The following is a 288,358-nucleotide window of genomic DNA, read 5'->3' on the forward strand; positions in this document are numbered from 1 at the left end:
AGATGGAAATATCAACACCGCCATCAATACAAACATGGAAATATCTACATCGCCATCTCTATAAACATGGAAATATCTGCACTGCCATCTGTAAAAACATGGAAATACCTATACAGTCATCTGTATAAACATGGAAATATCTACAATGCCATCGGTATACACAAGGAAATATCTACACAGCCATCTGTATAAACATGTAAATATCTACACTGCTATCTCTATAAACATGGAAATATGTACACCGCCATCTCTATAAACATGAAAATATCTACACTGCCATCTCCATAAACATGGAATTAACTACTCCGCCATCTCTATAAACTTGGAAACATCTACACCGCCATCTGTGTGAATAAGGAAATAACTACAATGCCATCTGTATAAAGATATAAATATCTGCACCGCGAGCTGTATAAACATGGAAATATCTACATCGCTATCTGTATAAACGTGGAAATACCAACACCGCTATCGGTATAAACATGGAAATATCTACAACGCCATCTATATAAACATGGAAATATCTACACCGCTATCTGTATAAACATGGAAATATCTACACCGCTATCTGTATAAACATGGTAATATCTACACCACCATCTATATAAACATGGAAATATCTACACCGCCATCTGTATAAACATGGAAATATCTACAATACCATCTGTAGAAAAATGGAAATATCTACACCGCAATCTGTGTAAACATGGAAATACCTACACCGCTATCTGTATAAACATGGAAATATCTACACCGTGATCTGTATAAACATGGAAATATCTACACCGCGATCTGTATAAACATGGAAATATGTACACCGCTATCTGTATAAACGTGGAAATATCTCTACCGCTATCTTTATAAACACGGAAATACCTTCACCGGTATCTTTAAAAACATGGAAATACCTACACCGCTATCTCTATAAACAATGAAATACCTTCAACGCTATCTGTGTATACATAGAAATATCTACACAGCTATCTTTGTAAACTTGGAAATATCTACACCGCAATCTGTGTAAGCATGGAAATATCTACAACGCTATCTGTGTAAACATGGAAAGATTTACAACGCTATCTGTGTTAACAGGGAAATATCTACACAGCTATCTGTAAAACTTGGAAATATCTACACCACTATCTGTATAACCCTGAAAATATCTACACTGCTATCTGTATCAACATGTAAATAACTACACCGCTATGTGTATAAACATGGAAATATCTACAATGATATCTCTGTAAACATGGAAATATCGACACAGGTATCTGTGTAAACTTGGAAATATCTACACCGCTATCTGTGTAAAGTTTGCAATGTCTACACCGCAATCTGTGCAAAGATGGAAATATCTTTACCGCTAAATCTGTAAACATGGAAATATCTACTCCGCTATAGGTATAAACATGGAAATATCTACACTGCCATCTACATACACATGGAAATATCTACACAGCCATCTGTGTAAACATGGAAATATCTACACCGCTATCTCTATAAACATGGAAATATCTACACCGCTATCTGTATAAACATGGAAATATCTACATCGCTATCTGTATAAACAGGGAAATATCTCCACCGCTATCTGTGTAAACATGGAAATATCTACACCGCTATCTGTATATACATGGAATTATCTACACCGCTATCTGTATAAACAAGGAAATAGCTACACCACCATCTTTAGAAACATGGAAATATCTACACCGCCATCTGTATAAACATGGAAATACCTACACCACTACCTGTATAAATACGGAAATGTCTACACCGCTATCTCTATAAACATGGAAATACCTACACCACTTGCACTATAAACATGGAAATATCTACACCGCTATCTGTATAAACATCGAAATATCTACACCGCGATCTGTATAAACATGGAAATATCTACACCGCGATCTGTATAAACATGGAAATATCTACACCGCTATCTGTGTAAACATGGAAATATCTATACAGCTATCTCTATAAACATGGAAATATCTACACCGCAATATGTATAAAAATGGAAATAGCTACAAAGTCATCTGTATAAACATGGAAATATCTACACAGCCATCTGTATAAACATGGAAATATCTACACAGCCATCTGTATATACATTGAAATATCTTCACCGCTATCTGTATAAACATGGAAATATCTACACCGCTATTTGTATAAACAAGGAAATATCTACACCGCCATCTGTTTAAACATGGAAATATATACACAGACATCTGTTTATACGTGGAAATATCTACACCGCTATCTGTATAAACATGCTAATAACTACACTGCTATCTGTATAAATATGGAAATATTTGCAACGCTATCCCTATAAACATGGTAATATCAACATAACGATCTATATAAACATAGAAATATCTACACCATGATCTGTATAAACATGGAAATATCTACACCGCCATCTGCATGTTCATGGAAATATCTACGCCGCCATCTGTATAAACATGGAAATATCTACACGGCCATCTTTAGAAACATGGAAATATCTACACCGCCATCTGTATAAACATGGAAATACCTACACCGCTACCTGTATAAATATGGAAATGTCTACACCGCTATCTCTATAAACATGGAAATACCTACACCAATTGCACTATAAACATGGAAATATCTACACCGCAATCTCTGTAAAAATGGAAATATCTACACCGCCATCTATGTAAACATATCTACACTGCCATATTCAGAAACATGGCTGTTTCTACACCGCTATCTGTATAAACATGGAAATATCTACACCACTATCTGTATAAAGATGGAAATATTTAAACCGCTATCTCTATAAACATGGAAATATCTGCACCGCTATCTCTATAAACATGGAAATATCTACACCGCCATCTGTATTAACATGGAAATATCTACACAGTCATCTGTATAAACCTGGAAATATCTACACTGTCATCTATATAAACATGGAAATATCTACAGAGAACTCTGAATAAACATGGAAATATCGGCACAGCCATCTGTATAAACATGGAAATATCTACACCGCTATCTGTATAAACATGGAAATATCTACACCGCTATGTGTATTAACGTTGAAATATCTCCATTGCTATCTGTATAGCATGGATATATCTCCACCGCAATCTGTATAAACATGAAAATATCTACACCGCTATCTCTATAAACATGGAAATATCTACAATGACATCTGTAGAAAAATGGAAATATCTACACGGCAATCTGTGTAAACATGGAAATATCTACACCGCTATCTGTATAAACATGGAAATATCTACACCGTGATCTGTGTAAACATGGAAATATCTACACCGCGATCTGTATAAACATGGAAATATCTACACCGCGATCTGTATAGACATGGAAATATCTACACCGCTATCTGTATAAAAATGGAAATATCTACACAGCTATCTCTATAAACATGGAAATATCTACACCGCCATCTGTATAAACATGGAAATACCTGCAAAGTCATCTATATAAACATGGAAATATCTACAAAGCCATCTCTATAAACATGGAAATAACTACACCGCTATTTGTATAAACAAGGAAATATCAACACCGTGATCTGTATAAACATGGAAATATCTACACCGCCATCTCTCTAAACATGGAAATATATACACCCCTATCTGTATAAACATGGAAATATCCACAACGCTATCTCTATAAACATGGAAAAATCAACACCGCTATCTCTATGAACATGGAAATATCTACACCGCCATCTCTATAACATGGAAATATCTACACCACGATCAGTATAAACATGGAAATATCTACACCGCTATCTGTATAAACATGGAAATATCTCCACTGCTATCTCTATAAACATCGAAATATCTACACCGCCATCTGTATAAACATGGAAATACTTACAAATTTATCTGTATAAACATGGAAATATCTACAAAGCCATATGTATAAACATGGAAATATCTACACAGCCATGTGTATATACATGGAAATATCTACACCGCTATCTGTATAAACATGGAAATATCTACACCGCTATCTGTATAAACATGGAAATATCTACACCGCCATCTACATATCCATGGAAATATCTGCGCCGCCATCTGTATAAACATGGAAATATCTACACGGTCATCTGTGTATAGATGGAAATATCAACACCGCCATCTGTACAAACATGGAAATATCTGCACCGCTATCTGTATAAACATGGAAATACCTACACCGCTGTCTCTATAAACATGGAAATATGTACACCGCTATGTGCATAAACATGGAAATATCTCCACTGCTGTCTGTATAAACATGGAATTATCTCCACCGCTATCTGTTTAAACAAGGAAATATCTACAGCGCCATCTCTATAAACATTGAAATATCTACACTGCCATCTGTAAAAACATGGAAATATCTACACAGTCATCTGAATAAACATGGAAATATCTACACCACCATCTGTATAAACATGGAAATACCTACAATACAATCTGTATACACATGGAAATATCTACACAGACATCTCTATAAATATGGAAATATCTACACGGCCATCGGTATAAACATGGAAATATCTATACAGCCATCTGTAGAAAGTCGGAAATATGTACACCGCTATCTCTATAAATATGGAAATATCTACACCGCCATCTCTATAAACATGAAAATATCTACACTGTCATCTCCATGAAGATGGAAATATGTACTCCGCCATGTGTATAAACACGGAAATATCTACACCACCATCTGTGTAAACATGGAAATATCTACACCGCTATCTGTATAAACATGGAAATGTCTACACCGCCATCTGCATGTTCATGGAAATATCTACGCCGCCATCTGTATAAACATGGAAATATCTACACGGCCATCTGTGTATAGCTGGAAATATCAACACCGCCATCTGTACAAACATGGAAATATCTACATCACTAACTCTGTAAACATGGAAATATCTGCACAGCCATCTGTAAAAACATGGAAATAACTATACAGTCATCTGTATAAACATGGAAATATCTACAATGCCATCTGTATACACATGGAAATATCTACACAGCCATCTGTATAAACATGTAAATATCTACACTGCTATCTCTATAAACATGGAAATATCTACAGCGCCATCTCTATAAACATGAAAATATCTACACTGCCATCTCCATAAACATGGAACTAACTACTCTGCCATCTGTATAAACATGGAAACATCTACACCGCCATCTGTGTGAATAAGGAAATATCTACAATGCCATCTGAATAAAGATATAAATATCTGCACCGCGAGCTGTATAAACATGGAAATACCTACATCGCTATCTGTATAAATGTGGAAATACCAACACCGCTATCGGTATAAACATGGAAATATCTACAACGCCATCTATATAAACATGGAAATATCTACACCGCCATCTACAAATCCATGGAAATATCTGCGCTGCCATCTATATAAACATGGAAATATCTACACAGTCATCTGTGTAGAGATGGAAATATCAACACCGCCATCTGTACAAACATGGAAATATCTGCTCCGCTATCTGTATAAACATGGAAATATCTACACCGCCATCTCTATGAACATGAAAATATCTACACTGCCATCTCCATAAAGATGGAAGTATATACTCCGCCATGTGTATAAACACGGAAATATCTACACCACCATCTGTGTAAACATGAAATACCTACACCGCTATCTGTATAAACATGGAAATAACTACACCGCCATCTGCTTGTCCTTGGAAATATCTACGCCGCCATCTGAATAAACATGGAAATATATACACAGCCATCTGTGTATAGATAGAAATATCAACTCCGCCATCTGTACAAACATGGAAATATCTACACCGCTATCTCTATAGACATGGAAATATCTGCACCGCCATCTGTAAAAACATGTAAATACCTATACAGTCATCTGTATAACATGGAAATATCTACAATGCCATCTGTAGAAAGATGGAAATATCTACACCGCAATCTGTGTAAACATGGAAATATCTACACCGATATCTGTAAAAACATGGAAATATCTACACCGCTATCTGTATAAACATGGAAATATCTACACCGCGATCTGTATAAACATGGAAATATCTATACCGCGATCTGTATAAACATGGAAATATCTACACTGCTATCTGTATATACATGGAAATATCTACAAAGTTATCTCTATAAACATGGAAATATCTACACCGCCATCTGTATAAACATGGAAATATCTACACCGCCATCTGTATAAACATGAAAATACCTACAAAGTCATCTGTATAAACATGGAAATATCTACACAGCCATGTGTACATACATGGAAATATCTACACCGCTATCTATATAAACATGGAAATAACTACACTGCTATCTGTATAAACATGGAAATATCTACACCGCCATCTACATATCCATGGAAATATCTGCGCCGCCATCTGTATAAACATGGAAATATCTACACGGTCATCTGTGTATAGATGGAAATATCAACACCGCCATCTGTACAAACATGGAAATATCTGCACCGCTATCTGTATAAACATGGAAATATCTACACCGTGGTCTGTATAAACATGGAAATATCAACACCGCTATCGGTATAAACATGGAAATATCTACACCGCTATCTCTATAAACATGGAAATATCTACACCGTGATCTGTATAAACATGGAAATATTTACACCGCTATCTGTATAAACATGGAAACTTCTACACCGTTATCAGTATAAATATGGAAATATCTACACCGCTATCTCTATAAACATGGAAATATCTACACCGCCATCTGTATAAACATGGAAATACCTGCAAAGTCATCTGTATAAACATGGAAATATCTACAATGCCATCTGTATAAAGATATAAATATCTGCACCGCGAGCTGTATAAACATGGAAATATGTACATCGCTATCTGTATAAACGTGGAAATACCAACACCGCTATCGTTATAAACATGGAAATATCTACAACGCCATCTGTATAAACCTGGAAATATCTACACCGCTATGTCTATAAACATGGAAATACCTACACCGCTTTCTCTATAAATATGGAAATATCTACACCGCAATCTGTATAAACATGGAAATATCTACAACGCTATCTGTATAAACATGGAAATAACTACACCGCTATCTCTATAAACATGGAAATATCTACACCGCTATCTCCATCAACATGGAAATATACACACTGCCATCTCTTTAAACATGGAGGTATCTACAACGCCATCTACATAAACAAGAAAATATCTACACTGCCATCTATATAAACATGGAAATATCTACACCTCCATCTCTATAAACATGGAAATATCTACACTGCCATTTGTACAAAGATGGAAATATCTACACTGCCATCTGTACAAAGGTGGAAATATCAACACAGCTATCTCTATAAACATGGAAATATCTACACCGCAATCTGTATAAACATGGAAATATCTACACCGCTATCTGTATAAATGTGAAATGTCTAAACCGCTATCTCTATATATGTTGAAATATCTACACTGCTATCTGTATAAACATGGAAATATCCTAACTGCTATCTCTATGAACATGGATATATCTACACCGCCATCTGTATAAACATGAAATATCTACACCGCTATCTGTATAAACATGGAAATATCTACACCGTGATCTGTATAAACATGGAAATATCTACACCGCTACCTGTATAAACATGGAAATATCTGCACCACCGTCTGTATAAACAAGGAAATATCTACACCGCCATCTGTAGAAACATGGAAATATCTACACCGCAATCTGTATAAACCTGGAAATACTTACACCGCTATCTGTATAAATATGTAAATATCTACACCGCTATCTCTATAAACATGGAAATACCTACACCGCTTTCTCTATAAACATGGAAATATCTACACTGCAATCTCTATATTCATGGAAATATCTACACCGCCATCTCTATAAACATGAAAATATCTACACCCCCATGTTCAGAAACATGGATGTATCTACACCGCCATCTGTATAAACTTGGAAATATCCACAAAACTATCTGTATAAACATGGAAATACCTTCAATACTATCTGTATAAACATGGAAATATCTACACAGCCATCTGTATAAAGATGGAAATATCTACACCGCTATCTGTATAAACATGGAAATATCTACACCGCTATCTCTATAAACATGGAAATATCTTCACCGTGATCTGTATAAACATGGAAATCTTTACACCGCTATCTGTATAAACATGGAAATTTCTACACCGTTATCTGTATAAATATGGAAAGATCTACACCGCTATCTCTATAAACATGGAAATATTTACACCGCCATTTGTATAAACATGGAAATACCTATACAGTCATCTGTGTAAACATGGAAATATCTACAATGCCATCTGTATACACATGGAAATACTTACACGGCAATCTGTGTATAGCTGGAAACATCAACACCGCCATCTTTACAAACATGGAAATATCTACAATGCTATCTCTATAAACATGGAAATATCTACACTGCGGTCTGTATAAACATGGAAATATCTACACCGGTATCTGTATAAACATGGAAATATCTACACCACGATCTGTATAAACATGGAAATATCTACACCGCCATCTGCATGTCCATGGAAATATCTACGTGGCCATGTGTATAAACATGGAAATATCTACACGGCCATCTGTGTATAGATGGAAATATAAACACTGCAATCTGTACAAACATGGAAATATCTACACCGCTATCTCTATAAACATGGAAATATCTGCACTGCCATCTGTAAAAACATGGAAATACCTCTTCAGTCATCTGTATAAATATGGAAATATCTACAATGCCATCTGTATACACATGGAAATTTCTACACAGCCATCTGTATAAACATTTAAATATCTACACTGCTATCTCTATAAACATGGAAAAATCTACACCGCCATCTCTATAAACATGAAAATATCTACACTGCCATCTCCATAAACATGGACCTAACTACTCCGCCATCTGTATAAACGTGGAAACATCTACACCGCCATCTCTGTGAATAAGGAAATATCTACAATGCCATCTGTATAAAGATATAAATATCTGCACCGCGAGCTGTATAAACATGGAAATATCTACATCGCTATCTGTATAAACGTGGAAATACCAACACCGCTATCGGTATAAACATTGAAATATCTACAACGCCATCTATATAAACATGGAAATATCTACACCGCTATGTCTATAAACGTGGAAATACCTACACCGCTATCTCTATGAACATGGAAATATCTACAACTCTATCAGTATAAACATGGAAATACCTACACCGTTATCTGTATAAACATGGAAATATCTACACCGCGATCTGTATAAACATGGAATTACCTACACCGTGATCTGTATAAACATGGACATATCTACACCGCAATCTGTATAAACATGGAAATATCTACAACGCTATGTGTGTAAACATGGAAATATCTACACAGGTATCTGTGTAAACTTGGAAATATCTACACAGATATCTGCGTAAACATGGAAATATCTACCCGGCAATCTGTGCAAAGATGGAAATATCTACACCGATATCTCTGTAAACTTGGAAATATCTACACCGCTACCTGTATAAACATGGAAATATCTACACCGCTGTCTGTATAAACAAGGAAATATCTACACCGCCATCTGTAGAAACATGGAAATATCTACACCGCAATCTGTATAAACATGGAAATACCTACACCGCTATCTGTATAAATATGGAAATATCTACACCGCTATCTCTATAAACATGGAAATACCTACACCACTTTCTCTATAAACATGGAAATATCTACACTGCAATCTCTATATACATGGAAATATTTACACCGCCATCTCAATAAACATGAAAATATCAACACCGCCATCTTCAGAAACATGGATGTATCTACACCGCCATCTGTATAAACTTGGAAATATCTACACAACTATCTGTATAAACATGGAAATACCTTCACTTCTATCTGTATAAACATGGAAATAGCTACACCGCCATCTGTATAAAGATGGAAATATCTACACGGCAATATGTATAAATTTGGAAATACCTACACCGCTATCACTATAGACATGGAAATATCTACACCACTATCTGTATATGCATGGAAATATCTCCACTCCCATCTGTATAAAGATGGGAATATCTACACCACGAGCTGTATAAACATGGAAATATATACACCGCTAGCTTTATAAACATGGAAATATCTACACCGCGATCTGTATAAATATGGAAATATCTACACCGTGATCTGTATAAACATGGAAATATCTAGACCGCTATCTGTGTAAACATGGAAATATCTACACAGCTATCTCTATAAACATGGAAATATCTACACTGCCATATGTAAAAAAATGGAAATACCTTCAAAGTCATCTGTATAAACATGGAAATATCTACACAGCCATCTGTATAAACATGGAAATATCTACACAGCCATCTGTTTATACATGGAAATATCTACACCGCTATCTGTATAAACATGGAAATATCTACACCGCTATTTGTATAAACAAGGAAATATCTACACCGCCATCTGTTTAAACATGGAAATATATACACAGACATCTGTTTATACATGGAGATATCTACACCGCTATCTGTATAAACATGCTAATAACTACACCGCTATCTGTATAAATATGGAAATATTTGCACCGCTATCCCTGTAAACATGGTAATATCAACACCGCGATCTGTATAAACATGGAAATATCTACACCATGATCTGTATAAACTTGGAAATATCTACACCGCTATCTGTATAAACATGGAAATATCTCCACTGTTGTCTGTATAAACATGGAAATATCTGCACCGTTATCTGTTTAAACAAGGAAATATCTACAGCGCCATCTCTATAAACATTGAAATATCTACATTGCCATCTGTAAAAACATGGAAATATCTACACAGTCATCTGAATAAACATGGAAATATCTACACCACCATCTGTATAAACATGGAAATACCTACAATACCATCGGTATACACATGGAAATATCTACACAGACATCTGTATAAATATGGAAATATCTACACCGCCATATGTATAAACATGGAAATATCTACACTGCCATCTGTAGAAAGATGGAAATATGTACACCGCTATGTCTATAAATATGGAAATATCTCCACCGCCATCTCTATAAACATGAAAATATCTACACTGCCATCTCCATAAAGATGGAAGTATCTACTCCGCCATGTGTATAAACACGGAAATATCTACACCACCATCTGTGTAAACATGGAAATATCTACACCGCTATCTGAATAAACATGGAAATATCTACACCGCCAACTGCATGTTCATGGAAATATCTACGCCGCCATCTGTATAAATATGGAAATATCTACACGGCAATCTGTGTATAGATGGAAATATCAACACCGCCATCAATACAAACATGGAAATATCTACATCGCCATCTCTATAAACATGGAAATATCTGCACTGCCATCTGTAAAAACATGGAAATACCTATACAGTCATCTGTATAAACATGGAAATATCTACAATGCCATCGGTATACACAAGGAAATATCTACACAGCCATCTGTATAAACATGTAAATATCTACACTGCTATCTCTATAAACATGGAAATATGTACACCGCCATCTCTATAAACATGAAAATATCTACACTGCCATCTCCATAAACATGGAATTAACTACTCCGCCATCTCTATAAACTTGGAAACATCTACACCGCCATCTGTGTGAATAAGGAAATAACTACAATGCCATCTGTATAAAGATATAAATATCTGCACCGCGAGCTGTATAAACATGGAAATATCTACATCGCTATCTGTATAAACGTGGAAATACCAACACCGCTATCGGTATAAACATGGAAATATCTACAACGCCATCTATATAAACATGGAAATATCTACACCGCTATCTGTATAAACATGGAAATATCTACACCGCTATCTGTATAAACATGGTAATATCTACACCACCATCTATATAAACATGGAAATATCTACACCGCCATCTGTATAAACATGGAAATATCTACAATACCATCTGTAGAAAAATGGAAATATCTACACCGCAATCTGTGTAAACATGGAAATACCTACACCGCTATCTGTATAAACATGGAAATATCTACACCGTGATCTGTATAAACATGGAAATATCTACACCGCGATCTGTATAAACATGGAAATATGTACACCGCTATCTGTATAAACGTGGAAATATCTCTACCGCTATCTTTATAAACACGGAAATACCTTCACCGGTATCTTTAAAAACATGGAAATACCTACACCGCTATCTCTATAAACAATGAAATACCTTCAACGCTATCTGTGTATACATAGAAATATCTACACAGCTATCTTTGTAAACTTGGAAATATCTACACCGCAATCTGTGTAAGCATGGAAATATCTACAACGCTATCTGTGTAAACATGGAAAGATTTACAACGCTATCTGTGTTAACAGGGAAATATCTACACAGCTATCTGTAAAACTTGGAAATATCTACACCACTATCTGTATAACCCTGAAAATATCTACACTGCTATCTGTATCAACATGTAAATAACTACACCGCTATGTGTATAAACATGGAAATATCTACAATGATATCTCTGTAAACATGGAAATATCGACACAGGTATCTGTGTAAACTTGGAAATATCTACACCGCTATCTGTGTAAAGTTTGCAATGTCTACACCGCAATCTGTGCAAAGATGGAAATATCTTTACCGCTAAATCTGTAAACATGGAAATATCTACTCCGCTATAGGTATAAACATGGAAATATCTACACTGCCATCTACATACACATGGAAATATCTACACAGCCATCTGTGTAAACATGGAAATATCTACACCGCTATCTCTATAAACATGGAAATATCTACACCGCTATCTGTATAAACATGGAAATATCTACATCGCTATCTGTATAAACAGGGAAATATCTCCACCGCTATCTGTGTAAACATGGAAATATCTACACCGCTATCTGTATATACATGGAAATATCTACACCGCTATCTGTATAAACAAGGAAATAGCTACACCACCATCTTTAGAAACATGGAAATATCTACACCGCCATCTGTATAAACATGGAAATACCTACACCACTACCTGTATAAATACGGAAATGTCTACACCGCTATCTCTATAAACATGGAAATACCTACACCACTTGCACTATAAACATGGAAATATCTACACCGCTATCTGTATAAACATCGAAATATCTACACCGCGATCTGTATAAACATGGAAATATCTACACCGCGATCTGTATAAACATGGAAATATCTACACCGCTATCTGTGTAAACATGGAAATATCTATACAGCTATCTCTATAAACATGGAAATATCTACACCGCAATATGTATAAAAATGGAAATAGCTACAAAGTCATCTGTATAAACATGGAAATATCTACACAGCCATCTGTATAAACATGGAAATATCTACACAGCCATCTGTATATACATTGAAATATCTACACCGCTATCTGTATAAACATGGAAATATCTACACCGCTATTTGTATAAACAAGGAAATATCTACACCGCCATCTGTTTAAACATGGAAATATATACACAGACATCTGTTTATACGTGGAAATATCTACACCGCTATCTGTATAAACATGCTAATAACTACACCGCTATCTGTATAAATATGGAAATATTTGCAACGCTATCCCTAAAAACATGGTAATATCAACATAACGATCTATATAAACATGGAAATATCTACACCATGATCTGTATAAACATGGAAATATCTACACCGCCATCTGCATGTTCATGGAAATATCTACGCCGCCATCTGTATAAACATGGAAATATCTACACGGCCATCTTTAGAAACATGGAAATATCTACACCGCCATCTGTATAAACATGGAAATACCTACACCGCTACCTGTATAAATATGGAAATGTCTACACCGCTATCTCTATAAACATGGAAATACCTACACCAATTGCACTATAAACATGGAAATATCTACACCGCAATCTCTGTAAAAATGGAAATATCTACACCGCCATCTATGTAAACATATCTACACTGCCATATTCAGAAACATGGCTGTTTCTACACCGCTATCTGTATAAACATGGAAATATCTACACCACTATCTGTATAAAGATGGAAATATTTAAACCGCTATCTCTATAAACATGGAAATATCTGCACCGCTATCTCTATAAACATGGAAATATCTACACCGCCATCTGTATTAACATGGAAATATCTACACAGTCATCTGTATAAACCTGGAAATATCTACACTGTCATCTATATAAACATGGAAATATCTACAGAGAACTCTGAATAAACATGGAAATATCGGCACAGCCATCTGTATAAACATGGAAATATCTACACCGCTATCTGTATAAACATGGAAATATCTACACCGCTATGTGTATTAACGTGGAAATATCTCCATTGCTATCTGTATAGCATGGATATATCTCCACCGCAATCTGTATAAACATGAAAATATCTACACCGCTATCTCTATAAACATGGAAATATCTACAATGACATCTGTAGAAAAATGGAAATATCTACACGGCAATCTGTGTAAACATGGAAATATCTACACCGCTATCTGTATAAACATGGAAATATCTACACCGTGATCTGTGTAAACATGGAAATATCTACACCGCGATCTGTATAAACATGGAAATATCTACACCGCGATCTGTATAAACATGGAAATATCTACACCGCTATCTGTATAAAAATGGAAATATCTACACAGCTATCTCTATAAACATGGAAATATCTACACCGCCATCTGTATAAACATGGAAATACCTGCAAAGTCATCTATATAAACATGGAAATATCTACACAGCCATCTCTATAAACATGGAAATAACTACACCGCTATTTGTATAAACAAGGAAATATCAACACCGTGATCTGTATAAACATGGAAATATCTACACCGCCATCTCTCTAAACATGGAAATATATACACCCCTATCTGTATAAACATGGAAATATCCACAACGCTATCTCTATAAACATGGAAAAATCAACATCGCTATCTCTATGAACATGGAAATATCTACACCGCCATCTCTATAACATGGAAATATCTACACCACGATCAGTATAAACATGGAAATATCTCCACTGCTATCTCTATAAACATCGAAATATCTACACCGCCATCTGTATAAACATGGAAATACTTACAAATTTATCTGTATAAACATGGAAATATCTACAAAGCCATATGTATAAACATGGAAATATCTACACAGCCATGTGTATATACATGGAAATATCTACACCGCTATCTGTATAAACATGGAAATATCTACACCGCTATCTGTATAAACATGGAAATATCTACACCGCCATCTACATATCCATGGAAATATCTGCGCCGCCATCTGTATAAACATGGAAATATCTACACGGTCATCTGTGTATAGATGGAAATATCAACACCGCCATCTGTACAAACATGGAAATATCTGCACCGCTATCTGTATAAACATGGAAATACCTACACCGCTGTCTCTATAAACATGGAAATATGTACACCGCTATGTGCATAAACATGGAAATATCTCCACTGCTGTCTGTATAAACATGGAATTATCTCCACCGCTATCTGTTTAAACAAGGAAATATCTACAGCGCCATCTCTATAAACATTGAAATATCTACACTGCCATCTGTAAAAACATGGAAATATCTACACAGTCATCTGAATAAACATGGAAATATCTACACCACCATCTGTATAAACATGGAAATACCTACAATACAATCTGTATACACATGGAAATATCTACACAGACATCTCTATAAATATGGAAATATCTACACGGCCATCGGTATAAACATGGAAATATCTATACAGCCATCTGTAGAAAGACGGAAATATGTACACCGCTATCTCTATAAATATGGAAATATCTACACCGCCATCTCTATAAACATGAAAATATCTACACTGTCATCTCCATGAAGATGGAAATATGTACTCCGCCATGTGTATAAACACGGAAATATCTACACCACCATCTGTGTAAACATGGAAATATCTACACCGCTATCTGTATAAACATGGAAATGTCTACACCGCCATCTGCATGTTCATGGAAATATCTACGCCGCCATCTGTATAAACATGGAAATATCTACACGGCCATCTGTGTATAGCTGGAAATATCAACACCGCCATCTGTACAAACATGGAAATATCTACATCACTAACTCTGTAAACATGGAAATATCTGCACAGCCATCTGTAAAAACATGGAAATAACTATACAGTCATCTGTATAAACATGGAAATATCTACAATGCCATCTGTATACACATGGAAATATCTACACAGCCATCTGTATAAACATGTAAATATCTACACTGCTATCTCTATAAACATGGAAATATCTACAGCGCCATCTCTATAAACATGAAAATATCTACACTGCCATCTCCATAAACATGGAACTAACTACTCTGCCATCTGTATAAACATGGAAACATCTACACCGCCATCTGTGTGAATAAGGAAATATCTACAATGCCATCTGAATAAAGATATAAATATCTGCACCGCGAGCTGTATAAACATGGAAATACCTACATCGCTATCTGTATAAATGTGGAAATACCAACACCGCTATCGGTATAAACATGGAAATATCTACAACGCCATCTATATAAACATGGAAATATCTACACCGCCATCTACAAATCCATGGAAATATCTGCGCTGCCATCTATATAAACATGGAAATATCTACACAGTCATCTGTGTAGAGATGGAAATATCAACACCGCCATCTGTACAAACATGGAAATATCTGCTCCGCTATCTGTATAAACATGGAAATATCTACACCGCCATCTCTATGAACATGAAAATATCTACACTGCCATCTCCATAAAGATGGAAGTATATACTCCGCCATGTGTATAAACACGGAAATATCTATACCACCATCTGTGTAAACATGAAATACCTACACCGCTATCTGTATAAACATGGAAATAACTACACCGCCATCTGCTTGTCCTTGGAAATATCTACGCCGCCATCTGAATAAACATGGAAATATATACACAGCCATCTGTGTATAGATAGAAATATCAACTCCGCCATCTGTACAAACATGGAAATATCTACACCGCTATCTCTATAGACATGGAAATATCTGCACCGCCACCTGTAAAAACATGTAAATACCTATACAGTCATCTGTATAACATGGAAATATCTACAATGCCATCTGTAGAAAGATGGAAATATCTACACCGCAATCTGTGTAAACATGGAAATATCTACACCGATATCTGTAAAAACATGGAAATATCTACACCGCTATCTGTATAAACATGGAAATAACTACACCGCGATCTGTATAAACATGGAAATATCTATACCGCGATCTGTATAAACATGGAAATATCTACACCGCTATCTGTATATACATGGAAATATCTACAAAGTTATCTCTATAAACATGGAAATATCTACACCGCCATCTGTATAAACATGCAAATATCTACACCGCCATCTGTATAAACATGGAAATACCTACAAAGTCATCTGTATAAACATGGAAATATCTACACAGCCATGTGTACATACATGGAAATATCTACACCGCTATCTATATAAACATGGAAATAACTACACTGCTATCTGTATAAACATGGAAATATCTACACCGCCATCTACATATCCATGGAAATATCTGCGCCGCCATCTGTATAAACATGGAAATATCTACACGGTCATCTGTGTATAGATGGAAATATCAACACCGCCATCTGTACAAACATGGAAATATCTGCACCGCTATCTGTATAAACATGGAAATATCTACACCGTGGTCTGTATAAACATGGAAATATCAACACCGCTATCGGTATAAACATGGAAATATCTACACCGCTATCTCTATAAACATGGAAATATCTACACCGTGATCTGTATAAACATGGAAATATTTACACCGCTATCTGTATAAACATGGAAACTTCTACACCGTTATCAGTATAAATATGGAAATATCTACACCGTTATCAGTATAAATATGGAAATATCTACACCGCCATCTGTATAAACATGGAAATATCTACACCGCCATCTGTATAAACATGGAAATACCTGCAAAGTCATCTGTATAAACATGGAAATATCTACAATGCCATCTGTATAAAGATATAAATATCTGCACCGCGAGCTGTATAAACATGGAAATATGTACATCGCTATCTGTATAAACGTGGAAATACCAACACCGCTATCGTTATAAACATGGAAATATCTACAACGCCATCTGTATAAACCTGGAAATATCTACACCGCTATGTCTATAAACATGGAAATACCTACACCGCTTTCTCTATAAATATGGAAATATCTACACCACAATCTGTATAAACATGGAAATATCTACAACGCTATCTGTATAAACATGGAAATATCTACACCGCCATCTGTATAAACATGGAAATATCTACACCGCGATCTGTATAAACATGGAAATATCTTCACCGCGATCTGTATAAACATGGATATATCTACACCGCTGTCTGTATAAACATGGTAATATCTACACCATCATCTATATAAACATGGAAATATCTACACCGCCATCTGTATAAACATGGAAATATCTACAATGCCATCTGTAGAAAGATGGAAATATCTACACCGCAATCTGTGTAAACATGGAAATATCTACACCAATATCGGTAAAAACATGGAAATATCTACACCCCTATCTGAATAAACATGGAAATATCTACACAGCGATCTGTATAAACATGGAAATATCTAGAGCGCCATCTCTTTAAACATTGAAATATCTACACTGCCATCTGTAAAAACATGGAAATATCTACACCACCATCTGTATAAACATGGAAAGAGCTACAATACCATCTGTATACACATGGAAATATCTACGCAGACATCAGTATAAATATGGAAATATCTACACCGCCAGCTGTATAAACATGGAAATATCTACAATGCCATCTGTAGAAAGATGGAATTATCTACACCGCTATCTCTATAAATATGAAAATATCTACACCGCCATCTCTATAAACATGAAAATATCTACACTGCCATCTCCATAAAGATGGAAGTATCTACTCCACCATGTGTATAAACAGGGAAATATCTTCACCACCATCTGTGTAAACATGGAAATATCTACACCGCTATCTGTATAAACATGGAAATATCTACACCGCCATCTGCATGTCCATGGAAATCTCTACGCTGCCATCTGTATAAACATGGAAATATCTACACGTCCATCTGTGTATAGATGGAAATATCAACACCGCCATCTGTACAAACATGGAAACATCTACACCGCTATCTCTATAAACATGGAAATATCTGCACTGCCATCTGTAAAAACATGGAAATACCTATACAGTCATCTGTATAAACATGGAAATATCTACAATGCCATCTGTATACAGATGGAAATATCTACACAGCCATCTGTATAAACATGTAAATATCTACAGTGCTATCTCTATAAACATGGAAATATCTACACCGCCATCTCTATAAACATGAAAATATCTACATTGCCATCTCCATAAACATGGAACTAACTACTCCGCCATCTGTATAAACATGGAAATATCTACACCGCCATCTGTGTGAATAAGGATATATCTACAATACCATCTGTATATAGATATAAATATCTGCAACGTGAGCTGTATAAACATGGAAATATCTACATCGCTATCTGTATAAACGTGGAAATACCAACACCGCTATCGGTGTAAACATGGAAATGTATACAACGCCATCTATATAAACATAGAAATATATACACCGCTATGACTATAAACATGGAAATACCTACACCGCTATCTCTATAAACATGGAAATATCTACACCGCTATCTGTATAAACATGGAAATATCTACACCACTATCTGTATAAACATGGAAATATCTACACCGTGATCTGTATAAACATGGAAATATCTACACCGTGATCTGTATAAACATGGAAATATCTTCACCACGATCTGTATAAACATGGAAATATCTACACCGCCATATGTATAAACATGGAAATATATACACAGCCATGTGCACATACATGGAAATATCTACACCGCTCTGTATATAAACATGGAAATAACTACACCGCTACCTGTATATACATGGAAATAAATACACCGCCATCTACATATAAATAGAAGTATATGCGTCGCCATCTGTATAAACATGGAAATATCTACACGGTCATCTGTGTATAGATGGAAATATCAACACCGCGATCTGTGCAAACACGGAAATATCTACAATGCCATCTGTAGAAAGATGGAAATATCTACACCACAATCTGTGCAAACATGGATATATCTACACCGCTATCTGTATAAACATGGAAATATCTATACCGCGATCTGTATAAACATGGAAATATCTACACCGTGATCTCTATAACCATGGAAATATCTATACCGCTATCTATATAAAGATGGAAATATCTACACAGCTATCTCTATAAACATGGAAATATCTAAACCGCCATCTGTATAAACATGGAAATACCTACAAAGTCATCTGTATAAACATGGAAATATCTACACACCCATCCGTATAAACATGGAAATATCTACACAGCCATCTGTATATACATGGAAATATCTACACCGCTATCTGTATAAACATGGAAATATCTACAGCGCCATCTGTATAAACATGGAAATACCTAAAAAGTCATCTGTATAATCATGGAAATATCTACACAGCCATCTGTATAAACATGGAAATATCTACACAGCCATCTGTATATACATGGAAATATCTACACCGCTATCTTTATAAACATGGAAATAACTACAACGCTATTTGTATCAACAAGGAAATATCTACACCGTGATCTGTATAAACATGGAAATATTTACACCGCTATCCGTATAAACATGGAAATATATACACCGCGGTCCGTAAAAACATGGAAATATCTACACCGCTATCTGTATAAAGATGGAAATATATACACCGCTATCTGTATAAACATGGAAATATATACACCGCTATCTCTATGAACTTGGAAATATCTACACCGTGATCTGTATAAACGTGGAAATATTTACACCAATATGTGTATAAACATGGAAATTTCTACACCGTTATCTGTATAAATATGGAAGTATCTACACCGCTATCTCTATAAACATGGAAATATCTACACCGCCATCTGTATAAACATGGAAATACCTATGCAGTCATCTGTGTAAACATGCAAATATCTACACCACCATCTGTATAAACATGGAAATATCTACAATGCCATCTGTATACACATGGAAATACCTACAAGGCAATCTGTGTATAGATGGAAACATCAACAGCGCCATCTGTACAAACATGGAAATATCTACACCGCGATCGGTATAAACATGGAAACATCTTCACCACGATCTGTATAAACATGGAAATATCTACACCGCTATCTGTATAAACATGGTAATATTTACACCACCATCTATATAAACATGGAAATATCTATACCGCCATCTGTATAAACATGGAAATATCTACAATGCCATCTGTAGAAAGATGGAAATATCAACACCGCAATCTGTGTAAACATGGAAACACCTACAAAGTCATCTGTATAAACATGGAAATATCTACACAGCCATCTGTATAAACATGGAAATATCTACACAGCCATCTGTATATACATGGAAATATCTACACCGCTATCTGTATAAACATGAAAATAACTACACCGCTATTTGTATAAACAAGGAAATATCTACACCGTGATCTGTATAAACATGGAAATATCTACACCGCCATCTCTATAAACACGGAAATATCTACACCCCTATCTGTATAAACATGGAAATATCCACACCGCTATCTCTATAAACATAGAAAAATCAACACCGCTATCTCTATGAACATGGAAATATCTACGCCGCCATCTCTATAAACACGGAAATATCTACACCACGATCATTATAAACATGGAAATATATACACCGCTATCTGTATAAACATGGAAATATCTCAACTGCTATCTCTATAAACATCAAAATATTTACACCGCCATCTGTATAAACATGGAAATACTTACAAAGTTATCTGTATAAACATGGAAATATCTACACGGACACTTGTATATAGATGGAAATATCAACACCGCCATCTGTACAAACATGGAAATACCTGCACTGCAATCTGTATATAAGTGGAAATATCTACACCGCTATCTGTACAAACATGGAAATATCTACACCGGTATCTGTATAAACTTGAAAATATCTACACCACGATCTGTATAAACACGGAAATATATACACCGCTATCTGTATAAACATGGAAATATCTACAAAGACATCTGTATAAACAGGGAAATAACTACACAGTCATGTGTAGGAACATTTAAATATCTACACTGCCATCTGTAGAAACGTAGAAATATCTACACAGCCCTCTGTATAAATATGGAAATATCTGCATAGGCAACTGTCTAAACATGGAAATATCTGCACCGCTATCTGTGTAAACATGGAGATACCTACACCGCTGTCTGTATAAACATGGAAATATGTACACTGGTATGTGTATAAACATGGAAATGTCTCCACTGCTCTCTGTATAAACATGGAAATATCTACACCGCGATCTGTATAAACATGGAAATATCTACACCGTGATCTGTATAAACATGGAAATATCTAAACCGCCATCTCTATAAACATGGAAATATCTACACCCCTATCTGTATAAACATGGAAATATCCACTCCGCTATCTCTATAAACATGGAAAAATCATCAACGCTTTCTCTATGAACATGGAAATATCTACACCGCCATCTCTATAAACATGGAAATATCTACACCGCTATCAGTATAAACATGGGAATATGTACACCGCTATCTGTATAAACATGGAAATATCTCCACTGCTATCTCTATAAACATCGTAATATCTACACCGCCATCTGTATAAACATGGAAATACTTACAAAGTTATCGGTATAAACATGGAAATATCTACACCGCCATCTGTATAAACATGGAAATATCTACAGAGCCATGTGTATATACATGGAAATATCTACACCGCTCTCAATATAAACATGGAAATAACTACAACGCTATCTGTGTAAACAAGGAAATATCTACACCGCCATCTACATATCCATGGAAATATCTGTGCCGCCATCTGTATAAACATGGAAATATCTACACGGTCATCTGTGTATAGATAGAAATGTCAATACCGCCATCTGTACAATCATGGAATATCTGCACCGCTATCTGTATAAACGTGGAAATATCTACACCGTGGTCTGTATAAACATGGAAATATCTAAACCGCTATCTGTATAAGCATGCAAATATCTACACCGCTATCTCTATAAACATTGAAATGTCTACAGCGTGATCTGTATAAACATGGAAATATTTACACCGCTGTATGTATAAACATGGAAATTTCTACAGCGTTATCTGTATAAATATGGAAATATCTACATTGCTATCTCTATAAACATGGAAATATCTACACCGCCATCTGTATAAACATGGAAATACCTATTCAGTCATCTGTGTAAACATGGAAATATCTACACCACCATCTGTATAAACATGCAAATATCTACAATGCCATCTGTATACACATGGAAATACCTACACGGCAATCTGTGTATAGATGGAAACATTAACACCGCCATCTGTACAAACATGGAAATATCTACACTGCTATCTCTATAAACATGGAAATATCTACACTGCGGTCTGTATAAACATGGAAATATCTACAACGCCAACTGTATAAACATGGAAGTACCTTGAAAACCATCTGTATACACATGGAAATATCTACACAGACATCTGTATCAATATGGAAGTATCTACACCGCCATCTGTATAAACATGGAAATATCTACACTGCCATCTGTAGAAAGATGGAAATATCTACACCGCTATCTCTATAAATATGGAAATATCTACACCGCCATCTCTAAAAACATGAAAATATCTACAATGCCATCTCCATAAAGATGGAAGTGTCTACTCCGCCATGTGCATAAACACGGAAATATCTACACCGCTATCTGTATAAACATGGAAATATCTACACCGCTATCTGTATTAACATGGAAATATCTACACCGCGATCTGTAAAAACATGGAAATATCTACACCACGATCTGTATAAACATGGAAATATCTACACCGCTATCTGTATAAACATGGAAATATCTACAAAGCTATCTCTATAAACATGGAAATATCTACACCGCGATCTGTATACACATGGAAATACCTACAAAGTCATCTGTATAAACATGGAAATATCTAGAAAGCCATCTGTATATACATGGAAATATCTACACCGCTATCTGTATAAACATGGAAATAAGTACACCGCTATTTGTATAAACCAGGAAATATCTACACCGTGATCTGTATAAACATGGAAATATTTACACCGCTATCTGTATAAACATGGAAATTTCTACACCGTTATCTGTATAAATATGGAAATATCTACACCGCTATCTCTGTAAACATGGAAATATCTACACCGCCAACTGTATAAACATGGAAATACCTATACAGTCATCTGTGTAAACATGGAAATATCTACACCACCATCTGTATAAACATGGAAATATCTACACCGCTATCTGTATAAACATGGAAATATCTACACCGCTATCTGCATGTCCATGGAAATATCTAAACCGCCATCTATATAAACATGGAAATACCTACACCGCTATGTCTATAAACATGGAAATTCCTACACCGCTATCTGTATAAACATGGAAATATCTACACCGCTATCTGTATAAACATGGAAATATCTACACCGCTATCTGTATAAACATGGAAATATCTACACCGCTATCTGTATAAACATGGAAATACCTGCACCGCGATCTGTATAAACATGGAAATATCTACACCGCGATCTGTATAAACATGGAAATATCTTCACCGTGATCTGTATAAACATGGAAATATCTACACCGCTATCTGTATAAACATGGTAATATCTACAACACCATCTATATGAACATGGAAATATCTACACCGCCATCAGTATACACATGGAAATATGTACAATGCCATCTGTAGAAAGATGGAAATATCTACACCGCAGTTTGTGTAAACATGGAAATATCTACACCGATATCTGTAAAAACATGGAAATATCTACACCGCTATCTGTATAAACATGGAAATATCTACACTGCCATCTGTATAAACATGGAAATATCTACACCGCTATGTCTATAAACATGGAAATCCCTACACCGCTATCTCTATAAACATGGAAATATCTACACCGCTATCTGTATAAACATGGAAATATCTACACCGCTATCTGTATAAACATGGAAATATCTACAACGCTATCTGGATAAACATGGAAATATCTGCACCGTGATCTGTATAAACATGGAAATATCTACACCGCGATCTGGATAAACATGGAAATACCTTCACCACGATCTGTATAAACATGGAAATATCTACACCGCTATCTGTATAAACATGGTAATATCTACAACACCATCTATATAAACATGGAAATATCTACACCGCCATCTGTATACACATGGAAATATCTACAATGCCATCTGTAGAAAGAAGGAAATATCTACACCGCAATCTGTGAAAACATGGAAATATCTACACCGATATCTGTAAAAACATGGAAATATCTACACCGCTATCTGTATAAACATGGAAATATATACACCGCCATCTGTATAAACATGGAGATATCTACACCGCTATGTCTATAAACATGGAAATCCCTACACCACTCTCTCTATAAACATGGAAATATCTACACCGCTGTCTGTATAAACATGGAAATATCTACACCGCTATCTGTATAAAAATGGAAATATCTACACCGCTATCTGTATAAACATGGAAATATCTGCACCGCGATCTGTATAAACATGGAAATATATAATCCGCGATCTGTATAAACATGGAAATATCTTCACCACGATCTGTATAAACATGGAAATATCTACACGTCCATCTGTGTATAGATGGAAATATCAACACCGCCATCTGTACAAACATGGAAACATCTACACCGCTATCTCTATAAACATGGAAATATCTGCACTGCCATCTGTAAAAACATGGAAATACCTATACAGTCATCTGTATAAACATGGAAATATCTACAATGCCATCTGTATACAGATGGAAATATCTACACAGCCATCTGTATAAACATGTAAATATCTACAGTGCTATCTCTATAAACATGGAAATATCTACACCGCCATCTCTATAAACATGAAAATATCTACATTGCCATCTCCATAAACATGGAACTAACTACTCCGCCATCTGTATAAACATGGAAATATCTACACCGCCATCTGTGTGAATAAGGATATATCTACAATACCATCTGTATATAGATATAAATATCTGCAACGTGAGCTGTATAAACATGGAAATATCTACATCGCTATCTGTATAAACGTGGAAATACCAACACCGCTATCGGTGTAAACATGGAAATGTCTACAACGCCATCTATATAAACATAGAAATATATACACCGCTATGACTATAAACATGGAAATACCTACACCGCTATCTCTATAAACATGGAAATATCTACACCGCTATCTGTATAAACATGGAAATATCTACACCACTATCTGTATAAACATGGAAATATCTACACCGTGATCTGTATAAACATGGAAATATCTACACCGTGATCTGTATAAACATGGAAATATCTTCACCACGATCTGTATAAACATGGAAATATCTACACCGCCATATGTATAAACATGGAAATATATACACAGCCATGTGCACATACATGGAAATATCTACACCGCTCTGTATATAAACATGGAAATAACTACACCGCTACCTGTATATACATGGAAATAAATACACCGCCATCTACATATAAATAGAAGTATATGCGTCGCCATCTGTATAAACATGGAAATATCTACACGGTCATCTGTGTATAGATGGAAATATCAACACCGCGATCTGTGCAAACACGGAAATATCTACAATGCCATCTGTAGAAAGATGGAAATATCTACACCACAATCTGTGCAAACATGGATATATCTACACCGCTATCTGTATAAACATGGAAATAACTATACCGCGATCTGTATAAACATGGAAATATCTACACCGTGATCTCTATAACCATGGAAATATCTATACCGCTATCTATATAAAGATGGAAATATCTACACAGCTATCTCTATAAACATGGAAATATCTAAACCGCCATCTGTATAAACATGGAAATACCTACAAAGTCATCTGTATAAACATGGAAATATCTACACACCCATCCGTATAAACATGGAAATATCTACACAGCCATCTGTATATACATGGAAATATCTACACCGCTATCTGTATAAACATGGAAATATCTACAGCGCCATCTGTATAAACATGGAAATACCTAAAAAGTCATCTGTATAATCATGGAAATATCTACACAGCCATCTGTATAAACATGGAAATATCTACACAGCCATCTGTATATACATGGAAATATCTACACCGCTATCTTTATAAACATGGAAATAACTACAACGCTATTTGTATCAACAAGGAAATATCTACACCGTGATCTGTATAAACATGGAAATATTTACACCGCTATCCGTATAAACATGGAAATATATACACCGCGGTCCGTAAAAACATGGAAATATCTACACCGCTATCTGTATAAAGATGGAAATATATACACCGCTATCTGTATAAACATGGAAATATATACACCGCTATCTCTATGAACTTGGAAATATCTACACCGTGATCTGTATAAACGTGGAAATATTTACACCAATATGTGTATAAACATGGAAATTTCTACACCGTTATCTGTATAAATATGGAAGTATCTACACCGCTATCTCTATAAACATGGAAATATCTACACCGCCATCTGTATAAACATGGAAATACCTATGCAGTCATCTGTGTAAACATGCAAATATCTACACCACCATCTGTATAAACATGGAAATATCTACAATGCCATCTGTATACACATGGAAATACCTACAAGGCAATCTGTGTATAGATGGAAACATCAACAGCGCCATCTGTACAAACATGGAAATATCTACACCGCGATCGGTATAAACATGGAAACATCTTCACCACGATCTGTATAAACATGGAAATATCTACACCGCTATCTGTATAAACATGGTAATATTTACACCACCATCTATATAAACATGGAAATATCTATACCGCCATCTGTATAAACATGGAAATATCTACAATGCCATCTGTAGAAAGATGGAAATATCAACACCGCAATCTGTGTAAACATGGAAACACCTACAAAGTCATCTGTATAAACATGGAAATATCTACACAGCCATCTGTATAAACATGGAAATATCTACACCACTATCTCTATAAACATGGAAATATCTACACCGCTATCTGTATAAACATGAAAATAACTACACCGCTATTTGTATAAACAAGGAAATATCTACACCGTGATCTGTATAAACATGGAAATATCTACACCGCCATCTCTATAAACACGGAAATATCTACACCCCTATCTGTATAAACATGGAAATATCCACACCGCTATCTCTATAAACATAGAAAAATCAACACCGCTATCTCTATGAACATGGAAATATCTACGCCGCCATCTCTATAAACACGGAAATATCTACACCACGATCATTATAAACATGGAAATATATACACCGCTATCTGTATAAACATGGAAATATCTCAACTGCTATCTCTATAAACATCAAAATATTTACACCGCCATCTGTATAAACATGGAAATACTTACAAAGTTATCTGTATAAACATGGAAATATCTACACGGACACTTGTGTATAGATGGAAATATCAACACCGCCATCTGTACAAACATGGAAATACCTGCACTGCAATCTGTATATAAGTGGAAATATCTACACCGCTATCTGTACAAACATGGAAATATCTACACCGGTATCTGTATAAACTTGAAAATATCTACACCACGATCTGTATAAACACGGAAATATATACACCGCTATCTGTATAAACATGGAAATATCTACAAAGACATCTGTATAAACAGGGAAATAACTACACAGTCATGTGTAGGAACATTTAAATATCTACACTGCCATCTGTAGAAACGTAGAAATATCTACACAGCCCTCTGTATAAATATGGAAATATCTGCATAGGCATCTGTCTAAACATGGAAATATCTGCACCGCTATCTGTGTAAACATGGAGATACCTACACCGCTGTCTGTATAAACATGGAAATATGTACACTGGTATGTGTATAAACATGGAAATGTCTCCACTGCTCTCTGTATAAACATGGAAATATCTACACCGCGATCTGTATAAACATGGAAATATCTACACCGTGATCTGTATAAACATGGAAATATCTAAACCGCCATCTCTATAAACATGGAAATATCTACACCCCTATCTGTATAAACATGGAAATATCCACTCCGCTATCTCTATAAACATGGAAAAATCATCAACGCTTTCTCTATGAACATGGAAATATCTACACCGCCATCTCTATAAACATGGAAATATCTACACCGCTATCAGTATAAACATGGGAATATGTACACCGCTATCTGTATAAACATGGAAATATCTCCACTGCTATCTCTATAAACATCGTAATATCTACACCGCCATCTGTATAAACATGGAAATACTTACAAAGTTATCGGTATAAACATGGAAATATCTACACCGCCATCTGTATAAACATGGAAATATCTACAGAGCCATGTGTATATACCTGGAAATATCTACACCGCTCTCAATATAAACATGGAAATAACTACAACGCTATCTGTGTAAACAAGGAAATATCTACACCGCCATCTACATATCCATGGAAATATCTGTGCCGCCATCTGTATAAACATGGAAATATCTACACGGTCATCTGTGTATAGATAGAAATGTCAATACCGCCATCTGTACAATCATGGAATATCTGCACCGCTATCTGTATAAACGTGGAAATATCTACACCGTGGTCTGTATAAACATGGAAATATCTAAACCGCTATCTGTATAAGCATGCAAATATCTACACCGCTATCTCTATAAACATTGAAATGTCTACAGCGTGATCTGTATAAACATGGAAATATTTACACCGCTGTATGTATAAACATGGAAATTTCTACAGCGTTATCTGTATAAATATGGAAATATCTACACTGCTATCTCTATAAACATGGAAATATCTACACCGCCATCTGTATAAACATGGAAATACCTATTCAGTCATCTGTGTAAACATGGAAATATCTACACCACCATCTGTATAAACATGCAAATATCTACAATGCCATCTGTATACACATGGAAATACCTACACGGCAATCTGTGTATAGATGGAAACATTAACACCGCCATCTGTACAAACATGGAAATATCTACACTGCTATCTCTATAAACATGGAAATATCTACACTGCGGTCTGTATAAACATGGAAATATCTACAACGCCAACTGTATAAACATGGAAGTACCTTGAAAACCATCTGTATACACATGGAAATATCTACACAGACATCTGTATCAATATGGAAGTATCTACACCGCCATCTGTATAAACATGGAAATATCTACACTGCCATCTGTAGAAAGATGGAAATATCTACACCGCTATCTCTATAAATATGGAAATATCTACACCGCCATCTCTAAAAACATGAAAATATCTACAATGCCATCTCCATAAAGATGGAAGTGTCTACTCCGCCATGTGCATAAACACGGAAATATCTACACCGCTATCTGTATAAACATGGAAATATCTACACCGCTATCTGTATTAACATGGAAATATCTACACCGCGATCTGTAAAAACATGGAAATATCTACACCACGATCTGTATAAACATGGAAATATCTACACCGCTATCTGTATAAACATGGAAATATCTACAAAGCTATCTCTATAAACATGGAAATATCTACACCGCGATCTGTATACACATGGAAATACCTACAAAGTCATCTGTATAAACATGGAAATATCTAGAAAGCCATCTGTATATACATGGAAATATCTACACCGCTATCTGTATAAACATGGAAATAAGTACACCGCTATTTGTATAAACCAGGAAATATCTACACCGTGATCTGTATAAACATGGAAATATTTACACCGCTATCTGTATAAACATGGAAATTTCTACACCGTTATCTGTATAAATATGGAAATATCTACACCGCTATCTCTGTAAACATGGAAATATCTACACCGCCAACTGTATAAACATGGAAATACCTATACAGTCATCTGTGTAAACATGGAAATATCTACACCACCATCTGTATAAACATGGAAATATCTACACCGCTATCTGTATAAACATGGAAATATCTACACCGCTATCTGCATGTCCATGGAAATATCTAAACCGCCATCTATATAAACATGGAAATACCTACACCGCTATGTCTATAAACATGGAAATTCCTACACCGCTATCTGTATAAACATGGAAATATCTACACCGCTATCTGTATAAACATGGAAATATCTACACCGCTATCTGTATAAACATGGAAATATCTACACCGCTATCTGTATAAACATGGAAATACCTGCACCGCGATCTGTATAAACATGGAAATATCTACACCGCGATCTGTATAAACATGGAAATATCTTCACCGTGATCTGTATAAACATGGAAATATCTACACCGCTATCTGTATAAACATGGTAATATCTACAACACCATCTATATGAACATGGAAATATCTACACCGCCATCAGTATACACATGGAAATATGTACAATGCCATCTGTAGAAAGATGGAAATATCTACACCGCAGTTTGTGTAAACATGGAAATATCTACACCGATATCTGTAAAAACATGGAAATATCTACACCGCTATCTGTATAAACATGGAAATATCTACACTGCCATCTGTATAAACATGGAAATATCTACACCGCTATGTCTATAAACATGGAAATCCCTACACCGCTATCTCTATAAACATGGAAATATCTACACCGCTATCTGTATAAACATGGAAATATCTACACCGCTATCTGTATAAACATGGAAATATCTACAACGCGATCTGGATAAACATGGAAATATCTGCACCGTGATCTGTATAAACATGGAAATATCTACACCGCGATCTGGATAAACATGGAAATACCTTCACCACGATCTGTATAAACATGGAAATATCTACACCGCTATCTGTATAAACATGGTAATATCTACAACACCATCTATATAAACATGGAAATATCTACACCGCCATCTGTATACACATGGAAATATCTACAATGCCATCTGTAGAAAGAAGGAAATATCTACACCGCAATCTGTGAAAACATGGAAATATCTACACCGATATCTGTAAAAACATGGAAATATCTACACCGCTATCTGTATAAACATGGAAATATATACACCGCCATCTGTATAAACATGGAGATATCTACACCGCTATGTCTATAAACATGGAAATCCCTACACCACTCTCTCTATAAACATGGAAATATCTACACCGCTGTCTGTATAAACATGGAAATATCTACACCGCTATCTGTATAAAAATGGAAATATCTACACCGCTATCTGTATAAACATGGAAATATCTGCACCGCGATCTGTATAAACATGGAAATATATAATCCGCGATCTGTATAAACATGGAAATATCTTCACCACGATCTGTATAAACATGGAAATATCTACACCGCTATCTGTATAAACATGGCAATATCTACAATGCCATCTATATAAACATGGAAATATCTACACCGCCATCTGTATACACACGGAAATATCTACAATGCCATCCTTAGAAAAATGGAAATATCTACACCGCCATCTGCATAAACATGGAGATATCTACACCGCTATGTCTATAAACATGGAAATACCTACACCGCTCTCTCTATAAACATGGAAATATCTACACCGCTATCTGTATAAACATGGAGATATCTACACCGCTATGTCTATAAACATGGAAATCCCTACACCGCTCTCTCTATAAACAAGGAAATATCTACACAGTGGTCTGTATAAACATGGAAATATTTACACCGCTATCTGTATAAACATGGAAATTTCTACACCGTTATCTGTATACATATGGAAATATCTACACCGCTGTCTCTATAAACATGGAAATACCTACACCGCCATCTGTATAAACATGGAAATACCTATACAGTCATCTGTGTAAACATGGAATTATCTACACCACCATCTGTATAAACATGGAAATATCTACAATGCCATCTGTTTACACTTGGAAATACCTACACGGCAATCTGTGTATAGATGGAAACATCAAAAACGCCTTCTGTACAAACTTGGAAATATCTACACTGCTATCTCTATAAACTTGGAAATATCTACACTGCGGTCTGTATAAACATGGAAATATCTACACCGGTATCTGTATAAACATGGAAATATCTGCACCGCTAACTCTGTAGACATGGAAATATCTACAAAGCCATCTGTGTAAACATGGAAATAGCTACACAGTCATGTGTAGGAACATGGAAATATCTACACTGCCATCTGTATAAACATAGAAATATCTACAAAGCCCTCTGTATAAATATGGAGATATCTGCATAGGCATCTGAATAAACATGGAAATATCTGCACCGCTATCTGAATAATCATGGAAATATCTACACCGCTGTCTCTATGAACATGGAAATATGTACAACGCTATGTGTATAAACATGGAAATATCTCCACTGCTGTCTGTGCAAACATGGAAATATCTACACCGCTATCTGTATAAACATGGAAATATCTATAGCGCCATCTCTATAAACATTGAAATATCTACACTGCCATCTGTAAAAACATGGAAATATCTACACAGTCATCTGAATATACATGGAAATATCTACACCACCATCTGTATAAACATGGAAATAACTACAATACCATCTTTATACACATGGAAATATCTAAACAGACATGTGTATAAATATGGAAATACCTATGCCGCCATCTGTGTAAACATGGAAATATCTACACGGCCATCTGTGTATAGATGGAAATATCAACACCGCTATCTGTACAAACATGGAAATATCTACACCGCTATCTCTATAAACATGGAAATATCTGCACTGCCATCAGTAAAAACATGGAAATACGTACACAGTCATCTGTATAAACATGGAAATATCTACAATGCCCTCAGTATACACATGGAAATATATACACAGCCATCTGTAAAAACATGTAAATATCTACACTGCTATCTCTATAAACATGGAAAATCTACACCGCCATCTCTATAAACATGAAAGTATCTACACTGCCATCTCCATAAACATGGAACTAACTACTCCGCCATCTGTATAAACATGAAAATATCTACACCGACATCTGTGTGAATAAGGAAATATCTACAATGCCATCTGTATAAAGATATAAATATCTGCAACGCGTGCTGTAGAAACATGGAAATATCTACATCACTATCTGTATAAACGTGGAAATACCAACACCGCTATCGGTATAAACATGGAAATATCTACAACGCCATCTATATAAACATGGAAATATCTACACCGCTATGTCTATAAACATGGAAATACCTACACCGCTATCTGTAAAAACATGGAAATATCTACACCGCTATCTGTATAAACATGGAAATATCTACACCGCTATCTGTATAAACATGGAAATATATACACCGCGGTCTGTATAAACCTGGAAATATCTACACCGCGATCTGTATAAACATGGAAATATCTTCACCACGATCTGCATAAACATGGAAATATCTACACCGCCATCTGTATAAACATGGTAATATCTACACCACCATCTATATAAATATGGAAATATCTACACCGCCATCTGTAAAAACATGGAAATATCTACAATGCCATCTGCAGAAACATGGAAATATCTACACCGCAATCTGTGTAAACATGGAAATATCTACACCGATATCTGTAAAAACATGGAAATATCTACACCGCGATCTGTATAAACATGGAAATATCTACACCGCGATCTGTATAAACATGGAAATATCTACACCGCGATCTGTATAAAGCTGGAAAAATCTACACCGCTATCTGTATAAACATGGAAATATCTACACAGCTATCTCTATATACATGGAAATATCTACACCGCCATCTACATATCCATAGAAATATCTGCCCGGCCATCTGTATAAACATGGAAATATCTACACGGTCATCTGTGTATAGATGGAAATATCAACAACGCCATCTGTACAAACATGGAAATATCTACACCGCGGTCTGTATAAACATGGAAATATCTACACCGCTATCTGTATAAACATGGAAATATCTACACCGCTTTCTCTATAAACATGGAAATATCTACACCGTGATCTGTATAAACATGGAAATATTTACACCGCTATCTGTATAAACATGGAATTTTGTACACCGCCATCTGTATAAATATGGAAATATCTACACCGCTATCTCTATAAACATGGAAATATCTACACCGCCATCTGTATAAACCTGGAAATACCTATACAGTCATCTGTGTAAACATGGAAATATCTCCACCACCATCTGTATAAACATGGAAATATCTACAATGCCAACTGTATACACGTGGAAATACCTACACGGCAATCTGTGTACGGATGGAAACATCCACACCGCCATCTGTAAAAACATGGAAATATCTACACTGCTATCTCTATAAACATGGAAATATCTACACTGCAGTCTGTATAAACATGGAAATATCTACACCGGTATCTGTATAAACTTGGAAATATCTACACCACGATCTGTATAAACATGGAAATATATACACCGCTATCTGTATAAACATGGAAATATCTGCACCGCTATCTCTATAAACATGGAAATATCTACAAAGACATCTGTATAAACATGGAAATAACTACACAGTCATGTGTAGGAACATTTAAATATCTACACTGCCATCTGTAGAAACATAGAAATATCTACACAGCCCTCTGTATAAATATGGAAATATCTGCATAGGCATCTGTGTAAACATGGAAATATCGGCACCGCTATCTGTATAAACATGGAAATACCTACACCGCTGTCTGTATAAACATGGAAATATGTACACCGCTAAGTGTATAAACATGGAAATATCTCCAATGCTCTCTGTATAAACATGGAAATATCTCCACCGTTATCTGTGTAAACATGGAAATATCTACAGCGCCATCTCTATAAACATTGAAATATCTACACTGCCATCTGTAAAAACATGGAAATATCTACACAGTCATCTGAATAAACATGGAAATGTCTACACCACCATCTGTATAAACATGGAAATACCTACAATACCATCTGTATACACATGGAAATATCTACAAAGAAATCTGTATAAATATGAAAATATGATCACGGCCATCTGTATAAACATGGAAATATCTACACTGCCATCTGTAGAAAGATGGAAATATCTACACCGCTCTCTCTATAAATATGGAAATATCTACACCGACATCTCTATAAACATGAAAATATCTACACTGCTAACTCCATAAAGATGGAAGTATCTACTCCACCATGTGTATAAACACGGAAATATCTACACCACCATCTGTGTAAACTTGGAAATATCTACACCGCTATCTCTATGAACATGGAAATATCTACACCGCCATCTGCATGTCCAAGGAAATATGTACGCCGCCATCTGTAAAAACATGGAAATATCTACACAGCCATCTGTGTATAGATGGAAATATCAACACCGCCATCTGCACAAAAATGGAAATATCTACACCGCTATCTCTATAAACATGGAAATATCTGCACTGCGATCTGTAAAAACATGGAAATACCTATACAGTCATCTGTATAAACATGGAAATATATACAATGCCATCTGTATACACATGGAAATATCTACACAGCCATCTGTATAAACATGTAAATATCTACACTGCTATCTCTATAATCATGGAAATATCTACACCGCCATCTCTATAAACATGAAAATATCTACACTGCCATCTCCATAAACATGGAACTAACTACTCCGCCATGTGTATAAACATGGAAACACCTACACCAACATCTGTTTGAATAAGGAAATATCTACAAAGCCATCTGTATAAAGATATAAATGTCTGCACCGCGAGCTGTCTAACCATGGAAATATCTACATCTCTATCTGTATAAACGTGGAAATACCAACAACGCTATCGGTAAAAACATGGAAATGTCTACAACGCCATCTATATAAACATGGAAATATCTACACCGCTATGTCTATAAACATGGAAATACCTACACTGCTATCTCTATAAACATGGAAATATCTACACCGCTATCTGTATAAACATGGAAATATCTACACCGCTATCTGTATAAACATGGAAATATCTACACCGCGATCTGTATAAACATGGAAATATCTACACCGCGATCTGTATAAACATGGAAATATCTTCAAAACGATCTGTATAAACATGGAAATATCTACACCGCTATCGGTATAAACATGGTAATATCTACACAACCATATATATAAACATGGAAATATCGACACCGCCATCTGTATAAACATGGAAATATCTTCAAAACGATCTGTATAAACATGGAAATATCTACACCGCTATCGGTATAAACATGGTAATATCTACACCACCATATATATAAACATGGAAATATCTACACTGCGGTCTGTATAAACATGGAAATATCTACACCGCCATCTGTATAAACATGGAAATACCTAGAATACCATCTGTATACACATGGAAATGTCTACACAGACTTCTGTATCAATTTGGAAGTATCTACACCGCCATCTATATAAACATGGAAATATGTACACTGCCATCTGTAGAAAGATGGAAATATCTACACCGCTATCTCTAGAAATATGGAAATATCTACACCGCCATCTCTATAAACATGAAAATATCTACAATGTCATCTCCATAAAGATGGATGTATCTACTCCACCATGTGTATAAACACGGAAATATCTACACCGCTATCTGTATAAACATGGAAATATCTACACCACTATCTGTATAAACATGGAAATATCTACACCGCGATCTGCAAAAACATGGAAATATCTACAAAGTTATCTGTATAAACATGGAAATATCTACAAAGCCATCTGTATATCCGTGGAAATATCTACACAGCCATCTGTATATACATGGAAATATCTACACCGCTATCTGTATAAACATGGAAATAACTACACCGCTATTTGTATAAACAAGGAAATATCTATACCGTGATCTGTGTAAACATGGAAATATTTACACCGCTATCTGTATAAACTTGGAAATTTCTACACCGTTATCTGCATAAATATGGAAATATCTACACCGCTATCTCTATAAACATGGAAATATCTACACCGCCATCTGTATAAACATGGAAATACCTATACAGTCATCTGTGTAAACATGGAAATATCTACACCACCTTCTGTAAAAACATGGAAATATCTACACCGCTATCTGTATAAACATCGAAATACCTACACCGCCATCTGCATGTCCATGGAAATATCTACGCCGCCATCTGTATAAACATGGAAATATCTACACCGCTATGTCTATAAACATGGAAATCCCTACACCGCTATCTCTATAAACATGGAAATATCTACACAGCTATCTGTATAAACATGGAAATATCTACACCGCTATCCGTATAAACATGGAAATATCTACACCGCTATCTGTATAAACATGGAAATATCTACAACGTTATCTGTATAAACATGGAAATATCCGCACCGCGATCTGTATAAACATGGAAATATCTACACCGCGATCTGTATAAACATGGAAATACCTTCACCACGATCTGTATAAACATGGAAATATCTACACCGCTATCTGTATAAACATGGAAATATCTACACCGCGATCTGTATAAACATGGAAATATCTACACCGCGATCTGTATAAACATGGAAATATCTTCACCGTGATCTGTATAAACATGGAAATATCTACATCGCCGTCTCTATAAACATGGTAAGATCTACACCACCATCTACATAAACATGGAAATATCTACACCGCCATCTGTAAAAACATGGAAATATCTACAATGCCATCTGTAGAAAGATGGAAATATCTACACCGCAATCTGTGTAAACATGGAAATATCTACACCGATATCTGTAAAAACATGGAAATATCTACACCGCGGTCTGTATAAACACGGAAATATCTACACAGCGATCTGTATAAACATGGAAAAATCTACACCGCGATCTGTATAAACCTGGAAAAATCTACATCGCTATCTGTATAAACTTGGAAATATCTACACCGCTACTTGTATAAACATGGAAATATCTACACCGCTTTCTGTATAAACATGGAAACATCTACACCACGATCTGTATAAAAATGGAATTATCTACACCGCTATCTGTATAAACATGGAAATATCTACACCTACATCTGTATAAACATGGAAATATCTACACTGCCGTCTGAATACACATGGAAAACCTATACTGCTATCTGCATAAAGATGGAAATATCTACACCGCTATCTGCATAAACATGGAAATACCTACACTGACATCTCTATAAAGATGGAAATACCTACACCGCGAGCTGTATAAACATGGAAATATGTACAACGCTATCTGTATATACACGGACATACCAACACCAGTATCTCTATAAACGTGGAAATATCTACACCGCTATCTGTATAAATATGGAAATATCTATACCGCTATCTCTATAAACATGGAAATAACTACACCGCCATCTTTATGAACATGGAAATATCTACACCGCTATCTCTATAAACATGAAAATGTCTTCACCGGTATCTGTAAAAACATGGAATTATCTACATGGCCATCTCTATAAACATGGAAATATCTATGCCGCCATCTGTATAAACATGGAAATACCTACACAGTCATCTGTATGAACATGGAAATATCTACACCACTATCTGTATAAACATGGAAATATCTACACTGCCATCTGTATAAACATGGAATTATCTACAAAGACATCTGTATAAACATGGAAATATCTACACCGCTATCTGTATAGACGTAGAAATAGCCACACCGCTATCTGTATAAACATGGAAATATCTACACTGCCATCTGAATAAACATGGAAATATTTACATCGCTATCAGTGTAAATATGGAAATATATACACCGCTATCTCTATAAACATGGAAATATCTACACCGGCATCTGTATAAACATGGAAATATCTACAGAGTCATCGGTATAAAGATGGAAATATCTGTGCCAGCATCTCTATAAACCTGGAAATATCTAGACTGCCATCTTTATAAACGTGGAAATATCTACACAGCCATCTGTATAAAGATGGAAAAACCTACACCGCTTTCTCTATACACATGGAAATAATTACACAGCTATCTCTATAAACATGGAAATATCTACACCGCCATCTATATAAGCCTGGAAATATCTACACCGCCATGTTTATAAACATGAAAATATCTACACCGCCATCTCCATAAACATGGAAATATCTACTCCACCATCTGTGTAAAAATGGAAATATCTTAACTGCTATCTCTATAAACATGGAAATATCTACACTGCCAACTGCGTAAAGATGGAAATATCTACACCGTGAGCTGTACAAACATGGAAATCCCTACATCGCTATCTTTATAAACGTGGAAATATCTACACCATTATATCTATAAACATTGAAATAGCTACACCGCCATCTCTATAAACATGGTAATATGTACACCGCTGTCTTTATAAACATGGAAATATCCACACTGCTTTCTGTATATACATGGAAAAATCTACACCGCCATCTGTATAAACATGGAAATATCTACACCGCAATGTGTATAAACATGGAAATACCTACACAATCATCTGTATAAACATGGTGACAACTACACAGCTATCTGTGTAAACATGGAAATATCTACACCGCTATTTGTGTAAAGATGGAAATATCTGCACCACAATCTGTGCAAACATGGAAATATTACACCGCTTTCTCTATAAACATGGAAATATCTGCACCGTTATCTGTATAAACAAGGAAATATCTACACAGTCATCTGTATATACATGGAAATATCTACACCACCATCTCTATAAACATGGAAATATCTACAATGCCATGTGTAAACTCATGGAAATATCTACACTGCCATCAGTATAAACATGGAAACATCTGCACCGCTATCCGAATACACATGGACATACCTACACCGCTATTTCTATAAACATGGAAAGATATATACTGCAATCTGTATAAACATGGAAATATCTACACCGCTATCTGCATAAACATGGAAATACCTACACTGCCATCTGTATAAACATGGAAATACCTACACCACGGGCAGAATAAACATGGAAATGTCTACACGGCTATGTGTATAAACATGGAAATATCAACACCACTATCTGTATAAGCATGGAAATATCTACACCGCTACCTGAATAAACATGGAAATATCTACTCCACTATCTTTATATACATGGAAATACCTACACCACCATCTCTATAAACATGGAATGATCTAAACCGCTATCTCTATAAACATAGAAATAACTGCACCGCCATCTCTATAAACATGGAGATATCTACACCGCTATCTGTATAAACATGGAAATATCTACATCACTATCTGTATAAACATAGAAATATCTACACCACTGTCAGTATAAACATGGAAATATCTACACCATCTGAATAAACATGGAAATATATACACCGCTATCTGTATAAGTATGGAAATATCTACACCGCTATCTCCATAAACATGGAAATATCTACACCACGATCTGTATAAACATGGAAATACCTACACCGCTATCTCTATAAACATGGAAATATCTAAACCGAAATCTCTATAAACATGGAAATATCTACACCGCCATCTCTATAAACTTGAAAATACATACACCGCCATCTCCAGAAACATGGAACTATCTACACCTCCATCTGTATAAACATGGAAATATCGACATCACTATCTGTATAAACATGGAAATATCTACAATGCCATCTGTATAAGCATGGAAATATCTACACTGCCATCGGTGGAAAGATGGAAATACCTACACTGCGATCTGTATAAACATGGAAATATCTACACCGCTACCTGTATAAAAATGGAAATATCTATACCGCTATCTGTATAATCATGGAAATATTTTCATCTCAATGTGTATAAACATGGGAATATCTACACCGCTATCTCTGTAAACATGGAAATTTCTACACCGCCATCGGTATAAACATGGAAATGTGTACACCAATATCTGTATAAACAAGGAAATATCTACACCACCATCTGTATAAACATAGAAATACCTACACTGCCATCAGTATAAACATGGAAATATCTATACCGCTAACTGTATAAATGAGGAAATATCTACACCGCTATCTCTGTAAACATGGAAATATCTACAATGATATCTCTGTAAACATGGAAATATCGACACAGGTGTCTGTATAAACTTGGAAATATCTACACCGCTAACTGTGTAAACATTGCAATGTCTACACCGCATTCTGTGCAAAGATGGAAATATCTTTACCGCTATATCTGTAAACATGGAAATATCTACATTGCTATATGTATAAACATGGAAATATTTACACCGTCATCTGTATAAACATGGAAATATCTACACAGCCTTCTGTATAAACATTGAAATATCTACACCGCTATCTCTATAAACATGGAAATATCTACACCGTTATCTGTATAAACTTGGAAATATCTACATCGCTATCTGTATAAACAGGGAAATATCTCCACCGCTATCTGTGTAAACATTGAAATATCTACACTGCTATCTGTATATACATGGAAATATCTACACCGCTATCTGTATAAACAAGGAAATATCTACACCGCCATCTGTTTAAACATGGAAATACCTACACCGCTACCTGTATAAATATGGAAATGTCTACACCGCTATCTCTATAAACATGGAAATACCTACACCACTTGCACTATAAACATGGAAATATCTACACCGCAATGTCTGTAAACATGGAAATATCTACACCGCCATCTATGTAAACATGAAAATATCTACACTGCCATATTCAGAAACATGGCTGTACCTACACCGCCATATGTATAAACATGGAAATATATACACCACTATCTGTATAAAGATGGAAATATTTAAACCACTATCTCTATAAACATGGAAATATCTACACCGACATCTCTATAAACATGGAAATATCTACACCGCCATGTACATGAACATGGAAATATCTACACCGCTATCTGTATAAACATGGAAATATCTACACCGCCATCTGTATAAACAAGGAAATATCCACACTGCCATCTGTGGAAAGATGGAAATATCTACAACGCGATCTCTATAAGCATGGAAATATCTACACCACGATCTGTATAAACAAGGAAATATCTCCACCACGGTCTGTGTAAACATGGATATATCTACACCGCTATCTGTATAAACATGGAAATATCTACACCGATATCTGTATAAACATGGAAATACCTACAATGCTATCTCTAAAACATGGAAATATCTACACCGCCATCAGTATAAACATGCAAATATCTACACACTCATCTGTATAAACATGGAAATATCTACAATGCTATCTCTAAAACATGGAAATATCTACACCGCCATCTGTATAAACATGCAAATATCTACACACTCATCTGTATAAACATGGAAATATCTGCACAGCTATCTGTGTAAACTTGGAAATATCTACACCGCAATCTGTGTAAGCATGGAAATGTCTACAACGCTATCTGTGTAAACATGGAAATATTTACAATGCTATCTGTGTAAACAGCGAAATATCTACACAGCTATCTGTAAAACGTGGAAATATCTACACCACTATCTATATAACCCTGAAAATATCTTCACCGCTATCTGTATCAACATGTAAATAACTACACCGCAATCTGTATAAACATGGAAATATCTACAATGATATCTCTGTAAACATGGAAATATCGACACAGGTGTCTGTATAAACTTGGAAATATCTACACCGCTAACTGTGTAAACTTTGCAATGTCTACACCGCAGTCTGTGCAAAGATGGAAATATCTTTACCGCTATATCTGTAAACATGGAAATATCTACATTGCTATATGTATAAACAGGGAAATATTTACACCGTCATCTGAATAAACATGGAAATATCTACACAGCCTTTTGTATAAACATTGAAATATCTACACCGCTATCTCTATAAACATGGAAATATCTACACCGTTATCTGTATAAACATGGAAATATCTACATCGCTATCTGTATAAACAGGGAAATATCTCCACCGCTATCTGTGTAAACATTGAAATATCTACACTGCTATCTGTATATACATGGAAATATCTACACCGCTATCTGTATAAACAAGGAAATATCTACAACGCCATCTGTTTAAACATGGAAATACCTACACCACTACCTGTATAAATATGGAAATGTCTACACCGCTATCTCTATAAACATGGAAATACCTACACCACTAGCACTATAAACATGGAAATATCTACACCGCAATGTCTGTAAACATGGAAATATCTACACCGCCATCAATGTAAACATGAAAATATCAACACGGCCATATTCAGAAACATGGCTGTACCTACACCGCCATATGTATAAACCTGGAAATATATACACCACTATCTGTATAAAGATGGAATTATTTAAACCACTATCTCTATAAACATGGAAATATCTACACCGACATCTCTATAAACATGGAAATATCTACACCGCCATGTACATGAACATGGAAATATCTACACCGCTATCTGTATAAACATGGAAATATCTACACCGCCATCTGTATAAACAAGGAAATATCCACACTGCCATCTGTGGAAAGATGGAAATATCTACAACGCGATCTCTATAAGCATGGAAATATATACACCACGATCTGTATAAACAAGGAAATATCTCCACCACGGTCTGTGTAAACATGGATATATCTACACCGCTATCTGTATAAACATGGAAATATCTACACCGCTATCTGTATAAACATGGAAATACCTACAATGCTATCTATAAAACATGGAAATATCTACACCGCGATCAGTATAAACATGCAAATATCTACACACTCATCTGTATAAACATGGAAATATCTACAATGCTATCTCTAAAACATGGAAATATCTACACCGCCATCTGTATAAACATGCAAATATCTACACACTCACCTGTATAAACATGGAAATATCTACACCACCATCTCTATAAAGGTGGAAATATCTTCACTGCCATCTGTATACCAATGGAAATACCTACAGAGTCATCAGTATAAACATGGAAATATCTACTCCGCTATCTCAATAAACATGGAAATACCTACACTGCTATCTCTATAAACATGGAAATATCTACACCGCCATCTCTATAAACATGGAAATATCTACACCGCCATCTCTGTAAACATGGAAATATCCACATCGCTGTCTGTATAAACATGGAAATATCTCCGCCGCCATCAGTATAAACATGGAAATATCTACAAAGCTATCTGTATAAACATTGAAATATCTAAACCGCTATCTGTATAAACTAGGAAATATCTACACCGCCATCTGTATAAACATGGAAATATCTATACTGCCATCGCTATAAAGTTGGAAATATCTACACACCTATCTGTATAAACATGGAAATATCTACACCGCAGTGTCTATAAACATGGAAATATCTACACAGCTATCTGCGTAAACTTGGAAATATCTACACAGCTATTTGTGTAAAGATGGAAATATCTACACCGCAATCTGTGCAAAGATGGAAATATCTACACCGCTATATCTGTAAACATGGAAAAATGTACACCGCTATCTGTATAAACATGGAATACCTACACCGCTATCTGTAAAAACAAGGAAATATCTACACCACCATCTCTATAAACATGGAAATATCTACGCTGCCATGTGTATAAACATGCAAATAACTACACAGTCATCTGTATAAACATAGAAATATCTACACTACCATCTCTATAAACATGGGAATACCTACACTGCCATCTATATACACATGGAAATATCTACACAGCCATCTGTATAAACATAGAAATAACTACACTGCTATCTCTATAAACATGGAAATACCTACACCGCTATCTCTATAAACATGGAAATATCTAAACCGAAATCTCTATAAACATGGAAATATCTACACCGCCATCTCTATAAACTTGAAAATATCTACACCGCCATCTCCAGAAACATGGAACTATCTACACCTCCATCTGTATAAACATGGAAATATCGACATCACTATCTGTATAAACATGGAAATATCTACACTGCCATCTGCATAAAGATGGAAATATCTACACCGCTAGCTGTAAACATGGAAATATCTATACTGCTATCTGTATAATCATGGAAATAACAACACCGCTACCTGTATAAACATGGAAATATCTACACCGGTATCTGTATAAAAAAGGAAATATCTAAAACGCTATCTGTGTAAACTTTGAAATATCTACCCAGCTATCTGAGTAAAGATGGATATATCTACACTGCACTCTGCGCAAAGATGGAAATATCTACACCACTATCTCTGTAAACATGGAAATATATACAACACTATCTCTATAAACATGGAAATACCAACACCGCTATCTGTGTAAACAGGGAAATACCAACAACGCTATCTGTATAAACATGGAAATATCTACACCGCTATCTGTATAAACATGGAAATATCTTCACCACTCTCTATAAACATGGAAATACCAGCACCGCCATCTCTATACACATGGAAATATCTACACCGCTATCTCTATAAACATAGAAATATCTACACCGCCATCTCTATAAATATGGAAATATGTACACTGCCATCTCCATGAACATGGAAATATCTACAACGCTATCTGTATAAACATGGAAATATCTACAACGCCATCTGTATAAACATGGAAATATCTACACTGCCATCGGTGGAAAAATGGAAATACCTACACTGCGATCTGTATAAACATGGAAATATCTAAACCGCTACCTGTATAAAAATGGAAATATCTACACCGCTATCTGTATAATCATGGAAATATTTTCAGCTCAATGTGTATAAACATGGGAATATCTACACCGCTATCTCTGTAAACATGGAAATTTCTACACCGCCATCGGTATAAACATGGAAATGTGTACACCAATATCTGTATAAACAAGGAAATATCTACACCACCATCTGTATAAACATAGAAATATCTACACCGCCATCAGTATAAACATGGAAATATCTATACCGCTAACTGTATAAATGAGGAAATATCTACACCGCTATCTCTGTAAACATGGAAATATCTACACCGCTATCTTTATAAACATGGAAATATCTACACTGTTATCTCTATAAACATGGAAATATCAACATCGCCATCTGCATAAACATGCAAATATCTACACAGTCATCTGTATAAAGATGGAATTATCTACACCACCATCTCTAAAACCATGGAAATAACTACACTGCCATCCGTATACACTTGGAAATATCTACAAAGCCATCTCTATAAACATGGAAATATCTACACCACTATCTGTACAACCATGGAAATATCTACATCGCTATCTGTATAAACAGGGATATATCTCCACCGTTATCTGTATAATCATGGAAATACTACACGGCTATCTGTATAAACATGGAAATATCTACACCGCTATCTCTGTAAACATGGAAATATCTACAACGCTATCGGTATAAACATGGAAATATCTCCACTCCCATTTGTATAAAATGGAAATATCTACAACGCGAGCTGTATAAACATGGAAATATCTACACCGCTATCTGTATAAACATGGAAGTAGCAACACCGCTATCTGTATAAACATGGAACTATCTACACTGCTATCTCTATAAACATGAAAATACTTACACCACCATCTCTATAAACATGGAAATATTTACACCGCTATCTCTATAAACATAGAAATAACTACACCGCCATCTCTATAAACATGGAAATATCTACACCGCAATCTGCATAAACATGGAAATATCTACACAGACATCTGAATAAACTTGGAAATATCTACACTGACATCTGTGGAAAGATGGAAATATCTACAAAGCGATCTGTATAAACATGGGAATTTCCACACCGCTACCTGTATAAACATGGAAATATCTACACAGCAATCTGTGCAAAGATGGAAATATCTACACCGCAGTCTGTATAAACCTGGAAATATCTACACCGATATCTGTATAAACATGGAAATAACTACAACGCTATCTGTATAAACATGGAAATTTTTACACCGCTATCTGTATAAACATGGAAATATCTCCACCGCAACCTTTTAAACACGGAAATACCTACACCGGTATCTTTAAAAACATTGAAATACCTACACCGCTATCTCTGTAAACAATGAAATATCGACAACGCTATCTGTGTAAACATGGAAATATCTACACAGCTATCTGTGTAAACTTGGAAATATCTACACCGCAATCTGTGTAAGCATGGAAATGTCTACAACGCTATCTGTGTAAACATGGAAATATTTACAATGCTATCTGTGTAAACAGGGAAATATCTACACAGCTATCTGTAAAACGTGGAAATATCTACACCACTATCTATATAACCCTGAATGTATCTGCACCGCTATCTGTATCAACATGTAAATAACTACACCGCTATCTGTATAAACATGGAAATATCTACAATGATATCTCTGTAAACATGGAAATATCAACAGAGGTGTCTGTATAAACTTGGAAATATCTACACCGCTATCTGTGTAAATTTTGCAATGTCTACACCGCAGTCTGTGCAAAGATGGAAATATCTTTACCGCTATATTTGTAAACATGGAAATATCTACATTGCTATATGTATAAACATGAAAATATTTACACCGCCATCTGTATACACATGGAAATATCTACACAGCCTTCTGTATAAACATGGAAATATCTACACCGCTATCTCTATAAACATGGAAATATCTACACCGTTATCTGTATAAACATGGAAATATCTACATCGCTATCTGTATAAACAGGGAAATATCTCCACCGCTATCTGTGTAAACATTGAAATATCTACACCGCTATCTGTATATACATGGAAATATCTACACCGCTATCTGTATAAACAAGGAAATATCTACACCGCCATCTGTTTAAACATGGAAATACCTACACCGCTACCTGTATAAATATGGAAATGTCTACACCGCTATCTCTATAAACATGGAAATACCTACACCAATTGCACTATAAACATGGAAATATCTACACCGCAATGTCTGTAAACATGGAAATATCTACACCGCCATCTATGTAAACATGAAATATCTACACTGCCATATTCAGAAACATGGCTGTACCTACACCGCCATATGTATAAACATGGAAATATATACACCACTATCTATATAAAGATGGAAATATTTAAACCGCTATCTCTATAAACATGGAAATATCTACACCGCTATCTCTATAAACATGGAAATATCCACGCCGCCATCTGTATTAACATGGAAATATCTACACAGTCATCTGTATACACCTGGAAATATCTACACTGTCATCTGTATAAACATGGAAATATCTACAGAGAACTCTAAATATACATGGAAATATCGGCACAGCCATCTGTATAAGCATGGAAATATCTACACTGCTATCTGTATAAACATGGAAATATCTACACCGCTATGTGTATTAACGTGGAAATATCTCCATTGCTATCTGTATAAACATGGACATATCTCCACCGCAATCTGTATAAACATGAAAATATCTACACCGCTATCTCTATAAACATGGAAATATCTACACTGCCATCTGTACAAACATGGAAATATCTACACAGTCATCAGTAGAAACATGGAAATATCTACACCGCTATCTCTATAAACATGAAAATAACTACACCGCTATCTCTATAAACATGGAAATATCTATACCGCTATCTCCATCAACATGGAAATATACACACCGCCATCTCTTTAAACATGGAGTTATCTACAACGCCATCAAGAAAAACAAGAAAATATCTACACTGCCATCTATATAAACATGGAAATATCTACACCGCCATCTCTAAAAACATGGAAATATCTACACTGCCATTTGTAGAAAGATGGAAATATCTACACCGCCATCTCTATAAATATGGAAATATGTACACTGCCATCTGCATGAACATGGAAATATCTACAACGCTATCTGTATAAACATGGAAATATCTACACCGCAATCTGTATAAACATGGAAATATCTACACCGCGATCTGCATAAACATGGAAATACCTACAAAGTCATCTGCATAAACATGGAAATATCTACAAACCACCTGTATAAACATGGAAGTATCTACACAGCCATCTGTATATACATGGAAATATCTACACCGATATCTGTATAAACATGGAAATAACTACACCGCTATTTGTATAAACAAGGAAATATCTACACCGTGATCTGTATAAACATGGAATTATTTACACCGCTATCTGTATAAACATGGAAATTTCCACACCGTTATCTGTATAAATATGGAAATATCTACACCGCTATCTCTGTAAACCTGGAAATGTCAACACCGCCATCTGTATAAACATGGAAATACCTATACAGTCATCAGTGTAAACATGGAAATATGTACACCACCGTCTGTACAAACATGGAAATATCTACAATGCCATGTGTATACACATGGAAATACCTACACGGCAATCTGTGTATAGATGTAAACATCAAAACGGCCATCTGTACAAGCTTGGAAATATGTACACTGCTATCTCTATAAATATGGAATTATCTACACTTCGGTCTGTATAAACATGGAAATATCTACACTGGTATCTGTATAAACATGGAAATATCTACACCACGATCTGTATAAACATGGAAATATCTACACCGCGATCTCTATAAAAATGGAAATATCTACACCGTGATCTCTATAAACATGGAAATATCTGCACCCCTATCTCTATAAACATGGAAATATCCACACAGCTATCTCTATAAACATGGAAAAATCAACACCGCTATCTCTATGAACATGGAAATATCTACACCGCCATCTCTATAAACATGGAAATATCTACACTGTGATCAGTATAAACATGGAAATATCTACTCCGCTATCTGTATAAACATGGAAATGTGGCCACTGCTATCTCTATAAACATCGAAATACCTACACCGCAATCTGTATAAACATGGAAATACTTACAAAGTTATCTGTATAAACATGGAAATATCTACACCGCCATCTGTATAAACATGGAAATATCTACACAGCCATGTGTATATACATAGAAATATCTACACCGCTATCTATATAAACATGGAAATAACTACACCGCTATTTGTATAAACATGGAAATATCCCCACTGCTATCTCTATAAACATCGAAATATCTACAACGCCATCTGTATAAACATGGAAATACTTACAAAGTTATCTTTATAAACATGGAAATTCCTACACCGCCATCTGTATAAACATGGAAATATCTACACAGCCATGTGTACATACATGGAAATATCTACACCGCTCTCTATATAAACATGCAAATGACTACACCACTATCAGTATATACATGGAAATATCTACACAGCCATCTACATGTCCATAGAAATATCTGCGCCGCCATCGGTATAAACCTGGAAATATCTACAGGATCATCTGTGTATAGATGGAAATATCAACACCGCCATCTGTACAAACATGGAAATATCTGCATGGCTATCTGTATAAACATGGAAATATCTACACCACGGTCTGTATAAACATGGAAATATCTACACCGCTATCTGTATAAACATGGAAATATATACACCGCTATCTGTATAAACATGGAAATATCTGCACCGCTATCTCTATAAACATGGAAATATCTACAAAGCCATCTGTATAAACATGGAAATACCTTCACAGTCATGAGTAGGAACATGGAAATATCTACACTGCCATGTCTGTAAACATAGATATATCTACACAGCCCTCTATATAAATATAGAAATATCTGCATAGGCATCTGTGTAAACATGGAATTATCTGTACCGCTATCTGTATAAACATGTAAATACCTACACCGCTGTCTCTATAAACTTGGAAATATGCACACCGCTATGTGTATAAACATGGAAATATCTCCACTGCTGTCTGTACAAACATGGAAATACCTCCACCGTTATCTGTATAAACATGGAAATATCTACTGCGCCATCTCTATAAACATGAAAATATCTACACTGCCATCTAGATAAAAATGGAAGTATCTACTCCACCATGTGTATAAACACGGAAATATCTACACCACCATCTGTATAAACATGGAAATATCTACACCGCTATCTGTATAAACGTGGAAATACCAACACCGCTATCGGTATAAACATGGAAATATCTACAACGCCATCTATATAAGCATGGAAATATCTACACCGCTATGTCTATAAACATGGAAATACCTACACCGCTATCTCTATAAGCATGGAAATATCCACACCGCCATCTGCATATCCATGGAAATATCTACAACGCCATCTGTATAAAAATGGAAATATCTACACGGCAATCTGTGTACAGATGGAAATATCAACACCGCCATCTGTACAAACATGGAAATATCTACACCGCTATCTGTATAAACACAGAAATACTTACACTGCAGTCTGTATAAACATGGAAATATCTACACCGTTATCTGTAGAAACATGGAAATATCTACACCACGATCAGTAAAAACATGGAAATATTTACACCGCTATCTGTATAAACCTGCAAATATCTACCCTGCTATCCCTATAAATATGGAAATTTCTACACCGCCATCTGTATAAACATGGAAATAACTACACAGTCATGTGTAGGAACATGGAAATATCTACACCGCCGTTTGTATAAAGATGGAAATATCTACAACGTTATCTGTATAAACATGGAAATATCTACACAGTGATCTGTTTAAACATTTAAATATGTATAGCACTCTCTGAATAAAGATGGAAATATCTACACCGTTATGTCCAAAAACATGGAAATGCCTACACCGCTATCTCTATAAACATGGAAATATCTACACAGCTATCCCTATGAACATGGACATAACTCCACCACAATCTGTATAAACATGAAAATATCCACACCACTATCTGTATAAACATGGAAATATCTACACTGCCATCTGTACAAACATGGAAATATCTACACAGTCATCTGTAGAAATATGGAAATATCTACACCGCTATCTCTATAAACATGAAAATACTTACACCACAATCTGTATAAACATGCAGATATTTACACCGCTATCTCTATAAACATAGATATATCTACACCGCCATCTCTATAAACATGGAAATATCTACACCGCCATCTGAATAAACATGGAAATATCTACACTGACATCTGTAGAAAAATGGAAATGTCTAAAAAGCGATCTGTATAAACATGGGAATTTCTACACCGTTACCTGTATGAACATGGAAATATCTACACCGCTATCTGTATCAACATGGAAATAACTACACTGCAATCTGTATAAACACGGAAAAATCTACAAAGCTATTTCTGTAAACATGGAAATATCTATACAGCTATCTGTGTAAACTTGGAAATATCTACACCGCTATCTGTGTAAATGTGGCAATACCTACACCGCAATCTGTGCAAAGATGGAAATACCTACACCGCTATCTCTGTAAACATGGAAATATCTACACCGATATCTGTATAAACATGGAAATATCTACACTGCCATCTGTATAATCATGGAAATATCTACAGCGCCATCTGTATAAACATGGAAATACCTACACCGCCTTCTGTACACACATGGAAATATCTACACAGCCATCTGTATAAACATGGAAATATCTACACTGCTATCTCTATAAACATGGAAATCTCTACACCGCTATCTGTATAAACATGGAAATATCTACATCGCTATCTGTATAAACAGGGAAATATCTCCTCCGCTATCTGTATAAACATGGAAATATCTACACCGATATCTGTATAAACATGGAAATATCTACACCGCTATCTGTATAAACATGGAAATATCTACAATGCTATCTGTGTAAACATGGAAATATCTACACAGCTATCTGTGTAAACTTGGAAATATCTACACAGCAATCTGTGCAAAGATGGAAATATCTACACTGCTATCTCTGTAAACATGGAAATAACTACACCGCCATTACTGTAAACATGGAAATATCTACAACGCCATCTGTATAAACATGGAAATATCTATACCGCAGTCTCTATAAACATGGAAATATCTCCACCGCTATCTGTATAAACATGAGAATATCTACAACGCTTTCTGCATAAACATGGATATATCTACACCGCAATCTGTATAAACATGGAAATAACTACAACGCTATGTGTGTAAACATGGTAATATCTACACAGCTATCTGCATAAACATGGAAATATCTGCACGGCAATCTGTGCAAAGATGGAAATACCTACACCACTATCTCTGTAAACATGGAAATATCTACACCACTACCTGTATAAACTTGGAAATATGTACACCGCTGTCAGTATAAACAAGGAAATATCTACACCACCATCTGTTTAAACATGGAAATATGTACACCGCAATCTGTATAAACATGGAAATAACTACACCGCTGTCTGTATAAATATGGAAATATCTACACCGCTATCTCTATAAACATGGAAAAACCTACACCACTTTCTCTATAAACATGGAAATATCTACACTGCTATCTCTATATACATGGAAATATCTACACCGCCATCTCTATAAACAAGAAAATATCTACACCGCCATCTTCAGAAACATGGGTGTATCTACACCGCCATCTGTATAAACTTGGAAATATCTACACCACTATCTATAAAAACATGGAAATATCTTCACTTCCATCTGTATAAACATGGAAATATCTACACCGCCATCTGTATAAAGATGGAATATCTACACCGCAATCTGTATAAATATGGATACACCTACACCGCTATCTCTATAGACATGGAAATATCTACACTGCTATCTGTATAAACATGGAAATATCTCCACTCCCATCTGTATAAAGATGGAAATATCTACACCGCGAGCTGTATAAACATGGAAATATCTACCCCGCCATCTCTATAAACATGAAAATATCTACACTGCCATCTCCATAAAGATGGAATTATCTACTCCGCCATGTGTATAAACACAGAAATATCTACACCACCATCTGTGAAAACATGGAAATATCTACACCGCTATCTGTATAAACATGGTAATATCTACACCACCATCTATATAAACATGGAAATATCTACACCGCCATCAGTATAAACATGGAAATATCTACACTGCTATCTCTATAAACAGGGAAATATCTACACTGCGGTCTGTACAAACATGGAAATATCTCCAGCGGTATCTGTTTTAACATGGAAATATCTACAGCAGCATCTCTATAAACATAGAAATATCTACACTGCCATCTGTAAAAACATGGAAATATCTACACAGTCATCTGAATAAACATGGAAATATCTACACCACCATCTGTAGAAACATGGAAATACCTACAATACCATCTGTATACACATGGAAATATCTACACAGACATCTGTATAAATATGGAAATACCTACACGGCCATCTGTATAAACATGGAAATATCTACACTGCCATCTGTAGAAAGATGGAAATATGTACACCCCTATCTCTATAAATATGGATATATCTACACCGCCATCTCTATAAACATGAAAACATCTACACTGCCATCTCCATAAAGATGAAAGTATCTTCCCCGCCATGTGTATAAACACGGAAATATATACACCACCATCTGTGGAAACATGGAAATATCTACACCGCTATCTCCATAAACATGAAAATATTTACACCGCCATCTCTATAAACATGGAAACATTTACACCGTTATCTCTATAAACATAGAATAACTACACCGCCATCTGTATAAACATGGAAATATCTACACCGCCATCTATATAAACATGGAAATATATACACAGACATCTGTATAAACTTGGAAATATCTACACTGACATCTGTAGAAAGATGGAAATATCTACAAAGCGATCTGTATAAACATGGGAATTTCTACACCGCTACCTGTATAAACATGGAAATATCTACTCCGCTATCTGTATCAACATGGAAATAACTACACCGCAATCTGTATAAACATGGAAATATCTACACAGCAATCAGTGCAAAGATGGAAATATCTACACCGCAGTCTCTATAAACATGGAAATATCCACACCCCTGTCTGTATAAACATGGAAATTTTTACACCGCTATCTGTATAAACATGGAAATATCTCCACCGCTATCTTCATAAACACGGAAATACCTACTCCGGTATCTTTAAAAACATGGAAATACCTACACCGCTATCACTAGAAACAATGAAATATCTACAACGCTATCTGTGTAAACATGGAAATATCTACACTGTTATCTCTATAAACATGGAAATATCAACATCGCCATCTGCATAAACATGCAAATATCTACACAGTCATCTGTATAAAGATGGAATTATCTACACCACCATCTCTAAAACCATGGAAATAACTACACTGCCATCCGTATACACTTGGAAATATCTACAAAGCCATCTCTATAAACATGGAAATATCTACACCACTATCTGTACAACCATGGAAATATCTACATCGCTATCTGTATAAACAGGGATATATCTCCACCGTTATCTGTATAATCATGGAAATACTACACGGCTATCTGTATAAACATGGAAATATCTACACCGCTATCTCTGTAAACATGGAAATATCTACAACGCTATCGGTATAAACATGGAAATATCTCCACTCCCATTTGTATAAAATGGAAATATCTACAACACGAGCTGTATAAACATGGAAATATCTACACCGCTATCTGTATAAACATGGAAGTAGCAACACCGCTATCTGTATAAACATGGAACTATCTACACTGCTATCTCTATAAACATGAAAATACTTACACCACCATCTCTATAAACATGGAAATATTTACACCGCTATCTCTATAAACATAGAAATAACTACACTGCCATCTCTATAAACATGGAAATATCTACACCGCAATCTGCATAAACATGGAAATATCTACACAGACATCTGAATAAACTTGGAAATATCTACACTGACATCTGTGGAAAGATGGAAATATCTACAAAGCGATCTGTATAAACATGGGAATTTCCACACCGCTACCTGTATAAACATGGAAATATCTACACAGCAATCTGTGCAAAGATGGAAATATCTACACCGCAGTCTGTATAAACCTGGAAATATCTACACCGATATCTGTATAAACATGGAAATAACTACAACGCTATCTGTATAAACATGGAAATTTTTACACCGCTATCTGTATAAACATGGAAATATCTCCACCGCAACCTTTTAAACACGGAAATACCTACACCGGTATCTTTAAAAACATTGAAATACCTACACCGCTATCTCTATAAACAATGAAATATCGACAACGCTATCTGTGTAAACATGGAAATATCTACACAGCTATCTGTGTAAACTTGGAAATATCTACACCGCAATCTGTGTAAGCATGGAAATGTCTACAACGCTATCTGTGTAAACATGGAAATATTTACAATGCTATCTGTGTAAACAGGGAAATATCTACACAGCTATCTGTAAAACGTGGAAATATCTACACCACTATCTATATAACCCTGAATGTATCTGCACCGCTATCTGTATCAACATGTAAATAACTACACCGCTATCTGTATAAACATGGAAATATCTACAATGATATCTCTGTAAACATGGAAATATCAACAGAGGTGTCTGTATAAACTTGGAAATATCTACGCCGCTATCTGTGTAAATTTTGCAATGTCTACACCGCAGTCTGTGCAAAGATGGAAATATCTTTACCGCTATATTTGTAAACATGGAAATATCTACATTGCTATATGTATAAACATGAAAATATTTACACCGCCATCTGTATACACATGGAAATATCTACACAGCCTTCTGTATAAACATGGAAATATCTACACCGCTATCTCTATAAACATGGAAATATCTACACCGTTATCTGTATAAACATGGAAATATCTACATCGCTATCTGTATAAACAGGGAAATATCTCCACCGCTATCTGTGTAAACATTGAAATATCTACACCGCTATCTGTATATACATGGAAATATCTACACCGCTATCTGTATAAACAAGGAAATATCTACACCGCCATCTGTTTAAACATGGAAATACCTACACCGCTACCTGTATAAATATGGAAATGTCTACACTGCTATCTCTATAAACATGGAAATACCTACACCAATTGCACTATAAACATGGAAATATCTACACTGCAATGTCTGTAAACATGGAAATATCTACACCGCCATCTATGTAAACATGAAAATATCTACACTGCCATATTCAGAAACATGGCTGTACCTACACCGCCATATGTATAAACATGGAAATATATACACCACTATCTATATAAAGATGGAAATATTTAAACCGCTATCTCTATAAACATGGAAATATCTACACCGCTATCTCTATAAACATGGAAATATCCACGCCGCCATCTGTATTAACATGGAAATATCTACACAGTCATCTGTATACACCTGGAAATATCTACACTGTCATCTGTATAAACATGGAAATATCTACAGAGAACTCTAAATATACATGGAAATATCGGCACAGCCATCTGTATAAGCATGGAAATATCTACACTGCTATCTGTATAAACATGGAAATATCTACACCGCTATGTGTATTAACGTGGAAATATCTCCATTGCTATCTGTATAAACATGGACATATCTCCACCGCAATCTGTATAAACATGAAAATATCTACACCGCTATCTCTATAAACATGGAAATATCTACACTGCCATCTGTACAAACATGGAAATATCTACACAGTCATCAGTAGAAACATGGAAATATCTACACCGCTATCTCTATAAACATGAAAATAACTACACCGCTATCTCTATAAACATGGAAATATCTATACCGCTATCTCCATCAACATGGAAATATACACACCGCCATCTCTTTAAACATGGAGTTATCTACAACGCCATCAAGAAAAACAAGAAAATATCTACACTGCCATCTATATAAACATGGAAATATCTACACCGCCATCTCTAAAAACATGGAAATATCTACACTGCCATTTGTAGAAAGATGGAAATATCTACACCGCCATCTCTATAAATATGGAAATATGTACACTGCCATCTGCATGAACATGGAAATATCTACAACGCTATCTGTATAAACATGGAAATATCTACACCGCGATCTGTATAAACATGGAAATATCTACACCGCGATCTGCATAAACATGGAAATACCTACAAAGTCATCTGCATAAACATGGAAATATCTACAAACCACCTGTATAAACATGGAAGTATCTACACAGCCATCTGTATATACATGGAAATATCTACACCGATATCTGTATAAACATGGAAATAACTACACCGCTATTTGTATAAACAAGGAAATATCTACACCGTGATCTGTATAAACATGGAATTATTTACACCGCTATCTGTATAAACATGGAAATTTCTACACCGTTATCTGTATAAATATGGAAATATCTACACCGCTATCTCTGTAAACCTGGAAATGTCAACACCGCCATCTGTATAAACATGGAAATACCTATACAGTCATCAGTGTAAACATGGAAATATGTACACCACCGTCTGTACAAACATGGAAATATCTACAATGCCATGTGTATACACATGGAAATACCTACACGGCAATCTGTGTATAGATGTAAATATCAAAACGGCCATCTGTACAAACTTGGAAATATGTACACTGCTATCTCTATAAATATGGAAATATCTACACTTCGGTCTGTATAAACATGGAAATATCTACACTGGTATCTGTATAAACATGGAAATATCTACACCACGATCTGTATAAACATGGAAATATCTACACCGCGATCTCTATAAAAATGGAAATATCTACACCGTGATCTCTATAAACATGGAAATATCTGCACCCCTATCTCTATAAACATGGAAATATCCACACAGCTATCTCTATAAACATGGAAAAATCAACACCGCTATCTCTATGAACATGGAAATATCTACACCGCCATCTCTATAAACATGGAAATCTCTACACTGTGATCAGTATAAACATGGAAATATCTACTCCGCTATCTGTATAAACATGGAAATGTGGCCACTGCTATCTCTATAAACATCGAAATACCTACACCGCAATCTGTATAAACATGGAAATACTTACAAAGTTATCTGTATAAACATAGAAATATCTACACCGCCATCTGTATAAACATGGAAATATCTACACAGCCATGTGTATATACATAGAAATATCTACACCGCTATCTATATAAACATGGAAATAACTACACCGCTATTTGTATAAACATGGAAATATCCCCACTGCTATCTCTATAAACATCGAAATATCTACAACGCCATCTGTATAAACATGGAAATACTTACAAAGTTATCTTTATAAACATGGAAATTCCTACACCGCCATCTGTATAAACATGGAAATATCTACACAGCCATGTGTACATACATGGAAATATCTACACCGCTCTCTATATAAACATGCAAATGACTACACCACTATCAGTATATACATGGAAATATCTACACAGCCATCTACATGTCCATAGAAATATCTGCGCCGCCATCTGTATAAACCTGGAAATATCTACAGGATCATCTGTGTATAGATGGAAATATCAACACCGCCATCTGTACAAACATGGAAATATCTGGATGGCTATCTGTATAAACATGGAAATATCTACACCACGGTCTGTATAAACATGGAAATATCTACACCGCTATCTGTATAAACATGGAAATATATACACCTCTATCTGTATAAACATGGAAATATCTGCACCGCTATCTCTATAAACATGGAAATATCTACAAAGCCATCTGTATAAACATGGAAATACCTTCACAGTCATGAGTAGGAACATGGAAATATCTACACTGCCATGTCTGTAAACATAGAAATATCTACACAGCCCTCTATATAAATATAGAAATATCTGCATAGGCATCTGTGTAAACATGGAATTATCTGTACCGCTATCTGTATAAACATGTAAATACCTACACCGCTGTCTCTATAAACTTGGAAATATGCACACCGCTATGTGTATAAACATGGAAATATCTCCACTGCTGTCTGTACAAACATGGAAATACCTCCACCGTTATCTGTATAAACACGGAAATATCTACTGCGCCATCTCTATAAACATGAAAATATCTACACTGCCATCTACATAAAAATGGAAGTATCTACTCCACCATGTGTATAAACACGGAAATATCTACACCACCATCTGTATAAACATGGAAATATCTACACCGCTATCTGTATAAACGTGGAAATACCAACACCGCTATCGGTATAAACATGGAAATATCTACAACGCCATCTATATAAGCATGGAAATATCTACACCGCTATGTCTATAAACATGGAAATACCTACACTGCTATCTCTATAAGCATGGAAATATCCACACCGCCATCTGCATATCCATGGAAATATCTACAACGCCATCTGTATAAAAATGGAAATATCTACACGGCAATCTGTGTACAGATGGAAATATCAACACCGTCATCTGTACAAACATGGAAATATCTACACCGCTATCTGTATAAACATAGAAATACTTACACTGCAGTCTGTATAAACATGGAAATATCTACACCGTTATCTGTAGAAACATGGAAATATCTACACCACGATCAGTAAAAACATGGAAACAGTTACACCGCTATCTGTATAAACCTGCAAATATCTACCCTGCTATCCCTATAAATATGGAAATTTCTACACCGCCATCTGTATAAACATGGAAATAACTACACAGTCATGTGTAGGAACATGGAAATATCTACACCACCGTTTGTATAAAGATGGAAATATCTACAACGTTATCTGTATAAACATGGAAATATCTACACAGTGATCTGTTTAAACATTTAAATATGTATAGCACTCTCTGAATAAAGATGGAAATATCTACACCGTTATGTCCAAAAACATGGAAATGCCTACACCGCTATCTCTATAAACATGGAAATATCTACACCGCTATCCCTATAAACATGGACATAACTCCACCACAATCTGTATAAACATGAAAATATCCACACCACTATCTGTATAAACATGGAAATATCTACACTGCCATCTGTACAAACATGGAAATATCTACACACTCATCTGTAGAAATATGGAAATATCTACACCGCTATCTCTATAAACATGAAAATACTTACACCACAATCTGTATAAACATGCAGATATTTACACCGCTATCTCTATAAACATAGATATATCTACACCGCCATCTCTATAAACATGGAAATATCTACACCGCCATCTGAATAAACATGGAAATATCTACACTGACATCTGTAGAAAAATGGAAATGTCTAAAAAGCGATCTGTATAAACATGGGAATTTCTACACCGTTACCTGTATGAACATGGAAATATCTACACCGCTATCTGTATCAACATGGAAATAACTACACCGCAATCTGTATAAACACGGAAAAATCTACAAAGCTATTTCTGTAAACATGGAAATATCTATACAGCTATCTGTGTAAACTTGGAAATATCTACACCGCTATCTGTGTAAATTTGGCAATACCTACACCGCAATCTGTGCAAAGATGGAAATACCTACACCGCTATCTCTGTAAACATGGAAATATCTACACCGATATCAGTATAAACATGGAAATATCTACACTGCCATCTGTATAATCATGGAAATATCTACAGCGCCATCTGTATAAACATGGAAATACCTACACCGCCTTCTGTACACACATGGAAATATCTACACAGCCATCTGTATAAACACGGAAATATCTACACTGCTATCTCTATAAACATGGAAATCTCTACACCGCTATCTGTATAAACATGGAAATATCTACATCGCTATCTGTATAAACAGGGAAATATCTCCTCCGCTATCTGTATAAACATGGAAATATCTACACCGATATCAGTATAAACATGGAAATATCTACACCGCTATCTGTATAAACATGGAAATATCTACAATGCTATCTGTGTAAACATGGAAATATCTACACAGCTATCTGTGTAAACTTGGAAATATCTACACAGCAATCTGTGCAAAGATGGAAATATCTACACTGCTATCTCTGTAAACATGGAAATAACTACACCGCCATTACTGTAAACATGGAAATATCTACAACGCCATCTGTATAAACATGGAAATATCTATACCGCAGTCTCTATAAACATGGAAATATCTCCACCGCTATCTGTATAAACATGAAAATATCTACAACGCTTTCTGTATAAACATGGATATATCTACACCGCAATCTGTATAAACATGGAAATAACTACAACGCTATGTGTGTAAACATGGTAATATCTACACAGCTATCTGCATAAACATGGAAATATCTACACGGCAATCTGTGCAAAGATGGAAATACCTACACCACTATCTCTGTAAACATGGAAATATCTACACCACTACCTGTATAAACTTGGAAATATGTACACCGCTGTCAGTATAAACAAGGAAATATCTACACCACCATCTGTTTCAACACGGAAATATCTACACCGCAATCTGTATAAACATGGAAATAACTACACCGCTGTCTGTATAAATATGGAAATATCTACACCGCTATCTCTATAAACATGGAAAAACCTACACCACTTTCTCTATAAACATGGAAATATCTACACTGCTATCTCTATATACATGGAAATATCTACACCGCCATCTCTATAAACAAGAAAATATCTACACCGCCATCTTCAGAAACATGGGTGTATCTACACCGCCATCTGTATAAACTTGGAAATATCTACACCACTATCTATAAAAACATGGAAATATCTTCACTTCTATCTGTATAAACATGGAAATATCTACACCGCCATCTGTATAAAGATGGAATATCTACACCGCAATCTGTATAAATATGGATATACCTACACCGCTATCTCTATAGACATGGAAATATCTACACTGCTATCTGTATAAACATGGAAATATCTCCACTCCCATCTGTATAAAGATGGAAATATCTACACCGCGAGCTGTATAAACATGGAAATATCTACCCCGCCATCTCTATAAACATGAAAATATCTACACTGCCATCTCCATAAAGATGGAATTATCTACTCCGCCATGTGTATAAACACAGAAATATCTACACCACCATCTGTGAAAACATGGAAATATCTACACCGCTATCTGTATAAACATGGTAATATCTACACCACCATCTATATAAACATGGAAATATCTACACCGCCATCTGTATAAACATGGAAATATCTACACTGCTATCTCTATAAACAGGGAAATATCTACACTGCGGTCTGTACAAACATGGAAATATCTCCAGCGGTATCTGTTTTAACATGGAAATATCTACAGCAGCATCTCTATAAACATAGAAATATCTACACTGCCATCTGTAAAAACATGGAAATATCTACACAGTCATCTGAATAAACATGGAAATATCTACACCACCATCTGTAGAAACATGGAAATACCTACAATACCATCTGTATACACATGGAAATATCTACACAGACATCTGTATAAATATGGAAATACCTACACGGCCATCTGTATAAACATGGAAATATCTACACTGCCATCTGTAGAAAGATGGAAATATGTACACCCCTATCTCTATAAATATGGAAATATCTACACCGCCATCTCTATAAACATGAAAACATCTACACTGCCATCTCCATAAAGATGAAAGTATCTTCCCCGCCATGTGTATAAACACGGAAATATATACACCACCATCTGTGGAAACATGGAAATATCTACACCGCTATCTCCATAAACATGAAAATATTTACACCGCCATCTCTATAAACATTTAAACATTTACACCGTTATCTCTATAAACATAGAATAACTACACCGCCATCTGTATAAACATGGAAATATCTACACCGCCATCTATATAAACATGGAAATATATACACAGACATCTGTATAAACTTGGAAATATCTACACTGACATCTGTAGAAAGATGGAAATATCTACAAAGCGATCTGTATAAACATGGGAATTTCTACACCGCTACCTGTATAAACATGGAAATATCTACTCCGCTATCTGTATCAACATGGAAATAACTACACCGCAATCTGTATAAACATGGAAATATCTACACAGCAATCAGTGCAAAGATGGAAATATCTACACCGCAGTCTCTATAAACATGGAAATATCCACACCCCTGTCTGTATAAACATGGAAATTTTTACACCGCTATCTGTATAAACATGGAAATATCTCCACCGCTATCTTCATAAACACGGAAATACCTACTCCGGTATCTTTAAAAACATGGAAATACCTACACCGCTATCACTAGAAACAATGAAATATCTACAACGCTATCTGTGTAAACATGGAAATATCTACACAGCTATCTGTGTAAACTTGGAAATATCTACACCGCAATCTGTGCAAAGATGGAAATATCTTTAACGCTACATCTGTAAACATGGAAATATCTACACCGCTATATGTACAAACAAGGAAATATCTACACTGCCATCTGTATACACATGGAAATATCTACACAGCCATGTGTACATACATAGAAATATCTACACCGCTCTCTATATAAACATGGAAATAAGTACAGCGCTACCTGTATAAACATGGAAATATCTACACCACCATCTACAAATCCATAGAAATATCTGTGACACCATCTGTATAAACATGGAAATATCTACACGGTCATCTGTGTATAGATGGAAATATCAACACCGCCATCTCTACAAACATGGAAATATCTGCACCGCTATTTGTATAAACAAGGAAATATCTACACCGTGATCTGTATAAACATTGCAATATTTACACCGCTATTTGTATAAACATGGGAATTTCTACACCGTTTTCTGTATAAATATGGAAATATCTACACCGCTATCTCTATAAACATGGAAATATCAACACCGCCATCTGTATAAACATGAAAATAACTATACAGTCATCTGTGTAAACATGGAAATATCTACACCACCATCTGTATAAACATGGAAATACCTACACCGCTATCTGTATAAACATGAAAATAACTATACAGTCATCTGTATAAACATGGAAATATCTACACAGATATCTCTATAAACATGGAAATATCTACACCGCCATCTGCATAAACATGGAAATACCTACAAAGTCATCTGTACAAACATGGAAATATCTACACAGCCATCTGTATAAACATGGAAATATCTACACAGCCATCTGTATATACATGGAAATATCTACACCGATATCTGTATAAACATGGAAATATCTACACCGCTATCTCTATAAAAATGGAAATATCTACACCGTGATCTGTATAAACATGGAAATATTTACACCGCTATCTCTATAAACATGGAAATTTCTACACCGTTATCTCAATAAATATGGAAATATGTACACCGCAATCTCTATAAACACGGAAATATCTACACCACCATCTGTATAAACATGGAAATACCTATACAGTCGTCTGTGTAAACACGGAAATATCTCTACCACCATCAGTGTAAACATGGAAATATCTTCAATGCCATCTGTATAAATATGGAAATACCTACACGGCAATCTGTGTATAGATGGAAACATCAACACCGACATCTGTAAAAACATGGAAATATCTACACCGCTATTTCTATAAACATGGAAATATCTACACTGCGGTCTGTATAAACATGGAAATATCTACACCGGTATCTGTATAAACATGGAAATATCTACCCCATGATCTGTATAAACATGGAAATATATACACCGCTATCTGTATAAACATGGAAATATCTGCACCGCTAACTCTATAAACATTTAAATATCTACAAAGCCATCTGTATAAACGTGGAAATACCTACACAGTCATGTGTAGGAACATTTAAATATCTACACTGCCATCTGTATAAACATAGAAATATCTACACAGCCCTCTGTATAAATATGAAAATATCTGCATAGGCATCTCTGTAAACATGGAAATATCTACACCGCGGTCTGTATAAACATGGAAATATCTGCACCGCCGACTGTACAAACATGGAAATATCTGCACCGCTATCTGTATTACCATGGAAATATCTACACCGCGGTCTGTATAAACATGGAAATATCTACACCGCTATCTGTATAAACATGGAAACTTCTACACCGTTATCTGTAAATACGGAAATATCTACACCGCTATCTCGATAAACTTGGAAATATCTACACCGCCATCTGTATAAACATGGAAACACCTATACAGTCATCTGTGTAAACATGGAAATATCTACACCACCATCTGTATAAACATGGAAATATCTACAATGCCATCTGTATACACATGGAAATAACTACACGGCAATCTGTGTATAGATGGAAACATCAACACCGCCATCTGTACAAACATGGAAATATCTACACTGCTATCTCTATAAACATGGAAATATCTACACTGCGGTCTGTATAAACATGGAAATATCTCCACCGCTATCTGTTTAAACATGGAAATATCTACAGCGCCATCTCTATAAACTTTGAAATATCTACACTGCCATCTGTAAAAACATGGAAATATCTACACAGTCATCTGAATAAACATGGGAATATCTACACCACCATCTGTATAAACATGGAAATACCTACAATACCTTCTGTATACACATGGAAATATTTACACAGACATCTTTATAAATATGGAAATATCTACACGGCCATCTGTATGTACATGGAAATATCAACACTGACATCTGTAGAAAGATGGAAATATGTACACTGCTATCTCTATAAATATGGAAATATCTACACCGCCATCTCTATAAACATGAAAATATCTACACTGCCATCTCCATAAAGATGGAAGTATCTACTCCACCATGTGAATAAACACGGAAATATCTACACCACCATCGGTGTAAACATGGAAATATCTACACCGCTATCTGTATAAACATGGAAATATCTACACCGCCATCTGCACGTCCATGGAAATATCTAGGCCGCCATCTGTATGAACATGGAAATATCTACACGGCCATCTGTGTAAAGATGGAAATATCAACACCACTATCTGTACAAACATGGAAACATGTACATCGCTATCTCTATAAACATGGAAATATCTGCACTGCCATCTGTAAAAACATGGAAATACCTATACAGTCATCTGTATAAAAATGGAATTATCTACAATGCCATCTGTATACACATGGAAATATCTACATAACCATCTGTATAAACATGGAAATATCTACACCGCCATCTGTATAAACATGGAAATACCTACAAAGTCATATGTGTAAACATGGAAATATCTACACAGCCATCTGTATAAACATGGAAATATCTACAAAGCCATCTGTATATACATGGAAATATCTACACCGCTATCTGTATAAACAAGGAAATATCTACACCGTGATCTCTATAAACATGGAAATATCTACACCGCCATCTCTATAAACATGGAAATATCTACACTCCTATCTGTATAAACATGGAAATATCCACAAAGCTATCTCTATAAACATGGAAAAATCAACACTGCTATCTCTATGAACATGGAAATATCTACACCGCCATCTCTATAAACATGGAAATATCTACACTGCCATCTCTATAAACTTGAAAATATCTACACTGCCATCTCCATAAACATGGAACTAACTACTCCGCCAACTGTATAAACATGGAAACATCTACACCGCCATCTGTGTGAATAAGGAAATATCTACAATGCCATCTGTATAAAGATAAAAATATCTGCACTGCGAGCTGTATAAACATGGAAATATCTACATTGCTATCTGTATAAACGTGGAAATACCAACACCGCTATCGGTATAAACATAGAAATATCTACACAACCATCTGTATAAACATGGAAATATCTACAATGCTATCTGTAGAAAGATGGAAATATCTACACTGCAATCTGTGGAAACATGGAAATATCTACACCGATATCTCTAAAAACATGGAAATATCTACACCGCTATCTATATAAACATGGAAATATCTACACCGTGATCTGTATAAACATGGAAATTTCTACACCGCGATCTGTATAAACATGCAAATATCTACACCCCTATCTGTATAAACATGGAAATATCCACACCGCTATCTCTATAAACATGGAAAAATCAACACCGCTATCTCTATGAACATGGAAATATCTACACCGCTATCAGTATAAACATTGAAATATCTCCACTGCTATCTCTATAAACATCGAAATATCTACACCGCCATCTGTATAAACATGGAAATACTTACAAAGTTATCTGTATAAACATGGAAATATCTACACCGCCATCTGTATAAACATGGAAATATCTACACAGACATGTGTACATACATGGAAATATCTACACCGCTATCTATATAAACATGGAAATAACTACTCCGCTATCTGTATAAACATGGAAATATCTACACCGCCATCTACATATCCATGGAAATATCTGTGCCGACATCTGTATAAACATGGAAATATCTACACGGTCATCTGTGTATTCCATGGAAATATCAACACCGCCATCTGAACAAACATGGAAATATCTGCACCGCTATCTGTATAAACATGGAAATATCTACACCACGGTCTGTATAAACATGGTAATATCTACACCAACATCTGTATAAACATGGAAATATCTACACCGACATCTGTATAAACATGGAAATATCTACAATGCCATCTGTAGAAAGATTGAAATATCTACACCACAATCTGTGTAAACATGGAAATGTCTACACCGATATCTGTAAAAACGTGGAAATATCTACACCGCTATCTGCATAAACATGGAAATATCTACACCGCGATCTGAATAAACATGGAAATATCTACAGCGCCATCTCTATAAACATAGAAATATCTACACTGCCATCTGTAAAAACATGGAAATAGCTACACAGTCGTCTGAATAAAAATGGAAATATCTACACCACCATCTGTATTAACATGGAAATAGCTACAATACCATCTGTATACACATGGAAATATTTACACAGACATCTGTATAAATATGGAAATATCTACACCGCCATCTGTATATACATGGAAATTTCTACACTGCCACCTGTAGAAAGACGGAAATATCTACACCACCGTCTGTGTAAACATGGAAATATCTACACTGCAATCTGTATAAACATGGAAATATCTACACCGCCATCTGCATGTCCATGGAAATACTATGCCGCCATCTGTATAAACATGGAAATATCTACACGGCCATCTGTGTTTAGATGGAAATATCATCACCGCCATCTGTACAAACATGGAAATATCTACACCGCTATCTCTACAAACATGGAAATATATGCAATGTCATCTGTAAAAACATGGAAATACCTATACAGTCATCTCTATAAATATGGAAATATCTACAATGCCATCTGTATACACCTGGAAATATCTACACAGACATCTGTATAAACATGTAAATATCTACACTGCTATCTCTATAAACATGAAAATATCTACACCGCCATCTCTATAAACATGAAAATATCTACACTGCCATCTCCATAAACATGGAAATAACTACTCCGCCATCTGTATAAACATGGAAACATCTACTCCGCCATCAGTGTGAATAAGGAAATATCTACAATGCCATCTGTATAAAGATATAAATATCTGCTCCGCGAGCTGTATAAACATGGAAATATCTACATCGCTATCTGTATAAATGTGGAAATACCAACACCGCTATCGGTATAAACATGCAAATATCTACAACGCCATCTATATAAACATGGAAATATCTACACCGCTATGTCTATAAACATGGAAATACCTACACCGCTATCTCTATATACATGAAAATATCTTCACCGCTATCTGTATGAACATGGAAATATCTACACCGCTATCTGTATAAACATGGAAATATCTACACCGCCATCTGCATGTCCATGGAAATATCTACGCCGCCACCTGTATAAACATGGAAATATCTACACGGCCATCTGTGTATAGATGGAAATATCATCACCGCCATCTGTACAAACATGGAAATATCTACATCGCTATCTCTATAAACATGGAAATATCTGCACTGCCATCTGTAAAAACATGGAAATACCTATACAGTCATCTCTATAAATATGGAAATATCTACAGTGCCATCTGTATACACATGGAAATATCTACACAGCCATCTGTATAAACATGTAAATATCTACACTGCTATGTCTATAAACATGGAAATATCTACACCGCCATCTCTATAAACATGAAAATATCTACACTGCCATCTCCATAAACATGGAACTAACTACTCCGCCATCTGTATAAACATGGAAACATCTACACCGCCATCAGTGTGAATAAGGAAATATCTACAATGCCATCAGTATAAAGATATAAATATCTGCACAGCGAGCTGTATAAACATGGAAATATCTACATCGCTATCTGTATAAACGTGGAAATGCCAACACCTCTATCGGTATAAACATGCAAATATCTACAACGCCATCTATATAAACATGGAAATATCTACACCGCTATGTCTATACATATGGAAATACCTACACTGCTATCTCTATAAACATGGAAATATCTTCACCACTATCTGTATGAACATGGAAATATCTACACCGCTATCTGTATAAACATGGAAATATCTACACCCCTATCTGTATAAACATGGAAATATCCACACCGCTATCTCTATAAACATGGAAAAATCAACACCGCTATCTCTATGAACATGGAAATATCTACACCGCTATCTGTATAAACATGGAAATATCTCCACTGCTATCTCTATAAACATCGAAATATCTACACCGCCCTCTGTATAAAAATGGAAATACCAACACCGCTATCGGTATAAACATGGAAATATCTACAACGCCATGTATATAAACATGGAAATACCTACACCGCTATGTCTATAAACATGGAAATACCTTCACTGCTATCTCTATAAACATGGAAATATCTACACCGCTATCTGTATGAACATGGAAATTTCTACACCGTTATCTGTATAAATATGGAAATATCTACACCGCTACTCTATAAACATGGAAATATCTACACCGCCCTCTGTATAAACATGGAAATACCTATACAGTCATCTGTGTAAACATGGAAATATCTACACCACCTTCTGTATAAACATGGAAATATCTACAATGCCATCTGTATAGACATGGAAATACCTACACGGCAATCTGTGTATAGATGGAAACATCAACACCGCCATCTGTACAAACTTGGAAATATCTACACTGCTATCTCTATAAACATGGAAATATCTACACTGCGGTGTGTATAAACATGGAAATATCTGCACCGCTATCTCTATAGACATGGAAATATCTACAATGCCATCTGTATAAACATGGAAATACCTACACAGTCATGTGTAGGAACATGGAAATATCTACACTGCCATCTGTATTAACATAGAAATATCTACACAGCCCTCTATAAATATGGAGATATCTGCATAGGCATCTCTATAAACATGGAAATATCTGCACCACTATGTGTACGAACATGGAAATACCTACCCCGCTGTCTCTATAAACATGGAAATATGTACACCGCTATGTGTATAAACATGGAACTATCTCCACTGCTGTCTGTATAAACATGGAAATATCTCCACTGTTATCTGTATAAACATGGAAATATTTACATCGCCATCTCTATAAACATTGAAATATCTACACTGACATCTGTAAAAACATGGAAATATCTACACATTCATCTTTATAAACATGGAAATATCTACACCACCCTCTGTATAAACATGGAAATACCTACAATACCATCTGTATACACATGGAAATTCCTACACAGACTTCTGTATAAATATAGAAATATCTATACGGCCATCGGTATAAACATGGAAATATCTACACGGTCATCTGTATAAACATGGAAATATCTACACCGCTATCTCTATAAACATGGAAATATCTACACCGCCATCAGCATGTCCATGGAAATATCTATGCCGCCATCTGTATAAACATGGAAATATCTACATGGCCATCTGTGTATAGATGGAAATATCAACACCACCATCTGTACAAACATGGAAATATCTACATCGCTATCTCTATAAACATGGAAATATCTGCACTGCCATCTGTAAAAACATGGAAATACCTATACAGTCATCTGTATAAACATGGAAATATCTACAATGCCATCTGTATAAACATGGAAATACCTACACAGCCATCTGTATAAACATGTCAATATCTACACTTCTATCTCTATAAACATGGAAATATCTACACCGCGATCTCTATAAACATGAAGATATCTACACTGCCATCTCCATAAACATGGAACTAACTACTTCTCCATCTGTATTAACACGTAAACATCTACACCGCCATCTGTTTGAATAAGGAAATATCTTCAATGCCTTCTGTAGAAAGATATAAATATCTGCACCGCGAGCAGTATAAACATGGAAATATCTACATTGCTATCTGAATAAACGTGGAAATAACAACACCGCTATCGGTATAAACATGGAAATATCTACAACGCCATCTATATAAACATGGAAATATCTACACCGCTATGTCTATAAACGTGGAAATATGTACACCGCTATCTCTATAAACATGGAAATATCTACACCACTATCTGTATAAACATGGAAATATCTACACCGCTGTCTGTATAAACATGGAAATATCTACACCGCGATCTGTATAAACATGGAAATATCTACACTGCGATCTGCATAAACATGGAAATATCTACACCGCTCTCTGTATAAACATGCTAATATCTACACCTCCATCTATATAAACATGGAAATATCTACACCGCCATCTGTACACACATGGAAATATCTACACAGACATCTGTATAAATATGGAAATATCTACATGGCCATCCGTACAAACATGGAAATATCTACACTGCCATCTGTAAAAAGATGGAAATATGTACACTGCTATCTCTATAAATATGGAACTATCTACTCCGCCATCTCTATAAACATGAAAATATCTACACTGCCATCTCCATAAAGATGGAATTATCTACTCCGCCATGTGTATAAACACGGAAATATCTACACCACCATCTGTGTAAACATGGAAATACCTACACCGCTATCTGTATAAACATGGAAGTATCTACACCGCAATCTGCATGTCCATGGAAATATCTATGCCGCCATCTCTATAAACATGGAAATATCTACATGGCCATCTGTGTATAGATGGAAATATCAACACCGCCATCTTTACAAACATGGAAATATCTACATCGCTATCTCTATAAACATGGAAATATCTGCACTGCCATCTGTAAAAACATGGAAATACCTATACAGTCATCTGTATAAACATGGAAATATCTACAATGCCATCTGTATACACATGGAAATATCTACACAGCCATCTGTATAAACATGTCAATATCTACACTGCTATCTCTATAAACATGGAAATATCTACACCGCCATCTCTATAAACATGAAAATATCTACACTGCCATCTCCATTAACATGGAACTAACTACTTCGCCATCTGTATCAACATGGAAACATCTACACCGCCATCTGTGTGAATAAGGAAATATCTACAATGCCATCTGTAGAAAGATATAAATATCTGCACCGCGAGCTGTATAAACATGGAAATATCTACATCGCTATCGGTATAAACGTGGAAATACCAACACCGCTATCGGTATAAACATGGAAATATCTACAATGACATCTATATAAACATGGAAATATCTACACCGCTATGTCTGTAAACATGTAAATTCCTACAACGCTATCTCTATAAACTTGGAAATATCTACAATGCCATCTGTACAAAGATGGAAATATCTACACCGCAATCTGTGTAAACATGGAAATATCTACACCGCCATCTGTATAAACATGGAAATATCTACACCGCGATCTGTATAAACATGGAAATATCTACACCGCGATCTGTATAAACATGGAAATATCTACACCGCGATCTGTATAAACATGGAAATATCTTCACCACGATCTGTATAAACATGGAAATATTTACACCGCCATCTGTATAAACATGGTAATATCTACACCACCATCTATATAAACATGGAAATATCTACACCGCCATCTGTATAAACACGGAAATATCTACAATGCCATCTGTAGAAAGATGGAAATACCTACACCGCAATATGTGTAAACATGGAAATACCTTCACCGATATCTATAAAAACATGGAAATATCTACACCGCTATCTGTATAAACATGGAAATATCTACACCGCGATCTGTATAAACATGGAAATACCTACAAAGTCATCTGTATAAACATGGAAATATCTACACAGCCATCTGTATAAACATGGAAATATCTACACAGCCATCTGAATATACATGGAAATATCTACACCGCTATCTGTATAAACATGGAAATAACTACACCGCTATTTGTATAAACATGGAAATATCTACACCACGATCAGTATAAACATGGAAATACCTACACCGCTATCTGTATAAACATGGAAATATCTCCACTGCTATCTCTATAAACATCGAAATATCTACACCGCCATCTGTATAAACATGGAAATACTTACAAAGTTATCTGTATAAACATGGAAATATCTACACCGCCATCTGTATATACATGGAAATATCTACACAGCCATGAGTACATACATGGAAATATCTACACCGCTATCTATATAAACATGGAAATAACTACACCGCTATCTGTATAAACGTGGAAATATCTACACCGCCATCTACATATCCATGGAAATATCTGCGCCGCCATCTGTATAAACAAGGAAATATCTACACGGTCATCTGTGTATAGATGGAAATAGCAACACCGCCATCTGTACAAACATGGAATTATCTGCACCGCTATCTGTATAAACATGGAAATATCTACACCGTGGTCTGTATAAACATGGAAATATCTACACCGCTATCTGTATAAACATGGAAATATTTACACCTCTATCTGTATAAACATGGAAACTTCTACACCGTTATCTGTATAAATATGGAAATATCTACACCGCTATCTCTATAAACTTGGAAATATCTACACCGCCATCTGTATAAACATGGAAATACCTATAGAGTCATCTGTGTAAACATGGAAATATCTACACCAACGTCTGTATAAACATGGAATTATCTACAATGCCATCTGCATACACATGGAAATGTCTACACGGCAATCTGAGTATAGATGGAAACATCAACACCGACCTGTGTACAAACATGCAAATATCTACACTGCTGTCTCTATAAACATGGAAATATCTACACTGCGGTCTGTATAAACATGGAAAAATCTACACCGGTATCTGCATAAACATGGAAATATCTACACCACGATCTGTATAAACATGGAAATATATACACCGCTATCTGTATAAACATGGAAATATCTGCACCGCTATCTCTATAAACATGGAAATATCTACAAAGCCATCTGTATAAACATGGAAATACCTACACCGTCATGTGTAGGAACACGGAAATATGTACACTGCCATCTGTATAATCATAGAAATATCTACACAGCCCTCTGTATAAATATGGAACTATCGGCATGGGCATCTGTATAAATATGGAAATATCTGCACAGCAATCTGTATAAACATGGAAATACCTACACCGCTGTCTTTATAAACATGGAAGTATGTACACCGCTATGTGTATAAACATGGAAATATCTCCACTGGTGTCTGTATAAACATGGAAATAGCTCCACCGTTATCTGTATAAACATGGAAGTATCTACACCGCTATCTGTATACACATGGAAATATCTACACCGCGATGTGTATAAACATGGAAATCTCTGCACCGCGATCTGTATAAACCTGGAAATATCTTCACCACGATCTGTATAAACATGGAAATATCTACAACGCTATCTGTATAAACATGGTAATATCTACACCACCATCTCTATAAACATGGAAATATCTACACAGCTATCTCTATAAACATGGAAATATCTACACCGCCATCTGTATAAACATGGAAATACCTACAAAGTCATCTGTATAAACATGGAAATATCTATACAGCCATCTGTATAAACATGGAAATATCTACACAGCCATCTGTATATACATGGAAATATCTACACCGCTATCGGTATAAACATGGAAATAACTACACCGCTATTTGTATAAACAAGGAAATATCTACACCGTGATCTGTATAAACATGGAAATATATACACCGCCATCTCTATAAACATGGAAATATCTACACCGCCATCTGTATAAACATGGAAATATCTACAATGCCATCTGTACAAAGATGGAAATATCTACACCGCAATCTGTGCAAACATGGAAATATCTACACCGATATCTTTAAAAACATGGAAATATCTACACCGCCATCTGTATAAACATGGAAATATCAACACCGCGATCTGTATAAACATGGAAATATCTACACCGCGATCTGTATAAACATGGAAATATCTACACCGCGATCTGTATAAACATGGAAATATCTTCACCGCGATCTGTATAAACATGGAAATATCTTCACCACGATCTGTATAAACATGGAAATATTTACACCGCCATCTGTATAAACATGGTAATATCTACACCACCATCTATATAAACATGGAAATATCTACACCGCCATCTGTATAAACACGGAAATATCTACAATGCCATCTGTAGAAAGATGGAAATACCTACACCGCAATATGTGTAAACATGGAAATACCTTCACCGATATCTATAAAAACATGGAAATATCTACACCGCTATCTGTATAAACATGGAAATATCTACACCGCTATCTGTATAAACATGGAAATATCTACACAGCCATCTGTATAAACATGGAAATATCTACACAGCCATCTGTATATACATGGAAATATCTACACCGCTATCGGTATAAACATGGAAATAACTACACCGCTATTTGTATAAACAAGGAAATATCTACACCGTGATCTGTATAAACATGGAAATATATACACCGCCATCTCTATAAACATGGAAATATCTACACCGCCATCTGTATAAACATGGAAATATCTACAATGCCATCTGTACAAAGATGGAAATATCTACACCGCCATCTGTATAAACATGGAAATATCTACACCGCGATCTGTATAAACATGGAAATATCTACACCGCGATCTGTATAAACATGGAAATATCTACACCGCGATCTGTATAAACATGGAAATATCTTCACCGCGATCTGTATAAACATGGAAATATCTACACCGCCATCTGTATAAACATGGTAATATCTACACCACCATCTATATAAACATGGAAATATCTACACCGCCATCTGTATAAACACGGAAATATCTACAATGCCATCTGTAGAAAGATGGAAATACCTACACCGCAATATGTGTAAACATGGAAATACCTTCACCGATATCTATAAAAACATGGAAATATCTACACCGCTATCTGTATAAACATGGAAATATCTACACCGCGATCTGTATAAACATGGAAATATCTACACCGTTATCTGTATAAATATGGAAATGTCTACACCACTATCTCTATAAACATGGAAATATCTACACTGCCATCTGTATAAACATGGAAATTCCTATACAGTCATCTGTGTAAACATGGAAATATCTACACCACCATCTGTATAAACATGGAAATATCTACAATGCCATCTGTATACACATTAAAATACCTACACGGCAATCTGTGTATAGATGGAATCATCAACACCGCCATCTGTACAAACATGAAAATATCTGCAATGCTATCTCTATAAACATGGAATTATCTACACTGCGGTCTGTATAAACATGGAAATATCCACCCCGGTATCTGTATAAACATGGAAATATCTACACCACGATCTGTATAAACGTGGAAATATATACAGCGCTATCTGTATAAACATGGAAATATCTGCACCGCTATCTCTATAAACATGGAAATATCTACAAAGCCATCTGTATAAAGATGGAAATACCTACACAGTCATGTGTAGGAACATGGAAATATCTACACTGCCATCTGTATAAACATAAAAATATCTACACAGCCCTCTGTATAAATATGGAAATATATGCATAGGCATCTGTGTAAACATGGAAATATCTGCACCGCTATCTGTATAAACATGGAAATACCTACACCGCTGTCTCTATAAACATGGAAATATGTACACCGCTATGTGTATAATCATGGAAATATCTCCACTGCTGTCTGTGTAAACATGGACATAACTCCACCGTTATCTGTTTAAAGATGGAAATATCTACAGCGACATCTCTATAAACATTGAAATATCTACACTGCCATCTGTAAAAACATGGAAATATCTACACAGTCATCCGAATAAACATGGAAATATCTACAGCACCATCTGTATATACATGGAAATACCTACAATACCATCTGTATACACATGGAAATATCTACACAGACATCTGTATAAATATGGAATTATCTACACGGCCATCTGTATAAACATGGAAATATCTACACGGCCATCTGTGTATAGATGGAAATAACACCGCCATCTGTACAAACATGGAAATATCTACATCGCTATCTCTATAAACATGGAAATATCTGCACTGCCATCTGTAAAAACATGGAAATACCTGTACAGTCATTTGTATAAACATGGAAATATCTACAATGCCATCTGTATACACATGGAAATATCTACACAGCCATCTGTATAAACATGTAAATATCTACACTGCTATCTCTATAAATATGGAAATCTCTACAACGCCATCTCTATAAACATGAAAATATCTACACTGCCATCTCCATAAACATGGAACTAACTACTTCGCCATCTGTATAAACATGGAAACATCTACACCGCCATCTGTGTGAATAAGGAAATATCTACAAAGCCATCTGTGTAAAGATATAAATATCTGCACCGTGAGCTGTATAAACATGGAAATATCTACATCGCTATCTGTATAAACGTGGAAATACCAACACCGCTATCGTTATAAACATGGAAATATCTACAACGCCATCTATATAAACATGGAAATATCTACACCGCTATGTCTATAAACATGGAAATACCTACACCGCTATCTCTATAAACATGGAAATAACTACACCGCTATCTGTATAAACATGGAAATATCTACACAGCCATCTGTATATACATGGAAATATCTACACCGCTATCGGTATAAACATGGAAATAACTACACCGCTATTTGTATAAACAAGGAAATATCTACACCGTGATCTGTATAAACATGGAAATATATACACCGCCATCTCTATAAACATGGAAATATCTACACCGCTATCTGTACAAACATGGAAATATCCACACCGATATCTCTATAAACATGGAAAAATCAACACCGCAATCTCCATGATAATGGAAATATCTACACCGCGATCTGTATAAACATGGAAATATCTACACCACGATCAGTATAAACATGGAAATATCTGCACCGCTATCTGTATAAACATGGAAATATCTACACCCCTATCTGTATAAACATGGAAATATCCACACCGCTATCTCTATAAACATGGAAAAATCAACACCGCTATCTCTATGAACATGGAAATATCTACACCGCTATCTGTATAAACATGGAAATATCTCCACTGCTATCTCTATAAACATCGAAATATCTACACCGCCCTCTGTATAAACATGGAAATACCAACACCGCTATCGGTATAAACATGGAAATATCTACAACGCCATGTATATAAACATGGAAATACCTACACCGCTATGTCTATAAACATGGAAATACCTTCACTGCTATCTCTATAAACATGGAAATATCTACACCGCTATCTGTATGAACATGGAAATTTCTACACCGTTATCTGTATAAATATGGAAATATCTACACCGCTACTCTATAAACATGGAAATATCTACACCGCCCTCTGTATAAACATGGAAATACCTATACAGTCATCTGTGTAAACATGGAAATATCTACACCACCTTCTGTATAAACATGGAAATATCTACAATGCCATCTGTATAGACATGGAAATACCTACACGGCAATCTGTGTATAGATGGAAACATCAACACCGCCATCTGTACAAACTTGGAAATATCTACACTGCTATCTCTATAAACATGGAAATATCTACACTGCGGTGTGTATAAACATGGAAATATCTGCACCGCTATCTCTATAGACATGGAAATATCTACAATGCCATCTGTATAAACATGGAAATACCTACACAGTCATGTGTAGGAACATGGAAATATCTACACTGCCATCTGTATTAACATAGAAATATCTACACAGCCCTCTATAAATATGGAGATATCTGCATAGGCATCTCTATAAACATGGAAATATCTGCACCACTATGTGTACGAACATGGAAATACCTACCCCGCTGTCTCTATAAACATGGAAATATGTACACCGCTATGTGTATAAACATGGAACTATCTCCACTGCTGTCTGTATAAACATGGAAATATCTCCACTGTTATCTGTATAAACATGGAAATATTTACATCGCCATCTCTATAAACATTGAAATATCTACACTGACATCTGTAAAAACATGGAAATATCTACACATTCATCTTTATAAACATGGAAATATCTACACCACCCTCTGTATAAACATGGAAATACCTACAATACCATCTGTATACACATGGAAATTCCTACACAGACTTCTGTATAAATATAGAAATATCTATACGGCCATCGGTATAAACATGGAAATATCTACACGGTCATCTGTATAAACATGGAAATATCTACACCGCTATCTCTATAAACATGGAAATATCTACACCGCCATCAGCATGTCCATGGAAATATCTATGCCGCCATCTGTATAAACATGGAAATATCTACATGGCCATCTGTGTATAGATGGAAATATCAACACCACCATCTGTACAAACATGGAAATATCTACATCGCTATCTCTATAAACATGGAAATATCTGCACTGCCATCTGTAAAAACATGGAAATACCTATACAGTCATCTGTATAAACATGGAAATATCTACAATGCCATCTGTATAAACATGGAAATACCTACACAGCCATCTGTATAAACATGTCAATATCTACACTTCTATCTCTATAAACATGGAAATATCTACACCGCGATCTCTATAAACATGAAGATATCTACACTGCCATCTCCATAAACATGGAACTAACTACTTCTCCATCTGTATTAACACGTAAACATCTACACCGCCATCTGTTTGAATAAGGAAATATCTTCAATGCCTTCTGTAGAAAGATATAAATATCTGCACCGCGAGCAGTATAAACATGGAAATATCTACATTGCTATCTGAATAAACGTGGAAATAACAACACCGCTATCGGTATAAACATGGAAATATCTACAACGCCATCTATATAAACATGGAAATATCTACACCGCTATGTCTATAAACGTGGAAATATGTACACCGCTATCTCTATAAACATGGAAATATCTACACCACTATCTGTATAAACATGGAAATATCTACACCGCTGTCTGTATAAACATGGAAATATCTACACCGCGATCTGTATAAACATGGAAATATCTACACTGCGATCTGCATAAACATGGAAATATCTACACCGCTCTCTGTATAAACATGCTAATATCTACACCTCCATCTATATAAACATGGAAATATCTACACCGCCATCTGTACACACATGGAAATATCTACACAGACATCTGTATAAATATGGAAATATCTACATGGCCATCCGTACAAACATGGAAATATCTACACTGCCATCTGTAAAAAGATGGAAATATGTACACTGCTATCTCTATAAATATGGAACTATCTACTCCGCCATCTCTATAAACATGAAAATATCTACACTGCCATCTCCATAAAGATGGAATTATCTACTCCGCCATGTGTATAAACACGGAAATATCTACACCACCATCTGTGTAAACATGGAAATACCTACACCGCTATCTGTATAAACATGGAAGTATCTACACCGCAATCTGCATGTCCATGGAAATATCTATGCCGCCATCTCTATAAACATGGAAATATCTACATGGCCATCTGTGTATAGATGGAAATATCAACACCGCCATCTTTACAAACATGGAAATATCTACATCGCTATCTCTATAAACATGGAAATATCTGCACTGCCATCTGTAAAAACATGGAAATACCTATACAGTCATCTGTATAAACATGGAAATATCTACAATGCCATCTGTATACACATGGAAATATCTACACAGCCATCTGTATAAACATGTCAATATCTACACTGCTATCTCTATAAACATGGAAATATCTACACCGCCATCTCTATAAACATGAAAATATCTACACTGCCATCTCCATTAACATGGAACTAACTACTTCGCCATCTGTATCAACATGGAAACATCTACACCGCCATCTGTGTGAATAAGGAAATATCTACAATGCCATCTGTAGAAAGATATAAATATCTGCACCGCGAGCTGTATAAACATGGAAATATCTACATCGCTATCGGTATAAACGTGGAAATACCAACACCGCTATCGGTATAAACATGGAAATATCTACAATGACATCTATATAAACATGGAAATATCTACACCGCTATGTCTGTAAACATGTAAATTCCTACAACGCTATCTCTATAAACTTGGAAATATCTACAATGCCATCTGTACAAAGATGGAAATATCTACACCGCAATCTGTGTAAACATGGAAATATCTACACCGCCATCTGTATAAACATGGAAATATCTACACCGCGATCTGTATAAACATGGAAATATCTACACCGCGATCTGTATAAACATGGAAATATCTACACCGCGATCTGTATAAACATGGAAATATCTTCACCACGATCTGTATAAACATGGAAATATTTACACCGCCATCTGTATAAACATGGTAATATCTACACCACCATCTATATAAACATGGAAATATCTACACCGCCATCTGTATAAACACGGAAATATCTACAATGCCATCTGTAGAAAGATGGAAATACCTACACCGCAATATGTGTAAACATGGAAATACCTTCACCGATATCTATAAAAACATGGAAATATCTACACCGCTATCTGTATAAACATGGAAATATCTACACCGCGATCTGTATAAACATGGAAATACCTACAAAGTCATCTGTATAAACATGGAAATATCTACACAGCCATCTGTATAAACATGGAAATATCTACACAGCCATCTGTATATACATGGAAATATCTACACCGCTATCTGTATAAACATGGAAATAACTACACCGCTATTTGTATAAACATGGAAATATCTACACCACGATCAGTATAAACATGGAAATACCTACACCGCTATCTGTATAAACATGGAAATATCTCCACTGCTATCTCTATAAACATCGAAATATCTACACCGCCATCTGTATAAACATGGAAATACTTACAAAGTTATCTGTATAAACATGGAAATATCTACACCGCCATCTGTATATACATGGAAATATCTACACAGCCATGAGTACATACATGGAAATATCTACACCGCTATCTATATAAACATGGAAATAACTACACCGCTATCTGTATAAACGTGGAAATATCTACACCGCCATCTACATATCCATGGAAATATCTGCGCCGCCATCTGTATAAACAAGGAAATATCTACACGGTCATCTGTGTATAGATGGAAATAGCAACACCGCCATCTGTACAAACATGGAATTATCTGCACCGCTATCTGTATAAACATGGAAATATCTACACCGTGGTCTGTATAAACATGGAAATATCTACACCACTATCTGTATAAACATGGAAATATTTACACCTCTATCTGTATAAACATGGAAACTTCTACACCGTTATCTGTATAAATATGGAAATATCTACACCGCTATCTCTATAAACTTGGAAATATCTACACCGCCATCTGTATAAACATGGAAATACCTATAGAGTCATCTGTGTAAACATGGAAATATCTACACCAACGTCTGTATAAACATGGAATTATCTACAATGCCATCTGCATACACATGGAAATGTCTACACGGCAATCTGAGTATAGATGGAAACATCAACACCGACCTGTGTACAAACATGCAAATATCTACACTGCTGTCTCTATAAACATGGAAATATCTACACTGCGGTCTGTATAAACATGGAAAAATCTACACCGGTATCTGCATAAACATGGAAATATCTACACCACGATCTGTATAAACATGGAAATATATACACCGCTATCTGTATAAACATGGAAATATCTGCACCGCTATCTCTATAAACATGGAAATATCTACAAAGCCATCTGTATAAACATGGAAATACCTACACCGTCATGTGTAGGAACACGGAAATATGTACACTGCCATCTGTATAATCATAGAAATATCTACACAGCCCTCTGTATAAATATGGAACTATCGGCATGGGCATCTGTATAAATATGGAAATATCTGCACAGCAATCTGTATAAACATGGAAATACCTACACCGCTGTCTTTATAAACATGGAAGTATGTACACCGCTATGTGTATAAACATGGAAATATCTCCACTGGTGTCTGTATAAACATGGAAATAGCTCCACCGTTATCTGTATAAACATGGAAGTATCTACACCGCTATCTGTATACACATGGAAATATCTACACCGCGATGTGTATAAACATGGAAATCTCTGCACCGCGATCTGTATAAACCTGGAAATATCTTCACCACGATCTGTATAAACATGGAAATATCTACAACGCTATCTGTATAAACATGGTAATATCTACACCACCACCTCTATAAACATGGAAATATCTACACAGCTATCTCTATAAACATGGAAATATCTACACCGCCATCTGTATAAACATGGAAATACCTACAAAGTCATCTGTATAAACATGGAAATATCTATACAGCCATCTGTATAAACATGGAAATATCTACACAGCCATCTGTATATACATGGAAATATCTACACCGCTATCGGTATAAACATGGAAATAACTACACCGCTATTTGTATAAACAAGGAAATATCTACACCGTGATCTGTATAAACATGGAAATATATACACCGCCATCTCTATAAACATGGAAATATCTACACCGCCATCTGTATAAACATGGAAATATCTACAATGCCATCTGTACAAAGATGGAAATATCTACACCGCAATCTGTGCAAACATGGAAATATCTACACCGATATCTTTAAAAACATGGAAATATCTACACCGCCATCTGTATAAACATGGAAATATCAACACCGCGATCTGTATAAACATGGAAATATCTACACCGCGATCTGTATAAACATGGAAATATCTACACCGCGATCTGTATAAACATGGAAATATCTTCACCGCGATCTGTATAAACATGGAAATATCTTCACCACGATCTGTATAAACATGGAAATATTTACACCGCCATCTGTATAAACATGGTAATATCTACACCACCATCTATATAAACATGGAAATATCTACACCGCCATCTGTATAAACACGGAAATATCTACAATGCCATCTGTAGAAAGATGGAAATACCTACACCGCAATATGTGTAAACATGGAAATACCTTCACCGATATCTATAAAAACATGGAAATATCTACACCGCTATCTGTATAAACATGGAAATATCTACACCGCTATCTGTATAAACATGGAAATATCTACACAGCCATCTGTATAAACATGGAAATATCTACACAGCCATCTGTATATACATGGAAATATCTACACCGCTATCGGTATAAACATGGAAATAACTACACCGCTATTTGTATAAACAAGGAAATATCTACACCGTGATCTGTATAAACATGGAAATATATACACCGCCATCTCTATAAACATGGAAATATCTACACCGCCATCTGTATAAACATGGAAATATCTACAATGCCATCTGTACAAAGATGGAAATACCTACACCGCCATCTGTATAAACATGGAAATATCTACACCGCGATCTGTATAAACATGGAAATATCTACACCGCGATCTGTATAAACATGGAAATATCTACACCGCGATCTGTATAAACATGGAAATATCTTCACCGCGATCTGTATAAACATGGAAATATCTACACCGCCATCTGTATAAACATGGTAATATCTACACCACCATCTATATAAACATGGAAATATCTACACCGCCATCTGTATAAACACGGAAATATCTACAATGCCATCTGTAGAAAGATGGAAATACCTACACCGCAATATGTGTAAACATGGAAATACCTTCACCGATATCTATAAAAACATGGAAATATCTACACCGCTATCTGTATAAACATGGAAATATCTACACCCCGATCTGTATAAACATGGAAATATCTACACCGTTATCTGTATAAATATGGAAATGTCTACACCACTATCTCTATAAACATGGAAATATCTACACTGCCATCTGTATAAACATGGAAATACCTATACAGTCATCTGTGTAAACATGGAAATATCTACACCACCATCTGTATAAACATGGAAATATCTACAATGCCATCTGTATACACATTAAAATACCTACACGGCAATCTGTGTATAGATGGAATCATCAACACCGCCATCTGTACAAACATGAAAATATCTGCACTGCTATCTCTATAAACATGGAATTATGTACACTGCGGTCTGTATAAACATGGAAATATCCACACCGGTATCTGTATAAACATGGAAATATCTACACCACGATCTGTATAAACGTGGAAATATATACAGCGCTATCTGTATAAACATGGAAATATCTGCACCGCTATCTCTATAAACATGGAAATATCTACAAAGCCATCTGTATAAAGATGGAAATTCCTACACAGTCATGGGTAGGAACACGGAAATATCTACACTGCCATCTGTATAAACATAAAAATATCTACACAGCCCTCTGTATAAATATGGAAATATCTGCATAGGCATCTGTGTAAACATGGAAATATCTGCACCGCTATCTTTATAAACATGGAAATACCTACACCGCTGTCTCTATAAACATGGAAATATGTACACCGCTATGTGTATAATCATGGAAATATCTCCACTGCTGTCTGTGTAAACATGGACATAACTCCACCGTTATCTGTTTAAAGATGGAAATATCTACAGCGACACCTCTATAAACATTGAAATATCTACACTGCCATCTGTAAAAACATGGAAATATCTACACAGTCATCTGAATAAACATGGAAATATCTACACCACCATCTGTATATACATGGAAATACCTACAATACCATCTGTATACACATGGAAATATCTACACAGACATCTGTATAAATATGGAAATATCTACACGGCCATCTGTATAAACATGGAAATATCTACACGGCCATCTGTGTATAGATGGAAATAACACCGCCATCTGTACAAACATGGAAATATCTACATCGCTATCTCTATAAACATGGAAATATCTGCACTGCCATCTGTAAAAACATGGAAATACCTGTACAGTCATTTGTATAAACATGGAAATATCTACAATGCCATCTGTATACACATGGAAATATCTACACAGCCATCTGTATAAACATGTAAATATCTACACTGCTATCTCTATAAATATGGAAATCTCTACAACGCCATCTCTATAAACATGAAAATATCTACACTGCCATCTCCATAAACATGGAACTAACTACTTCGCCATCTGTATAAACATGGAAACATCTACACCGCCATCTGTGTGAATAAGGAAATATCTACAAAGCCATCTGTGTAAAGATATAAATATCTGCACCGTGAGCTGTATAAACATGGAAATATCTACATCGCTATCTGTATAAACGTGGAAATACCAACACCGCTATCGTTATAAACATGGAAATATCTACAACGCCATCTATATAAACATGGAAATATCTACACCGCTATGTCTATAAACATGGAAATACCTACACCGCTATCTCTATAAACATGGAAATAACTACACCGCTATCTGTATAAACATGGAAATATCTACACAGCCATCTGTATATACATGGAAATATCTACACCGCTATCGGTATAAACATGGAAATAACTACACCGCTATTTGTATAAACAAGGAAATATCTACACCGTGATCTGTATAAACATGGAAATATATACACCGCCATCTCTATAAACATGGAAATATCTACACCGCTATCTGTACACACATGGAAATATCCACACCGATATCTCTATAAACATGGAAAAATCAACACCGCAATCTCCATGATAATGGAAATATCTACACCGCGATCTGTATAAACATGGAAATATCTACACCACGATCAGTATAAACATGGAAATATCTGCACCGCTATCTGTATAAACATGGAAATATCTACACCCCTATCTGTATAAACATGGAAATATCCACACCGCTATCTCTATAAACATGGAAAAATCAACACCGCTATCTCTATGAACATGGAAATATCTACACCGCTATCTGTATAAACATGGAAATATCTCCACTGCTATCTCTATAAACATCGAAATATCTACACCGCCCTCTGTATAAACATGGAAATACCAACACCGCTATCGGTATAAACATGGAAATATCTACAACGCCATGTATATAAACATGGAAATATCTACACCGCTATGTCTATAAACATGGAAATACCTTCACTGCTATCTCTATAAACATGGAAATATCTACACCGCTATCTGTATGAACATGGAAATTTCTACACCGTTATCTGTATAAATATGGAAATATCTACACCGCTACTCTATAAACATGGAAATATCTACACCGCCCTCTGTATAAACATGGAAATACCTATACAGTCATCTGTGTAAACATGGAAATATCTACACCACCTTCTGTATAAACATGGAAATATCTACAATGCCATCTGTATAGACATGGAAATACCTACACGGCAATCTGTGTATAGATGGAAACATCAACACCGCCATCTGTACAAACTTGGAAATATCTACACTGTTATCTCTATAAACATGGAAATATCTACACTGCGGTGTGTATAAACATGGAAATATCTGCACCGCTATCTCTATAGACATGGAAATATCTACAATGCCATCTGTATAAACATGGAAATACCTACACAGTCATGTGTAGGAACATGGAAATATCTACACTGCCATCTGTATTAACATAGAAATATCTACACAGCCCTCTATAAATATGGAGATATCTGCATAGGCATCTCTATAAACATGGAAATATCTGCACCACTATGTGTACGAACATGGAAATACCTACCCCGCTGTCTCTATAAACATGGAAATATGTACACCGCTATGTGTATAAACATGGAACTATCTCCACTGCTGTCTGTATAAACATGGAAATATCTCCACTGTTATCTGTATAAACATGGAAATATTTACATCGCCATCTCTATAAACATTGAAATATCTACACTGACATCTTTAAAAACATGGAAATATCTACACATTCATCTTTATAAACATGGAAATATCTACACCACCCTCTGTATAAACATGGAAATACCTACAATACCATCTGTATACACATGGAAATTCCTACACAGACTTCTGTATAAATATAGAAATATCTATACGGCCATCGGTATAAACATGGAAATATCTACACGGTCATCTGTATAAACATGGAAATATCTACACCGCTATCTCTATAAACATGGAAATATCTACACCGCCATCAGCATGTCCATGGAAATATCTATGCCGCCATCTGTATAAACATGGAAATATCTACATGGCCATCTGTGTATAGATGGAAATATCAACACCACCATCTGTACAAACATGGAAATATCTACATCGCTATCTCTATAAACATGGAAATATCTGCACTGCCATCTGTAAAAACATGGAAATACCTATACAGTCATCTGTATAAACATGGAAATATCTACAATGCCATCTGTATAAACATGGAAATACCTACACAGCCATCTGTATAAACATGTCAATATCTACACTTTTATCTCTATAAACATGGAAATATCTACACCGCGATCTCTATAAACATGAAAATATCTACACTGCCATCTCCATAAACATGGAACTAACTACTTCTCCATCTGTATTAACACGTAAACATCTACACCGCCATCTGTTTGAATAAGGAAATATCTTCAATGCCTTCTGTAGAAAGATATAAATATCTGCACCGCGAGCAGTATAAACATGGAAATATCTACATTGCTATCTGAATAAACGTGGAAATAACAACACCGCTATCGGTATAAACATGGAAATATCTACAACGCCATCTATATAAACATGGAAATATCTACACCGCTATGTCTATAAACGTGGAAATATGTACACCGCTATCTCTATAAACATGGAAATATCTACACCACTATCTGTATAAACATGGAAATATCTACACCGCTGTCTGTATAAACATGGAAATATCTACACCGCGATCTGTATAAACATGGAAATATCTACACCGCGATCTGCATAAACATGGAAATATCTACACCGCTCTCTGTATAAACATGCTAATATCTACACCTCCATCTATATAAACATGGAAATATCTACACCGCCATCTGTACACACATGGAAATATCTACACAGACATCTGTATAAATATGGAAATATCTACATGGCCATCCGTACAAACATGGAAATATCTACACTGCCATCTGTAAAAAGATGGAAATATGTACACTGCTATCTCTATAAATATGGAACTATCTACTCCGCCATCTCTATAAACATGAAAATATCTACACTGCCATCTCCATAAAGATGGAATTATCTACTCCGCCATGTGTATAAACACGGAAATATCTACACCACCATCTGTGTAAACATGGAAATACCTACACCGCTATCTGTATAAACATGGAAGTATCTACACCGCAATCTGCATGTCCATGGAAATATCTATGCCGCCATCTGTATAAACATGGAAATATCTACACGGCCATCTGTGTATAGATGGAAATATCAACACCGCCATCTTTACAAACATGGAAATATCTACATCGCTATCTCTATAAACATGGAAATATCTGCACTGCCATCTGTAAAAACATGGAAATACCTATACAGTCATCTGTATAAACATGGAAATATCTACAATGCCATCTGTATACACATGGAAATATCTACACAGCCATCTGTATAAACATGTCAATATCTACACTGCTATCTCTATAAACATGGAAATATCTACACCGCCATCTCTATAAACATGAAAATATCTACACTGCCATCTCCATTAACATGGAACTAACTACTTCGCCATCGGTATCAACATGGAAACATCTACACCGCCATCTGTGTGAATAAGGAAATATCTACAATGCCATCTGTAGAAAGATATAAATATCTGCACCGCGAGCTGTATAAACATGGAAATATCTACATCGCTATCGGTATAAACGTGGAAATACCAACACCGCTATCGGTATAAACATGGAAATATCTACAATGACATCTATATAAACATGGAAATATCTACACCGCTATGTCTGTAAACATGTAAATTCCTACAACGCTATCTCTATAAACTTGGAAATATCTACAATGCCATCTGTACAAAGATGGAAATATCTACACCGCAATCTGTGTAAACATGGAAATATCTACACCGCCATCTGTATAAACATGGAAATATCTACACCGCGATCTGTATAAACATGGAAATATCTACACGGCGATCTGTATAAACATGGAAATATCTACACCGCCATCTGTATAAACATGGTAATATCTACACCACCATCTATATAAACATGGAAATATCTACACCGCCATCTGTATAAACACGGAAATATCAACAATGCCATCTGTAGAAAGATGGAAATACCTACACCGCAATATGTGTAAACATGGAAATACCTTCACCGATATCTATAAAAACATGGAAATATCTACACCGCTATCTGTATAAACATGGAAATATCTACACCGCGATCTGTATAAACATGGAAATACCTACAAAGTCATCTGTATAAACATGGAAATATCTACACAGCCATCTGTATAAACATGGAAATATCTACACAGCCATCTGTATATACATGGAAATATCTACACCGCTATCTGTATAAACATGGAAATAACTACACCGCTATTTGTATAAACATGGAAATATCTACACCACGATCAGTATAAACATGGAAATACCTACACCGCTATCTGTATAAACATGGAAATATCTCCACTGCTATCTCTATAAACATCGAAATATCTACACCGCCATCTGTATAAACATGGAAATACTTACAAAGTTATCTGTATAAACATGGAAATATCTACACCGCCATCTGTATATACATGGAAATATCTACACAGCCATGGGTACATACATGGAAATATCTACACCGCTATCTATATAAACATGGAAATAACTACACCGCTATCTGTATAAACGTGGAAATATCTACACCGCCATCTACATATCCATGGAAATATCTGCGCCGCCATCTGTATAAACAAGGAAATATCTACACGGTCATCTGTGTATAGATGGAAATAGCAACACCGCCATCTGTACAAACATGGAATTATCTGCACCGCTATCTGTATAAACATGGAAATATCTACACCGTGGTCTGTATAAACATGGAAATATCTACACCGCTATCTGTATAAACATGGAAATATTTACACCTCTATCTGTATAAACATGGAAACTTCTACACCGTTATCTGTATAAATATGGAAATATCTACACCGCTATCTCTATAAACTTGGAAATATCTACACCGCCATCTGTATAAACATGGAAATACCTATAGAGTCATCTGTGTAAACATGGAAATATCTACACCAACGTCTGTATAAACATGGAATTATCTACAATGCCATCTGCATACACATGGAAATGTATACACGGCAATCTGAGTATAGATGGAAACATCAACACCGACCTGTGTACAAACATGCAAATATCTACACTGCTGTCTCTATAAACATGGAAATATCTACACTGCGGTCTGTATAAACATGGAAAAATCTACACCGGTATCTGCATAAACATGGAAATATCTACACCACGATCTGTATAAACATGGAAATATATACACCGCTATCTGTATAAACATGGAAATATCTGCACCGCTATCTCTATAAACATGGAAATATCTACAAAGCCATCTGTATAAACATGGAAATACCTACACCGTCATGTGTAGGAACACGGAAATATGTACACTGCCATCTGTATAATCATAGAAATATCTACACAGCCCTCTGTATAAATATGGAAATATCGGCATGGGCATCTGTATAAATATGGAAATATCTGCACAGCAATCTGTATAAACATGGAAATACCTACACCGCTGTCTTTATAAACATGGAAGTATGTACACCGCTATGTGTATAAACATGGAAATATCTCCACTGGTGTCTGTATAAACATGGAAATAGCTCCACCGTTATCTGTATAAACATGGAAGTATCTACACCGCTATCTGTATACACATGGAAATATCTACACCGCGATGTGTATAAACATGGAAATCTCTGCACCGCGATCTGTATAAACCTGGAAATATCTTCACCACGATCTGTATAAACATGGAAATATCTACAACGCTATCTGTATAAACATGGTAATATCTACACCACCATCTCTATAAACATGGAAATATCTACACAGCTATCTCTATAAACATGGAAATATCTACACCGCCATCTGTATAAACATGGAAATACCTACAAAGTCATCTGTATAAACATGGAAATATCTATACAGCCATCTGTATAAACATGGAAATATCTACACAGCCATCTGTATATACATGGAAATATCTACAATGCCATCTGTACAAAGATGGAAATATCTACACCGCAATCTGTGCAAACATGGAAATATCTACACCGATATCTTTAAAAACATGGAAATATCTTCACCGCCATCTGTATAAACATGGAAATATCAACACCGCGATCTGTATAAACATGGAAATATCTACACCGCGATCTGTATAAACATGGAAATATCTACACCGCGATCTGTATAAACATGGAAATATCTTCACCACGATCTGTATAAACATGGAAATATCTTCACCACGATCTGTATAAACATGGAAATATTTACACCGCCATCTGTATAAACATGGTAATATCTACACCACCATCTATATAAACATGGAAATATCTACACCGCCATCTGTATAAACACGGAAATATCTACAATGCCATCTGTAGAAAGATGGAAATACCTACACCGCAATATGTGTAAACATGGAAATACCTTCACCGATATCTATAAAAACATGGAAATATCTACACCGCTATCTGTATAAACATGGAAATATCTACACCGCTATCTGTATAAACATGGAAATATCTACACAGCCATCTGTATAAACATGGAAATATCTACACAGCCATCTGTATATACTTGGAAATATCTACACCGCTATCGGTATAAACATGGAAATAACTACACCGCTATTTGTATAAACAAGGAAATATCTACACCGTGATCTGTATAAACATGGAAATATATACACCGCCATCTCTATAAACATGGAAATATATACACCGCCATCTCTATAAACATGGAAATATCTACACCGCCATCTGTATAAACATGGAAATATCTACACCGCGATCTGTATAAACATGGAAATATCTACACCGCGATCTGTATAAACATGGAAATATCTACACCGCGATCTGTATAAACATGGAAATATCTTCACCGCGATCTGTATAAACATGGAAATATCTACACCGCCATCTGTATAAACATGGTAATATCTACACCACCATCTATATAAACATGGAAATATCTACACCGCCATCTGTATAAACACGGAAATATCTACAATGCCATCTGTAGAAAGATGGAAATACCTACACCGCAATATGTGTAAACATGGAAATACCTTCACCGATATCTATAAAAACATGGAAATATCTACACCGCTATCTGTATAAACATGGAAATATCTACACCGCGATCTGTATAAACATGGAAATATCTACACCGTTATCTGTATAAATATGGAAATGTCTACACCACTATCTCTATAAACATGGAAATATCTACACTGCCATCTGTATAAACATGGAAATACCTATACAGTCATCTGTGTAAACATGGAAATATCTACACCACCATCTGTATAAACATGGAAATATCTACAATGCCATCTGTATACACATTAAAATACCTACACGGCAATCTGTGTATAGATGGAATCATCAACACCGCCATCTGTACAAACATGAAAATATCTGCAATGCTATCTCTATAAACATGGAATTATCTACACTGCGGTCTGTATAAACATGGAAATATCCACACCGGTATCTGTATAAACATGGAAATATCTACACCACGATCTGTATAAACGTGGAAATATATACAGCGCTATCTGTATAAACATGGAAATATCTTCACCGCTATCTCTATAAACATGGAAATATCTACAAAGCCATCTGTATAAAGATGGAAATACCTACACAGTCATGTGTAGGAACATGGAAATATCTACACTGCCATCTGTATAAACATAAAAATATCTACACAACCCTCTGTATAAATATGGAAATATATGCATAGGCATCTGTGTAAACATGGAAATATCTGCACCGCTATCTGTATAAACATGGAAATACCTACACCGCTGTCTCTATAAACATGGAAATATGTACACCGCTATGTGTATAATCATGGAAATATCTCCACTGCTGTCTGTGTAAACATGGACATAACTCCACCGTTATCTGTTTAAAGATGGAAATATCTACAGCGACATCTCTATAAACATTGAAATATCTACACTGCCATCTGTAAAAACATGGAAATATCTACACAGTCATCCGAATAAACATGGAAATATCTACACCACCATCTGTATATACATGGAAATACCTACAATACCATCTGTATACACATGGAAATATCTACACAGACATCTGTATAAATATGGAATTATCTACACGGCCATCTGTATAAACATGGAAATATCTACACGGCCATCTGTGTATAGATGGAAATAACACCGCCATCTGTACAAACATGGAAATATCTACATCGCTATCTCTATAAACATGGAAATATCTGCACTGCCATCTGTAAAAACATGGAAATACCTGTACAGTCATTTGTATAAACATGGAAATATCTACAATGCCATCTGTATACACATGGAAATATCTACACAGCCATCTGTATAAACATGTAAATATCTACACTGCTATCTCTATAAATATGGAAATCTCTACAACGCCATCTCTATAAACATGAAAATATCTACACTGCCATCTCCATAAACATGGAACTAACTACTTCGCCATCTGTATAAACATGGAAACATCTACACCGCCATCTGTGTGAATAAGGAAATATCTACAAAGCCATCTGTGTAAAGATATAAATATCTGCACCGTGAGCTGTATAAACATGGAAATATCTACATCGCTATCTGTATAAACGTGGAAATACCAACACCGCTATCATTATAAACATGGAAATATCTACAACGCCATCTATATAAACATGGAAATATCTACACCGCTATGTCTATAAACATGGAAATACCTACACCGCTATCTCTATAAACATGGAAATACCTACACCGCTATCTGTATAAACATGGAAATAACTACACCGCTATCTGTATAAACATGGAAATATCTACACAGCCATCTGTATATACATGTAAATATCTACACCGCTATCGGTATAAACATGGAAATAACTACACCGCTATTTGTATAAGCAAGGAAATATCTACACCGTGATCTGTATAAACATGGAAATATGTACACCGCCATCTCTATAAACATGGAAATATCTACACCGCTATCTGTACAAACATGGAAATATCCACACCGATATCTCTATAAACATGGAAAAATCAACACCGCAATCTCCATGATAATGGAAATATCTACACCGCGATCTGTATAAACATGGAAATATCTACACCACGATCAGTATAAACATGGAAATATCTGCACCGCTATCTGTATAAACATGGAAATATCTCCAATGCTATCTCTATAAACATCGAAATAACTACACCGCCATCTGTATAAACATGGATATACTTACAAACTTATCTGTATAAACATGGAAATACCTACACCGTGATCTGTATAAACATGGAAATATCTTCACCACGATCTGTATAAACATGGAAATATCTACCCAGCTATCTGTATAAACATGGTAATACCTACACCACCATCTATATAAAGATGGAAATATCTACACCGCCCTCTGTATAAACAAGGAAATATCTACAATGCCATCGGTAGAAAGAAGGAAATACCTATACCGCAATCTGTGTAAACATGGAAAAACCTACACCGATGTCTGTAAAAACATGGAAATAGCTACACCTCTATCTGTATAAACCTGGAAATATCTACACCGCGATCTGTATAAACATGGAAATATCTACCCCGCTATCTGTATAAACATGGTAATACCTACACCACCATCTATATAAAGATGGAAATATCTACACCGCCCTCTGTATAAACAAGGAAATATCTACAATGCCATCGGTAGAAAGAAGGAAATACCTATACCGCAATCTGTGTAAACATGGAAAAATCTACACCGATGTCTGTAAAAACATGGAAATATCTACATCGCTATCTGTATAAACATGGAAATATCTACACCGCGATCTGTATAAACATGGAAATATCTACACCGCGATCTGTATAAACATGGGAATACCTACACCGCTGTCTCTATAAACATGGAAATATGTACTCCGCTATGTGTATAAACAAGGAAATATCAACACTGCTGTCTGTATAAACATGGAAATATATCCACCGTTATCTGTATAAGCATGGAAATATCTACAGCCCCATCTCTATAAACATTGAAATATCTACAGTGCCATCTGTAAAAACATGGAAATATCTACACAGTCATCCGAATGAACATGGAAATGTCTACACCACCATCTGTATAAACATGGAAATACCTACAATACCATCTGTATACACATGGAAATATCTACAGAGACATCTGTATGAATATGGAAATGTCTACACCGCCAACTGTATAAACATGGAAATATCTACACTGCCATCTGTAGAAAGATGGAAATATATACACCGCTATCTCTATAAATATGGAAATATCTACACCGCCATCTCTATAAACCTGAAAATATCTACACTGCCATCTCCATAAAGATGGAAGTATCTACTCCGCCTTGTGTATAAACACGGAAATATCTACACCACCATCTGTGTAAACATGGAAAAACCTACACCGCTATCTGTATAAACATGGAAATATCTACACCGCCATCTGCATGTCCGTGGAAATATCTACGCCACCATCTGTATAAACATGGAAATATCTACACGGCCATCTGTGTATAGATGGAAATATCAACACCGCCATCTGTACAAACATGGAAATATCTACACCGCAATCTCTATAAACATGGAAATATCTGCACTGCCATCTGTAAAAACATGGAAATACCTATACAGTCATCTGTATAAACATGGAAATATCTACAATGCCATCTGTATACACATGAAAATATCTACACAGCCATCTGTATAAACATGTGAATATCTACACTGCTATCTCTATAAACATGGAAATATCTACACCGCCATCTCTATAAACATGAAAATATCTACACTGACATCTCCATAAACATGGAACTAACTACTCCGCCATCTGTATAAACATGGAAACATCTACAACGCCATCTGTGTGAATAAGGAAATATCTACAACACGATCTGTATAAAGATATAAATATCTGCACCACGAGCTGTATAAACATGGAAATATCTACATCGCTATCTGTATAAACGTGGAAATACCAACACCACTATCGGTATAAACATGGAAATATCTACAAAACCATCTATATAAACATGGAAATATCTGCAACGCTATGTCTATAAACATGGAAATACCTACACCGCTATCTCTATAAACATGGAAATATCTACACCGCTATCTGTATAAACATGGAAATATCTACACCGCTATCATCTGTATAAACATGGCAATATCTACACCGCGATGTGTATAAACATGGAAATATCTACAACGCGATCTGTATAAACATGGAAACATCTTCACCACGATCTGTATAAACATGGAAATATCTACACCGCTATCTGTATAAACATGGTAATATCTACACCACCATCTATATAAACATGGAAATATCTACACCGCCATCTGTATAAACATGGAAATATCTACAATGCCATCTGTAGAAAGATGGAAATACCTACACCGCAATCTGTGTAAACATGGAAATATCTACACCGATATCTGTAAAAACATGGAAATATCTACACCGTGATCTGTATAAACATGGAAATATTTAAACTGCAATCTGTATAAACATGGAAATTTCTACACCGTTATCTGTATAAATATGGAAATGTCTACACCGCTATCTCTATAAACATGGAAATATCTACACTGCCATCTGTATAAACATGGAAATACCTATACAGTCATCTGTGTAAACATGGAAATATCTACACCACCATCTGTATAAACATGGAAATATCTACAATGCCATCTGTATACACATTAAAATACCTACACGGCAATCTGTGTATAGATGGAATCATCAACACCGCCATCTGTACAAACATGAAAATATCTGCACTGCTATCTCTATAAACATGGAATTATCTACACTGCGGTCTGTATAAACATGGAAATATCCACACCGGTATCTGTATAAACATGGAAATATCTACACCACGATCTGTATAAACGTGGAAATATATACAGCGCTATCTGTATAAACATGGAAATATCTGCACCGCTATCTCTATAAACATGGAAATATCTACAAAGCCATCTGTATAAAGATGGAAATACCTACACAGTCATGTGTAGGAACATGGAAATATCTACACTGCCATCTGTATAAACATAAAAATATCTACACAGCCCTCTGTATAAATATGGAAATATATGCATAGGCATCTGTGTAAACATGGAAATATCTGCACCGCTATCTGTATAAACATGGAAATACCTACACCGCTGTCTCTATAAACATGGAAATATGTACACCGCTATGTGTATAATCATGGAAATATCTCCACTGCTGTCTGTGTAAACATGGACATAACTCCACCGTTATCTGTTTAAAGATGGAAATATCTACAGCGACATCTCTATAAATATTGAAATATCTACACTGCCATCTGTAAAAACATGGAAATATCTACACAGTCATCTGAATAAACATGGAAATATCTACACCACCATCTGTATATACATGGAAATACCTACAATACCATCTGTATACACATGGAAATATCTACACAGACATCTGTATAAATATGGAAATATCTACACGGCCATCTGTATAAACATGGAAATATCTACACGGCCATCTGTGTATAGATGGAAATAACACCGCCATCTGTACAAACGGAAATATCTACATCGCTATCTCTATAAACATGGAAATATCTGCACTGCCATCTGTAAAAACATGGAAATACCTGTACAGTCATTTGTATAAACATGGAAATATCTACAATGCCATCTGTATACACATGGAAATATCTACACAGCCATCTGTATAAACATGTAAATATCTACACTGCTATCTCTATAAATATGGAAATCTCTACAACGCCATCTCTATAAACATGAAAATATCTACACTGCCATCTCCATAAACATGGAACTAACTACTTCGCCATCTGTATAAACATGGAAACATCTACACCGCCATCTGTGTGAATAAGGAAATATCTACAAAGCCATCTGTGTAAAGATATAAATATCTGCACCGTGAGCTGTATAAACATGGAAATATCTACATCGCTATCTGTATAAACGTGGAAATACCAACACCGCTATCGTTATAAACATGGAAATATCTACAACGCCATCTATATAAACATGGAAATATCTACACCGCTATGTCTATAAACATGGAAATACCTACACCGCTATCTCTATAAACATGGAAATAACTACACCGCTATCTGTATGAACATGGAAATATCTACACAGCCATCTGTATATACATGGAAATATCTACACCGCTATCGGTATAAACATGGAAATAACTACACCGCTATTTGTATAAACAAGGAAATATCTACACCGTGATCTGTATAAACATGGAAATATATACACCGCCATCTCTATAAACATGGAAATATCTACACCGCCATCTGTATAAACATGGAAATATCTACAATTCCATCTGTACAAAGATGGAAATATCTACACCGCCATCTGTATAAACATGGAAATATCTACACCGCGATCTGTATAAACATGGAAATATCTACACCGCGATCTGTACAAACATGGAAATATCTACACCGCGATCTGTATAAACATGGAAATATCTTCACCACGATCTGTATAAACATGGAAATATCTACACCGCCATCTGTATAAACATGGTAATATCTACACCACCATCTATATAAACATGGAAATATCTATACCGCCATCTGTATAAACACGGAAATATCTACAATGCCATCTGTAGAAAGATGGAAATACCTACACTGCAATATGTGTAAACATGGAAATACCTTCACCGATATCTATAAAAACATGGAAATATCTACACCGCTATCTGTATAAACATGGAAATATCTACACCGCGATCTGTATAAACATGGAAATATCTACACCGCGATTTGTATAAACTTGGAAATATGTACACCGCTATCTGTATAAACATGGAAATATCTACACAGCTATCTCTATAAACATGGAAATAGCTACACCGCCATCTGTATATACATGGAAATGTCAACACAGCCATGAGTACATACATGGAAATATCTACACCGCTATCTATATAAACATGGAAATAACTACACCGCTATCTGTATAAACATGGAACTACCTACACCGCCATCTACATATCCATGGAAATATCTGCGCCGCCATCTGTATAAACAAGGAAATATCTACACGGTCATCTGTGTATAGATGGAAATAGCAACACCGCCATCTGTACAAACATGGAATTATCTGCATCGCTATCTGTATAAACATGGAAATATCTACACTGCGGTCTGTATAAACATGGAAATATCTACACCGCTATCTGTATAAACATGGAAATATCTACACTGCTATCTCTATAAACATGGAAATATCTACACCGTGATCTGTATAAACATGGAAATATTTACACCTCTATCTGTATAAACATGGAAACTTCTACACCGTTATCTGTATAAATATGGAAATATCTACACCGCTATCTCTATAAACTTGGAAATATCTACACCGCCATCTGTATAAACATGGAAATACCTATAGAGTCATCTGTGTAAACATGGAAATATCTACACCAACATCTGTATAAACATGGAATTATCTACAATGCCATCTGTATACACATGGAAATGTCTACACGGCAATCTGAGTATAGATGGAAACATCAACACCGACCTCTGTACAAACATGGAAATATCTACACTGCTGTCTCTATAAACATGGAAATAGCTACACTGCGGTCTGTATAAACATGGAAAAATCTACACCGGTATCTGCATAAACATGGAAATATCTACACCACGATCTGTATAAACATGGAAATATATACACCGCTATCTGTATAAACATGGAAATATCTGCACCGCTATCTCTATAAACATGGAAATATCTACAAAGCCATCTGTATAAACATGGAAATACCTACACAGTCATGTGTAGGAACACGGAAATATCTACACTGCCGTCTGTATAATCATAGAAATATCTGCACAGCCCTCTGTATAAATATGGAAATATCTGCATGGGCATCTGTATAAATATGGAAATATCTGCACAGCAATCTGTATAAACATGGAAATACCTACACCGCTGTCTTTATAAACATGGAAGTATGTACACCGCTATGTGTATAAACATGGAAATATCTCCACTGGTGTCTGTATAAACATGGAAATAGCTCCACCGTTATCTGTATAAACATGGAAGTATCTGCACCGCTATCTGTATAAACATGGAAATATCTACACCGCGGTCTGTATAAACATGGAAATCTCTGCACCGCGATCTGTATAAACATGGAAATATCTTCACCACGATCTGTATAAACATGGAAATATCTACAACGCTCTCTGTATAAACATGGTAATATCTACACCACCATCTCTATAAACATGGAAATATCTACACAGCTATCTCTATAAACATGGAAATATCTACACCGCCATCTGTATAAACATGGAAATACCTACAAAGTCATCTGTATAAACATGGAAATATCTACACAGCCATCTGTATAAACATGGAAATATCTACACCGCTATCGGTATAAACATGGAAATAACTACACCGCTATTTGTATAAACAAGGAAATATCTACACCGTGATCTGTATAAACATGGAAATATATACACCGCCATCTCTATAAACATGGAAATATCTACACCGCTATCTGTACAAACATGGAAATATCCACACCGATATCTCTATAAACATGGAAAAATCAACACCGCAATCTCCATGATCATGGAAATATCTACACCGCCATCTCTATAAACATGGAAATATCTACACCACGATCAGTATAAACATGGAAATATCTGCACCGCTATCTGTATAAACATGGAAATATCTCCAATGCTATCTCTATAAACATCGAAATAACTACACCGCCATCTGTATAAACATGGATATACTTACAAACTTATCTGTATAAACATGGAAATACCTACACCGTGATCTGTATAAACATGGAAATATCTTCACCACGATCTGTATAAACATGGAAATATCTACCCCGCTATCCGTATAAACATGGTAATACCTACACCACCATCTATATAAAGATGGAAATATCTACACCGCCCTCTGTATAAACAAGGAAATATCTACAATGCCATCGGTAGAAAGAAGGAAATACCTATACCGCAATCTGTGTAAACATGGAAAAACCTACACCGATGTCTGTAAAAACATGGAAATAGCTACACCTCTATCTGTATAAACCTGGAAATATCTACACCGCGATCTGTATAAACATGGAAATATCTACCCCGCTATCTGTATAAACATGGTAATACCTACACCACCATCTATATAAAGATGGAAATATCTACACCGCCCTCTGTATAAACAAGGAAATATCTACAATGCCATCGGTAGAAAGAAGGAAATACCTATACCGCAATCTGTGTAAACATGGAAAAATCTACACCGATGTCTGTAAAAACATGGAAATATCTACATCGCTATCTGTATAAACATGGAAATATCTACACCGCGATCTGTATAAACATGGAAATATCTACACCGCGATCTGTATAAACATGGGAATACCTACACCGCTGTCTCTATAAACATGGAAATATGTACTCCGCTATGTGTATAAACAAGGAAATATCAACACTGCTGTCTGTATAAACATGGAAATATATCCACCGTTATCTGTATAAGCATGGAAATATCTACAGCCCCATCTCTATAAACATTGAAATATCTACAGTGCCATCTGTAAAAACATGGAAATATCTACACAGTCATCCGAATGAACATGGAAATGTCTACACCACCATCTGTATAAACATGGAAATACCTACAATACCATCTGTATACACATGGAAATATCTACAGAGACATCTGTATGAATATGGAAATGTCTACACCGCCAACTGTATAAACATGGAAATATCTACACTGCCATCTGTAGAAAGATGGAAATATATACACCGCTATCTCTATAAATATGGAAATATCTACACCGCCATCTCTATAAACCTGAAAATATCTACACTGCCATCTCCATAAAGATGGAAGTATCTACTCCGCCTTGTGTATAAACACGGAAATATCTACACCACCATCTGTGTAAACATGGAAAAACCTACACCGCTATCTGTATAAACATGGAAATATCTACACCGCCATCTGCATGTCCGTGGAAATATCTACGCCACCATCTGTATAAACATGGAAATATCTACACGGCCATCTGTGTATAGATGGAAATATCAACACCGCCATCTGTACAAACATGGAAATATCTACACCGCAATCTCTATAAACATGGAAATATCTGCACTGCCATCTGTAAAAACATGGAAATACCTATACAGTCATCTGTATAAACATGGAAATATCTACAATGCCATCTGTATACACATGAAAATATCTACACAGCCATCTGTATAAACATGTGAATATCTACACTGCTATCTCTATAAACATGGAAATATCTACACCGCCATCTCTATAAACATGAAAATATCTACACTGACATCTCCATAAACATGGAACTAACTACTCCGCCATCTGTATAAACATGGAAACATCTACAACGCCATCTGTGTGAATAAGGAAATATCTACAACACGATCTGTATAAAGATATAAATATCTGCACCACGAGCTGTATAAACATGGAAATATCTACATCGCTATCTGTATAAACGTGGAAATACCAACACCACTATCGGTATAAACATGGAAATATCTACAAAACCATCTATATAAACATGGAAATATCTGCAACGCTATGTCTATAAACATGGAAATACCTACACCGCTATCTCTATAAACATGGAAATATCTACACCGCTATCTGTATAAACATGGAAATATCTACACCGCTATCATCTGTATAAACATGGCAATATCTACACCGCGATGTGTATAAACATGGAAATATCTACAACGCGATCTGTATAAACATGGAAACATCTTCACCACGATCTGTATAAACATGGAAATATCTACACCGCTATCTGTATAAACATGGTAATATCTACACCACCATCTATATAAACATGGAAATATCTACACCGCCATCTGTATAAACATGGAAATATCTACAATGCCATCTGTAGAAAGATGGAAATACCTACACCGCAATCTGTGTAAACATGGAAATATCTACACCGATATCTGTAAAAACATGGAAATATCTACACCGTGATCTGTATAAACATGGAAATATTTAAACTGCAATCTGTATAAACATGGAAATTTCTACACCGTTATCTGTATAAATATGGAAATGTCTACACCGCTATCTCTATAAACATGGAAATATCTACACTGCCATCTGTATAAACATGGAAATACCTATACAGTCATCTGTGTAAACATGGAAATATCTACACCACCATCTGTATAAACATGGAAATATCTACAATGCCATCTGTATACACATTAAAATACCTACACGGCAATCTGTGTATAGATGGAATCATCAACACCGCCATCTGTACAAACATGAAAATATCTGCACTGCTATCTCTATAAACATGGAATTATCTACACTGCGGTCTGTATAAACATGGAAATATCCACACCGGTATCTGTATAAACATGGAAATATCTACACCACGATCTGTATAAACGTGGAAATATATACAGCGCTATCTGTATAAACATGGAAATATCTGCACCGCTATCTCTATAAACATGGAAATATCTACAAAGCCATCTGTATAAAGATGGAAATACCTACACAGTCATGTGTAGGAACATGGAAATATCTACACTGCCATCTGTATAAACATAAAAATATCTACACAGCCCTCTGTATAAATATGGAAATATATGCATAGGCATCTGTGTAAACATGGAAATATCTGCACCGCTATCTGTATAAACATGGAAATACCTACACCGCTGTCTCTATAAACATGGAAATATGTACACCGCTATGTGTATAATCATGGAAATATCTCCACTGCTGTCTGTGTAAACATGGACATAACTCCACCGTTATCTGTTTAAAGATGGAAATATCTACAGCGACATCTCTATAAATATTGAAATATCTACACTGCCATCTGTAAAAACATGGAAATATCTACACAGTCATCTGAATAAACATGGAAATATCTACACCACCATCTGTATATACATGGAAATACCTACAATACCATCTGTATACACATGGAAATATCTACACAGACATCTGTATAAATATGGAAATATCTACACGGCCATCTGTATAAACATGGAAATATCTACACGGCCATCTGTGTATAGATGGAAATAACACCGCCATCTGTACAAACGGAAATATCTACATCGCTATCTCTATAAACATGGAAATATCTGCACTGCCATCTGTAAAAACATGGAAATACCTGTACAGTCATTTGTATAAACATGGAAATATCTACAATGCCATCTGTATACACATGGAAATATCTACACAGCCATCTGTATAAACATGTAAATATCTACACTGCTATCTCTATAAATATGGAAATCTCTACAACGCCATCTCTATAAACATGAAAATATCTACACTGCCATCTCCATAAACATGGAACTAACTACTTCGCCATCTGTATAAACATGGAAACATCTACACCGCCATCTGTGTGAATAAGGAAATATCTACAAAGCCATCTGTGTAAAGATATAAATATCTGCACCGTGAGCTGTATAAACATGGAAATATCTACATCGCTATCTGTATAAACGTGGAAATACCAACACCGCTATCGTTATAAACATGGAAATATCTACAACGCCATCTATATAAACATGGAAATATCTACACCGCTATGTCTATAAACATGGAAATACCTACACCGCTATCTCTATAAACATGGAAATAACTACACCGCTATCTGTATGAACATGGAAATATCTACACAGCCATCTGTATATACATGGAAATATCTACACCGCTATCGGTATAAACATGGAAATAACTACACCGCTATTTGTATAAACAAGGAAATATCTACACCGTGATCTGTATAAACATGGAAATATATACACCGCCATCTCTATAAACATGGAAATATCTACACCGCCATCTGTATAAACATGGAAATATCTACAATTCCATCTGTACAAAGATGGAAATATCTACACCGCCATCTGTATAAACATGGAAATATCTACACCGCGATCTGTATAAACATGGAAATATCTACACCGCGATCTGTACAAACATGGAAATATCTACACCGCGATCTGTATAAACATGGAAATATCTTCACCACGATCTGTATAAACATGGAAATATCTACACCGCCATCTGTATAAACATGGTAATATCTACACCACCATCTATATAAACATGGAAATATCTATACCGCCATCTGTATAAACACGGAAATATCTACAATGCCATCTGTAGAAAGATGGAAATACCTACACTGCAATATGTGTAAACATGGAAATACCTTCACCGATATCTATAAAAACATGGAAATATCTACACCGCTATCTGTATAAACATGGAAATATCTACACCGCGATCTGTATAAACATGGAAATATCTACACCGCGATTTGTATAAACTTGGAAATATGTACACCGCTATCTGTATAAACATGGAAATATCTACACAGCTATCTCTATAAACATGGAAATAGCTACACCGCCATCTGTATATACATGGAAATGTCTACACAGCCATGAGTACATACATGGAAATATCTACACCGCTATCTATATAAACATGGAAATAACTACACCGCTATCTGTATAAACATGGAACTACCTACACCGCCATCTACATATCCATGGAAATATCTGCGCCGCCATCTGTATAAACAAGGAAATATCTACACGGTCATCTGTGTATAGATGGAAATAGCAACACCGCCATCTGTACAAACATGGAATTATCTGCATCGCTATCTGTATAAACATGGAAATATCTACACTGCGGTCTGTATAAACATGGAAATATCTACACCGCTATCTGTATAAACATGGAAATATCTACACTGCTATCTCTATAAACATGGAAATATCTACACCGTGATCTGTATAAACATGGAAATATTTACACCTCTATCTGTATAAACATGGAAACTTCTACACCGTTATCTGTATAAATATGGAAATATCTACACCGCTATCTCTATAAACTTGGAAATATCTACACCGCCATCTGTATAAACATGGAAATACCTATAGAGTCATCTGTGTAAACATGGAAATATCTACACCAACATCTGTATAAACATGGAATTATCTACAATGCCATCTGTATACACATGGAAATGTCTACACGGCAATCTGAGTATAGATGGAAACATCAACACCGACCTCTGTACAAACATGGAAATATCTACACTGCTGTCTCTATAAACATGGAAATAGCTACACTGCGGTCTGTATAAACATGGAAAAATCTACACCGGTATCTGCATAAACATGGAAATATCTACACCACGATCTGTATAAACATGGAAATATATACACCGCTATCTGTATAAACATGGAAATATCTGCACCGCTATCTCTATAAACATGGAAATATCTACAAAGCCATCTGTATAAACATGGAAATACCTACACAGTCATGTGTAGGAACACGGAAATATCTACACTGCCGTCTGTATAATCATAGAAATATCTGCACAGCCCTCTGTATAAATATGGAAATATCTGCATGGGCATCTGTATAAATATGGAAATATCTGCACAGCAATCTGTATAAACATGGAAATACCTACACCGCTGTCTTTATAAACATGGAAGTATGTACACCGCTATGTGTATAAACATGGAAATATCTCCACTGGTGTCTGTATAAACATGGAAATAGCTCCACCGTTATCTGTATAAACATGGAAGTATCTGCACCGCTATCTGTATAAACATGGAAATATCTACACCGCGATCTGTATAAACATGGAAATCTCTGCACCGCGATCTGTATAAACATGGAAATATCTTCACCACGATCTGTATAAACATGGAAATATCTACAACGCTCTCTGTATAAACATGGTAATATCTACACCACCATCTCTATAAACATGGAAATATCTACACAGCTATCTCTATAAACATGGAAATATCTACACCGCCATCTGTATAAACATGGAAATACCTACAAAGTCATCTGTATAAACATGGAAATATCTACACAGCCATCTGTATAAACATGGAAATATCTACACCGCTATCGGTATAAACATGGAAATAACTACACCGCTATTTGTATAAACAAGGAAATATCTACACCGTGATCTGTATAAACATGGAAATATATACACCGCCATCTCTATAAACATGGAAATATCTACACCGCTATCTGTACAAACATGGAAATATCCACACCGATATCTCTATAAACATGGAAAAATCAACACCGCAATCTCCATGATCATGGAAATATCTACACCGCCATCTCTATAAACATGGAAATATCTACACCACGATCAGTATAAACATGGAAATATCTGCACCGCTATCTGTATAAACATGGAAATATCTCCAATGCTATCTCTATAAACATCGAAATAACTACACCGCCATCTGTATAAACATGGAAATACTTACAAAGATATCTGTATAAACATGGAAATATCTACACCGTGATCTGTATAAACATGGAAATATCTTCACCACGATCTGTATAAACATGGAAATATCTACCCCGCTATCCGTATAAACATGGTAATACCTACACCACCATCTATATAAAGATGGAAATATCTACACCGCCCTCTGTATAAACAAGGAAATATCTACAATGCCATCGGTAGAAAGAAGGAAATACCTATACCGCAATCTGTGTAAACATGGAAAAATCTACACCGATGTCTGTAAAAACATGGAAATATCTACACCGCTATCTGTATAAACCTGGAAATATCTACACCGCGATCTGTATAAACATGGAAATATCTACCCCGCTATCTGTATAAACATGGTAATACCTACACCACCATCTATATAAAGATGGAAATATCTACACCGCCCTCTGTATAAACAAGGAAATATCTACAATGCCATCGGTAGAAAGAAGGAAATACCTATACCGCAATCTGTGTAAACATGGAAAAATCTACACCGATGTCTGTAAAAACATGGAAATATCTACACCGCTATCTGTATAAACATGGAAATATCTACACCGCGATCTGTATAAACATGGAAATATCTACAACGCGATCTGTATAAACATGGAAATACCTACACCGCTGTCTCTATAAACATGGAAATATGTACTCCGCTATGTGTATAAACATGGAAATATCAACACTGCTGTCTGTATAAACATGGAAATATATCCACCGTAATCTGTATAAGCATGGAAATATCTACAGCCCCATCTCTATAAACATTGAAATATCTACAGGGCCATCTGTAAAAACATGGAAATATCTACACAGTCATCCGAATGAATATGGAAATGTCTACACCACCATCTGTATAAAAATGGAAATACCTACAATACCATCTGTATACACATGGAAATATGTACAGAGACATCTGTATGAATATGGAAATATCTACACCGCCAACTGTATAAACATGGAAATATCTACACTGCCATCTGTAGAAAGATGGAAATATCTACACCGCTATCTCTATAAATATGGAAATATCTACACCGCCATCTCTATAAACCTGAAAATATCTACACTGCCATCTCCATAAAGATGGAAGTATCTAATCCCCCTTGTGTATAAACACGGAAATATCTACACCACCATCTGTGTAAACATGGAAAAACCTACACCGCTATCTGTATAAACATGGAAATATCTACACCGCCATCTGCATGTCCGTGGAAATATCTACGCCACCATCTGTATAAACATGGAAATATCTACACGGCCATCTGTGTATAGATGGAAATATCAACACCGCCATCTGTACAAACATGGAAATATCTACACCGCAATCTCTATAAACATGGAAATATCTGCACTGCCATCTGTAAAAACATGGAAATACCTACACAGTCATCTGTATAAACATGGAAATATCTACAATGCCATCTGTATACACATGAAAATATCTACACAGCCATCTGTATAAACATGTGAATATCTACACTGCTATCTCTATAAACATGGAAATATCTACACCGCCATCTCTATAAACATGAAAATATCTACACTGACATCTCCATAAACATGGAACTAACTACTCCGCCATCTGTATAAACATGGAAACATCTACAACGCCATCTGTGTGAATAAGGAAATATCTACAACACGATCTGTATAAAGATATAAATATCTGCACCACGAGCTGTATAAACATGGAAATATCTACATCGCTATCTGTATAAACGTGGAAATACCAACACCACTATCGGTATAAACATGGAAATATCTACAAAGCCATCTATATAAACATGGAAATATCTGCAACGCTATGTCTATAAACATGGAAATACCTACACCGCTATCTCTATAAACATGGAAATATCTACAAAGCCATCTGTATAAACATGGAAATATCTTCAACGCTATGTCTATAAACATGGAAATACCTACACCGCTATCTCTATAAACATGGAAATATCTACACCGCTATCTGTATAAACATGGAAATATCTACACCGCTATCATCTGTATAAACATGGCAATATCTACACCGCGATGTGTATAAACATGGAAATATCTACAACGCGATCTGTATAAACATGGAAACATCTTCACCACGATCTGTATAAACATGGAAATATCTACACCGCTATCTGTATAAACATGGTAATATCTACACCACCATCTATATAAACATGGAAATATCTACACCGCCATCTGTATAAACATGGAAATATCTACAATGCCATCTGTAGAAAGATGGAAATACCTACACCGCAATCTGTGTAAACATGGAAATATCTACACCGATATCTGTAAAAACATGGAAATATCTACACCGTGATCTGTATAAACATGGAAATATTTAAACTGCAATCTGTATAAACATGGAAATTTCTACACCGTTATCTGTATAAATATGGAAATGTCTACACCACTATCTCTATAAACATGGAAATATCTACACTGCCATCTGTATAAACATGGAAATACCTATACAGTCATCTGTGTAAACACGGAAATATCTACACCACCATCTGTATAAACATGGAAATATCTACAATGCCATCTGTATACACATTAAAATACCTACACGGCAATCTGTGTATAGATGGAATCATCAACACCGCCATCTGTACAAACATGAAAATATCTGCACTGCTATCTCTATAAACATGGAATTATGTACACTGCGGTCTGTATAAACATGGAAATATCCACACCGGTATCTGTATAAACATGGAAATATCTACACCACGATCTGTATAAACGTGGAAATATATACAGCGCTATCTGTATAAACATGGAAATATCTGCACCGCTATCTCTATAAACATGGAAATAACTACAAAGCCATCTGTATAAAGATGGAAATTCCTACACAGTCATGGGTAGGAACACGGAAATATCTACACTGCCATCTGTATAAACATAAAAATATCTACACAGCCCTCTGTATAAATATGGAAATATCTGCATAGGCATCTGTGTAAACATGGAAATATCTGCACCGCTATCTTTATAAACATGGAAATACCTACACCGCTGTCTCTATAAACATGGAAATATGTACACCGCTATGTGTATAATCATGGAAATATCTCCACTGCTGTCTGTGTAAACATGGACATAACTCCACCGTTATCTGTTTAAAGATGGAAATATCTACAGCGACACCTCTATAAACATTGAAATATCTACACTGCCATCTGTAAAAACATGGAAATATCTACACAGTCATCTGAATAAACATGGAAATATCTACACCACCATCTGTATATACATGGAAATACCTACAATACCATCTGTATACACATGGAAATATCTACACAGACATCTGTATAAATATGGAAATATCTACACGGCCATCTGTATAAACATGGAAATATCTACACGGCCATCTGTGTATAGATGGAAATAACACCGCCATCTGTACAAACATGGAAATATCTACATCGCTATCTCTATAAACATGGAAATATCTGCACTGCCATCTGTAAAAACATGGAAATACCTGTACAGTCATTTGTATAAACATGGAAATATCTACAATGCCATCTGTATACACATGGAAATATCTACACAGCCATCTGTATAAACATGTAAATATCTACACTGCTATCTCTATAAATATGGAAATCTCTACAACGCCATCTCTATAAACATGAAAATATCTACACTGCCATCTCCATAAACATGGAACTAACTACTTCGCCATCTGTATAAACATGGAAACATCTACACCGCCATCTGTGTGAATAAGGAAATATCTACAAAGCCATCTGTGTAAAGATATAAATATCTGCACCGTGAGCTGTATAAACATGGAAATATCTACATCGCTATCTGTATAAACGTGGAAATACCAACACCGCTATCGTTATAAACATGGAAATATCTACAACGCCATCTATATAAACATGGAAATATCTACACCGCTATGTCTATAAACATGGAAATACCTACACCGCTATCTCTATAAACATGGAAATAACTACACCGCTATCTGTATAAACATGGAAATATCTACACAGCCATCTGTATATACATGGAAATATCTACACCACTATCGGTATAAACATGGAAATAACTACACCGCTATTTGTATAAACAAGGAAATATCTACACCGTGATCTGTATAAACATGGAAATATATACACCGCCATCTCTATAAACATGGAAATATCTACAACGCCATCTGTATAAACATGGAAATATCTACAATGCCATCTGTACAAAGATGGAAATATCTACACCGCCATCTGTATAAACATGGAAATATCTACACCGTGATCTGTATAAACATGGAAATATCTACACCGCGATCTGTACAAACATGGAAATATCTACACCGCGATCTGTATAAACATGGAAATATCTACACCACCATCTATATAAACATGGAAATATCTACACCGCCATCTGTATAAACACGGAAATATCTACAATGCCATCTGTAGAAAGATGGAAATACCTACACCGCAATATGTGTAAACATGGAAATACCTTCACCGATATCTATAAAAACATGGAAATATCTACACCGCTATCTGTATAAACATGGAAATATCTACACCGCGATCTGTATAAACATGGAAATATCTACACCGCGATTTGTATAAACTTGGAAATATGTACACCGCTATCTGTATAAACATGGAAATATCTACACAGCTATCTCTATAAACATGGAAATATCTACACCGCCATCTGTATAAACATGGAAATACCTACAAAGTCATCTGTATAGACATGGAAATATCTACACAGCCATCTGTATAAACATGGAAATATCTACACAGCCATCTGTATATACATGGAAATATCTACACCGCTATCTGTATAAACATGGAAAAAACTACACCGCTATTTGTATAAACATGGAAATATCTACACCACGATCAGTATAAACATGGAAATACCTACACCGCTATCTGTATAAACATGGAAATATCTCCACTGCTATCTCTATAAACATCGAAATATCTACACCGCCATTTGTATAAACATGGAAATACTTACAAAGTTATCTGTATAAACATGGAAATATCTACACCGCCATCATTATATACATGGAAATATCTACACAGCCATGAGTACATACATGGAAATATCTACACCGCTATCTATATAAACATGGAAATATCTACACCGCTATCTGTATAAACGTGGAAATATCTGCACCGCCATCTACATATCCATGGAAATATCTGCGCCGCCATCTGTATAAACAAGGAAATATCTACACGGTCATCTGTGTATAGATGGAAATAGCAACACCGCCATCTGTACAAACATGGAATTATCTGCACCTCTATCTGTATAAACATGGAAATATCTACACTGCGGTCTGTAAAAACATGGAAATATCTACACCGCTATCTGTATAAACATGGAAATATCTACACCGCTATCTCTATAAACATGGAAATATCTACACCGTGATCTGTATAAACATGGAAATATTTACACCTCTATCTGTATAAACAAGGAAACTTCTACACCGTTATCTGTATAAATATGGAAATATCTACACCGCTATCTCTATAAACTTGGAAATATCTACACCGCCATCTGTATAAACATGGAAATACCTATAGAGTCATCTGTGTAAACATGGAAATATCTACACCAACATCTGTATAAACATGGAATTATCTACAATGCCATCTGCATACACATGGAAATGTCTACACGGCAATCTGAGTATAGATGTAAACATCAACACCGACCTCTGTACAAACATGGAAATATCTACACTGCTGTCTCTATAAACATGGAAATATCTACACTGCGGTCTGTATAAACATGGAAAAATCTACACCGGTATCTGCATAAACATGGAAATATCTACATCACGATCTGTATAAACATGGAAATATATACACCGCTATCTGTATAAACATGGAAATATCTGCACCGCTATCTCTATAAACATGGAAATATCTACAAAGCCATCTGTATAAACATGGAAATACCTACAGAGTCCTGTGTAGGAACACGGAAATATCTACACTGCCATCTGTATAATCATAGAAATATCTACACAGCCCTCTGTATAAATATGGAAATATCTGCATGGGCATCTGTATAAATATGGAAATATCTGCACAGCAATCTGTATAAACATGGAAATACCTACACCGCTGTCTTTATAAACATGGAAGTATGTACACCGCTATGTGTATAAACATGGAAATATCTCCACTGGTGTCTGTATAAACATGGAAATAGCTCCACCGTTATCTGTATAAACATGGAAGTATCTACACCGCTATCTGTATAAACATGGAAATATCTACACCGCGATCTGTATAAACATGGAAATCTCTGCACCGCGATCTGTATAAACCTGGAAATATCTTCACCACGATCTGTATAAACATGGAAATATCTACAACGCTATCTGTATAAACATGGTAATATCTACACGACCATCTCTATAAACATGGGAATATCTACACAGCTATCTCTATAAACATGGAAATATCTACACCGCCATCTGTATAAACATGGAAATACCTACAAAGTCATCTGTATAAACATGGAAATATCTACACAGCCATCTGTATAAACATGGAAATATCTACACAGCCATCTGTATATACATGGAAATATCTACACCGCTATCGGTATAAACATGGAAATAACTACACCGCTATTTGTATAAACAAGGAAATATCTACACCGTGGTCTGTATAAACATGGAAATATATACACCGCCATCTCTATAAAAATGGAAATATCTACACCGCCATCTGTATAAACATGGAAATAACTACAATGCCATCTGTACAAAGATGGAAATATCTACACCGCCATCTGTATAAACATGGAAATATCTACACCGCGATCTGTATAAACATGGAAATATCTACACCGCGATCTGTATAAACATGGAAATATCTACACCGCGATCTGTATAAACATGGAAATATCTTCACCATGATCTGTATAAACATGGAAATATCTACACCGCCATCTGTATTAACATGGTAATATCTACACCACCATCTATATAAACATGGAAATATCTACACCGCCATCTGTATAAACACGGAAATATCTACAATGCCATCTGTAGAAAGATGGAAATACCTACACCGCAATATGTGTAAACATGGAAATACCTTCACCGATATCTATAAAAACATGGAAATATCTACACCGCTATCTGTATAAACATGGAAATACCTACACCGCGATCTGTATAAACATGGAAATATCTACACCGCGATTTGTATAAACTTGGAAATATGTACACCGCTATCTGTATAAACATGGAAATATCTACACAGCTATCTCTATAAACATGGAAATATCTACACCGCCATCTGTATAAACATGGAAATACCTACAAAGTCATCTGTATAAACATGGAAATATCTACACAGCCATCTGTATAAACATGGAAATATCTACACAGCCATCTGTATATACATGGAAATATCTACACCACTATCTGTATAAACATGGAAATAACTACACCGCTATTTGTATAAACATGGATATATCTACACCACGATCAGTATAAACATGGAAATACCTACACCGCTATCTGTATAAACATGGAAATATCTCCACTGCTATCTCTATAAACATCGAAATATCTACACCGCCATCTGTATAAACATGGAAATACTTACAAAGTTATCTGTATAAACATGGAAATATCTACACCGCCATCTGTATATACATGGAAATATCTACACAGCCATGAGTACATACATGGAAATATCTACACCGCTATCTATATAAACATGGAAATAACTACACCGCTATCTGTATAAACATGGAAATATCTACACCGCCATCTACATATCCATGGAAATATCTGCGCCGCCATCTGTATAAACAAGGAAATATCTACACGGTCATCTGTGTATAGATGGAAATAGCAACACCGCCATCTGTAAAAACATGGAATTATCTGCACCGCTATCTGTATAAACATGGAAATATCTACACTGCGGTCTGTATAAACATGGAAATATCTACACCGCTATCTGTATAAACATGGAAATATCTACACCGCTATCTCTATAAACATGGAAATATCTACACCGTGATCTGTATAAACATGGAAATATTTACACCTCTATCTGTATAAACAAGGAAACTTCTACACCGTTATCTGTATAAATATTGAAATATCTACACCGCTATCTCTATAAACTTGGAAATATCTACACCGCCATCTGTATAAACATGGAAATACCTATAGAGTCATCTGTGTAAACATGGAAATATCTACACCAACATCTGTATAAACATGGAATTATCTACAATGACATCTGTATACACATGGAAATGTCTACACGGCAATCTGAGTATAGATGGAAACATCAACACTGACCTCTGTACAAACATGGAAATATCTACACTGCTGTCTCTATAAACATGGAAATATCTACACTGCGGTCTGTATAAACATGGAAAAATCTACACCGGTATCTGCATAAACATGGAAATATCTACACCACGATCTGTATAAACATGGAAATATATACACCGCTATCTGTATAAACATGGAAATATCTGCACCGCTATCTCTATAAACATGGAAATATCTACCAAGCCATCTGTATAAACATGGAAATACCTACACAGTCATGTGTAGGAACACGGAAATATCTACACTGCCATCTGTATAATCATAGAAATATCTACACAGCCCTCTGTATAAATATGGAAATATCTGCATGGGCATCTGTATAAATATGGAAATATCTGCACAGCAATCTGTATAAACATGGAAATACCTACACCGCTGTCTTTATAAACATGGAAGTATGTACACCGCTATGTGTATAAACATGGAAATATCTCCACCGGTGTCTGTATAAACATGGAAATAGCTCCACCGTTATCTGTATAAACATGGAAGTATCTACACCGCTATCTGTATTAACATGGAAATATCTACACCGCGATCTGTATAAACATGGAAATCTCTGCACCGCGATCTGTATAAACATGGAAATATCTTCACCACGATCTGTATAAACATGGAAATATCTACAACGCTATCTGTATAAACATGGTAATATCTACACCACCATCTCTATAAACATGGAAATATCTACACAGCTATCTCTATAAACATGGAAATATCTACACCGCCATCTGTATAAACATGGAAATACCTACAAAGTCATCTGTATAAACATGGAAATATCTACACAGCCATCTGTATACACATGGAAATATCTACACAGCCATCTGTATAAACATGTCAATATCTACACTGCTATCTCTATAAACATGGAAATATCTACACCACCATCTCTATAAACATGAAAATATTTACACTGCCATCTCCATAAACATGGAACTAACTACTTCGCCATCCGTATAAACATGGAAACATCTACACCGCCATCTGTGTGAATAAGGAAATATCTACAATGCCATCTGTATAAAGATATAAATATCTGCACCGCGAGCTGTATAAACATGGAAATATCTACATCGCTATCTGTATAAACGTGGAAATACCAACACCGCTATCGGTATAAACATGGAAATATCTACAACGCCATCTATATAAACATGGAAATATCTGCAACGCTATGTCTATAAACATGGAAATACCTACACCACTATCTCTATAAACATGGAAATATCTACACCGCTATCTGTATAAACATGGAAATATCTACACCGCTATCATCTGTATAAACATGGCAATATCTGCACCGCGATGTGTATAATTATGGAAATATCTACACCGCGATCTGTATAAACATGGAAACACCTTCACCACGATCTGTATAAACATGGAAATATCTACACCGCTATCAGTATAAACATGGTAATATCTACACCACCATCTATATAAACATGGAAATATCTACACCGCCATCTGTATAAACATGGAGATATCTACAATGCCATCTGTAGAAAGATGGAAATACCTACACCGCAATCTGTGTAAACATGGAAATATCTACACCGATATCTGTAAAAACATGGAAATATCTACACCGTGATCTGTATAAACATGGAAATATTTAAACCGCAATCTGTATAAACATGGAAATTTCTACACCGTTATCTGTATAAATATGGAAATGTCTACACCGCTATCTCTATAAACATGGAAATATCTGCACTGCCATCTGTATAAACATGGAAATACCTATACAGTCATCTGTGTAAACATGGAAATATCTACACCACCATCTATATAAACATGGAAATATCTACAATGCCATCTGTATACACATGGAAATACCTACACGGCAATCTGTGTATAGATGGAAACATCAACACCGCCATCTGCACAAACATGAAAATATCTGCAGTGCTATCTCTATAAACATGGAATTATCTACACTGCGGTCTGTATAAACATGGAAATATCCACACCGGTATCTGTATAAACATGGAAATATCTACACCACGATCTGTATAAACATTGAAATATATACAGCGCTATCTGTATAAACATGGAAATATCTGCACCGCTATCTCTATAAACATGGAAATATCTACAAAGCCATCTGTATAAAGATGGAAATACCTACACAGTCATGTGTAGGAACATGGAAATATCTACACTGCCATCTGTATAAACGTAAAAATATCTACACAGCCCTCTGTATAAATATGGAAATATCTGCATAGGCATCTGTGTAAACATGGAAATATCTGCACCGCTATCTGTATAAACATGGAAATACCTACACCGCTGTCTCTATAAACATGGAAATATGTACACCGCTATGTGTATAATCATGGAAATATCTCCACTGCTGTCTGTGTAAACATGGACATAACTCCACCGTTATCTGTTTAAAGATGGAAATATCTACAGCGCCATCTCTATAAACATTGAAATATCTACACTGCCATCTGTAAAAACATGGAAATATCTACACAGTCATCTGAATAAACATGGAAATATCTACACCACCATCTGTATATACATGGAAATACCTACAATACCATCTGTATACACATGGAAATATCTACACAGACATCTGTATAAATATGGAAATATCTACACGGCCATCTGTATAAACATGGAAATATCTACACGGCCATCTGTATAAACATGGAATTATCTACACCGCCATTTGTATAAACATGGAAATATCTACACCGTCATCTGCATGTCCATGGAAATATCTATGCCGCCATCTGTATAAACATGGAAATATCTACACGGCCATCTGTGTATAGATGGAAATATCAACACCGCCATCTGTACAAACATGGAAATATCTACATCGCTATCTCTATAAAAATGGAAATATCTGCACTGCCATCTGTAAAAACATGGAAATACCTATACAGTCATCTGTATAAACATGGAAATATCTACAATGCCATCTGTATACACATGGAAATATCTACACAGCCATCTGTATAAACATGTCAATATCTACACTGCTATCTCTATAAACATGGAAATATCTACACCGCCATCTCTATAAACATGAAAATATCTACACTGCCATCTCCATAAACATGGAACTAACTACTTCGCCATCTGTATAAACATGAAAACATCTACACCGCCATCTGTGTGAATGAGGAAATATCTACAATGCCATCTGTATAAAGATATAAATAACTGCACCGCGAGCTGTAGAAACATGGAAATATCTACATCGCTATCTGTATAAACGTGGAAATACCAACACCGCTATCGGTATAAACATGGAAATATCTACAACGCCATCTATATAAACATGGAAATATCTGCAACGCTATGTCTATAAACATGGAAATATCTACACCACTATCTCTATAAACATGGAAATATCTACACCGCTATCTGTATTAACATGGAAATATCTACACCGCTATCATCTGTATAAACATGGCAATATCTACACCGCGATGTGTATAATCATGGAAATATCTACACCGCGATCTGTATAAACATGGAAACATCTTCACCACGATCTGTATAAACATGGAAATATCTACACCGCTATCTGTATAAACGTGGTAATATCTACACCACCATCTATATAAACACGGAAATATCTACACCGCCATCTGTATAAACATGGAGATATCTACAATGCCATCTGTAGAAAGATGGAAATACCTACACCGCAATCTGTGTAAACATGGAAATATCTACACCGATATCTGTAAAAACATGGAAATATCTACACCGTGATCTGTATAAACATGGAAATATTTAAACCGCAATCTGTATAAACATGGAAATTTCTACACCGTTATATGTATAAATATGGAAATGTCTACACCGCTATCTCTATAAACATGGAAATATCTACACTGCCATCTGTATAAACATGGAAATACCTATACAGTCATCTGTGTAAACATGGAAATATCTACACCACCATCTATATAAACATGGAAATATCTACAATTCCATCTGTATACACATGGAAATACCTACACGGCAATCTGTGTATAGATGGAAACATCAACACCGCCATCTGTACAAACATGAAAATATCTGCACTGCTATCTCTATAAACATGGAATTATCTACACTGCGGTCTGTATAAACATGGAAATATCCACACCGGTATCTGTATAAACATGGAAATATCTACACCACGATCTGTATAAACATTGAAATATATACAGCGCTATCTGTATAAACATGGAAAATCTGCACCGCTATCTCTATAAACATGGAAATATCTACAAAGCCATCTGTATAAAGATGGAAATACCTACACAGTCATGTGTAGGAACATGGAAATATCTAAACTGCCATCTGTATAAACGTAAAAATATCTACACAGCCCTCTGTATAAATATGGAAATATCTGCTTAGGCATCTGTGTAAACATGGAAATATCTGCACCGCTATCTGTATAAACATGGAAATACCTACACCGCTGTCTCTATAAACATGGAAATATGTACACCGCTATGTGTATAATCATGGAAATATCTCCACTGCTGTCTGTGTAAACATGGACATAACTCCACCGTTATCTGTTTAAAGATGGAAATATCTACAGCGCCATCTCTATAAACATTGAAATATCTACACTGCCATCTGTAAAAACATGGAAATATCTACACAGTCATCTGAATAAACATGGAAATATCTACACCACCATCTGTATATACATGGAAATACCTACAATACCATCTGTATACACATGGAAATATCTACACAGACATCTGTATAAATATGGAAATATCTACACGGCCATCTGTATAAACATGGAAATATCTACACGGCCATCTGTATAAACATGGAATTATCTACACCGCCATTTGTATAAACATGGAAATATCTACACCGTCATCTGCATGTCCATGGAAATATCTATGCCGCCATCTGTATAAACATGGAAATATCTACACGGCCATCTGTGTATAGATGGAAATATCAACACCGCCATCTGTACAAACATGGAAATATCTACATCGCTATCTCTATAAAAATGGAAATATCTGCACTGCCATCTGTAAAAACATGGAAATACCTATACAGTCATCTGTATAAACATGGAAATATCTACAATGCCATCTGTATACACATGGAAATATCTACACAGCCATCTGTATAAACATGTCAATATCTACACTGCTATCTCTATAAACATGGAAATATCTACACCGCCATCTCTATAAACATGAAAATATCTACACTGCCATCTCCATAAACATGGAACTAACTACTTCGCCATCTGTATAAACATGAAAACATCTACACCGCCATCTGTGTGAATGAGGAAATATCTACAATGCCATCTGTATAAAGATATAAATAACTGCACCGCGAGCTGTAGAAACATGGAAATATCTACATCGCTATCTGTATAAACGTGGAAATACCAACACCGCTATCGGTATAAACATGGAAATATCTACAACGCCATCTATATAAACATGGAAATATCTGCAACGCTATGTCTATAAACATGGAAATATCTACACCACTATCTCTATAAACATGGAAATATCTACACCGCTATCTGTATTAACATGGAAATATCTACACCGCTATCATCTGTATAAACATGGCAATATCTACACCGCGATGTGTATAATCATGGAAATATCTACACCGCGATCTGTATAAACATGGAAACATCTTCACCACGATCTGTATAAACATGGAAATATCTACACCGCTATCTGTATAAACGTGGTAATATCTACACCACCATCTATATAAACACGGAAATATCTACACCGCCATCTGTATAAACATGGAGATATCTACAATGCCATCTGTAGAAAGATGGAAATACCTACACCGCAATCTGTGTAAACATGGAAATATCTACACCGATATCTGTAAAAACATGGAAATATCTACACCGTGATCTGTATAAACATGGAAATATTTAAACCGCAATCTGTATAAACATGGAAATTTCTACACCGTTATATGTATAAATATGGAAATGTCTACACCGCTATCTCTATAAACATGGAAATATCTACACTGCCATCTGTATAAACATGGAAATACCTATACAGTCATCTGTGTAAACATGGAAATATCTACACCACCATCTATATAAACATGGAAATATCTACAATGCCATCTGTATACACATGGAAATACCTACACGGCAATCTGTGTATAGATGGAAACATCAACACCGCCATCTGTACAAACATGAAAATATCTGCACTGCTATCTCTATAAACATGGAATTATCTACACTGCGGTCTGTATAAACATGGAAATATCCACACCGGTATCTGTATAAACATGGAAATATCTACACCACGATCTGTATAAACATTGAAATATATACAGCGCTATCTGTATAAACATGGAAATATCTGCACCGCTATCTCTATAAACATGGAAATATCTACAAAGCCATCTGTATAAAGATGGAAATACCTACACAGTCATGTGTAGGAACATGGAAATATCTAAACTGCCATCTGTATAAACGTAAAAATATCTACACAGCCCTCTGTATAAATATGGAAATATCTGCTTAGGCATCTGTGTAAACATGGAAATATCTGCACCGCTATCTATATAAACATGGAAATACCTACACCGCTGTCTCTATAAACATGGAAATATGTACACCGCTATGTGTATAATCATGGAAATATCTCCACTGCTGTCTGTGTAAACATGGACATAACTCCACCGTTATCTGTTTAAAGATGGAAATATCTACAGCGCCATCTCTATAAACATTGAAATATCTACACTGCCATCTGTAAAAACATGGAAATATCTACACAGTCATCTGAATAAACATGGAAATATCTACACCACCATCTGTATATACATGGAAATACCTACAATACCATCTGTATACACATGGAAATATCTACACAGACATCTGTATAAATATGGAAATATCTACACGGCCATCTGTATAAACATGGAAATATCTACACGGCCATCTGTATAAACATGGAATTATCTACACCGCCATTTGTATAAACATGGAAATATCTACACCGTCATCTGCATGTCCATGGAAATATCTATGCCGCCATCTGTATAAACATGGAAATATCTACACGGCCATCTGTGTATAGATGGAAATATCAACACCGCCATCTGTACAAACATGGAAATATCTACATCGCTATCTCTATAAAAATGGAAATATCTGCACTGCCATCTGTAAAAACATGGAAATACCTATACAGTCATCTGTATAAACATGGAAATATCTACAATGCCATCTGTATACACATGGAAATATCTACACAGCCATCTGTATAAACATGTCAATATCTACACTGCTATCTCTATAAACATGGAAATATCTACACCGCCATCTCTATAAACATGAAAATATCTACACTGCCATCTCCATAAACATGGAACTAACTACTTCGCCATCTGTATAAACATGAAAACATCTACACCGCCATCTGTGTGAATGAGGAAATATCTACAATGCCATCTGTATAAAGATATAAATAACTGCACCGCGAGCTGTAGAAACATGGAAATATCTACATCGCTATCTGTATAAACGTGGAAATACCAACACCGCTATCGGTATAAACATGGAAATATCTACAACGCCATCTATATAAACATGGAAATATCCGCAACGCTATGTCTATAAACATGGAAATACCTACAGCACTATCTCTATAAACATGGAAATATCTACACCGCTATCTGTATAAACATGGAAATATCTACACCGCTATCATCTGTATAAACATGGCAATATCTACACCGCGATGTGTATAATCATGGAAATATCTACACCGCGATCTGTATAAACATGGAAACATCTTCACCACGATCTGTATAAACATGGAAATATCTACACCGTTATCTGTATAAACATGGTAATACCTACACCACCATCTATATAAACACGGAAATATCTACACCGCCATCTGTATAAACATGGAGATATCTACAATGCCATCTGTAGAAAGATGGAAATACCTACACCGCAATCTGTGTAAACATGGAAATATCTACACCGATATCTGTAAAAACATGGAAATATCTACATCGTGATCTGTATAAACATGGAAATATTTAAACCGCAATCTGTATAAACATGGAAATTTCTACACCGTTATCTGTATAAATATGGAAATGTCTACACCGCTATCTCTGTAAACATGGAAATATCTACACTGCCATCTGTATAAACATGGAAATACCTATACAGTCATCTGTGTAAACATGGAAATATCTACACCACCGTCTATATAAACATGGAAATATCTACAATGCCATCTGTATACATATGGAAATACCTACACGGCAATCTGTGTATAGATGGAAACATCAACACCGCCATCTGTACAAACATGAAAATATCTGCACTGCTATCTCTATAAACATGGAATTATCTACACTGCGGTCTGTATAAACATGGAAATATCCACACCGGTATCTGTATAAACATGGAAATATCTACACCACGATCTGTATAAACATTGAAATATATACAGCGCTATCTGTATAAACATGGAAATATCTGCACCGCTATCTCTATAAACATGGAAATATCTACAAAGCCATCTGTATAAAGATGGAAATACCTACACAGTCATGTGTAGGAACATGGAAATATCTTAACTGCCATCTGTATAAACGTAAAAATATCTACACAGCCCTCTGTATAAATATGGAAATATCTGCATAGGCATCTGTGTAAACATGGAAATATCTGCACCGCTATCTGTATAAACATGGAAATACCTACACCGCTGTCTCTATAAACATGGAAATATGTACACCGCTCTGTGTATAATCATGGAAATATCTCCACTGCTGTCTGTGTAAACATGGACATAACTCCACCGTTATCTGTTTAAAGATGGAAATATCTACAGCGCCATCTCTATAAACATTGAAATATCTACACTGCCATCTGTAAAAACATGGAAATATCTACACAGTCATCTGAATAAACATGGAAATATATACACCACCATCTGTATATACATGGAAATACCTACAATACCATCTGTATACACATGGAAATATCTACACAGACATCTGTATAAATATGGAAATATCTACACGGCCATCTGTATAAACATGGAAATATCTACACGGCCATCTGTATAAACATGGAATTATCTACACCGCCATTTATATAAACATGGAAATATCTACACCGTCATCTGCATGTCCATGGAAATATCTATGCCGCCATCTGTATAAACATGGAAATATCTACACGGCCATCTGTGTATAGATGGAAATATCAACACCGCCATCTGTACAAACATGGAAATATCTACATCGCTATCTCTATAAAAATGGAAATATCTGCACTGCCATCTGTAAAAACATGGAAATAACTATACAGTCATCTGTATAAACATGGAAATATCTACAATGCCATCTGTATACACATGGAAATATCTACACAGCCATCTGTATAAACATGTCAATATCTACACTGCTATCTCTATAAACATGGAAATATCTACACCGCCATCTCTATAAACATGAAAATATCTACACTGCCATCTCCATAAACATGGAACTAACTACTTCGCCATCTGTATAAACATAAAAACATCTACACCGCCATCTGTGTGAATGAGGAAATATCTACAATGCCATCTGTATAAAGATATAAATAACTGCACCACGAGCTGTATAAACATGGAAATATCTACATCGCTATCTGTATAAACGTGGAAATACCAACACCGATATCGGTATAAACATGGAAATATCTACAACGCCATCTATATAAACATGGAAATATCCGCAACGCTATGTCTATAAACATGGAAATACCTACACCACTATCTCTATAAACATGGAAATATCTACACCGCTATCTGTATAAACAGGGAAATATCTACACCGCTATCATCTGTATAAACATGGCAATATCTACACCGCGATGTGTATAATCATGGAAATATCTACACCGCGATCTGTATAAACATGGAAACATCTTCACCACGATCTGTATAAACATGGAAATATCTACACCGCTATCTGTATAAACATGGTAATATCTACACCACCATCTATATAAACACGGAAATATCTACACCGCCATCTGTATAAACATGGAGATATCTACAATGCCATCTGTAGAAAGATGGAAATACCTACACCGCAATCTGTGTAAACATGGAAATATCTACACCGATATCTGTAAAAACATGGAAATATCTACACCGTGATCTGTATAAACATGGAAATATTTACACCTCTATCTGTATAAACATGGAAACTTCTACACCGTTATCTGTATAAATATGGAAATGTCTACACCGCTATCTCTATAAACTTGGAAATATCTACACCGCCATCTGTATAAACATGGAAATACCTATACAGTCATCTGTGTAAACATGGAAATATCTACACCAACATCTGTATAGACATGGAATTATCTACAATGCCATCTGTATACACATGGAAATATCTACACGGCAATCTTAGTATGGATGGAAACATCAACACCGACCTCTGTACAAACATGGAAACATCTACACTGCTGTCTCTATAAACATGGAAATATCTACACTGCGGTCTGTGTAAACATGGAAAAATCTACACCGTTATCTGCATAAACATGGAAATATCTACACCACGATCTGAATAAACATGGATATATATACACCGCTATCTGTATAAACATGGAAATATCTGCACCGCTATCTCTATAAACATGGAAATATCTACAAAGCCATCTGTATAAACATGGAAATACCTACACAGTCATGTGTAGGAACATGGAAATATCTACACTGCCATCTGTATAATCATAGAAATATCTACACAGCCCTGTGTATAAATATGGAAATATCTGCATGGGCATCTGTATAAATATGGAAATATCTGCACAGCAATCTGTATAAACATGGAAATACCTACACCGCTGTCTCTATAAACATGGAAGTATGTACACCGCTATGTGTATAAACATGGAAATATCTCCACCGTTATCTGTATAAACATGAAAGTATCTACACCGCTATCTGTATAAACATGGAAATATCTACACCGCGATCTGTATAAACATGGAAATCTCTGCACCGCGATCTGTATAAACATGGAAATATCTTCACCACGATCTGTATAAACATGGAAATATCTACAACGCTATCTGTATAAACATGGTAATATCTACACCACCATCTCTATAAACATGGAAATATCTACACAGCTATCTCTATAAACATGGAAATATCTACACCGCCATCTGTATAAACATGGAAATACCTACAAAGTCATCTGTATAAACATGGAAATATCTACACAGCCATCTGTATAAACATGGAAATATCTACACAGCCATCTGTATAAACATGGAAATATCTACACAGCCATCTGTATATACATGGAAATATCTACACCGCTATCGGTATAAACATGGAAATAACTACACCGCTACTTGTATAAACAAGGAAATATCTACACCGTGATCTGTATAAACATGGAAATATATACACCGCCATCTCTATAAACATGGAAATATCTACACCGCTATCTGTATAAACATGGAAATATCCACACCGCTATCTCTATAAACATGGAAAAATCAACACCGCTATCTCTATGATCATGGAAATATCTACACCGCCATCTCTATAAACATGGAAATATCTACGCCACGATCAGTATAAACATGGAAATATCTACACCGCTATCTGTATAAACATGGAAATATCTCCACTGCTATCTCTATAAACATCGAAATATCTACACCGCCATCTGTATAAACATGGAAACACTTACAAAGTTATCTGTATAAACATGGAAATATCTACACCGCCATCTGTATAAACCTGGAAATATCTACACAGCCATGTGTACTTACATGGAAATATCTACACCGCTATCTATATAACCATGGAAATAACTACACCGCTATCTGTATAAACATGGAAATATCTACACCGCCATCTACATATCCATGGAAATATCTGCGCCGCCATCTGTATAAACATGGAAATATATACACGGTCATCTGTATAAACATGGAATTATCTACACCGCCATTTGTATAAACATGGAAATATCTACACCGTCATCTGCATGTCGATGGAAATATCTATGCCGCCATCTGTATAAAGATGGAAATATCTACACGGCCATCTGTGTATAGATGGAAATATCAACACTGCCATCTGTACAAACATGGAAATATCCACACCGATATCTCTATAAACATGGAAAAATCAACACCGCAATCTCCATGATCATGGAAATATCTACACCGCCATCTCTATAAACATGGAAATATCTACACCACGATCAGTATAAACATGGAAATATCTGCACCGCTATCTGTATAAACATGGAAATATCTCCACTGCTATCTCTATAAACATCGAAATAACTACACCGCCATCTGTATAAACATGGAAATACTTACAAAGTTATCTGTATAAACATGGAAATACCTACACCGTGATCTGTATAAACATGGAAATATCTTCACCACGATCTGTATAAACATGGAAATATCTACCCCGCTATCCGTATAAACATGGTAATACCTACACCACCATCTATATAAAGATGGAAATATCTACACCGCCCTCTGTATAAACAAGGAAATATCTACAATGCCATCGGTAGAAAGAAGGAAATACCTATACCGCAATCTGTGTAAACATGGAAAAATCTACACCGATGTCTGTAAAAACATGGAAATATCTACACCGCTATCTGTATAAACCTGGAAATATCTACACCGTGATCTGTATAAACATGGAAATATCTACCCCGCTATCTGTATAAACATGGTAATACCTACACCACCATCTATATAAAGATGGAAATATCTACACCGCCCTCTGTATAAACAAGGAAATATCTACAATGCCATCGGTAGAAAGAAGGAAATACCTATACCGCAATCTGTGTAAACATGGAAAAATCTACACCGATGTCTGTAAAAACATGGAAATATCTACACCGCTATCTGTATAAACATGGAAATATCTACACCGTGATCTGTATAAACATGGAAATATCTACACCGCGATCTGTATAAACATGGAAATACCTACACCGCTGTCTCTATAAACATGGAAATATGTACTCCGCTATGTGTATAAACATGGAAATATCAACACTGCTGTGTGTATAAACATGGAAATATATCCACCGTTATCTGTATAAGCATGGAAATATCTACAGCCCCATCTCTATAAACATTGAAATATCTACAGTGCCATCTGTAAAAACATGGAAATATCTACACAGTCATCCGAATGAACATGGAAATGTCTACACCACCATCTGTATAAACATGGAAATACCTACAATACCATCTGTATACACATGGAAATATCTACAGAGACATCTGTATGAATATGGAAATGTCTACACCGCCAACTGTATAAACATGGAAATATCTACACTGCCATCTGTAGAAAGATGGAAATATCTACACCGCTATCTCTATAACTATGGAAATATCTACACCGCCATCTCTACAAACCTGAAAATATCTACACTGCCATCTCCATAAAGATGAAAGTATCTACTCCGCCTTGTGTATAAACACGGAAATATCTACACCACCATCTGTGTAAACATGGAAAAACCTACACCGCTATCTGTATAAACATGGAAATATCTACACCGCCATCTGCATGTCCATGGAAATATCTACGCCACCATCTGTATAAACATGGAAATATCTACACGGCCATCTGTGTATAGATGGAAATATCAACACCGCCATCTGTACAAACATGGAAATATCTACAACGCAATCTCTATAAACATGGAAATATCTGCACTGCCATCTGTAAAAACATGGAAATACCTATACAGTCATCTGTATAAACATGGAAATATCTACAATGCCATCTGTATACACATGAAAATATCTACACAGCCATCTGTATAAACATGTGAATATCTACACTGCTATCTCTATAAACATGGAAATATCTACACCGCCATCTCTATAAACATGAAAATATCTACACTGACATCTCCATAAACATGGAACTAACTACTCCGCCATCTGTATAAACATGGAAACATCTACAACGCCATCTGTGTGAATAAGGAAATATCTACAACACGATCTGTATAAAGATATAAATATCTGCACCACGAGCTGTATAAACATGGAAATATCTACATCGCTATCTGTATAAACGTGGAAATACCAACACCACTATCGGTATAAACATGGAAATATCTACAAAGCCATCTATATAAACATGGAAATATCTGCAACGCTATGTCTATAAACATGGAAATACCTACACCGCTATCTCTATAAACATGGAAATATCTACACCGCTATCTGTATAAACATGGAAATATCTACACCGCTATCATCTGTATAAACATGGCAATATCTACACCGCGATGTGTATAAACATGGAAATATCTACAACGCGATCTGTATAAACATGGAAACATCTTCACCACGATCTGTATAAACATGGAAATATCTACACCGCTATCTGTATAAACATGGTAATATCTACACCACCATCTATATAAACATGGAAATATCTACACCGCCATCTGTATAAACATGGAAATATCTACAATGCCATCTGTAGAAAGATGGAAATACCTACACCGCAATCTGTGTAAACATGGAAATATCTACACCGATATCTGTAAAAACATGGAAATATCTACACCGTGATCTGTATAAACATGGAAATATTTAAACTGCAATCTGTATAAACATGGAATTTTCTACACCGTTATCTGTATAAATATGGAAATGTCTACACCGCTATCTCTATAAACATGGAAATATCTACACTGCCATCTGTATAAACATGGAAATACCTATACAGTCATCTGTGTAAACATGGAAATATCTACACCACCATCTGTATAAACATGGAAATATCTACAATGCCATCTGTATACACATTAAAATACCTACACGGCAATCTGTGTATAGATGGAATCATCAACACCGCCATCTGTACAAACATGAAAATATCTGCACTGCTATCTCTATAAACATGGAATTATCTACACTGCGGTCTGTATAAACATGGAAATATCCACACCGGTATCTGTATAAACATGGAAATATCTACACCACGATCTGTATAAACGTGGAAATATATACAGCGCTATCTGTATAAACATGGAAATATCTGCACCGCTATCTCTATAAACATGGAAATATCTACAAAGCCATCTGTATAAAGATGGAAATACCTACACAGTCATGGGTAGGAACACGGAAATATCTACACTGCCATCTGTATAAACATAAAAATATCTACACAGCCCTCTGTATAAATATGGAAATATATGCATAGGCATCTGTGTAAACATGGAAATATCTGCACCGCTATCTGTATAAACATGGAAATACCTACACCGCTGTCTCTATAAACATGGAAATATGTACACCGCTATGTGTATAATCATGTAAATATCTCCACTGCTGTCTGTGTAAACATGGACATAACTCCACCGTTATCTGTTTAAAGATGGAAATATCTACAGCGACATCTCTATAAACATTGAAATATCTACACTGCCATCTGTAAAAACATGGAAATATCTACACAGTCATCTGAATAAACATGGAAATATCTACACCACCATCTGTATATACATGGAAATACCTACAATACCATCTGTATACACATGGAAATATCTACACAGACATCTGTATAAATATGGAAATATCTACACGGCCATCTGTATAAACATGGAAATATCTACACGGCCATCTGTGTATAGATGGAAATAACACCGCCATCTGTACAAACATGGAAATATCTACATCGCTATCTCTATAAACATGGAAATATCTGCACTGCCATCTGTAAAAACATGGAAATACCTGTACAGTCATTTGTATAAACATGGAAATATCTACAATGCCATCTGTATACACATGGAAATATCTACACAGCCATCTGTATAAACATTTAAATATCTACACTGCTATCTCTATAAATATGGAAATTTCTACAACGCCATCTCTATAAACATGAAAATATCTACACTGCCATCTCCATAAACATTGAACTAACTACTTCGCCATCTGTATAAACATGGAAACATCTACACCGCCATCTGTGTGAATAAGGAAATATCTACAAAGCCATCTGTGTAAAGATATAAATATCTGCACCGTGAGCTGTATAAACATGGAAATATCTACATCGCTATCTGTATAAACGTGGAAATACCAACACCGCTATCGTTATAAACATGGAAATATCTACAACGCCATCTATATAAACATGGAAATATCTACACCGCTATGTCTATAAACATGGAAATACCTACACCGCTATCTCTATAAACATGGAAATAACTACACCGCTATCTGTATAAACATGGAAATATCTACACAGCCATCTGTATATACATGGAAATATCTACACCGCTATCGGTATAAACATGGAAATAACTACACCGCTATTTGTATAAACAAGGAAATATCTACACCGTGATCTGTATAAACATGGAAATATATACACCGCCATCTCTATAAACATGGAAATATCTACACCGCCATCTGTATAAACATGGAAATATCTACAATGCCATCTGTACAAAGATGGAAATATCTACACCGCCATCTGTATAAACATGGAAATATCTACACCGCGATCTGTATAAACATGGAAATATATACACCGCGATCTGTACAAACATGGAAATATCTACACAGCGATCTGTATAAACATGGAAATATCTTCACCACGATCTGTATAAACATGGAAATATCTACACCGCCATCTGTATAAACATGGTAATATCTACACCACCATCTATATAAACATGGAAATATCTACACCGCCATCTGTATAAACACGGAAATATCTACAATGCCATCTGTAGAAAGATGGAAATACCTACACCGCAATATGTGTAAACATGGAAATACCTTCACCGATATCTATAAAAACATGGAAATATCTACACCGCTATCTGTATAAACATGGAAATATCTACACCGCGATCTGTATAAACATGGAAATATCTACACCGCGATTTGTATAAACTTGGAAATATGTACACCGCTATCTGTATAAACATGGAAATATCTACACAGCTATCTCTATAAACATGGAAATGTCTACACCGCCATCTGTATAAACATGGAAATACCTACAAAGTCATCTGTATAGACATGGAAATATCTACACAGCCATCTGTATAAACATGGAAATATCTACAATGCCATCTGTATATACATGGAAATATCTACACCGCTATCTGTATAAATATGGAAATAACTGCACCGCTATTTGTATAAACATGGAAATATCTACACCACGATCAGTATAAACATGGAAATACCTACACCGTTATCTGTATAAACATGGAAATATCTCCACTGCTATCTCTATAAACATCGAAATATCTACACCGCCATCTGTATAAACATGGAAATACTTACAAAGTTATCTGTATAAACATGGAAATATCTACACCGCCATCTGTATATACATGGAAATATCTACACAGCCATGAGTACATACATGGAAATATCTACACCGCTATCTATATAAACATGGAAATAACTACACCGCTATCTGTATAAACATGGAACTACCTACACCGCCATCTACATATCCATGGAAATATCTGCGCCGCCATCTGTATAAACAAGGAAATATCTACACGGTCATCTGTGTATAGATGGAAATAGCAACACCGCCATCTGTACAAACATGGAATTATCTGCATCGCTATCTGTATAAACATGGAAATATCTACACTGCGGTCTGTATAAACATGGAAATATCTACACCGCTATCTGTATAAACATGGAAATATCTACACCGCTATCTCTATAAACATGGAAATATCTACACCGTGATCTGTATAAACATGGAAATATTTACACCTCTATCTGTATAAACATGGAAACTTCTACACCGTTATCTGTATAAATATGGAAATATCTACACCGCTATCTCTATAAACTTGGAAATATCTACAACGCCATCTGTATAAACATGGAAATACCTATAGAGTCATCTGTGTAAACATGGAAATATCAAAACCAACATCTGTATAAACATGGAATTATCTACAATGCCATCTGTATACACATGGAAATGACTACACGGCAATCTGAGTATAGATGGAAACATCAACACCGACCTCTGTACAAACATGGAAATATCTACACTGCTGTCTCTATAAACATGGAAATAGCTACACTGCGGTCTGTATAAACATGGAAAAATCTACACCGGTATCTGCATAAACATGGAAATATCTACACCACGATCTGTATAAACATGGAAATATATACACTGCTATCTGTATAAACATGGAAATATCTGCACCGCTATCTCTATAAACATGGAAATATCTACAAAGCCATCTGTATAAACATGGAAATACCTACACAGTCATGTGTAGGAACACGGAAATATCTACACTGCCATCTGTATAATCATAGAAATATCTACACAGCCCTCTGTATAAATATGGAAATATCTGCATGGGCATCTGTATAAATATGGAAATATCTGCACAGCAATCTGTATAAACATGGAAATACCTACACAGCTGTCTTTATAAACATGGAAGTATGTACACCGCTATGTGTATAAACATGGAAATATCTCCACTGGTGTCTGTATAAACATGGAAATAGCTCCACCGTTATCTGTATAAACATGGAAGTATCTACACCGCTATCTGTATAAACATGGAAATATCTACACCGCGATCTGTATAAACATGGAAATCTCTGCACCGCGATCTGTATAAACATGGAAATATCTTCACCACGATCTGTATAAACATGGAAATATCTACAACGCTATCTGTATAAACATGGTAATATCTACACCACCATCTCTATAAACATGGAAATATCTACACAGCTATCTCTATAAACATGGAAATATCTACACCGCCATCTGTATAAACATGGAAATACCTACAAAGTCATCTGTATAAACATGGAAATATCTACACAGCCATCTGTATCAACATGGAAATATCTACACAGCCATCTGTATATACACGGAAATATCTACACCGCTATCGGTATAAACATGGAAATAACTACACCTCTATTTGTATAAACAAGGAAATATCTACACCGTGATCTGTATAAACATGGAAATATATACACCGCCATCTCTATAAACATGGAAATATCTACACCGCTATCTGTACAAACATGGAAATATCCACACCGATATCTCTATAAACATGGAAAAATCAACACCGCAATCTCCATGATCATGGAAATATCTACACCGCCATCTCTATAAACATGGAAATATCTACACCACGATCAGTATAAACATGGAAATATCTGCACCGCTATCTGTATAAACATGGAAATATCTCCACTGCTATCTCTATAAACATCGAAATAACTACACCATCTGTATAAACATGGAAATACTTACAAAGTTATCTGTATAAACATGGAAATATCTACACCGTGATCTGTATAAACATGGAAATATCTTCACCACGATCTGTATAAACATGGAAATATCTACCCCGCTATCCGTATAAACATGGTAATACCTACACCACCATCTATATAAAGATGGAAATATCTACACCGCCCTCTGTATAAACAAGGAAATATCTACAATGCCATCGGTAGAAAGAAGGAAATACCTATACCGCAATCTGTGTAAACATGGAAAAATCTACACCGATGTCTGTAAAAACATGGAAATATCTACACCGCTATCTGTATAAACCTGGAAATATCTACACCGCGATCTGTATAAACATGGAAATATCTACCCCGCTATCTGTATAAACATGGTAATACCTACACCACCATCTATATAAAGATGGAAATATCTACACCGCCCTCTGTATAAACAAGGAAATATCTACAATGCCATCGGTAGAAAGAAGGAAATACCTATACCGCAATCTGTGTAAACATGGAAAAATCTACACCGATGTCTGTAAAAACATGGAAATATCTACACCGCTATCTGTATAAACATGGAAATATCTACACCGCGATCTGTATAAACATGGAAATATCTACACCGCGATCTGTATAAACATGGAAATACCTACACCGCTGTCTCTATAAACATGGAAATATGTACTCCGCTATGTGTATAAACATGGAAATATCAACACTGCTGTCTGTATAAACATGGAAATATATCCACCGTTATCTGTATAAGCATGGAAATATCTACAGCCCCATCACTATAAACATTGAAATATCTACAGTGCCATCTGTAAAAACATGGAAATATCTACACAGTCATCCGAATGAACATGGAAATGTCTACACCACCATCTGTATAAACATGGAAATACCTACAATACCATCTGTATACACATGGAAATATCTACAGAGACATCTGTATGAATATGGAAATGTCTACACCGCCAACTGTATAAACATGGAAATATCTACACTGCCATCTGTAGAAAGATGGAAATATCTACACCGCTATCTCTATAAATATGGAAATATCTACACCGCCATCTCTACAAACCTGAAAATATCTACACTGCCATCTCCATAAAGATGAAAGTATCTACTCCGCCTTGTGTATAAACACGGAAATATCTACACCACCATCTGTGTAAATATGGAAAAACCTACACCGCTATCTGTATAAACATGGAAATATCTACACCGCCATCTGCATGTCCGTGGAAATATCTACGCCACCATCTGTATAAACATGGAAATATCTACACGGCCATCTGTGTATAGATGGAAATATCAACACCGCCATCTGTACAAACATGGAAATATCTACAACGCAATCTCTATAAACATGGAAATATCTGCACTGCCATCTGTAAAAACATGGAAATACCTATACAGTCATCTGTATAAACATGGAAATATCTACAATGCCATCTGTATACACATGAAAATATCTACACAGCCATCTGTATAAACATGTGAATATCTACACTGCTATCTCTATAAACATGGAAATATCTACACCGCCATCTCTATAAACATGAAAATATCTACACTGACATCTCCATAAACATGGAACTAACTACTCCGCCATCTGTATAAACATGGAAACATCTACAACGCCATCTGTGTGAATAAGGAAATATCTACAACACGATCTGTATAAAGATATAAATATCTGCACCACGAGCTGTATAAACATGGAAATATCTACATCGCTATCTGTATAAACGTGGAAATACCAACACCACTATCGGTATAAACATGGAAATATCTACAAAGCCATCTATATAAACATGGAAATATCTGCAACGCTATGTCTATAAACATGGAAATACCTACACCGCTATCTCTATAAACATGGAAATATCTACACCGCTATCTGTATAAACATGGAAATATCTACACCGCTATCATCTGTATAAACATGGCAATATCTACACCGCGATGTGTATAAACATGGAAATATCTACAACGCGATCTGTATAAACATGGAAACATCTTCACCACGATCTGTATAAACATGGAAATATCTACACCGCTATCTGTATAAACATGGTAATATCTACACCACCATCTATATAAACATGGAAATATCTACACCGCCATCTGTATAAACATGGAAATATCTACAATGCCATCTGTAGAAAGATGGAAATACCTACACCGCAATCTGTGTAAACATGGAAATATCTACACCGATATCTGTAAAAACATGGAAATATCTACACCGTGATCTGTATAAACATGGAAATATTTAAACTGCAATCTGTATAAACATGGAATTTTCTACACCGTTATCTGTATAAATATGGAAATGTCTACACCGCTATCTCTATAAACATGGAAATATCTACACTGCCATCTGTATAAACATGGAAATACCTATACAGTCATCTGTGTAAACATGGAAATATCTACACCACCATCTGTATAAACATGGAAATATCTACAATGCCATCTGTATACACATTAAAATACCTACACGGCAATCTGTGTATAGATGGAATCATCAACACCGCCATCTGTACAAACATGAAAATATCTGCACTGCTATCTCTATAAACATGGAATTATCTACACTGCGGTCTGTATAAACATGGAAATATCCACACCGGTATCTGTATAAACATGGAAATATCTACACCACGATCTGTATAAACGTGGAAATATATACAGCGCTATCTGTATAAACATGGAAATATCTGCACCGCTATCTCTATAAACATGGAAATATCTACAAAGCCATCTGTATAAAGATGGAAATACCTACACAGTCATGGGTAGGAACACGGAAATATCTACACTGCCATCTGTATAAACATAGAAATATCTACACAGCCCTCTGTATAAATATGGAAATATATGCATAGGCATCTGTATAAACATGGAAATATCTGCACCGCTATCTGTATAAACATGGAAATACCTACACCGCTGTCTCTATAAACATGGAAATATGTACACCGCTATGTGTATAATCATGGAAATATCTCCACTGCTGTCTGTGTAAACATGGACATAACTCCACCGTTATCTGTTTAAAGATGGAAATATCTACAGCGACATCTCTATAAACATTGAAATATCTACACTGCCATCTGTAAAAACATGGAAATATCTACACAGTCATCTGAATAAACATGGAAATATCTACACCACCATCTGTATATACATGGAAATACCTACAATACCATCTGTATACACATGGAAATATCTACACAGACATCTGTATAAATATGGAAATATCTACACGGCCATCTGTATAAACATGGAAATATCTACACGGCCATCTGTGTATAGATGGAAATAACACGGCCATCTGTACAAACATGGAAATATCTACATCGCTATCTCTATGAACATGGAAATATCTGCACTGCCATCTGTAAAAACATGGAAATACCTGTACAGTCATTTGTATAAACATGGAAATATCTACAATGCCATCTGAATACACATGGAAATATCTACACAGCCATCTGTATAAACATGTCAATATCTACACTGCTATCTCTATAAATATGGAAATCTCTACAACGCCATCTCTATAAACATGAAAATATCTACACTGCCATCTCCATAAACATGGAACTAACTACTTCGCCATCTGTATAAACATGGAAACATCTACACCGCCATCTGTGTGAATAAGGAAATATCTACAAAGCCATCTGTGTAAAGATATAAATATCTGCACCGTGAGCTGTATATACATGGAAATATCTACATCGCTATCTGTATAAACGTGGAAATACCAACACCGCTATCGTTATAAACATGGAAATATCTACAACGCCATCTATATAAACATGGAAATATCTACACCGCTATGTCTATAAACATGGAAATACCTACACCGCTATCTCTATAAACATGGAAATAACTACACCGCTATCTGTATAAACATGGAAATATCTACACCGCTATCTGTATAAACATGGAAATATCTACACCGCGATCTGTATAAACATGGAGATATCTACACCGCGATCTGTAAACATGGAAATATCTACACAGCTATCTCTATAAACATGGAAATATCTACACAGCCATCTGTATAAACATGGAAATACCTACAAAGTCATCTGTATAAACATGGAAATATCTACACAGCCATCTGTATAAACATGGAAATATCTACACAGCCATTTGTATATACATGGAAATATCTACACCGCTATCTGTATAAACATGGAAATACCTACACCGCTATCTCTATAAACATGGAAATATCTACACCGCTATCTGTATAAACATGGAAATATCTACACCGCGATCTGTATAAACATGGAAATATCTACACCACGATCTATATAAACATGGAAATATCTTCACCACGATCTGTATAAACATGGAAATATCTACCCCGCTATCTGTATAAACATGGTAATATCTACACCAACATCTATATAAACATGGAAATATCTACACCGCCATCTGTATACACATGGAAATATGTACACAGACATCTGTATAAATATGGAATTATCTACACGGCCATCTGTATAAACATGGAAATATCTACACTGCCATCTGTAGAAAGATGGATATATGTACACCGCTATCTATATAAATATGGAAATATCTAAACCGCCATCTCTATAAACATGAAAATATCTTCACTGCCATCTCCATTAAGATGGAAGTATCTACTCCGCCATGTGTATAAACACGGAAATATCTACACCACCATCTGTGTAAACATGGAAATATCTACACCGCTATCTGTATAAACATGGAAATATCTACACCGCCATCTGCATGTCCATGGAAATATCTATGCCGCCATCTGTATAAACATGGAAATATCTACACGGTCATCTGTGTATAGATGGAAATATCAACACCACCATCTGTACAAACATGGAAATATCTACATCGCTATCTCTATAAACATGGAAATATCTGCACTGCCATCTGTAAAAACATGGAAATACCTCTAGAGTCATCTGTATAAACATGGAAATATCTACAATCCCATCTGTACACATGGAAATATCTACACAGCCATCTGTATAAACATGTCAATATCTACACTGCTATCTCTATAAACGTGGAAATATCTACACCGACATCTCTATAAACATGAAAATATCTACACTTCCATCTCCATAATCATGGAACTAACTACTTCGCCATCTGTATAAACATGGAAACATCTACACCGCCATCTGTGTGAATAAGGAAATATCTACAAAGCCATCTGTATAAAGGTACAAATATCTGCACCGCGAGCTGTATAAACATGGAAATATCTACATCGCTATCTGTATAAACGTGGAAATACCAACACCGCTATCAGTATAAACATGGAAATATCTACAACGCCATCTATATAAACATCGAAATATCTACACCGCCATCTGTATAAACATGGAAATACTTACAAAGTTATCTGTATAAACATGGAAATATCTACACCGCCATCTGTATAAACATGGAAATATCTACAATGCCATCTGTATACACATGGAAATACCTACATGGCAATCTGTGTATAGATGGAAACATCAACACCGCCATCTGTACAAAATGGAAATATCTACACTGCTATCTGTATAAACATGGAAATATCTACACAGCTATCTCTATAAACATGGAATTATCTACACCGCCATTTGTATAAACATTTAAATATCTACACCGCTATCTCTATAAACATGGAATTATCTACACCGCCATTTGTATAAACATTTAAATATCTACACCGTCATCTGCATGTCCATGGAAATATCTATGCCGCCATCTGTATAAACATGGAAATATCTACACGGCCATCTGTATAAACATGTCAATATCTACACTGCTATCTCTATAAACATGGAAATATCTACACCGCCATCTCTATAAACATGAAAATATCTACACTGCCATCTCCATAAACATGGAACTAACTACTTCGCCATCTGGATAAACATGAAAACATCTACACCGCCATCTGTGTGAATGAGGAAATATCTACAATGCCATCTGTATAAAGATATAAATAACTGCACCGCGAGCTGTATAAACATGGAAATATCTACATCGCTATCTGTATAAACGTGGAAATACCAACACCGCTATCGGTATAAACATGGAAATATCTACAACGCCATCTATATAAACATGGAAATATCTACACCGCTATGTCTATAAACATGGAAATACCTACACCGCTATCTCTATAAACATGGAAATATCTACACCGCCACCTGTATAAACATGGAGATATCTACAATGCCATCTGTAGAAAGATGGAAATAGCTACACCGCAATCTGTGTAAACATGGAAATATCTACACCGATATCTGTAAAAACATGGAAATATCTACACCGTGATCTGTATAAACATGGAAATATTTAAACCACAATCTGTATAAACATGGAAATTTCTACACCGTTATCTGTATAAATATGGAAATGTCTACACCGCTATCTCTGTAAACATGGAAATATCTACACTGCCATCTGTATAAACATGGAAATACCTATACAGTCATCTGTGTAAACATGGAAATATCTACACCACCGTCTATATAAACATGGAAATATCTACAATGCCATCTGTATACACATGGAAATACCTACACGGCAATCTGTGTATAGATGGAAACATCAACACCGCCATCTGTACAAACATGAAAATATCTGCACTGCTATCTCTATAAACATGGAATTATCTACACTGCGGTCTGTATAAACATGGAAATATCCACACCGGTATCTGTATAAACATGGAAATATCTACACCACGATCTGTATAAACATTGAAATATATACAGCGCTATCTGTATAAACATGGAAATATCTGCACCGCTATCTCTATAAACATGGAAATATCTACAAAGCCATCTGTATAAAGATGGAAATACCTACACAGTCATGTGTAGGAACATGGAAATATCTAAACTGCCATCTGTATAAACATAAAAATATCTACACAGCCCTCTGTATAAATATGGAAATATCTGCATAGGCATCTGTGTAAACATGGAAATATCTGCACCGCTATCTGTATAAACATGGAAATACCTACACCGCTGTCTCTATAAACGTGGAAATATGTACACCGCTATGTGTATAATCATGGAAATACCTCCACTGCTGTCTGTGTTAACATGGACATAACTCCACCGTTATCTGTTTAAAGATGGAAATATCTACAGCGCCATCTCTGTAAACATTGAAATATCTACACTGCCATCTGTAAAAACATGGAAATATCTACACAGTCATCTGAATAAACATGGAAATATCTACACCACCATCTGTATATACATGGAAATACCTACAATACCATCTGTATACACATGGAAATATCTACACAGACATCTGTATAAATATGGAAATATCTACACGGCCATCTGTATAAACATGGAAATATCTACACGGCCATCTGTATAAACATGGAATTATCTACACCGCCATTTGTATAAACATGGAAATATCTACACCGTCATCTGCATGTCCATGGAAATATCTATGCCGCCATCTGTATAAACATGGAAATATCTACACGGCCATCTGTGTATAGATGGAAATATCAACACCACCATCTGTACAAACATGGAAATATCTACATCGCTATCTCTATAAAAATGGAAATATCTGCACTGCCATCTGTAAAAACATGGAAATACCTATACAGTCATCTGTATAAACATGGAAATATCTACAATGCCATCTGTATACACATGGAAATATCTACACAGCCATCTGTATAAACATGTCAATATCTACACTGCTATCTCTATAAACATGGAAATATCTACACCGCCATCTCTATAAACATGAAAATATCTACACTGCCATCTCCATAAACATGGAACTAACTACTTCGCCATCTGTATAAACATAAAAACATCTACACCGCCATCTGTGTGTATGAGGAAATATCTACAATGCCATCTGTATAAAGATATAAATAACTGCACCGCGAGCTGTATAAACATGGAAATATCTACATCGCTATCTGTATAAACGTGGAAATACCAACACCGCTATCGGTATAAACATGGAAATATCTACAACGCCATCTATATAAACATGGAAATATCCGCAACGCTGTGTCTATAAACATGGAAATACCTACACCACTATCTCTATAAACATGGAAATATCTACACCGCTATCTGTATAAACATGGAAATATCTACACCGCTATCATCTGTATAAACATGGCAATATCTACACCGCGATGTGTATAATCATGGAAATATCTACACCGCGATCTGTATAAACATGGAAACATCTTCACCACGATCTGTATAAACATGGAAATATCTACACCGCTATCTGTATAAACATGGTAATATCTACACCACCATCTATATAAACACGGAAATATCTACAACGCCATCTGTATAAACATGGAGATATCTACAATGCCATCTGTAGAAAGATGGAAATACCTACACCGCAATCTGTGTAAACATGGAAATATCTACACCGATATCTGTAAAAACATGGAAATATCTACACCGTGATCTGTATAAACATGGAAATATTTAAACCGCAATCTGTATAAACATGGAAATTTCTACACCGTTATCTGTATAAATATGGAAATGTCTACACCGCTATCTCTGTAGACATGGAAATATCTACACTGCCATCTGTATAAACATGGAAATACCTATACAGTCATCTGTGTAAACATGGAAATATCTACACCACCGTCTATATAAACATGGAAATATCTACAATGCCATCTGTATACACATGGAAATACCTACACGGCAATCTGTGTATAGATGGAAACATCAACACCGCCATCTGTACAAACATGAAAATATCTGCACTGCTATCCCTATAAACATGGAATTATCTACACTGCGGTCTGTATAAACATGGAAATATCCACACCGGTATCTGTATAAACATGGAAATATCTACACCACGATCTGTATAAACATTGAAATATATACAGCGCTATCTGTATAAACATGGAAATATCTGCACCGCTATCTCTATAAACATGGAAATATCTACAAAGCCATCTGTATAAAGATGGAAATACCTACACAGTCATGTGTAGGAACATGGAAATATCTAAACTGCCATCTGTATAAACGTAAAAATATCTACAAAGCCCTCTGTATAAATATGGAAATATCTGCATAGGCATCTGTGTAAACATGGAAATATCTGCACCGCTATCTGTATAAACATGGAAATACCTACACCGCTGTTTCTATAAACATGGAAATATGTACACCGCTATGTGTATAATCATGGAAATATCTCCACTGCTGTCTGTGTTAACATGGACATAACTCCACCGTTATCTGTTTAAAGATGGAAATATCTACAGCGCCATCTCTATAAACATTGAAATATCTACACTGCCATCTGTAAAAACATGGAAATATCTACACAGTCATCTGAATAAACATGGAAATATCTACACCACCATCTGTATATACATGGAAATACCTACAATACCATCTGTATACACATGGAAATATCTACACAGACATCTGTATAAATATGGAAATATCTACACGGCCATCTGTATAAACATGGAAATAACTACACGGCCATCTGTATAAACATGGAATTATCTACACCGCCATTTGTATAAACATGGAAATATCTACACCGTCATCTGCATGTCCATGGAAATATCTATGCCGCCATCTGTATAAACATGGAAATATCTACACGGCCATCTGTGTATAGATGGAAATATCAACACCGCCATCTGTACAAACATGGAAATATCTACATCGCTATCTATAAAAAAATGGAAAGATCTGCACTGCCATCTGTAAAAACATGGAAATACCTTTACAGTCATCTGTATAAACATGGAAATATCTACAATGCCATCTGTATACACATGGAAATATCTACACAGCCATCTGTATAAACATTCAATATCTACACTGCTATCTCTATAAACATGGAAATATCTACACCGCCATCTGTATAAACATGAAAATATCTACACTGCCATCTCCATAAACATGGAACTAACTACTTCGCCATCTGTATAAACATGAAAACATCTACAACGCCATCTGTATAAACATGAAAATATCTACACTGCCATCTCCATAAACATGGAACTAACTACTTCGCCATCTGTATAAACATGAAAACATCTACACCGCCATCTGTGTGAATGAGGAAATATCTACAATGCCATCTGTATAAAGATATAAATAACTGCACCGCGAGCTGTATAAACATGGAAATATCTACATCGCTATCTGTATAAACGTGGAAATAACAACACCGCTATCGGTATAAACATGGAAATATCTACAACGCCATCTATATAAACATGGAAATATCTGCAACGCTATGTCTATAAACATGGAAATACCTACACCACTATCTCTATAAACATGGAAATATCTACACCGCTATCTGTATAAACATGGAAATATCTACACCGCTATCATCTGTATAAACATGGCAATATCTACACCGCGATGTGTATAATCATGGAAATATCTACACCGCGATCTGTATAAACATGGAAACATCTTCACCACGATCTGTATAAACATGGAAATATCTACACCGCTATCTGTATAAACATGGTAATATCTACACCACCATCTATATAAACACGGAAGTATCTACACCGCCATCTGTATAAACATGGAGATATCTACAATGCCATCTGTAGAAAGATGGAAATACCTACACCGCAATCTGTGTAAACATGGAAATATCTACACCGATATCTGTAAAAACATGGAAATATCTACACCGTGATCTGTATAAACATGGAAATATTTAAACCGCAATCTGTATAAACATGGAAATTTCTACACCGTTATCTGTATAAATATGGAAATGTCTACACCGCTATCTCTATAAACATGGAAATATCTACACTGCCATCTGTATAAACATGGAAATACCTATACAATCATCGGTGTAAACATGGAAATATCTACACCACCATCTATATAAACATGGAAATATCTACAATGCCATCTGTGTACACATGGAAATACCTACACGGCAATCTGTGTATAGATGGAAACATCAACACCGCCATCTGTACAAACATGAAAATATCTGCAGTGCTATCTCTATAAACATGGAATTATCTACACTGCGGTCTGTATAAACATGGAAATATCCACACCGGTATCTGTATAAACATGGAAATATCTACACCACGATCTGTATAAACATTGAAATATATACAGCGCTATCTGTATAAACATGGAAATATCTGCACCGCTATCTCTATAAACATGGAAATATCTACAAAGCCATCTGTATAAAGATGGAAATACCTACACAGTCATGTGTAGGAACATGGAAATATCTAAACTGCCATCTGTATAAACGTAAAAATATCTACACAGCCCTCTGTATAAATATGGAAATATCTGCATAGGCATCTGTGTAAACATGGAAATATCTGCACCGCTATCTGTATAAACATGGAAATACCTACACCGCTGTCTCTATAAACATGGAAATATGTACACCGCTCTGTGTATAATCATGGAAATATCTCCACTGCTGTCTGTGTAAACATGGACATAACTCCACCGTTATCTGTTTAAAGATGGAAATATCTACAGCGCCATCTCTATAAACATTGAAATATCTACACTGCCATCTGTAAAAACATGGAAATATCTACACAGTCATCTGAATAAACATGGAAATATCTACACCACCATCTGTATATACATGGAAATACCTACAATACCATCTGTATACACATGGAAATATCCACACAGACATCTGTATAAATATGGAAATATCTACACGGCCATCTGTATAAACATGGAAATATCTACACGGCCATCTGTATAAACATGGAATTATCTACACCGCCATTTGTATAAACATGGAAATATCTACACCGTCATCTGCATGTCCATGGAAATATCTATGCCGCCATCTGTATAAACATGGAAATATCTACACGGCCATCTGTGTATAGATGGAAATATCAACACCGCCATCTGTACAAACATGGAAATATCTACATCGCTATCTCTATAAAAATGGAAATATCTGCACTGCCATCTGTAAAAACATGGAAATACCTATACAGTCATCTGTATAAACATGGAAATATCTACAATGCCATCTGTATACACATGGAAATATCTACACAGCCATCTGTATAAACATGTCAATATCTACACTGCTATCTCTATAAACATGGAAATATCTACACCGCCATCTCTATAAACATGAAAATATCTACACTGCCATCTCCATAAACATGGAACTAACTACTTCGCCATCTGTATAAACATAAAAACATCTACACCGCCATCTGTGTGTATGAGGAAATATCTACAATGCCATCTGTATAAAGATATAAATAACTGCACCGCGAGCTGTATAAACATGGAAATATCTACATCGCTATCTGTATAAACGTGGAAATACCAACACCGCTATCGGTATAAACATGGAAATATCTACAACGCCATCTATATAAACATGGAAATATCCGCAACGCTGTGTCTATAAACATGGAAATACCTACACCACTATCTCTATAAACATGGAAATATCTACACCGCTATCTGTATAAACATGGAAATATCTACACCGCTATCATCTGCATAAACATGGCAATATCTACACCGCGATGTGTATAATCATGGAAATATCTACACCCCGATCTGTATAAACATGGAAACATCTTCACCACGATCTGTATAAACATGGAAATATCTACACCGCTATCTGTATAAACATGGTAATATCTACACCACCATCTATATAAACACGGAAATATCTACACCGCCATCTGTATAAACATGGAGATATCTACAATGCCATCTGTAGAAAGATGGAAATACCTACACCGCAATCTGTGTAAACATGGAAATATCTACACCGATATCTGTAAAAACATGGAAATATCTACACCGTGATCTGTATAAACATGGAATTATTTAAACCGCAATCTGTATAAACATGGAAATTTCTACACCGTTATCTGTATAAATATGGAAATGTCTACACCGCTATCTCTGTAGACATGCAAATATCTACACTGCCATCTGTATAAACATGGAAATACCTATACAGTCATCTGTGTAAACATGGAAATATCTACACCACCGTCTATATAAACATGGAAATATCTACAATGCCATCTGTATACACATGGAAATACCTACACGGTAATCTGTGTATAGACGGAAACATCAACACCGCCATCTGTACAAACATGAAAATATCTGCACTGCTATCCCTATAAACATGGAATTATCTACACTGCGGTCTGTATAAACATGGAAATATCCACACCGGTATCTGTATAAACATGGAAATATCTACACCACGATCTGTATAAACATTGAAATATATACAGCGCTATCTGTATAAACATGGAAATATCTGCACCGCTATCTCTATAAACATGGAAATATCTACAAAACCATCTGTATAAAGATGGAAATACCTACACAGTCATGTGTAGGAACATGGAAATATCTAAACTGACATCTGTATAAACGTAAAAATATCTACACAGCCCTCTGTATAAATATGGAAATATCTGCATAGGCATCTGTGTAAACATGGAAATATCTGCACCGCTATCTGTATAAACATGGAAATACCTACACCGCTGTCTCTATAAACGTGGAAATATGTACACCGCTATGTGTATAATCATGGAAATATCTCCACTGCTGTCTGTGTTAACATGGACATAACTCCACCGTTATCTGTTTAAAGATGGAAATATCTACAGCGCCATCTCTATAAACATTGAAATATCTACACTGCCATCTGTAAAAACATGGAAATATCTACACAGTCATCTGAATAAACATGGAAATATCTACACCACCATCTGTATATACATGATAATACCTACAATACCATCTGTATACACATGGAAATATCTACACAGACATCTGTATAAATATGGAAATATCTACACGGCCATCTGTATAAACATGGAAATATCTACACGGCCATCTGTATAAACATGGAATTATCTACACCGCCATTTGTATAAACATTTAAATATCTACACCGTCATCTGCATGTCCATGGAAATATCTATGCCGCCATCTGTATAAACATGGAAATATCTACACGGCCATCTGTATAAACATGTCAATATCTACACTGCTATCTCTATAAACATGGAAATATCTACACCGCCATCTCTATAAACATGAAAATATCTACACTGCCATCTCCGTAAACATGGAACTAAGTACTTCGCCATCTGTATAAACATGAAAACATCTACACCGCCATCTGTGTGAATGAGGAAATATCTACAATGCCATCTGTATAAAGATATAAATAACTGCACCGCGAGCTGTATAAACATGGAAATATCTACATCGCTATCTGTATAAACGTGGAAATACCAACACCGATATCGGTATAAACATGGAAATATCTACAACGCCATCTATATAAACATGGAAATATCTGCAACGCTATGTCTATAAACATGGAAATACCTACACCACTATCTCTATAAACATGGAAATATCTACACCGCTATCTGTATAAACATGGAAATATCTACACCGCTATCATCTGTATAAACATGGCAATATCTACACCGCGATGTGTATAATCATGGAAATATCTACACCGCGATCTGTATAAACATGGAAACATCTTCACCACGATCTGTATAAACATGGAAATATCTACACCGCTATCTGTATAAACATGGTAATATCTACACCACCATCTATATAAACACGGAAATATCTACACCGCCATCTGTATAAACATGGAGATATCTACAATGCCATCTGTAGAAAGATGGAAATACCTACACCGCAATCTGTGTAAACATGGAAATATCTACACCGGTATCTGTAAAAACATGGAAATATCTACACCGTGATCTGTATAAACATGGAAATATTTAAACCGCAATCTGTATAAACATGGAAATTTCTACACCGTTATCTGTATAAATATGGAAATGTCTACACCGCTATCTCTGTAAACATGGAAATATCTACACTGCCATCTGTATAAACATGGAAATACCTATACAGTCATCTGTGTAAACATGGAAATATCTACACCACCGTCTATATAAACATGGAAATATCTACAATGCCATCTGTATACACATGGAAATACCTACACGGCAAACTGTGTATAGATGGAAACATCAACACCGCCATCTGTACAAACATGAAAATATCTGCACTGCTATCTCTATAAACATGGAATTATCTACACTGCGGTCTGTATAAACATGGAAATATCCACACCGGTATCTGTATAAACATGGAAATATCTACACCACGATCTGTATAAACATTGAAATATATACAGCGCTATCTGTATAAACATGGAAATATCTGCACCGCTATCTCTATAAACATGGAAATATCTACAAAACCATCTGTATAAAGATGGAAATACCTACACAGTCATGTGTAGGAACATGGAAATATCTAAACTGACATCTGTATAAACGTAAAAATATCTACACAGCCCTCTGTATAAATATGGAAATATCTGCATAGGCATCTGTGTAAACATGGAAATATCTGCACCGCTATCTGTATAAACATGGAAATACCTACACCGCTGTCTCTATAAACATGGAAATATGTACACCGCTATGTGTATAATCATGGAAATACCTCCACTGCTGTCTGTGTTAACATGGACATAACTCCACCGTTATCTGTTTAAAGATGGAAATATCTACAGCGCCATCTCTATAAACATTGAAATATCTACACTGCCATCTGTAAAAACATGGAAATATCTACACAGTCATCTGAATAAACATGGAAATATCTACACCACCATCTGTATATACATGGAAATACCTACAATACCATCTGTATACACATGGAAATATCTACACAGACATCTGTATAAATATGGAAATATCTACACGGCCATCTGTATAAACATGGAAATATCTACACGGCCATCTGTATAAACATGGAATTATCTACACCGCCATTTGTATAAACATGGAAATATCTACACCGTCATCTGCATGTCCATGGAAATATCTATGCCGCCATCTGTATAAACATGGAAATATCTACACGGCCATCTGTATAAACATGTCAATATCTACACTGCTATCTCTATAAACATGGAAATATCTACACCGCCATCTCTATAAACATGAAAATATCTACACTGCCATCTCCGTAAACATGGAACTAAGTACTTCGCCATCTGTATAAACATGAAAACATCTACACCGCCATCTGTGTGAATGAGGAAATACCTACAATGCCATCTGTATAAAGATATAAATAACTGCACCGCGAGCTGTATAAACATGGAAATATCTACATCGCTATCTGTATAAACGTGGAAATACCAACACCGATATCGGTATAAACATGGAAATATCTACAACGCCATCTATATAAACATGGAAATATCTGCAACGCTATGTCTATAAACATGGAAATACCTACACCACTATCTCTATAAACATGGAAATATCTACACCGCTATCTGTATAAACATGGAAATATCTACACCGCTATCATCTGTATAAACATGGCAATATCTACACCGCGATGTGTATAATCATGGAAATATCTACACCGCGATCTGTATAAACATGGAAACATCTTCACCACGATCTGTATAAACATGGAAATATCTACACCGCTATCTGTATAAACATGGTAATATCTACACCACCATCTATATAAACACGGAAATATCTACACCGCCATCTGTATAAACATGGAGATATCTACAATGCCATCTGTAGAAAGATGGAAATACCTACACCGCAATCTGTGTAAACATGGAAATATCTACACCGGTATCTGTAAAAACATGGAAATATCTACACCGTGATCTGTATAAACATGGAAATATTTAAACCGCAATCTGTATAAACATGGAAATTTCTACACCGTTATCTGTATAAATATGGAAATGTCTACACCGCTATCTCTGTAAACATGGAAATATCTACACTGCCATCTGTATAAACATGGAAATACCTATACAGTCATCTGTGTAAACATGGAAATATCTACACCACCGTCTATATAAACATGGAAATATCTACAATGCCATCTGTATACACATGGAAATACCTACACGGCAAACTGTGTATAGATGGAAACATCAACACCGCCATCTGTACAAACATGAAAATATCTGCACTGCTATCTCTATAAACATGGAATTATCTACACTGCGGTCTGTATAAACATGGAAATATCCACACCGGTATCTGTATAAACATGGAAATATCTACACCACGATCTGTATAAACATTGAAATATATACAGCGCTATCTGTATAAACATGGAAATATCTGCACCGCTATCTCTATAAACATGGAAATATCTACAAAGCCATCTGTATAAAGATGGAAATACCTACACAGTCATGTGTAGGAACATGGAAATATCTAAACTGCCATCTGTATAAACGTAAAAATATCTACACAGCCCTCTGTATAAATATGGAAATATCTGCATAGGCATCTGTGTAAACATGGAAATATCTGCACCGCTATCTGTATAAACATGGAAATACCTACACCGCTGTCTCTATAAACATGGAAATATGTACACCGCTATGTGTATAATCATGGAAATATCTCCACTGCTGTCTGTGTTAACATGGACATAACTCCACCGTTATCTGTTTAAAGATGGAAATATCTACAGCGCCATCTCTATAAACATTGAAATATCTACACTGCCATCTGTAAAAACATGGAAATATCTACACAGTCATCTGAATAAACATGGAAATATCTACACCACCATCTGTATATACATGGAAATACCTACAATACCATCTGTATACACATGGAAATATCTACACAGACATCTGTATAAATATGGAAATATCTACACGGCCATCTGTATAAACATGGAAATATCTACACGGCCATCTGTATAAACAAGGAATTATCTACACTGCCATTTGTATAAACATTTAAATATCTACACCGTCATCTGCATGTCCATGGAAATATCTATGCCGCCATCTGTATAAACATGGAAATATCTACACGGCCATCTGTATAAACATGTCAATATCTACACTGCTATCTCTATAAACATGGAAATATCTACACCGCCATCTCTATAAACATGAAAATATCTACACTGCCATCTCCATAAACATGGAACTAACTACTTCGCCATCTGTATAAACATGAAAACATCTACACCGCCATCTGTGTGAATGAGGAAATATCTACAATGCCATCGGTATAAAGATATAAATAACTGCACCGCGAGCTGTATAAACATGGAAATATCTACATCGCTATCTGTATAAACGTGGAAATACCAACACCGCTATCGGTATAAACATGGAAATATCTACAACGCCATCTATATAAACATGGAAATATCTGCAACGCTATGTCTATAAACATGGAAATACCTACACCACTATCTCTATAAACATGGAAATATCTACACCGCTATCTGTATAAACATGGAAATATCTACACCGCTATCATCTGTATAAACATGGCAATATCTACACCGCGATGTGTATAATCATGGAAATATCTACACCGCGATCTGTATAAACATGGAAACATCTTCACCACGATCTGTATAAACATGGAAATATCTACACCGCTATCTGTATAAACATGGTAATATCTACACCACCATCTATATAAACACGGAAATATCTACACCGCCATCTGTATAAACATGGAGATATCTACAATGCCATCTGTAGAAAGATGGAAATACCTACACCGCAATCTGTGTAAACATGGAAATATCTACACCGATATCTGTAAAAACATGGAAATATCTACACCGTGATCTGTATAAACATGGAAATATTTAAACCGCAATCTGTATAAACATGGAAATTTCTACACCGTTATCTGTATAAATATGGAAATGTCTACACCGCTATCTCTGTAGACATGCAAATATCTACACTGCCATCTGTATAAACATGGAAATACCTATACAGTCATCTGTGTAAACATGGAAATATCTACACCACCATCTATATAAACATGGAAATATCTACAATGCCATCTGTATACACATGGAAATACCTACACGGCAATCTGTGTATAGATGGAAACATCAACACCGCCATCTGTACAAACATGAAAATATCTGCACTGCTATCTCTATAAACATGGAATTATCTACACTGCGGTCTGTATAAACATGGAAATATCCACACCGGTATCTGTATAAACATGGAAATATCTACACCACGATCTGTATAAACATTGAAATATATACAGCGCTATCTGTATAAACATGGAAATATCTGCACCGCTATCTCTATAAACATGGAAATATCTACAAAGCCATCTGTATAAAGATGGAAATACCTACACAGTCATGTGTAGGAACATGGAAATATCTAAACTGCCATCTGTATAAACGTAAAAATATCTACACAGCCCTCTGTATAAATATGGAAATATCTGCATAGGCATCTGTGTAAACATGGAAATATCTGCACCGCTATCTGTATAAACATGGAAATACCTACACCGCTGTCTCTATAAACGTGGAAATATGTACACCGCTATGTGTATAATCATGGAAATACCTCCACTGCTGTCTGTGTTAACATGGACATAACTCCACCGTTATCTGTTTAAAGATGGAAATATCTACAGCGCCATCTCTGTAAACATTGAAATATCTACACTGCCATCTGTAAAAACATGGAAATATCTACACAGTCATCTGAATAAACATGGAAATATCTACACCACCATCTGTATATACATGGAAATACCTACAATACCATCTGTATACACATGCAAATATCTACACAGACATCTGTATAAATATGGAAATATCTACACGGCCATCTGTATAAACATGGAAATATCTACACGGCCATCTGTATAAACATGGAATTATCTACACCGCCATTTGTATAAACATTTAAATATCTACACCGTCATCTGCATGTCCATGGAAATATCTATGCCGCCATCTGTATAAACATGGAAATATCTACACGGCCATCTGTATAAACATGTCAATATCTACACTGCTATCTCTATAAACATGGAAATATCTACACCGCCATCTCTATAAACATGAAAATATCTACACTGCCATCTCCATAAACATGGAACTAACTACTTCGCCATCTGTATAAACATGAAAACATCTACACCGCCATCTGTGTGAATGAGGAAATATCTACAATGCCATCGGTATAAAGATATAAATAACTGCACCGCGAGCTGTATAAACATGGAAATATCTACATCGCTATCTGTATAAACGTGGAAATACCAACACCGCTATCGGTATAAACATGGAAATATCTACAACGCCATCTATATAAACATGGAAATATCTGCAACGCTATGTCTATAAACATGGAAATACCTACACCACTATCTCTATAAACATGGAAATATCTACACCGCTATCTGTATAAACATGGAAATATCTACACCGCTATCATCTGTATAAACATGGCAATATCTACACCGCGATGTGTATAATCATGGAAATATCTACACCGCGATCTGTATAAACATGGAAACATCTTCACCACGATCTGTATAAACATGGAAATATCTACACCGCTATCTGTATAAACATGGTAATATCTACACCACCATCTATATAAACACGGAAATATCTACACCGCCATCTGTATAAACATGGAGATATCTACAATGCCATCTGTAGAAAGATGGAAATACCTACACCGCAATCTGTGTAAACATGGAAATATCTACACCGATATCTGTAAAAACATGGAAATATCTACACCGTGATCTGTATAAACATGGAAATATTTAAACCGCAATCTGTATAAACATGGAAATTTCTACACCGTTATCTGTATAAATATGGAAATGTCTACACCGCTATCTCTGTAGACATGCAAATATCTACACTGCCATCTGTATAAACATGGAAATACCTATACAGTCATCTGTGTAAACATGGAAATATCTACACCACCGTCTATATAAACATGGAAATATCTACAATGCCATCTGTATACACATGGAAATACCTACACGGCAAACTGTGTATAGATGGAAACATCAACACCGCCATCTGTACAAACATGAAAATATCTGCACTGCTATCTCTATAAACATGGAATTATCTACACTGCGGTCTGTATAAACATGGAAATATCCACACCGGTATCTGTATAAACATGGAAATATCTACACCACGATCTGTATAAACATTGAAATATATACAGCGCTATCTGTATAAACATGGAAATATCTGCACCGCTATCTCTATAAACATGGAAATATCTACAAAGCCATCTGTATAAAGATGGAAATACCTACACAGTCATGTGTAGGAACATGGAAATATCTAAACTGACATCTGTATAAACGTAAAAATATCTACACAGCCCTCTGTATAAATATGGAAATATCTGCATAGGCATCTGTGTAAACATGGAAATATCTGCACCGCTATCTGTATAAACATGGAAATACCTACACCGCTGTCTCTATAAACATGGAAATATGTACACCGCTATGTGTATAATCATGGAAATACCTCCACTGCTGTCTGTGTTAACATGGACATAACTCCACCGTTATCTGTTTAAAGATGGAAATATCTACAGCGCCATCTCTATAAACATTGAAATATCTACACTGCCATCTGTAAAAACATGGAAATATCTACACAGTCATCTGAATAAACATGGAAATATCTACACCACCATCTGTATATACATGGAAATACCTACAATACCATCTGTATACACATGGAAATATCTACACAGACATCTGTATAAATATGGAAATATCTACACGGCCATCTGTATAAACATGGAAATATCTACACGGCCATCTGTGTAAACATGGAATTATCTACACCGCCATTTGTATAAACATGGAAATATCTACACCGTCATCTGCATGTCCATGGAAATATCTATGCCGCCATCTGTATAAACATGGAAATATCTACACGGCCATCTGTGTATAGATGGAAATATCAACACCACCATCTGTACAAACATGGAAATATCTACATCGCTATCTCTATAAAAATGGAAATATCTGCACTGCCATCTGTAAAAACATGGAAATACCTATACAGTCATCTGTATAAACATGGAAATATCTACAATGCCATCTGTATACACATGGAAATATCTACACAGCCATCTGTATAAACATGTCAATATCTACACTGCTATCTCTATAAACATGGAAATATCTACACCGCCATCTCTATAAACATGAAAATATCTACACTGCCATCTCCATAAACATGGAACTAACTACTTCGCCATCTGTATAAACATAAAAACATCTACACCACCATCTGTGTGTATGAGGAAATATCTACAATGCCATCTGTATAAAGATATAAATAACTGCACCGCGAGCTGTATAAACATGGAAATATCTACATCGCTATCTGTATAAACGTGGAAATACCAACACCGCTATCGGTATAAACATGGAAATATCTACAACGCCATCTATATAAACATGGAAATATCCGCAACGCTGTGTCTATAAACATGGAAATACCTACACCACTATCTCTATAAACATGGAAATATCTACACCGCTATCTGTATAAACATGGAAATATCTACACCGCTATCATCTGTATAAACATGGCAATATCTACACCGCGATGTGTATAATCATGGAAATATCTGCACCGCGATCTGTATAAACATGGTAATATCTACACCACCATCTATATAAACACGGAAATATCTACACCGCCATCTGTATAAACATGGAGATATCTACAATGCCATCTGTAGAAAGATGGAAATACCTACACCGCAATCTGTGTAAACATGGAAATATCTACACCGATATCTGTAAAAACATGGAAATATCTACACTGTGATCTGTATAAACATGGAAATATTTAAACCGCAATCTGTATAAACATGGAAATTTCTACACCGTTATCTGTATAAATATGGAAATGTCTACACCGCTATCTCTGAAGACATGGAAATATCTACACTGCCATCTGTATAAACATGGAAATACCTATACAGTCATCTGTGTAAACATGGAAATATCTACACCACCGTCTATATAAACATGGAAATATCTACAATGCCATCTGTATACACATGGAAATACCTACACGGCAATCTGTGTATAGATGGAAACATCAACACCGCCATCTGTACAAACATGAAAATATCTGCACTGCTATCTCTATAAACATGGAATTATCTACACTGCGGTCTGTATAAACATGGAAATATCCACACCGGTATCTGTATAAACATGGAAATATCTACACCACGATCTGTATAAACATTGAAATATATACAGCGCTATCTGTATAAACATGGAAATATCTGCACCGCTATCTCTATAAACATGGAAATATCTACAAAGCCATCTGTATAAAGATGGAAATACCTACACAGTCATGTGTAGGAACATGGAAATATCTAAACTGCCATCTGTATAAACGTAAAAATATCTACACAGCCCTCTGTATAAATATGGAAATATCTGCATAGGCATCTGTGTAAACATGGAAATATCTGCACCGCTATCTGTATAAACATGGAAATACCTACACCGCTGTCTCTATAAACGTGGAAATATGTACACCGCTATGTGTATAATCATGGAAATATCTCCACTGCTGTCTGTGTTAACATGGACATAACTCCACCGTTATCTGTTTAAAGATGGAAATATCTACAGGGCCATCTCTATAAACATTGAAATATCTACACTGCCATCTGTAAAAACATGGAAATATCTACACAGTCATCTGAATAAACATGGAAATATCTACACCACCATCTGTATAAACATGGAAATACCTACAATACCATCTGTATACACTTGGAAATATCTACACAGACATCTGTATAAATATGGAAATATCTACACGGCCATCTGTATAAACATGGAAATATCTACACGGCCATCTGTATAAACATGGAATTATCTACACCGCCATTTGTATAAACATGGAAATATCTACACCGTCATCTGCATGTCCATGGAAATACCTATGCCGCCATCTGTATAAACATGGAAATATCTACACGGCCATCTGTATAAACATGTCAATATCTACACTGCTATCTCTATAAACATGGAAATATCTACACCGCCATCTCTATAAACATGAAAATATCTACACTGCCATCTCCATAAACATGGAACTAACTACTTCGCCATCTGTATAAACATGAAAACATCTACACCGCCATCTGTGTGAATGAGGAAATATCTACAATGCCATCGGTATAAAGATATAAATAACTGCACCGCGAGCTGTATAAACATGGAAATATCTACATCGCTATCTGTATAAACGTGGAAATACCAACACCGCTATCGGTATAAACATGGAAATATCTACAACGCCATCTATATAAACATGGAAATATCTGCAACGCTATGTCTATAAACATGGAAATACCTACACCACTATCTCTATAAACATGGAAATATCTACACCGCTATCTGTATAAACATGGAAATATCTACACCGCTATCATCTGTATAAACATGGCAATATCTACACCGCGATGTGTATAATCATGGAAATATCTACACCGCGATCTGTATAAACATGGAAACATCTTCACCACGATCTGTATAAACATGGAAATATCTACACCGCTATCTGTATAAACATGGTAATATCTACACCACCATCTATATAAACACGGAAATATCTACACCGCCATCTCTATAAACATGGAGATATCTACAATGCCATCTGTAGAAAGATGGAAATACCTACACCGCAATCTGTGTAAACATGGAAATATCTACACCGATATCTGTAAAAACATGGAAATATCTACACCGTGATCTGTATAAACATGGAAATATTTAAACCGCAATCTGTATAAACATGGAAATTTCTACACCGTTATCTGTATAAATATGGAAATGTCTACACCGCTATCTCTGTAAACATGGAAATATCTACACTGCCATCTGTATAAACATGGAAATACCTATACAGTCATCTGTGTAAACATGGAAATATCTACACCACCGTCTATATAAACATGGAAATATCTACAATGCCATCTGTATACACATGGAAATACCTACACGGCAAACTGTGTATAGATGGAAACATCAACACCGCCATCTGTACAAACATGAAAATATCTGCACTGCTATCTCTATAAACATGGAATTATCTACACTGCGGTCTGTATAAACATGGAAATATCCACACCGGTATCTGTATAAACATGGAAATATCTACACCACGATCTGTATAAACATTGAAATATATACAGCGCTATCTTTATAAACATGGAAATATCTGCACCGCTATCTCTATAAACATGGAAATATCTACAAAGCCATCTGTATAAAGATGGAAATACCTACACAGTCATGTGTAGGAACATGGAAATATCTAAACTGACATCTGTATAAACGTAAAAATATCTACACAGCCCTCTGTATAAATATGGAAATATCTGCATAGGCATCTGTGTAAACATGGAAATATCTGCACCGCTATCTGTATAAACATGGAAATACCTACACCGCTGTCTCTATAAACATGGAAATATGTACACCGTTATGTGTATAATCATGGAAATACCTCCACTGCTGTCTGTGTTAACATGGACATAACTCCACCGTTATCTGTTTAAAGATGGAAATATCTACAGCGCCATCTCTATAAACATTGAAATATCTACACTGCCATCTGTAAAAACATGGAAATATCTACACAGTCATCTGAATAAACATGGAAATATCTACACCACCATCTGTATATACATGGAAATATCTACACAGACATCTGTATAAATATGGAAATATCTACACGGCCATCTGTATAAACATGGAAATATCTACACGGCCATCTGTATAAACATGGAATTATCTACACCGCCATTTGTATAAACATGGAAATATCTACACCGTCATCTGCATGTCCATGGAAATATCTATGCCGCCATCTGTATAAACATGGAAATATCTACACGGCCATCTGTGTATAGATGGAAATATCAACACCACCATCTGTACAAACATGGAAATATCTACATCGCTATCTCTATAAAAATGGAAATATCTGCACTGCCATCTGTAAAAACATGGAAATACCTATACAGTCATCTGTATAAACATGGAAATATCTACAATGCCATCTGTATACACATGGAAATATCTACACAGCCATCTGTATAAACATGTCAATATCTACACTGCTATCTCTATAAACATGGAAATATCTACACCGCCATCTCTATAAACATGAAAATATCTACACTGCCATCTCCATAAACATGGAACTAACTACTTCGCCATCTGTATAAACATAAAAACATCTACACCGCCATCTGTGTTTATGAGGAAATATCTACAATGCCATCTGTATAAAGATATAAATAACAGCACCGCGAGCTGTATAAACATGGAAATATCTACATCGCTATCTGTATAAACGTGGAAATACCAACACCGCTATCGGTATAAACATGGAAATATCTACAACGCCATCTATATAAACATGGAAATATCCGCAACGCTGTGTCTATAAACATGGAAATACCTACACCACTATCTCTATAAACATGGAAGTATCTACACCGCTATCTGTATAAACATGGAAATATCTACACCGCTATCATCTGTATTAACATGGCAATATCTACACCGCGATGTGTATAATCATGGAAATATCTACACCGCGATCTGTATAAACATGGAAACATCTTCACCACGATCTGTATAAACATGGAAATATCTACACCGCTATCTGTATAAACATGGTAATATCTACACCACCATCTATATAAACACGGAAATATCTACACCGCCATCTGTATAAACATGGAGATATCTACAATGCCATCTGTAGAAAGATGGAAATACCTACACCGCAATCTGTGTAAACATGGAAATATCTACACCGATATCTGTAAAAACATGGAAATATCTACACCGTGATCTGTATAAACATGGAAATATTTAAACCGCAATCTGTATAAACATGGAAATTTCTACACCGTTATCTGTATAAATATGGAAATGTCTACACCGCTATCTCTGTAAACATGGAAATACCTACACTGCCATCTGTATAAACATGGAAATACCTATACAGTCATCTGTGTAAACATGGAAATATCTACACCACCGTCTATATAAACATGGAAATATCTACAATGCCATCTGTATACACATGGAAATACCTACACGGCAAACTGTGTATAGATGGAAACATCAACACCGCCATCTGTACAAACATGAAAATATCTGCACTGCTATCTCTATAAACATGGAATTATCTACACTGCGGTCTGTATAAACATGGAAATATCCACACCGGTATCTGTATAAACATGGAAATATCTACACCACGATCTGTATAAACATTGAAATATATACAGCGCTATCTGTATAAACATGGAAATATCTGCACCGCTATCTCTATAAACATGGAAATATCTACAAAGCCATCTGTATAAAGATGGAAATACCTACACAGTCATGTGTAGGAACATGGAAATATCTAAACTGCCATCTGTATAAACGTAAAAATATCTACACAGCCCTCTGTATAAATATGGAAATATCTGCATAGGCATCTGTGTAAACATGGAAATATCTGCACCGCTATCTGTATAAACATGGAAATACCTACACCGCTGTCTCTATAAACGTGGAAATATGTACACCGCTATGTGTATAATCATGGAAATACCTCCACTGCTGTCTGTGTTAACATGGACATAACTCCACCGTTATCTGTTTAAAGATGGAAATATCTACAGCGCCATCTCTGTAAACATTGAAATATCTACACTGCCATCTGTAAAAACATGGAAATATCTACACAGTCATCTGAATAAACATGGAAATATCTACACCACCATCTGTATATACATGGAAATACCTACAATACCATCTGTATACACATGGAAATATCTACACAGACATCTGTATAAATATGGAAATATCTACAAGGCCATCTGTATAAACATGGAAATATCTACACGGCCATCTGTATAAACATGGAATTATCTACACCGCCATTTGTATAAACATGGAAATATCTACACCGTCATCTGCATGTCCATGGAAATATCTATGCCGCCATCTGTATAAACATGGAAATATCTACACGGCCATCTGTGCATAGATGGAAATATCAACACCACCATCTGTACAAACATGGAAATATCTACATCGCTATCTCTATAAAAATGGAAATATCTGCACTGCCATCTGTAAAAACATGGAAATACCTATACAGTCATCTGTATAAACATGGAAATATCTACAATGCCATCTGTATACACATGGAAATATCTACACAGCCATCTGTATAAACATGTCAATATCTACACTGCTATCTCTATAAACATGGAAATATCTACACCGCCATCTCTATAAACATGAAAATATCTACACTGCCATCTCCATAAACATGGAACTAACTACTTCGCCATCTGTATAAACATAAAAACATCTACACCGCCATCTGTGTGTATGAGGAAATATCTACAATGCCATCTGTATAAAGATATAAATAACTGCACCGCGAGCTGTATAAACATGGAAATATCTACATCGCTATCTGTATAAACGTGGAAATACCAACACCGCTATCGGTATAAACATGGAAATATCTACAACGCCATCTATATAAACATGGAAATATCCGCAACGCTGTGTCTGTAAACATGGAAATACCTACACCACTATCTCTATAAACATGGAAATATCTACACCGCTATCTGTATAAACATGGAAATATCTACACCGCTATCATCTGTATAAACATGGCAATATCTACACCGCGATGTGTATAATCATGGAAATATCTACACCGCGATCTGTATAAACATGGAAACATCTTCACCACGATCTGTATAAACATGGAAATATCTACACCGCTATCTGTATAAACATGGTAATATCTACACCACCATCTATATAAACACGGAAATATCTACACCGCCATCTGTATAAACATGGAGATATCTACAATGCCATCTGTAGAAAGATGGAAATACCTACACCGCAATCTGTGTAAACATGGAAATATCTACACCGATATCTGTAAAAACATGGAAATATCTACACCGTGATCTGTATAAACATGGAAATATTTAAACCGCAATCTGTATAAACATGGAAATTTCTACACCGTTATCTGTATAAATATGGAAATGTCTACACCGCTATCTCTGTAAACATGGAAATATCTACACTGCCATCTGTATAAACATGGAAATACCTATACAGTCATCTGTGTAAACATGGAAATATCTACACCACCGTCTATATAAACATGGAAATATCTACAATGCCATCTGTATACACATGGAAATACCTACACGGCAAACTGTGTATAGATGGAAACATCAACACCGCCATCTGTACAAACATGAAAATATCTGCACTGCTATCTCTATAAACATGGAATTATCTACACTGCGGTCTGTATAAACATGGAAATATCCACACCGGTATCTGTATAAACATGGAAATATCTACACCACGATCTGTATAAACATTGAAATATATACAGCGCTATCTGTATAAACATGGAAATATCTGCACCGCTATCTCTATAAACATGGAAATATCTACAAAGCCATCTGTATAAAGATGGAAATACCTACACAGTCATGTGTAGGAACATGGAAATATCTAAACTGCCATCTGTATAAACGTAAAAATATCTACACAGCCCTCTGTATAAATATGGAAATATCTGCATAGGCATCTGTGTAAACATGGAAATATCTGCACCGCTATCTGTATAAACATGGAAATACCTACACCGCTGTCTCTATAAACGTGGAAATATGTACACCGCTATGTGTATAATCATGGAAATACCTCCACTGCTGTCTGTGTTAACATGGACATAACTCCACCGTTATCTGTTTAAAGATGGAAATATCTACAGCGCCATCTCTGTAAACATTGAAATATCTACACTGCCATCTGTAAAAACATGGAAATATCTACACAGTCATCTGAATAAACATGGAAATATCTACACCACCATCTGTATATACATGGAAATACCTACAATACCATCTGTATACACATGGAAATATCTACACAGACATCTGTATAAATATGGAAATATCTACACGGCCATCTGTATAAACATGGAAATATCTACACGGCCATCTGTATAAACATGGAATTATCTACACCGCCATTTGTATAAACATGGAAATATCTACACCGTCATCTGCATGTCCATGGAAATATCTATGCCGCCATCTGTATAAACATGGAAATATCTACACGGCCATCTGTGCATAGATGGAAATATCAACACCACCATCTGTACAAACATGGAAATATCTACATCGCTATCTCTATAAAAATGGAAATATCTGCACTGCCATCTGTAAAAACATGGAAATACCTATACAGTCATCTGTATAAACATGGAAATATCTACAATGCCATCTGTATACACATGGAAATATCTACACAGCCATCTGTATAAACATGTCAATATCTACACTGCTATCTCTATAAACATGGAAATATCTACACCGCCATCTCTATAAACATGAAAATATCTACACTGCCATCTCCATAAACATGGAACTAACTACTTCGCCATCTGTATAAACATAAAAACATCTACACCGCCATCTGTGTGTATGAGGAAATATCTACAATGCCATCTGTATAAAGATATAAATAACTGCACCGCGAGCTGTATAAACATGGAAATATCTACATCGCTATCTGTATAAACGTGGAAATACCAACACCGCTATCGGTATAAACATGGAAATATCTACAACGCCATCTATATAAACATGGAAATATCCGCAACGCTGTGTCTATAAACATGGAAATACCTACACCACTATCTCTATAAACATGGAAATATCTACACCGCTATCTGTATAAACATGGAAATATCTACACCGCTATCATCTGTATAAACATGGCAATATCTACACCGCGATGTGTATAATCATGGAAATATCTACACCGCGATCTGTATAAACATGGAAACATCTTCACCACGATCTGTATAAACATGGAAATATCTACACCGCTATCTGTATAAACATGGTAATATCTACACCACCATCTATATAAACACGGAAATATCTACACCGCCATCTGTATAAACATGGAGATATCTACAATGCCATCTGTAGAAAGATGGAAATACCTACACCGCAATCTGTGTAAACATGGAAATATCTACACCGATATCTGTAAAAACATGGAAATATCTACACCGTGATCTGTATAAACATGGAAATATTTAAACCGCAATCTGTATAAACATGGAAATTTCTACACCGTTATCTGTATAAATATGGAAATGTCTACACCGCTATCTCTGTAAACATGGAAATATCTACACTGCCATCTGTATAAACATGGAAATACCTATACAGTCATCTGTGTAAACATGGAAATATCTACACCACCGTCTATATAAACATGGAAATATCTACAATGCCATCTGTATACACATGGAAATACCTACACGGCAAACTGTGTATAGATGGAAACATCAACACCGCCATCTGTACAAACATGAAAATATCTGCACTGCTATCTCTATAAACATGGAATTATCTACACTGCGGTCTGTATAAACATGGAAATATCCACACCGGTATCTGTATAAACATGGAAATATCTACACCACGATCTGTATAAACATTGAAATATATACAGCGCTATCTGTATAAACATGGAAATATCTGCACCGCTATCTCTATAAACATGGAAATATCTACAAAGCCATCTGTATAAAGATGGAAATACCTACACAGTCATGTGTAGGAACATGGAAATATCTAAACTGCCATCTGTATAAACCTAAAAATATCTACACAGCCCTCTGTATAAATATGGAAATATCTGCATAGGCATCTGTGTAAACATGGAAATATCTGCACCGCTATCTGTATAAACATGGAAATACCTACACCGCTGTCTCTATAAACGTGGAAATATGTACACCGCTATGTGTATAATCATGGAAATACCTCCACTGCTGTCTGTGTTAACATGGACATAACTCCACCGTTATCTGTTTAAAGATGGAAATATCTACAGCGCCATCTCTGTAAACATTGAAATATCTACACTGCCATCTGTAAAAACATGGAAATATCTACACAGTCATCTGAATAAACATGGAAATATCTACACCACCATCTGTATATACATGGAAATACCTACAATACCATCTGTATACACATGGAAATATCTACACAGACATCTGTATAAATATGGAAATATCTACACGGCCATCTGTATAAACATGGAAATATCTACACGGCCATCTGTATAAACATGGAATTATCTACACCGCCATTTGTATAAACATGGAAATATCTACACCGTCATCTGCATGTCCATGGAAATATCTATGCCGCCATCTGTATAAACATGGAAATATCTACACGGCCATCTGTGCATAGATGGAAATATCAACACCACCATCTGTACAAACATGGAAATATCTACATCGCTATCTCTATAAAAATGGAAATATCTGCACTGCCATCTGTAAAAACATGGAAATACCTATACAGTCATCTGTATAAACATGGAAATATCTACAATGCCATCTGTATACACATGGAAATATCTACACAACCATCTGTATAAACATGTCAATATCTACACTGCTATCTCTATAAACATGGAAATATCTACACCGCCATCTCTATAAACATGAAAATATCTACACTGCCATCTCCATAAACATGGAACTAACTACTTCGCCATCTGTATAAACATAAAAACATCTACACCGCCATCTGTGTGTATGAGGAAATATCTACAATGCCATCTGTATAAAGATATAAATAACTGCACCGCGAGCTGTATAAACATGGAAATATCTACATCGCTATCTGTATAAACGTGGAAATACCAACACCGCTATCGGTATAAACATGGAAATATCTACAACGCCATCTATATAAACATGGAAATATCCGCAACGCTGTGTCTATAAACATGGAAATACCTACACCACTATCTCTATAAACATGGAAATATCTACACCGCTATCTGTATAAACATGGAAATATCTACACCGCTATCATCTGTATAAACATGGCAATATCTACTCCGCGATGTGTATAATCATGGAAATATCTACACCGCGATCTGTATAAACATGGAAACATCTTCACCACGATCTGTATAAACATGGAAATATCTACACCGCTATCTGTATAAACATGGTAATATCTACACCACCATCTATATAAACACGGAAATATCTACAACGCCATCTGTATAAACATGGAGATATCTACAATGCCATCTGTAGAAAGATGGAAATACCTACACCGCAATCTGTGTAAACATGGAAATATCTACACCGATATCTGTAAAAACATGGAAATATCTACACCGTGATCTGTATAAACATGGAAATATTTAAACCGCAATCTGTATAAACATGGAAATTTCTACACCGTTATCTGTATAAATATGGAAATGTCTACACCGCTATCTCTGTAAACATGGAAATATCTACACTGCCATCTGTATAAACATGGAAATACCTATACAGTCATCTGTGTAAACATGGAAATATCTACACCACCGTCTATATAAACATGGAAATATCTACAATGCCATCTGTATACACATGGAAATACCTACACGGCAAACTGTGTATAGATGGAAACATCAACACCGCCATCTGTACAAACATGAAAATATCTGCACTGCTATCTCTATAAACATGGAATTATCTACACTGCGGTCTGTATAAACATGGAAATATCCACACCGGTATCTGTATAAACATGGAAATATCTACACCACGATCTGTATAAACATTGAAATATATACAGCGCTATCTGTATAAACATGGAAATATCTGCACCGCTATCTCTATAAACATGGAAATATCTACAAAGCCATCTGTATAAAGATGGAAATACCTACACAGTCATGTGTAGGAACATGGAAATATCTAAACTGCCATCTGTATAAACGTAAAAATATCTACACAGCCCTCTGTATAAATATGGAAATATCTGCATAGGCATCTGTGTAAACATGGAAATATCTGCACCGCTATCTGTATAAACATGGAAATACCTACACCGCTGTCTCTATAAACGTGGAAATATGTACACCGCTATGTGTATAATCATGGAAATACCTCCACTGCTGTCTGTGTTAACATGGACATAACTCCACCGTTATCTGTTTAAAGATGGAAATATCTACAGCGCCATCTCTGTAAACATTGAAATATCTACACTGCCATCTGTAAAAACATGGAAATATCTACACAGTCATCTGAATAAACATGGAAATATCTACACCACCATCTGTATATACATGGAAATACCTACAATACCATCTGTATACACATGGAAATATCTACACAGACATCTGTATAAATATGGAAATATCTACACGGCCATCTGTATAAACATGGAAATATCTACACGGCCATCTGTATAAACATGGAATTATCTACACCGCCATTTGTATAAACATGGAAATATCTACACCGTCATCTGCATGTCCATGGAAATATCTATGCCGCCATCTGTATAAACATGGAAATATCTACACGGCCATCTGTGCATAGATGGAAATATCAACACCACCATCTGTACAAACATGGAAATATCTACATCGCTATCTCTATAAAAATGGAAATATCTGCACTGCCATCTGTAAAAACATGGAAATACCTATACAGTCATCTGTATAAACATGGAAATATCTACAATGCCATCTGTATACACATGGAAATATCTACACAACCATCTGTATAAACATGTCAATATCTACACTGCTATCTCTATAAACATGGAAATATCTACACCGCCATCTCTATAAACATGAAAATATCTACACTGCCATCTCCATAAACATGGAACTAACTACTTCGCCATCTGTATAAACATAAAAACATCTACACCGCCATCTGTGTGTATGAGGAAATATCTACAATGCCATCTGTATAAAGATATAAATAACTGCACCGCGAGCTGTATAAACATGGAAATATCTACATCGCTATCTGTATAAACGTGGAAATACCAACACCGCTATCGGTATAAACATGGAAATATCTACAACGCCATCTATATAAACATGGAAATATCCGCAACGCTGTGTCTATAAACATGGAAATACCTACACCACTATCTCTATAAACATGGAAATATCTACACCGCTATCTGTATAAACATGGAAATATCTACACCGCTATCATCTGTATAAACATGGCAATATCTACACCGCGATGTGTATAATCATGGAAATATCTACACCGCGATCTGTATAAACATGGAAACATCTTCACCACGATCTGTATAAACATGGAAATATCTACACCGCTATCTGTATAAACATGGTAATATCTACACCACCATCTATATAAACACGGAAATATCTACACCGCCATCTGTATAAACATGGAGATATCTACAATGCCATCTGTAGAAAGATGGAAATACCTACACCGCAATCTGTGTAAACATGGAAATATCTACACCGATATCTGTAAAAACATGGAAATATCTACACCGTGATCTGTATAAACATGGAAATATTTAAACCGCAATCTGTATAAACATGGAAATTTCTACACCGTTATCTGTATAAATATGGAAATGTCTACACCGCTATCTCTGTAGACATGGAAATATCTACACTGCCATCTGTATAAACATGGAAATACCTATACAGTCATCTGTGTAAACATGGAAATATCTACACCACCGTCTATATAAACATGGAAATATCTACAATGCCATCTGTATACACATGGAAATACCTACACGGCAATCTGTGTATAGATGGAAACATCAACACCGCCATCTGTACAAACATGAAAATATCTGCACTGCTATCTGTATAAACATGGAATTATCTACACTGCGGTCTGTATAAACGTGGAAATATCCACACCGGTATCTGTATAAACATGGAAATATCTACACCACGATCTGTATAAACATTGAAATATATACAGCGCTATCTGTATAAACATGGAAATATCTGCACCGCTATCTCTATAAACATGGAAATATCTACAAAGCCATCTGTATAAAGATGGAAATACCTACACAGTCATGTGTAGGAACATGGAAATATCTAAACTGACATCTGTATAAACGTAAAAATATCTACACAGCCCTCTGTATAAATATGGAAATATCTGCATAGGCATCTGTGTAAACATGGAAATATCTGCACCGCTATCTGTATAAACATGGAAATACCTACACCGCTGTCTCTATAAACATGGAAATATGTACACCGCTATGTGTATAATCATGGAAATACCTCCACTGCTGTCTGTGTTAACATGGACATAACTCCACCGTTATCTGTTTAAAGATGGAAATATCTACAGCGCCATCTCTATAAACATTGAGATATCTACACTGCCATCTGTAAAAACATGGAAATATCTACACAGTCATCTGAATAAACATGGAAATATCTACACCACCATCTGTATATACATGGAAATACCTACAATACCATCTGTATACACATGGAAATATCTACACAGACATCTGTATAAATATGGAAATATCTACACGGCCATCTGTATAAACATGGAAATATCTACACGGCCATCTGTATAAACATGGAATTATCTACACCGCCATTTGTATAAACATGGAAATATCTACACCGTCATCTGCATGTCCATGGAAATATCTATGCCGCCATCTGTACAAACATGGAAATATCTACACCGTCATCTGCATGTCCATGGAAATATCTATGCCGCCATCTGTATAAACATGGAAATATCTACACGGCCATCTGTGTATAGATGGAAATATCAACACCACCATCTGTACAAACATGGAAATATCTACATCGCTATCTCTATAAAAATGGAAATATCTGCACTGCCATCTGTAAAAACATGGAAATACCTATACAGTCATCTGTATAAACATGGAAATATCTACAATGCCATCTGTATACACATGGAAATATCTACACAGCCATCTGTATAAACATGTCAATATCTACACTGCTATCTCTATAAACATGGAAATATCTACACCGCCATCTCTATAAACATGAAAATATCTACACTGCCATCTCCATAAACATGGAACTAACTACTTCGCCATCTGTATAAACATAAAAACATCTACACCGCCATCTGTGTGTATGAGGAAATATCTACAATGCCATCTGTATAAAGATATAAATAACTGCACCGCGAGCTGTATAAACATGGAAATATCTACATCGCTATCTGTATAAACGTGGAAATACCAACACCGCTATCGGTATAAACATGGAAATATCTACAACGCCATCTATATAAACATGGAAATATCCGCAACGCTGTGTCTATAAACATGGAAATACCTACACCACTATCTCTATAAACATGGAAGTATCTACACCGCTATCTGTATAAACATGGAAATATCTACACCGCTATCATCTGTATTAACATGGCAATATCTACACCGCGATGTGTATAATCATGGAAATATCTACACCGCGATCTGTATAAACATGGAAACATCTTCACCACGATCTGTATAAACATGGAAATATCTACACCACTATCTGTATAAACATGGTAATATCTACACCACCATCTATATAAACACGGAAATATCTACACCGCCATCTGTATAAACATGGAGATATCTACAATGCCATCTGTAGAAAGATGGAAATACCTACACCGCAATCTGTGTAAACATGGAAATATCTACACCGATATCTGTAAAAACATGGAAATATCTACACCGTGATCTGTATAAACATGGAAATATTTAAACCGCAATCTGTATAAACATGGAAATTTCTACACCGTTATCTGTATAAATATGGAAATGTCTACACCGCTATCTCTGTAAACATGGAAATACCTACACTGCCATCTGTATAAACATGGAAATACCTATACAGTCATCTGTGTAAACATGGAAATATCTACACCACCGTCTATATAAACATGGAAATATCTACAATGCCATCTGTATACACATGGAAATACCTACACGGCAAACTGTGTATAGATGGAAACATCAACACCGCCATCTGTACAAACATGAAAATATCTGCACTGCTATCTCTATAAACATGGAATTATCTACACTGCGGTCTGTATAAACATGGAAATATCCACACCGGTATCTGTATAAACATGGAAATATCTACACCACGATCTGTATAAACATTGAAATATATACAGCGCTATCTGTATAAACATGGAAATATCTGCACCGCTATCTCTATAAACATGGAAATATCTACAAAGCCATCTGTATAAAGATGGAAATACCTACACAGTCATGTGTAGGAACATGGAAATATCTAAACTGCCATCTGTATAAACGTAAAAATATCTACACAGCCCTCTGTATAAATATGGAAATATCTGCATAGGCATCTGTGTAAACATGGAAATATCTGCACCGCTATCTGTATAAACATGGAAATACCTACACCGCTGTCTCTATAAACGTGGAAATATGTACACCGCTATGTGTATAATCATGGAAATACCTCCACTGCTGTCTGTGTTAACATGGACATAACTCCACCGTTATCTGTTTAAAGATGGAAATATCTACAGCGCCATCTCTGTAAACATTGAAATATCTACACTGCCATCTGTAAAAACATGGAAATATCTACACAGTCATCTGAATAAACATGGAAATATCTACACCACCATCTGTATATACATGGAAATACCTACAATACCATCTGTATACACATGGAAATATCTACACAGACATCTGTATAAATATGGAAATATCTACAAGGCCATCTGTATAAACATGGAAATATCTACACGGCCATCTGTATAAACATGGAATTATCTACACCGCCATTTGTATAAACATGGAAATATCTACACCGTCATCTGCATGTCCATGGAAATATCTATGCCGCCATCTGTATAAACATGGAAATATCTACACGGCCATCTGTGCATAGATGGAAATATCAACACCACCATCTGTACAAACATGGAAATATCTACATCGCTATCTCTATAAAAATGGAAATATCTGCACTGCCATCTGTAAAAACATGGAAATACCTATACAGTCATCTGTATAAACATGGAAATATCTACAATGCCATCTGTATACACATGGAAATATCTACACAGCCATCTGTATAAACATGTCAATATCTACACTGCTATCTCTATAAACATGGAAATATCTACACCGCCATCTCTATAAACATGAAAATATCTACACTGCCATCTCCATAAACATGGAACTAACTACTTCGCCATCTGTATAAACATAAAAACATCTACACCGCCATCTGTGTTTATGAGGAAATATCTACAATGCCATCTGTATAAAGATATAAATAACAGCACCGCGAGCTGTATAAACATGGAAATATCTACATCGCTATCTGTATAAACGTGGAAATACCAACACCGCTATCGGTATAAACATGGAAATATCTACAACGCCATCTATATAAACATGGAAATATCCGCAACGCTGTGTCTATAAACATGGAAATACCTACACCACTATCTCTATAAACATGGAAGTATCTACACCGCTATCTGTATAAACATGGAAATATCTACACCGCTATCATCTGTATTAACATGGCAATATCTACACCGCGATGTGTATAATCATGGAAATATCTACACCGCGATCTGTATAAACATGGAAACATCTTCACCACGATCTGTATAAACATGGAAATATCTACACCGCTATCTGTATAAACATGGTAATATCTACACCACCATCTATATAAACACGGAAATATCTACACCGCCATCTGTATAAACATGGAGATATCTACAATGCCATCTGTAGAAAGATGGAAATACCTACACCGCAATCTGTGTAAACATGGAAATATCTACACCGATATCTGTAAAAACATGGAAATATCTACACCGTGATCTGTATAAACATGGAAATATTTAAACCGCAATCTGTATAAACATGGAAATTTCTACACCGTTATATGTATAAATATGGAAATGTCTACACCGCTATCTCTGTAAACATGGAAATACCTACACTGCCATCTGTATAAACATGGAAATACCTATACAGTCATCTGTGTAAACATGGAAATATCTACACCACCGTCTATATAAACATGGAAATATCTACAATGCCATCTGTATACACATGGAAATACCTACACGGCAAACTGTGTATAGATGGAAACATCAACACCGCCATCTGTACAAACATGAAAATATCTGCACTGCTATCTCTATAAACATGGAATTATCTACACTGCGGTCTGTATAAACATGGAAATATCCACACCGGTATCTGTATAAACATGGAAATATCTACACCACGATCTGTATAAACATTGAAATATATACAGCGCTATCTGTATAAACATGGAAATATCTGCACCGCTATCTCTATAAACATGGAAATATCTACAAAGCCATCTGTATAAAGATGGAAATACCTACACAGTCATGTGTAGGAACATGGAAATATCTAAACTGCCATCTGTATAAACGTAAAAATATCTACACAGCCCTCTGTATAAATATGGAAATATCTGCATAGGCATCTGTGTAAACATGGAAATATCTGCACCGCTATCTGTATAAACATGGAAATACCTACACCGCTGTCTCTATAAACGTGGAAATATGTACACCGCTATGTGTATAATCATGGAAATACCTCCACTGCTGTCTGTGTTAACATGGACATAACTCCACCGTTATCTGTTTAAAGATGGAAATATCTACAGCGCCATCTCTGTAAACATTGAAATATCTACACTGCCATCTGTAAAAACATGGAAATATCTACACAGTCATCTGAATAAACATGGAAATATCTACACCACCATCTGTATATACATGGAAATACCTACAATACCATCTGTATACACATGGAAATATCTACACAGACATCTGTATAAATATGGAAATATCTACAAGGCCATCTGTATAAACATGGAAATATCTACACGGCCATCTGTATAAACATGGAATTATCTACACCGCCATTTGTATAAACATGGAAATATCTACACCGTCATCTGCATGTCCATGGAAATATCTATGCCGCCATCTGTATAAACATGGAAATATCTACACGGCCATCTGTGCATAGATGGAAATATCAACACCACCATCTGTACAAACATGGAAATATCTACATCGCTATCTCTATAAAAATGGAAATATCTGCACTGCCATCTGTAAAAACATGGAAATACCTATACAGTCATCTGTATAAACATGGAAATATCTACAATGCCATCTGTATACACATGGAAATATCTACACAGCCATCTGTATAAACATGTCAATATCTACACTGCTATCTCTATAAACATGGAAATATCTACACCGCCATCTCTATAAACATGAAAATATCTACACTGCCATCTCCATAAACATGGAACTAACTACTTCGCCATCTGTATAAACATAAAAACATCTACACCGCCATCTGTGTGTATGAGGAAATATCTACAATGCCATCTGTATAAAGATATAAATAACTGCACCGCGAGCTGTATAAACATGGAAATATCTACATCGCTATCTGTATAAACGTGGAAATACCAACACCGCTATCGGTATAAACATGGAAATATCTACAACGCCATCTATATAAACATGGAAATATCCGCAACGCTGTGTCTGTAAACATGGAAATACCTACACCACTATCTCTATAAACATGGAAATATCTACACCGCTATCTGTATAAACATGGAAATATCTACACCGCTATCATCTGTATAAACATGGCAATATCTACACCGCGATGTGTATAATCATGGAAATATCTACACCGCGATCTGTATAAACATGGAAACATCTTCACCACGATCTGTATAAACATGGAAATATCTACACCGCTATCTGTATAAACATGGTAATATCTACACCACCATCTATATAAACACGGAAATATCTACACCGCCATCTGTATAAACATGGAGATATCTACAATGCCATCTGTAGAAAGATGGAAATACCTACACCGCAATCTGTGTAAACATGGAAATATCTACACCGATATCTGTAAAAACATGGAAATATCTACACCGTGATCTGTATAAACATGGAAATATTTAAACCGCAATCTGTATAAACATGGAAATTTCTACACCGTTATCTGTATAAATATGGAAATGTCTACACCGCTATCTCTGTAAACATGGAAATATCTACACTGCCATCTGTATAAACATGGAAATACCTATACAGTCATCTGTGTAAACATGGAAATATCTACACCACCGTCTATATAAACATGGAAATATCTACAATGCCATCTGTATACACATGGAAATACCTACACGGCAAACTGTGTATAGATGGAAACATCAACACCGCCATCTGTACAAACATGAAAATATCTGCACTGCTATCTCTATAAACATGGAATTATCTACACTGCGGTCTGTATAAACATGGAAATATCCACACCGGTATCTGTATAAACATGGAAATATCTACACCACGATCTGTATAAACATTGAAATATATACAGCGCTATCTGTATAAACATGGAAATATCTGCACCGCTATCTCTATAAACATGGAAATATCTACAAAGCCATCTGTATAAAGATGGAAATACCTACACAGTCATGTGTAGGAACATGGAAATATCTAAACTGCCATCTGTATAAACGTAAAAATATCTACACAGCCCTCTGTATAAATATGGAAATATCTGCATAGGCATCTGTGTAAACATGGAAATATCTGCACCGCTATCTGTATAAACATGGAAATACCTACACCGCTGTCTCTATAAACGTGGAAATATGTACACCGCTATGTGTATAATCATGGAAATACCTCCACTGCTGTCTGTGTTAACATGGACATAACTCCACCGTTATCTGTTTAAAGATGGAAATATCTACAGCGCCATCTCTGTAAACATTGAAATATCTACACTGCCATCTGTAAAAACATGGAAATATCTACACAGTCATCTGAATAAACATGGAAATATCTACACCACCATCTGTATATACATGGAAATACCTACAATACCATCTGTATACACATGGAAATATCTACACAGACATCTGTATAAATATGGAAATATCTACACGGCCATCTGTATAAACATGGAAATATCTACACGGCCATCTGTATAAACATGGAATTATCTACACCGCCATTTGTATAAACATGGAAATATCTACACCGTCATCTGCATGTCCATGGAAATATCTATGCCGCCATCTGTATAAACATGGAAATATCTACACGGCCATCTGTGCATAGATGGAAATATCAACACCACCATCTGTACAAACATGGAAATATCTACATCGCTATCTCTATAAAAATGGAAATATCTGCACTGCCATCTGTAAAAACATGGAAATACCTATACAGTCATCTGTATAAACATGGAAATATCTACAATGCCATCTGTATACACATGGAAATATCTACACAACCATCTGTATAAACATGTCAATATCTACACTGCTATCTCTATAAACATGGAAATATCTACACCGCCATCTCTATAAACATGAAAATATCTACACTGCCATCTCCATAAACATGGAACTAACTACTTCGCCATCTGTATAAACATAAAAACATCTACACCGCCATCTGTGTGTATGAGGAAATATCTACAATGCCATCTGTATAAAGATATAAATAACTGCACCGCGAGCTGTATAAACATGGAAATATCTACATCGCTATCTGTATAAACGTGGAAATACCAACACCGCTATCGGTATAAACATGGAAATATCTACAACGCCATCTATATAAACATGGAAATATCCGCAACGCTGTGTCTATAAACATGGAAATACCTACACCACTATCTCTATAAACATGGAAATATCTACACCGCTATCTGTATAAACATGGAAATATCTACACCGCTATCATCTGTATAAACATGGCAATATCTACTCCGCGATGTGTATAATCATGGAAATATCTACACCGCGATCTGTATAAACATGGAAACATCTTCACCACGATCTGTATAAACATGGAAATATCTACACCGCTATCTGTATAAACATGGTAATATCTACACCACCATCTATATAAACACGGAAATATCTACAACGCCATCTGTATAAACATGGAGATATCTACAATGCCATCTGTAGAAAGATGGAAATACCTACACCGCAATCTGTGTAAACATGGAAATATCTACACCGATATCTGTAAAAACATGGAAATATCTACACCGTGATCTGTATAAACATGGAAATATTTAAACCGCAATCTGTATAAACATGGAAATTTCTACACCGTTATCTGTATAAATATGGAAATGTCTACACCGCTATCTCTGTAAACATGGAAATATCTACACTGCCATCTGTATAAACATGGAAATACCTATACAGTCATCTGTGTAAACATGGAAATATCTACACCACCGTATATATAAACATGGAAATATCTACAATGCCATCTGTATACACATGGAAATACCTACACGGCAAACTGTGTATAGATGGAAACATCAACACCGCCATCTGTACAAACATGAAAATATCTGCACTGCTATCTCTATAAACATGGAATTATCTACACTGCGGTCTGTATAAACATGGAAATATCCACACCGGTATCTGTATAAACATGGAAATATCTACACCACGATCTGTATAAACATTGAAATATATACAGCGCTATCTGTATAAACATGGAAATATCTGCACCGCTATCTCTATAAACATGGAAATATCTACAAAGCCATCTGTATAAAGATGGAAATACCTACACAGTCATGTGTAGGAACATGGAAATATCTAAACTGCCATCTGTATAAACGTAAAAATATCTACACAGCCCTCTGTATAAATATGGAAATATCTGCATAGGCATCTGTGTAAACATGGAAATATCTGCACCGCTATCTGTATAAACATGGAAATACCTACACCGCTGTCTCTATAAACGTGGAAATATGTACACCGCTATGTGTATAATCATGGAAATACCTCCACTGCTGTCTGTGTTAACATGGACATAACTCCACCGTTATCTGTTTAAAGATGGAAATATCTACAGCGCCATCTCTGTAAACATTGAAATATCTACACTGCCATCTGTAAAAACATGGAAATATCTACACAGTCATCTGAATAAACATGGAAATATCTACACCACCATCTGTATATACATGGAAATACCTACAATACCATCTGTATACACATGGAAATATCTACACAGACATCTGTATAAATATGGAAATATCTACACGGCCATCTGTATAAACATGGAAATATCTACACGGCCATCTGTATAAACATGGAATTATCTACACCGCCATTTGTATAAACATGGAAATATCTACACCGTCATCTGCATGTCCATGGAAATATCTATGCCGCCATCTGTATAAACATGGAAATATCTACACGGCCATCTGTGCATAGATGGAAATATCAACACCACCATCTGTACAAACATGGAAATATCTACATCGCTATCTCTATAAAAATGGAAATATCTGCACTGCCATCTGTAAAAACATGGAAATACCTATACAGTCATCTGTATAAACATGGAAATATCTACAATGCCATCTGTATACACATGGAAATATCTACACAACCATCTGTATAAACATGTCAATATCTACACTGCTATCTCTATAAACATGGAAATATCTACACCGCCATCTCTATAAACATGAAAATATCTACACTGCCATCTCCATAAACATGGAACTAACTACTTCGCCATCTGTATAAACATAAAAACATCTACACCGCCATCTGTGTGTATGAGGAAATATCTACAATGCCATCTGTATAAAGATATAAATAACTGCACCGCGAGCTGTATAAACATGGAAATATCTACATCGCTATCTGTATAAACGTGGAAATACCAACACCGCTATCGGTATAAACATGGAAATATCTACAACGCCATCTATATAAACATGGAAATATCCGCAACGCTGTGTCTATAAACATGGAAATACCTACACCACTATCTCTATAAACATGGAAATATCTACACCGCTATCTGTATAAACATGGAAATATCTACACCGCTATCATCTGTATAAACATGGCAATATCTACACCGCGATGTGTATAATCATGGAAATATCTACACCGCGATCTGTATAAACATGGAAACATCTTCACCACGATCTGTATAAACATGGAAATATCTACACCGCTATCTGTATAAACATGGTAATATCTACACCACCATCTATATAAACACGGAAATATCTACACCGCCATCTGTATAAACATGGAGATATCTACAATGCCATCTGTAGAAAGATGGAAATACCTACACCGCAATCTGTGTAAACATGGAAATATCTACACCGATATCTGTAAAAACATGGAAATATCTACACCGTGATCTGTATAAACATGGAAATATTTAAACCGCAATCTGTATAAACATGGAAATTTCTACACCGTTATCTGTATAAATATGGAAATGTCTACACCGCTATCTCTGTAGACATGGAAATATCTACACTGCCATCTGTATAAACATGGAAATACCTATACAGTCATCTGTGTAAACATGGAAATATCTACACCACCGTCTATATAAACATGGAAATATCTACAATGCCATCTGTATACACATGGAAATACCTACACGGCAATCTGTGTATAGATGGAAACATCAACACCGCCATCTGTACAAACATGAAAATATCTGCACTGCTATCTGTATAAACATGGAATTATCTACACTGCGGTCTGTATAAACGTGGAAATATCCACACCGGTATCTGTATAAACATGGAAATATCTACACCACGATCTGTATAAACATTGAAATATATACAGCGCTATCTGTATAAACATGGAAATATCTGCACCGCTATCTCTATAAACATGGAAATATCTACAAAGCCATCTGTATAAAGATGGAAATACCTACACAGTCATGTGTAGGAACATGGAAATATCTAAACTGACATCTGTATAAACGTAAAAATATCTACACAGCCCTCTGTATAAATATGGAAATATCTGCATAGGCATCTGTGTAAACATGGAAATATCTGCACCGCTATCTGTATAAACATGGAAATACCTACACCGCTGTCTCTATAAACATGGAAATATGTACACCGCTATGTGTATAATCATGGAAATACCTCCACTGCTGTCTGTGTTAACATGGACATAACTCCACCGTTATCTGTTTAAAGATGGAAATATCTACAGCGCCATCTCTATAAACATTGAGATATCTACACTGCCATCTGTAAAAACATGGAAATATCTACACAGTCATCTGAATAAACATGGAAATATCTACACCACCATCTGTATATACATGGAAATACCTACAATACCATCTGTATACACATGGAAATATCTACACAGACATCTGTATAAATATGGAAATATCTACACGGCCATCTGTATAAACATGGAAATATCTACACGGCCATCTGTATAAACATGGAATTATCTACACCGCCATTTGTATAAACATGGAAATATCTACACCGTCATCTGCATGTCCATGGAAATATCTATGCCGCCATCTGTACAAACATGGAAATATCTACACCGTCATCTGCATGTCCATGGAAATATCTATGCCGCCATCTGTATAAACATGGAAATATCTACACGGCCATCTGTGTATAGATGGAAATATCAACACCACCATCTGTACAAACATGGAAATATCTACATCGCTATCTCTATAAAAATGGAAATATCTGCACTGCCATCTGTAAAAACATGGAAATACCTATACAGTCATCTGTATAAACATGGAAATATCTACAATGCCATCTGTATACACATGGAAATATCTACACAGCCATCTGTATAAACATGTCAATATCTACACTGCTATCTCTATAAACATGGAAATATCTACACCGCCATCTCTATAAACATGAAAATATCTACACTGCCATCTCCATAAACATGGAACTAACTACTTCGCCATCTGTATAAACATAAAAACATCTACACCGCCATCTGTGTGTATGAGGAAATATCTACAATGCCATCTGTATAAAGATATAAATAACTGCACCGCGAGCTGTATAAACATGGAAATATCTACATCGCTATCTGTATAAACGTGGAAATACCAACACCGCTATCGGTATAAACATGGAAATATCTACAACGCCATCTATATAAACATGGAAATATCCGCAACGCTGTGTCTATAAACATGGAAATACCTACACCACTATCTCTATAAACATGGAAGTATCTACACCGCTATCTGTATAAACATGGAAATATCTACACCGCTATCATCTGTATTAACATGGCAATATCTACACCGCGATGTGTATAATCATGGAAATATCTACACCGCGATCTGTATAAACATGGAAACATCTTCACCACGATCTGTATAAACATGGAAATATCTACACCACTATCTGTATAAACATGGTAATATCTACACCACCATCTATATAAACACGGAAATATCTACACCGCCATCTGTATAAACATGGAGATATCTACAATGCCATCTGTAGAAAGATGGAAATACCTACACCGCAATCTGTGTAAACATGGAAATATCTACACCGATATCTGTAAAAACATGGAAATATCTACACCGTGATCTGTATAAACATGGAAATATTTAAACCGCAATCTGTATAAACATGGAAATTTCTACACCGTTATCTGTATAAATATGGAAATGTCTACACCGCTATCTCTGTAAACATGGAAATACCTACACTGCCATCTGTATAAACATGGAAATACCTATACAGTCATCTGTGTAAACATGGAAATATCTACACCACCGTCTATATAAACATGGAAATATCTACAATGCCATCTGTATACACATGGAAATACCTACACGGCAAACTGTGTATAGATGGAAACATCAACACCGCCATCTGTACAAACATGAAAATATCTGCACTGCTATCTCTATAAACATGGAATTATCTACACTGCGGTCTGTATAAACATGGAAATATCCACACCGGTATCTGTATAAACATGGAAATATCTACACCACGATCTGTATAAACATTGAAATATATACAGCGCTATCTGTATAAACATGGAAATATCTGCACCGCTATCTCTATAAACATGGAAATATCTACAAAGCCATCTGTATAAAGATGGAAATACCTACACAGTCATGTGTAGGAACATGGAAATATCTAAACTGCCATCTGTATAAACGTAAAAATATCTACACAGCCCTCTGTATAAATATGGAAATATCTGCATAGGCATCTGTGTAAACATGGAAATATCTGCACCGCTATCTGTATAAACATGGAAATACCTACACCGCTGTCTCTATAAACGTGGAAATATGTACACCGCTATGTGTATAATCATGGAAATACCTCCACTGCTGTCTGTGTTAACATGGACATAACTCCACCGTTATCTGTTTAAAGATGGAAATATCTACAGCGCCATCTCTGTAAACATTGAAATATCTACACTGCCATCTGTAAAAACATGGAAATATCTACACAGTCATCTGAATAAACATGGAAATATCTACACCACCATCTGTATATACATGGAAATACCTACAATACCATCTGTATACACATGGAAATATCTACACAGACATCTGTATAAATATGGAAATATCTACAAGGCCATCTGTATAAACATGGAAATATCTACACGGCCATCTGTATAAACATGGAATTATCTACACCGCCATTTGTATAAACATGGAAATATCTACACCGTCATCTGCATGTCCATGGAAATATCTATGCCGCCATCTGTATAAACATGGAAATATCTACACGGCCATCTGTGCATAGATGGAAATATCAACACCACCATCTGTACAAACATGGAAATATCTACATCGCTATCTCTATAAAAATGGAAATATCTGCACTGCCATCTGTAAAAACATGGAAATACCTATACAGTCATCTGTATAAACATGGAAATATCTACAATGCCATCTGTATACACATGGAAATATCTACACAGCCATCTGTATAAACATGTCAATATCTACACTGCTATCTCTATAAACATGGAAATATCTACACCGCCATCTCTATAAACATGAAAATATCTACACTGCCATCTCCATAAACATGGAACTAACTACTTCGCCATCTGTATAAACATAAAAACATCTACACCGCCATCTGTGTTTATGAGGAAATATCTACAATGCCATCTGTATAAAGATATAAATAACAGCACCGCGAGCTGTATAAACATGGAAATATCTACATCGCTATCTGTATAAACGTGGAAATACCAACACCGCTATCGGTATAAACATGGAAATATCTACAACGCCATCTATATAAACATGGAAATATCCGCAACGCTGTGTCTATAAACATGGAAATACCTACACCACTATCTCTATAAACATGGAAGTATCTACACCGCTATCTGTATAAACATGGAAATATCTACACCGCTATCATCTGTATTAACATGGCAATATCTACACCGCGATGTGTATAATCATGGAAATATCTACACCGCGATCTGTATAAACATGGAAACATCTTCACCACGATCTGTATAAACATGGAAATATCTACACCGCTATCTGTATAAACATGGTAATATCTACACCACCATCTATATAAACACGGAAATATCTACACCGCCATCTGTATAAACATGGAGATATCTACAATGCCATCTGTAGAAAGATGGAAATACCTACACCGCAATCTGTGTAAACATGGAAATATCTACACCGATATCTGTAAAAACATGGAAATATCTACACCGTGATCTGTATAAACATGGAAATATTTAAACCGCAATCTGTATAAACATGGAAATTTCTACACCGTTATATGTATAAATATGGAAATGTCTACACCGCTATCTCTGTAAACATGGAAATACCTACACTGCCATCTGTATAAACATGGAAATACCTATACAGTCATCTGTGTAAACATGGAAATATCTACACCACCGTCTATATAAACATGGAAATATCTACAATGCCATCTGTATACACATGGAAATACCTACACGGCAAACTGTGTATAGATGGAAACATCAACACCGCCATCTGTACAAACATGAAAATATCTGCACTGCTATCTCTATAAACATGGAATTATCTACACTGCGGTCTGTATAAACATGGAAATATCCACACCGGTATCTGTATAAACATGGAAATATCTACACCACGATCTGTATAAACATTGAAATATATACAGCGCTATCTGTATAAACATGGAAATATCTGCACCGCTATCTCTATAAACATGGAAATATCTACAAAGCCATCTGTATAAAGATGGAAATACCTACACAGTCATGTGTAGGAACATGGAAATATCTAAACTGCCATCTGTATAAACGTAAAAATATCTACACAGCCCTCTGTATAAATATGGAAATATCTGCATAGGCATCTGTGTAAACATGGAAATATCTGCACCGCTATCTGTATAAACATGGAAATACCTACACCGCTGTCTCTATAAACGTGGAAATATGTACACCGCTATGTGTATAATCATGGAAATACCTCCACTGCTGTCTGTGTTAACATGGACATAACTCCACCGTTATCTGTTTAAAGATGGAAATATCTACAGCGCCATCTCTGTAAACATTGAAATATCTACACTGCCATCTGTAAAAACATGGAAATATCTACACAGTCATCTGAATAAACATGGAAATATCTACACCACCATCTGTATATACATGGAAATACCTACAATACCATCTGTATACACATGGAAATATCTACACAGACATCTGTATAAATATGGAAATATCTACAAGGCCATCTGTATAAACATGGAAATATCTACACGGCCATCTGTATAAACATGGAATTATCTACACCGCCATTTGTATAAACATGGAAATATCTACACCGTCATCTGCATGTCCATGGAAATATCTATGCCGCCATCTGTATAAACATGGAAATATCTACACGGCCATCTGTGCATAGATGGAAATATCAACACCACCATCTGTACAAACATGGAAATATCTACATCGCTATCTCTATAAAAATGGAAATATCTGCACTGCCATCTGTAAAAACATGGAAATACCTATACAGTCATCTGTATAAACATGGAAATATCTACAATGCCATCTGTATACACATGGAAATATCTACACAGCCATCTGTATAAACATGTCAATATCTACACTGCTATCTCTATAAACATGGAAATATCTACACCGCCATCTCTATAAACATGAAAATATCTACACTGCCATCTCCATAAACATGGAACTAACTACTTCGCCATCTGTATAAACATAAAAACATCTACACCGCCATCTGTGTGTATGAGGAAATATCTACAATGCCATCTGTATAAAGATATAAATAACTGCACCGCGAGCTGTATAAACATGGAAATATCTACATCGCTATCTGTATAAACGTGGAAATACCAACACCGCTATCGGTATAAACATGGAAATATCTACAACGCCATCTATATAAACATGGAAATATCCGCAACGCTGTGTCTGTAAACATGGAAATACCTACACCACTATCTCTATAAACATGGAAATATCTACACCGCTATCTGTATAAACATGGAAATATCTACACCGCTATCATCTGTATAAACATGGCAATATCTACACCGCGATGTGTATAATCATGGAAATATCTACACCGCGATCTGTATAAACATGGAAACATCTTCACCACGATCTGTATAAACATGGAAATATCTACACCGCTATCTGTATAAACATGGTAATATCTACACCACCATCTATATAAACACGGAAATATCTACACCGCCATCTGTATAAACATGGAGATATCTACAATGCCATCTGTAGAAAGATGGAAATACCTACACCGCAATCTGTGTAAACATGGAAATATCTACACCGATATCTGTAAAAACATGGAAATATCTACACCGTGATCTGTATAAACATGGAAATATTTAAACCGCAATCTGTATAAACATGGAAATTTCTACACCGTTATCTGTATAAATATGGAAATGTCTACACCGCTATCTCTGTAAACATGGAAATATCTACACTGCCATCTGTATAAACATGGAAATACCTATACAGTCATCTGTGTAAACATGGAAATATCTACACCACCGTCTATATAAACATGGAAATATCTACAATGCCATCTGTATACACATGGAAATACCTACACGGCAAACTGTGTATAGATGGAAACATCAACACCGCCATCTGTACAAACATGAAAATATCTGCACTGCTATCTCTATAAACATGGAATTATCTACACTGCGGTCTGTATAAACATGGAAATATCCACACCGGTATCTGTATAAACATGGAAATATCTACACCACGATCTGTATAAACATTGAAATATATACAGCGCTATCTGTATAAACATGGAAATATCTGCACCGCTATCTCTATAAACATGGAAATATCTACAAAGCCATCTGTATAAAGATGGAAATACCTACACAGTCATGTGTAGGAACATGGAAATATCTAAACTGCCATCTGTATAAACGTAAAAATATCTACACAGCCCTCTGTATAAATATGGAAATATCTGCATAGGCATCTGTGTAAACATGGAAATATCTGCACCGCTATCTGTATAAACATGGAAATACCTACACCGCTGTCTCTATAAACGTGGAAATATGTACACCGCTATGTGTATAATCATGGAAATACCTCCACTGCTGTCTGTGTTAACATGGACATAACTCCACCGTTATCTGTTTAAAGATGGAAATATCTACAGCGCCATCTCTGTAAACATTGAAATATCTACACTGCCATCTGTAAAAACATGGAAATATCTACACAGTCATCTGAATAAACATGGAAATATCTACACCACCATCTGTATATACATGGAAATACCTACAATACCATCTGTATACACATGGAAATATCTACACAGACATCTGTATAAATATGGAAATATCTACAAGGCCATCTGTATAAACATGGAAATATCTACACGGCCATCTGTATAAACATGGAATTATCTACACCGCCATTTGTATAAACATGGAAATATCTACACCGTCATCTGCATGTCCATGGAAATATCTATGCCGCCATCTGTATAAACATGGAAATATCTACACGGCCATCTGTGCATAGATGGAAATATCAACACCACCATCTGTACAAACATGGAAATATCTACATCGCTATCTCTATAAAAATGGAAATATCTGCACTGCCATCTGTAAAAACATGGAAATACCTATACAGTCATCTGTATAAACATGGAAATATCTACAATGCCATCTGTATACACATGGAAATATCTACACAGCCATCTGTATAAACATGTCAATATCTACACTGCTATCTCTATAAACATGGAAATATCTACACCGCCATCTCTATAAACATGAAAATATCTACACTGCCATCTCCATAAACATGGAACTAACTACTTCGCCATCTGTATAAACATAAAAACATCTACACCGCCATCTGTGTTTATGAGGAAATATCTACAATGCCATCTGTATAAAGATATAAATAACAGCACCGCGAGCTGTATAAACATGGAAATATCTACATCGCTATCTGTATAAACGTGGAAATACCAACACCGCTATCGGTATAAACATGGAAATATCTACAACGCCATCTATATAAACATGGAAATATCCGCAACGCTGTGTCTATAAACATGGAAATACCTACACCACTATCTCTATAAACATGGAAGTATCTACACCGCTATCTGTATAAACATGGAAATATCTACACCGCTATCATCTGTATTAACATGGCAATATCTACACCGCGATGTGTATAATCATGGAAATATCTACACCGCGATCTGTATAAACATGGAAACATCTTCACCACGATCTGTATAAACATGGAAATATCTACACCGCTATCTGTATAAACATGGTAATATCTACACCACCATCTATATAAACACGGAAATATCTACACCGCCATCTGTATAAACATGGAGATATCTACAATGCCATCTGTAGAAAGATGGAAATACCTACACCGCAATCTGTGTAAACATGGAAATATCTACACCGATATCTGTAAAAACATGGAAATATCTACACCGTGATCTGTATAAACATGGAAATATTTAAACCGCAATCTGTATAAACATGGAAATTTCTACACCGTTATATGTATAAATATGGAAATGTCTACACCGCTATCTCTGTAAACATGGAAATACCTACACTGCCATCTGTATAAACATGGAAATACCTATACAGTCATCTGTGTAAACATGGAAATATCTACACCACCGTCTATATAAACATGGAAATATCTACAATGCCATCTGTATACACATGGAAATACCTACACGGCAAACTGTGTATAGATGGAAACATCAACACCGCCATCTGTACAAACATGAAAATATCTGCACTGCTATCTCTATAAACATGGAATTATCTACACTGCGGTCTGTATAAACATGGAAATATCCACACCGGTATCTGTATAAACATGGAAATATCTACACCACGATCTGTATAAACATTGAAATATATACAGCGCTATCTGTATAAACATGGAAATATCTGCACCGCTATCTCTATAAACATGGAAATATCTACAAAGCCATCTGTATAAAGATGGAAATACCTACACAGTCATGTGTAGGAACATGGAAATATCTAAACTGCCATCTGTATAAACGTAAAAATATCTACACAGCCCTCTGTATAAATATGGAAATATCTGCATAGGCATCTGTGTAAACATGGAAATATCTGCACCGCTATCTGTATAAACATGGAAATACCTACACCGCTGTCTCTATAAACGTGGAAATATGTACACCGCTATGTGTATAATCATGGAAATACCTCCACTGCTGTCTGTGTTAACATGGACATAACTCCACCGTTATCTGTTTAAAGATGGAAATATCTACAGCGCCATCTCTGTAAACATTGAAATATCTACACTGCCATCTGTAAAAACATGGAAATATCTACACAGTCATCTGAATAAACATGGAAATATCTACACCACCATCTGTATATACATGGAAATACCTACAATACCATCTGTATACACATGGAAATATCTACACAGACATCTGTATAAATATGGAAATATCTACAAGGCCATCTGTATAAACATGGAAATATCTACACGGCCATCTGTATAAACATGGAATTATCTACACCGCCATTTGTATAAACATGGAAATATCTACACCGTCATCTGCATGTCCATGGAAATATCTATGCCGCCATCTGTATAAACATGGAAATATCTACACGGCCATCTGTGCATAGATGGAAATATCAACACCACCATCTGTACAAACATGGAAATATCTACATCGCTATCTCTATAAAAATGGAAATATCTGCACTGCCATCTGTAAAAACATGGAAATACCTATACAGTCATCTGTATAAACATGGAAATATCTACAATGCCATCTGTATACACATGGAAATATCTACACAGCCATCTGTATAAACATGTCAATATCTACACTGCTATCTCTATAAACATGGAAATATCTACACCGCCATCTCTATAAACATGAAAATATCTACACTGCCATCTCCATAAACATGGAACTAACTACTTCGCCATCTGTATAAACATAAAAACATCTACACCGCCATCTGTGTGTATGAGGAAATATCTACAATGCCATCTGTATAAAGATATAAATAACTGCACCGCGAGCTGTATAAACATGGAAATATCTACATCGCTATCTGTATAAACGTGGAAATACCAACACCGCTATCGGTATAAACATGGAAATATCTACAACGCCATCTATATAAACATGGAAATATCCGCAACGCTGTGTCTGTAAACATGGAAATACCTACACCACTATCTCTATAAACATGGAAATATCTACACCGCTATCTGTATAAACATGGAAATATCTACACCGCTATCATCTGTATAAACATGGCAATATCTACACCGCGATGTGTATAATCATGGAAATATCTACACCGCGATCTGTATAAACATGGAAACATCTTCACCACGATCTGTATAAACATGGAAATATCTACACCGCTATCTGTATAAACATGGTAATATCTACACCACCATCTATATAAACACGGAAATATCTACACCGCCATCTGTATAAACATGGAGATATCTACAATGCCATCTGTAGAAAGATGGAAATACCTACACCGCAATCTGTGTAAACATGGAAATATCTACACCGATATCTGTAAAAACATGGAAATATCTACACCGTGATCTGTATAAACATGGAAATATTTAAACCGCAATCTGTATAAACATGGAAATTTCTACACCGTTATCTGTATAAATATGGAAATGTCTACACCGCTATCTCTGTAAACATGGAAATATCTACACTGCCATCTGTATAAACATGGAAATACCTATACAGTCATCTGTGTAAACATGGAAATATCTACACCACCGTCTATATAAACATGGAAATATCTACAATGCCATCTGTATACACATGGAAATACCTACACGGCAAACTGTGTATAGATGGAAACATCAACACCGCCATCTGTACAAACATGAAAATATCTGCACTGCTATCTCTATAAACATGGAATTATCTACACTGCGGTCTGTATAAACATGGAAATATCCACACCGGTATCTGTATAAACATGGAAATATCTACACCACGATCTGTATAAACATTGAAATATATACAGCGCTATCTGTATAAACATGGAAATATCTGCACCGCTATCTCTATAAACATGGAAATATCTACAAAGCCATCTGTATAAAGATGGAAATACCTACACAGTCATGTGTAGGAACATGGAAATATCTAAACTGCCATCTGTATAAACGTAAAAATATCTACACAGCCCTCTGTATAAATATGGAAATATCTGCATAGGCATCTGTGTAAACATGGAAATATCTGCACCGCTATCTGTATAAACATGGAAATACCTACACCGCTGTCTCTATAAACGTGGAAATATGTACACCGCTATGTGTATAATCATGGAAATACCTCCACTGCTGTCTGTGTTAACATGGACATAACTCCACCGTTATCTGTTTAAAGATGGAAATATCTACAGCGCCATCTCTGTAAACATTGAAATATCTACACTGCCATCTGTAAAAACATGGAAATATCTACACAGTCATCTGAATAAACATGGAAATATCTACACCACCATCTGTATATACATGGAAATACCTACAATACCATCTGTATACACATGGAAATATCTACACAGACATCTGTATAAATATGGAAATATCTACACGGCCATCTGTATAAACATGGAAATATCTACACGGCCATCTGTATAAACATGGAATTATCTACACCGCCATTTGTATAAACATGGAAATATCTACACCGTCATCTGCATGTCCATGGAAATATCTATGCCGCCATCTGTATAAACATGGAAATATCTACACGGCCATCTGTGCATAGATGGAAATATCAACACCACCATCTGTACAAACATGGAAATATCTACATCGCTATCTCTATAAAAATGGAAATATCTGCACTGCCATCTGTAAAAACATGGAAATACCTATACAGTCATCTGTATAAACATGGAAATATCTACAATGCCATCTGTATACACATGGAAATATCTACACAGCCATCTGTATAAACATGTCAATATCTACACTGCTATCTCTATAAACATGGAAATATCTACACCGCCATCTCTATAAACATGAAAATATCTACACTGCCATCTCCATAAACATGGAACTAACTACTTCGCCATCTGTATAAACATAAAAACATCTACACCGCCATCTGTGTGTATGAGGAAATATCTACAATGCCATCTGTATAAAGATATAAATAACTGCACCGCGAGCTGTATAAACATGGAAATATCTACATCGCTATCTGTATAAACGTGGAAATACCAACACCGCTATCGGTATAAACATGGAAATATCTACAACGCCATCTATATAAACATGGAAATATCCGCAACGCTGTGTCTATAAACATGGAAATACCTACACCACTATCTCTATAAACATGGAAATATCTACACCGCTATCTGTATAAACATGGAAATATCTACACCGCTATCATCTGTATAAACATGGCAATATCTACACCGCGATGTGTATAATCATGGAAATATCTACACCGCGATCTGTATAAACATGGAAACATCTTCACCACGATCTGTATAAACATGGAAATATCTACACCGCTATCTGTATAAACATGGTAATATCTACACCACCATCTATATAAACACGGAAATATCTACAACGCCATCTGTATAAACATGGAGATATCTACAATGCCATCTGTAGAAAGATGGAAATACCTACACCGCAATCTGTGTAAACATGGAAATATCTACACCGATATCTGTAAAAACATGGAAATATCTACACCGTGATCTGTATAAACATGGAAATATTTAAACCGCAATCTGTATAAACATGGAAATTTCTACACCGTTATCTGTATAAATATGGAAATGTCTACACCGCTATCTCTGTAAACATGGAAATATCTACACTGCCATCTGTATAAACATGGAAATACCTATACAGTCATCTGTGTAAACATGGAAATATCTACACCACCGTCTATATAAACATGGAAATATCTACAATGCCATCTGTATACACATGGAAATACCTACACGGCAAACTGTGTATAGATGGAAACATCAACACCGCCATCTGTACAAACATGAAAATATCTGCACTGCTATCTCTATAAACATGGAATTATCTACACTGCGGTCTGTATAAACATGGAAATATCCACACCGGTATCTGTATAAACATGGAAATATCTACACCACGATCTGTATAAACATTGAAATATATACAGCGCTATCTGTATAAACATGGAAATATCTGCACCGCTATCTCTATAAACATGGAAATATCTACAAAGCCATCTGTATAAAGATGGAAATACCTACACAGTCATGTGTAGGAACATGGAAATATCTAAACTGCCATCTGTATAAACGTAAAAATATCTACACAGCCCTCTGTATAAATATGGAAATATCTGCATAGGCATCTGTGTAAACATGGAAATATCTGCACCGCTATCTGTATAAACATGGAAATACCTACACCGCTGTCTCTATAAACGTGGAAATATGTACACCGCTATGTGTATAATCATGGAAATACCTCCACTGCTGTCTGTGTTAACATGGACATAACTCCACCGTTATCTGTTTAAAGATGGAAATATCTACAGCGCCATCTCTGTAAACATTGAAATATCTACACTGCCATCTGTAAAAACATGGAAATATCTACACAGTCATCTGAATAAACATGGAAATATCTACACCACCATCTGTATATACATGGAAATACCTACAATACCATCTGTATACACATGGAAATATCTACACAGACATCTGTATAAATATGGAAATATCTACACGGCCATCTGTATAAACATGGAAATATCTACACGGCCATCTGTATAAACATGGAATTATCTACACCGCCATTTGTATAAACATGGAAATATCTACACCGTCATCTGCATGTCCATGGAAATATCTATGCCGCCATCTGTATAAACATGGAAATATCTACACGGCCATCTGTGCATAGATGGAAATATCAACACCACCATCTGTACAAACATGGAAATATCTACATCGCTATCTCTATAAAAATGGAAATATCTGCACTGCCATCTGTAAAAACATGGAAATACCTATACAGTCATCTGTATAAACATGGAAATATCTACAATGCCATCTGTATACACATGGAAATATCTACACAACCATCTGTATAAACATGTCAATATCTACACTGCTATCTCTATAAACATGGAAATATCTACACCGCCATCTCTATAAACATGAAAATATCTACACTGCCATCTCCATAAACATGGAACTAACTACTTCGCCATCTGTATAAACATAAAAACATCTACACCGCCATCTGTGTGTATGAGGAAATATCTACAATGCCATCTGTATAAAGATATAAATAACTGCACCGCGAGCTGTATAAACATGGAAATATCTACATCGCTATCTGTATAAACGTGGAAATACCAACACCGCTATCGGTATAAACATGGAAATATCTACAACGCCATCTATATAAACATGGAAATATCCGCAACGCTGTGTCTATAAACATGGAAATACCTACACCACTATCTCTATAAACATGGAAATATCTACACCGCTATCTGTATAAACATGGAAATATCTACACCGCTATCATCTGTATAAACATGGCAATATCTACACCGCGATGTGTATAATCATGGAAATATCTACACCGCGATCTGTATAAACATGGAAACATCTTCACCACGATCTGTATAAACATGGAAATATCTACACCGCTATCTGTATAAACATGGTAATATCTACACCACCATCTATATAAACACGGAAATATCTACAACGCCATCTGTATAAACATGGAGATATCTACAATGCCATCTGTAGAAAGATGGAAATACCTACACCGCAATCTGTGTAAACATGGAAATATCTACACCGATATCTGTAAAAACATGGAAATATCTACACCGTGATCTGTATAAACATGGAAATATTTAAACCGCAATCTGTATAAACATGGAAATTTCTACACCGTTATCTGTATAAATATGGAAATGTCTACACCGCTATCTCTGTAAACATGGAAATATCTACACTGCCATCTGTATAAACATGGAAATACCTATACAGTCATCTGTGTAAACATGGAAATATCTACACCACCGTCTATATAAACATGGAAATATCTACAATGCCATCTGTATACACATGGAAATACCTACACGGCAAACTGTGTATAGATGGAAACATCAACACCGCCATCTGTACAAACATGAAAATATCTGCACTGCTATCTCTATAAACATGGAATTATCTACACTGCGGTCTGTATAAACATGGAAATATCCACACCGGTATCTGTATAAACATGGAAATATCTACACCACGATCTGTATAAACATTGAAATATATACAGCGCTATCTGTATAAACATGGAAATATCTGCACCGCTATCTCTATAAACATGGAAATATCTACAAAGCCATCTGTATAAAGATGGAAATACCTACACAGTCATGTGTAGGAACATGGAAATATCTAAACTGCCATCTGTATAAACGTAAAAATATCTACACAGCCCTCTGTATAAATATGGAAATATCTGCATAGGCATCTGTGTAAACATGGAAATATCTGCACCGCTATCTGTATAAACATGGAAATACCTACACCGCTGTCTCTATAAACGTGGAAATATGTACACCGCTATGTGTATAATCATGGAAATACCTCCACTGCTGTCTGTGTTAACATGGACATAACTCCACCGTTATCTGTTTAAAGATGGAAATATCTACAGCGCCATCTCTGTAAACATTGAAATATCTACACTGCCATCTGTAAAAACATGGAAATATCTACACAGTCATCTGAATAAACATGGAAATATCTACACCACCATCTGTATATACATGGAAATACCTACAATACCATCTGTATACACATGGAAATATCTACACAGACATCTGTATAAATATGGAAATATCTACACGGCCATCTGTATAAACATGGAAATATCTACACGGCCATCTGTATAAACATGGAATTATCTACACCGCCATTTGTATAAACATGGAAATATCTACACCGTCATCTGCATGTCCATGGAAATATCTATGCCGCCATCTGTATAAACATGGAAATATCTACACGGCCATCTGTGCATAGATGGAAATATCAACACCACCATCTGTACAAACATGGAAATATCTACATCGCTATCTCTATAAAAATGGAAATATCTGCACTGCCATCTGTAAAAACATGGAAATACCTATACAGTCATCTGTATAAACATGGAAATATCTACAATGCCATCTGTATACACATGGAAATATCTACACAACCATCTGTATAAACATGTCAATATCTACACTGCTATCTCTATAAACATGGAAATATCTACACCGCCATCTCTATAAACATGAAAATATCTACACTGCCATCTCCATAAACATGGAACTAACTACTTCGCCATCTGTATAAACATAAAAACATCTACACCGCCATCTGTGTGTATGAGGAAATATCTACAATGCCATCTGTATAAAGATATAAATAACTGCACCGCGAGCTGTATAAACATGGAAATATCTACATCGCTATCTGTATAAACGTGGAAATACCAACACCGCTATCGGTATAAACATGGAAATATCTACAACGCCATCTATATAAACATGGAAATATCCGCAACGCTGTGTCTATAAACATGGAAATACCTACACCACTATCTCTATAAACATGGAAATATCTACACCGCTATCTGTATAAACATGGAAATATCTACACCGCTATCATCTGTATAAACATGGCAATATCTACACCGCGATGTGTATAATCATGGAAATATCTACACCGCGATCTGTATAAACATGGAAACATCTTCACCACGATCTGTATAAACATGGAAATATCTACACCGCTATCTGTATAAACATGGTAATATCTACACCACCATCTATATAAACACGGAAATATCTACACCGCCATCTGTATAAACATGGAGATATCTACAATGCCATCTGTAGAAAGATGGAAATACCTACACCGCAATCTGTGTAAACATGGAAATATCTACACCGATATCTGTAAAAACATGGAAATATCTACACCGTGATCTGTATAAACATGGAAATATTTAAACCGCAATCTGTATAAACATGGAAATTTCTACACCGTTATCTGTATAAATATGGAAATGTCTACACCGCTATCTCTGTAAACATGGAAATATCTACACTGCCATCTGTATAAACATGGAAATACCTATACAGTCATCTGTTTAAACATGGAAATATCTACACCACCGTCTATATAAACATGGAAATATCTACAATGCCATCTGTATACACATGGAAATACCTACACGGCAAACTGTGTATAGATGGAAACATCAACACCGCCATCTGTACAAACATGAAAATATCTGCACTGCTATCTCTATAAACATGGAATTATCTACACTGCGGTCTGTATAAACATGGAAATATCCACACCGGTATCTGTATAAACATGGAAATATCTACACCACGATCTGTATAAACATTGAAATATATACAGCGCTATCTGTATGAACATGGAAATATCTGCACCGCTATCTCTATAAACATGGAAATATCTACAAAGCCATCTGTATAAAGATGGAAATACCTACACAGTCATGTGTAGGAACATGGAAATATCTAAACTGACATCTGTATAAACGTAAAAATATCTACACAGCCCTCTGTATAAATATGGAAATATCTGCATAGGCATCTGTGTAAACATGGAAATATCTGCACCGCTATCTGTATAAACATGGAAATACCTACACCGCTGTCTCTATAAACATGGAAATATGTACACCGCTATGTGTATAATCATGGAAATACCTCCACTGCTGTCTGTGTTAACATGGACATAACTCCACCGTTATCTGTTTAAAGATGGAAATATCTACAGCGCCATCTCTATAAACATTGAAATATCTACACTGCCATCTGTAAAAACATGGAAATATCTACACAGTCATCTGAATAAACATGGAAATATCTACACCACCATCTGTATATACATGGAAATACCTACAATACCATCTGTATACACATGGAAATATCTACACAGACATCTGTATAAATATGGAAATATCTACACGGCCATCTGTATAAACATGGAAATATCTACACGGCCATCTGTATAAACATGGAATTATCTACACCGCCATTTGTATAAACATGGAAATATCTACACCGTCATCTGCATGTCCATGGAAATATCTATGCCGCCATCTGTATAAACATGGAAATATCTACACGGCCATCTGTGTATAGATGGAAATATCAACACCACCATCTGTACAAACATGGAAATATCTACATCGCTATCTCTATAAAAATGGAAATATCTGCACTGCCATCTGTAAAAACATGGAAATACCTATACAGTCATCTGTATAAACATGGAAATATCTACAATGCCATCTGTATACACATGGAAATATCTACACAGCCATCTGTATAAACATGTCAATATCTACACTGCTATCTCTATAAACATGGAAATATCTACACCGCCATCTCTATAAACATGAAAATATCTACACTGCCATCTCCATAAACATGGAACTAACTACTTCGCCATCTGTATAAACATAAAAACATCTACACCGCCATCTGTGTGTATGAGGAAATATCTACAATGCCATCTGTATAAAGATATAAATAACTGCACCGCGAGCTGTATAAACATGGAAATATCTACATCGCTATCTGTATAAACGTGGAAATACCAACACCGCTATCGGTATAAACATGGAAATATCTACAACGCCATCTATATAAACATGGAAATATCCGCAACGCTGTGTCTATAAACATGGAAATACCTACACCACTATCTCTATAAACATGGAAATATCTACACCGCTATCTGTATAAACATGGAAATATCTACACCGCTATCATCTGTATAAACATGGCAATATCTACACCGCGATGTGTATAATCATGGAAATATCTACACCGCGATCTGTATAAACATGGAAACATCTTCACCACGATCTGTATAAACATGGAAATATCTACACCGCTATCTGTATAAACATGGTAATATCTACACCACCATCTATATAAACACGGAAATATCTACAACGCCATCTGTATAAACATGGAGATATCTACAATGCCATCTGTAGAAAGATGGAAATACCTACACCGCAATCTGTGTAAACATGGAAATATCTACACCGATATCTGTAAAAACATGGAAATATCTACACCGTGATCTGTATAAACATGGAAATATTTAAACCGCAATCTGTATAAACATGGAAATTTCTACACCGTTATCTGTATAAATATGGAAATGTCTACACCGCTATCTCTGTAGACATGGAAATATCTACACTGCCATCTGTATAAACATGGAAATACCTATACAGTCATCTGTGTAAACATGGAAATATCTACACCACCGTCTATATAAACATGGAAATATCTACAATGCCATCTGTATACACATGGAAATACCTACACGGCAATCTGTGTATAGATGGAAACATCAACACCGCCATCTGTACAAACATGAAAATATCTGCACTGCTATCCCTATAAACATGGAATTATCTACACTGCGGTCTGTATAAACATGGAAATATCCACACCGGTATCTGTATAAACATGGAAATATCTACACCACGATCTGTATAAACATTGAAATATATACAGCGCTATCTGTATAAACATGGAAATATCTGCACCGCTATCTCTATAAACATGGAAATATCTACAAAGCCATCTGTATAAAGATGGAAATACCTACACAGTCATGTGTAGGAACATGGAAATATCTAAACTGCCATCTGTATAAACGTAAAAATATCTACAAAGCCCTCTGTATAAATATGGAAATATCTGTATAGGCATCTGTGTAAACATGGAAATATCTGCACCGCTATCTGTATAAACATGGAAATACCTACACCGCTGTCTCTATAAACATGGAAATATGTACACCGCTATGTGTATAATCATGGAAATATCTCCACTGCTGTCTGTGTTAACATGGACATAACTCCACCGTTATCTGTTTAAAGATGGAAATATCTACAGCGCCATCTCTATAAACATTGAGATATCTACACTGCCATCTGTAAAAACATGGAAATATCTACACAGTCATCTGAATAAACATGGAAATATCTACACCACCATCTGTATATACATGGAAATACCTACAATACCATCTGTATACACATGGAAATATCTACACAGACATCTGTATAAATATGGAAATATCTACACGGCCATCTGTATAAACATGGAAATATCTACACGGCCATCTGTATAAACATGGAATTATCTACACCGCCATTTGTATAAACATGGAAATATCTACACCGTCATCTGCATGTCCATGGAAATATCTATGCCGCCATCTGTACAAACATGGAAATATCTACACCGTCATCTGCATGTCCATGGAAATATCTATGCCGCCATCTGTATAAACATGGAAATATCTACACGGCCATCTGTGTATAGATGGAAATATCAACACCACCATCTGTACAAACATGGAAATATCTACATCGCTATCTCTATAAAAATGGAAATATCTGCACTGCCATCTGTAAAAACATGGAAATACCTATACAGTCATCTGTATAAACATGGAAATATCTACAATGCCATCTGTATACACATGGAAATATCTACACAGCCATCTGTATAAACATGTCAATATCTACACTGCTATCTCTATAAACATGGAAATATCTACACCGCCATCTCTATAAACATGAAAATATCTACACTGCCATCTCCATAAACATGGAACTAACTACTTCGCCATCTGTATAAACATAAAAACATCTACACCGCCATCTGTGTGTATGAGGAAATATCTACAATGCCATCTGTATAAAGATATAAATAACTGCACCGCGAGCTGTATAAACATGGAAATATCTACATCGCTATCTGTATAAACGTGGAAATACCAACACCGCTATCGGTATAAACATGGAAATATCTATAACGCCATCTATATAAACATGGAAATATCCGCAACGCTGTGTCTATAAACATGGAAATACCTACACCACTATCTCTATAAACATGGAAATATCTACACCGCTATCTGTATAAACATGGAAATATCTACACCGCTATCATCTGTATAAACATGGCAATATCTACACCGCGATGTGTATAATCATGGAAATATCTACACCGCGATGTGTATAAACATGGAAACATCTTCACCACGATCTGTATAAACATGGAAATATCTACACCGCTATCTGTATAAACATGGTAATATCTACACCACCATCTATATAAACACGGAAATATCTACAACGCCATCTGTATAAACATGGAGATATCTACAATGCCATCTGTAGAAAGATGGAAATACCTACACCGCAATCTGTGTAAACATGGAAATATCTACACCGATATCTGTAAAAACATGGAAATATCTACACCGTGATCTGTATAAACATGGAAATATTTAAACCGCAATCTGTATAAACATGGAAATTTCTACACCGTTATCTGTATAAATATGGAAATGTCTACACCGCTATCTCTGTAGACATGGAAATATCTACACTGCCATCTGTATAAACATGGAAATACCTATACAGTCATCTGTGTAAACATGGAAATATCTACACCACCGTCTATATAAACATGGAAATATCTACAATGCCATCTGTATACACATGGAAATACCTACACGGCAATCTGTGTATAGATGGAAACATCAACACCGCCATCTGTACAAACATGAAAATATCTGCACTGCTATCCCTATAAACATGGAATTATCTACACTGCGGTCTGTATAAACATGGAAATATCCACACCGGTATCTGTATAAACATGGAAATATCTACACCACGATCTGTATAAACATTGAAATATATACAGCGCTATCTGTATAAACATGGAAATATCTGCACCGCTATCTCTATAACCATGGAAATATCTACAAAGCCATCTGTATAAAGATGGAAATACCTACACAGTCATGTGTAGGAACATGGAAATATCTAAACTGCCATCTGTATAAACGTAAAAATATCTACAAAGCCCTCTGTATAAATATGGAAATATCTGTATAGGCATCTGTGTAAACATGGAAATATCTGCACCGCTATCTGTATAAACATGGAAATACCTACACCGCTGTCTATATAAACATGGAAATATGTACACCGCTATGTGTATAATCATGGAAATATCTCCACTGCTGTCTGTGTTAACATGGACATAACTCCACCGTTATCTGTTTAAAGATGGAAATATCTACAGCGCCATCTCTATAAACATTGAAATATCTACACTGCCATCTGTAAAAACATGGAAATATCTACACAGTCATCTGAATAAACATGGAAATATCTACACCACCATCTGTATATACATGGAAATACCTACAATACCATCTGTATACACATGGAAATATCTACACAGACATCTGTATAAATATGGAAATATCTACACGGCCATCTGTATAAACATGGAAATATCTACACGGCCATCTGTATAAACATGGAATTATCTACACCGCCATTTGTATAAACATGGAAATATCTACACCGTCATCTGCATGTCCATGGAAATATCTATGCCGCCATCTGTATAAACATGGAAATATCTACACGGCCATCTGTATAAACATGTCAATATCTACACTGCTATCTCTATAAACATGGAAATATCTACACCGCCATCTCTATAAACATGAAAATATCTACACTGCCATCTCCATAAACATGGAACTAACTACTTCGCCATCTGTATAAACATGAAAACATCTACACCGCCATCTGTGTGAATGAAGAAATATCTACAATGCCATCTGTATAAAGATATAAATAACTGCACCGCGAGCTGTATAAACATGGAAATATCTACATCGCTATCTGTATAAACGTGGAAATACCAACACCGCTATCGGTATAAACATGGAAATATCTACAACGCCATCTATATAAACATGGAAATATCTGCAACGCTATCTCTATAAACATGGAAATACCTACACCACTATCTCTATAAACATGGAAATATCTACACCGCTATCTGTATAAACATGGAAATATCTACACCGCTATCATCTGTATAAACATGGCAATATCTACACCGCGATGTGTATAATCATGGAAATATCTACACCGCGATCTGTATAAACATGGAAACATCTTCACCACGATCTGTATAAACATGGAAATATCTACACCGCTATCTGTATAAACATGGTAATATCTACACCACCATCTATATAAACACGGAAATATCTACACCGCCATCTGTATAAACATGGAGATATCTACAATGCCATCTGTAGAAAGATGGAAATACCTACACCGCAATCTGTGTAAACATGGAAATATCTACACCGATATCTGTAAAAACATGGAAATATCTACACCGTGATCTGTATAAACATGGAAATATTTAAACCGCAATCTGTATAAACATGGAAATTTCTACACCGTTATCTGTATAAATATGGAAATGTCTACACCGCTATCTCTGTAAACATGGAAATATCTACACTGCCATCTGTATAAACATGGAAATACCTATACAGTCATCTGTGTAAACATGGAAATATCTACACCACCGTCTATATAAACATGGAAATATCTACAATGCCATCTGTATACACATGGAAATACCTACACGGCAAACTGTGTATAGATGGAAACATCAACACCGCCATCTGTACAAACATGAAAATATCTGCACTGCTATCTCTATAAACATGGAATTATCTACACTGCGGTCTGTATAAACATGGAAATATCCACACCGGTATCTGTATAAACATGGAAATATCTACACCACGATCTGTATAAACATTGAAATATATACAGCGCTATCTGTATAAACATGGAAATATCTGCACCGCTATCTCTATAAACATGGAAATATCTACAAAGCCATCTGTATAAAGATGGAAATACCTACACAGTCATGTGTAGGAACATGGAAATATCTAAACTGCCATCTGTATAAACGTAAAAATATCTACACAGCCCTCTGTATAAATATGGAAATATCTGCATAGGCATCTGTGTAAACATGGAAATATCTGCACTGCTATCTGTATAAACATGGAAATACCTACACCGCTGTCTCTATAAACATGGAAATATGTACACCGATATGTGTATAATCATGGAAATACTTCCACTGCTGTCTGTGTTAACATGGACATAACTCCACCGTTATCTGTTTAAAGATGGAAATATGTACAGCGCCATCTCTATAAACATTGAAATATCTACACTGCCATCTGTAAAAACATGGAAATATCTACACAGTCATCTGAATAAACATGGAAATATCTACACCACCATCTGTATATACATGGAAATACCTACAATACCATCTGTATACACATGGAAATATCTACACAGACATCTGTATAAATATGGAAATATCTACACGGCCATCTGTATAAACATGGAAATATCTACACGGCCATCTGTATAAACATGGAATTATCTACACCGCCATTTGTATAAACATGGAAATATCTACACCGTCATCTGCATGTCCATGGAAATATCTATGCCGCCATCTGTATAAACATGGAAATATCTACACGGCCATCTGTGTATAGATGGAAATATCAACACCACCATCTGTACAAACATGGAAATATCTACATCGCTATCTCTATAAAAATGGAAATATCTGCACTGCCATCTGTAAAAACATGGAAATACCTATACAGTCATCTGTATAAACATGGAAATATCTACAATGCCATCTGTATACACATGGAAATATCTACACAGCCATCTGTATAAACATGTCAATATCTACACTGCTATCTCTATAAACATGGAAATATCTACACCGCCATCTCTATAAACATGAAAATATCTACACTGCCATCTCCATAAACATGGAACTAACTACTTCGCCATCTGTATAAACATAAAAACATCTACACCGCCATCTGTGTGTATGAGGAAATATCTACAATGCCATCTGTATAAAGATATAAATAACTGCACCGCGAGCTGTATAAACATGGAAATATCTACATCGCTATCTGTATAAACGTGGAAATACCAACACCGCTATCGGTATAAACATGGAAATATCTACAACGCCATCTATATAAACATGGAAATATCCGCAACGCTGTGTCTATAAACATGGAAATACCTACACCACTATCTCTATAAACATGGAAATATCTACACCGCTATCTGTATAAACATGGAAATATCTACACCGCTATCATCTGTATAAACATGGCAATATCTACACCGCGATGTGTATAATCATGGAAATATCTACACCGCGATCTGTATAAACATGGAAACATCTTCACCACGATCTGTATAAACATGGAAATATCTACACCGCTATCTGTATAAACATGGTAATATCTACACCACCATCTATATAAACACGGAAATATCTACACCGCCATCTGTATAAACATGGAGATATCTACAATGCCATCTGTAGAAAGATGGAAATACCTACACCGCAATCTGTGTAAACATGGAAATATCTACACCGATATCTGTAAAAACATGGAAATATCTACACCGTGATCTGTATAAACATGGAAATATTTAAACCGCAATCTGTATAAACATGGAAATTTCTACACCGTTATCTGTATAAATATGGAAATGTCTACACCGCTATCTCTGTAAACATGGAAATATCTACACTGCCATCTGTATAAACATGGAAATACCTATACAGTCATCTGTGTAAACATGGAAATATCTACACCACCGTCTATATAAACATGGAAATATCTACAATGCCATCTGTATACACATGGAAATACCTACACGGCAAACTGTGTATAGATGGAAACATCAACACCGCCATCTGTACAAACATGAAAATATCTGCACTGCTATCTCTATAAACATGGAATTATCTACACTGCGGTCTGTATAAACATGGAAATATCCACACCGGTATCTGTATAAACATGGAAATATCTACACCACGATCTGTATAAACATTGAAATATATACAGCGCTATCTGTATAAACATGGAAATATCTGCACCGCTATCTCTATAAACATGGAAATATCTACAAAGCCATCTGTATAAAGATGGAAATACCTACACAGTCATGTGTAGGAACATGGAAATATCTAAACTGCCATCTGTATAAACGTAAAAATATCTACACAGCCCTCTGTATAAATATGGAAATATCTGCATAGGCATCTGTGTAAACATGGAAATATCTGCACTGCTATCTGTATAAACATGGAAATACCTACACCGCTGTCTCTATAAACATGGAAATATGTACACCGATATGTGTATAATCATGGAAATACTTCCACTGCTGTCTGTGTTAACATGGACATAACTCCACCGTTATCTGTTTAAAGATGGAAATATGTACAGCGCCATCTCTATAAACATTGAAATATCTACACTGCCATCTGTAAAAACATGGAAATATCTACACAGTCATCTGAATAAACATGGAAATATCTACACCACCATCTGTATATACATGGAAATACCTACAATACCATCTGTATACACATGGAAATATCTACACAGACATCTGTATAAATATGGAAATATCTACACGGCCATCTGTATAAACATGGAAATATCTACACGGCCATCTGTATAAACATGGAATTATCTACACCGCCATTTGTATAAACATGGAAATATCTACACCGTCATCTGCATGTCCATGGAAATATCTATGCCGCCATCTGTATAAACATGGAAATATCTACACGGCCATCTGTGTATAGATGGAAATATCAACACCACCATCTGTACAAACATGGAAATATCTACATCGCTATCTCTATAAAAATGGAAATATCTGCACTGCCATCTGTAAAAACATGGAAATACCTATACAGTCATCTGTATAAACATGGAAATATCTACAATGCCATCTGTATACACATGGAAATATCTACACAGCCATCTGTATAAACATGTCAATATCTACACTGCTATCTCTATAAACATGGAAATATCTACACCGCCATCTCTATAAACATGAAAATATCTACACTGCCATCTCCATAAACATGGAACTAACTACTTCGCCATCTGTATAAACATAAAAACATCTACACCGCCATCTGTGTGTATGAGGAAATATCTACAATGCCATCTGTATAAAGATATAAATAACTGCACCGCGAGCTGTATAAACATGGAAATATCTACATCGCTATCTGTATAAACGTGGAAATACCAACACCGCTATCGGTATAAACATGGAAATATCTACAACGCCATCTATATAAACATGGAAATAACCGCAACGCTGTGTCTATAAACATGGAAATACCTACACCACTATCTCTATAAACATGGAAATATCTACACCGCTATCTGTATAAACATGGAAATATCTACACCGCTATCATCTGTATAAACATGGCAATATCTACACCGCGATGTGTATAATCATGGAAATATCTACACCGCGATCTGTATAAACATGGAAACATCTTCACCACGATCTGTATAAACATGGAAATATCTACACCGCTATCTGTATAAACATGGTAATATCTACACCACCATCTATATAAACACGGAAATATCTACACCGCCATCTGTATAAACATGGAGATATCTACAATGCCATCTGTAGAAAGATGGAAATACCTACACCGCAATCTGTGTAAACATGGAAATATCTACACCGATATCTGTAAAAACATGGAAATATCTACACCGTGATCTGTATAAACATGGAAATATTTAAACCGCAATCTGTATAAACATGGAAATTTCTACACCGTTATCTGTATAAATATGGAAATGTCTACACCGCTATCTCTGTAAACATGGAAATATCTACACTGCCATCTGTATAAACATGGAAATACCTATACAGTCATCTGTGTAAACATGGAAATATCTACACCACCGTCTATATAAACATGGAAATATCTACAATGCCATCTGTATACACATGGAAATACCTACACGGCAAACTGTGTATAGATGGAAACATCAACACCGCCATCTGTACAAACATGAAAATATCTGCACTGCTATCTCTATAAACATGGAATTATCTACACTGCGGTCTGTATAAACATGGAAATATCCACACCGGTATCTGTATAAACATGGAAATATCTACACCACGATCTGTATAAACATTGAAATATATACAGCGCTATCTGTATAAACATGGAAATATCTGCACCGCTATCTCTATAAACATGGAAATATCTACAAAGCCATCTGTATAAAGATGGAAATACCTACACAGTCATGTGTAGGAACATGGAAATATCTAAACTGCCATCTGTATAAACGTAAAAATATCTACACAGCCCTCTGTATAAATATGGAAATATCTGCATAGGCATCTGTGTAAACATGGAAATATCTGCACTGCTATCTGTATAAACATGGAAATACCTACACCGCTGTCTCTATAAACATGGAAATATGTACACCGATATGTGTATAATCATGGAAATACTTCCACTGCTGTCTGTGTTAACATGGACATAACTCCACCGTTATCTGTTTAAAGATGGAAATATGTACAGCGCCATCTCTATAAACATTGAAATATCTACACTGCCATCTGTAAAAACATGGAAATATCTACACAGTCATCTGAATAAACATGGAAATATCTACACCACCATCTGTATATACATGGAAATACCTACAATACCATCTGTATACACATGGAAATATCTACACAGACATCTGTATAAATATGGAAATATCTACACGGCCATCTGTATAAACATGGAAATATCTACACGGCCATCTGTATAAACATGGAATTATCTACACCGCCATTTGTATAAACATGGAAATATCTACACTGTCATCTGCATGTCCATGGAAATATCTATGCCGCCATCTGTATAAACATGGAAATATCTACACGGCCATCTGTGTATAGATGGAAATATCAACACCACCATCTGTACAAACATGGAAATATCTACATCGCTATCTCTATAAAAATGGAAATATCTGCACTGCCATCTGTAAAAACATGGAAATACCTATACAGTCATCTGTATAAACATGGAAATATCTACAATGCCATCTGTATACACATGGAAATATCTACACAGCCATCTGTATAAACATGTCAATATCTACACTGCTATCTCTATAAACATGGAAATATCTACACCGCCATCTCTATAAACATGAAAATATCTACACTGCCATCTCCATAAACATGGAACTAACTACTTCGCCATCTGTATAAACATAAAAACACCTACACCGCCATCTGTGTGTATGAGGAAATATCTACAATGCCATCTGTATAAAGATATAAATAACTGCACCGCGAGATGTATAAACATGGAAATATCTACATCGCTATCTGTATAAACGTGGAAATACCAACACCGCTATCGGTATAAACATGGAAATATCTACAACGCCATCTATATAAACATGGAAATATCCGCAACGCTGTGTCTATAAACATGGAAATACCTACACCACTATCTCTATAAACATGGAAATATCTACACCGCTATCTGTATAAACATGGAAATATCTACACCGCTATCATCTGTATAAACATGGCAATATCTACACCGCGATGTGTATAATCATGGAAATATCTACACCGCGATCTGTATAAACATGGTAATATCCACACCACCATCTATATAAACACGGAAATATCTACACTGCCGTCTGTATAAACATGGAGATATCTACAATGCCATCTGTAGAAAGATGGAAATACCTACACCGCAATCTGTGTAAACATGGAAATATCTACACCGATATCTGTAAAAACATGGAAATATCTACACCGTGATCTGTATAAACATGGAAATATTTAAACCGCAATCTGTATAAACATGGAAATTTCTACACCGTTATCTGTATAAATATGGAAATGTCTACACCGCTATCTCTATAAACATGGAAATATCTACACTGCCATCTGTATAAACATGGAAATACCTATACAGTCATCTGTGTAAACATGGAAATATCTACACCACCGTCTATATAAACATGGAAATATCTACAATGCCATCTGTATACACATGGAAATACCTACACGGCAAACTGTGTATAGATGGAAACATCAACACCGCCATCTGTACAAACATGAAAATATCTGCACTGCTATCTCTATAAACATGGAATTATCTACACTGCGGTCTGTATAAACATGGAAATATCCACACCGGTATCTGTATAAACATGGAAATATCTACACCACGATCTGTATAAACATTGAAATATATACAGCGCTATCTGTATAAACATGGAAATATCTGCACCGCTATCTCTATAAACATGGAAATATCTACAAAGCCATCTGTATAAAGATGGAAATACCTACACAGTCATGTGTAGGAACATGGAAATATCTAAACTGCCATCTGTATAAACGTAAAAATATCTACACAGCCCTCTGTATAAATATGGAAATATCTGCATAGGCATCTGTGTAAACATGGAAATATCTGCACCGCTATCTGTATAAATATGGAAATACCTACACCGCTGTCTCTATAAACATGGAAATATGTACACCGATATGTGTATAATCATGGAAATACTTCCACTGCTGTCTGTGTTAACATGGACATAACTCCACCGTTATCTGTTTAAAGATGGAAATATGTACAGCGCCATCTCTATAAACATTGAAATATCTACACTGCCATCTGTAAAAACATGGAAATATCTACACAGTCATCTGAATAAACATGGAAATATCTACACCACCATCTGTATATACATGGAAATACCTACAATACCATCTGTATACACATGGAAATATCTACACAGACATCTGTATAAATATGGAAATATCTACACGGCCATCTGTATAAACATGGAAATATCTACACGGCCATCTGTATAAACATGGAATTATCTACACCGCCATTTGTATAAACATGGAAATATCTACACTGTCATCTGCATGTCCATGGAAATATCTATGCCGCCATCTGTATAAACATGGAAATATCTACACGGCCATCTGTGTATAGATGGAAATATCAACACCACCATCTGTACAAACATGGAAATATCTACATCGCTATCTCTATAAAAATGGAAATATCTGCACTGCCATCTGTAAAAACATGGAAATACCTATACAGTCATCTGTATAAACATGGAAATATCTACAATGCCATCTGTATACACATGGAAATATCTACACAGCCATCTGTATAAACATGTCAATATCTACACTGCTATCTCTATAAACATGGAAATATCTACACCGCCATCTCTATAAACATGAAAATATCTACACTGCCATCTCCATAAACATGGAACTAACTACTTCGCCATCTGTATAAACATAAAAACACCTACACCGCCATCTGTGTGTATGAGGAAATATCTACAATGCCATCTGTATAAAGATATAAATAACTGCACCGCGAGATGTATAAACATGGAAATATCTACATCGCTATCTGTATAAACGTGGAAATACCAACACCGCTATCGGTATAAACATGGAAATATCTACAACGCCATCTATATAAACATGGAAATATCCGCAACGCTGTGTCTATAAACATGGAAATACCTACACCACTATCTCTATAAACATGGAAATATCTACACCGCTATCTGTATAAACATGGAAATATCTACACCGCTATCATCTGTATAAACATGGCAATATCTACACCGCGATGTGTATAATCATGGAAATATCTACACCGCGATCTGTATAAACATGGTAATATCCACACCACCATCTATATAAACACGGAAATATCTACACCGCCGTCTGTATAAACATGGAGATATCTACAATGCCATCTGTAGAAAGATGGAAATACCTACACCGCAATCTGTGTAAACATGGAAATATCTACACCGATATCTGTAAAAACATGGAAATATCTACACCGTGATCTGTATAAACATGGAAATATTTAAACCGCAATCTGTATAAACATGGAAATTTCTACACCGTTATCTGTATAAATATGGAAATGTCTACACCGCTATCTCTATAAACATGGAAATATCTACACTGCCATCTGTATAAACATGGAAATACCTATACAGTCATCGGTGTAAACATGGAAATATCTACACCACCGTCTATATAAACATGGAAATATCTACAATGCCATCTGTATACACATGGAAATACCTACACGGCAATCTGTGTATAGATGGAAACATCAACACCGCCATCAGTACAAACATGAAAATATCTGCACTGCTATCTCTATAAACATGGAATTATCTACACTGCCGTCTGTATAAACATGGAAATATCCACACCGGTATCTGTATAAACATGGAAATATCTACACCACGATCTGTATAAACATTGAAATATATACAGCGCTATCTGTATAAACATGGAAATATCTGCACCGCTATCTCTATAAACATGGAAATATCTACAAAGCCATCTGTATAAAGATGGAAATACCTACACAGTCATGTGTAGGAACATGGAAATATCTAAACTGCCATCTGTATAAACGTAAAAATATCTACACAGCCCTCTGTATAAATGTGGAAATATCTGCATAGGCATCTGTGTAAACATGGAAATATCTGAACCGCTATCTGTATAAACATGGAAATACCTACACCGCTGTCTCTATAAACGTGGAAATATGTACACCGCTATGTGTATAATCATGGAAATATCTCCACTGCTGTCTGTGTTAACATGGACATAACTCCACCGTTATCTGTTTAAAGATGGAAATATGTACAGCGCCATCTCTATAAACATTGAAATATCTACACTGCCATCTGTAAAAACATGGAAATATCTACACAGTCATCTGAATAAACATGGAAATATCTACACCACCATCTGTATATACATGGAAATACCTACAATACCATCTGTATACACATGGAAATATCTACACAGACATCTGTATAAATATGGAAATATCTACACGGCCATCTGTATAAACATGGAAATATCTACACGGCCATCTGTATAAACATGGAATTATCTACACCGCCATTTGTATAAACATGGAAATATCTACACCGTCATCTGCATGTCCATGGAAATATCTATGCCGCCATCTGTATAAACATGGAAATATCTACACGGCCATCTGTATAAACATGTCAATATCTACACTGCTATCTCTATAAACATGGAAATATCTACACCGCCATCTCTATAAACATGAAAATATCTACACTGCCATCTCCATAAACATGGAACTAACTACTTCGCCATCTGTATAAACATGAAAACATCTACACCGCCATCTGTGTGAATGAGGAAATATCTACAATGCCATCGGTATAAAGATATAAATAACTGCACCGCGAGCTGTATAAACATGGAAATATCTACATCGCTATCTGTATAAACGTGGAAATACCAACACCGCTATCGGTATAAACATGGAAATATCTACAACGCCATCTATATAAACATGGAAATATCTACACCGCTATCATCTGTATAAACATGGCAATATCTACACCGCGATGTGTATAATCATGGAAATATCTACACCGCGATCTGTATAAACATGGAAACATCTTCACCACGATCTGTATAAACATGGAAATATCTACACCGCTATCTGTATAAACATGGTAATATCTACACCACCATCTATATAAACACGGAAATATCTACACCGCCATCTGTATAAACATGGAGATATCTACAATGCCATCTGTAGAAAGATGGAAATACCTACACCGCAATCTGTGTAAACATGGAAATATCTACACCGATATCTGTAAAAACATGGAAATATCTACACCGTGATCTGTATAAACATGGAAATATTTAAACCGCAATCTGTATAAACATGGAAATTTCTACACCGTTATCTGTATAAATATGGAAATGTCTACACCGCTATCTCTGTAAACATGGAAATATCTACACTGCCATCTGTATAAACATGGAAATACCTATACAGTCATCTGTGTAAACATGGAAATATCTACACCACCGTCTATATAAACATGGAAATATCTACAATGCCATCTGTATACACATGGAAATACCTACACGGCAAACTGTGTATAGATGGAAACATCAACACCGCCATCTGTACAAACATGAAAATATCTGCACTGCTATCTCTATAAACATGGAATTATCTACACTGCGGTCTGTATAAACATGGAAATATCCACACCGGTATCTGTATAAACATGGAAATATCTACACCACGATCTGTATAAACATTGAAATATATACAGCGCTATCTGTATAAACATGGAAATATCTGCACCGCTATCTCTATAAACATGGAAATATCTACAAAGCCATCTGTATAAAGATGGAAATACCTACACAGTCATGTGTAGGAACATGGAAATATCTAAACTGCCATCTGTATAAACGTAAAAATATCTACACAGCCCTCTGTATAAATATGGAAATATCTGCATAGGCATCTGTGTAAACATGGAAATATCTGCACTGCTATCTGTATAAACATGGAAATACCTACACCGCTGTCTCTATAAACATGGAAATATGTACACCGATATGTGTATAATCATGGAAATACTTCCACTGCTGTCTGTGTTAACATGGACATAACTCCACCGTTATCTGTTTAAAGATGGAAATATGTACAGCGCCATCTCTATAAACATTGAAATATCTACACTGCCATCTGTAAAAACATGGAAATATCTACACAGTCATCTGAATAAACATGGAAATATCTACACCACCATCTGTATATACATGGAAATACCTACAATACCATCTGTATACACATGGAAATATCTACACAGACATCTGTATAAATATGGAAATATCTACACGGCCATCTGTATAAACATGGAAATATCTACACGGCCATCTGTATAAACATGGAATTATCTACACCGCCATTTGTATAAACATGGAAATATCTACACTGTCATCTGCATGTCCATGGAAATATCTATGCCGCCATCTGTATAAACATGGAAATATCTACACGGCCATCTGTGTATAGATGGAAATATCAACACCACCATCTGTACAAACATGGAAATATCTACATCGCTATCTCTATAAAAATGGAAATATCTGCACTGCCATCTGTAAAAACATGGAAATACCTATACAGTCATCTGTATAAACATGGAAATATCTACAATGCCATCTGTATACACATGGAAATATCTACACAGCCATCTGTATAAACATGTCAATATCTACACTGCTATCTCTATAAACATGGAAATATCTACACCGCCATCTCTATAAACATGAAAATATCTACACTGCCATCTCCATAAACATGGAACTAACTACTTCGCCATCTGTATAAACATAAAAACACCTACACCGCCATCTGTGTGTATGAGGAAATATCTACAATGCCATCTGTATAAAGATATAAATAACTGCACCGCGAGATGTATAAACATGGAAATATCTACATCGCTATCTGTATAAACGTGGAAATACCAACACCGCTATCGGTATAAACATGGAAATATCTACAACGCCATCTATATAAACATGGAAATATCCGCAACGCTGTGTCTATAAACATGGAAATACCTACACCACTATCTCTATAAACATGGAAATATCTACACCGCTATCTGTATAAACATGGAAATATCTACACCGCTATCATCTGTATAAACATGGCAATATCTACACCGCGATGTGTATAATCATGGAAATATCTACACCGCGATCTGTATAAACATGGTAATATCCACACCACCATCTATATAAACACGGAAATATCTACACTGCCGTCTGTATAAACATGGAGATATCTACAATGCCATCTGTAGAAAGATGGAAATACCTACACCGCAATCTGTGTAAACATGGAAATATCTACACCGATATCTGTAAAAACATGGAAATATCTACACCGTGATCTGTATAAACATGGAAATATTTAAACCGCAATCTGTATAAACATGGAAATTTCTACACCGTTATCTGTATAAATATGGAAATGTCTACACCGCTATCTCTATAAACATGGAAATATCTACACTGCCATCTGTATAAACATGGAAATACCTATACAGTCATCTGTGTAAACATGGAAATATCTACACCACCGTCTATATAAACATGGAAATATCTACAATGCCATCTGTATACACATGGAAATACCTACACGGCAAACTGTGTATAGATGGAAACATCAACACCGCCATCTGTACAAACATGAAAATATCTGCACTGCTATCTCTATAAACATGGAATTATCTACACTGCGGTCTGTATAAACATGGAAATATCCACACCGGTATCTGTATAAACATGGAAATATCTACACCACGATCTGTATAAACATTGAAATATATACAGCGCTATCTGTATAAACATGGAAATATCTGCACCGCTATCTCTATAAACATGGAAATATCTACAAAGCCATCTGTATAAAGATGGAAATACCTACACAGTCATGTGTAGGAACATGGAAATATCTAAACTGCCATCTGTATAAACGTAAAAATATCTACACAGCCCTCTGTATAAATATGGAAATATCTGCATAGGCATCTGTGTAAACATGGAAATATCTGCACCGCTATCTGTATAAATATGGAAATACCTACACCGCTGTCTCTATAAACATGGAAATATGTACACCGATATGTGTATAATCATGGAAATACTTCCACTGCTGTCTGTGTTAACATGGACATAACTCCACCGTTATCTGTTTAAAGATGGAAATATGTACAGCGCCATCTCTATAAACATTGAAATATCTACACTGCCATCTGTAAAAACATGGAAATATCTACACAGTCATCTGAATAAACATGGAAATATCTACACCACCATCTGTATATACATGGAAATACCTACAATACCATCTGTATACACATGGAAATATCTACACAGACATCTGTATAAATATGGAAATATCTACACGGCCATCTGTATAAACATGGAAATATCTACACGGCCATCTGTATAAACATGGAATTATCTACACCGCCATTTGTATAAACATGGAAATATCTACACCGTCATCTGCATGTCCATGGAAATATCTATGCCGCCATCTGTATAAACATGGAAATATCTACACGGCCATCTGTGTATAGATGGAAATATCAACACCACCATCTGTACAAACATGGAAATATCTACATCGCTATCTCTATAAAAATGGAAATATCTGCACTGCCATCTGTAAAAACATGGAAATACCTATACAGTCATCTGTATAAACATGGAAATATCTACAATGCCATCTGTATACACATGGAAATATCTACACAGCCATCTGTATAAACATGTCAATATCTACACTGCTATCTCTATAAACATGGAAATATCTACACCGCCATCTCTATAAACATGAAAATATCTACACTGCCATCTCCATAAACATGGAACTAACTACTTCGCCATCTGTATAAACATAAAAACATCTACACCGCCATCTGTGTGTATGAGGAAATATCTACAATGCCATCTGTATAAAGATATAAATAACTGCACCGCGAGCTGTATAAACATGGAAATATCTACATCGCTATCTGTATAAACGTGGAAATACCAACACCGCTATCGGTATAAACATGGAAATATCTACAACGCCATCTATATAAACATGGAAATAACCGCAACGCTGTGTCTATAAACATGGAAATACCTACACCACTATCTCTATAAACATGGAAATATCTACACCGCTATCTGTATAAACATGGAAATATCTACACCGCTATCATCTGTATAAACATGGCAATATCTACACCGCGATGTGTATAATCATGGAAATATCTACACCGCGATCTGTATAAACATGGAAACATCTTCACCACGATCTGTATAAACATGGAAATATCTACACCGCTATCTGTATAAACATGGTAATATCTACACCACCATCTATATAAACACGGAAATATCTACACCGCCATCTGTATAAACATGGAGATATCTACAATGCCATCTGTAGAAAGATGGAAATACCTACACCGCAATCTGTGTAAACATGGAAATATCTACACCGATATCTGTAAAAACATGGAAATATCTACACCGTGATCTGTATAAACATGGAAATATTTAAACCGCAATCTGTATAAACATGGAAATTTCTACACCGTTATCTGTATAAATATGGAAATGTCTACACCGCTATCTCTGTAAACATGGAAATATCTACACTGCCATCTGTATAAACATGGAAATACCTATACAGTCATCTGTGTAAACATGGAAATATCTACACCACCGTCTATATAAACATGGAAATATCTACAATGCCATCTGTATACACATGGAAATACCTACACGGCAAACTGTGTATAGATGGAAACATCAACACCGCCATCTGTACAAACATGAAAATATCTGCACTGCTATCTCTATAAACATGGAATTATCTACACTGCGGTCTGTATAAACATGGAAATATCCACACCGGTATCTGTATAAACATGGAAATATCTACACCACGATCTGTATAAACATTGAAATATATACAGCGCTATCTGTATAAACATGGAAATATCTGCACCGCTATCTCTATAAACATGGAAATATCTACAAAGCCATCTGTATAAAGATGGAAATACCTACACAGTCATGTGTAGGAACATGGAAATATCTAAACTGCCATCTGTATAAACGTAAAAATATCTACACAGCCCTCTGTATAAATATGGAAATATCTGCATAGGCATCTGTGTAAACATGGAAATATCTGCACTGCTATCTGTATAAACATGGAAATACCTACACCGCTGTCTCTATAAACATGGAAATATGTACACCGATATGTGTATAATCATGGAAATACTTCCACTGCTGTCTGTGTTAACATGGACATAACTCCACCGTTATCTGTTTAAAGATGGAAATATGTACAGCGCCATCTCTATAAACATTGAAATATCTACACTGCCATCTGTAAAAACATGGAAATATCTACACAGTCATCTGAATAAACATGGAAATATCTACACCACCATCTGTATATACATGGAAATACCTACAATACCATCTGTATACACATGGAAATATCTACACAGACATCTGTATAAATATGGAAATATCTACACGGCCATCTGTATAAACATGGAAATATCTACACGGCCATCTGTATAAACATGGAATTATCTACACCGCCATTTGTATAAACATGGAAATATCTACACTGTCATCTGCATGTCCATGGAAATATCTATGCCGCCATCTGTATAAACATGGAAATATCTACACGGCCATCTGTGTATAGATGGAAATATCAACACCACCATCTGTACAAACATGGAAATATCTACATCGCTATCTCTATAAAAATGGAAATATCTGCACTGCCATCTGTAAAAACATGGAAATACCTATACAGTCATCTGTATAAACATGGAAATATCTACAATGCCATCTGTATACACATGGAAATATCTACACAGCCATCTGTATAAACATGTCAATATCTACACTGCTATCTCTATAAACATGGAAATATCTACACCGCCATCTCTATAAACATGAAAATATCTACACTGCCATCTCCATAAACATGGAACTAACTACTTCGCCATCTGTATAAACATAAAAACACCTACACCGCCATCTGTGTGTATGAGGAAATATCTACAATGCCATCTGTATAAAGATATAAATAACTGCACCGCGAGATGTATAAACATGGAAATATCTACATCGCTATCTGTATAAACGTGGAAATACCAACACCGCTATCGGTATAAACATGGAAATATCTACAACGCCATCTATATAAACATGGAAATATCCGCAACGCTGTGTCTATAAACATGGAAATACCTACACCACTATCTCTATAAACATGGAAATATCTACACCGCTATCTGTATAAACATGGAAATATCTACACCGCTATCATCTGTATAAACATGGCAATATCTACACCGCGATGTGTATAATCATGGAAATATCTACACCGCGATCTGTATAAACATGGTAATATCCACACCACCATCTATATAAACACGGAAATATCTACACTGCCGTCTGTATAAACATGGAGATATCTACAATGCCATCTGTAGAAAGATGGAAATACCTACACCGCAATCTGTGTAAACATGGAAATATCTACACCGATATCTGTAAAAACATGGAAATATCTACACCGTGATCTGTATAAACATGGAAATATTTAAACCGCAATCTGTATAAACATGGAAATTTCTACACCGTTATCTGTATAAATATGGAAATGTCTACACCGCTATCTCTATAAACATGGAAATATCTACACTGCCATCTGTATAAACATGGAAATACCTATACAGTCATCTGTGTAAACATGGAAATATCTACACCACCGTCTATATAAACATGGAAATATCTACAATGCCATCTGTATACACATGGAAATACCTACACGGCAAACTGTGTATAGATGGAAACATCAACACCGCCATCTGTACAAACATGAAAATATCTGCACTGCTATCTCTATAAACATGGAATTATCTACACTGCGGTCTGTATAAACATGGAAATATCCACACCGGTATCTGTATAAACATGGAAATATCTACACCACGATCTGTATAAACATTGAAATATATACAGCGCTATCTGTATAAACATGGAAATATCTGCACCGCTATCTCTATAAACATGGAAATATCTACAAAGCCATCTGTATAAAGATGGAAATACCTACACAGTCATGTGTAGGAACATGGAAATATCTAAACTGCCATCTGTATAAACGTAAAAATATCTACACAGCCCTCTGTATAAATATGGAAATATCTGCATAGGCATCTGTGTAAACATGGAAATATCTGCACCGCTATCTGTATAAATATGGAAATACCTACACCGCTGTCTCTATAAACATGGAAATATGTACACCGATATGTGTATAATCATGGAAATACTTCCACTGCTGTCTGTGTTAACATGGACATAACTCCACCGTTATCTGTTTAAAGATGGAAATATGTACAGCGCCATCTCTATAAACATTGAAATATCTACACTGCCATCTGTAAAAACATGGAAATATCTACACAGTCATCTGAATAAACATGGAAATATCTACACCACCATCTGTATATACATGGAAATACCTACAATACCATCTGTATACACATGGAAATATCTACACAGACATCTGTATAAATATGGAAATATCTACACGGCCATCTGTATAAACATGGAAATATCTACACGGCCATCTGTATAAACATGGAATTATCTACACCGCCATTTGTATAAACATGGAAATATCTACACTGTCATCTGCATGTCCATGGAAATATCTATGCCGCCATCTGTATAAACATGGAAATATCTACACGGCCATCTGTGTATAGATGGAAATATCAACACCACCATCTGTACAAACATGGAAATATCTACATCGCTATCTCTATAAAAATGGAAATATCTGCACTGCCATCTGTAAAAACATGGAAATACCTATACAGTCATCTGTATAAACATGGAAATATCTACAATGCCATCTGTATACACATGGAAATATCTACACAGCCATCTGTATAAACATGTCAATATCTACACTGCTATCTCTATAAACATGGAAATATCTACACCGCCATCTCTATAAACATGAAAATATCTACACTGCCATCTCCATAAACATGGAACTAACTACTTCGCCATCTGTATAAACATAAAAACACCTACACCGCCATCTGTGTGTATGAGGAAATATCTACAATGCCATCTGTATAAAGATATAAATAACTGCACCGCGAGCTGTATAAACATGGAAATATCTACATCGCTATCTGTATAAACGTGGAAATACCAACACCGCTATCGGTATAAACATGGAAATATCTACAACGCCATCTATATAAACATGGAAATATCCGCAACGCTGTGTCTATAAACATGGAAATACCTACACCACTATCTCTATAAACATGGAAATATCTACACCGCTATCTGTATAAACATGGAAATATCTACACCGCTATCATCTGTATAAACATGGCAATATCTACACCGCGATGTGTATAATCATGGAAATATCTACACCGCGATCTGTATAAACATGGTAATATCCACACCACCATCTATATAAACACGGAAATATCTACACCGCCGTCTGTATAAACATGGAGATATCTACAATGCCATCTGTAGAAAGATGGAAATACCTACACCGCAATCTGTGTAAACATGGAAATATCTACACCGATATCTGTAAAAACATGGAAATATCTACACCGTGATCTGTATAAACATGGAAATATTTAAACCGCAATCTGTATAAACATGGAAATTTCTACACCGTTATCTGTATAAATATGGAAATGTCTACACCGCTATCTCTATAAACATGGAAATATCTACACTGCCATCTGTATAAACATGGAAATACCTATACAGTCATCGGTGTAAACATGGAAATATCTACACCACCGTCTATATAAACATGGAAATATCTACAATGCCATCTGTATACACATGGAAATACCTACACGGCAATCTGTGTATAGATGGAAACATCAACACCGCCATCAGTACAAACATGAAAATATCTGCACTGCTATCTCTATAAACATGGAATTATCTACACTGCCGTCTGTATAAACATGGAAATATCCACACCGGTATCTGTATAAACATGGAAATATCTACACCACGATCTGTATAAACATTGAAATATATACAGCGCTATCTGTATAAACATGGAAATATCTGCACCGCTATCTCTATAAACATGGAAATATCTACAAAGCCATCTGTATAAAGATGGAAATACCTACACAGTCATGTGTAGGAACATGGAAATATCTAAACTGCCATCTGTATAAACGTAAAAATATCTACACAGCCCTCTGTATAAATATGGAAATATCTGCATAGGCATCTGTGTAAACATGGAAATATCTGAACCGCTATCTGTATAAACATGGAAATACCTACACCGCTGTCTCTATAAACGTGGAAATATGTACACCGCTATGTGTATAATCATGGAAATATCTCCACTGCTGTCTGTGTTAACATGGACATAACTCCACCGTTATCTGTTTAAAGATGGAAATATGTACAGCGCCATCTCTATAAACATTGAAATATCTACACTGCCATCTGTAAAAACATGGAAATATCTACACAGTCATCTGAATAAACATGGAAATATCTACACCACCATCTGTATATACATGGAAATACCTACAATACCATCTGTATACACATGGAAATATCTACACAGACATCTGTATAAATATGGAAATATCTACACGGCCATCTGTATAAACATGGAAATATCTACACGGCCATCTGTATAAACATGGAATTATCTACACCGCCATTTGTATAAACATGGAAATATCTACACCGTCATCTGCATGTCCATGGAAATATCTATGCCGCCATCTGTATAAACATGGAAATATCTACACGGCCATCTGTATAAACATGTCAATATCTACACTGCTATCTCTATAAACATGGAAATATCTACACCGCCATCTCTATAAACATGAAAATATCTACACTGCCATCTCCATAAACATGGAACTAACTACTTCGCCATCTGTATAAACATGAAAACATCTACACCGCCATCTGTGTGAATGAGGAAATATCTACAATGCCATCGGTATAAAGATATAAATAACTGCACCGCGAGCTGTATAAACATGGAAATATCTACATCGCTATCTGTATAAACGTGGAAATACCAACACCGCTATCGGTATAAACATGGAAATATCTACAACGCCATCTATATAAACATGGAAATATCTACACCGCTATCATCTGTATAAACATGGCAATATCTACACCGCGATGTGTATAATCATGGAAATATCTACACCGCGATCTGTATAAACATGGAAACATCTTCACCACGATCTGTATAAACATGGAAATATCTACACCGCTATCTGTATAAACATGGTAATATCTACACCACCATCTATATAAACACGGAAATATCTACACCGCCATCTGTATAAACATGGAGATATCTACAATGCCATCTGTAGAAAGATGGAAATACCTACACCGCAATCTGTGTAAACATGGAAATATCTACACCGATATCTGTAAAAACATGGAAATATCTACACCGTGATCTGTATAAACATGGAAATATTTAAACCGCAATCTGTATAAACATGGAAATTTCTACACCGTTATCTGTATAAATATGGAAATGTCTACACCGCTATCTCTGTAAACATGGAAATATCTACACTGCCATCTGTATAAACATGGAAATACCTATACAGTCATCTGTGTAAACATGGAAATATCTACACCACCGTCTATATAAACATGGAAATATCTACAATGCCATCTGTATACACATGGAAATACCTACACGGCAAACTGTGTATAGATGGAAACATCAACACCGCCATCTGTACAAACATGAAAATATCTGCACTGCTATCTCTATAAACATGGAATTATCTACACTGCGGTCTGTATAAACATGGAAATATCCACACCGGTATCTGTATAAACATGGAAATATCTACACCACGATCTGTATAAACATTGAAATATATACAGCGCTATCTGTATAAACATGGAAATATCTGCACCGCTATCTCTATAAACATGGAAATATCTACAAAGCCATCTGTATAAAGATGGAAATACCTACACAGTCATGTGTAGGAACATGGAAATATCTAAACTGCCATCTGTATAAACGTAAAAATATCTACACAGCCCTCTGTATAAATATGGAAATATCTGCATAGGCATCTGTGTAAACATGGAAATATCTGCACTGCTATCTGTATAAACATGGAAATACCTACACCGCTGTCTCTATAAACATGGAAATATGTACACCGATATGTGTATAATCATGGAAATACTTCCACTGCTGTCTGTGTTAACATGGACATAACTCCACCGTTATCTGTTTAAAGATGGAAATATGTACAGCGCCATCTCTATAAACATTGAAATATCTACACTGCCATCTGTAAAAACATGGAAATATCTACACAGTCATCTGAATAAACATGGAAATATCTACACCACCATCTGTATATACATGGAAATACCTACAATACCATCTGTATACACATGGAAATATCTACACAGACATCTGTATAAATATGGAAATATCTACACGGCCATCTGTATAAACATGGAAATATCTACACGGCCATCTGTATAAACATGGAATTATCTACACCGCCATTTGTATAAACATGGAAATATCTACACTGTCATCTGCATGTCCATGGAAATATCTATGCCGCCATCTGTATAAACATGGAAATATCTACACGGCCATCTGTGTATAGATGGAAATATCAACACCACCATCTGTACAAACATGGAAATATCTACATCGCTATCTCTATAAAAATGGAAATATCTGCACTGCCATCTGTAAAAACATGGAAATACCTATACAGTCATCTGTATAAACATGGAAATATCTACAATGCCATCTGTATACACATGGAAATATCTACACAGCCATCTGTATAAACATGTCAATATCTACACTGCTATCTCTATAAACATGGAAATATCTACACCGCCATCTCTATAAACATGAAAATATCTACACTGCCATCTCCATAAACATGGAACTAACTACTTCGCCATCTGTATAAACATAAAAACACCTACACCGCCATCTGTGTGTATGAGGAAATATCTACAATGCCATCTGTATAAAGATATAAATAACTGCACCGCGAGATGTATAAACATGGAAATATCTACATCGCTATCTGTATAAACGTGGAAATACCAACACCGCTATCGGTATAAACATGGAAATATCTACAACGCCATCTATATAAACATGGAAATATCCGCAACGCTGTGTCTATAAACATGGAAATACCTACACCACTATCTCTATAAACATGGAAATATCTACACCGCTATCTGTATAAACATGGAAATATCTACACCGCTATCATCTGTATAAACATGGCAATATCTACACCGCGATGTGTATAATCATGGAAATATCTACACCGCGATCTGTATAAACATGGTAATATCCACACCACCATCTATATAAACACGGAAATATCTACACTGCCGTCTGTATAAACATGGAGATATCTACAATGCCATCTGTAGAAAGATGGAAATACCTACACCGCAATCTGTGTAAACATGGAAATATCTACACCGATATCTGTAAAAACATGGAAATATCTACACCGTGATCTGTATAAACATGGAAATATTTAAACCGCAATCTGTATAAACATGGAAATTTCTACACCGTTATCTGTATAAATATGGAAATGTCTACACCGCTATCTCTATAAACATGGAAATATCTACACTGCCATCTGTATAAACATGGAAATACCTATACAGTCATCTGTGTAAACATGGAAATATCTACACCACCGTCTATATAAACATGGAAATATCTACAATGCCATCTGTATACACATGGAAATACCTACACGGCAAACTGTGTATAGATGGAAACATCAACACCGCCATCTGTACAAACATGAAAATATCTGCACTGCTATCTCTATAAACATGGAATTATCTACACTGCGGTCTGTATAAACATGGAAATATCCACACCGGTATCTGTATAAACATGGAAATATCTACACCACGATCTGTATAAACATTGAAATATATACAGCGCTATCTGTATAAACATGGAAATATCTGCACCGCTATCTCTATAAACATGGAAATATCTACAAAGCCATCTGTATAAAGATGGAAATACCTACACAGTCATGTGTAGGAACATGGAAATATCTAAACTGCCATCTGTATAAACGTAAAAATATCTACACAGCCCTCTGTATAAATATGGAAATATCTGCATAGGCATCTGTGTAAACATGGAAATATCTGCACCGCTATCTGTATAAATATGGAAATACCTACACCGCTGTCTCTATAAACATGGAAATATGTACACCGATATGTGTATAATCATGGAAATACTTCCACTGCTGTCTGTGTTAACATGGACATAACTCCACCGTTATCTGTTTAAAGATGGAAATATGTACAGCGCCATCTCTATAAACATTGAAATATCTACACTGCCATCTGTAAAAACATGGAAATATCTACACAGTCATCTGAATAAACATGGAAATATCTACACCACCATCTGTATATACATGGAAATACCTACAATACCATCTGTATACACATGGAAATATCTACACAGACATCTGTATAAATATGGAAATATCTACACGGCCATCTGTATAAACATGGAAATATCTACACGGCCATCTGTATAAACATGGAATTATCTACACCGCCATTTGTATAAACATGGAAATATCTACACTGTCATCTGCATGTCCATGGAAATATCTATGCCGCCATCTGTATAAACATGGAAATATCTACACGGCCATCTGTGTATAGATGGAAATATCAACACCACCATCTGTACAAACATGGAAATATCTACATCGCTATCTCTATAAAAATGGAAATATCTGCACTGCCATCTGTAAAAACATGGAAATACCTATACAGTCATCTGTATAAACATGGAAATATCTACAATGCCATCTGTATACACATGGAAATATCTACACAGCCATCTGTATAAACATGTCAATATCTACACTGCTATCTCTATAAACATGGAAATATCTACACCGCCATCTCTATAAACATGAAAATATCTACACTGCCATCTCCATAAACATGGAACTAACTACTTCGCCATCTGTATAAACATAAAAACACCTACACCGCCATCTGTGTGTATGAGGAAATATCTACAATGCCATCTGTATAAAGATATAAATAACTGCACCGCGAGCTGTATAAACATGGAAATATCTACATCGCTATCTGTATAAACGTGGAAATACCAACACCGCTATCGGTATAAACATGGAAATATCTACAACGCCATCTATATAAACATGGAAATATCCGCAACGCTGTGTCTATAAACATGGAAATACCTACACCACTATCTCTATAAACATGGAAATATCTACACCGCTATCTGTATAAACATGGAAATATCTACACCGCTATCATCTGTATAAACATGGCAATATCTACACCGCGATGTGTATAATCATGGAAATATCTACACCGCGATCTGTATAAACATGGTAATATCCACACCACCATCTATATAAACACGGAAATATCTACACCGCCGTCTGTATAAACATGGAGATATCTACAATGCCATCTGTAGAAAGATGGAAATACCTACACCGCAATCTGTGTAAACATGGAAATATCTACACCGATATCTGTAAAAACATGGAAATATCTACACCGTGATCTGTATAAACATGGAAATATTTAAACCGCAATCTGTATAAACATGGAAATTTCTACACCGTTATCTGTATAAATATGGAAATGTCTACACCGCTATCTCTATAAACATGGAAATATCTACACTGCCATCTGTATAAACATGGAAATACCTATACAGTCATCGGTGTAAACATGGAAATATCTACACCACCGTCTATATAAACATGGAAATATCTACAATGCCATCTGTATACACATGGAAATACCTACACGGCAATCTGTGTATAGATGGAAACATCAACACCGCCATCAGTACAAACATGAAAATATCTGCACTGCTATCTCTATAAACATGGAATTATCTACACTGCCGTCTGTATAAACATGGAAATATCCACACCGGTATCTGTATAAACATGGAAATATCTACACCACGATCTGTATAAACATTGAAATATATACAGCGCTATCTGTATAAACATGGAAATATCTGCACCGCTATCTCTATAAACATGGAAATATCTACAAAGCCATCTGTATAAAGATGGAAATACCTACACAGTCATGTGTAGGAACATGGAAATATCTAAACTGCCATCTGTATAAACGTAAAAATATCTACACAGCCCTCTGTATAAATATGGAAATATCTGCATAGGCATCTGTGTAAACATGGAAATATCTGAACCGCTATCTGTATAAACATGGAAATACCTACACCGCTGTCTCTATAAACGTGGAAATATGTACACCGCTATGTGTATAATCATGGAAATATCTCCACTGCTGTCTGTGTTAACATGGACATAACTCCACCGTTATCTGTTTAAAGATGGAAATATGTACAGCGCCATCTCTATAAACATTGAAATATCTACACTGCCATCTGTAAAAACATGGAAATATCTACACAGTCATCTGAATAAACATGGAAATATCTACACCACCATCTGTATATACATGGAAATACCTACAATACCATCTGTATACACATGGAAATATCTACACAGACATCTGTATAAATATGGAAATATCTACACGGCCATCTGTATAAACATGGAAATATCTACACGGCCATCTGTATAAACATGGAATTATCTACACCGCCATTTGTATAAACATGGAAATATCTACACCGTCATCTGCATGTCCATGGAAATATCTATGCCGCCATCTGTATAAACATGGAAATATCTACACGGCCATCTGTATAAACATGTCAATATCTACACTGCTATCTCTATAAACATGGAAATATCTACACCGCCATCTCTATAAACATGAAAATATCTACACTGCCATCTCCATAAACATGGAACTAACTACTTCGCCATCTGTATAAACATGAAAACATCTACACCGCCATCTGTGTGAATGAGGAAATATCTACAATGCCATCGGTATAAAGATATAAATAACTGCACCGCGAGCTGTATAAACATGGAAATATCTACATCGCTATCTGTATAAACGTGGAAATACCAACACCGCTATCGGTATAAACATGGAAATATCTACAACGCCATCTATATAAACATGGAAATATCTACACCGCTATCATCTGTATAAACATGGCAATATCTACACCGCGATGTGTATAATCATGGAAATATCTACACCGCGATCTGTATAAACATGGAAACATCTTCACCACGATCTGTATAAACATGGAAATATCTACACCGCTATCTGTATAAACATGGTAATATCTACACCACCATCTATATAAACACGGAAATATCTACACCGCCATCTGTATAAACATGGAGATATCTACAATGCCATCTGTAGAAAGATGGAAATACCTACACCGCAATCTGTGTAAACATGGAAATATCTACACCGATATCTGTAAAAACATGGAAATATCTACACCGTGATCTGTATAAACATGGAAATATTTAAACCGCAATCTGTATAAACATGGAAATTTCTACACCGTTATCTGTATAAATATGGAAATGTCTACACCGCTATCTCTGTAAACATGGAAATATCTACACTGCCATCTGTATAAACATGGAAATACCTATACAGTCATCTGTGTAAACATGGAAATATCTACACCACCGTCTATATAAACATGGAAATATCTACAATGCCATCTGTATACACATGGAAATACCTACACGGCAAACTGTGTATAGATGGAAACATCAACACCGCCATCTGTACAAACATGAAAATATCTGCACTGCTATCTCTATAAACATGGAATTATCTACACTGCGGTCTGTATAAACATGGAAATATCCACACCGGTATCTGTATAAACATGGAAATATCTACACCACGATCTGTATAAACATTGAAATATATACAGCGCTATCTGTATAAACATGGAAATATCTGCACCGCTATCTCTATAAACATGGAAATATCTACAAAGCCATCTGTATAAAGATGGAAATACCTACACAGTCATGTGTAGGAACATGGAAATATCTAAACTGCCATCTGTATAAACGTAAAAATATCTACACAGCCCTCTGTATAAATATGGAAATATCTGCATAGGCATCTGTGTAAACATGGAAATATCTGCACTGCTATCTGTATAAACATGGAAATACCTACACCGCTGTCTCTATAAACATGGAAATATGTACACCGATATGTGTATAATCATGGAAATACTTCCACTGCTGTCTGTGTTAACATGGACATAACTCCACCGTTATCTGTTTAAAGATGGAAATATGTACAGCGCCATCTCTATAAACATTGAAATATCTACACTGCCATCTGTAAAAACATGGAAATATCTACACAGTCATCTGAATAAACATGGAAATATCTACACCACCATCTGTATATACATGGAAATACCTACAATACCATCTGTATACACATGGAAATATCTACACAGACATCTGTATAAATATGGAAATATCTACACGGCCATCTGTATAAACATGGAAATATCTACACGGCCATCTGTATAAACATGGAATTATCTACACCGCCATTTGTATAAACATGGAAATATCTACACTGTCATCTGCATGTCCATGGAAATATCTATGCCGCCATCTGTATAAACATGGAAATATCTACACGGCCATCTGTGTATAGATGGAAATATCAACACCACCATCTGTACAAACATGGAAATATCTACATCGCTATCTCTATAAAAATGGAAATATCTGCACTGCCATCTGTAAAAACATGGAAATACCTATACAGTCATCTGTATAAACATGGAAATATCTACAATGCCATCTGTATACACATGGAAATATCTACACAGCCATCTGTATAAACATGTCAATATCTACACTGCTATCTCTATAAACATGGAAATATCTACACCGCCATCTCTATAAACATGAAAATATCTACACTGCCATCTCCATAAACATGGAACTAACTACTTCGCCATCTGTATAAACATAAAAACACCTACACCGCCATCTGTGTGTATGAGGAAATATCTACAATGCCATCTGTATAAAGATATAAATAACTGCACCGCGAGATGTATAAACATGGAAATATCTACATCGCTATCTGTATAAACGTGGAAATACCAACACCGCTATCGGTATAAACATGGAAATATCTACAACGCCATCTATATAAACATGGAAATATCCGCAACGCTGTGTCTATAAACATGGAAATACCTACACCACTATCTCTATAAACATGGAAATATCTACACCGCTATCTGTATAAACATGGAAATATCTACACCGCTATCATCTGTATAAACATGGCAATATCTACACCGCGATGTGTATAATCATGGAAATATCTACACCGCGATCTGTATAAACATGGTAATATCCACACCACCATCTATATAAACACGGAAATATCTACACTGCCGTCTGTATAAACATGGAGATATCTACAATGCCATCTGTAGAAAGATGGAAATACCTACACCGCAATCTGTGTAAACATGGAAATATCTACACCGATATCTGTAAAAACATGGAAATATCTACACCGTGATCTGTATAAACATGGAAATATTTAAACCGCAATCTGTATAAACATGGAAATTTCTACACCGTTATCTGTATAAATATGGAAATGTCTACACCGCTATCTCTATAAACATGGAAATATCTACACTGCCATCTGTATAAACATGGAAATACCTATACAGTCATCTGTGTAAACATGGAAATATCTACACCACCGTCTATATAAACATGGAAATATCTACAATGCCATCTGTATACACATGGAAATACCTACACGGCAAACTGTGTATAGATGGAAACATCAACACCGCCATCTGTACAAACATGAAAATATCTGCACTGCTATCTCTATAAACATGGAATTATCTACACTGCGGTCTGTATAAACATGGAAATATCCACACCGGTATCTGTATAAACATGGAAATATCTACACCACGATCTGTATAAACATTGAAATATATACAGCGCTATCTGTATAAACATGGAAATATCTGCACCGCTATCTCTATAAACATGGAAATATCTACAAAGCCATCTGTATAAAGATGGAAATACCTACACAGTCATGTGTAGGAACATGGAAATATCTAAACTGCCATCTGTATAAACGTAAAAATATCTACACAGCCCTCTGTATAAATATGGAAATATCTGCATAGGCATCTGTGTAAACATGGAAATATCTGCACCGCTATCTGTATAAATATGGAAATACCTACACCGCTGTCTCTATAAACATGGAAATATGTACACCGATATGTGTATAATCATGGAAATACTTCCACTGCTGTCTGTGTTAACATGGACATAACTCCACCGTTATCTGTTTAAAGATGGAAATATGTACAGCGCCATCTCTATAAACATTGAAATATCTACACTGCCATCTGTAAAAACATGGAAATATCTACACAGTCATCTGAATAAACATGGAAATATCTACACCACCATCTGTATATACATGGAAATACCTACAATACCATCTGTATACACATGGAAATATCTACACAGACATCTGTATAAATATGGAAATATCTACACGGCCATCTGTATAAACATGGAAATATCTACACGGCCATCTGTATAAACATGGAATTATCTACACCGCCATTTGTATAAACATGGAAATATCTACACTGTCATCTGCATGTCCATGGAAATATCTATGCCGCCATCTGTATAAACATGGAAATATCTACACGGCCATCTGTGTATAGATGGAAATATCAACACCACCATCTGTACAAACATGGAAATATCTACATCGCTATCTCTATAAAAATGGAAATATCTGCACTGCCATCTGTAAAAACATGGAAATACCTATACAGTCATCTGTATAAACATGGAAATATCTACAATGCCATCTGTATACACATGGAAATATCTACACAGCCATCTGTATAAACATGTCAATATCTACACTGCTATCTCTATAAACATGGAAATATCTACACCGCCATCTCTATAAACATGAAAATATCTACACTGCCATCTCCATAAACATGGAACTAACTACTTCGCCATCTGTATAAACATAAAAACACCTACACCGCCATCTGTGTGTATGAGGAAATATCTACAATGCCATCTGTATAAAGATATAAATAACTGCACCGCGAGCTGTATAAACATGGAAATATCTACATCGCTATCTGTATAAACGTGGAAATACCAACACCGCTATCGGTATAAACATGGAAATATCTACAACGCCATCTATATAAACATGGAAATATCCGCAACGCTGTGTCTATAAACATGGAAATACCTACACCACTATCTCTATAAACATGGAAATATCTACACCGCTATCTGTATAAACATGGAAATATCTACACCGCTATCATCTGTATAAACATGGCAATATCTACACCGCGATGTGTATAATCATGGAAATATCTACACCGCGATCTGTATAAACATGGTAATATCCACACCACCATCTATATAAACACGGAAATATCTACACCGCCGTCTGTATAAACATGGAGATATCTACAATGCCATCTGTAGAAAGATGGAAATACCTACACCGCAATCTGTGTAAACATGGAAATATCTACACCGATATCTGTAAAAACATGGAAATATCTACACCGTGATCTGTATAAACATGGAAATATTTAAACCGCAATCTGTATAAACATGGAAATTTCTACACCGTTATCTGTATAAATATGGAAATGTCTACACCGCTATCTCTATAAACATGGAAATATCTACACTGCCATCTGTATAAACATGGAAATACCTATACAGTCATCGGTGTAAACATGGAAATATCTACACCACCGTCTATATAAACATGGAAATATCTACAATGCCATCTGTATACACATGGAAATACCTACACGGCAATCTGTGTATAGATGGAAACATCAACACCGCCATCAGTACAAACATGAAAATATCTGCACTGCTATCTCTATAAACATGGAATTATCTACACTGCCGTCTGTATAAACATGGAAATATCCACACCGGTATCTGTATAAACATGGAAATATCTACACCACGATCTGTATAAACATTGAAATATATACAGCGCTATCTGTATAAACATGGAAATATCTGCACCGCTATCTCTATAAACATGGAAATATCTACAAAGCCATCTGTATAAAGATGGAAATACCTACACAGTCATGTGTAGGAACATGGAAATATCTAAACTGCCATCTGTATAAACGTAAAAATATCTACACAGCCCTCTGTATAAATATGGAAATATCTGCATAGGCATCTGTGTAAACATGGAAATATCTGAACCGCTATCTGTATAAACATGGAAATACCTACACCGCTGTCTCTATAAACGTGGAAATATGTACACCGCTATGTGTATAATCATGGAAATATCTCCACTGCTGTCTGTGTTAACATGGACATAACTCCACCGTTATCTGTTTAAAGATGGAAATATGTACAGCGCCATCTCTATAAACATTGAAATATCTACACTGCCATCTGTAAAAACATGGAAATATCTACACAGTCATCTGAATAAACATGGAAATATCTACACCACCATCTGTATATACATGGAAATACCTACAATACCATCTGTATACACATGGAAATATCTACACAGACATCTGTATAAATATGGAAATATCTACACGGCCATCTGTATAAACATGGAAATATCTACACGGCCATCTGTATAAACATGGAATTATCTACACCGCCATTTGTATAAACATGGAAATATCTACACCGTCATCTGCATGTCCATGGAAATATCTATGCCGCCATCTGTATAAACATGGAAATATCTACACGGCCATCTGTATAAACATGTCAATATCTACACTGCTATCTCTATAAACATGGAAATATCTACACCGCCATCTCTATAAACATGAAAATATCTACACTGCCATCTCCATAAACATGGAACTAACTACTTCGCCATCTGTATAAACATGAAAACATCTACACCGCCATCTGTGTGAATGAGGAAATATCTACAATGCCATCGGTATAAAGATATAAATAACTGCACCGCGAGCTGTATAAACATGGAAATATCTACATCGCTATCTGTATAAACGTGGAAATACCAACACCGCTATCGGTATAAACATGGAAATATCTACAACGCCATCTATATAAACATGGAAATATCTACACCGCTATCATCTGTATAAACATGGCAATATCTACACCGCGATGTGTATAATCATGGAAATATCTACACCGCGATCTGTATAAACATGGAAACATCTTCACCACGATCTGTATAAACATGGAAATATCTACACCGCTATCTGTATAAACATGGTAATATCTACACCACCATCTATATAAACACGGAAATATCTACACCGCCATCTGTATAAACATGGAGATATCTACAATGCCATCTGTAGAAAGATGGAAATACCTACACCGCAATCTGTGTAAACATGGAAATATCTACACCGATATCTGTAAAAACATGGAAATATCTACACCGTGATCTGTATAAACATGGAAATATTTAAACCGCAATCTGTATAAACATGGAAATTTCTACACCGTTATCTGTATAAATATGGAAATGTCTACACCGCTATCTCTGTAAACATGGAAATATCTACACTGCCATCTGTATAAACATGGAAATACCTATACAGTCATCTGTGTAAACATGGAAATATCTACACCACCGTCTATATAAACATGGAAATATCTACAATGCCATCTGTATACACATGGAAATACCTACACGGCAAACTGTGTATAGATGGAAACATCAACACCGCCATCTGTACAAACATGAAAATATCTGCACTGCTATCTCTATAAACATGGAATTATCTACACTGCGGTCTGTATAAACATGGAAATATCCACACCGGTATCTGTATAAACATGGAAATATCTACACCACGATCTGTATAAACATTGAAATATATACAGCGCTATCTGTATAAACATGGAAATATCTGCACCGCTATCTCTATAAACATGGAAATATCTACAAAGCCATCTGTATAAAGATGGAAATACCTACACAGTCATGTGTAGGAACATGGAAATATCTAAACTGCCATCTGTATAAACGTAAAAATATCTACACAGCCCTCTGTATAAATATGGAAATATCTGCATAGGCATCTGTGTAAACATGGAAATATCTGCACTGCTATCTGTATAAACATGGAAATACCTACACCGCTGTCTCTATAAACATGGAAATATGTACACCGATATGTGTATAATCATGGAAATACTTCCACTGCTGTCTGTGTTAACATGGACATAACTCCACCGTTATCTGTTTAAAGATGGAAATATGTACAGCGCCATCTCTATAAACATTGAAATATCTACACTGCCATCTGTAAAAACATGGAAATATCTACACAGTCATCTGAATAAACATGGAAATATCTACACCACCATCTGTATATACATGGAAATACCTACAATACCATCTGTATACACATGGAAATATCTACACAGACATCTGTATAAATATGGAAATATCTACACGGCCATCTGTATAAACATGGAAATATCTACACGGCCATCTGTATAAACATGGAATTATCTACACCGCCATTTGTATAAACATGGAAATATCTACACTGTCATCTGCATGTCCATGGAAATATCTATGCCGCCATCTGTATAAACATGGAAATATCTACACGGCCATCTGTGTATAGATGGAAATATCAACACCACCATCTGTACAAACATGGAAATATCTACATCGCTATCTCTATAAAAATGGAAATATCTGCACTGCCATCTGTAAAAACATGGAAATACCTATACAGTCATCTGTATAAACATGGAAATATCTACAATGCCATCTGTATACACATGGAAATATCTACACAGCCATCTGTATAAACATGTCAATATCTACACTGCTATCTCTATAAACATGGAAATATCTACACCGCCATCTCTATAAACATGAAAATATCTACACTGCCATCTCCATAAACATGGAACTAACTACTTCGCCATCTGTATAAACATAAAAACACCTACACCGCCATCTGTGTGTATGAGGAAATATCTACAATGCCATCTGTATAAAGATATAAATAACTGCACCGCGAGATGTATAAACATGGAAATATCTACATCGCTATCTGTATAAACGTGGAAATACCAACACCGCTATCGGTATAAACATGGAAATATCTACAACGCCATCTATATAAACATGGAAATATCCGCAACGCTGTGTCTATAAACATGGAAATACCTACACCACTATCTCTATAAACATGGAAATATCTACACCGCTATCTGTATAAACATGGAAATATCTACACCGCTATCATCTGTATAAACATGGCAATATCTACACCGCGATGTGTATAATCATGGAAATATCTACACCGCGATCTGTATAAACATGGTAATATCCACACCACCATCTATATAAACACGGAAATATCTACACTGCCGTCTGTATAAACATGGAGATATCTACAATGCCATCTGTAGAAAGATGGAAATACCTACACCGCAATCTGTGTAAACATGGAAATATCTACACCGATATCTGTAAAAACATGGAAATATCTACACCGTGATCTGTATAAACATGGAAATATTTAAACCGCAATCTGTATAAACATGGAAATTTCTACACCGTTATCTGTATAAATATGGAAATGTCTACACCGCTATCTCTATAAACATGGAAATATCTACACTGCCATCTGTATAAACATGGAAATACCTATACAGTCATCTGTGTAAACATGGAAATATCTACACCACCGTCTATATAAACATGGAAATATCTACAATGCCATCTGTATACACATGGAAATACCTACACGGCAAACTGTGTATAGATGGAAACATCAACACCGCCATCTGTACAAACATGAAAATATCTGCACTGCTATCTCTATAAACATGGAATTATCTACACTGCGGTCTGTATAAACATGGAAATATCCACACCGGTATCTGTATAAACATGGAAATATCTACACCACGATCTGTATAAACATTGAAATATATACAGCGCTATCTGTATAAACATGGAAATATCTGCACCGCTATCTCTATAAACATGGAAATATCTACAAAGCCATCTGTATAAAGATGGAAATACCTACACAGTCATGTGTAGGAACATGGAAATATCTAAACTGCCATCTGTATAAACGTAAAAATATCTACACAGCCCTCTGTATAAATATGGAAATATCTGCATAGGCATCTGTGTAAACATGGAAATATCTGCACCGCTATCTGTATAAATATGGAAATACCTACACCGCTGTCTCTATAAACATGGAAATATGTACACCGATATGTGTATAATCATGGAAATACTTCCACTGCTGTCTGTGTTAACATGGACATAACTCCACCGTTATCTGTTTAAAGATGGAAATATGTACAGCGCCATCTCTATAAACATTGAAATATCTACACTGCCATCTGTAAAAACATGGAAATATCTACACAGTCATCTGAATAAACATGGAAATATCTACACCACCATCTGTATATACATGGAAATACCTACAATACCATCTGTATACACATGGAAATATCTACACAGACATCTGTATAAATATGGAAATATCTACACGGCCATCTGTATAAACATGGAAATATCTACACGGCCATCTGTATAAACATGGAATTATCTACAATGCCATCTGTATAAACATGGAAATATCTACACTGTCATCTGTATAAACATGTCAATATCTACACTGCTATCTCTATAAACATGGAAATATCTACACCGCCATCTCTATAAACATGAAAATATCTACACTGCCATCTCCATAAACATGGAACTAACTACTTCGCCATCTGTATAAACATAAAAACACCTACACCGCCATCTGTGTGTATGAGGAAATATCTACAATGCCATCTGTATAAAGATGTAAATAACTGCACCGCGAGCTGTATAAACATGGAAATATCTACATCGCTATCTGTATAAACGTGGAAATACCAACACCGCTATCGGTATAAACATGGAAATATCTACAACGCCATCTATATAAACATGGAAATATCCGCAACGCTGTGTCTATAAACATGGAAATACCTACACCACTATCTCTATAAACATGGAAATATCTACACCGCTATCTGTATAAACATGGAAATATCTACACCGCTATCATCTGTATAAACATGGCAATATCTACACCGCGATGTGTATAATCATGGAAATATCTACACCGCGATCTGTATAAACATGGTAATATCCACACCACCATCTATATAAACACGGAAATATCTACACCGCCGTCTGTATAAACATGGAGATATCTACAATGCCATCTGTAGAAAGATGGAAATACCTACACCGCAATCTGTGTAAACATGGAAATATCTACACCGATATCTGTAAAAACATGGAAATATCTACACCGTGATCTGTATAAACATGGAAATATTTAAACCGCAATCTGTATAAACATGGAAATTTCTACACCGTTATCTGTATAAATATGGAAATGTCTACACCGCTATCTCTATAAACATGGAAATATCTACACTGCCATCTGTATAAACATGGAAATACCTATACAGTCATCGGTGTAAACATGGAAATATCTACACCACCGTCTATATAAACATGGAAATATCTACAATGCCATCTGTATACACATGGAAATACCTACACGGCAATCTGTGTATAGATGGAAACATCAACACCGCCATCAGTACAAACATGAAAATATCTGCACTGCTATCTCTATAAACATGGAATTATCTACACTGCCGTCTGTATAAACATGGAAATATCCACACCGGTATCTGTATAAACATGGAAATATCTACACCACGATCTGTATAAACATTGAAATATATACAGCGCTATCTGTATAAACATGGAAATATCTGCACCGCTATCTCTATAAACATGGAAATATCTACAAAGCCATCTGTATAAAGATGGAAATACCTACACAGTCATGTGTAGGAACATGGAAATATCTAAACTGCCATCTGTATAAACGTAAAAATATCTACACAGCCCTCTGTATAAATATGGAAATATCTGCATAGGCATCTGTGTAAACATGGAAATATCTGAACCGCTATCTGTATAAACATGGAAATACCTACACCGCTGTCTCTATAAACGTGGAAATATGTACACCGCTATGTGTATAATCATGGAAATATCTCCACTGCTGTCTGTGTTAACATGGACATAACTCCACCGTTATCTGTTTAAAGATGGAAATATGTACAGCGCCATCTCTATAAACATTGAAATATCTACACTGCCATCTGTAAAAACATGGAAATATCTACACAGTCATCTGAATAAACATGGAAATATCTACACCACCATCTGTATATACATGGAAATACCTACAATACCATCTGTATACACATGGAAATATCTACACAGACATCTGTATAAATATGGAAATATCTACACGGCCATCTGTATAAACATGGAAATATCTACACGGCCATCTGTATAAACATGGAATTATCTACACCGCCATTTGTATAAACATGGAAATATCTACACCGTCATCTGCATGTCCATGGAAATATCTATGCCGCCATCTGTATAAACATGGAAATATCTACACGGCCATCTGTATAAACATGTCAATATCTACACTGCTATCTCTATAAACATGGAAATATCTACACCGCCATCTCTATAAACATGAAAATATCTACACTGCCATCTCCATAAACATGGAACTAACTACTTCGCCATCTGTATAAACATGAAAACATCTACACCGCCATCTGTGTGAATGAGGAAATATCTACAATGCCATCGGTATAAAGATATAAATAACTGCACCGCGAGCTGTATAAACATGGAAATATCTACATCGCTATCTGTATAAACGTGGAAATACCAACACCGCTATCGGTATAAACATGGAAATATCTACAACGCCATCTATATAAACATGGAAATATCTACACCGCTATCATCTGTATAAACATGGCAATATCTACACCGCGATGTGTATAATCATGGAAATATCTACACCGCGATCTGTATAAACATGGAAACATCTTCACCACGATCTGTATAAACATGGAAATATCTACACCGCTATCTGTATAAACATGGTAATATCTACACCACCATCTATATAAACACGGAAATATCTACACCGCCATCTGTATAAACATGGAGATATCTACAATGCCATCTGTAGAAAGATGGAAATACCTACACCGCAATCTGTGTAAACATGGAAATATCTACACCGATATCTGTAAAAACATGGAAATATCTACACCGTGATCTGTATAAACATGGAAATATTTAAACCGCAATCTGTATAAACATGGAAATTTCTACACCGTTATCTGTATAAATATGGAAATGTCTACACCGCTATCTCTGTAAACATGGAAATATCTACACTGCCATCTGTATAAACATGGAAATACCTATACAGTCATCTGTGTAAACATGGAAATATCTACACCACCGTCTATATAAACATGGAAATATCTACAATGCCATCTGTATACACATGGAAATACCTACACGGCAAACTGTGTATAGATGGAAACATCAACACCGCCATCTGTACAAACATGAAAATATCTGCACTGCTATCTCTATAAACATGGAATTATCTACACTGCGGTCTGTATAAACATGGAAATATCCACACCGGTATCTGTATAAACATGGAAATATCTACACCACGATCTGTATAAACATTGAAATATATACAGCGCTATCTGTATAAACATGGAAATATCTGCACCGCTATCTCTATAAACATGGAAATATCTACAAAGCCATCTGTATAAAGATGGAAATACCTACACAGTCATGTGTAGGAACATGGAAATATCTAAACTGCCATCTGTATAAACGTAAAAATATCTACACAGCCCTCTGTATAAATATGGAAATATCTGCATAGGCATCTGTGTAAACATGGAAATATCTGCACTGCTATCTGTATAAACATGGAAATACCTACACCGCTGTCTCTATAAACATGGAAATATGTACACCGATATGTGTATAATCATGGAAATACTTCCACTGCTGTCTGTGTTAACATGGACATAACTCCACCGTTATCTGTTTAAAGATGGAAATATGTACAGCGCCATCTCTATAAACATTGAAATATCTACACTGCCATCTGTAAAAACATGGAAATATCTACACAGTCATCTGAATAAACATGGAAATATCTACACCACCATCTGTATATACATGGAAATACCTACAATACCATCTGTATACACATGGAAATATCTACACAGACATCTGTATAAATATGGAAATATCTACACGGCCATCTGTATAAACATGGAAATATCTACACGGCCATCTGTATAAACATGGAATTATCTACACCGCCATTTGTATAAACATGGAAATATCTACACTGTCATCTGCATGTCCATGGAAATATCTATGCCGCCATCTGTATAAACATGGAAATATCTACACGGCCATCTGTGTATAGATGGAAATATCAACACCACCATCTGTACAAACATGGAAATATCTACATCGCTATCTCTATAAAAATGGAAATATCTGCACTGCCATCTGTAAAAACATGGAAATACCTATACAGTCATCTGTATAAACATGGAAATATCTACAATGCCATCTGTATACACATGGAAATATCTACACAGCCATCTGTATAAACATGTCAATATCTACACTGCTATCTCTATAAACATGGAAATATCTACACCGCCATCTCTATAAACATGAAAATATCTACACTGCCATCTCCATAAACATGGAACTAACTACTTCGCCATCTGTATAAACATAAAAACACCTACACCGCCATCTGTGTGTATGAGGAAATATCTACAATGCCATCTGTATAAAGATATAAATAACTGCACCGCGAGATGTATAAACATGGAAATATCTACATCGCTATCTGTATAAACGTGGAAATACCAACACCGCTATCGGTATAAACATGGAAATATCTACAACGCCATCTATATAAACATGGAAATATCCGCAACGCTGTGTCTATAAACATGGAAATACCTACACCACTATCTCTATAAACATGGAAATATCTACACCGCTATCTGTATAAACATGGAAATATCTACACCGCTATCATCTGTATAAACATGGCAATATCTACACCGCGATGTGTATAATCATGGAAATATCTACACCGCGATCTGTATAAACATGGTAATATCCACACCACCATCTATATAAACACGGAAATATCTACACTGCCGTCTGTATAAACATGGAGATATCTACAATGCCATCTGTAGAAAGATGGAAATACCTACACCGCAATCTGTGTAAACATGGAAATATCTACACCGATATCTGTAAAAACATGGAAATATCTACACCGTGATCTGTATAAACATGGAAATATTTAAACCGCAATCTGTATAAACATGGAAATTTCTACACCGTTATCTGTATAAATATGGAAATGTCTACACCGCTATCTCTATAAACATGGAAATATCTACACTGCCATCTGTATAAACATGGAAATACCTATACAGTCATCTGTGTAAACATGGAAATATCTACACCACCGTCTATATAAACATGGAAATATCTACAATGCCATCTGTATACACATGGAAATACCTACACGGCAAACTGTGTATAGATGGAAACATCAACACCGCCATCTGTACAAACATGAAAATATCTGCACTGCTATCTCTATAAACATGGAATTATCTACACTGCGGTCTGTATAAACATGGAAATATCCACACCGGTATCTGTATAAACATGGAAATATCTACACCACGATCTGTATAAACATTGAAATATATACAGCGCTATCTGTATAAACATGGAAATATCTGCACCGCTATCTCTATAAACATGGAAATATCTACAAAGCCATCTGTATAAAGATGGAAATACCTACACAGTCATGTGTAGGAACATGGAAATATCTAAACTGCCATCTGTATAAACGTAAAAATATCTACACAGCCCTCTGTATAAATATGGAAATATCTGCATAGGCATCTGTGTAAACATGGAAATATCTGCACCGCTATCTGTATAAATATGGAAATACCTACACCGCTGTCTCTATAAACATGGAAATATGTACACCGATATGTGTATAATCATGGAAATACTTCCACTGCTGTCTGTGTTAACATGGACATAACTCCACCGTTATCTGTTTAAAGATGGAAATATGTACAGCGCCATCTCTATAAACATTGAAATATCTACACTGCCATCTGTAAAAACATGGAAATATCTACACAGTCATCTGAATAAACATGGAAATATCTACACCACCATCTGTATATACATGGAAATACCTACAATACCATCTGTATACACATGGAAATATCTACACAGACATCTGTATAAATATGGAAATATCTACACGGCCATCTGTATAAACATGGAAATATCTACACGGCCATCTGTATAAACATGGAATTATCTACACCGCCATTTGTATAAACATGGAAATATCTACACTGTCATCTGCATGTCCATGGAAATATCTATGCCGCCATCTGTATAAACATGGAAATATCTACACGGCCATCTGTGTATAGATGGAAATATCAACACCACCATCTGTACAAACATGGAAATATCTACATCGCTATCTCTATAAAAATGGAAATATCTGCACTGCCATCTGTAAAAACATGGAAATACCTATACAGTCATCTGTATAAACATGGAAATATCTACAATGCCATCTGTATACACATGGAAATATCTACACAGCCATCTGTATAAACATGTCAATATCTACACTGCTATCTCTATAAACATGGAAATATCTACACCGCCATCTCTATAAACATGAAAATATCTACACTGCCATCTCCATAAACATGGAACTAACTACTTCGCCATCTGTATAAACATAAAAACACCTACACCGCCATCTGTGTGTATGAGGAAATATCTACAATGCCATCTGTATAAAGATATAAATAACTGCACCGCGAGCTGTATAAACATGGAAATATCTACATCGCTATCTGTATAAACGTGGAAATACCAACACCGCTATCGGTATAAACATGGAAATATCTACAACGCCATCTATATAAACATGGAAATATCCGCAACGCTGTGTCTATAAACATGGAAATACCTACACCACTATCTCTATAAACATGGAAATATCTACACCGCTATCTGTATAAACATGGAAATATCTACACCGCTATCATCTGTATAAACATGGCAATATCTACACCGCGATGTGTATAATCATGGAAATATCTACACCGCGATCTGTATAAACATGGTAATATCCACACCACCATCTATATAAACACGGAAATATCTACACCGCCGTCTGTATAAACATGGAGATATCTACAATGCCATCTGTAGAAAGATGGAAATACCTACACCGCAATCTGTGTAAACATGGAAATATCTACACCGATATCTGTAAAAACATGGAAATATCTACACCGTGATCTGTATAAACATGGAAATATTTAAACCGCAATCTGTATAAACATGGAAATTTCTACACCGTTATCTGTATAAATATGGAAATGTCTACACCGCTATCTCTATAAACATGGAAATATCTACACTGCCATCTGTATAAACATGGAAATACCTATACAGTCATCGGTGTAAACATGGAAATATCTACACCACCGTCTATATAAACATGGAAATATCTACAATGCCATCTGTATACACATGGAAATACCTACACGGCAATCTGTGTATAGATGGAAACATCAACACCGCCATCAGTACAAACATGAAAATATCTGCACTGCTATCTCTATAAACATGGAATTATCTACACTGCCGTCTGTATAAACATGGAAATATCCACACCGGTATCTGTATAAACATGGAAATATCTACACCACGATCTGTATAAACATTGAAATATATACAGCGCTATCTGTATAAACATGGAAATATCTGCACCGCTATCTCTATAAACATGGAAATATCTACAAAGCCATCTGTATAAAGATGGAAATACCTACACAGTCATGTGTAGGAACATGGAAATATCTAAACTGCCATCTGTATAAACGTAAAAATATCTACACAGCCCTCTGTATAAATATGGAAATATCTGCATAGGCATCTGTGTAAACATGGAAATATCTGAACCGCTATCTGTATAAACATGGAAATACCTACACCGCTGTCTCTATAAACGTGGAAATATGTACACCGCTATGTGTATAATCATGGAAATATCTCCACTGCTGTCTGTGTTAACATGGACATAACTCCACCGTTATCTGTTTAAAGATGGAAATATGTACAGCGCCATCTCTATAAACATTGAAATATCTACACTGCCATCTGTAAAAACATGGAAATATCTACACAGTCATCTGAATAAACATGGAAATATCTACACCACCATCTGTATATACATGGAAATACCTACAATACCATCTGTATACACATGGAAATATCTACACAGACATCTGTATAAATATGGAAATATCTACACGGCCATCTGTATAAACATGGAAATATCTACACGGCCATCTGTATAAACATGGAATTATCTACACCGCCATTTGTATAAACATGGAAATATCTACACCGTCATCTGCATGTCCATGGAAATATCTATGCCGCCATCTGTATAAACATGGAAATATCTACACGGCCATCTGTATAAACATGTCAATATCTACACTGCTATCTCTATAAACATGGAAATATCTACACCGCCATCTCTATAAACATGAAAATATCTACACTGCCATCTCCATAAACATGGAACTAACTACTTCGCCATCTGTATAAACATGAAAACATCTACACCGCCATCTGTGTGAATGAGGAAATATCTACAATGCCATCGGTATAAAGATATAAATAACTGCACCGCGAGCTGTATAAACATGGAAATATCTACATCGCTATCTGTATAAACGTGGAAATACCAACACCGCTATCGGTATAAACATGGAAATATCTACAACGCCATCTATATAAACATGGAAATATCTGCAACGCTATGTCTATAAACATGGAAATACCTACACCACTATCTCTATAAACATGGAAATATCTACACCGCTATCTGTATAAACATGGAAATATCTACACCGCTATCATCTGTATAAACATGGCAATATCTACACCGCGATGTGTATAATCATGGAAACATCTACACCGCGATCTGTATAAACATGGAAACATCTTCACCACGATCTGTATAAACATGGAAATATCTACACCGCTATCTGTATAAACATGGTAATATCTACACCACCATCTATATAAACACGGAAATATCTACACCGCCATCTGTATAAACATGGAGATATCTACAATGCCATCTGAAGAAAGATGGAAATACCTACACCGCAATCTGTGTAAAGATGGAAATATCTACACCGGTATCTGTAAAAACATGGAAATATCTACACCGTGATCTGTATAAACATGGAAATATTTAAACCGCAATCTGTATAAACATGGAAATTTCTACACCGTTATCTGTATAAATATGGAAATGTCTACACCGCTATCTCTGTAAACATGGAAATATCTACACTGCCATCTGTATAAACATGGAAATACCTATACAGTCATCTGTGTAAACATGGAAATATCTACACCACCGTCTATATAAACATGGAAATATCTACAATGCCATCTGTATACACATGGAAATACCTACACGGCAAACTGTGTATAGATGGAAACATCAACACCGCCATCTGTACAAACATGAAAATATCTGCACTGCTATCTCTATAAACATGGAATTATCTACACTGCGGTCTGTATAAACATGGAAATATCCACACCGGTATCTGTATAAACATGGAAATATCTACACCACGATCTGTATAAACATTGAAATATATACAGCGCTATCTGTATAAACATGGAAATATCTGCACCGCTATCTCTATAAACATGGAAATATCTACAAAGCCATCTGTATAAAGATGGAAATACCTACACAGTCATGTGTAGGAACATGGAAATATCTAAACTGCCATCTGTATAAACGTAAAAATATCTACACAGCCCTCTGTATAAATATGGAAATATCTGCATAGGCATCTGTGTAAACATGGAAATATCTGCACCGCTATCTGTATAAACATGGAAATACCTACACCGCTGTCTCTATAAACATGGAAATATGTACACCGCTATGTGTATAATCATGGAAATATCTCCACTGCTGTCTGTGTTAACATGGACATAACTCCACCGTTATCTGTTTAAAGATGGAAATATCTACAGCACCATCTCTATAAACATTGAAATATCTACACTGCCATCTGTAAAAACATGGAAATATCTACACAGTCATCTGAATAAACATGGAAATATCTACACCACCATCTGTATATACATGGAAATACCTACAATACCATCTGTATACACATGGAAATATCTACACAGACATCTGTATAAATATGGAAATATCTACACGGCCATCTGTATAAACATGGAAATATCTACACGGCCATCTGTATAAACATGGAATTATCTACACCGCCATTTGTATAAACATGGAAATATCTACACCGTCATCTGCATGTCCATGGAAATATCTATGCCGCCATCTGTATAAACATGGAAATATCTACACGGCCATCTGTATAAACATGTCAATATCTACACTGCTATCTCTATAAACATGGAAATATCTACACCGCCATCTCTATAAACATGAAAATATCTACACTGCCATCTCCATAAACATGGAACTAACTACTTCGCCATCTGTATAAACATGAAAACATCTACACCGCCATCTGTGTGAATGAGGAAATATCTACAATGCCATCGGTATAAAGATATAAATAACTGCACCGCGAGCTGTATAAACATGGAAATATCTACATCGCTATCTGTATAAACGTGGAAATACCAACACCGCTATCGGTATAAACATGGAAATATCTACAACGCCATCTATATAAACATGGAAATATCTGCAACGCTATGTCTATAAACATGGAAATACCTACACCACTATCTCTATAAACATGGAAATATCTACACCGCTATCTGTATAAACATGGAAATATCTACACCGCTATCATCTGTATAAACATGGCAATATCTACACCGCGATGTGTATAATCATGGAAATATCTACACCGCGATCTGTATAAACATGGAAACATCTTCACCACGATCTGTATAAACATGGAAATATCTACACCGCTATCTGTATAAACATGGTAATATCTACACCACCATCTATATAAACACGGAAATATCTACACCGCCATCTGTATAAACATGGAGATATCTACAATGCCATCTGTAGAAAGATGGAAATACCTACACCGCAATCTGTGTAAACATGGAAATATCTACACCGGTATCTGTAAAAACATGGAAATATCTACACCGTGATCTGTATAAACATGGAAATATTTAAACCGCAATCTGTATAAACATGGAAATTTCTACACCGTTATCTGTATAAATATGGAAATGTCTACACCGCTATCTCTGTAAACATGGAAATATCTACACTGCCATCTGTATAAACATGGAAATACCTATACAGTCATCTGTGTAAACATGGAAATATCTACACCACCGTCTATATAAACATGGAAATATCTACAATGCCATCTGTATACACATGGAAATACCTACACGGCAAACTGTGTATAGATGGAAACATCAACACCGCCATCTGTACAAACATGAAAATATCTGCACTGCTATCTCTATAAACATGGAATTATCTACACTGCGGTCTGTATAAACATGGAAATATCCACACCGGTATCTGTATAAACATGGAAATATCTACACCACGATCTGTATAAACATTGAAATATATACAGCGCTATCTGTATAAACATGGAAATATCTGCACCGCTATCTCTATAAACATGGAAATATCTACAAAGCCATCTGTATAAAGATGGAAATACCTACACAGTCATGTGTAGGAACATGGAAATATCTAAACTGCCATCTGTATAAACGTAAAAATATCTACACAGCCCTCTGTATAAATATGGAAATATCTGCATAGGCATCTGTGTAAACATGGAAATATCTGCACTGCTATCTGTATAAACATGGAAATACCTACACCGCTGTCTCTATAAACATGGAAATATGTACACCGATATGTGTATAATCATGGAAATACTTCCACTGCTGTCTGTGTTAACATGGACATAACTCCACCGTTATCTGTTTAAAGATGGAAATATGTACAGCGCCATCTCTATAAACATTGAAATATCTACACTGCCATCTGTAAAAACATGGAAATATCTACACAGTCATCTGAATAAACATGGAAATATCTACACCACCATCTGTATATACATGGAAATACCTACAATACCATCTGTATACACATGGAAATATCTACACAGACATCTGTATAAATATGGAAATATCTACACGGCCATCTGTATAAACATGGAAATATCTACACGGCCATCTGTATAAACATGGAATTATCTACACCGCCATTTGTATAAACATGGAAATATCTACACCGTCATCTGCATGTCCATGGAAATATCTATGCCGCCATCTGTATAAACATGGAAATATCTACACGGCCATCTGTGTATAGATGGAAATATCAACACCACCATCTGTACAAACATGGAAATATCTACATCGCTATCTCTATAAAAATGGAAATATCTGCACTGCCATCTGTAAAAACATGGAAATACCTATACAGTCATCTGTATAAACATGGAAATATCTACAATGCCATCTGTATACACATGGAAATATCTACACAGCCATCTGTATAAACATGTCAATATCTACACTGCTATCTCTATAAACATGGAAATATCTACACCGCCATCTCTATAAACATGAAAATATCTACACTGCCATCTCCATAAACATGGAACTAACTACTTCGCCATCTGTATAAACATAAAAACATCTACACCGCCATCTGTGTGTATGAGGAAATATCTACAATGCCATCTGTATAAAGATATAAATAACTGCACCGCGAGCTGTATAAACATGGAAATATCTACATCGCTATCTGTATAAACGTGGAAATACCAACACCGCTATCGGTATAAACATGGAAATATCTACAACGCCATCTATATAAACATGGAAATAACCGCAACGCTGTGTCTATAAACATGGAAATACCTACACCACTATCTCTATAAACATGGAAATATCTACACCGCTATCTGTATAAACATGGAAATATCTACACCGCTATCATCTGTATAAACATGGCAATATCTACACCGCGATGTGTATAATCATGGAAATATCTACACCGCGATCTGTATAAACATGGAAACATCTTCACCACGATCTGTATAAACATGGAAATATCTACACCGCTATCTGTATAAACATGGTAATATCTACACCACCATCTATATAAACACGGAAATATCTACACCGCCATCTGTATAAACATGGAGATATCTACAATGCCATCTGTAGAAAGATGGAAATACCTACACCGCAATCTGTGTAAACATGGAAATATCTACACCGATATCTGTAAAAACATGGAAATATCTACACCGTGATCTGTATAAACATGGAAATATTTAAACCGCAATCTGTATAAACATGGAAATTTCTACACCGTTATCTGTATAAATATGGAAATGTCTACACCGCTATCTCTGTAAACATGGAAATATCTACACTGCCATCTGTATAAACATGGAAATACCTATACAGTCATCTGTGTAAACATGGAAATATCTACACCACCGTCTATATAAACATGGAAATATCTACAATGCCATCTGTATACACATGGAAATACCTACACGGCAAACTGTGTATAGATGGAAACATCAACACCGCCATCTGTACAAACATGAAAATATCTGCACTGCTATCTCTATAAACATGGAATTATCTACACTGCGGTCTGTATAAACATGGAAATATCCACACCGGTATCTGTATAAACATGGAAATATCTACACCACGATCTGTATAAACATTGAAATATATACAGCGCTATCTGTATAAACATGGAAATATCTGCACCGCTATCTCTATAAACATGGAAATATCTACAAAGCCATCTGTATAAAGATGGAAATACCTACACAGTCATGTGTAGGAACATGGAAATATCTAAACTGCCATCTGTATAAACGTAAAAATATCTACACAGCCCTCTGTATAAATATGGAAATATCTGCATAGGCATCTGTGTAAACATGGAAATATCTGCACTGCTATCTGTATAAACATGGAAATACCTACACCGCTGTCTCTATAAACATGGAAATATGTACACCGATATGTGTATAATCATGGAAATACTTCCACTGCTGTCTGTGTTAACATGGACATAACTCCACCGTTATCTGTTTAAAGATGGAAATATGTACAGCGCCATCTCTATAAACATTGAAATATCTACACTGCCATCTGTAAAAACATGGAAATATCTACACAGTCATCTGAATAAACATGGAAATATCTACACCACCATCTGTATATACATGGAAATACCTACAATACCATCTGTATACACATGGAAATATCTACACAGACATCTGTATAAATATGGAAATATCTACACGGCCATCTGTATAAACATGGAAATATCTACACGGCCATCTGTATAAACATGGAATTATCTACACCGCCATTTGTATAAACATGGAAATATCTACACCGTCATCTGCATGTCCATGGAAATATCTATGCCGCCATCTGTATAAACATGGAAATATCTACACGGCCATCTGTGTATAGATGGAAATATCAACACCACCATCTGTACAAACATGGAAATATCTACATCGCTATCTCTATAAAAATGGAAATATCTGCACTGCCATCTGTAAAAACATGGAAATACCTATACAGTCATCTGTATAAACATGGAAATATCTACAATGCCATCTGTATACACATGGAAATATCTACACAGCCATCTGTATAAACATGTCAATATCTACACTGCTATCTCTATAAACATGGAAATATCTACACCGCCATCTCTATAAACATGAAAATATCTACACTGCCATCTCCATAAACATGGAACTAACTACTTCGCCATCTGTATAAACATAAAAACATCTACACCGCCATCTGTGTGTATGAGGAAATATCTACAATGCCATCTGTATAAAGATATAAATAACTGCACCGCGAGCTGTATAAACATGGAAATATCTACATCGCTATCTGTATAAACGTGGAAATACCAACACCGCTATCGGTATAAACATGGAAATATCTACAACGCCATCTATATAAACATGGAAATAACCGCAACGCTGTGTCTATAAACATGGAAATACCTACACCACTATCTCTATAAACATGGAAATATCTACACCGCTATCTGTATAAACATGGAAATATCTACACCGCTATCATCTGTATAAACATGGCAATATCTACACCGCGATGTGTATAATCATGGAAATATCTACACCGCGATCTGTATAAACATGGAAACATCTTCACCACGATCTGTATAAACATGGAAATATCTACACCGCTATCTGTATAAACATGGTAATATCTACACCACCATCTATATAAACACGGAAATATCTACACCGCCATCTGTATAAACATGGAGATATCTACAATGCCATCTGTAGAAAGATGGAAATACCTACACCGCAATCTGTGTAAACATGGAAATATCTACACCGATATCTGTAAAAACATGGAAATATCTACACCGTGATCTGTATAAACATGGAAATATTTAAACCGCAATCTGTATAAACATGGAAATTTCTACACCGTTATCTGTATAAATATGGAAATGTCTACACCGCTATCTCTGTAAACATGGAAATATCTACACTGCCATCTGTATAAACATGGAAATACCTATACAGTCATCTGTGTAAACATGGAAATATCTACACCACCGTCTATATAAACATGGAAATATCTACAATGCCATCTGTATACACATGGAAATACCTACACGGCAAACTGTGTATAGATGGAAACATCAACACCGCCATCTGTACAAACATGAAAATATCTGCACTGCTATCTCTATAAACATGGAATTATCTACACTGCGGTCTGTATAAACATGGAAATATCCACACCGGTATCTGTATAAACATGGAAATATCTACACCACGATCTGTATAAACATTGAAATATATACAGCGCTATCTGTATAAACATGGAAATATCTGCACCGCTATCTCTATAAACATGGAAATATCTACAAAGCCATCTGTATAAAGATGGAAATACCTACACAGTCATGTGTAGGAACATGGAAATATCTAAACTGCCATCTGTATAAACGTAAAAATATCTACACAGCCCTCTGTATAAATATGGAAATATCTGCATAGGCATCTGTGTAAACATGGAAATATCTGCACTGCTATCTGTATAAACATGGAAATACCTACACCGCTGTCTCTATAAACATGGAAATATGTACACCGATATGTGTATAATCATGGAAATACTTCCACTGCTGTCTGTGTTAACATGGACATAACTCCACCGTTATCTGTTTAAAGATGGAAATATGTACAGCGCCATCTCTATAAACATTGAAATATCTACACTGCCATCTGTAAAAACATGGAAATATCTACACAGTCATCTGAATAAACATGGAAATATCTACACCACCATCTGTATATACATGGAAATACCTACAATACCATCTGTATACACATGGAAATATCTACACAGACATCTGTATAAATATGGAAATATCTACACGGCCATCTGTATAAACATGGAAATATCTACACGGCCATCTGTATAAACATGGAATTATCTACACCGCCATTTGTATAAACATGGAAATATCTACACTGTCATCTGCATGTCCATGGAAATATCTATGCCGCCATCTGTATAAACATGGAAATATCTACACGGCCATCTGTGTATAGATGGAAATATCAACACCACCATCTGTACAAACATGGAAATATCTACATCGCTATCTCTATAAAAATGGAAATATCTGCACTGCCATCTGTAAAAACATGGAAATACCTATACAGTCATCTGTATAAACATGGAAATATCTACAATGCCATCTGTATACACATGGAAATATCTACACAGCCATCTGTATAAACATGTCAATATCTACACTGCTATCTCTATAAACATGGAAATATCTACACCGCCATCTCTATAAACATGAAAATATCTACACTGCCATCTCCATAAACATGGAACTAACTACTTCGCCATCTGTATAAACATAAAAACACCTACACCGCCATCTGTGTGTATGAGGAAATATCTACAATGCCATCTGTATAAAGATATAAATAACTGCACCGCGAGCTGTATAAACATGGAAATATCTACATCGCTATCTGTATAAACGTGGAAATACCAACACCGCTATCGGTATAAACATGGAAATATCTACAACGCCATCTATATAAACATGGAAATATCCGCAACGCTGTGTCTATAAACATGGAAATACCTACACCACTATCTCTATAAACATGGAAATATCTACACCGCTATCTGTATAAACATGGAAATATCTACACCGCTATCATCTGTATAAACATGGCAATATCTACACCGCGATGTGTATAATCATGGAAATATCTACACCGCGATCTGTATAAACATGGTAATATCCACACCACCATCTATATAAACACGGAAATATCTACACCGCCGTCTGTATAAACATGGAGATATCTACAATGCCATCTGTAGAAAGATGGAAATACCTACACCGCAATCTGTGTAAACATGGAAATATCTACACCGATATCTGTAAAAACATGGAAATATCTACACCGTGATCTGTATAAACATGGAAATATTTAAACCGCAATCTGTATAAACATGGAAATTTCTACACCGTTATCTGTATAAATATGGAAATGTCTACACCGCTATCTCTATAAACATGGAAATATCTACACTGCCATCTGTATAAACATGGAAATACCTATACAGTCATCGGTGTAAACATGGAAATATCTACACCACCGTCTATATAAACATGGAAATATCTACAATGCCATCTGTATACACATGGAAATACCTACACGGCAATCTGTGTATAGATGGAAACATCAACACCGCCATCAGTACAAACATGAAAATATCTGCACTGCTATCTCTATAAACATGGAATTATCTACACTGCCGTCTGTATAAACATGGAAATATCCACACCGGTATCTGTATAAACATGGAAATATCTACACCACGATCTGTATAAACATTGAAATATATACAGCGCTATCTGTATAAACATGGAAATATCTGCACCGCTATCTCTATAAACATGGAAATATCTACAAAGCCATCTGTATAAAGATGGAAATACCTACACAGTCATGTGTAGGAACATGGAAATATCTAAACTGCCATCTGTATAAACGTAAAAATATCTACACAGCCCTCTGTATAAATATGGAAATATCTGCATAGGCATCTGTGTAAACATGGAAATATCTGAACCGCTATCTGTATAAACATGGAAATACCTACACCGCTGTCTCTATAAACGTGGAAATATGTACACCGCTATGTGTATAATCATGGAAATACTTCCACTGCTGTCTGTGTTAACATGGACATAACTCCACCGTTATCTGTTTAAAGATGGAAATATGTACAGCGCCATCTCTATAAACATTGAAATATCTACACTGCCATCTGTAAAAACATGGAAATATCTACACAGTCATCTGAATAAACATGGAAATATCTACACCACCATCTGTATATACATGGAAATACCTACAATACCATCTGTATACACATGGAAATATCTACACAGACATCTGTATAAATATGGAAATATCTACACGGCCATCTGTATAAACATGGAAATATCTACACGGCCATCTGTATAAACATGGAATTATCTACACCGCCATTTGTATAAACATGGAAATATCTACACTGTCATCTGCATGTCCATGGAAATATCTATGCCGCCATCTGTATAAACATGGAAATATCTACACGGCCATCTGTGTATAGATGGAAATATCAACACCACCATCTGTACAAACATGGAAATATCTACATCGCTATCTCTATAAAAATGGAAATATCTGCACTGCCATCTGTAAAAACATGGAAATACCTATACAGTCATCTGTATAAACATGGAAATATCTACAATGCCATCTGTATACACATGGAAATATCTACACAGCCATCTGTATAAACATGTCAATATCTACACTGCTATCTCTATAAACATGGAAATATCTACACCGCCATCTCTATAAACATGAAAATATCTACACTGCCATCTCCATAAACATGGAACTAACTACTTCGCCATCTGTATAAACATAAAAACACCTACACCGCCATCTGTGTGTATGAGGAAATATCTACAATGCCATCTGTATAAAGATATAAATAACTGCACCGCGAGCTGTATAAACATGGAAATATCTACATCGCTATCTGTATAAACGTGGAAATACCAACACCGCTATCGGTATAAACATGGAAATATCTACAACGCCATCTATATAAACATGGAAATATCCGCAACGCTGTGTCTATAAACATGGAAATACCTACACCACTATCTCTATAAACATGGAAATATCTACACCGCTATCTGTATAAACATGGAAATATCTACACCGCTATCATCTGTATAAACATGGCAATATCTACACCGCGATGTGTATAATCATGGAAATATCTACACCGCGATCTGTATAAACATGGTAATATCCACACCACCATCTATATAAACACGGAAATATCTACACCGCCGTCTGTATAAACATGGAGATATCTACAATGCCATCTGTAGAAAGATGGAAATACCTACACCGCAATCTGTGTAAACATGGAAATATCTACACCGATATCTGTAAAAACATGGAAATATCTACACCGTGATCTGTATAAACATGGAAATATTTAAACCGCAATCTGTATAAACATGGAAATTTCTACACCGTTATCTGTATAAATATGGAAATGTCTACACCGCTATCTCTATAAACATGGAAATATCTACACTGCCATCTGTATAAACATGGAAATACCTATACAGTCATCGGTGTAAACATGGAAATATCTACACCACCGTCTATATAAACATGGAAATATCTACAATGCCATCTGTATACACATGGAAATACCTACACGGCAATCTGTGTATAGATGGAAACATCAACACCGCCATCAGTACAAACATGAAAATATCTGCACTGCTATCTCTATAAACATGGAATTATCTACACTGCCGTCTGTATAAACATGGAAATATCCACACCGGTATCTGTATAAACATGGAAATATCTACACCACGATCTGTATAAACATTGAAATATATACAGCGCTATCTGTATAAACATGGAAATATCTGCACCGCTATCTCTATAAACATGGAAATATCTACAAAGCCATCTGTATAAAGATGGAAATACCTACACAGTCATGTGTAGGAACATGGAAATATCTAAACTGCCATCTGTATAAACGTAAAAATATCTACACAGCCCTCTGTATAAATATGGAAATATCTGCATAGGCATCTGTGTAAACATGGAAATATCTGAACCGCTATCTGTATAAACATGGAAATACCTACACCGCTGTCTCTATAAACGTGGAAATATGTACACCGCTATGTGTATAATCATGGAAATATCTCCACTGCTGTCTGTGTTAACATGGACATAACTCCACCGTTATCTGTTTAAAGATGGAAATATGTACAGCGCCATCTCTATAAACATTGAAATATCTACACTGCCATCTGTAAAAACATGGAAATATCTACACAGTCATCTGAATAAACATGGAAATATCTACACCACCATCTGTATATACATGGAAATACCTACAATACCATCTGTATACACATGGAAATATCTACACAGACATCTGTATAAATATGGAAATATCTACACGGCCATCTGTATAAACATGGAAATATCTACACGGCCATCTGTATAAACATGGAATTATCTACACCGCCATTTGTATAAACATGGAAATATCTACACCGTCATCTGCATGTCCATGGAAATATCTATGCCGCCATCTGTATAAACATGGAAATATCTACACGGCCATCTGTATAAACATGTCAATATCTACACTGCTATCTCTATAAACATGGAAATATCTACACCGCCATCTCTATAAACATGAAAATATCTACACTGCCATCTCCATAAACATGGAACTAACTACTTCGCCATCTGTATAAACATGAAAACATCTACACCGCCATCTGTGTGAATGAGGAAATATCTACAATGCCATCGGTATAAAGATATAAATAACTGCACCGCGAGCTGTATAAACATGGAAATATCTACATCGCTATCTGTATAAACGTGGAAATACCAACACCGCTATCGGTATAAACATGGAAATATCTACAACGCCATCTATATAAACATGGAAATATCCGCAACGCTATGTCTATAAACATGGAAATACCTACACCACTATCTCTATAAACATGGAAATATCTACACCGCTATCTGTATAAACATGGAAATATCTACACCGCTATCATCTGTATAAACATGGCAATATCTACACCGCGATGTGTATAATCATGGAAACATCTACACCGCGATCTGTATAAACATGGAAACATCTTCACCACGATCTGTATAAACATGGAAATATCTACACCGCTATCTGTATAAACATGGTAATATCTACACCACCATCTATATAAACACGGAAATATCTACACCGCCATCTGTATAAACATGGAGATATCTACAATGCCATCTGAAGAAAGATGGAAATACCTACACCGCAATCTGTGTAAAGATGGAAATATCTACACCGGTATCTGTAAAAACATGGAAATATCTACACCGTGATCTGTATAAACATGGAAATATTTAAACCGCAATCTGTATAAACATGGAAATTTCTACACCGTTATCTGTATAAATATGGAAATGTCTACACCGCTATCTCTGTAAACATGGAAATATCTACACTGCCATCTGTATAAACATGGAAATACCTATACAGTCATCTGTGTAAACATGGAAATATCTACACCACCGTCTATATAAACATGGAAATATCTACAATGCCATCTGTATACACATGGAAATACCTACACGGCAAACTGTGTATAGATGGAAACATCAACACCGCCATCTGTACAAACATGAAAATATCTGCACTGCTATCTCTATAAACATGGAATTATCTACACTGCGGTCTGTATAAACATGGAAATATCCACACCGGTATCTGTATAAACATGGAAATATCTACACCACGATCTGTATAAACATTGAAATATATACAGCGCTATCTGTATAAACATGGAAATATCTGCACCGCTATCTCTATAAACATGGAAATATCTACAAAGCCATCTGTATAAAGATGGAAATACCTACACAGTCATGTGTAGGAACATGGAAATATCTAAACTGCCATCTGTATAAACGTAAAAATATCTACACAGCCCTCTGTATAAATATGGAAATATCTGCATAGGCATCTGTGTAAACATGGAAATATCTGCACCGCTATCTGTATAAACATGGAAATACCTACACCGCTGTCTCTATAAACATGGAAATATGTACACCGCTATGTGTATAATCATGGAAATATCTCCACTGCTGTCTGTGTTAACATGGACATAACTCCACCGTTATCTGTTTAAAGATGGAAATATCTACAGCACCATCTCTATAAACATTGAAATATCTACACTGCCATCTGTAAAAACATGGAAATATCTACACAGTCATCTGAATAAACATGGAAATATCTACACCACCATCTGTATATACATGGAAATACCTACAATACCATCTGTATACACATGGAAATATCTACACAGACATCTGTATAAATATGGAAATATCTACACGGCCATCTGTATAAACATGGAAATATCTACACGGCCATCTGTATAAACATGGAATTATCTACACCGCCATTTGTATAAACATGGAAATATCTACACCGTCATCTGCATGTCCATGGAAATATCTATGCCGCCATCTGTATAAACATGGAAATATCTACACGGCCATCTGTATAAACATGTCAATATCTACACTGCTATCTCTATAAACATGGAAATATCTACACCGCCATCTCTATAAACATGAAAATATCTACACTGCCATCTCCATAAACATGGAACTAACTACTTCGCCATCTGTATAAACATGAAAACATCTACACCGCCGTCTGTGTGAATGAGGAAATATCTACAATGCCATCGGTATAAAGATATAAATAACTGCACCGCGAGCTGTATAAACATGGAAATATCTACATCGCTATCTGTATAAACGTGGAAATACCAACACCGCTATCGGTATAAACATGGAAATATCTACAACGCCATCTATATAAACATGGAAATATCTGCAACGCTATGTCTATAAACATGGAAATACCTACACCACTATCTCTATAAACATGGAAATATCTACACCGCTATCTGTATAAACATGGAAATATCTACACCGCTATCATCTGTATAAACATGGCAATATCTACACCGCGATGTGTATAATCATGGAAATATCTACACCGCGATCTGTATAAACATGGAAACATCTTCACCACGATCTGTATAAACATGGAAATATCTACACCGCTATCTGTATAAACATGGTAATATCTACACCACCATCTATATAAACACGGAAATATCTACACCGCCATCTGTATAAACATGGAGATATCTACAATGCCATCTGTAGAAAGATGGAAATACCTACACCGCAATCTGTGTAAACATGGAAATATCTACACCGGTATCTGTAAAAACATGGAAATATCTACACCGTGATCTGTATAAACATGGAAATATTTAAACCGCAATCTGTATAAACATGGAAATTTCTACACCGTTATCTGTATAAATATGGAAATGTCTACACCGCTATCTCTGTAAACATGGAAATATCTACACTGCCATCTGTATAAACATGGAAATACCTATACAGTCATCTGTGTAAACATGGAAATATCTACACCACCGTCTATATAAACATGGAAATATCTACAATGCCATCTGTATACACATGGAAATACCTACACGGCAAACTGTGTATAGATGGAAACATCAACACCGCCATCTGTACAAACATGAAAATATCTGCACTGCTATCTCTATAAACATGGAATTATCTACACTGCGGTCTGTATAAACATGGAAATATCCACACCGGTATCTGTATAAACATGGAAATATCTACACCACGATCTGTATAAACATTGAAATATATACAGCGCTATCTGTATAAACATGGAAATATCTGCACCGCTATCTCTATAAACATGGAAATATCTACAAAGCCATCTGTATAAAGATGGAAATACCTACACAGTCATGTGTAGGAACATGGAAATATCTAAACTGCCATCTGTATAAACGTAAAAATATCTACACAGCCCTCTGTATAAATATGGAAATATCTGCATAGGCATCTGTGTAAACATGGAAATATCTGCACCTCTATCTGTATAAACATGGAAATACCTACACCGCTGTCTCTATAAACATGGAAATATGTACACCGCTATGTGTATAATCATGGAAATACCTCCACTGCTGTCTGTGTTAACATGGACATAACTCCACCGTTATCTGTTTAAAGATGGAAATATCTACAGCGCCATCTCTATAAACATTGAAATATCTACACTGCCATCTGTAAAAACATGGAAATATCTACACAGTCATCTGAATAAACATGGAAATATCTACACCACCATCTGTATATACATGGAAATACCTACAATACCATCTGTATACACATGGAAATATCTACACAGACATCTGTATAAATATGGAAATATCTACACGGCCATCTGTATAAACATGGAAATATCTACACGGCCATCTGTATAAACATGGAATTATCTACACCGCCATTTGTATAAACATGGAAATATCTACACCGTCATCTGCATGTCCATGGAAATATCTATGCCGCCATCTGTATAAACATGGAAATATCTACACGGCCATCTGTGTATAGATGGAAATATCAACACCACCATCTGTACAAACATGGAAATATCTACATCGCTATCTCTATAAAAATGGAAATATCTGCACTGCCATCTGTAAAAACATGGAAATACCTATACAGTCATCTGTATACACATGGAAATATCTACACAGCCATCTGTATAAACATGTCAATATCTACACTGCTATCTCTATAAACATGGAAATATCTACACCGCCATCTCTATAAACATGAAAATATCTACACTGCCATCTCCATAAACATGGAACTAACTACTTCGCCATCTGTATAAACATAAAAACATCTACACCGCCATCTGTGTGTATGAGGAAATATCTACAATGCCATCTGTATAAAGATATAAATAACTGCACCGCGAGCTGTATAAACATGGAAATATCTACATCGCTATCTGTATAAACGTGGAAATACCAACACCGCTATCGGTATAAACATGGAAATATCTACAACGCCATCTATATAAACATGGAAATATCCGCAACGCTGTGTCTATAAACATGGAAATACCTACACCACTATCTCTATAAACATGGAAATATCTACACCGCTATCTGTATAAACATGGAAATATCTACACCGCTATCATCTGTATAAACATGGCAATATCTACACCGCGATGTGTATAATCATGGAAATATCTACACCGCGATCTGTATAAACATGGAAACATCTTCACCACGATCTGTATAAACATGGAAATATCTACACCGCGATCTGTATAAACATGGTAATATCTACACCACCATCTATATAAACACGGAAATATCTACACCGCCATCTGTATAAACATGGAGATATCTACAATGCCATCTGTAGAAAGATGGAAATACCTACACCGCAATCTGTGTAAACATGGAAATATCTACACCGATATCTGTAAAAACATGGAAATATCTACACCGTGATCTGTATAAACATGGAAATATTTAAACCGCAATCTGTATAAACATGGAAATTTCTACACCGTTATCTGTGTAAATATGGAAATGTCTACACCGCTATCTCTGTAAACATGGAAATATCTACACTGCCATCTGTATAAACATGGAAATACCTATACAGTCATCTGTGTAAACATGGAAATATCTACACCACCGTCTATATAAACATGGAAATATCTACAATGCCATCTGTATACACATGGAAATACCTACACGGCAATCTGTGTATAGATGGAAACATCAACACCGCCATCTGTACAAACATGAAAATATCTGCACTGCTATCTCTATAAACATGGAATTATCTACACTGCGGTCTGTATAAACATGGAAATATCCACACCGGTATCTGTATAAACATGGAAATATCTACACCACGATCTGTATAAACATTGAAATATATACAGCGCTATCTGTATAAACATGGAAATATCTGCACCGCTATCTCTATAAACATGGAAATATCTACAAAGCCATCTGTATAAAGATGGAAATACCTACACAGTCATGTGTAGGAACATGGAAATATCTAAACTGCCATCTGTATAAACGTAAAAATATCTACACAGCCCTCTGTATAAATATGGAAATATCTGCATAGGCATCTGTGTAAACATGGAAATATCTGCACCGCTATCTGTATAAACATGGAAATACCTACACCGCTGTCTCTATAAACATGGAAATATGTACACCGCTCTGTGTATAATCATGGAAATATCTCCACTGCTGTCTGTGTAAACATGGACATAACTCCACCGTTATCTGTTTAAAGATGGAAATATCTACAGCGCCATCTCTATAAACATTGAAATATCTACACTGCCATCTGTAAAAACATGGAAATATCTACACAGTCATCTGAATAAACATGGAAATATCTACACCACCATCTGTATATACATGGAAATACCTACAATACCATCTGTATACACATGGAAATATCTACACAGACATCTGTATAAATATGGAAATATCTACAAGGCCATCTGTATAAACATGGAAATATCTACACGGCCATCTGTATAAACATGGAATTATCTACACCGCCATTTGTATAAACATGGAAATATCTACACCGTCATCTGCATGTCCATGGAAATATCTATGCCGCCATCTGTATAAACATGGAAATATCTACACGGCCATCTGTGTATAGATGGAAATATCAACACTGCCATCTGTACAAACATGGAAATATGTACATCGCTATGTCTATAAAAATGGAAATATCTGCACTGCCATCTGCAAAAACATGGAAATACCTATACAGACATCTGTATAAACATGGAAATATCTACAATGCCTTCTGTATACACATGGAAATATCTACACAGCCATCTGTATAAACATGTCAATATCTACACTGCTATCTCTATTAACATGGAAATATCTACACCGCCATCTCTATAAACATGAAAATATCTACACTGCCATCTCCATAAACATGGAACTAACTACTTCGCCATCCGTATAAACATGGAAACATCTACACCGCCATCTGTGTGAATAAGGAAATATCTACAATGCCATCTGTATAAAGATATAAATATCTGCACCGCGAGCTGTATAAACATGGAAATATCTACATTGCTATCTGTATAAACGTGGAAATACCAACACCGATATTGGTATAAACATGGAAATATCTACAACGCCATCTGTATAAACATGGAAATATCTGCAACGCTATGTCTATAAACATGGAAATGCCTACACCACTATCTCTATAAACATGGAAATATCTACACTGCTATCTGTATAAACATGGAAATATCTACACCGCTATCATCTGTATAAACATGGCAATATCTACACCACGATGTGTATAATCATGGAAATATCTACACCGCGATCTGTATAAACATGGAAACATCTTCACCACGATCTATATAAACATGGAAATATCTACACCGCCATCTGTATAAACATGGAGATATCTACAATGCCATCTGTAGAAAGATGGAAATACCTACACCGCATTCTGTGTAAAGATGGAAATATCTACACCGATATCTGTAAAAACATGGAAATATCTACACCGTGATCTGTATAAACATGGAAATATTTAAACCGCAATCTGTATAAACATGGAAATTTCTACACCGTTATCTGTATAAATATGGAAATGTCTACACCGCTATCTCTATAAACATGGAAATATCTACACTGCCATCTGTATAAACATGGAAATACCTATACAGTCATCTGTGTAAACATGGAAATAACTACAACACCATCTATATAAACATGGAAATATCTACAATGCCATCTGTATACACATGGAAATGCCTACACGTCAATCTGTGTATAGATGGAAACATCAACAACGCCATCTGTACAAACATGAAAATATCTGCACTGCTATCTCTATAAACATGGAATTATCTACACTGCGGTCTGTATAAACATGGAAATATCCACACCGGTATCTGTATAAACATGGAAATATCTACACCACGATCTGTATAAACATTGAAATATATACAGCGCTATCTGTATAAACATGGAAATATCTGCACCGCTATCTCTATAAACATGGAAATATCTACAAAGCCATCTGTATAAAGATGGAAATACCTACACAGTCATGTGTAGGAACATGGAAATATCTACACTGCCATCTGTATAAACATAAAAATATCTACACAGACATCTGTATAAGTATGGAAATATCTACACCGCCATCAGTATAAACATGGAAATATCTACACCGCGATCAGTATAAACATGGAATTATCTACACCGCTATCTGTATAAACATGGAAATATCTCCATTGCTATCTCTATAAACATGGAAATATCTACACGGCCATCTGTATAAACATGGAAATATTTACAAAGTTATCTGTATAAACATGAAAATATCTACACCGCCATCTGTATAAACATGGAAATGTCTACACAGCCATGAGTACATACGTGGAAATATCTACACCGCTATCTATATAAACATGGAAATAACTACACCGCTATCTGTATAAACATGGAAATATCTACACCGCTATCTCTATAAACATGGAAATATCTACAAAGCCATCTGTATAAAGATGGAAATACCTACACAGTCATGTGTAGGAACATGGAAATATCTAAACTGCCATCTGTATAAACGTAAAAATATCTATACAGCCCTCTGTATAAATATGGAAATATCTGCATAGGCATCTGTGTAAACATGGAAATATCTGCACCGCTATCTGTATAAACATGGAAATACCTACACCGCTGTCTCTATAAACATGGAAATATGTACACCGCTCTGTGTATAATCATGGAAATATCTCCACTGCTGTCTGTGTAAACATGGACATAACTCCACCGTTATCTGTTTAAAGATGGAAATATCTACAGCGCCATCTCTATAAACATTGAAATATCTACACTGCCATCTGTAAAAACATGGAAATATCTAGACAGTCATCTGAATAAACATGGAAATATCTACACCACCATCTGTATATACATGGAAATACCTACAATACCATCTGTATACACATGGAAATATCTACACAGACATCTGTATAAATATGGAAATATCTACACGGCCATCTGTATAAACATGGAAATACCTACACGGCCATCTGTATAAACAAGGAATTATCTACACCGCCATTTGTATAAACATGGAAATATCTACACCGTCATCTGCATGTCCATGGAAATATCTATGCCGCCATCTGTATAAACATGGAAATATCTACACGGCCATCTGTGTATAGATGGAAATATCAACACCACCATCTGTACAAACATGGAAATATCTACATCGCTATCTCTATAAAAATGGAAATATCTGCACTGCCATCTGTAAAAACATGGAAGTACCTATACAGTCATCTGTATAAACATGGAAATATCTACAATGCCATCTGTATACACATGGAAATATCTACACAGCCATCTGTATAAACATGTCAATATCTACACTGCTATCTCTATAAACATGGAAATATCTACACCGCCATCTCTATAAACATGAAAATATCTACACTGCCATCTCCATAAACATGGAACTAACTACTTCGCCATCTGTGTAAACATGAAAACATCTACACCGCCATCTGTGTGAATGAGGAAATATCTACAATGCCATCTATATAAAGATATAAATAACTGCACCGCGAGCTGTATAAACATAGAACTATCTACATCGCTATCTGTATAAACGTGGAAATACCAACACCGCTATCGGTATAAACATGGAAATATCTACAACGCCATCTATATAAACATGGAAATATCTGCAACGCTATGTCTATAAACATGGAAATACCTACACCACTGTCTCTATAAACATGGAAATATCTACACCGCTATCTGTATAAACATGGAAATATCTACACCGCTATCATCTGTATAAACATGGCAATATCTACACCGCGATGTGTATAATCATGGAAATATCTACACTGCGATCTGTATAAACATGGAAACATCTTCACCACGATCTGTATAAACATGGAAATATCTACACCGCTATCTGTATAAACATGGTAATATCTACACCACCATCTATATAAACACGGAAATATCTACACCGCCATCTGTATAAACATGGAGATATCTACAATGCCATCTGTAGAAAGATGGAAATACCTACACCGCAATCTGTGTAAACATGGAAATATCTACACCGATATCTGTAAAAACATGGAAATATCTACACCGTGATCTGTATAAACATGGAAATATTTAAACCGCAATCTGTATAAACATGGAAATTTCTACACCGTTATCTGTATAAATATGGAAATGTCTACACCGCTATCTCTATAAACATGGAAATATCTACACTGCCATCTGTATAAACATGGAAATACCTATACAGTCATCTGTGTAAACATGGAAATATCTACACCACCATCTATATAAACATGGAAATATCTACAATGCCATCTGTATACACATGGAAATACCTACACGGCAATCTGTGTATAGATGGAAACATCAACACCGCCATCTGTACAAACATGAAAATATCTGCACTGCTATTTCTATAAACATGGAATTATCTACACTGCGGTCTGTATAAACATGGAAATATCCACACCGGTATCTGTATTAACATGGAAATATATACAGCGCTATCTGTATAAACATGGAAATATATACACCGCTATCTCTATAAACAAGGAAATACCTGCAAAGCCATCTGTATAAAGATGGAAATACCTACACAGTCATGTGTAGGAACATGGAAATATCTACACTGCCATTTGTATAAACATGGAAATATCTACACACCCCTCTGTATAAATATGGAAATATCTGCATAGGCATCTGTATAAACATGGAAATATCCGCACCGCTATCTGTATAAACATGGAAATACTTACACCGCTGTCTCTATAAACATGGAAATATGTACACCGCTATGTGTATAAGCATGGCAATATCTCCACTGCTGTCTGTATAAACATGGAAATATCTCCAACTTTATCTGTATAAACTTGGAAATATCTAGAGCGCCATCTCTATAAACGTTGAAATATCTACACTGCCATCTGTAAAAACATGGAAATATCTACACAGTCATCGGAATAAACATGGAAATATCTACACCACCATCTGTATAAACATGGAAATACCTACAATACCATCTGTATACACATGGAAATATCTACACAGACATCTGTATAAATATGGAAATATCTACACCGCCATCGGTATAAACATGGAAATATCTACACCGCGATCAGTATAAACATGGAAATATCTACACCGCTATCTGTATAAACATGGAAATATCTCCACTGCTATCTCTATAAACATGGAAATATCTACACGGCCATCTGTATAAACATGGAAATATTTACAAAGTTATCTGTATAAACATGAAAATATCTACACCGCCATCTGTATAAACATGGAAATGTCTACCCCGCCATGAGTACATACGTGGAAATATCTACACCGCTATCTATATAAACATGGAAATAACTACATCGCTATCTGTATAAACATGGAAATATCTACACCGCCATCTACATATCCATAGAAATATCTGTGCCGCCATTTGTATAAACATGGAAATATCTACACGGTCTTCTGTGTATAGATGGAAATATCAACACCGCCATCTGTACAAACATGGAAATATCTGCACCGCTATCTGTATAAACATGGAAATAACTACAATGCTATTTGTATAAACAAGGAAATAGCTACACCGTCATCGGTTTAAACATGGAAATATATAAACAGACATCTGTTTATACACGGAAATATCTACACCGCTATCTGTATAAACATGCTAATAACTACACCGATATCGATATAAATGTGGAAATATTTGCACCGCTATCCCTATAAACATCGTAATAGCAACACCGCGGTCTGTATAAACATGGAAATATCTACACCATGATCTGTATAATCATGAAAACATCTACACCGTGATCTGTATAAACATGGAAATATCTACACCGCCATCTCTATAAACATGGAAATATCTACACCCCTATCTTTATAAACATGGAAATATCCACACCGCTATTTCTAAAACATGGAAAAATCAACACCGCTATCTCTATGAATATGGAAATATCTACACCGCCATCTCTATAAACATGGAAATATCTGCACCGCGATCAGTATAAACATGGAAATATCTACACCGCTATCCGTATAAACATGGAAATAGATCCACTGCTATCTCTATAAACATCGAAATATCTACACCGCCATCTGTATAAACATGGAAATACTTACAAAGTTATCTGTATAAACATGGACATATCTACACCGCCATCCGTATAAACATGGAAATATCTACACAGCCATGTGTATATACATGGAAATATCTACACCGCTATCTATATAAACATGGAAATAACTACATCGCTATCGGTATAAACATGGAAATATCTACAATGCCATCTGTAGAAAGATGGAAATATCTACACCGCAATCTGTTTAAACATGGAATAATCTACACCGATATCTGTAAAAACATGGATATATCTACACCGCTATCTGTATAAACATGGAAATATCTACACCGCGATCTGTATAAACATGGAAATATCTACACCACGATCTGTATAAACATGGAAAATCTACACCGCGATCTGTATAAACATGGAAATATCTACACAGCTATCTCTATAAACATGGAAAAATCTACACCGCCATCTGTATAAACATGGAAATACCTACAAAGTCATCTGTATAAACTTGGAAATATCTACACAACCATCTGTATAAACATGGAAATATCTACACAGCCATCAGTATATACATGGAAATATCTACACCGCTATCTGTATAAACATGGAAATAACTACACCGCTATTTGTACAAACAAGGAAATATCTACACCGTGATCTGTATAAACATGGAAATATCTACACCGCCATCTCTATAAACATGGAAATATCTACAGCCCTATCTGTATAAACATGGAAATATCCACACCGCTATCTCTATAAACATGGAAAAATCAACACCGCTATGTCTATTAACATGGAAATATCTACACAGTCATCTGAATAAACATGGAAATATCTACACCACCATCTGTATAAACATGGAAATACCTACAATAACATCTGTATACACATGGAAATATCTACACAGATATCTGTATAAATATGGAAATATCTACACCGCCATCTCTATAAACATGGAAATATCTACACCGCTATCTGTATAAACATGGAAATATTCACACGGCTATCTCTATAAACATGGAAAAATCAACACCGCTAGGTCTATGAACATGGAAATATCTACACCGCCATCTCTATAAACATGGAAATATCTACACCACGATCAGTATAAACATGGAAATATCCACACCGCTATCTGTATAAACATGGAAATATCTCCACTGCTATCTCTATAAACATCGAAATATCTACACCGCCATCTGTATAAACATGGAAATACTTACAAAGTCATCTGTATAAACATGGAAATATCTACACAGCCATCTGTATAAACATGGAAATATCTACACAGCCATCAGTATATACATGGAAATATCTACACCGCTATCTGTATAAACATGGAAATAACTACACCGCTATTTGTACAAACAAGGAAATATCTACACCGTGATCTGTATAAACATGTAAATATCTACACCGCCATCTCTATAAACATGGAAATATCTACAGCCCTATCTGTATAAACATGGAAATATCTACACCGCTATCTCTATAAACATGGAAAAATCAACACCGCTATGTCTATGAACATCGAAATATCTACACAGTCATCTGAATAAACATGGAAATATCTACACCACCATCTGTATAAACATGGAAATATCTACAATAACATCTGTATACACATGGAAATATCTACACCACCATCTGTATAAACATGGAAATACCTACAATAACATCTGTATACACATGGAAATATCTACACAGATATCTGTATAAATATGGAAATATCTACACCGCCATCTCTATAAACATGGGAATATCTACACCGCTATCTGTATAAACATGGAAATATCCACACGGCTATCTCTATAAACATGGAAAAATCAACACCGCTAGGTCTATGAACATGGAAATATCTACACCGCCATCTCTATAAACATGGAAATATCTACACCACGATCAGTATAAACATGGAAATATCCACACCGCTATCTGTATAAACATGGAAATATCTCCACTGCTCTCTCTATAAACATCGAAATATCTACACCGCCATCTGTATAAACATGGAAATACTTACAAAGTTATCTGTATAAACATGGAAATATCTACAACGCCATCTGTATAAACATGGAAATATCTACACAGCCATGTGTACATACATGGAAATATCTACACCGCTATCTATATAAACATGGAAATAACTACACCACTATCTGTATAAACATGGAAATATCTACACCGCCATCTACATATCCATGGAAATATCTGCGCCGCCATCTGTATGAACATGGAAATATCTACACGGTCATCCGTGTATAGATGGAAATATCAACACCGCCATCTGTACAAACATGGAAATATCTGCACTGCTATCTGTATAAACATGGAAATACCTACACCGCTGTCTCTATAAACATGGAAATATGTACACCGCTATGTGTATAAATATGGAAATATCTCCACTGCTCTCTGTATAAACATGGAAATATCTCCACCGTTATCTGTATAAACATGGAAATATCAACAGTGCCATCTATATAAACATTGAAATATCTACACTGCCATCCGTAAAAACATGGAAATATCTACACAGTCATCTGAATAAACATGGAAATATCTACACCACCATCTGTATAAACATGGAAATAGCTACAATACCATCTGTATACACATGGAAATATCTCCACAGACATGTGTATAAATATGGAAATATCTACACGGCCATCTGTATAAACATGGAAACATCTACACTGCCATCTGTAGAAAGATGGAAATATCTACACCGCTATCTCTATAAATATGGAAATATCTACACCGCCATCTCTATGAACATGAAAATATCTACACTGCCATCTCCATAAAGATGCAAGTATCTACTCCGCCATGTGTATAAACACGGAAATATCTACACCTCCATCTGTGTAAACATGGAAATACCTACACCGCTATCTGCATAAACATGGAAATAACTACACCGCCATCTGCATGTCCTTGGAAATATTTACGCCGCCATCTGAATAAACATGGAAATATCCACACGGCCATCTGTGTATTGATGGAAATATCAACACCGCCATCTATACAAACATTGAAATATCTACACCGCTATCTCTATAGACATGGAAATATCTGCACTGCCATCTGTAAAACCATGGAAATACCTATACAGTCATCTGTATATACATGGAAATATCTGCAATGCCATCTGTAGAAAGATGGAAATATCTACACCGCAATCTGTGTAAACATGGAAATATCTACACCGATATCTGTAAAAACATGGAAATATCTACACCGCTATCTGTATAAACATGGAAATATCTACACCGCGATCTGTATAAACATGGAAATATCTACACAGTTATCACTATAAACATGGAAATATCTACACCGCCATCTGTATAAACATGGAAATACCTACAAAGTCATCTGTATAAACATGGAAATATCTACACAGCCATCTGTATAAACATGGACATATCTACACAGCCATCTGTATAAACAAGGAAATATCTACACCGTGATCTATATAAACATGGAAATATCTACACCGCCATCTCTATAAACAGGGAAATATCTACACCCCTATATGTATAAACATGGAAATATCCACACCGCTATCTCTATAAACATGGAAAAATCAACACCGCTATCTCTATGAACATGGAAATATCTACACCGCCATCTCTATAAACATGGAAATGTCTACACCACGATCAGTATAATCATGGAAATATCTACACCGCTATCTGTGTAAACATGGAAATATCTCCACTGCTATCTCTATAAACATCGAAATATCTACACCGCCGTCTGTATAAACATGGAAATACTTACAAAGTTATCTGTATAAACATGGATATATCTACACCGCCATCTGTATAAACATGGAAATATCTACACTGCCATGTGTACATACATGGAAATATCTACACCGCTATCTATATAAACATGGAAATAACTACACCGCTATCTGTATAAACATGGAAATATCTAGACCACCATCTACATATCCATGGAAATATCTGCGCCGCCATCTGTATAAACATGGAAATATCCACACGGTCATCTGTGTATAGATGGAAATATCAACACCGCCATCTGTACAAACATGGAAATATTTGCACCGCTATCTGTATTAACATGGAAATATCTACACCGCGGTCTGTATAAACATGGAAATATCAACACCGCTATCGGTATAAACATGGAAATATCTACACCGCTATCTGTATAAACATGGAAATATCTACACCGTGATCTGTATAAACATGGAAATACTGACACCGCTATCTGTATAAACATGGAAACTTCTACACCGTTATCTGTATAAATATGGAAATATCTACACCGCTATCTCTATAAACTTGGAAATATCTACAACGCCATCTGTATAAACATGGAAATACCTATACAGTCATCTGTGTAAACATGGAAATATCTACACCACCATCTGTATAAACATGGAAATATCTACAATGCCATCTGTATACACATGGAAATACCTAAACGGCAAGCAGTGTATAGATGGAAACATCAACACCGCCATCCGTACAAACATGGAAATATCTACACTGCTATCTCTATAAACATGGAAATATCTACACTGCGGTCTGTATAAACATGGAAATATCTACAACGGTATCTGTATAAACATGGAAATATCTACACCATGATCTGTATAAACATGGAAATATATACACTGCTATCTGTTTAAACATGGAATATCGGCACCGCTATCTCTATAAACATGGAAATAACTACAAAGACATCTGTATAAACATGGAAATACCTAAACAGTCATGTGTAGGAACATTTAAATATCTACACTGCCATCTGTATAAATATAAAAATGTCTACACAGCCCTCTGTATAAATATGGAAATATCTGCATAGGCATCTGTGTAAACATGGAAATATCTGCACCGCCATCTGTTTAAACATGGAAATACCTACACCACTGTCTCTATAAACATGGAAATATGTACACCGCTATGTGTATAAACATGGAAATATATCCACCGTTATCTGTATAAACATGGAAATATCAACAGCGCCATCTCTATAAACATTGAAATATCTACACTGCCATCCGTAAAAACATGGAAATATCTACACAGTCATCTGAATAAACATGGAAATATCTACACCACCATCTGTATAAACATGGAAATTCCTACAATACCATCTGTATACACATGGAAATATCTACACAGACATCTGTATAAATATGGAAATGTCTACACGGCCATCTGTATGAACATGGAAATATCTACACTGCCATCTGTAGAAAGATGGAAATATCTACACCGCTATCTCTACAAATATGGAAATATCTACACCGCCATCTCTATGAACATGAAAATATCTACACTGCCATCTCCATAAAGATGGAAATATCTACTCCGCCATGAGTATAAACACGGAAATATCTACACCACCATCTGTGTAAACATGGAAATACCTACACCGCTATCTGTATAAACATGGAAATGACTACACCGCCATCTGCATGTCCTTGGAAATATCTACGTCACCATCTGAATAAACATGGAAATATCTACACGGCCATCTGTGTATAGATGGAAATATCAACACCACCATCTGTACAAACATGGAAATATCTACACCGCTATCTCTATAGACATGGAAATATCTGCACCGCCATCTGTAAAAACATGGAAATACCTATACAGTCATCTGTATAAACATGGAAATATCTACAATGCCATCTGTAGAAAGATGGAAATATCTACACCACAATCTGTGTAAACATGGAAATATCCACACCGATATCTTTAAAAACATGGAAATATCTACACCACTATCTGTGTAAACATGGAAATAACTACACCGCTATTTGTATAAACAAGGAAATATCTACACCGTGATCTGTATAAACATGGAAATATCTACACCGCCATCTCTATAAACAGGGAAATATCTACACCCCTATCTGTATAAACATGGAAATATCCACACCGCTATCTCTATAAACATGGAAAAATCAACACCGCTATCTCTATGAACATGGAAATATCTACACTGCCATCTCTATAAACATGGAAATGTCTACACCACGATCAGTAGAAACATGGAAATATCTACACCGCTATCTGTATAAACATGGAAATATCTCCACTGCTATCCATATAAACATCGAAATATCTACACCGCCATCTGTATAAACATGGAAATACTTACAAAGTTATCTGTAAAAACATGGAAATATCTACACCGCCATCTGTATAAACATGGAAATATCTACACAGCCATGTGTACATACATGGAAATATCTACACCGCTATCTATATAAACATGGAAATATCTACAGCGATATCTGTATAAACATGGAAATATCTACACCGCCATGTACATATCCATGGAAATATCTGCGCCGCCATCTGTATAAACATGGAAATATCTACACGGTCATCTGTGTATAGATGGAAATATCAACACAGCCATCTGTACAAACATGGAAATATCTGCACCGCTATCTGTATAAACATGGAAATATCTACACCGCGGTCTGTATAAACATGGAAATATCAACACAGCTATCGGTATAAACATGGAAATATCTACACCGTGATCTGTATAAACGTGGAAATATTTACACCGCTATCTGTATAAACATGGAAACTTCTACACCGGTATCTGTATAAATATGGAAATATCTACACCGCTATCTCTATAAACTTGGAAATATCTACACCACCATCTATATAAACATGGAAATACCTATACAGTCATCTGTATAAACATGGAAATACCTATACAGTCATCTGTGTAAACATGGAAATATCTACACCACCATCTCTATAAACATGGAAATATCTACAATGCCATCTGTATACACATGGAAATATCTACACTGCAATCAGTGTATAGATGGAAACATCAACACCGCCATCTGTACAAACATCGAAATATCTACACTGCTATCTCTATAAACATGGAAATATCTACACTGCGGTCTGTATAAACATGGAAATATCTACACCGGTATCTGTATAAACATGGAAATATCTACACCATGATCTGTATGAGCATGGAAATATATAGACCGCTATCTGTATAAAAATGGAAATATCTGCACCGCTATCTCTATAAACATGGAAATAAGTACAAAGACATCTGTATAAACATGGAAATACCTACACAGTCATGTGTAGGAACATTTAAATATCTACACTGCCATCTGTATAAATATAGAAATATCTACACAGCCCTCTGTATAAATATGGAAATATCTGCATAGGCATCTGTGTAAACATGGAAATATCTGCACCGCTATCGGTATAAACATGGAAATACCTACACCGCTGTCTCTATAAACATGGAAATATGTACACCGCTATGTGTATAAACATGGAAATATCTCCACTGCTCTCTGTATAAACATGGAAATATCTCCACCGTTATCTGTATAAACATGGAAATATCAACAGCGCCATCTATATAAACATTGAAATATCTACACTGCCATCCGTAAAAACATGGAAATATCTACACAGTCATCTGAATAAACATGGAAATATCTACACCACCATCTGTATAAACATGGAAATAGCTACAAAACCATCTGTATACACATGGAAATATCTCCACAGACATCTGTATAAATATGGAAATATCTAAACGGCCATCTGTATAAACATGGAAATATCTACACTGCCTTCTGTAGAAAGATGGAAATATCTACACCGCTATCTCTATAAATATGGACATATCTACACCGCCATCATTATGAACATGAAAATATCTACACTGCCTTCTCCATAAAGATGGAAGTATCTACTCCGCCATGTGTATAAACACGGAAATATCTACAACACCATCTGTGTAAACATGGAAATAACTACACCGCTATCTGTAGAAACATGGAATTAACTACACCGCCATCTGCATGTCCTTGGAAATATCTACGCCGCCATCTGAATAAACATGGAAATATCTACACGGCCATCTGTGCATAGATGGAAATATCAACACCACCATCTGTACAAACATGGAAATATCTACACCGCTATCTCTATAGACATGGAAATATCTGCACCGCCATCTGTAAAAACATGGAAATACCTATACAATCATCTGTATAAACATGGAAATAACTACAATGCCATCTGTAGAAAGATGGAAATATCTACACCGCAATCTGTGTAAACATGGAAATATCTACACCGATATCTGTAAAAACAGGGAAATATCTACACCGCTATCTGTATAAACATGGAAATATCTACACCGCGATCTGTATAAACATGGAAATATCTACACCGCGATCTGTATAAACATGGAAATATCTACACCGCTATCTGTATAAACTTGGAAATATCTACACAGTTATCTCTATAAACATGGAAATATCTACACCGCTATCTGTATAAACATGGAAATACCTACAAAGTCATCTGTATAAACATGGAAATATCTACACAGCCATCTGTATAAACATGGACATATCTACACAGCCATCTGTATAAACATGGAAATATCTACACAGCCATCTGTATAAACATGGACATATCTACACAGCCATCTGTATATACATGGAAATATCTACACCACTATCTGTATAAACATGGAAATAACTACACCGCTATTTGTATAAACAAGGAAATATCTACACCGTGATCTGTATAAACATGGAAATATCTACAACGCCATCTCTATAAACAGGGAAATATCTACACCCCTATCTGTATAAACATGGAAATATCCACACCGCTATCTCTATAAACATGGAAATATCAACACCGCTATCTCTATGAACATGGAAATATCTACACCGCCATCTCTATAAACATGGAAATGTCTACACCGCGATCAGTATAAACATGGAAATATCTACACCGTTATCTGTATAAACATGGAAATATCTCCACTGCTATCTCTATAAACATCGAAATATCTACACCGCCATCTGTATAAACATGGAAATACTTTCAAAGTTATCTGTATAAACATGGAAGTATCTACACCGCCATCTGTATAAACATGGAAATATCTACACCGCTATCTATATAAACATGGAAATAACTACACCGCTATCTGTATAAACATGTAAATATCTAGACCGCCATCTACATATCCATGGAAATATCTGCGCCGCCATCTGTATAAACATGGAAATATCCACACGGTCATCTGTGTATAGATGGAAATATCAACACCGCCATCTGTACAAACATGGAAGTATCTGCACCGCTATCTGTATAAACATGGAAATATCTACACCGCGGTCTGTATAAACATGGAAATATCAACACCGCTATCGGTATAAACATGGAAATATCTACACCGCTATCTCTACAAACATGGAATTATCTACACCGTTATCTGTATAAACATGGAAATATTTACACCGCTATCTGTATAAACATGGAAACTTCTACACCGTTATCTGTATAAATATGGAAATATCTACACCGCTATCTCTATAAACTTGGAAATATCTACACCGCCATCTGTATAAACATGGAAATACTTATAAAGTCATCTGTGTAAACATGGAAATATCTACACCACCATCTGTATAAACATGGAAATATCTACAATGCCATCTGTATACACATGGAAATACCTACACGGCAATCAGTGTATAGAAGGAAACATCAAGAGCGCCATCTGTACAAACATGGAAATATCTACACTGCTATCTCTATAAACATGGAAATATCTACACTGCGGTCTGTATAAACATGGAAATAACTACACCGGTATCTGTATAAACATGGAAATATCTACACCATGATGTGTATAAACATGGAAATATATACACCGCTATCTGTATAAACATGGAAATATCTGCACCGCTATCTCTATAAACATGGAAATAACTACAAAGACATCTGTATAAACATGGAAATACCTACACAGTCATGTGTAGGAACATTTAAATATCTACACTGCCATCTGTATAAATATAGAAATATCTACACAGCCCTCTGTATAAATATGGAAATATCTGCATAGGCATCTGTGTAAACATGGAAATATCTGCACCGCGATCTGTATAAACATGGAAATACCTACACCGCTGTCTCTATAAACATGGAAATATGTACACCGCTATGTGTATAAACATGGAAATATCTCCACTGCTCTCTGTATACACATGGAAATATCTCCACCGTTATCTGTATAAACATGGAAATATCAACAGCGCCATCTCTATAAACATTGAAATATCTACACTGCCATCCGTAAAAACATGGAAATATCTACACAGTCATCTGAGTAAACATGGAAATATCTACACCACCATCTGCATAAACATGGAAATAGCTACAATACCATCTGTATAAACATGGAAATATCTCCACAGACATCTGTATAAATATGGAAATATCTAAACGGCCATCTGTATAAACATGGAAATATCTACACTGCCTTCTGTAGAAAGATGGAAATATCTACACCGCTATCTCTATAAATATGGACATATCTACACCGCCATCATTATGAACATGAAAATATCTACACTGCCTTCTCCATAAAGATGGAAGTATCTACTCCGCCATGTGTATAAACACGGAAATATCTACAACACCATCTGTGTAAACATGGAAATAACTACACCGCTATCTGTAGAAACATGGAATTAACTACACCGCCATCTGCATGTCCTTGGAAATATCTACGCCGCCATCTGAATAAACATGGAAATATCTACACGGCCATCTGTGTATAGATGGAAATATCAACACCACCATCTGTACAAACATGGAAATATCTACACCGCTATCTCTATAGACATGGAAATATCTGCACCGCCATCTGTAAAAACATGGAAATACCTATACAATCATCTGTATAAACATGGAAATAACTACAATGCCATCTGTAGAAAGATGGAAATATCTACACCGCAATCTGTGTAAACATGGAAATATCTACACCGATATCTGTAAAAACAGGGAAATATCTACACCGCTATCTGTATAAACATGGAAATATCTACACCGCGATCTGTATAAACATGGAAATATCTACACCGCGATCTGTATAAACATGGAAATATCTACACCGCTATCTGTATAAACTTGGAAATATCTACACAGTTATCTCTATAAACATGGAAATATCTACACCGCCATCTGTATAAACATGGAAATACCTACAAAGTCATCTGTATAAACATGGAAATATCTACACAGCCATCTGTATAAACATGGACATATCTACACAGCCATCTGTATAAACATGGAAATATCTACACAGCCATCTGTATAAACATGGACATATCTACACAGCCATCTGTATATACATGGAAATATCTACACCACTATCTGTATAAACATGGAAATAACTACACCGCTATTTGTATAAACAAGGAAATATCTACACCGTGATCTGTATAAACATGGAAATATCTACAACGCCATCTCTATAAACAGGGAAATATCTACACCCCTATCTGTATAAACATGGAAATATCTCCACTGCTATCTCTATAAACATCGAAATATCTATACCGCCGTCTGTATAAACATGGAAATACTTACAAAGTTATCTGTATAAACATGGAAATATCTACACCGCCATCTGTATAAACATGGAAATATCTACACAGCCATGTGTACATACATGGAAATATCTACACCGCTATCTATATAAACATGGAAATAACTACACCGCTATCTGTATAAACATGGAAATATCTACACCGCCATCTACATATCCATGGAAATACCTGCGCCGCCATCTGTATAAACATGTAAATATCCACACGGACATCTG

This window comes from Pan troglodytes, chromosome 20 (genome assembly GCF_028858775.2).
Source record: "Pan troglodytes isolate AG18354 chromosome 20, NHGRI_mPanTro3-v2.0_pri, whole genome shotgun sequence".
NCBI lineage: Eukaryota > Metazoa > Chordata > Mammalia > Primates > Hominidae > Pan > Pan troglodytes.